The sequence below is a fragment of the Melanotaenia boesemani genome, chromosome 10 (assembly GCF_017639745.1).
Source record: "Melanotaenia boesemani isolate fMelBoe1 chromosome 10, fMelBoe1.pri, whole genome shotgun sequence".
In the NCBI taxonomy this organism is placed as follows: Eukaryota; Metazoa; Chordata; class Actinopteri; order Atheriniformes; family Melanotaeniidae; genus Melanotaenia; species Melanotaenia boesemani.
In genome coordinates, this window is record NC_055691.1 from 4,090,211 (window position 1) to 4,378,479 (window position 288,269).

The window sequence follows — 288,269 nt, forward strand, 5'->3', positions numbered from 1 at the left end:
GGGCTTTAAAAAATACTGCTAACTTAACTGACAACTAACTGACATTGTCTTTAAAGGTCCCATATTATACACTTTATTCCCAATCTAAGACCATTCATTAATATCTAAATGAAATATTTCCGCCATGGTATGGACAAATCGACCCTCAGTTTGAGTGCAGCGGCTTCTCTTCACCTCTCTCTTTTTAGCAGCTTCAGAAATGTGCCGTTTATGGTGGGCGGAACCCTGGTGGAGCAGCTCAGCTGTTGGCTCCGCCCATCGCATCGCCCGTCATGAGGTGATTGACAGGTTAATATATTTTCAAGCTATCAGACTAATAAGGCCGAAACGATAAAATAACTGCCAGCTCTTACCTCTCCAGCTGTGTCACGGACAGTTGGTATTGAACCTGGCTTCAGCTTCAAACGGTTGGCGAAGCCTGCTTTCCATGCCCCCATGTTGTGGAAACAGTCCTCTTTGAAATGCTGGCCACAGACATGCAAAACCTTTGGAAGTTTTCCGGGTACATTTCCTCCAAAAATAAAATTAATCCACTCAGTCCTCGTGGGTTCAGTGGATGGAAGTAAAAAAACGTTTTCGTGTTCATTTATGCAGCCACAAACAGAACAGTGCTTCTGTCGCTTAGCCATGTCCGCTAACGAGGGTTGCCGAAGAGGGAAAAACACTGGGCGCTAGGTGATTTTTAGAGGGCGGGCTTTGAGAGCCGGTAGACGGGTCCATCGCTCTGTGGGGAGTGGTTATTGTCCCTTATGACGTCATAACGTACACGCTTTCAAACAAGCTCATTTCAGCGCTTACTTCCCTAGAGGTGGAGCAGGGGGGAGAGAGAGCGCCTGAAAGAGTTTCACACTTACGGGTCTCCTACACATGCGGGGGGACCAGTATGACTGTTCCAAAACCATTAAAAAGTGAATTTTGCATAATATGGGACCTTTAAAGAACCAGGCCTTAAACAACAGCGATTAGCTCCGGAGGCTGCCACGGACTCGGTCCCGGTGGAAATTTGGCCTCGACTCTATCATGGGAGGAATAGTGCATTTATCAAAAATAATCATTTTGGCTATTAAGTAGTGACCTACCTGTACAATCACACCTGGTAGCTCTACTGTTATCCTCAGCAGTCCATTTTGGAGTCTCAGCTTCCTGGACATCAGGGTCTCCAGGGTTGGTAAAACACTACCATAATAACATTTGTCTTCACCTGGCAATATATCCAATGCCACTGTCAGTGGTTTCAAAACACTGCAGTATTCTTTTAGGAACAGATGTTCACATTCTGTTGTCTGGGCTCTGATGTCCAGTCTAGTGCAAAGCATATTCAAATTGTTGGCCGGGATGTCACAGATACGGGACAAGGCATCATGGTAGGAATTCCACCTTGTTGATGAAGGCACAATGAGTTTTTTTCCCCGTTTCATCCACCATTACAAAGGCCACAGTAAAAGGGCTCTCCTTAGTCCTTAGAGCCGTGCACTTCCCTGTTGCAGTCCTGTGCACAAGTTTTGAGTTACTACTGGATGACAGCTATTTTTCAACATCATTGCACAAGATCAAAATCAGTGTATGCGAAGCACACCTAGAATGCAGGGAAAGAGAAAAATGTCCTTCTGTGGTCCAAAGCAACTCTTCTACATCTGTGAAAACAACACCCTACGTCCAGGCATCCAGCCCCTGAAAGTTGTACAATGTGACCATGGGTGCCCGTCTCCTGTTAACAGAATCCTGCTAAGTATCTTTCTGAAAGTGAGAGATTCCACAGTGTTAATGAGCAAAATTTCTTTGACAATGAACGAAGCAACAAGTATGTCCAATTCCTGTTAGTTACCTGGTGAAACTGAAGTTTTAGCTGCTTATTTGGACTTGGATTCAACATGTCATCAGTTCCCCGGGGATCTTCGGCTACAAGTTTCATGTTAGCATGTTTCTCTTTCAAATGCTTTGTGAGGTTAGCAGTTGAGTTCACGGTAGTGGACAGCAGTTTTTCCCCAGGACACAGTGTACACCTTACACTCACATTCCTGTCTTTCAACGAGTTGAAAGTAATGGGAATACCTCCATCCCTCAAAAGTTAACATTAACTGCTCCTCATCGCTGTGAGTCGTGACGACTGCGCAAGCACGCTTACAGCTGGAAAGACATTGTCGCTGTCAGATCAATAGACCTAAAGAACCTTGAAAAAGGATGTGTTACATACAACACTGGTAGGGAAGTCCTCCAGCAGTCTGGGCCTACAGCAGCAGAACTAAACAGATAGTTCAGGGTCACCTCAGCTAACCCTTTAACCACCAGCTTTAACAAAGAAAAAAAAAGTTCGAAGTCTAATCACAAAGATAGAAAGGCCAAACTGTTGTTTCCATAAAAGGTGGTCTGATAACTGAAGGTTCTGCCTCCTGTTCTATTTTCAGGGATTTGAATAAGAACTAAAGCTTCAGTCTGAACTGCTCTCAGAGAAATAAACTATAAGGTGTTCAAATTACAGGGGAACTTGGTATGAGGAAAAGGCATTTAAATTCCCTCCTGGATTTTACAGGAAGCCAAAGAAGAGGATGAACAATAAGAGAAATAAGCTCTGCATATTTTTAGCAAGTGTTTTTTTTTTTTTTTTTTTTTTTTCACTGCAGCATTTTAGGAGGCTTTAAAGAAAAAAATTCCAGTAGGGAATTTGGACAATACAGAATACAGAATATCAAAGTTTAGGCTTTATAGTTTGGTGTTCTGTATATCAAAGCTGAATTTCTATGGTGTTGTCCCATGAAAAGATATAATGAAACATTAGCAAAAATGTGAAGTGTGTACTCACTTCTGTCAGATACTATATATATATATATATATGTATATATATATATATATATATATATATATATATATATATAATGTGTGTGTGTGTGTGTGTGTGTGTGTGTGTGTGTGTGTGTGTGTGTGTTCCAACTGTTTTGGAACAGTCTACGCAACCTAAGTCAATACAATTTTCTTTTATAACAGAAATGATGAACCAATATGTAGACAAAATGTCATTTAAACAGACTGACAAATTAAATGAGAAATCATTCATTGTAATAAATATCATTTAACTAAAAACAACAACGTTCGGTAAGAATAACAAAAAAAAAGTGCTGGTGTTTTGGCCAAAATGAGCACAGCCAGAATCCGGCAATGTGCCGGTTACCTGCAGATACCTGCAGGTACCGATGGGTGGTCTGTAGGGAGGTGGCTTCAAGTGTTAAAAAAATAAAATAATTAAAATAAAATTAAAATAATCAAAATTTCACGCGTGTGGGTGGATAATGGCTGAAAATAACATTAAATGTCGGAGTTAAATATTTGTGTTGTGTTTTGAATATTTGAATAACAGTATTTCAAAGTATAAGGTCCAGTGGTTTCCTTTTATAGAGACTCAGGAACAGAAAACAGAATTTAAACCAGGGACTTTGGATGTTTTGTTTTTGCAAAGCAATCTCAGTTCAAAATGATGTCACCGTGAAGGGCAACATTTCAATAATAAGACAGATAAGAGAATAAGATGTGAGTTATATTTGGCATGCTAAATTCAACCTATAATAAACCACCTCTGGTTTATTATAAGCTCAAGATATAATTTGGATTGAATTTTTCTTTCTATAGCTGCACACTAAGCTCTACCTTACCTGGAAGAAAAGACTAGGGTATGAGAACTATTTTAAGTACAAACACAACTGATGTCCATCATGTGAGTTTATTTGTATGTAACTTGTTGACATTAAGGAAAAAAAACTATAACCAAGATTTTCCTTTGAGGTGTTGGTACAAATTATGTTTATTTTTTTAACAACATACAATAAAATCTGACTTCACACAAGTTTATGTGTCTCACTGTTGTCTCATCATTTGTCTTCATCAGTCTCACATCCTGAGATCAGTCTGAAGAATAAATAATCAGTCAAGTCTAATGATGTTTTAGTCATCTTTATGGCACAATAAGTGACTAATAATCAAAGGGCCGTCGGTTGTTCTGGGTCCAGCATGAGCTGGAAAAGACAGAAGTCTGTGGTCCAGTCAGGGCAAGTGTCCAGACCAGAGCTGGGGCCAGATTCAGGGCCAGAGGGGACCAGAGGTCAGGGTCACACCGTATTAGATTTACTGAAAGGGTTAGGAAGTGTCCTGATGGCTGCTTTTTGCCCAAGAGAGGGATCAAGTTTGGGATCAAGAAGCAACCGGAGAAGCTGAATTCGGGGCTTCCCTCTGTGTTTCCTCCAGGTTGGAGCATTGAGGGGAAACATTTCTTTAGATCCCGCCTAGAGTTATTAGGATAACAACTGATTCAAGGAAACTTAAACCACTTTTCCCTTTTTTTATTATTTTTTAAGTAAGAAAAGCACAACACTGAGGAAACAAGGGATGTGCAGCGAAAGGTTTTGTGCACGCTTTATCATAAAAATGGTCAAACTTAAAGATTTGGCAAACTTCTTAACTGTGCAAGAGAAAGATGTTGATTTTGTCATCACTGAGTAATTAGAGGATAAAAAATACTTGCTTGAGGCAACAATACATTTTCTGGGTATCAAGTTTTTTTCTGTGTGGAAATTTACCTGATTTAAACAGCTTGAAGGATATGTGAATGACCACTGAGGGAACAAATACACGACATATGTCAGTTTTCAAGTGTTTGTTATTTTATGGTGCCAATGAATAAAGAACTCAGTAGTCAGCTTGTGTGAGCGATAAAAGTGCACAAAATCAAATAAAAAATTTCCTCCCTGATGCCCCGAGACACTCTGAGGACTGGAGTCCAGTTCGTGGAGAGATGAGGAGGGCTGCAAGATTTTTTTCTCTTTTTTGGGTGAACTGGGATGAAGGCGACAGAGTCCTCGAACAGGTCCTTCAGGGCTGCGGGGGGGACTGTGCTCCGCTGGGGTCGTGCAGCTTCCTCACATGTTTCTTCAGGTCAAAGTTCCTGCAGAAGCCCTTCCCACAGGTGGGGCAGGTGAAGGGCTTCTTGTCGTTGTGTGTGTGCATATGGAAGGTGAGGTTGTACACCTGGTGGAAAGCCTTGCTGCAGATGGAACATTTGAACTGCTTCTCCCCGCTGTGCGTCAGCTTGTGGTTCTTGTAGTTTCCTGCAAAGAACAAGGATTAGAAATAAAAACATTCACAGGTTAATGGCACAAAAAAATTCCCACATAGCTCCTGGGAGCCAGGATGTTACAAGTTCAGTCCTGTCATCTGCACAAATACTCAGATTACTTTGCAGTTGTGGGAATTATAAGTGATGGACAAGAAGCTGAGTGCAGAGAACTGGTCAGTCAAACAAAACAAAAGAGATGATTGCAGATTTTAAGAGGAACGATAATAAATCTATTTTCTTCTTGGGAGAAAGGGTGGGGGATGCTGCAGGAGTTCAGCTGGACAACAGACTCAAAGGGAAATAAAATTGAGGCTGTCTACAAGAAAGGAGTCAACGCTACTCTGAAAAAGTTTACACCCTTCAATATGTCTGCAGCCAGATGTTTCACAGCTTCTCTAAGTCGTAGCGTTCAGCCAGCTTTACAGCCATCTGTTGGAGCAGCAGCATCAGAACCAGTGACACAAAAATATTAAAACTGTTAAAAAAAGGTTGGGAACTAGTCTGGAGTCCCTGGAGATGATGGTGTAAAGCATTTTACAACAAGAACAGCAGAGAAGGCTGATCCTGCCTGACTAATGGTGGGAAAGAATATAAAGTTAAATTCATGCTGCAAGGTAAATTTTTACTTAAAGATTAATAAAGCATGATTCTATTCTATTCTACTCTACTCTATGACAATCAACCTTCAGCAGTGAGTGGAAATGTGCTCCAAACTTTCATATGAATAGAAAGCATTTAAACGATCTAAACATATTTTATATAGAATAGAATAGATAGAATAGAATAGACGTTTATTGTCATTGTAACATGTAACATATACAACGATATATAATATATATTATATATTTGATTATAATATTATTGACAATCACACACACACACACACACACATATTTATATATATATATATATATATATATATATATATATATATATATATAAATAAATATATATATACATATATATATATTTTAGAGTAACTGAAAATGTTCTACCATACGGTAAAGCGGTGAAAGGGTTAACTTCCTCACCTTTCTGGTGGAAGCCTTTCCCACAAAACTCGCACACAAACGGTTTGTATCCCGCGTGGATGCGCGTGTGCGTGTTGAGGGTGGAACTGCGGTTGAAGGCTTTCCCGCACTGGTTACACTTGTGAGGTTTTTCCTGAGAAAAATAATCAAACAATTAAAAATCACTGTGGAAAATCTTCTAAGAATCTATATGACTCAACCAAAAGAAACGCGGAGACTCGCGAGAAAATGCAACAGATGAAAAAAGTTTATATATTTTATTTATATTAGATTCAAAAAGAAAAAAGAACGAACTTCTTGATATGTTTAATATCAGGTTTAATTCTCCGCTCGACAGCGTTGGTTATTAAATGAACAGAAAAAGGAAAGTAAATCTGAATATCACCCACAAGGAAAATGTTTCTGCACTTTTTTTCTCTTTTTGTTGTTGTTTTCTTTCCTCTGTATTTTAACGCCTTCAATCAACAGAAACTGTACCAGAACCAGATTGTGTTAAATTACCAGCTGGGTTAGGATTTCGTAAAACCACATAAAAATCCCTCCTCTGAACACTATTTACTTTAGGACCGAGAGGCGGGAATACCCAGAGCAGTTCGGGCCAACCGCAGAGACGCGCGCATGGAGCCAGTTTCTAATCACCGGTTAACCAAACATGTTTGTCTGAAAAACTCAGAAAGGAGCGACGCACGAGGCGAAGTACAACCCTAAACCGAGATCCGAACAAGGAACCTTAAACGCTTCCGTGAAGAGTTTTTTCTTTTTTATTCACTGCGTGAAACCCGTTCAGACATGATGCTCCCCGAGAAATTCAGTCAACAACTGATTTAAATAAACGACCAAAGGAGAAAATGAACAAGACAATAACATGAACGGGAATTACTCTGATCCTCAGCATCTGTCTCCGCCTCTAAACTGGAAGCTTCGTGGAACCAGAACTCACATTTCCCAATAAATAAAAAATAAAAATAAAAAATAAAAAAACACAAAACATTTCTGCTGCTCACCTGAGTGTGGATGATTTTGTGTCTGCACAGCGTGCTGGCCTGTCGGAAGCCTTTCCCACAAACTTTGCACACAAAAGGCCGCGCGCCGGTGTGCACCGGCATGTGTCGGGTCAGATTGTAGTGCGCGTTGAACACCTTAAGAAGGAGAAAACAACACGGTATGAAAAAAAATAATAACAGACTTAAAAACGACCAATAATAATAATAATAATAATAATAATAATAATAATAGAAGCTGTTCATTTTCATGTGATTGTATGGAAAGGGAGACTGGTCTCAGAGTGAATCTCGTGGAGTAAATTAAACATTTACATCAATTCCTCAACAACTTGAAAATCTGTCATTTTATCAATGGTTTATTTCAGTTTCTCGCCCTTCCCACTTTCCCCCGACTGAACCAACATTTCTGCAGACAGAAACCAGCTTTGCGTGGTCGATAAACAAAAACATTAACAAGCCTACACTCTGCTTTTATAATAGCAAATACATGATCAAATAAAAAAAACAGTACTGAGGCCTATCTTAAGGGAAGAAATTAAATCCAAACATTTGTAGGTTAAACGGATGTTAATTAAAATAGAAAGAATATAATTTAATTTTTACTATAACGTTTATTTATTTATTTTTCATTTGTCATATTCATGTTTTTATCAATAAAACACCGAAATTAACTAATGTTTCACCTTTGTTAAAATGATTAGATTTATAGTTGAATAAATTCAGTATGTAAACAAACACTTTAATAAATAATAATAATCAATAACCTGATTATTTAAAACAGGCCTGTTACCCTCGAGCAAGTCAAACATTATTAATGAATTAATTTATCCCATTTAGGTTTTTTCTTCTTCTTTCTTTTCTTTCCCGATGATTTAATAGTCCGTTTTGGATTGTTTCTGATCAGATGCTTCCCGCTGTGGTTGAATTAAACCCCCCTGAAGGAGCTCACCTTGCCGCAGACCTCACAGGTGAACACTTTGGGCTTGCTGCCGGGACAGGAGCCGTTGAGCCGGGCAGCAGCCGCCACAGCCGCCGCGGAGCCTTTAAAGATCTTATCCGTAAGGATCTGGTCTCTCTCCTTCATGTAGTGCTGAATTTGACTCTGAGAAAGTTCTTTGAAGGCCTGCACACCAGACACTGCGTACCGCTCCCCGGCCTGCGGCAGCCCAGACTTGCTTTTCTCCGCCATGAGGGCTTTGTGCCGCGCGCTGAGCAGGTAAGAGGCCATCGGGTGCAGGTTGACCAGGCCGGCTGGCTGGTGACAAGCGCCGCTGTCCCCGCTGCAGTTCAGGTAGCACACGGTACTCATGGTGGGAAGGGAGGACTGGTTCACCACCCGGGGTCTGAAGAGTTTGTATTGGCCAGCAGTTTGGCCCACAGCGGAGTCATCCTGCTGGCTGGAATAGTTCAACCCAAAGCCGAAAAAGTCTGCTGGAGCCGGGAGGGAAGAGGTGTCTAAGTTGCCCGGATCCAGCCCAGTTATGCTGAGCCGGTGGCCCGGCTCATATCCAATCGGCACGAGCGGGATCATACAATGTAGCGAGGACGGACAGACGTCGTGTTTTCCCACGGGAGCGGACTGGAACCAAGTAGGGAGCGGTATCGACTTGGGCTCGGGTGTCCTGGCCATAATCCGGTCGATGGAGAACGCGAGAGGCTTGCTGCTGCTGCCGCCGGAGGTGAGCATGTCTGAATCCGCGGGCTGGCTCCCAGAAGCTGGGGGGGAGCCGAGGATCCCCGCTGGGCGGCAGAGAGAACCGTCCATCACCTCCGCATCAACACCAACGAGCACAAACTGCTGGATGAAGCTGAGGGTCGGTGCTGCTCCTCACCGGCGCGCAGGAGAGGACCTCATCTGCCGGGAAACCCTGATCCAAATCACCAGCTCTGTTTCCCCGCTTATTGACGGCAATCAGGGCGGCCGCAAGTCGCTCGATAAGTGCGTGTGGAGAGCCGAGACCTTGTTGATCGTTACCGTCCAGGAAGGTGGACAGAAAAAGAGACAATTTGCTCAATTCTCCTTCGTCAATTCTGAGCTTGTCGCCGCTGGATGGAGAGGAGGAGGAGAGGAGGAGGAGGAGGAGGAGGTTGTCCTTTCTTGGCAGGACTCCTGCTCAACTGGAAGAAACTTGGTAAATCGCAGGTCCCCTTGTGGCTTTGCGTGACATCGTTTTAAATCTCAATACGCCAGACACAGCAGTGGCGGCGGGGTCAGGGGCAGCCGGATTTTACAGGAGATCTGGACCCCCAAACTCAGCCCTTTTTACGCGCGGTTCAGAGATGACTCAAAGGTGTGCTGTGGACCATGTCTGGCCATAAAACGGAGGCCATAACATAAACGACAGACGGATAATCAAGAATTTTAGAGACTCTCTGGTTTATAAATCACAAACTGGAGCGTTTTACTTAACAGACTGAAAGAAGTGTTCAATAAAACTACATATTATAGGGTCTCTGAAATTTCTGGGGGGGGGGGGGGGGGGGGGGGGGGGGGGGGGGGGGGGGGGGGGGGGGGGGGTGGAGGGATGGGGGTATCTAACTACTCTTAGTCTTTTCTTTCTCCTTCCCAGAAGGATGAAACACAAATGACGAATTATTATTATTATTATTATTATTATTATTAATAATAATAATAATAATAATAATAATAGTAATAATAACAAAAACTCCAGAGGGGGAAAAACTGTGGAGGAAGTAGGAGAGCTCAATCTGACCTCAAAATGTAGGAGTATTTAAAAAAAAAATATGAGTAAATTATGAATATATATATATATATATATATATATATATATATATATATATATATATATATATATATATATATTCATAATTTACTCATATTTTTTTTTAAATATATATATATATATATATATATATATATATATATATATATATATATATATATATCTACACGTCATTATTTTCGTTATTGTTTTTGTTTTTTATTTGCGTGTCTCTTTTCTAAGTGTTCATTTTGTTAAGAGACTTTTAGATTTTTGGAGTCTCGACCACTAAATAATCTTTCTATCTTTTTTTTTCAACATCGGAAACATCCATTGTTTTCATTGTGTTGCCATCGGACGCATTCCTGCTGTGTATTTCATGTGAACCCTCCGCAACAACACACACATACACACACGTCTTTGACAGCCATCATTTCACGCCTTTCGGATGTATTACGTTTATTATTAATGCTCCACGTTTAAATCATTCTTTCTTTCTAATTAGCTACACTATATCTTACTGAACCATGCTCTGTATAAGGCACTTATATTTTTTCTTATTTTATTCCCACTAACATTGATACTATTACTACTACTATAATAATAATAATAATAATAATAATAATAAATGTCATCATACACAGCCTCCACGGCCCAGCTGCTGTGCTTCCTTTCACGCATCGCAGACATATTGCGCGTGCATATGGTACACTGACCTCTTGTTTTTCCCCATATTTATAAAGTTCCTTCACACTGTGAAGACTTCATGCTCCATATCAGCGTTGAACTGCAGATTTTTAATCATATTTCTGACCTGTAAGGACGGAGGTGTTGACAGACGACTGCTGATGTCACCAGCAGTGTTTTTGTCACTTTGTGATGATTTATGTGAAAATAGAAAGTGAACATTATCGGTCGGCTTTGTTGTTTCCTGATAGATTTACCAGTCTTAACAGTCTCCTTGAAAAAGGCTTTCTGAAACGGCTGTTTTTGGTGGAGCAGGATAAGCTGGCACACAGACAGGTCGGGTTTATAATTCACATCCCTGCAGTGGAAGAAAAATCTGGACACATAAACCTAAAACACAGCGGAGCACGAGACTAAACTGATGCAAATGCGTTTTATACACGAGCCTGATGAGCGAGGAGAAAACGACTGACAGGTGTGTCAAAGCAGCAGCAGGTTGGTGACAAAGACGAAGCAAAAGCAAAGAAAATAAAACATAAAGGAGAAATAAGATAGAAAAGAATAATTCATCGACTCATCACACATTTTTCCGAGAAATCTGTAATGAAGAATGTATCCTTTAATGAATAGTTTTATGCTCAAATGATTATAGAAGCTTAATATAATAATAATAATAATAATTTTTCTTGTTGATCTGATTTGTTGGCGTTTTTAAAGTTTCTGATTTTTTTACACAAAACAAATACGTGTGTTTAAATAGAAAAATCTGTTTTTATTTATTTATTTATTTGTTAAATTTGTTATGAATTTGGAGATTTAATCGTCAGTGTACTTGATATTATTAAAAGATTCAGAGAACCAGGAAAAATATTTTGGTTCAACGGACAAGGATGGAAACATCAGTATCTACATGTTCCCTCATCGGTAAATGCAGGTAAAAATTCCGCCATGCAAATGAATTAAACCTGGTCCGTAAAATGAAAATTTAAAATCATTTTCAGAAACTATGACATGATGTTCATGATCACAGCTTGAAATGCGGGACAGGGGGAGAGATTTCTGCTAGAGATGCGATGTCTTCTTTTTCTTTTTCTTCTTCCCCTCCTTCTTCTTCTTCTTTTCCTTTTCCTTCTTCTTTTTTTTTTTTTTCTATAAAAGAAAATAAATAAATAAATAAGCTGATGATACCAAAGATATCAATCAAGGATGAGGTTAGATTTCAAGCGAATGTTTTATTGAAGAGTTTATTTAACACAGAAGTAAATATTTGCTCTTTTCCTAAACTTTATAAGGACCCAAGTCTCCAACAACCAATAACTAAAAATCTAATCATTTTGTTTTAATGCTGTTTTGTGTAGAATTTTGGTTAAAATTTAATCAAATTGACGGTTTTAATTTAATTTATAAACTATTTGAAAATTTTTTACTTCTTGATATTTTTCCATGTCACAAAATCTTTTTTAAACCCCTAAATAATAAATTTTTCTTTTACTGAAACATACTCAGAGGTATGATATCTAAACTATAAAAGACATACCAAAAAAAGGAAAACAGGACATATATAAATGTTTTATGTTTGGAGAAAGATGTCCTGGTCTGCCTTGGTGAGATGAGCTGCCTCCCATCGTTTCCAGGAGATTTTTCCACTGGCTTTAACCCTCATTGCAAATCACAAATCACTCACCACATCTACAAGTCGGATGCAGATTACATCCACAGTTCTGTATGTGAATTAGGTTGGTCTTTAGCTTAGCTCAGGATAAACTACATGTTACATTTCCTCACAACAAAATGCAGATGTGGATGTTTTGCTATAAAATGAGAACAGAAAATACAAATGATTGAGTGGATTATTTCTTAGTTGAAACAATGCTTCTTGGTAATACATCTTATAACATCCGTAAAGTCTATTTATTTCCCTTATAAATAGATGATTGAAGTCTGAAGAAACAAGACATGTTGGTAATTTACACGCAGCCTGGTACCTCCTCCTCATGCTGGCTTGATCACGCCCTGCTGTGGAATGGCATCCCATTCTTCAACCAGTGTGGTTGTGCTGGTCACTCTGGTACCAACAGCAGCCCAAGCTGATCCCACATGTGTTCAGTGGGGTTGAGGTCAGGACTGGAGGCAGGTCATCTATCCTCTGGAGCTAGTCTCTGATAAACCTGCTCTGTGGCGGTTAGTGTTGTCATCTTGGAGGAAAGAGGTCTGTGGAGATATGGGATCATCACTGGTTGATCTCATCTCCACATGTCTCTACATTGAGATTTCTTCCAATGATGACAGTGTGGGAGATGATGCCCCATACCATCACACTGCCTCCACCAGAAGATGCAGCTGCAGAAATTAGCATCTTTCTCCACGTCTTCTCCACACTGTGACCCTGCAAACAGGTGATCCAACAGGTGCTCATCAGATACCTGATTATCAGCCAGAAGCTCAAACAAGAGTGTAGCAGAATCAGCTGTTTAGCTGGAAGCGTTTCGTTGATGCACCCACACACTCAACTCTGCTGCTCATCCTACAAATGCATTTTCCTTACAAATGTGGCTCCATATAAAATAAAAAAACAGGCTTTCCAATAGTATAAGATTCATCAGTCACAATTTTTTTCCCCTTTTTGTGCACTCAGCTAGCATAGCTGATGGGAAAACTACTCAGTTTGACATGTGGTGTGAATATGATGAAATAAAACCAAAGGTTGAATTTACCAGTCCTTTAAAAACACTTTTATTAGTGACACGTGAAAAAATGAAAAGGTGTAAAATAATACAAACATACTTCTTCATATAGTTTTCTATTCTTTCATTGTAAATCTGAGCTGTACTGACACAAACTGGACCGAACGGTTGGAACAAAAACTCAAAAGAAAGCCGACAGTTTACAGATACAGCAATTTTCTCAACAACAAACCAACACGAGTGAGTTCAAAGCAGAGATGAAAGACTTCATCCTGTCGCTGCTGGTCAGATTAAACATTATTCAGGTTCAGATGTTTTCCCTGGAGTGACCCAGTCAAAAAGTCCAGACCTTATTTTCATTTAATGGCACATCTCAAAGACCATGATCGATACTGGATGCATAACAGGCATCACATCACTATTCTTTACAACAGACAAACGATAGCATAGCTACAACCACATCAAGATGTTGTCAAGTGTCTCACAAATTTACACTTTTTAAAGACATTTTTCAGTCCCCTGCTGTCGCGTTTGTGCAAACCTGTGCAGACTGTGGAACTGCAGGAGGTGATATGTCACTTCATCACCTGAGGCCACCAGTCTTGGAGTGACTGGAGAAAGATTTTAAGCTACCAAAAATTCAGATTCAGAGGCTACAGCAGAGCAGCAACACTGCATTAGCTCAGAGGAGTAAGGATCTGTTAGAAGAGTGTGACGATGTGAACATCCGTCCTTTTCTTTTCCCAGGGCATCAAATACTGACATTTGTTCAGGACTACATGCTGTCTGTGAGAGATGCACAAAGTGTCAGCACCCTCACCCTGTCAGCCTTTTCAATAACTGAAGCAAAGAGCCGAACATCTTTCTGCAGCGTTTATTTCTGGACAGACAACCGCGTTATCATCTGGAGCTTCAAGTTGGCTTGGTGAGTCATAGAATACTGAACATTAAGACCAGTTCAGGACTATTTCCAGTTGTTTTTTACTTCCTAGTTTACGCTTATTTTTCTCCCCACTGAGCAGTTTTTAGTTTAAATTATGTTTAAAATACAAGAGTCCATAAACATCTTGTCTAAGTATAGGATAAATGTCAGTTTTGTAGGTTTCCTCTCAGCCTTTTTTTTTTTACATGTTGATGTTTTAAGCTTAAGATCTTTTCACACACTAGGAAGCATCAATCCTAACATGTAGCATGCCAACATGACGGGGAGAAACTCAGCTAAAAGACTCTACCAAGCCCTGGCATCCAAACCAATAACAGTTCAAACGTCAAGCAGTTATATAGGAATGTAAGAAAAACATGAGAACAGCTCTGTTCACTTCAGAGCTTCTGCTAATTTCTCCCTTTGAAACAAACCACACAAACAAGGTGTCACACGAAAGCAGAGACTCTGCTGGTTACAAAGATGATTGTCTCTTCATCCTGGACTAAAACTCTGGGAGCTGGCAGCCAGAATCAGAAATCACATGTTCTGCTGTTTTTGTGGTCAAAAGTTTTGACCTCTGCTATAACTCTGCCTTTGTTTGTAATGAACCATGAAGGTCCTGCTAGGTTCCATGAAGATGAAGGAGGTCTTCCTATCACAGACTCTCTTGGGTTTCACTTCTTTCTGGATCCGCATGGTGTTTCTAAGGTGAATGTGGAGCTATCCCTGGATCCTCCTGACTTTGACCATTGATAGAGGTGTCCATCAACATCGACCGATGGCTTCCTGAGATTTACCTGCATAAAACCTCTATTAAAACATCTGGAAAACTGCTCAGGTTCACTTTTTTACCTTCTGCTGTAGCACAGTTTCTCATCAGACATTACTTTAGATGGATTAGTCGGCTTTCCTCTGGTTTCCACTGAAAGTAATGTGGTTTTCTTTTAGGAGGAGATATGCATTTACTTATTTTACTGTGTTCCAGGTGAATTTACTCTGACACAGTAACACGTATTGATTGTGACACTTCTGCAGTAATCTCACATGTCTCAGCTTTCTCTTGAGACCAAGATGAAAACCCTTGCAACTGAAGATATACTTAATTTATTTTGGGTATTTCAGACAGGAGGCAGAAAAAAACTGGCCTCGCAAGAAGATCTTAATTACATTCTCAGAGACTGAAAAGTGGGTAATAAAAGTCATCATCCATGAAGCTCTAGCAGGATCCATCCCTCCGTACCATTACTGATTCTGGCAAACAGACAGTCTGGGGAACTGCTGAAGCTTGAGCTCCTAAATTGTTCTAAAAAATGACTAATTATTTATATGGTAAATAAACAGTTATGTATTTGTCGCCCTTTATGTCCAGGAGGTCTTGTTGTCTTATTAGTTCCATATGAGATGTTATAACACACTACACAAGCTGAAAAACAAAAGTTCTTAGATTTTCAGACTGTGGTTCAAAACAGTTTCCTTCCACGCGTCAGGACTGAGATCCAAGCTGGTAATTTCTATGATTTTATCCAGATTTACAGACTTTTATATTAAGGATTAAAGTTTTTGGGCTGAAAGGGGTCTAAAATGAGCAGAGGATATTCAGGACTAAATTAAAGCTACAGCTTGATGCAAAGTAGAAATCACATCCAGGGGTCATTGGGTCTGTTTGGTCATCCAACAAATGTGTTGGCAAAAAAGCTAAATTTACTCAGTCTGTTGATAAGTAACTCAGTGCTGCTTTGTAGGTTTATTATTCCAGACAGAATAATAGTAGTTTGTGGTATCAGGTAAAACCTACGACCTGTTTTGGATCTAAATCCTTAAGTTTCCATAAAGATAAAATCTTGATGATTCTGCAAAAAACTTGGTCTTACATTCCTCTACCACCCTCCTGAACATGAACATTTCCTCTATTCTTAAAAACAAAACTACTGACAACACTGTTAAAAGAGGAGTGACTGGCTGTTGTGTTTTCACTTGAGTAAATTCAGGAAATGGTGATACTGGTTTGGTAACTGGGCTGTTCAACATGGTGGTTGTCGTCATACCATCCCTACAACTTCCTCTGCTTTTATCATGAATATACAATGCCAGGGTCACCTTTATGGAAAATTTACTGTCTGTTTTTATGCTTAAAGCAATGCTGCTTTCTTGCATCTATGTTCAAACATTGTGGTTTGTAATGAAAAAAGCAGCACAGGCGGGTATCAGGTTAGAAGTGTGAAGAACCCATTAAATATAAAACAATGAATAACTTCAGACACATTTAGAAACACATTTCTAAGTCTTTTCTTTATAAATACATTTCTATAGTTGACTGTGCAGCTACTGCTGTAAAGAAATTCATTAATGCAGCAAGATCACTGAACTATAAGCTAAAGCTCTGAGAGGAAACGTAACAGGAAGCTGCTGAGCTTTAAGAAACTAAAGTCCAGTTTTAATCTCATAGTTCAAATTTACTACACACTTCTGAGTAAACTAAAACTTACTTTGATAAAGAAAACGGATCCAGTTAGCCGACCGCTCTCTGCTCATATCCTCCACTTCAACATGTGATCATTATGTTTTTACTGACTTTACTTTTGAGACTCCAGTTCGCTCTCCCTTGCTGTTTGGTTAGATGTACGTACCAAAAGTAATTTAGCAAAACAAGCTAAACGAAATTAGGAGTGAGATATCTGGTCATCAACAACGCATTGCAAAATAAGGCTAAAGAGCACTTTTCAGTGTTAAAGTGTAGCACACATTACCAATCAGTCCATTATGTCCTAACACAGTATTCAGTTTTGTTTATATTTCTGTACAACTCAGCAAAAAATATCAGTAAAAAACGAGTGAGCAAAAAGTTTTATTATTGTTGTTTTTTTTGTTAAATGTTGTCATTTCAATAAATAAGTTAACAGGTTCCGTCAGTCTCCTGTAAAACGGGCTAAACTGACTCCAGTCCATCGTGAGCTGTTTGTGACAACTGGTTTATAAATCTGGTTAAGTTTAAGCACAAAAGCAGCTGTGAAGAATAAAAATATAGATAAACATTGCAGAAAGATGCTCAAAGGCCCTTATGAGTGTTACAGCTTGAGGTAAAGGGGTCCTGACAAAATCTCCAGACAATATCTACTGACTTTTGCTTAATTTCTATTTAACTTCTGCAAGCTCACTTACTTCACCTGTTAGAAGTGATTGCAGCTCTAGAGCTCAAAATGGTCCACAACCACCACCCTGCTAACGTTAGCACAGATTAGCATAACTTGTTCTGTTGCTGATCAGTTCATCATGTCCTAACATGATATTCAGTTTTGTTCTAAGTCTGCACAAATCAGCTAAGAATATCAGTAGAAAACGAGTAAGCAAAAAGGTTTTTTCTTGTTTCTTACCAAATGTTGCCATTTCCAAACAATAATAATGAGCTAAAAGGATTTTTGCATCACTATTATTGTTTTAGGTCAGATTTAGTGAAAGTGGTTCAAGTGGAGCTAAATAAATGCATCCACTGTAAGATAAGAAGAAGCTGTCTATTTTTTGACAAAAAAAAATCTAACATTTTGTCAAGCAGCACAATATTTCTTTGAATTTCTAACATTTCTTCTATATAACTGCACTTTTATTTCCAGTCCTGATATTGCAGAGAGGATGCTGATCAAGCAGTAACATGATGTGCGAAAGGAGGATGTTTGCATGTGTGAGTTCAGTCGTCCTCGTCGCTGTCTCTCATGCTGATACCCTGGAGACCATCGCCTGCCTTGACAGCTGCTGTAGCTTCCTCCACCGTCAGCCGGTTGTAGACGGTTTCATAGCTCTTGTTGTTGAGCGTGCCATCCAGGACACCCTGCAGCCTGAAGTCACGGTAGGTCTTCTGTTGAAGTGGGAAATAGGTAAAAAAAACAAAACAAAAAGGGAAGAAATAACAGAGAGGATCTTAGGAATGTAGTGTGCAGGAGGAGGAGGCTGCTATGTGCCATTTAAAAGGACAAAAGCTGAAAAAATATTGAGGCTCAAGGACATTCACAGTCTTTTATGTGTCAAACTAGGAAGGCAGACCAAGGTGTCTGAGTAGTTTTTACCTTCAGGAGCTACAATCATTCCTTCTCTCATCGCTTTCTTGTTAAACTAAAACTCTAAAAAGACAAAAGCAGAGGGAAGCAGCAGCAGACAGTTGAGCAGTTTTCTCTTTCATGTCTGCCTCCTCACTGCTGCTTTCAAGGACAGTTCGGCATTACTTGATTTGTATTATCTTTTGTTTTCCATTTCTTCACCATCAGTTTTGATGGCTTTTACAGGAATCGATCATGGTTTAGAGGAGCAACTTAGTCTCGTTGCATCTTAAATATTCAGGGTTTGAGCATTATTGGTCTGATATGGTCTTTCTGTTTTGAGCTGACATGTCCTTTCTGTGGCTTTACAGGTTTTCTTCCTCCAATTAGACTGGATCTCTGTGCAAAAAATAAGTTTGATCACGACACATTTGAAAGAATAATAATTCAGTTTTGGCAGATATCATAAATTCTGTCATGATCTGATTTTGTTTTGAAATGGTTAGGATCCAGTGATCCATATCTGATGATGTGACATCCTGGTTTAACACAAGCACTTCTATTTATATTAAATTACACACACACACACACACAAAAAACTAAAATATCAAAATCTAATTATCTTTCAGAGCTCAATCAGAGATTTAGATAAAAAATTTTATTTTAAAGAAATCAGACAAAATCAGAATAAACAGAATACATTTCTACTTTAAACATTAAAAGAGAGTATAGTGTAAACTTTACACCTTTTTAGAGTGACCAAATATTTTTTACAACTTAGTTATCGTCTGACTTTATCATAGTTACACACTGCACCTTTAGATATCCACATTTTCCCCATCTAGTAAAAAAAAAAAAAAAAAAGAGATTTTGGTTGTTAGAACAAAGGAAATGGAAACAATTACACATTTTCTTTCTGAAGAATGTCGGACAGATGATAAATGATAACTGGATCCGTGATTGATCGATATCTTCACTTAGATTGATATTTTTGGATTGATGATCAGTGGATTGATGAAATCCTAACAGATGGTTTGGAGAATTGGGTGGGCATCGGGGGCATAGCTCCTCAGGGGTTCAGGTCTTATTTGGCTGATCAAACATTCTGCATCTGTCTCTGCCCCTTTCTTTATGGGGTCTGACAAGCTTCAGTAGGCCTCTTTTCTGCTCCTGCTTGGCTCCATGCTGAGGAAACGTGGCATTTTATTTCACAAATGTATATGCCTCATAAAGAGTGTCTCTTTCTGTCAAACCACTCTATTACATAAAGGCCGGGGTGGCTTTAAACTTTCTACAAAGAAAAAAAGAAAACAGATTTTTTTTTTACCTAAGGCAAAGTGAAGCCAATCATTCTTAGACAGTAATCCACACCTTTACCACCACTCTGCCTTTTTCATCATGTCTGCCTGTTCACTTTAGAATCCATTTTAAAATGATTTTCTTTGTAAACCCCCATGATCTCTGAACTTCTTCACCTACATACTCGTGCCTGTTCTCTAAGATCAGCTGATCGGCTGCTCTTCAGTTGTCAGAGAGCAGAGCAGAAGCTATATAAATAGTGCCTTCGCTGTTGCTGCTCCTAAAATGTGGAAAGACATCCCTCTGAACATCAGACAGGAAACTTCAAAGTATGTTTTTAAATCTCCTGCTAAAACCCACCTGTACTGTTTACCACTTTGTGAGATGTTGACTTTATCTGGTTTGTATGTATTTGAATTTGTTTTATTGATTTTTTATTATTATTTTCATTACTTTTATTTACTGTGTAGTGATTCTTCTGTATAGAACGTTGGTCAATTGTGGCTATTTTTAAAGTACTTTATAAAGAAAGTTGGATTAGACTGGATCATTGGTGATGAAATCAACGTATTGATGTAGATCAATGCGTTGTTACACTTCTGCTAAACACTGTGACTTACTACCTACTTGTCTAATTTGAACCTTGCCTCTTGTATTACATCCAGCTGTTCAAGTCTCTGAAGGATATAGATGCAATGGATGGAAGCCACAATTTCAGATTTTGAAAATTTAGCGTGGCCAGTCTCGGCCTCATTCATTGATGGTCATGGAAACTTTGAGTCAGGCAGCTAAAGGTGACCTGTCACACGGAAGGATAAAGATTAAACCAACATTCTTGTATCTCTGTACCTTTACAATCTTAATGAGCGTCTTCAGCTGGTACATGTGGAGGTGGAGGTCCAGTCTGTCAGTCAGCCAAATACACACTAACTTCATGATACTTGTGTACCATTGCTGAAAGAAACACAAAAAATTACAGGTTTGTATCTCAAAGAGTGAAATCATAATAGGAATTTTTATTCAATTGTTTATTATTAATTTTTTGGGTAAAGCTTTGTTTGTATGGTTAGAATCATGTTTTGTAAACTCTTACCATCAAATTACCATCATGGCCACGCACAAAAACTGCTATAAAACCATCATATATCAATATCTTTTCTGCTTTTTTTTTTTTCAAAAATCACTTAAAACAGTTTAGACCTGCTTAAAAACTACCAAACATTCAACCATTTCTTGGATTTAAACCCTTAAAATGCACGTTTGATTAACTTAACTATTACATTATTTGTTACAAAAAACACACAAAAATTAATTATTTTCCATATAATACATAGAAGAGGATTGGGTCTTTGGTGGTGATTAGACTGATTTGACTGCATTATTATAATTTCCATGTCATGTCAGATACTCCCTCTGGGGATCTTTGTGGCCAAAAATGCCCCACTGACTTACAGTAAAACTACAAATTGTAATCTCATAGCCATTACAGTTTAAAACCATTCATTATTTAATATCAGCATTTCATTTGGAAGAAAAAGAGCTATATTTGACATTTTTACTGTATTTCACCAGATTCAGCTATTTTCCCTTTTTAGGCTGATGCAGGAAATTACTGTATTTTTGCCAGTTACATTATGGAGCTAGCAACTACCATTGAGAGATTTATTTTTATGTTTGTGAAATAATTTGTGATAGTTAACATGTTTATTAGATGTTGACTAGGAAATTACATACACACACTCACACACATACAAAATGAAAATTTAGAAAAAAATCTTGGGTCACCCGGTAGGCCCACAGCCCCATGATATCACTACTTTTTTCACCACTTTATTTTTATGCAGAAAGGTAAACACTGAGCATGTTGAGTCCATCAGATTTTCAGATGCAGCAGTAAAGTCAGGGCTGAGATCAAACTGATGGATATGAAAGTTATTACTTCTTCAAAGGAATATCAATTTATGGAATTTGAGCTTATCGGTGACTAATTATGAGAGTATGCTCTAAGTTCAGTCAGTTATAAGTTTAATTAATGCAGCCTTTACAGTGTAAAATGATCAAATGTGAGGTCCTGTATGCTTCTTTTTCTGGGATTAATGATGTGACCACAGACTACTGGAGAACATTCCTTATCAAAGCATCCTTTAGCCTATTTATGAATTCAGTTAATTGCAAGCAAACACCCATGTTTAAGCTCAATGTTATGTTTTTCTTTACAAATATTTAAATGTCTCTGTAAAGAACATTTAGAATAAAGAGGTTATATCTGCTCTCTGAGCACAGACTGTTTATGGTCTCTCTGTATTTTGCTTTCTGAGTTTGGATGATAGCAGATTGCATGCTGACAGCTTGTGAAATGCCTCACTTCAGTCCCATTGATGACCCTACAACACAGGGTCAATGGATTTGCAGCATGAAAATGGCAAAACTCAAAGAGGGTAAAACATTTACTTATTCAAAGACATCCATTTACTGGAAAACTGCTGAATAGTGCATGTCAAGGAAAGAGTTCAGGGTTCTGCTTTGAACTTCAGAGACAGGAAAAAAAATCAGGTTCTGTCTTTTACCTGCAGCATTCAATAACTGCTGGTAAAATGCACACATTTTCAGCTAGCACACATACAAGAATGTTCAGGAAAATTGCTCTGACACCATAATGACCCATAATATTCAGATCTACTCTTTGAGCAAGCAAGCAGCCTTAACTTCACACAATGACAAGATCTGTAATTACCTTCCAATTTAAAGAGGGAAAACAGTCCAGAGGTTGTACTGTTGCACTTGTGAAAAGGCAAAACACATCGATGATCATTCAAGGTTGAGCAAATTTTTGATTTTGTCTATGCCTTTAGAACCTTCTGACTTCATTCATGTTAGCTCCCAATTATACTGAAGTAATGAAGCAGTTTTTCTCTCAGTCAGGCAGGAAGAAAATTAATCTCACAAATGAGGATTCAAATTCAACTATAAGCACTCAGAGAGTTCAGACCTTAGCCAAGCCATTGTATTTTTATTTATTTTTTGTCAATAATTGTGGGCGTTATTTTTTAGTTAAAAGCTTTAATGGCAAAATTATCTCTATCCCTCCATAGTAAAGAATCCTTTAAAAGTTCCTGAATCCAGACAGTAATCCGGATCACCCCTGAAATTCAATCAATTGTTCCCTATTCCATTTGTGACATTGACTGAAAATGTAATAAAAATCCATCCATAACTTTTTGAGTTATGTTGCTAACAGACAGACAGACAGACAAACTAACAGTGCTTGACCTCTGCTTTGGTGGAGGTAACAATAACGCTCTAATTTCACATCTGTTCAAAATGAACAGACATTTTCTCTTTAAACCTCTCCTTCTCTAGGTTAGTTTTTCCTGTCTCCTGTCTGAAGTGACATTCACAAAATAAATTAAGTATATCTCAACAATTTCCAGGGCTATTTATATAATGTGTCAACTTAGCTGAGAGAGAATCAGGGTATGAGTTACTGTTAGAGTAAATTTCACCGGGGAATACAACAGAAAATTTGAATGTGACACATTGTGTGGTTTGCTTGAAGTGGAGAAATTAGCAGAAGTTAGCAGAAGGTCTAAAGTGGACAGTCCTTTTCTCATGTTTTTGTTACATTCCCATAACTGCTTGGGGTTTGAATTGTGTTTCATTTTGAATGCCAATGCTTGGTAGAGTCTTTAAGCTGAGTTTCTCCTCGTCATGTTGGTAAGCAACATGTATGGATTGCTGCTCAGTAGTGTGTGAAAATATGTTCTGTACTGCACTTACGTCATGTTGCCCCTTGTACAGGGGGTTCTTATCAAGAAGTGGTTAAAAAGTCTCTTTTTAGGTATTCAAAAATCACGCATAGGTCAGAATTAGTGTCTTTTCATGAAAACCTTTCAAAGAAACTTATGTGTTGAACATAAGTTTGCAATCAAAAAAGTAGATTTTGTGTCAACATTAGAAAACAAACAGTTTTGTAGTTATCTACAACAGGAAACAACAGAAAGTCAAGTTAGCACTGGTTCCAACAAAGGTATGCAGAATACCACAACATGAAGCCACAACATGTCCAGCCTTGAAGCTGATGGACTACAATAACAGAAAACCACACTAGATACCATTCCTGTCAGCTAAGAACAGGAAACTGAGGCTGCAATTCACACAGACACATCAAAACTGGAGAATAGAAGATGGAAAAACCTTTCCTGGTCTCATGAGTCTCCAAAGGCTCAGAATATGGTGGAAACATCAAAAAAACATGGATCCATCCTGCCTTGGATCAACGCTTCAGGCTACTGGTGGTATAATTGTGTGGTGGGATATTTTCTTGGCCCACTTTTCTCCTCTTAGTACCAGAGTGGCCTGGTTTAAACACCACAGCCTCCCTGAATATTGTTGCTGACCATGTCCATCCCTTTATGACCACAGTGTAGCATCTTCTGATGCTACTTCCAGCAGGATAATGCTCCATGTTACAAAGCTAAAATAATCTCTAACTGGTTTCTTGAACATGACGATGAGTTCACTAGACTCCAACGGCCTCCACAGCCACCAGATTTCCATCCAATAGAGCAGCTTTGGGATGTGGTAGAATGGGAGATTCTCATTTCACCTTTCTTGGGTTTTGTTTGCTCTTTAGTACACTGCTCTTTAGTAAAGCAGACCAAACCACCTGAACAACATCAAGTCGTTACAGCTGTTTGCTAGGAGCAGTATTTCCAGGAACAACCACTGACCACCAACAAAGATGAAGAAAATCCAGCTCATTGATTGGCCAGGACCGAAAATGGCTCTTTCACTGCAAGGAAACAGTGGAGCAAAAAGTTTCTGCAGTCTGGTTTCTGTTTCTACTTTGGTGTTTAAGCCTATTACAAATTTCTCCAGAATATGTCCAGTATGAGCTGCAACTGTATGATGCTGTCATGTCACTATGGAGAAAAACCTCTGAGGAATGTTTCCAACACCTTGTCCAATCTCACAAAGACTGAGAACAGAACTGAAGGAAAAAGGGGGTCTAACCTGGTACTAGAAGGTGGACCTGATATAGTGGACAATGAGTGTATTTATATAATGATATATTTTTTAAACTTATTCATACATTCTTTTTTAAAGATCCTAACCAAACCAATCCCATTATGTCTAACCCTGTAGGTTTAACTTAGAATTGCAACCATTAGCGTGTGGGAGAGATGTAGAAAAGCCAACAGATGGAGAAAAAGTTTGAGAAAGGTGGGGTTTGAATTAGCAATCTGTTGCTTTAAAGTCACTTTTACTTTTTACTGAGTGCAGGTCAGATTAAAATTTGACACTCAAGTAGAACTAATCATGTGTTACATGGAGTACTGGATTACATAGATGAACAACAGAAAGCCTCACTGTGTCCTGTCCAAGTATATGGTGGTTAATCGTAGCTTGTTTAGCTTAGTGAGCATCCACCGCCCCGTCCAGGCGGCTGATAGCTAGCACCTGTACGCAGCACCTGAAAGCAATGAGAGGGTGAGTAGGCAATGGCAGCCAGGAAGTTAAAATACATATATTTTAAATGCAAAAAATATTATAAAAGGACATCTTTTAAAGGTTTTTATGTCTGAGTGTTGTCTGGTGGCAACATTGGACCATTGTGGAACAACTCATTAACATGAACGTCTAAAAGATCGCTTCAATTTGATGAACAAGAAACGGAAATCAAATTCCAGAGTTTCATCATAGCTTCACTTTAATGAACGCTTGTCAGTTTTCTGGATCCTGAATATTGTTGCTGGGTAAATATACCTAAACACACAATACCAACATTTCATGCAGCCATAATGCTGCTTTAAGGCAGCATATGCAATTTTCTATAATAGTATGTTGTCACCTCAGGGCAACAGTTGTGTTTCAACAAGTTTTTGTTATTTAATTAGCAAATAATTTGCATTAAATGATCAAAAACGGTTTTTGTGGAGCAAAACAGGAAAGCTGTTTCCTTTGAAAAAGAATGGCTTCAGTATGGCTTCCTGAGAGTCATGTGACAAATAAAAGCATTGTTGTTTGTAGTTTTGCAAATATAAAGAGTTGCACTTTAGAAAATGTGCCAGACTGAAAACTGATGAGTTAACTGACAACACAGTGCAATAGAGGGTTAAATAAAATACCCACTGAAGGCTGGGTACATAATGAATAAAGACTACTAGTCACAAAATCTAAAATGAAAAATTATATTAAAAAATGAATAGAAAAAAAGAAATATTAAAATCACAGCTAACATTTTTAACTAAAAGACATTAAAACATTAAAAAAAACAAAAAAAACTAAACAACTTCAGGTTTAGTTTAAAATGATCTAAAAAAATTTAATTATTTCAACATGTAGAAAAAAAAAGCTCCATATGACTTCATTTATCAAGATTTCCTTGAATTTAGCAATTTTCACAATCCTTTATAAAAACCTGTCAACAACACTCGTCTCTTTTAGCCTCTTCATGCTCATTGCTTCTCCATCATACTGCAGACTAAACATTTGCTGGGGGGTTTATCATTTATCAATACAATATCAGGATGCCACAGCTGCCTTTTGCTACTAACTGATTTGTTTATGTTTGCAGTTCTCGTGCAGTTTGAACACTGGTGTTATTTTTAAGTTCAAAGTGTGTCACTCCCTTTGGCTCAAACTCGGCTCACTTTTCCTCCACTCTGTCCCCTTTAATAAAAAGGACATAAAAACCTTTTTATCTCACATAAGTTTGAAACATTTCCAATTTACTCACATGCATCAACTGTTTTTTTTTCACCACGAAAGATTGCATCAATATCTGCTCACTACTCTGGGTCTGAGAGTAATTGTGCCTTTTCTAAAATTTATTTTCCCCTCATATACACTCACTGCCATCTTGATATTATCAACTTTCTCAGTTATTTTCTCTTCTTTTCCTCTATAGAAAACATATTTTTACACTGTAATTGTGCTGTATGCTATCAAGCTTGTAATAAATTGTAACATTTGGATAACAGAGCCTCAGAAATGCTGCCTGTATTGACTGTTTTCTTGATCTGCAGTTGTTGGAGCCTTTATTTCTCTGGCAGATGACTTTCCATTGAGCAGTTAATCAGCTGCCTGCTGGTTCCCTCCTGAGCTTTGTTAAGGTTTGAAAAAAAAAAAGAGAGAACGAAGATGACCCTTAATTGAGCTGATTAAAGGACGAGAGTGAAAACAGATGGAGGAAATATGTGGAGATGTGGATTATGGGGGGACCATCCAAAAACAATATGTGCATGATAATTCAGAGGTTGGTACCACAGTAATGAAAATATTTAAATATTTGACAAATACTCTTGCTGAACAGTGAAGTCCTACACTTAATAATGTACAATCTATTCTGTACAGATTCTAATAAAGATTGGACTCTGGAGCCATGGTGGAAGGTCATGTGGTCTGATGAGTTTTACACTGCTCGAAAGTGATGAGAGAAGCAGCTGAAGTAATGCAGACATCATGCTAGTGCCCACTGTACCAGCCTGTGGGGGAGGTGCTATGATTCGGGGGTAGTTGCAGTTGGTCAGGTCTGGGTTCAGCATCATTATGTGCACTCTCCCACCATCTATACAAGAGGGACTAGATCAAAGTCAAGATTTGATGCAAGCTGTTGGCTTTCCTTAACTAGGCTATTATTTATTATGAATTAGTTCAAACGGATTTGTCTGTAAAGTGCCCTGACATGACGTTGCTGTAAAGTGGTGCTAAAAAATAAAGCTGAATTGAATCTCAATGAAAAATGAATGCAACACTAGATGGAAAAAATCCGGTGACACTGAAGCTTATTGAAAGAATGCTACAGCGACTGCTGCTGTAATCACAGCTGAAGGTTGTCCAATGAAATATTACTGTGACCTTTTATTTGTTAGCGACTTATTTCTTTGCCAGGCAGTGAGTATATAGGACTGCTAGAGTTAGTGACAAGTTAATGCAAATTCTTTTTAACAGTGTTAAATGTACCACCTGCATAGTTTCAGGAAGTGGTGCAGAAATAATGTGCTTCTGCAGCAGAAATGGACATAGTATGGGTCTTTTAAATGGACAGTTTATCTTTAAAGCTCTGCAAGACAATTCTCTGAACAAGACTCAGGTCTTTTTTTTTATCTGCTGTTGATGTTGATGGATCTACAACAGTGCATTACAAAAGCATGATAAATATCCTGTTATGGAACATTTAGAAACAGATAAAAAAAAATCTAATTAATATGCGATCAATCGCAAGCTAATTTAGGACACTCATGCAATTAATCGCGATTAAATATTTTTAATAACTGACAGCTCTCGCTCTCTCTCTCTCTATATATATACATATATGTTATGCAATTGCACATAGCTAGGAAGAGGATTTTAGTAGAGGTGTACCACAGGGTGAATATGCCCTCTGTCCCCAATTTAAACCGTTGTATTACAGTTATTTTTGAGCATATATTTCATTCTCTATCCACACCAACAGGGTCTTTGGTTAGTACTTTAACAGAAATAGACAGACTCATGTGAGCATGCACATGAAGAAAAACAAACAAAAAAACCTGAGCATGTCAACAACTGTGTGTTTTCTCTATCTTTACTGCAGCATTGCAGCTCCTGCTGGTTATTTAAGTCCATTGATGCAGACGGCGTTCAAAGAAGAGGGCCTTTAAATGAATTTGACTAGCTTGCCGAGTAACACATAAACAAGACAATTGTGTAGTGAAAACATTCCTATCAGGAGGCCTGATGCAGGATTTGCTTCCTTTGTTACAAACAAAATGCACATATAAGTGTGTATGTGAAGGATACTGGAGGGCTCGATGAAGACACCAAGTCCTGGTAACCCTGCTGTCACCTCCTCCTTGGTGCATGACTGGGCGCTTATGAGCTCCATTAGACTCATTCTCCTCGCCCCCTCCCCAAACAAACACAAATCAGCACAGTGCAGCTCGAACTCACTCTGAACCCTCAGAGGAGCCAGTGGGTGGCAGAAATCCATCACTGCTTCGTGCTGCTAATGTATATGAACTTCTGAGCTGCCATGCCTAAGACACTGCATTCAGTCACAACGGTGAGCTGAGGCGTGTTTGACAACTTGTTGCTAAAATATTCTTATAAATCTAAATCTTGTAGGTGGGTGGGATGGGGGTCTGGAAAGACAGCCGACAGCATGGGATGGAGGATTGGTTAGAAGGGTTTTTGGTTCCAACAGAGTGAGCCAAATGCTCTCAATATTCCATAAGTGATAAATTGGGCAACAGAAGCAGACACTGTTTTCAGCATCAGAGCGACCTGCTGCTGCTCTGAAAGAGGAAAATCAAACACGATAAACACCGGACTGTCAGTTTGATCTCAAAGTATTAAGAAAGAATCACAGTACTAGCTTTATCTGACAAACAAGCTGGTACACATAAAGGAAAACTATATGATGAGAATGTGTGGAACTCAGAAAAACTTAAGACAGAGCCCCCCATTAACGTAAGACTGCATATTGCATTGTTTATAAAACCATTATTTATCATAGTTTGATAATGAAAAAAGAGATCACTTTCACTACAGTGTTGCTAACAGACCTCTATTTTGACTTGGAAATTATGAAGAAGCCACTTCCTGTCAAACTTCCCACCAATCAGTTTAAATTAATGGTAATGTCCAATCAGGAGCAGCGAAAGATCAATAAGTGAGCAGAAAGTTCTATGTCTGTCTGAAAGGAACAAAAAAATGGTCCTCTGTAACTGGAATAAAGCTTAGAAAATGCTTTTGATGCACACTGAGACAAACACGAGCTTAGTTGGAGTTGGTTTTTTGAGGATATCATCATCTTTATTTGTCAGACTCAAGGTCCATAAAAAGAAACATAGATAGTAGGTACGTAGTAGCATAAATAACTGTAAATTACAAAACACACCTGGAACAGAAAAGTTTCTGTTGTGTTTGATGCCAATATTTTTTTTACTGAATCCAAGACTCGAGAGAATGATGTGTAGATGAGAAAAGGGTTGGTCACTGTTGATCTGTGTGTTATTTCTACAAAGTATTCTTACTAATGAATTCTGTTTTCTTGTTTTGGTTGGCCTTTGTGGTGCTGTAGGTATTGATATTTTCATTTTACATCATTTTAAACTCAACTGAGGCTGTCCTGAAAAAATAATGTCTGGATGTTGACTGGGATTAAAGGGTTATGACTCTACAGGCAGCTTTACATACAAAAAGGTAATCCCTGAACTGGAGAAACTACTGATAAAATATTTTCTATTGTCCTTACAAAACCCCCAAATTAACAAAATAAAGAGGAGTTTGGCAAGTTTGAATAATCAGTTTTAACATACTGTTCAATAAGCAAAACAAGGAAAGTTACAAAAGTTTGTTTATTTCAGTGGTTTCGCATGAATCTGTCAATAGTGATGCTAAAATATTTAAGTTGTCAAGAATAATTTAACCATTCTTCGAATAATCTACCACTCAACTACAGTATAATATACAGTTTTTTCAGCCTTGTTCTGATAGGTTTGTCTTGTATGGACTGTAAACTCAGGCTCAGCTAATTACATGAAGCTTTGACAACCTTCATCTTCAATAAAACTAATGGAAGCATGTCTTTAGCCATCGCCTTTAAGGACACATTCACATGGCCGCTGTTTAGTCCACTTTCAATGAACCCTGGTCGACCTGAATGGACAGTACGGTTCATTTGGAGTAGTGTTAATGGGCATTTGAACTTTGGTAAGGACCAAAGAATGAAACTCTGGTCCGATAAAAAAAAACCCAAAAAACTGGGGGTCTCCTGGTTTGGATCTCTTCCAGTGTGAAAGCGAGCTGACCATCGAGTGAACCAAAGAAAGGAAGTGGCATAGTTCAGCATGGTAGATAGCTAGCTACCTCTGTGCTGCTCATACTGAACATATTCTGGAAAAAAATTGTATTAGGTTTGAACACCAAAGTAGAAACAGAAACCAGACTGCAGAAACTTTTTGCTCCACTGTTTCCTTGCAGTGAAAGAGCTATTTTCGGTCCTGGCCAATCAATGAGCTGGATTTTCTTCTTCTTTGATGGTCAGCGGTTGTTCCTGGAAATACTGCTCCTAGCAAACAGCTGTAACTACTTGATGTTTTTCAGGTGGTTTGGTCCGCTTTACTAAAGAGCAGTGTACTAAAGAGTAAACCCATGATGAAAGGTGCAAAGTTTTTCGGAATTCCCTGCCTAATCGAAGAGTGTCCCCCAGACTATCCTGGTGTGAGTGCGCCTTGAGAAGATGTCCATTATTTCCTTTTTACATCTAACATTATACTTCCTTCATCTGGTGAGAAAGGTAACCAATGACTGGGCAACCAGATGGACCTTCTGTTGGATGCTTCGCTAACATGACTGTGCATAGACATGGTAGACTTATGATATGCTAGCTTTATTTGAGAGTTCAAACTGGACCTCATCTTTGTTTATTTTCTTGAAGGAGCTCCACACAGGACTTTTTGCAGGTTCTCATCTTTGGCACTGCATGTTTCTTATAATTAGACATGATCGTCAAATCTCACACAGTGGCACATAGTTCTTACTAGGAATGGCAAAGTGTTGTGTTTTATTTCAGCAGACAGATTGGTATATTGATGCCACCTTATGGTAGCACATTACTACCAGGTGCTGGTTAAAATACGGAAATCCAATAATGAGAGTATAGTCACATTAACTACTCGATCTCTTACAATTAAGCAATCCCTATTTTCCTTCAGAACTGCCTTAATTCTTGGTGTCACCGATCCAACAAGGTGGTGGAAACCTTCCTCAGAGCTTTTGCTCCATATTGACATGACAGCATCACACAGTTGCTGCAGGTTTGTCTGTTGCACATTCATAAATAATAATAATAATAATAATAATAATACATTTTATTTAAAAGCGCCTTTCAAAACACCCAAGGACACTGTACAAAGGAACATTAATGACGAGAATCTCCTGTTCCACCACATCCCAAAGCTGCTCTGTTGGATTTAGATCTGGTGACTGTGGAGGTCGTTGGAGTGCAGTGAACTCATTGTCATGTTTAAGAAACCAAGTGAAGATGACCTGAACTTTGTGACATGGTGCATTATCCTGCTGGAAGTAGCATCAGAAGATGCTACACTGTGTTTCTAAAGGAATAGACATGGTCATCAACAATACTCAGGTAGGCTGTGGTGGTTAAACCAGGCCACAGTGGTTATAAGGGGCCCAAAGTGGGCCAAGAAATATCCCTTCTCACCATTACACCACATGTAGCCTAAACTGTTGATACAAGACAGGATGGATCAATGCTATCAGGTTGTTTCCTCCAAATTCTGAGCCTAGCATCTGAATACGGAGCAAAAATGGAGATTCAACAGACCAGGCAACGTTTCTCCATCTTCTATTGTCCAGTGTTGGTGAGTGTGTGTGAATTGTAGCCTCAGTTTCCTGTTCTTAGCTGACAGGAGGCACCCAGTGTGGTCTTCTGCTGCTGTAGTCCATCTGCTTCAAGGCTGGGTGTGTTGTGTGTTCAGTGATTGTATTCTTATACCTTGGTTGGAATCAGTGCTTATCTGACTTCCTGTTGCCTTTCTATCATCCAACCAGTCTGCCCATTCTCCTCTGACATCAAAAAGACAGACCACTGCTATTCACTGGATATTTTCTCTTTTTCAGACCATTCTCTGTAAAACCCTAGAGATGGTTGTGTGGGAAAATACCAGTAGATTAGCAGTTTCTGAAATACTCAGAACAACGTCCATGGTGTGGATGTCATGTGATTGGCTGATTATCTCAGTGAGAAACATTTGAATAAAAACTCACATCAAACACCCTTTCAATGTACAGCTCATCATTGACCCGATCTCTGAGGATGTCTTGGTTCTGCCGAACAAAAGTGATGTAGGTGTCTGCTAGATCCATCCCAGGTTTCTGCAGAACAGAGGACAAAAACAAGCCTGAAGAGTCTTCTTGGAGGAGTAGAGGGTAATCATACAGTTAGAAATACAGAGTTGCCGGTTGTGCAGTGCTGAAAATGTAAATGAGCTGGGTTGTAACAGTGTAATGGTGGATTTTCATGGTCCACAAGACAATAACAGTATATAGCAAAAATGAATCACATGCAAGCTGTGCATAATGACCTCTTGACACATTCAAAGCAGTAAAGTTGGACATTTAACCACATTATTTATTAAGATGAAATAGCACCAGATAATAATGGAAAGCATGCTGTGATATACGGAGAACTCATGATCTTTAACTAGTTCAACTCATTGTTTGCAACAGGCTCAATCCCATTTATCATTTCTACCCCTTCCCCTTGCTTTTCCCTAACCATTATTCCTTAAAACAAAGTCCCAAGAGAGTAGGGGGGAAGACATTCCCCTTGGAAATGAGATACTCCTGCTTTAACGCTATACGCCATCAGAAGTTGTCACTAGTTGTTACTTAAAACTAAGTGGAAAGCATCTATGACAACAAGAACAATCTGTGACAACAGCCCTGTGATGAACAGGGCCCTGAATAAATGGTCACAAGATGGAATTTAAAATAATTTTTACGTCCTTATTGATGCTGAATAAACATTTATGGGTGTCCTGCCTTCCTACCATCTTTGCCAATGTATACAGTGTATGTTGGGAAATTTTATCTTCACTTTTGTGTGATGTGCGGTCCTCGGCCATCTTTCTTTGGAGGGTTGTGTGGCCCTTACCCTTAGCACTTGCTCTTTATCCATAAGAGAATAGAGATAGCCCTTACCCAAATGTGAACGCGCGAAGGGCGTAAAGGGGGGACGTAACATAGTGGGGGCTCGTCCGGGAGCTTTTTTGTAATATTATAGTATATATTATTGTATACCACTTTATTAGATTTAGATACGTGTGTGTGGCGCGTGGTTTGAGTACCCCTCGTGGTGAGAGTGGTTGCTCTTACTGCTGCGTGTTTGTGTGGCTCTTTTCAGGCACGGTAGGTAATTTTGAACTCAGTTTTGTTGGCATTGTACAGGTAAGGTTAATTGTAGTTTTGTGATATGGCTATGCGGCGCACTCCGTTTGATCTGGATCGGTTCATAGTGGAACCGACTCTGGATTGTCTGGAGGCGTGTCGGAAGGATGATTTAGCCTTAGTAGCTGACCACTACGACATTCCAAGGCCGAAACAAATGCGGAAAAAGGAGTTAATGTCATTAGTGGTGGCAGGCTTGGTGGAACGGCAGGTGCTTCAGGTGCCTGCAGTTGCTGGGAAATCGGAGGATTCTCCTGATGAGGCTGTTCCCTCCACCGGTGGGGGTGGAGAGGAAGCTGAGCAGAGCACTCAGCTGGATCTGGTTGATATGGAGGAGGATAGCGAGGACGGTGATAGGCCTGCGACACCTGTCACGCTTCCCCGTTTTGAGCCTCTTCCACTCGACAGCAGCTCTGGTGCTTCCCCGTTGGGGGCACGGCACAGGCTTAAGCTGGCCAGACTTCGCATGGAAGCCCAGGAGAAGGCCCAGCAGCGACAATTCCAGTTTGAGATCAGAAAGCTGGAAATTGAAGCCGACAAAGCTGTGCGCTTGCGGCAGGTTGAGCTGGATGCCCAGGCCAAGGCCACCTCGCCGTGGATCTCTGCTGCCCCGTCAGGGTCTCAGAGTCCCGCGGCCCCCTATGACATAGCAAAGTTTGTTCCTTTTGTTCCGGTGTTTGGTGAGTCTGATGTGGACTGCTATTTTCCGGCGTTTGAGCGCATTGCGCTTGCGCTGCGGTGGCCGAAAGAATGCTGGCCATTATTGGTACAATGCCGGTTGACTGGTAAAGCTCAGGAGGTGGTAGCAGCGCTCCCTCTTGCAGCCAGCCAGAATTATGATATCGTGAAAGCCACGGTTCTGAAAGCGTATGCGTTAGTTCCGGAGGCATACCGACAGAAGTTTCGTGCCCACAAGAAGGAATCTTCTCAAACTTTTGTAGAATATGCGCGAGAGAAGAGCACGCTCTTCGATCGCTGGTGTGCGTCTTGTGATGTGACGACTTTTGAAAAGCTCAGAGAACTTATACTGGTTGAAGAGTTTAAGAACCGCTTACCAGAAGGGTTGGTGGTACACCTTAATGAGCACCGAGTGGATAACATAACTTCTGCGGCCACGTTAGCCGATGAATACGTGCTCACTCACAAAGTGGTGTTTTCGGCTCCAACCAAACCCACATTTAGAAAAACCACTGAAACTGAGAAAGTGAGAAAACCTGACGACAGAAAATGCTTTTACTGTCAGAAGCCGGGTCATTTAATAGCCAACTGTCGACTGTTGGCTAAGAAAGAACAAAACCCAGTGGTACAGAAAGAAGTTGGTTTTATAAAACAAGCTGAATCAGTGGTGAAAAGAGGGAGTAACCACATAGATCCTTGTTTTAAGCCATTTATAATGGCCGGAAAAATATCACTGAATGGCAGGAGTGAGGAGGAGAAAGAAGTGCAGGTGTTGCGTGACACTGGAGCATCACAAACCCTCATTTTGGCGGGTGCTTTGCCGTTTTCTGAAGCCTCATCCGAAGGCTATTGTGTTATGCTGAGAGGTGTGGAAATGGGTTATGTTCCCCGTGAAGTGCACCGAGTACATTTGAGTACTGATCTAATCACCGGAGTTTTCCCCATGGCAGTGTGTGATGAACTTCCCGTTGCTAATGTGACATTGCTTTTAGGGAACGACATTGCAGGTGGACAAGTGATGCCTTCCCTAGAGGTGATCAGCAATCCAGGGGAAAGTCATGCCGTAACGGGGGAAGCACCGACTGGTGTGGTAACACGCGCACAAGCGAGAAGATCACGTAAGAAACGTAACCATCGTGATGATGAAATTCATCTCGCTGACAGCTTTCTTGTTCCAACAGATACGGACGAAGCCGTGACAGAGCCAGTGGAGGAGAGCAGGGACCCCGACATAAAAGCTCGGAAAGCCCTGATCTCCCCTGCTGTCCCTCTGTTGCCGCTCTCTCGTGATCAGCTGAGGACCGCGCAGGAGGAGGATCCCACACTGCGCTCGTACTACTCCAAGGTGGTGAGTGCTGAGAGTGCTGAGGCGGACACTGTTTCCTTTTACGTGCATGAAGGAATATTAATGAGGCGGTGGTGTCCTGTTGTGCTTCCTGGTGCAGACTGGAATGTAGAAACACAGATTGTGATTCCGCAGGCGTATCGGCAACGTGTTTTGCAGTTAGCTCATGATGAACTATGGTCGGGGCATTTAGGCATCCGTAAGACCCATCAGAAGGTTTTGAAGCATTTCTTCTGGCCGGGCATGAAGGCAGACGTAGTGCGATTTATAAACAGCTGTCACCTCTGTCAGGTGGCAGGTAAACCTAACCAGCCAGTTCCTCGAGCTCCATTGCACCCGATTCCGGCTATAGGAGAGCCGTTTGAAAGACTGATAATCGACTGTGTAGGGCCATTGCCAAAAACTCGCTCTGGGAATGTTTTCCTGTTGACACTGATGTGTACAGCCACGCGATATCCAGAAGCCATCCCACTACGCCGAATAACTGCTAGATCAGTGACTAAAACTTTGGTAAAGTTCTTTTCATCATTTGGGCTCCCGCGTGTAATCCAGACCGACCAGGGGACTAATTTCACGTCTAAAGTGTTTACTCAGGTGCTGCGTGAGCTAAACATTCGTCACGTAACCTCTAGTGCATACCACCCGCAGAGCCAGGGAGCTCTGGAGAGGTGGCATCAAACATTAAAGGCGATGTTACGTAAGTATTGTTGTGCCGACCACAAACATTGGGATGAAGGAGTCCCTTACGCGTTGTTCGCCTCTCGTCAGGCCCCGCAGGAATCTTTAGGGTTCAGTCCTGCCGAGTTAGTTTTCGGGCACAGCCTTCGTGGACCCCTCAAACTCCTCAAGGAGGAGTTGTTGGATCTACGAACAACTCCGAACCGTAACGTTCTAGACTTTGTGACAACCTTCCGCAATCGTCTTATTCACGCTCGTGAGTTCGCAGCAGCTACGCTGAAAGAGTCACAAAGTACCATGAAACGCAAGTATGACAAAACAGCTGTCACTAGACATTTAAGAGAAGGGGAGAAGGTTTTGGCGTTGCTCCCTCTCTCCAGTACTGCCCTGTCTGCTCGCTTTTCAGGGCCGTATGTTATTCGCAAGCAGCTAAGTGACACTGATTACATAATAGCGACTCCCGATCGGAAACGGAAGACGAGAGTCTGCCATGTCAACATGCTTAAGCCGTACCGGTCCCGTGAAATAGAAGTGGTGAGCGACCGAAACTCTGGTGATATTTCGGATAGTGTTGCGTTAGTGGTAACTGGTTCAACTAAAACGGATGCTGGACTACCCTCGCGAGTAGAGGCCGTGTTGACACCTCGTCTGCCAAATTCCCAGATGCTGAAAGCCTTGCCGGCAGCGCTGCAGCATCTGTCTAAAGAACAAAAGGCCGATGTGTTAAGTCTAGTTTCTAACTACTCGGGTTTGTTCAATGACGTACCAACACAAACCACCATTGTCAAACACGACATTGATGTGCAAGGTGCTGTCCCCATCAAGCAACATCCGTACCGTGCCAATCCAACTAAACGCGCATTAATGAAAAATGAAACTGAGTATTTGTTAAGACACGGTTTGGCGAAGCGCAGTCATAGCGCTTGGAGTTCCCCCTGTTTAGTAGAGATGAAGCCCGATGGATCACCCCGGTTCATCACGGATTACCGTAAAGTGAACTCGGTAACCGTACCTGACGCGTACCCCCTTCCGCGGGTAGATGATTGTATTGATGCTGTAGGTTCAGCACAATTTGTGAGCAAGTTAGATTTACTGAAGGGTTATTGGCAGGTTCCCCTTACAGACAGGGCATCGGAGATATCTGCCTTCGTGACCCCGGATCAGTTTCTTCAGTACACTGTGATGGCGTTCGGTATGTGCAACGCCCCAGCCACCTTTCAGCGTTTAGTTGACACCCTATTTGGAGATGTTCCCCATTGTAGTGCTTATTTAGACGACGTGGTCGTTCATACGGATACCTGGGAGGAACATATGGCTACGCTGACTGACATATTTTCACGGTTACAAGATGCGTCTTTGACCCTGAATTTAGCTAAATGTGAATTTGGGAAAGCCACTGTCACATATTTGGGTCGCCAGGTGGGACAAGGGGAGGTCCGACCGATAGCCGCAAAAATAGCAGCTATGGCAGCTTACCCTGTCCCTGACTCTCGTAAAGCGTTGCGCAGGTTTTTGGGTGTCACCGGGTATTACCGCTCGTTTTGCAGAAATTACGCCACAGTGGTTGATCCGTTAACCACGCTGATGAGTCCCAAACGCAAATTCCAGTGGACTCCAGAATGTCAACATGCATTCGAAAGTGTAAAGGCGTTATTAGTACACGCTCCTGTGTTAAGGGCGCCGGATTTGGGCCGGCCCTTCAAGTTGGATGTAGATGCTAGTGCTGTGGGGGCGGGTGCCGTGCTTCTTCAGACCGGTCCTGATGGCATTGACCATCCCGTGAGTTACTACTCGAGGAAGTTCAACCGGCACCAGCTCCATTATTCTACAATAGAGAAGGAGACGTTGTCATTGGTGTTGGCGCTTCAGCACTTCGAGGTTTATGTGGGATCTTCTCCTGTGCCGGTCCGCGTATTCTCCGATCACAACCCGCTTACCTTCCTGAGTCGCATGTACAATCACAACCAGCGGCTGATGCGCTGGGCACTGATTGTACAAGAATACAACATTGAGATTCATCACAAAAAGGGAGTAGAGAATCTCTTTGCTGATGCCCTCTCCAGGGTTTAGAGAAATGTGAAAAATGTGTGCTTTAAACTTTGCATTGTGTGAAAAAAAAAAGAATGGTGTATGCAGGTGGTGAAGACTGACATGTCTAAGAAGCCATGTCTTAAGGGGGGGAGTGTGACGCCCGCCGGCTTATCAGCCAGCCAGGAGAGAGTTGCAGGACGTGCTGGAGACGCTGACAGTGGAGGATGCCCAGCACCCGCCTCCCCTGATCCCTGATTGGCCGCCTTACCACTCACTCCCCAAACAAGCTGTCCAATCCGGAGAAGAGGCCTCCTTTAAGACAGAGTCATCACCATCATTCGGGGCAGCTGTGGATTGTGGGACACATGCCTGCCAGTTTGAGAAAGATTGTGGATTGTGTGGTTTAAGAGACTTCTCTGTGCGAGTTAGCGATTTGGTTTAGTGATAAATACCTTTTTGTGTTCTGAGCTTTAGTGCCGTCCCTGCCTGAAAGAAGGAGGTTTTTGTGTTTAGTTTATTAGGAGTTTGGTTTTGTTTTGATAGAAGTCCGCCTGAGAGCGTGTGTTTATTTTGTTTGTTAATTAGTCCGCCTGTGTGCGTGTAGCCCGTTTTGGGGACATTTTTGGTTTGTTTGTTTGTTTTGTTACTAAGTAGAGTTAAGACTAATTGTTAAATACCCGACAGGGACACTTTGAGTTGTTTATTTTGTATTATTTGCCGGTTAAGGGTTGTTTGTGTTTTGGAACCCATTTTTGTTAATAAACATTATTGTATTTCATTTACCCTTGGTCCGGCCATTCCTGTGTTACAGTCCTTTTGACCCCTGGACGTAAAGGGGGACGTAACAGGGTAGAAATGGGATTTAGCCATTTTGTGTAATGTTCATTTTGTTATCAAAGGTCTTACCCATCAGAGTTTTCATTCCTCTGCACCACTCTAATTGCCAACAGGCAATCCAGGCAAATGCTTGTGTTAGAAAGGGACTCTGAGGGCCGACCAACTTTATTTTGACACAGAGCAGTGATAATGTTGAAAATGTATAATGACAATGGTTGGTTTCCAGGCGTTGGCCCTACGCACACCTTTCACTCTTACTGCTTGTAGCGGTGTGTCTTACACAAACAAACAGTTGAGAGCACGTTCATCAAAATGAAGAGAACGTATTTGTCTGGCTTAGACAAAAGAAGGAATAAAGAACAGGTGGAGCAAAAAAGAGATGGAGTCAGTGGTAAGTAGTGCAGATAATACAGGAGCTGATTTAGCTCAGAGGAGCTCAGTGTTCTCATGTTGAATACCCTGGTGTCACGGGAACCGGGATAAAAAACAAAAACAAAACAAACATAACAATATAACTTGGATAAAACTCATTCACTAGTTATCAAACTAAAGCTGTGTCCATTTAAGCTAAATTTTAAAGTCACAAATGCTTAGATATATAATTTGGGTGTTGCCAAATCGGTATAATTATCAGTCTCACTCAATAATAAATCAAATCAAACTTCATATAGCAATTTTCAGACAAAAGTAATTCAAAGTACTTAAAATAAAGCAACCAAGGGCAAAAATGTACATATAAAGAAACAAAACAAGTTATGACAAAAACAAAAACATAAAAGGGGGCATAAAAACTATGTAGGCTAAGTATAAAGCTAAGCATAAAAGACGGTGATGTGGTGGTTAGCACCACAGCCTCACAGCAAGAAGGTCGCTGGTTCGAATCTCGGCTGGGGGGAGGTTCGAACCTTGAGGGCGGTGGCCTTTCAGTGTGGAGTTTGTATGTTCTCCCCGTGTATGCGTGGATTCTCTCCAGGTACTCCGGCTTCCTCCCACCGTCCAAAGACATGCATGTTAGGTTAATTGATTACTCTAAATTCTCCCTCGGAGTGTGTGCGAGTGTGAATGGTTGTTTGTCCCCTATGTGTTGCCCTGCGATGGACTGGTGACCTGTCCTGAGTGTGCCCTGCCTCTCACCTGTCAATGCTGGGATAGGCTCCAGCTTACCCGCGACCCGTAATGGACCAAGCGGTACAGAGAATGAATGAATGAAAGTTAAAAGAAAATAAAAACAATACAAAAATAAAAGACTAGTTAAATGTAACAGTAAAAAGATTAGTTTTAATAAGAACTTAAAAAGAAGCCAAATTTTCAGCTAACCTGCAGCTCTGTGGAAGCCTATACCAAATGATGGGTGCATAAAAACTAAAAGCAGTTGCTCCATGTTTTAGTCCTATCTCTGGGAACAGAAAGCAAGTCTGAATGAATACCTAAGCTGCCTGGAAGGTTTATGGTGGACCAGAAGGTCTGAAATTTATCCCTAAGCTGTTTGGAGCTTTATAAACCAGCAGCAATATTTTAAAATCGACTCTTTGTTGGACAAAGTAACAGTGTAAAGACCACAAAACAGGAGAGATATAATCCACCTTTCTCGTGTTGGTTAGGGCTGGATTCTGGATCAGCTACAATTGACTTTTTTAGGTAAAACTGAATAAACTGTTACAGTAGTCTAGTCTGCATGAACCTGTTTTTCAAAATCATTCATTCCAAACACATCGGTCCTTTAATCCTGGAAATATTCTTAAGGTAAAAAAATGGCAGTTTTTTTTATAAGTGATTTAATGTGGCTGTTAAAATTTAGGTCAGAGTCCAAAATAAAACCAGATTTCTGGCTTGGTTTGAATTTTTTAACATTGCAGATTTGAGCAGGGCACTAGTTTTTAACCATTCTTCTTTTGGTCCAAAAATAATTACCTCTGTCTTTTATTATGAAGCATCTATTGATTCATTTCCTCAAGACACTTAATGAGATTTTGCTGAAGACTGTAGTTGTTCTATAGTTATATTTAGTTGCATATCATCTGCATAACTATGGTAATAAATCTTATTTTTCAAAATCTGAGTGAGACAAAGCATGTAAATGTTGGACAGAAGAGACTCCAGAATAGATCCCTGTGGTCCTCCATGTCTTTTTTTCTGTGCTCAGATGTATGATTGCCAATAATCACAAAGACATCTCTACTTAACCATGTTTACAGCTCGATAATTTTAAAGATGCAATAGTGCGCCTTTAATAACCTTAACAACAAAGCAATAAGCCACAATAATGATTTTAAACCTAAAGATTTAAAAAGGTCATAGTCATCACATTAAGGACCATTTCTGAACTGAACGATCAACTTTTCCGATAACTACATCTGTGTTTACAAAAATGAGACTTCAACTGACTCTCTACATCTAACAAGACAGTGCAAAGTCAAAATGACTTCAAGAAAAAACTTAGCAAGCAAGGATCCAGTGGAAATATTCTCCCACACAGACATCTTAGTCCAGATCATCATTGATTTCTTCTCCAGCAATGCATGACAGAGATGTTCAACACCACCTGCTGCATCCAGGGTGAAAACATGAGCAATATCTCCTCTCTTTTTATTTAGGAATTGCAGGAAAAGGTGCTGGAGCTGTTACACTGGAAGAAAGTTTAACTGCTGGGGAAGCAGTGGTCTGTGCGGCTGTGAGAGGCCAGGGTGAGAAAATGTGTTCATTCATACTCCCTGCTGTCAGGGGAGATTACAGCTGTAATGCCTGTTGTAATTGCCTTGACATCTTTCACACCTGTTTTCTCTAAGTTGGCATGCATTGGCCTCGGGGGAGCTGTTGTTCTGCTACAGTACTGCTGAGCATGGCATGCCTGTGTACAAACAAGGAAATGGAATATCAAGAAACCAAGAAACCTTTTGGCTTCACTCAAGGGTCAAGTTACAGACAGAGTCTATCCTGGGATTGTAAGGTGTTATCGAAGATACCATAAAAATCATCAAATCATCTCACAATGTATTAGGGAGCTGTGGGACAGAAGACACAGTTCCTACTGTCAGCTTTTCAGCTTTTTCTTGCTTTTCAGATTTTTGCGGATAAAAAAAAGAGTAACCCAAAACAGATGAAGAGGTTTGTATCAGAAAGATCTGTGGATATGAAATTCTGCTGATAACTGGGTTTAAAGTGAGGCAATATGACCACAGGGGGGTCTGTTATGTGCGTCTAGGAAAAAACAGAGTCTGGTGTCAGTGTTATACTCCACCAGTGAGACGATGGGTCAGGCCCAGTCATTGACAAGCCTGTCATAATCCCTATAATCCTCTGGAGTGAGTGGAGAGGTAAGACTCTGTCAGATCAGGGATCATGATCAGAAGTGATAATGACAATGAGTGTGTGCTACTGAGTGTATGTGTGTAACATGACTTGTCATATTGTTTCTGATGTGCTCCAACAGACACTTTTAGGTCATGCACACTTTCCTGTATAAGTAGCTCAGAAAGGTTTTATGCCATGATTACCTTTTTTCATATCACATATAAATAACTCATAGTTTTTTACTTGTAGTCATGCTAAATGCTGAAGAAAAGAGCAAGTGACAAATAAATATAAAACACGGATTGACAACCAGGTTTTCTGACACCACACGGGTTGTCAGCAGTTCCCAATCAATAGTCTTGAGATTCTTTCCAACAATCCAAACATGAACAAACCAGGAAGACTGCCAAGTGTTGGAGGATGTGCTGGAACAAGTCGGATCTGGATTGCCTCCAACTTGTAGCTCGCAGCAGCTAAATGACCTCCAGCTAACATTTCAAAAGCACAAGTCCAGCTTGTTGAATTAGTGCTAATTTGGTAAAGCACCAACACCAAATTAAGCAGGTATAAATTAACGAAATACAAGCCAATCCCCCCAAAAAGATAAAGAAAATGCATAAAATGTAAATAAAAAGAGAATATGAAAATGAATGAGCATATCATAAATTTAATGGCAGAAACACCTCCAAAAAACAAAAAAAAAAACAAAAAGTGCAACAAAATATTAAAAAAGTAAAAAAAAAAAAAAAAAACAGCTTTAGGAACATCTTGCATCTAATTAAGGTAATTGGCAACTGTTCAGTAATTCTGAATAAAAAGGCTACTTAAAAAAGGCACAGTTTCTCAGAAATGAAGAGAGATTTAGTAATTTGACAAAAAAAAAAAAAAAACCTGGATGTTCTGAAGTAATTAAAAGCAGCTTTGATGCTCTTATGAAAATAACTGCAGTGAGTCAGGAACATTCCCTGAAAGTTCACAGTGAAATATACACAAATACAGCTTAAAGCTCGTCATCACAAACCGCCTGTACAGGGGGCAGCATGAGATACATATAGTACAGAAGATATTCACACACACTAGGAAGAAGCTATCCTAACATGCAGGACACCAAAACAACAGGGAGAAACTCAGGCTATGTCCACATGGCACTGAACCCGGTTCAGGTGTGAAAATAGTGTGAAAATGGTGGCGAACACAAGGAAAAAGACTTCAACATCCCCACGACACCGCTGTAGTACATACTACAGGCTGTGGGGGGCGCTAAAGAGTAACACTCCAAACCTAGAGCAAAACAACGCATGCACAGATAAAGGCTCACTGTGTGTTGCAGGAAGTAGAATGTAACAAAAACACAAGAACAGCACTGTCCATTTTAGAGCATCGGCCAATTTCTAAGCTTCAAGCAAACCACTCAAACAAGGTGTATTATGAAAGCGGCATTAAAGCCCTGTTTCCAGGTGTCTGTCTTAGAATGGGATGGTTTGGTCCAGTTAGCCCTGATCTGTTACATTTCCACATCCCACTATACCCCACCTACCAGGTAAGAGTATCAGCCAGGTAGTAATAGATGTGTCAGCTACGTCATGGAGTAATGCTAGCTTGGAACGACGCCTTCCTTGAGTTATAACAAAGAAAAACGCAAACCCAGAAACAAAGGTGAATAGTTGACATCCAGTAGTTTGTGTTCTTTGTTCTTGCAATGTGGCTTTAAACAACAAAGAATCCACCATATATTAAAACATGGAGCTGTTCTTGCTTTGTTCTTATTGCAGAGTTGCACGGGAACTGATGACTTCTATGACCAATCAAGGGATTGCATTGTGTTTAGTTCCACCCTTTAGCGGTAAGATCGAGCTAATTGGGACCCCAATGGAGGTGTCCCAAATAAGTAGAATGGATCAAATATTCTGAAACCCTTCCCAGTTGTTGCCTATGGAAATGTGAAAAAAAAAACAAAAACAAAAAAACAAACAAAACAAAACAAACAAACAAACAAACAAAAAAACGCCCAGTCCCATATCGAGTCAGACCTTTTGGTGAAAATGGTCCTTTATTTGGCAGCTTGCATATCTGGAAAGGTTCAATTGATGCAGAAAGGTATACAGACATTTTAGAGCATTGTATGCTCCCACCCAAGAGAAACCTTGTATATTTAAAGAAAAAAACTGCTTACTAATATACCACATCTGTTACAGCAGCATGGTTTCCTAGAAGAAGACTCTGGCTGCTGGACTGACCCACTAGTAGCCCAGGCCTTTTACTAACCTAAACCACATGGTACGTCCAGTAATAGAAAATACAAGGACTCAGGATTATTGAGCGGATAATTAAGAATGGGAAATCCTTCCTCCCCCAAAAGTGAAGTGACTGGTCTCTTTAGTTTCTACATTTTTTCCAACTGAGCTATCAAGCTGTTAAAACAGTTTCTCATTTTCTGGATGAAACATCAAATTCAAGATGAGCTAAAAATGTCATGTAATTGAATAATGTTCTTTCGGCTTTTGAGGTGGGGTTGTACAAGTAGGTGGCCATAACAAAATGATTAATGTCCAACTGTTAAAATCTGCTAAATATAGGCATGCTCAATGAGAGAGAGAGAGAAAAAAATGAAAGAGGTGTGTACAGTATCTGTGTGTCAGTGGTAACATATTACTGCCCCTGTTGTCACTTGAGATGTCAATCCCTTCCCCCTCCCCAATCCCCTTAAGGCTCGTCTTAATCATTTAGCTCCCTACTCTCTTGTTCTGACAAGTTGACAAAGCAGCGTGACAGATCGGAGACGTCGGCACAGTTCCAGCCACCAAGATTAAAACTTAACACGAGAGGAAAGAAAGACAGACAGAGGAAAAAAAAAAAGGAAAAAAAAAGCAGTTCAGCGCTCTTGTCACGCTCTACCCTCTCGGCCTGTTTTGTCTGCTCCACAGTTTCTTCACTTGTAGCCAAACACCAGTAATCCCCTCTGCGACAGGATAATGGACGCCTAGTTGCTCGTGAGTGTTTGGCAAACAAAAAAATACGAGTGTACAATATTTCTGTTTGTGAAAGACGGGGAGGGGTTGAACAGTGAAGTGGTGGGAGTAAGAGAAGCCCTATTAATAATGAGCGGTTTGCAAAGGAGGCGAGCAGTGAAAAGACAGGTAAACACACCACAAAGTGCTCAGTTTCTCATCTCGTTCGTTTAATTTCTGGACTGAGAATCTATAATGTGTGATAAGATGTGGGAGCATCATAGAACTCCTTTATTTTTAACTAAAAGTAAAATGAAATGTTATAATACAGGATCATTGACCCTTAACTCACCAATTTGAAACCAAACACATTTTAAAACTAATAAAAACAATCTGTACTTGTGGAAGGAACCACATAACAACACACTGTCAAATTACTTTGCTTATTTGCATTGGACAAAAATGAAAACTGGATGTTCATTATTTAATCAGTAAAAGTAAAAATCCCATTTATGTGATCAAATCAGTCATTTTGTACAAATAATATACAACCCCAACAAAAAGCTGATAGTTGATAAAATGTAAATAAAAACAGAATATGATCTAGTCTAATTCAACCCATATTTCATTAGCAATAAAATAGAAACAACATATCAGATTTTGAAACAGACCTTTTTATAATTTCACATTAGGGCTGGGCGATATGATATGAACCAAATCTTATAATAAATCTTGATATTTCTTAGCTGAATCATGATATACGATATATATCTTGATATATATATATATCTATATGTATATAGATATATATATATATATATATGTGTGTGTGTGTGTATATATATATATTTGTCAAGTAACAGAATAGGCAGTTCTGATTTACAGCCTTCAGTGCTAAATATACTTTTATTAAAGATCAGCAGCACATGTGCATTAAAAGAGCTGCCTGAAATTAAAGTACCTTTATATTAAATTAAGTGCTCCTAAAACAAAATAAATTAAAAATACTTTCCATTGACCACAACAAAAATACAGCAGTGCAAAATGCAAAAGAAAAGATGCTTTTAATTCAAAACAGGCTATCTCGATATAAACGATATTCCCTCCTTCTACATTGCTTCTGATAGTCTTGATATATTTGAAAATCTTGATATATTGCCCAGCCCTATTTCATATTAACTTATTTTTCATATAATAACTTATTATTAAATCTGATGGCAGTAACAAGTCTGTAAAAAGTTGTAACAGGGGCAATAAAAGGCTGAAAAGTCATTGCTACAAGTAAAAAACAACTGGAGGAGCATTTGACAACTAACAGGTTAAATATGGTATTTCAGATGGGCAGAGTCTCCCAGATGTAAAGAAAGGCAGAGGTTCACCAATCTGAGACAAGCTGTATAACAACTTGTGGAACAATTTCAATGTCACGTGTAGAATCTTCACAATTTTACAGTGAGGAACATTTAAAAATGTGACAGTTTTTATTTAACAACTCTCTGGGTGCCGACATACAGCAACCAACTGATCCCTAATTAATCTAATAGAGATGGTTAAAATGCAAAGCCAAATTTCCCAGTTGCAATAAATAAAGTAAAAATTGTTACTATTATTATTTTTCTGGCACCGTTTGTCTTTACAGCCCACCTTTACATCTGAGAGACTCTGCCTCTCTGCCGTTTATACCTAGTCATGTTACTGACTTGTTGCTACTTAACCTAATTAGTTGTCAAATGCTCCTCTAGTTTTTACCAGTTATATTTCCAGCCTTTTCTTGCCCATCTTCCAACTTTTTACCTCTCTCATATATTCGGTAGCAGTGGTTTAACTGTCTGTTTGCAACATAACATAACAATTATGGACTGGGTTTGATATAGTTTTTCAGGAAATCTCATAAATGGATTAAATGATTTAATTTTAGGGGTGATCCAGATCACCGTCTGGATCCAGGAATTTTTTTAAAGGATTCTTTACTATAGTGAGATAGGGATAATTTTTTGATTAGAGCGTCAAATTAAAAAAATAATGCCCACGATCACTGGCACAAAAAAAAAAAAAAAAAAAAAAAAAAAAAATCAATGGTAAAATGACTCATTTTTAACATCTGATTTATCATTTATGTTCTAACGGGTATAAAATATGGCTTGGTGAGATTTGTAAATAATTGTATTCTGTAAAACAGCATCCCAACTTTTATACTATAAAACAATCGTGCAATTAATTTTGAGGGCATATTCTTACCTGAAGTTTTCAAATATCTGCCATGGAAGATGTGTGGCAAAATACCGAGTTTCAAAATGTGAAGAGTTGGCCCCAAGTTAGCTTCTTAGATGTTTGCACTTAGCAGGTCTAAGATGCTGAAGAGCCAGCAGATACTGACCACTCTAAATGTTTGTGCTTTTGCTCTGCCAGTATGGCTGTTTTTGACGTGAGAATGTGTGGTTGTCAGTCACTGGTATCTTGGCTGTAGAGGTGTGAACACTCCCCACTGAACATGTGTGAATCAGTGCAGAAAACACACACAATGAGCACATCCAATATGTATTGGCATACTGTCATGTTACAATATTTTGCAACAAGCACGGTCCCCTACTTGAAACTGCACTTAGTTTATACCTTTGGCAGATATCTTTGTGTGTGTGTGTTTTTTTTTAAATTATGAGAACAAAATGGAGTTGTCAGAGAGCCAGCAGAAACTATGCATGCCATACATTAGAAACATGTCTGTATTTATCTGAAGGAATCAAATATGCTTACATTTAAAAATAATGCTTAAATGCAAGGCAAGGCAAGGCTAATTTATTTGTATAGCACATTTCATGTACAAGACAATTCAAAGTGCTTTACATACAACATTTCAACAGGGTGCAGAAAGCAATACAAGTGCAATAAAAAACAAAGATTAAGAGAAATGCAATTAATGAAATAAAAACAGAACGAAGATGCTACAATAAAATAGATAAAATGCAAGAAATAAAGTTCCAGTGTGGGGAAAGACAATATTAAAACATGATTCCAGCTTAAAAGAACCAGATGTAGATTTTGACTTCTAAATAAAAACTAGCTCCATGCAGCAGAGAGCAGGTGGGTCTTTAACCTTGATTTAAATAAACTGAGTGTTTCAGCTGATCTGAGGCTTTCTGGGAGTTTGTTCCAGACATGTGGAGCATAGAAGCTGAATGCAGCTTCTCCATGTCTGGTTCTGACTCTGGGAACTGATAAGAAACTGGAACCAGATGACCTGAGGGTTCTGGTAGGTTCATAATGGGTCAAGAAGTCACTGATGTATTTTGGTCCTAAACCATTCAGAGCTTTATAGACCAGCAGCAGAACTTTAAAGTCTATTTTCTGAAGAACAGGCAGCCAATGTAAAGACCTCAGAGCTGGACTGATGTGGTCCACTCTCTTGGTCTTAGTGAGGACTCAAGCAGCAGTTCTGAATCAGCTGCAGGTGTCTAGTTGATTTTTTAGGTAGAATCTATAAAAACACTGTTACAATCATTAAGCCGACTAAAGATGAAAACATGGACTAGTTTTTCCAGGTCCTGCTTGATATATTCTTAAGCTGATAGTAGGCTGAATTTGTGATTCTCTTAACGTGTTTCTCAAAGTTAAGGTCTGAGTCCATCAATACACCCACATTTCTGGCCTGGTTGGTGGTTTTTAGGTGTATAGACTGAAGCTCTGGGGTGACCTTTAATTGTTTCTCTTTGGCTCCAAAAACCATCACCTCAGTTTTGTTTTTGTTTAACTGAAGAAAGTTCAGACACATTCAGTCATTAATCTCCTCAATTTATTTTCCAAGAGCCTGTACGAGGCCTCGATCTCCTGGTGACATTGTAATATATATCTGTGTGTCATCTGTGTAGCTATGGTAACTAATTTTGTTTTTCTTTTTGACCTGTGCCTGTGGGAGCATGTAGATGTTAAACATAAGAGGCCCCAGGATGGAACCGTGGGGAACTCCACATGTAATTCTTGTCTGCTCAGATGTAAAATTACCTATTGATATGAAGTACTTTCTATTCTCTAAATAAGATTTAAACCAGTGTAGTGCAGTACCAGAGAGGCCTGTAGTTGCTCATTTGTGTCTTGTCTAGATTGTCCCTTTTTAGCAGAGGTTTGATTCACAGTCTATAACAGATCTGGCTCCAGAGTCTTTGAGACCTTTTTAAAGATGTCCAAGCAGCAAGAGGGGGAGTTCAGCTGACATAAGGTGTCGCCCAGATCTTTGCTGTTAATGGGATTAAACTGTGTCATGGTGCTTAAACTGGTTTTCAATGGACACAGTTTGCCTGTTGAACCGAACTGCTTGTCTGATATTCTGGATTGTTCTCATAATGTAAAAAAACACAAAGACATCTACCAAAGGTATAAACTAAGTGCAGTTTGAAGTACATGTAGAGATAATGTGAAAGCATTCTGTGACCATATTTAAAGACCATATTCTTACTTTGATTAATACAATGAACCAGTAGAGGAGGGGACAGCTGTGTTGTTTACCCAACCTGACTGTTTTGTGAAAGAACCACAGCCTTGATAAGTACAACACTTAACTATGCTGCTCCACTAAAGTTACACTAAATTAGACTAAATTTATTTTATTACAAAAAGATGGTGCAGTAGTAGTAACTTGTAGGAAATCCCTTCACATAACTAAAACAGCTCACTGTTCATTATTGACAATGGAGACCTAGAATAATCCTTTAATTTCTTTTCAGTGCTGTAGTAAAGCTAAAAGTTATTGAGTCTTGTTCTCCTGAAACTCTTAAGAAAGATGACTTCATGTGTTTGTGTTTTTTGTTGTTTTGTTTCACTAATAAAAATAGTTTCTGTTAGAAAACTTCCTTGCCACTGCTATCACTGATGTGTAAACCTGATCTGTATATGTCTGTGAAGATGGGCTGTAAATACAAACTGTGCTACAAAAATGTTTCTCTGTGCACAAATTAGAGGCTTTGAAGATCTCACCAAGAATGATGAAGATTTTACTGGAATTGTGAATGAACAGAGAATACACAGAGACATTCAGAGAGATAATTAAAGTCCTTCACTAGACCTGCAAAATGTTAACCGAAGCAGTGCGACCAAGATATTTGGTAGCATGTTGCAATCTTTACCCTGCTGCTGGATGTCCACCGTTGCATCACATTACAGGATTACATAGCTGATGCATCTATCGCTGTCTGGCTTACCCGCCATCTCTTACATTTCCATGCCAACTGCCATGGAAATGTAAGAGATTAGAATTTACACAACCAAACCATCCTGTCCTCTGCATTAAGAGGGGGCTCAGGCATCTGGTTAGGATGCCTTCTGGAGACCTCCCTAGTGAGGTGTTTTGGTTAAGTCCCTCTGAAGGACCCCGAGGAGGACCCAGGACACGCTGGAGAGACTACGTCTCTTGGCTGGTCTGGAAACGCCTCAGGATCCCCGCAGCCAAGCTGGAAGAAGTGGCCAGGGAGAGGGAAGTCTGGGCTTCTTTGCTATGACTGCTGTCCCCGCGACCTGACCCCAGACTAGTGGAAGAGGATGGATGGATGGATGGATGGATGGATGGACAGAATTATTTGGGCTTTAAAAAGCTCAAGTCAACTACTCCCGCATCTAACAGCCTTTCCATTGGCATTTTACTCATTATAACATAATGTGTTTCTATAAAAGTGGTGATTATAGCTACTGTTCCCAAAAATCTCCTAAAAATGACAGTAAAAGCTTAAAATGATAAACACAAATATATATATATATATATATATAATTCTTGCTAATATTAACTTAGATTGAAGAAATGTTAAACTAAACAAACTCCTGAATATTTTTAGTTATGACCTTTAATATTACCTGCCTAAAATGATAATTATTCTCTTATCCTGAAGAGCTGGTACCTGCTTCTTACATTGTTGACTGAGATATTCATAAATCCCCACTGGTTCATTTGCTAGCTTCATTGATACTTAAACAATACTGAGAAAGAAAAGAAATGATCTGACCTAATGTTTTGTTAACTAAAAGTAATAAATGTCAACTGAATCAATCCATTATAAGTCAAATCAAAAAGTAATTCAGGATTTGGAATTTAATTTAATTACGTTAATCACTGTCCAAAAGTCCTAAACATTATTGACTCAAAAATCACTTCATGCCATACAGTCCTTACACTTAATGTAGAGCTAGATGGATGAAAGAAATCTAATATTAGGTGCTTATTTTCTGTCTCAAATTGAATAAATGAAAAGTGGAAGGCTGAGGATGAAAGCTTTATCTTTTCATGACAAGGAAGGTGGAGCATAATAGCAAGGCCTCTCAGTGGCTCAACCTCCTGTTCTTCATCCCAAAAGAGGCTTACCTGCGTCAGGTTTCCTCCACATAAAAGACCAACAGGCCAAGGTAGCTGTTACATTATAATTACTTGGGAGGAGGCAGCTGGGAAGGAAGTCTGGAGGGGAACCAGAGAGCATAATGGGAAAGTTGGGAGGTATCGCAGCAGGGCATGGAGGGATTAAAAAGGTCAAGTAAGGTTGTTTTGCTGCTCCTATCTAACATTTGGTGACTTGATGCAGGATGTTCTCACATCTGGCATTTTGTGGTTCTATACAATCTTTTTGAATAATATACGTATGCATAATATAATGGAGCTCACATGAAACTGAGTGCACCAGACTTCAGGTCAGTTTTATCCGTGGGACAGTTCTATTCAAGTTTGTGTAAAAGTGACGGCTGTGTCCTCCATGCTTACTATAGAAAGGCAGGTTTTTACCTTCTGCACAATCTCACTAGTAAAGTCACAACTGGTTTAAATAATGAAAATGATTAATTTAAATGTTTATATGACACGTAAACAACTATTACACAAAAGCTGTTTTGTCTTTATAAGGAAAATGTAACTAACGGTGAATGAGAAATATATATTGAAATGTAAGCTGAGGTTACACCAAACCAAACCTTAACATCAAAACTGTAAAAAATAAATAAATAAATAAAAATCTTAATGTTGACAAAAATATATAAAACTAATAAAGAAAAGGCTTAAAAAGCTAAACAGGCTTTGCCTATTAAAGAAGCACCAGCTAGCTTTCCAACTTTCGGCTTTAAAACTTTGTGCTTCTGACTTGTTTTGAGGACACGATGACACTTATTATGTACATTCCCGAAGGCTTAAAAATCACACTTCACTTTTTGTTCCATCCCAGTGCATGGTGTTAGAACGGCTTTTCGCAGTCCATCACTGTTTCACACACTGTAACTGGATATCAACACACTGGCTGTTTTGGACGCGCACCGTGGCTGATTCCGCAAGGAAAGACAAGAGGACATTATCGGAAGACGAGAGGGGACGAAAGAAAGAAAGAGGGACAGAGGATGACATAAGAAAAAAGTCAACATCAGACTGACTTTTAATGTCTGAAGAAATTTCAGACAAGAGAGGGTCAAGATGGATGCTGAATTAGCCATCGTTCGAGGGGACTTGCTGAGAAAATCTGCTAAAGTACAGCACTGGGGTTTTGAAGTAAAGAATTCCTTTGGTCAACACTTAAAATAATCACTAATGAAACAAATAATACCATTATACATTAAATAAATGCATTTTTTAAAAAAGAAGTAGGAGTAGTACCAGAAGCCTAGTAATAGTTGAACTGAAGGAAAACAGATGACTGTTTTACCACTGGACGAAGTCATGAACTTTCCTCCCACACACACTCTGTGGTTCTCTCCTGTTTAGTTTTTAGGTCTTTTTCTGCCTTGTATACTGCAGTCAAAATATTTCCAAGTACCTTCATAATTTGGGAATCACAGCTGCCTGTTGTCAAATGTGTGAAAACACAGCATTTTTTCTCGTTGATACATTTTGTGTTGAGATGCACAGAAGTTTATGAATGAAGAAGTTTGATCTGAACTACAAATCATGTTTGGAGTAAAGAAAGCACCAAGAAAAAGCCCATCAACCACTTCAACATCCACATTTATATGTTCCTCATTTCAACAGGAAGTCCCTGATCTTGTCTTTGAATGAAACTCTAAAAGTCTGATTATAAAAGATATTTTTTTAATAAATGTACCATGTGCTCGTGAAATCTGACAGAATTCATGTCAAAGGGATGAAAATGGTAAAATGTAAAAAACTGTTGCTCACAGAGGAATTATACTTTGGTTATTCATCCAGTTCTGAAGAAAAAAAACACTCCGTTTTAAACTTTCAGCACGTCATGGCGTTACAGCCTCGTCGCTTCGGAGCTTTGCCACGTTACTGCGGTTCAAACACCCAAATGTGGCGGCAGCCTGCAGACCAACTACTTCCTAAAACACATATCCAAGGGCAAGGATGAAATTCATCATGTATGCATGTTGCAGATGGAACAATGATAAATGTTACTACCTAAGCTTGGTTTAATGCAAAGAGCAGCTTTGCATTTCCAGAAAACTCATTTGTGAAAGACATGGTGAAGAATAAAACAGCAGACAGACGGACGGACTCACAGGGACTTCCACGTATTTGGCAGCTGCTTTCACCTTTCAGAAGGAAGGCAGGAGGACAAGTAAGAGGAAGAGGAAGAAGAGGGATGATAGTGAAGTTCAGCTGTGAGGATACAGTTTCAGCAGATGTCTCTGCGAACAGTAAAGCCAACAGTGTGAAGCCTTCTACTTTAAAAAAGAAAAAGATTTCTACTCACTGTGAAAGAGAGGATTGAGGAGAAGAAGGTTCCTTCATCGTATCTGGACAGCTTGGAGAGGACACCGTCTAAAACTGTAGTGAACTGTTGGCAGGAGACCCAACAAGAAACAGCCTCTTATTATCCTTTATATTCCCACAATCACTTATACATAAGTAATTATAAGTATGATAAAACTATGAGTATAAGAAAATGTGACAAAAGTCATAAAATTGTAACTTATTTCTTGCAAAGACATAAGAAAAGAAAAAAATCAATTTTCTATTTTGTCTTGTCAAATTTAAATTATTTTAATAGTATGTTATTTTTATTACATTCTTATACAATGATAATCATATATATGATGAGAAAAACAAGACAAAATGGATTTTAAAACACCGAAATGTCTAAAAAACTAAGGCAGTCAGCCCCTATAACAAACAAAAACTAAATTTAATTCAATTAAAGAAATTAAAAATAAGATAAATTCGATATAAAAACCAGTAAAAAACGTCTAAAAAGAGAGCCAAGTCCATCATTGCCATAAATAAATAAATAATAGGTAAAAATTAAATAAAAGTTGAAATAGATTAAATCAATGATGCATAAAATAAGATGAATGGATTAAAAAGAGCTAAAATAATGTAAAAAAAATGAACAAAGTCTATTACTACCATAAATAAATAAATGAGTAAATAAAATATAAGATTAACTATAATAAATTTAACAGCAGTAAAAGATCTATTAAATGATTTGTGTAGAGGGAAAAAAACAAAATTTACCTTTGAGACCAGGGAGGAAATCATTTCTTTGAAAGCCTCGTCAATCAGAACATCGATTTTGGAGTGGTACTGTTGCTGTGGGGGGGTTGTTGTTGGTGGAGATACATGTTTGTGGAACAGGCATTAAGAGAGAATAAAAAAAAAAAAAAGAAAGCACCATTTCATTATTTCCGGAAGCTGATGGGATACAAAGGTTAATAATAAAATGACTCCTCGCCGGCCTGATACACAGAGCATTGTCTGAGCTGTACAAGCCAGAAATTAAAATCCACAACACTCGGTATGAGCTTTTCTAACGCACTCACACAATTGTACAAATACACACAGACACCCTCCCAACATGGTAAGGCATGAAAAACCTTCCCATCCATGTAACACTGCTGAGTTAAGCAGCTAATAGGATGCATTATGTGGCTGAATAACATTCCCGTCTGCAGTGGAAAAGCGAAGGAATTTGAAGGATACTTTTTGTGTGTCTCCCTACAATTAGAGCAGCCTTGTATTCCTCTAAAGCACCGGTCCAGCTGCGAGGACCAAAGGCTCACACAAGATTCAATTAATCTGCCATTTCATGTCTTGTTTGCCCCCCCACCCCTGAAAAAATATTCATGGCACCTTTTCCCTTGAAGGAATAAGAAGAAGAAGAAAAAGGCTGGGGCTGAGTGCTGAATGGCAGCAGCAGCAGGGGAGTTCATCTCTTGGCAACAATGCCCTTTCACTGGCTGTCTAAAGAACACCCAAATTAAAAATTTCAATCAACAAAGCACACAGATCGCTGACAAACTGCAGGTCCTGGGAGGTCACTGCCAAATTTAGATTCTTTATTTTATTTTTTTTTTCTTGTCCACAAGTCTGCAAAATGGCAGCTCTCTTTCAGCTGGATCGTCTCGGCTAATCTTGAGGGCTTTTCTTTTTCTCCTCTTCTTACCTCAATTAACACCGCTGCCTCTTTTCCTACGACCACGGTCATGAAAAGCAAGGAGGGGAACTTGTTTGGTGTTTGGCATAGAAGCAAAACCTGAAGTGAACAATTATTTCTTTTGAAGACATTTATTTGCTTGTTGAGCTGCTGCTGCTTCAGTTTGGTGAAATCTTTCAGATCTGAATCTGGTGAAATCACAACATCTCTGACCTCAGCAAGAAATATGAAAGTAAACTAATTATAACATAATAATCAGGACTTTTTGAGGGGGATTTAACTGTTGAGTACATTTCCTTTTACAGATGTTCTGCTCGCCTCTTCAATTTCCTAAAAACAATGAGGGAATAAATTATTTATGGAGACCAATGCACACTGGTGGTTTGGATCCTGCTCAAAGGGTCTGCCAACATCACTACTTTCACTTTCTTCAACCTGATTAATAACACATGAAAGTGTGTAATAACCAATAATGTAATAATGGACAATATAATAATTTTGCCCATTTTAAATGTGAGGACATTATTGACATAATCTTTCTTTTGTTCAAAGTTACAGTTTACTTCTATGTTATATTATATATATATTTAAACAATTTCCTTGAGAAATGTTTAAAAAAATATATTTTTTAACAATGAAAAATCCAACAGACAGCGACCCAAATAAAATTATTCTCAATAAAGATTTTGTACAAGAAATAATTTCTGAATAATTTCTTCCCACCATATTGAAGGGAACACAGAGTGCTGCATAGCACATATCCACGCTAAATAAATATGACAACTATCCCATGATTCACTCTCTTCTTTTCTGATGAGAAAACTGCACAAAAACTGAAAAAAAAAAAATTATTTATAAAGCTCTAAAGGTCACGTAGTCCTCACCCTCTCCACCTTTCATGATGATCTTGCTCACTCTTGCTTTCCTGTATCTTTGGACACTTATTGCTTCATCTCATTTGCAACAACTTTGCTTCTTCATAACCAGTAAGTAGATGAATCTACAGGGAAATCATGCTAACCAGACAGGTATCTGTGACGCAGACATGGTTGAAAATGAATGTTTGTTTTTTGCCTTGATGCACACTGTGCATGCAGAGTGTTTCAGCTTCCTATGTCCTTAAATGTGTGCAGCTGAGGTAGTGAACGCAATGTCAGCATGAGTCACTGCAACCAAAGAAATAAACCAGGTTTATCTTATCTGACCATATAGAATTAAAAGGACATATATTAAAGGACCGAAGGAAGAATAGTTTCAGCTGGTTGCTGCAAGCTAATGGGGATCCAAGTAAAGAAGAAGATACTGAAAAAAAAATAAATAAAATGAATACAGTCCTGGTAATTGTTGCAGCAGTTTCAGTGCCTTCATCATAAACTCATCCATGAAGTTAGGAAGTCAAAGGGTGTCCTGAAATCAAGACATCTGACCCAGAAAAAGGTGTTTTAATTTATTCCCTACAGGTTCATCTTCCTTTCCTTCTGTTATTTTAAAGATAGAAAATGTACAATCCAGAAAAACACAGGGATCAGCAGGACAACTAAATTACAAAACAAGATTTGGAGTAGGATGATGTTTAGCTTTTGAAATAAAAGAACAATGTTTACTGTGTGGGGAAAGTGTGAGCAGAAGAAAAGGTAATGAGTAGATGGAGGGACTTACCCACTGTTTGTCATTCTGGGATTCAAACAAAGATGTGCAGATGGATGGACATGAGGGGCAGGGAAGAACACGAGGCAAAAAGAAGAAGACAGACAGAGTGAGCTGTCACGTCACATGCAAACAAATTTTTCCTCACTAAACTTTTAAATGCTAGGATTGGTAAAACCACAGGATGTAATACTGCATATGAATTAATTACAATTACCTTTATTGATAAATATTACTGCACATTTATTAAGCTACATTAATTTCTGTACCACATTTTATTACAGCTGGGTTTGGTGAGTTGCAGATGTTTACTGACTGTCCATAATGCATGAAGCAACATGCTTATTAGGATGGGACCTCTGCTTTACTGCAGGTGTGTTTAGAAATCTCAGCCAGAATCATGCAAGGTGTTTTCTGGAAGCCCTACTATTGCCTGATGAAATCCATTAGATTTTTTTCCCCCCAAATTAAATTTTTTCCTCAATCATGTGGTGGGTGTATAAAATTTAATAGGAAAATATCCTATTTATATTTTTTCTTTTTTGGGTTGTTGCTTGGCAGTAAAGCGGGACAGAGGAAGAAGGGTGAACTGCAGCAAGGGGTGCTAAGTCAGGAAGTAAACATGGTCCCGCTGCATGGAGGACATGTAGCATTTGTATTGGAGCCGATGGCTAAACCAGATGTAAACATCTTGTTTGCTTTTCTTTTTTCTAGCGGTCTCTCATAACGGTAATTTCGTCAGCAGTGATGGATATATTTTCCACATGGACCTCCTCTAGGACAGCCTCCAGGGGTGGCTCAAACACACGGAGTGAGTTGGCTGGAGGCTGCTCTCGTTACCTGCTCCTCCTCGTTTATCAGCCAGTATTTAGGCAGTAGTTACGATGCTACACCGGAAACAGACGCTGCTTTTTCACTTTTTCTAGAGCTGCAATACAATGAATATACAATGAATCCGTCAGCCTTGTGTCCACTGCTGAACAACTTCTTCCGTCTGTGTTTACTGCATCGTAGAAATCAGACGGCCCTTCACTACATCTATTAGTGTCAACTTCATAAATGCTAAGTTAAAACAAACGTGTTCTTTCTACATAGAGGAAAACACGCTTTAAAGTTGAAACCAAACCAGTTTTTTTTTTTTCTGGTGATAAACTGCAGACGAGTCATGAAGTTGAATCGTTGTTTAAGTGCTTGTGCAGACTTGATTAACCTGATTAGGCCATGTTTGGCTTATTTGGAGTCTGTAGTTCAGACACCAAAAGTTATTGGATAAAGTTAATGAAAGCATCAACTTACAACGTTAACTTCAAGATAAAAGGCAACTCCGTGTGTTACCATGGCAACAAATATGTTAACAGAGGCAACACAAGGAGAGAAATTTAACTTCCGCTTTAAAGTGCTGCCAATTACTAATATTATTATTATTATTATTATGGAAAATAATTAATTTTATATAAATTTATACAAATTATTTTATTATAGTTGTACATTTTTTTTCTAATCTTATATTTATTCAGTTTAATCACTAATATATATTTTATAAGATTTTAATTCATATTTCATATTGTCCTTGTAGTAAAGACATTTATGCAAACCATTGACTTTCCTTTAGTGGAAAAAAGCATATCAGTATTGAAATAATGAAACAGTAAATTAATGGTATCTTATTTTCAGGAGATTCTGGGGTCATTCCCGTCCCTGGTTGGCAACTATGTTCAATTTTCACTTGAAAATAATGAATCAAAGACCAGTAGTTCTTCATGTTAAAAGTCCGGCTGTCCAGCACCAGACACACATTTCATTTTGGTACTGAATAAAACAGTAATTGTGAGACTCTGCAACACTTTATAGCTTTAAAACCCAACACTGAAATATTATTCAGTTGGGAGTCTTAACACATCTTCTATTGATGGCTTTAAAAATCAAACATGTTAAAACCAGCTGAATAGAAAATTGTTATAAAAGATTTTCCCCTTTAAAAACTCCTGAGAAAGAGTCATTTTTCAGTTAAAGATTGAACGTTTATCTGTCAAGGTTATTCCGACATTTGACTTTTTAAACTGAATGAAATTCTACTGACAAACAGAATCATTTAATGCAACATCATGTCAGACGTAGGTTTGTTGTGTGTAGAAATAAAGAACTTCAGAGATACTTCAAGGAAATACCTTGTTCCTCTCAAGAGGACAGATGTAAAATGTACAGATGTGAATTTATGTATGTTTTCATTTAATGTAATTTTCAATTATATTATATTTTGCCATATAGTTACTACAGGAAATAAATAAATAAATAAATAAATAAATAAGTAAATAAGCCATATACCAGAAGTGTTATATGGCACAAAAATGTGAAAAATGGGAAAAGAATAGAAAAAATGAAAAAGGCTCCTTTTTTAAAAACATATGTTCAGATGAATATTTTTAACAGAAAACGACTCTCAGAACCTCATAAATCAAATGTTTTCTCCATTTCTAATGGCTGTCATAGGATAATACATGTTTGTATATATTCTGAACACAGGAAGTTTAACAACCTCATATTTCCTCATTTAAGTGTCCCTTCACACACAACCTTTCATTGGCAGGGAATCGCCTTACTGAACAACGAACAGAACAGAAACGGAGGCTGTATCAGGTTGGCAGACTTGTGCTTGAGATGTTCAGACACAAACATTTCACTGATCACTGGAGAGCAGCTCCACTCGAAACCTTGCTGTACTAGGGCCCTGTTACACTTTGGCTTTCTGAAAACAGACCAGCTCTAGACTCTCAGCAAACAAACGAACGAACTAACGAATGAATGAATAAATAAATAATCTCAACTTCCATATTCTGTCTGAACTGACTACAGAAAGGCTGAAGGGACAAAACACCGTAACAAATTTTGATAATAATGAAACATTATAGTAATGTAATTGTGGTAATTATAAATCATTGCTGGCAGTAAGTCAGATCCATTTCCAGTGAGGGTGGGACTCTGCCCACGCTGGCCTCTGTCACAGCTCTGTTAATAACTTTTATCGACATGTGGATGTATAAACTCAAACCTTGCAAATTTTGGACAATTTGTTTTTCTAATTTGGTTTTGTTTGTTGGAAAAGCCAGATTTTTATCTACAAACCCGGGAGCTTTGTTTTAATTCATTATAAAAATATCTGAGATGCACAATGTTATCAGCATGTATTGGTATCGGCTTCAAAATCGGATATCGGCTATTCCATCGTTAAAATTAATCGATAACAGACGCTGGTAGCACATAATCGGTTTTAAGTAGGATAGGATGCACATATCCTACTTGTTTTGCTTAAAAACAATTTTCATGATTCAATTTGACATAATGTTGTACGTTGTACATAATGCAATTTGAAATATTCTTACCTTGCACAAGGAGTGAATATTACATAATTTTCAGCTTTTTCTAACGTATGCATTTGTCAAAAGGCCAACATGATAAAGAGTATACAGAATAATACTACATTTTTAATTCCATTACATAATAAACTAGATAATTAACCAGATTTTTATTATTTTTCTGAATATGTGAGGAACTCCAGAGACCAAAGCGCCAGTGTTGAAGTGCTAGGCCATGAAGGATTACCTGACATATCCTTCCCAGCCTGGGAAAAGGAGGCTGTGATTTATAGCCTTTGAAATGGGAAGACGTTTGCTGCGCCTCTGTGACGTGATCTTTCAAAGCTGAGCATGCAGCCCCTGAAATGGGACACATCTACAATTTGTATGTTAACTCACTCTAGTCATGCTGACAGCATGTTCTTTTGTTCTTAGGCTGACAAAAACTTGTTTTAATTATGCATACATGAGTTTATCATATCATGGCTGCCACTTTGACCGAATGTAATGTCGCAGGGTGTAAAAGTGACAGAATGTTTCTAAGACAAGACACAGCATGCTTTATAGGCCTTACATACTATCTGTGAAACCAATGATGTTTTTTCTGCTTTGATCTAAACATTAACCAAACACTAACCCACCTATATTGTCGACATGTTTATTATTTTGTTTACACCCTACAAATTCAGCAACTATATCTGGACTGAGTTCTCAAAAGCGCCCCCTAGTGGAAACCTCCAGCACCAAGTTTAGTACACAAACTAGTACACTCACAGCAGAGCTGATTGTCTACACATTTGTTAAGTTAAAAAGCAAGAATATCTTCAGCTTTACTGTATAATCAGGCGTTTTAAAATGATTGATTTCTAAATAATGAAGGAATCCATAAAAGGTACAAAATCATGAACTAGTGCAGTAAAAATATTTAAGTTTCTGGGTGGTTTCACGCGTTCAGTTGAAATGATGTGGAATAAAAAAACAAAAAAAACAAACAAAAAAACAACAACAACAAAATCAGGACGTTTTTTTTAGTGCAGAAAAACACCAAGCAAGAGCAACGTCTTCAGTGATATCAAAGGCTTAAAGCAGACAGACAGGTGGCCTCCAGTAAGTGTGTTGATCTTTCATCACTGTTGTAAAATATGAAGTCCATTTACATCTACAATTATTAAAATGGAAAGACAGTAGTCTTTGTTGTGCCAAGTGTGGAGCACCCTGAAAGATAAAACTATTGAAGCAACACTTTTTTGAAGAAAAAGAAAAAAAAAACAGTTTTGCACTGCCTCCAGCACTACATGACAGCACCTGGTCCAACTGGACTCACAGCAGTCTGACTACCACTTAATGATGACGTCCATCTTGTTTCAATTCTTGCTTGTGTTGTTCTTACTCTCAAATCTAAGTTGCTTTGGATAAAAGCGTCTGCTAAATGACTGTAGAATAGAATAGAATCAACACTAAATTAAATATCTGTCTATGAACACTACTGATTACTGTAATTATAGGTGTGATAAATGTATTTTCCCTTTGTGTGGGTGTAAGGATATATATTTATATTTTATATATATTTACTTTGAAAGATCATTCTCCCAACAGTCCTTATAAAACACTGGCAGCTGAAGCTGAAAAGAAAGAGCAATCATCACTCTTTATTACTTTATTACATTACTCTTTATGGTGATTAAAATGATCAAGTTATCTAACAGATTTAAACCTGAAAAAGAAAACAAAAAACAAATATAACAGAATTTTTAACCCGAGTTAATAGCTTTACCCGACACTGCTCTGATGTCCTTTCTAATCTCCTGGCTGCCATTCGCTGAGATATTTGTTGTTTCATTTCTCACTGCTCCATCCAGCTCATTCTGAATTACACTATCGCCAACGATAGTTAGGAAAGTTTGTAGTTCCAGAGCCGACCAGACTTTACTGTTGTTTGCAGGCATCTTTTTCCTGAACCATGAACTTGTGTTTGTTTCGCGCTTCCTTTTGTCGTGAGCAGTGGCGTTTTTCTGTCCACCAATCAACGTGTTTTATCATTAGACGCCATTAGGTCTGCCTTAAGTGTACCGTAGCATTTTCCTATGGACCTACAACGGAAGGGGGTCCATAGATGGTGCGGTATGGTTAGGTTGTATTGGCCCCTTTTATAATGGAAACACACAAAATAGCTTACTGGACCACACTGGCCCGAACAAAACTGCTCAGTGGAAACGGGGCTTTATTGCTCTAATTGCTTGAATATAGATCTATTTTTACAGCCCCATTAATTTTAATTCACACATATTTTCATTGTTTCCCTTATTATCACTTAATTTAGTTCTTTCTTAATTTTTAAACTCCACTTCTTAGTAAGGCACCATCACTCAGCGTAGACACTTTCCCTCTTACAGCACAAAATAATGGTCCTGTCACCATTCCTCTCCACCATGTACACTTCTGATTTTAAATACTAATCCAGCCACTTGCAGAAATACTCTGACAACTCCGGGTGGTTGGATGTATCAGAGATGGACAGGAGGAGGAATTCAGGGACTGGAGCAGCAGGAACTGTCTCCTTCTAAATTTAAACTAGAAGAAGGGGATGGTTATTGACTTTAGGAGGACGAAACCTGAATAGAGAAGATGAATCACTGGATCTGCTGCAAATGAAATCCTTTTCTTTTTTGTGACTGATGTTTGAACAGTAAGTTTCAGCTTGACTCTGCTGAACGGTGAAAATTAATTTCAGTAAAGAATGTTTCAATGTCAGAAACTGAATTTTTATCAATTAATTCTAATATAATAAATATAATAAATAATATTTAAAAAAGAATTCAGGTGCTTAAGACCACATCAACATTTGTTACAACTTCTAACAAAGTTGCAGCAAAATCAGGAATTTCATGTCTCAACAATCACAAGCAAAAGTCATTAAATCCTGGAGGCACATACAAGCTACAGCGAAGGGACTTCTGTCTGTAATCAAGGTGACTGTAACATCCAGTATGTACACAGAGCATTATCTCATTATTCTTGGGTATCAATGTGAGGGAGACACATTTTAACTGTGGGAAATCTGCCATTAATGCAACACTACATTCTACATGTAGAATGGGATGTCCCAGTGAATGGTGTATTTACTATCATCGCAGCTTGTTTGGACGTTTGGCAGAAGTAGAAGCAACAGATTATTTGGTAGCAGGCATGAAAACAGCATCAAAAGGAAAGACAAGTTAAAAAAATGTATAGAGATACATACACTTTTGACATTATAGAAAAGAAGTATAAAAGCAGCGAAACCAAGAAATGGGACAAAAAATAAATTTTAGTAAAACTAACTCGGACCTAATTTTGCAATATAGTTACATGTGATTTCTGAGATCTGTGACCTTTTTCTTCTTTAGATAAACAACTGAAACAGAAACAAAAGTCTGACTGTGTGACATTAGCTTACCTCCTGACCGCCATCCAACACGCAGAGTTTGGAGCACTGCTTTCTGGCATCCATCAACACGTTGAACATGGTGCAGACAGACAGCGGCACTCGGAAGTCTGTAGACTTACTGGCTTTCTGTATCTTGGCATCAAATGCAGATTTTGTTCTAGAGATCAGAGCACAAAAACAGTTTATGACAATCGGCCAGCTGTGGTGGACCTTTCTAATGCAGCTGTAAAGAGGAGGAGTATTTGAATTGTTTAGATTTTCGGATATAGTACAGGTTATAATTTTATCCATCACAGAAAAAAACAGATTTATTTACTGGTGCAGCCCTGATTTGATATGTGTCCTCATGCACATTTTACACATAAATTCAGGAAAATTGAGATCAGGAAGAGGAAACAGAGTCTGACCTTTTGACGCAGGCCTCCATCATGTCGCTGGCCATCAGTTTGAGTCTTTGTTCCAAATGTTTAGCAAATTCTGGTTCAGGCCACTGGAGGTCCAGCACAAATATCTGCAGAGCATCCAGCTTCCAAAACAAATCCTCGGATGTGGTTGATCCATTACTGCAGGGAGCATAGAGAGAGTTACAGAATGAAATGAGCAAAGGCAAAAGTAACAAGCCTTCACTAAACTCCAACAAACTGAGAAGACCGTGAATCACAGCCCTTTGGTTTTGGTATGGATGCATCATGTAGTAATCAACTTATCTTTTGGAATAACAGCAGTATTTACAAAAGGGTTTTGGGATAATAATGGACATCTATAGTTCTCAGTGGTAACCACCACTGATGGTAGTCACACTCCCTCTAGTGGAATGCTTTTCCGATTTTCCAACAGATTTACAGGTTGTACAGAGCATAATCTGTAAATATTTGGATTATCAACTGAAAACCATCATATTTCCAGTTTTCCAAAGTGTATCGTCAAACAAAAACTAGGAGCTTGAGATATTACAGAGTAATAAAACCCTACATATATGCATTGTTTTCATTTTGTTAAAGGGCCAAAGAAAGACTCATAGATTAAAACATTTTTAATCTTCTGCCCATTTATTGACTTGGATTAAACGAATTGCACTTGAGTTTTTACATTAAAAAGAAAACAAGTGGACCAAAAAATAACAAAAATGGCTCAGAAGTTTAAGGTTAATGTACATTTAAAATATAAATATGCAGGACTGTAAAGGTCATTTCCATCTTTAGTCTCTTGGCAGGAAATTGTTAATAAACGAGCAAATCATATGATCAGTAGATAACCGGCTTCCATAATAGCCCCTCACAGCTTCTGCACAAAAAAGACTTTTAAAATTTAATCTTTGAACAAATAAATGATAAAAGTTATGACTGAAGCTCAGTTTCATGTGGAAGATGACTGTATTTAGGTTGTTCAGCAGGTTTTGGCAGTTTTGCTGCAGAGGTTTGTGGTTTCAGGTAGTAAACAACCCAGAGCTGACACAGACAGATGTATGTCCCCCCCCCACCACCACCACCGAGTACAAGATACACAGCAACACATGGCAACCCTCAGCACCACTGACATCCAAGTGTACAGCGCCCACAGATAGAATGACAGCCACTGGAGAATGGAGGATGGGAAGGTGGGGGCTAGGAAGGGGCTCAAAACAAGTGCCACTCACTCCCTCACTTTTCTCACTTTGCCTTTAAAAGACTGTTACCTTAACAAGTGGCACATTGGAATAATCGCTCTGCGTTGAGTATGTGGTGCAATTAAAGCTCAGTGGCTATCCCCCTCATGTCTAATTAGTGGTGCTCTTCTCTGAGCGCGCTCCACCTTGCTCCCCGGGGAACGGGACTATCCCACTCACCCGTCTGTGCTTGCTAATGAAGTGCCAGCTTTTTTTTTTTTTTTTTATGGACAGCGAATGGCGGGTGAAGTGAGGTAGAGGAACAGTGCTGTGGGAAAGGCTGTGGGAGTCAGACTGAGGAGCCTTTTTAAGAAACACGCCCTCAACCAGTCTCTCGAGAACCCCCCCAAATGGCCACCCATGCTGGTAGATCTGTGGCAGACTCACTAGCTCTCATAATTTATTTTTTTCTAGAAAAGCAATAGCAGCAAGCGTATGCTACCGACGGCTGAATCTGATGATTCTTCTCCACTAACCTTTAATGTACTGTTTTAGTTATACATCACATTTACAAAGGATTCATTCAAATTACTTTCCTTACTCTCTTTTTTCATTTTAAGATTGTAGATTGTGATCTTGTCTTTAACCAAGCAGTTGCTCAATGTTTAAATACACAACAGCAAATATTTGTTATGTTAAGTAGTCCACATAGAGTCTGAGCCACAGTCAGGCCAGAGCAATCTAACCAATCCAGAATCCTTCAGTCATTTTAGTTTGTTGGTCTCTGAGACTTTTATCATTTTTAAATGGTTTCAATCTGTTGTGATCCAGTAAAGTCAATGGATTTCCATTCTTACTGTGTTGTGGACACAGTTTGCTTAAATTTGACACCCATGTTTCCACTGATGGCCAACAGTCGACCATGTTAATGTTGCACTGCGGTCCAAAACAAACTGCTGGAGCTTAGGAGAAACAGAGATACTAGAGGATGGATCTCCAATAGTTCTGTTTTTAAAAGCAGAGAATTTCACAGCAAGAAGAGCAGAAATGTGTAAAATAATGGCTGGAGAAGGTCCCGCTGTTGTCCAAGTTTTTTCATTGTCAGTTTTGCCATCCGTTATGCAATTCTTTACACCTGCGATTTCCACGCTGTGACCAGTCAACAGTCTGCTGTGGAAAAGGTCTATTTGCTGATAAAAGGTTATACAGGTCATAAAGGATTAAAGACTATTTTCAAGTTGGCAAAAAGTAAAAAAAATAAAAAATAAAATAAATAAATAAATAACTAAGAAAATGAAAAGTGGTTTGCTGATTAAATGGTGAGTTTCAGCGACTTTATTTAGACAGTCTTGTTTTACTTTAGTTACACAGTTAATAAATAGTCCAGAGGAATCTTTTTCATACACTTTTTGGTAAAAATTTCTTTCAACTTACAAAATATCAGGTAGATTTATTCCTTGCAGGCTGCAACAGAAAATGAGGCACTTCGTTATTTGTTTCATTTTAGAAAGCCCACCACAAAGACTCACAATATGGAAAATGAGATCTCAAGAGTCACAAATGAGGCACAAATGAGGCACAATGATGAGAGCAATGCAATGCTGACGAATAAGACTTCATTTCATGGTTTACCAGATTACATGGATAATGTTTCTGTAGAAAACCTTTTAATGTGGATACAGGTGTATCACTGAAATGGTTTTTAAATCCAATTCTTGAACCAGTAGCTTACATTAAGATCAGAGAAGTTGCAGTTTTCTTGGATGGTTGTGATTTTATTAAAATCATTTCTAATCATTTTTTTTCCCTTCATAATTAAAAGATAAAATTAAATAAATAAATAACGTGACTTTATTTAAGAACATTTACAGGTTCTTTCCTCTTACCACTGCTTCCAGACCTGAAAGGTGATCAATGCAAAAGTTTCTATATGCTGACATTCCTCCAGCAGCCACCAGGGACCATTTCTTTCTGAATTCATTTTATTTTCCTGGTGAATTTATAGTCATCACTCAGGAGAAAATATTTCTCACGTTAATTTAGCAAAAGTCCAATAGATTAAATAAAAAAGTAAATAAATTAAATAAATAAATAAAATAGATTACAAAGCAAGATTATGCTTGAAGGCTTTGCTAAGCTCGAACAGCTTCTACTCCAAGTTTCTTTACTTTTTTCCACATCCAGAACGGTAAAATGCTGGAAACGAATTCTTAACTTTTTAAGGTTGTCATTTGAAAAAGCAAAGACCAAAGGATAAAATTTTGTATTTTTGAATAAACTACTGTCACATAAATCCAGAATGAAATTTCATCTAAATACAACAATACAGTATTAGTGGATTTCTAATGATCAGACTCTTCATATGGTAATTAGTTGTAGTGATGTCTACATGAGGACTAATGAACAGGCAGAAGAACAAGCATTCTTACAAATTTGTTTCACTTAAAGTGGCAATGCGGGAAAATGAATCAATTTTAGATTGAAAGAATTGAAAAGTCACAATGTGAAGAACTAGAGGTGTAATTTGATCTGGAGTATAGCATGACGTCACACAGTGTCTCTGTGTTGACCTCCAGCCCTGTGTTTACCAGCCAGTCAGGCCACACGTACGTTCATGTGAATCGCCGCCTCCTCTCTGCTCTCAGCCCTCCCTCCCTACAAAAGCTACAGCAAGCGAGCAATGGCAGCTCATGTTTGCGAAGCGAAATGGCGTAGAGAGCGGAACGTTCACCTGCAGACGACCAGGATATGACATCACATTTAAAAAAAAACTACAGTTGCTGGCGAACAAACTGTCAAAAAAAGAAAGGGACATAATTCGGATTAACATCGGCCTTGTGTTTCCAAAGAAGAGAGCACTGTGAGAGCTAAAGAGGCCACAATTTGACGTGGAGCTAGCTCTTCTCCGGACAGTAACAGCATAAACGTTATAAGTTACTTCAACATGTTCAACAAAATGGTGATATTGTTTTGCTCTGTTAGCACATTCATTCGCGGACGAGGTGAGTTGGGGGTGGGGGCACGAGGTAGAAGGAGGTGTGGCGAATGACACACCCTGTTTTGATCTACAGGAAGTGCAGAACAGCAAATCTTGCAGTGAAACAATTTCGATTTTCGCCACTGTAAGGACTTTTTGCGAATATTGTGGCATTCATGGAATCTTCGCATAGTAATCTACGGACACTCAGGAGTCTTACGAACATTTGAGTGCTGACGTGTTTGAATAAAATCAGTGTTTGTGTAGTTTTCTGCTGTTCAGATCATTAAAATACAATAATAAAATTACAATCATGTGTTTGTCAGATTATTCTAAATACTTTTGATGCTTTACTGATGGTCTTTATGCAGTTTAAATAACTTTGGCTTAGCAAAAACACATAATAATAGTCACTTTCCACTTATTTAGAGTTCCAGGTGGTATCTATACAATAAAACATGACAGCCTTGCAGGAGAGCCCATCTTTGGTTGGTGCTTTCTGACTTATATTAGAAACATGATAATAAACACTGATAGAGATGGAGCCTGGAGGCTTTGGATAAAAAGTGCTTCTTTTAAAGGTTCTAAATATGATTCTTAGTTTCATGTGTTTCTACACAAACAAAAGTTATGAATAATAAAGAACAATCATGTATTTTTAAAGAGTCAGGGAAACAACAGAGACTACTGTGCATATATATATATATATATATATACACACATATACACACACATATAACTGACACATAGATAGTTTTGAGACTTCCTGTGATGAATTTTAGTCCAGAGCCTCAAATGCGTCGACCTCACCACTATACATACGTGTTTTCACACAGAGGTCCCATCCAGGCAGGAGCAGAGAAGCTGGGCATCTGTGGCAACGTGAGGGGAAGGCTGGGGACTTTTGGAAGAGGGACGTTGGCTAGATTGTTAGTTAACGACCTGCAGGGTCAAAGTCAATGACCAGGTTGATCGATGGAAGAGAGGGAAATATAAGAGACAAAAAGAAAATGACAAGGAGAAAAGTGGGAAAGAGAAGAAAAACTGAAAACAACAATCGCCACAGCACACACAAACACCAGAAGAATAGTTGCACATAGCAGCCTTGTTCTGTCTGCTGTTAATTGATGAACACAAAATGGCTATAAAGACAAAACAGTCACCGCTCCCTCCTGTTCATTTCATCTCTTGCCATTTTTGTTGCATTTTTGAGTGCAGTGTGTCCTTGCTGTGTCTTTTACATTCCACTCTGTCTCCTTTTATCTTTCTTCTGATGTGTGCACCGCTATGTTTGGCCAATTTTCTCATCTTTTTGAGCTTTGGTCATATTGGATTGTCAACCATCTTCAAACTGAGACAAATCAATGTTGACAGTGCATGAGTATAATTTCAATAAGAGACTTTCTTTTATAGAAAAAAGTCAGTCCCTACACAGACCAAGAGGAAAGTTGTATCATGATGGTTAAAAAATGAGTCTTACTTAACAGACTGCCAGGTCTCCTGCTCGAAGCCACGGTGGACGGACTGGGCAATAGACGACTCCATTAGATCGATGTAGCGCACCACTAAGGGGACGAACAGATCCTGCAAGTGTTTGTGGAATGTCCCATTGCAAAGGTGAGCTGTGTGGGGTGGGGCCAACAAAAGAAACATGAAAACAGTTTACAATATGCAAGACATTCTCATGAAAGTAGATTTTCTAGTCTGACAATTCAAAACAGTAATTTCTAAGGCAAATGAATAATAATGTATCCATTGATCCAGCCATCTGATCCCAAAAGGAAACCCTAACATCTCTTCTCTCCAGTAGCATCATCGGGCTCTTCCTGGGGGTCCGGGGGCTTTCCCATTCAGAAAGGATTTGTTTTTCTGCAGCATGTTCTGGGTCTGGTCCAGTGTCCCTTTTGGACATACCCAAAAAAAAACCTCCAAACAGAAAAACCCTGGAAACATCCCATCAAATGCAGAAACATCCTCAAATGATTAATTTAAAACAGAGATGCAGCTGCTCTATGAATGTTTAGACTCCTCACTATATTGTTATCTCTAAGACTTTGATTGTGTGAGGACCTTCCAGTAGCAGTACTTCCCCAGCACCCCTCACACTATCCCATAGAGAATAAGGTTGCAAGCCTTTTACAAGCCCACAAACCTGGTCGAATACCACACTGCTACCTTTCAATCTGAGGTTCAGTGGTTAGTCTGAGTCTCCTTTTCAACACCCAGGAAACCAGTAATCAACCTCATCAACCTTGACAATTTGACAACTCGCAGTGTGATCACTGTTAGGTAATAATTTCTGACATGTTCATCCGGATAAAAGAACTAGAAAAACAAGTTAATGGAACCAGGTAATACAACTCATTTTAGCCGAGTGTATACATGCAGGACTAATTCAGCTCCAGTTGCATTATCAGTTAGTCCGGTTCTGCGAGCTTCAACTTCATAAAGTTTTGGTCTGACTAAAGACACTTTGATGCATTTTAGAAATCCAGTTATGGGGGGAACCGATACCGTAAGATGTAATGCATTTTTTCTTGTTTTTCATCTAAGATACTTTTAAGACATTAACAGATCTTTAACTTACCAGGTCTTAAAATTAGTTAAAAATGATGGAAGACAATTTTTTTGTGTGTGAAATGCCTTTGAGAGTTGTATGACTGATCAGAGCCATAAACATCTGAAAAGTTGATTGATTTGGTTTCCTAGAGGCAAGCACTTCATGCGAAGCAGTGTAAAGCATTAAAAGTTAATCTGATCACAGATGTTAGTGATCATCTTTTAAAGGTGTAGTTCCTGTATGGTACTTGAGACTTGATGGACTCACTATTTACTTTATTCTTCTCCTACCTTGCAGAAGTGAATCAGATTATAATATCACCGTTACAGCTTCATTGCTCCATTCTGCCTTCTGTTGCAAATATCTGCTGAAGCTTTATGTTAGAGGTTAAACCTTTAGTTGGAAATGACTGAATGAGCTGTCTTTGTTTCTTAACATTACTGAATAGTTTCTCAGTTTCTTTCTTAGCTGAGTCAAGAAACTTAGCATGTGGACTTCAACATGTCTAAGGTTGCTTTGATGCAGGGGTATAGAAATGATTTTCTAAACAAGACTGCACATCAAACTTTGTGTTAAGAGGTTTCCTGTTCAAACACGAAAAAAACAAATCTAGTTTTAGCTGAGGGAACAAGAAATTCTGACATTCTAAAACCAATACCCAAGGTTCAAAAGGTTTTAGCGCTAACTGTGACTGCACAGGTGTCCGTGACTGTGTACGTGCCTCCAATATCCCCGGCTCCAATCCTCCCTGTGGGTTTGAGAGAGACAAATGGGTCCTCACAGACAGTGGCAGTCCAAAGCGAAGAGTGTGAGTGTTGGGTGAGAAGCAAGCAGGCGAGTCTCCCAGGACTTCATTAGTTTTAATTCCTCTTGCTCTGCTCGTTCATGATTAACACTAGCATTTTTGCCCTCCTGAGAGCAAAATTCACCTCCCCCACAACCACTTGTATTCACTCACTGACAATCAAGTGAGCATTTAAATAATCTGCAGAATAACTGAGAGATAATGTAGTTGTTGAAGTAAACACATGAAGAGTCGGTGAATTACACAAAAGTCATCTGAGATCAGTGGAGTAGTCACCACTAGGGTTTTGTGTCAAAAAAACCTTCCAAACACTTAAAACAAATAAAGTGCTTTTTATCAGCAGCATTCTCTTCACACCACAGCAGTTAACATAGTTTTAATAAATCCCAACTTAAACATTAATGTAATCAAATCAAATATATCTGACAATGAAAGATGAAACCTTCAGGATTTATTAGCTAAAAGCTAAAAAGACAGCAGAATGAAGGTAGAAGCTGTGTGAAGCTGCCTGCCATCTAAACACAGAGGAAACAACATCTTACAATTATTTCAGCCATCGGGTGAGTTTCCCTGCTGGAACAAACAAAAAGCAGGATTAGGACCACAGCTCTTCTAGACTGTGAGGGATGAATTGATGTTTCAAGAGAAAAATAAAGACAAAGACCTCAAACTAAATATGAATTTAATCTAAAATTAAACATTTTGTTCTTAACATTCCTGTTACGTAAGAGAAAAGGTGACAATGACATGTTTAGCCTTTATAAAAGTTATTCAAAAAAGAACATTGTCACATAAAATCTACATTCAAATTAAAAACATTGCAACCAATAAAAAATGTATATTGTAGACTGTACAGTACTGTACTGTAGTACAGTATTTCTTTCTGTTAAAGTCATAAGTTTGTCGAAGACATGAAGAAAGTCTGGTTTTTAAACCACTTTTTGAAGCTTAAAACCTAAAAATAAAAAGAAGCGGCGTAAAGACAGACATTTTGATCTTCACACTTTTCATAGTAATTCTGTGAAATGAGTGCAGTAGGTCAGAAACCAGTTTTTCTAGTGCGCTCCATGAAGCTGGGGGAGACCTGGAGGAGGACGTAATACACACACATACTGCCGTGTACATGTCTATGTCGTAATAGACCTCAACATAGTAAATGCTCTTAATGACTGACACACATGACGACGCCCATCAAAATAAATAAATAAATAATAATAATAATAATAATAATATGGAGAGAAACAGAGAAATATGTAAAACAAAGAAAAAATGAACAATAAAAATAAAAGCACTTAACTGTCTGTTTTGTTCTATGACGAGTTTATTTTGTTCTAATGAAGGCCACTTATAAATTAACTTCCTTTTGTTATTTTCTTATTTTGATTCCATCTGATTGGAACTAAATTCAAACTAATCCCTTTTGTCGCACTTGTCGTTCATAATTACCAGAGGGAAAGCCTCATTTGTGCAAACAGTGCAAACTATGTTACTGCACGGTCCGTGATTCCTCACCGTATATTGCCTCATTATGCTCCAATTCAAGATGGCTAATGTTGTGACACTTGGAATAATTATGGTACGAACAGAAAATGAAAATTAGATACTTGCCATGAAAAAAAAAATATCTGTGACAAAATTAAACAAAATGAAAGTTCTTTTGTTCCCAAAATTGCCCTTGGGTTGTCTGTCTATTTGTCTGTCTGTGTGTGATTGTTGCTGAGACACTTGGACATCGGCCATGTTGAAAATGCTTCGTATCTTGGCAAATCTCTGCTGGCTCCACGGCAAAGCATCACAGCTGATCCACGGCTTGGTGAGAACACAGTAAGGCCAAATGTTTTCCAGCAGTCAGGAAATATTAACATGGAGGTGTAATTTATCTATCGGTGAAAAAATTTTTTTTTTTTTAGTTTAATCTCAGCTTTTTAAATTAACTTTATTATTTTTTTTACTGCTTTTTACTGTAGATATACATTTTCTTCTACAGTGTTTGGATTTTGAGGTTTATTTCTCTCTCTCTCTCTATATATATATATATCTCAATTTAATGAGGTTGTTTTAACACACACTCTTTTCCCGTCTATTGATCAGCCTATTGTCTGTTGTCGGGGATCAGCAGATCGCTTTTCTCTCTTTGAGTTTATCGCCCAGCTGAGAAGGAGGAAACTAGCGGTTCATGGTTCACACCGTCACATATTTACCCAAAACTATTGTTTTTGGCAGGACCTTCTCTAACACAGTTGCTGGCTGATGGTAGACAGGGTTTATACTTCAGCTATGCAGGGGCGGGTCTAGAAAGGTTATGATGGGGGGCCAGGCAGGAGCACCGACCAGGAAATAAGTGTTAAAAAGTGAAGAAAAATGTGTCAAACAAACAGCCAATGATCTATTTTATCAGCAGGTGTTTAGTTTGGGTGATGCTGCAGTAGGACTTTTATTACTGCTGCACAAACACTCACACTTCAATGATAAAAGGAAAAACCTGTTTTTCATATAGAAGTACATTACATGCTGCATTTACTGACCATTAGACATCGGACATTTATCCAAGAGAAGGTCAGTTAACAGTAAATATTTGTAGCATTGGCTCGTTTTGTTGAACAGGCAAATTTCAGACATATAAAAACTCGTGAAAGGTGATTAATCATTTAAAAATGATTTGAAATATGTGATTAATTTCAAAGCTGTGATTAATCTGAGTAAAAATTTTAATCATATGACAACTCTAAGGGCTGACAAACGATTAAAATTTTTAATCAGATTAATCACAGCTTTCAAACAAATTAATCATGATTAATCACCATTTGCGACTAGGCCTGAAATCTGCCTATTTTTACTGTATTGTATCAACAGAAAGAGCCAATGCTACAAACATTTACTGTTAACTGACCTTCTCCTGGGTAAACATTAGATGTCCAATGGTCAGTAAACGCAGCATGTAATGTACTTCTATATGGTGTTCTAAAACATCTCCACCATGTTCTAGATCATAATTCTGAATTAAAACTTGCATAGCTGAAATCCACACACACGCAACAAAAGAGAAAAGCTGGTCAGCTGATCACTGACAGCCCCCGTAATTCACGGAGCAACATGAGAGGAGAGGAAAGAAGCAGCTGTTGCACAAATGAGGAGCAACCAGAGATTCTCCAGAGCATAAACGTTGGTGCAAAATGCAGGATAAGTTTAAAAAAGAAAGCGGGAACAGTGCGGGTGTGGAACCATTTCACCGGGAAAAGAGTGTGTTAACACACCCACATTCTCCTTGGAGGCGATGTCCATGGGTCGCTCCATTAATGCTGTATACTCAGATCCATTCATAGAGCCAGCCGGCTGATCTTTTCCACCCAGCTTCTCCACGTCCCGCCGTCACAACAGAGAAATGACGGATGTATGGGGCGTGTCATACCGCCATGCGTTAATTACGTTAAAAAATTTAACGTAACTAATTACATAAATATTACATAAATTAATTCACGCAGTTAACACAATTTTTTTGATAGCCCTTACACACACACACACTTATATATATATATATTAAGAGAGAGAGAGAGAGAGAGAGAGAGAGAGAGAGAGAGAGAGAGAGAGAGAGGAAAAAAAAAAAAGAAAACATGGAAACTACACGTGACCACAGGTGTGAACCACATTTGTACAACATATGTTTTACATGTTTTTCACATATTGTTCACAAATCATGTTTGAATTCACAAATTTCCCTGAGGAATTTACAAAGGGATTAATAACGTATTTCTGAATTACAGGTGTTTTACAAATGTGGTTCACATAGCGATCACATATGTTTCACATATAGTTTTGTTGTGTTTCACATGGTTTTCATATGTCTTTCATGCGTGGATGACACGCATTAAATGAAATGTGATTACAATCATAACTGATCTACATGTTAAACAGATGTGAACCACATGTGATTCACATGCAAAAAACATTGGAAACATATCTAATCCAATCCAGCTTCATTTATAAAGACTTTTAAACTAACTGCCCTGGACCCAAGCGAAGTACAGAAATTTAAATAAAAGCTAGTAATAAAAGTCATAAAAGAAGACACACGACATTAATTATAGCAGAAAAAAAATCTCCTTGTTCATTTCAAAACTGCACATAACAGCAGTTACCCCTATCATTCATGTTATTGTTGTTGTTGTTACTATCTGAGTAGACTGGCCCATTTTTCTCCATGATGTTCTAATTGTCTGTGTGTGCTTGAAACCAGCATGAAGCCATTACGAGGCTTATCAGGACTGAACTGAAGAAAAATGTCATCCGCAGTTCTGCAGTTCATGCTTAACTAGACTGCGACCTTGTGCAAGTGAACCTGTTCTGTTAGTGCTTTTGAGCAACTGTTTAAGGCATTTATGTTTTGCAGTATATAATACGACACCATGCACAACAACATGCACATGTAAATGTAGGCAAAGTCAAGGAGAGTTTTTACTGATAAAGTTAGAGCAACGTTGCTTCACTAGTGGTCAACTGTTTGGTTCCTGTGTGTGTCAGGGCAGATGAACTGGTTCAGATTTGCTTTTAGAGCTTTTAAGATTAGTTCAAGTTACTCACCTGGAAAAAATATTGACTTAGGAGGAATATTTTGGTTATTTTCTAAAGTGGACATAAGCAGAAAAAAACAGAACAAATCCTGAACAATTAAATGAACTTATCTTTGAAAGAATATCCTGGATTTGGGTCTAATGTAATTTTTTCTTTGATTTTATTCCTAAACAAGGAACCTGCTGAAGGAGACCAAAAAGAACTGACACAACACAGATGCACCAATATACTCACATTAAAAGCTCAGAAAGGGATTGAGGCATTTCATTTAAGGGGTAATTTTTGTTCTCCTTACGTGCACTTTTGTTCACCTTACTTTTTATGTTTTAGTTAAAAACAAATATGTGTAACTTTCTCTTAGATGTAATGTATTATAATATATGGCATGCAATACAGTATATAGTCCACATGTTCTTCACATGTGGTTTTTCTGCGAGCAAAGTGTTGCTTTAATGGCATATCCCTATGTTATCTTTTCACAAAAACATGGCTCCTTTTAATCTCCTGGATAGTTTTTTATTTGCAGCTCCCATTTTGTATCAACACAAGAGTGTCAGTGATGACAGTGAATTTGTCCTTGACCTCCCCCTCTTCCTTCCATCTCTCTTTTGACTGTATAGCACTTTGTAGATTCACTTTTGTACTTGATGTACTTTAAAGAAAAAAAATTAACAGATACTTTTTCTTTTTGAGTCCAAAATCAAATGTTAAAAGACAACTAATCTTGATTGTACACAGTCCCTTGAATTTAATAAGAAAAATGAATAATAAGGATACCATAGTGGACAAGTTCATGTTTTTTCTCTGAATCTAAAAAAGAACGAAAAGAAAGAAAACTCAATAAATAGGCATGTAAAAATCAAATGCAATAGACAGTTGCCACCACTGTAAAAATAATAAGCTGTACAGACTCTTACAAATGGGACTATGGATGGAAATTAGCAACCTGCTAAATCCGATATAATTATGGCAATATTGTATGTTCATTAATAAGAACTGTCCCATTATATAAACAGTTAAATAAATAACAAGTAAATGACTCACTAGAAGTGAGTGGTGGATTTATTTTCATGATCTCTTATGATTTTTCTTTTCTTTTTGTTTTGCTGCACTAATCACAACTTGTCTTCACACTCCCAACAATGAATGAAATAGTAGTTTACCTTTGAATAAATAACTAAAAATAACAAAAAAAATAACTGGTCTCCCTGAGCCGCCACCTTATCATGGTGGAGGAGTTTGTGTGTCCTGACAATCCTAGCGGCTATGTTGTTGGGGGTTCATGCCCCTGGTAGGGTCACCCATGGCAAACAGGTGTCTAGGGGAGGGACCAGACGAAGTGCGGCTCAAATCACCCCTATGTTAGTAGAAAACAAGTACCAAAGTTTCCCTTGCCCAGGCCCACCTCTGGAGCCAGGCCTGGAGGTGGGGCACGGAGGCGAGCGCTTGGTGGCCGGCCTTTGCCCATGGGGCCCGGTTGGGCTCAGCCCGAAAGGGTGACGTGGGCCTCCCCTCCTGTTGGCTCATCACCTGCAGGAGGGGCCATAGGGGTCAGGTGCAGTGTGAGCTGGGCGGCTGCCAGAGGCGGGGACCCTGGCGGTCTGATCCTCGGCTGCAAAAGCTAGCTCTAGCGACGTGGAATGTCACCTCTCTGGCGGGGAAGGAGCCTGAGCTGGTGCGCAGTTCAGGCTAGATATAGTTGGACTCACCTCAACGCACGGCTTGGGCTCTGGAACCACTGTGCTTGAGAGGAGCTGGACCCTCTTCCATTCTGGAGTTGCTCCCGGTAAGAGGCACCGAGCAGGTGTGGGCATGCTCATTGCCCCCCGACTTGGCGCCTGTACGTTGGGGTTTACCCCGGTGGACGAAAGGGTAGCCTCCCTCAGACTTCGGGTAGGGGGACAGGTCCTGACTGTTGTTTGTGCTTATGCACCAAATAGCAGTTCAGAGTACCCACCCTTTTTGGAGTCCTCGGAGGGGATGTTGGAGAGCACTCCTTCCGGGGACTCCCTCGTTCTGCTGGGGGACTTCAATGCTCACGTGGGCAATGACAGCGATACCTGGAGGGGCGTGTTTAGGAGGAACGGCCCCCCTAATCTGAATCCGAGTGGTGTTTTGTTGTTGGACTTCTGTGCTCGTCATGGACTGTCCATAACGAACACCTTGTTCAGACATAAGAGTGCCCACATGCGCACTTGGCACCAGGACACTCTAGGCCGTAGTTCGATGATCAACTTTGTAGTTGTGTCGTTGGACTTGCGACTGCATGTTCTGAACACTCGGGTGAAGAGAGGGGCGGAGCTGTCAACTGATCACCACCTGGTGGTGAGTTGGCTCAGATGGTGGGGGAGGATGCCAGTCAGGCCTGCAGGCCCAAGCGTGTTGTGAGGGTCTGCTGGGAATGTCTTTAGAGTCCACTGTCAGAAAAAGTTACAGCTCCCATCTCCGGCAGAGCTTAAACCTTGTCCCGGGCGAGGCAGGGGACATTGAGTCCGAATGGGCTGTGTTCTGTGCCTCTATTGTTGAGGCGGCCAGCCGCAGCTGTGGCCGTAAGGTCGTCGGTGCCTGTCGTGGCAGTAAACCCCGAACTCGTTGGTTGACACTGGCAGTAAGGGATGCCGTCAAGCTAAAGAAGGAGTCCTATCTGGCCTTTTTGGCCCGTGGGACTGCAGAGGCAGCTGATGGGTATTAGAAAGCTCCTCGGCGGCAAGGCCCCGGGGGTGGATGAGGTCTGCCCAGAGTTCCTTAAGGCTCTGGATGCTGTAGGGTTGTCTTGGCTGACACGCCTCTGCAGCATCGCGTGGACATCAGGGACAGTTCCCCTGGACTGGCATACTGGGGTGGTGGTCCCCCTCTTCAAAAAGGGGGACCGGAGGGGGATCACACTCCACAGCCTCCCCAGTAAGGTCTATTCAGGGGTGCTGGAGAGGAGGGTCCGTCAGATAGTCTGACCTCGGATTGAGGAGGAAGAATGTGGTTTTTGTCCTGGTCATGAAACAGTGGACCAGCTCTACACCCTCTTCAAGGTCTTTGAGGGGGCATGGGAGTTTGCCCAACCAATGTACATGTGCTTTGTGGACTTGGAGAAGGCATTCGACCATGTCCCCCGGGGACTCTTGTGGGGGGTACTCCGGGAGTATGGCATGCTGGACCCGCTTGTACGAGCTGTCCGGTCCCTGCACGACCGGTGTCAGAGCTTGGTCCGCATTGCCGGCAGTAAATCAGAATCGTTTCCAGTGCGGGTTGGACTCCACCAAGGCTGCCCTTTGTCACCGATTCTGTTCATAACTTTTATGGACAGAATTTCTAGGCGCATGCCAGGTGTCGAGGGGATCCGGTTCGGTGGCCTCAGGATTGGGTCTCTGCTCTTTGCAGATGATGTGGTTCTGTTGGCTTCGTTGGGCCGTGATCTTCAGCTCTCACTGGAGCGATTCGCAGCCGAGTGTGAAGCGGCTGGGATGAGACTCAGCACCTCCAAGTCCGAGACCATGGTCCTCAGTCAGAAAAGGGTGGAGTGCTCTCTCCAGGTCTGCAATAGGGTCCTGCCCCAAATGGAGGAGTTCACGTATCTCGGAGTCTTGTTCACAAGTGAGGGAAGGATGGAGCGGGAGATCGACAAGCGGATCGGTGCGGCGTCTGCAGTGATGCGGACTCTGCATCGGTCTGTCGTGGTGAAGAAGGAGCTGAGCCAAAAGGCAAAGCTCTCGATTTACCGGTTGATCTACATTCCTACCCTCACCTATGGCCAGGAGCTGTGGGTAGCGACCAAAAGAACGAGATTGCGAATACAAGCGGCCGAAATGAGTTTTCTCTGCAGGGTGGCCGGGCTCTCCCTTAGAGATAGGGTGAGAAGCTCGGTGATCCGGGAGGGGCTTAGAGTAGAGCCGCTGCTCCTCCACATCGAGAGGAGCCAGATGAGGTGGCTCGGACAATTGGTTAGGATGCCTCCTGGACACCTCCCTGGTGAGGTGTTCTGGGCACGTCCCACCGGAAAGAGGCCCCGGGGAAGACCCAGGACACGCTGGACAGATTACATCTCTCGGTTGGCCTGGGAACGCCTCAGGATTCCTCCAGATGAGCTGGTGAATGTGGCCCGGGAGAGGGAAGTCTGGGTTTCCCTGCTTAGGCAGCTGCCCCCGCGACCCGACTCCGGATAAGCAGAAGAAAATGGATGGATGGATGGATGGATAAATAACTGGTTTTTATAGTGTGTGAGTTAGTGTAGATGTTGAGCCAAAAAGTCTGACTGAGCCGAAGCCTTCCTTTAAAAACAAACCCCTCCTGAAAATTGCCAGTATCTGGAGCACGGGGTTTCAGAAAAGAAGTTTTAATGAGTTATTAATGAAGCGATTCAGCTTTTCCAATATTAGCGGGAATTTTTATTAGCTGTGCTCAAAAAGAGCCTGTGTGTTATTAATCACGTACTACTAGCCAATCAGACTGTGTTTTCAGTACAATCTAGTCCGTGCTGTAGTTTGACATTAATGCCTGGTTTTAATGATGTAATTTGATCACATTAAATAATAACCCAAAATGAAAAACAATCATTTCAAAACAATGTAAAATTACACGTAATAGTTGTTGTATAAAGAGGGGAATTGACAAGCTGACTCTTAGGAGTGTTCCTGTACCAAAAGGATCTAACCCTTTACCTTTTTACTCTTAGTGCTCTTGAGCAAGCAGCAGATCTGACTGGGGTTGAACTTGGTAGATTCTAAGTATAAATATTTGATGTATGAGGGGTGGGTGGTGATTTTAATGTGTACAGACTGAGCTATACATATAGTGAACTAATGTAGTAGCATCAAACCTCTTCTTCCTGAATGATCAGAACTTCTGGTGCAGAATTTTTTATTTCTTCATGTACATTTACACTGGAAGCCTTTGTGCTATGACTGATATATTGTTTTTAGGAGAATTAATGCCCCATAAATCTGAAAAAAAGTTAACAAAGTTTAATGAAGTTGGTGGAGGAAGACCAAAGAGGGAGAGAAGAATGCGCACATATGTAATCACAATGTAAAAATGTCCTACAAACTTACAGTTAGAGTTGTTTAGTTGTTACTAATGTTGTTGGTGGAAGTTTTAACCTTTTTAACCCTTTGAACCCTGTGCCTATGTTTTTTGCTCTTCCCCACAGGGTCTATGTGAATACTTTTAGTCATAGTAAAGGAATATTAGTAAAGCTATTTAAATATCAATATATGTGTTACTGGTGAAGAATTAATGAAGATGTTACATAGCACAAATAAAAGAAGTTTCAGGCTTGCCTAAAAACAACAAACACTTTCAGGATGAATTTCCCTTCGGAATAATGCAGCTGCAGCTCTAAACCTCTGTCAGGTCACAGAACAATATGTGAACATTGTCTTTGCAAAGGCAAACTCTTATAAAGTGAAACAGAACAAAACTAGAGAGGTTTTAGCTCAGGCAATTCAGGCAGTTTTCTCCAAAATGACCATTTTGGCACCATCTGTTATCAAAGTTCCCCAGCTGAAAGGAAGACATCCACTCTGTGTAGTTTTGATGCATCTGGTTGTTTATGACCCTGATAATACTTAAAGATTTAGGCGGACTTTATATTCTATATTTGACAGTACAGTCTCCGAGCTGAGCATGCACACACATTCATAATATATTTATTTTGGACACAGAAATACACATTTCGTTATCTTCATGCACACATTGCTTTTAAAGTAGAAGATGGAACTTCTTAAGTGCACACGCAACATGAATCAGAATCAAAACTACACATAACAAACAGTGGGTTGTTTAGATGGATGTCAGAAACTACAGAAAGCTCTGATATGTTCAAATCCTTTTTGACTTAATGGTAAATTTTTTGTTTGGTGTCACTTCCAAAACCTTAAAATCGAGGTGTCAAAATAGCAGAAACTTTTGACTTAAACTTGACATTATTATATGAATATTTTTCCTTCAGCTTGCTTTAGCAAAAATACAAGACTTACGGTCAGTTCGAAGGAAGTTGTTTAGGAGCTGAAAGAGCGGGAAGCTGCTCCAGGAGTCAACAGGCTGGACCTGCAGAGTGGCATCCATGTCGGCTCTATACAGAGATAGAAAGGTTTCAGCGTGTTCAGCCATCAGCTCGGGCCACCATGAGAAAGCCTGACAGAGACGGAGAGACGCAACAAAATAACATCAGAGGAGGAATAACAGCAAGTGTTTACATCCAAACATTTGGTGCTGAGGATATGGCAGTTTCCATAGTAACAAAGGTAATGTTACAGTATTAAAACAAGCATAAAGCAAGCACTGGATAACTGTGACATGTGATAAACTCGAGTTTTTATTTTCTCCTTTTAACCAATATATAGAGGGTGTTAATGTCTTTCATAGTGACCACAATTTTAGAACCTCTAAGATTCTGTTACTAACTTGATGACAACCAAATGTCAATCATCACATACAAATGCTAACCTGCTACAAGGGCTGTACGTATACTCTTGGTCTCAAACGAAAAGTCAGGGAAATCCAAGGATAGACCCCAAATTCACCTTAGAAAAACCACGAGGATCCAGAAACAAGTGAAATCCAAGATAGTATATCAGAGGAAAACCTCCTTCATCTTCATGGAAACTACCCGGACCTTAGTGATTCATGTCAAACAAAGGCAGAGTCCTTTTTAGAGCTGAAATAAAATGTTGTCCTCAAAACAGCAAAAGGAAGACATGATTTCTGATTCTGGCTGCGAGCTCCGAGTTTGTGGCCCACAGTGATGAGACAAACATCTTAGTAACCAGCAGAGTTTCTGCTTTCATGTGACTCCGTGTTTGTGGGGTTTGCCTAAAGTGGAGAAATGAGCAGAAGCTCTGAAGTGGACAGTGCTGTTCTCATTTTTTTGTTCCCATATAACTGCTTGGGGTTTGAACTGTGTTTGGCTTGGATGTCAGTGCTTGGTATATAGTCTTTTAACTGAGTTTCTCTCCGTAATTTTGGTATGCTTCATGTTAGGATTGTTGCTTCCTAGTGTGTGCAAACATCTTCTGTACTGTATGGATTTTATACTGCCACCTTTGCAGGGGGTTAGTCAAGAAGTTTATATCACATTTTTATGTATGAAAAAAACAAGACATTCATCATCCGTGGATAAAGAAAAAAATAGTCCAGCCATCTACATCATTGTTATCAGTTAAACAAAATTCAAAAGGATAATCACTGACTATTAAATACTGTACCTGTATATACATTTTTGGTTGTTTCTCCCCACCCTTTGTCTTCTGTGTGTTTGTTTCAAGCAGTTAACTTTCCCATCCTCCCTATTTCTTTATTTTCTTTATGTAAATACAATTGTCACATCATCATTTTATGGCACTTCTTTGATCATCTCTATTAAAAAAAACCTTGCTTCACTTTGTACATTGTCAATGACTTTTCATTTCCTGTGTGACCACTACACTCAATCATTTTACTTTGTATTTCTGCATTTTATTATCTATTTACAAGCATTTATTACTGAAATGGATGTGCTGAAAAGAAACCATTTTAAGTGTTAAGGAATCGTTAGGTGGGTTAAAGCTATTATTGACAGTGGTGAGAAACTGAAAAGGCACATTTAAAATGTCTCATCATTCATCCTTCAAGGTAACAAAGGTTCAAAGCACAACTTTGTAATTTCTCTTTTTCCTGTCTTAGATCTCTGCTTCTTCTTCCTCTATCGAACAGAAACACTGACCTCAGTACATCAGCATAAGATTCAAGGCTGGTTGCACTTTTCTCTTGGAAGTCCTGTAGTCGTCAATAGCAGAGGTCACCCAGCAGGATGACCTCGTTGGACCTGAGAGCCACACAGCCTCAATGCTCTTTAGATAGAGTGAATCGACAGGTACTTCCACAACAGCACCTGTGGACTTTTTTTTTTGGTTTAAAATGCAGCAAGCTGTCACACAGCAAAATAAAGAAAAAAGCTTCACATCTGCCTCCATTAATTTACACACCAGCTGCTTTAAACAGCTCATCTCTGATAAGATGCTGGCAGAGTCTAAATGTATCTGCTGCAGAGTTTTAATGCACATCAGAGCAAAAAGGCAGGAAAAAACAAGAAAAACACCTTTAATGCTAAAGTAAAGGCTGATCTCATCCACATTCATTACATTTATAAAGAGGTGAATGTTCACATATATAAGTTTAAAAGAGAACTGCTGAGGCTCCAACAAGTCCTCCTTCCTGTTTTTCTATTTCAATAAGTTATTCTGTTGTTTCTGACATGGCTGAGAAAAAAAAGAAATAAAGAGTCAGAGGAAACATCAAGGGTGGATCAAGACGCAACGTTGAAAAGAAAAGAGGAGGATGAGAAAAGGATGATTAATAAACTCAGGGTCAGAATGACATGGAAACATATCTGAAATTGAAGAGAAAGCAAACAGAAAGATATATATATATAAAAAGGTTAAGGAAGTAAAGAAAAACATAAATATTTCTGCTGAGAAGATAAGGGAGCAATGGGCATATGGGGTAGAGAAATTGAGTAAAAAAAAAAAAATCCTCATGCTTTTTAGAAAGCCAAAGGTTTCTTTATTATAGGCGAAGAAGATTGTTGGCACTGAAAAAGGGCTAATGTTCTTATTGTAGCTTCCAAGGACACCCATTCTTCCATATCCTGCTTTCAATAAACAATGTGTCAAAAAAATGTGTGAAAACCTAATTACTGAATATTTTCCAGATTGCAGGGAGAGCATCTTAACGGTGAAGACAATTGTTGGAGCAAAATCAAGAAAGACTTTCAATGGCAAATAAAGGAAGAAAAAAAACTGAATGGAGGTAAACTTTGAAAATAAATGGAGCCAGGTTAATAATGAGAGGTTATTTCACACACACACATTCAACCAGAAGAGAAGCTGTGAGGAAATAATAGTGCTGGAGTTCATCTTTAAGGTACTGAACTGGCTTGTAGTCATGATTCTGAGCAGATCAGTCAAGTCCTTTGACACAAAAAAGGAGACTGTTATAAATGTAATTTATATATATATACACAGAAATACATATATATATATATATATATGGTAGTATACATATATACTACCAAACATTCAGTCTCTGAAAGCTGTTTATAGCTGTGCTTTTTGATTCTGGTGACAGCAACATTTTGGTCTAGACTAAGAGATCTGTGCATCTACTGACATTTATGTGATGCACAATGTGATCTCAAGCTATTTATCTCTAGCACTAAAAAAGCTCAAGATTTGACATAAGATTTACAAAATCAACACTAAACTTTCTAAAAACATTTATCTTACATGATGCTGCTCATAATTTTAAAGATTTTTACTGTTCATGTCACATGAAAACAAGGCTCAGGTTGTAATCTATCATCTTTCTGCTAAGTGCTACTTAGCTAATCTTTTCTGTGTCCCATGCACACAGAGATGAATCCATGTTCTCTTTTAATCTTAATGTTATTTATGGACTATTCAAAGTCACTGCAATTCAGTGTTGAAAAAAAAAACTTTTTTAGACGCAGTTTGCCTCAGACTGGTGAACCTCTGTCCATCTTTACATCTGAGAGACTCTGCCTCTCTGAAATGCTCCTTTTATATCCAGTAATGTTACTGACCTGTTGCCAATTAACCCAATTAGTTGCCAAATACCCCTCCAGTTGTTTGTGATTTTAACTGAGATACTTTTAGTTGCTCCTGTTCCAAAGTTTCAACGTTTTTTCTGCCCATCTTCACGTCTTAGAAACTCAAACTCCTTAAGTTGCATTTTTACTCACACAGTGTTTGTTTTAGCTCCACCTTCTTATCCAGCCATTTGTTTTGTCTTGAATTAGATTCAAGATGAGCTGATATTTTTTAATGATTTAGTAAAATTAGTAACTTTTAACTTTTGATGTTTTTTAATCATGGTCAATAAAATATTGGGTCTTGAAATTTGAATGTATTCTGATGTATTTTTATTTTACAAAGCATACAGGCTTACTTTTTTTGCTTTTTAGAATTGAGACCTAACTCAACCAGGCCAGCCTCCTAGCTGAAGGTTTCTTCCACATTCTTTTTTTTTAAATGTGTGTATATGTGTCAAATGCAACACTAATAAATCCAGTTGTACACGGGTTCATCAACAGGAAGGCATTTATCCTGAAATGGGCAAAAGGCAGCAATCAACAGGGGACTGTCGGACAAAAACCCTAACCAGACCAGCATCGAGCAAGTCACCAAACAAACATTTTTCTTTTCTTTTATATTCATATAACAAATAAAGGCGTAAAAAGCTAAACTAAAGACTCTTGTCTCCATCACAGTTTCCATTTATAAAAAGGAATGGTTTATTTCTGTTTTCTGCCTTACTTGTCTTTAATTATCTCCACCTCTTCATGTTTAAACTTCTTTAACAAAGTTGATTTACACCTGTTGCCTCAATATACCTCTACCCTCTCACAACAGAGCATTCACAACTGGTCATTTCTCCACTTTCTTCTCCTTCGTCATTGCTCACGGCAAAAACAGAAATAGCTCATTCTAGTAAAAGTAGAAACAATCCATTTAGAAAAACAATAAATAATAAGAGAAACATGAGTTTTAAATAATGTATTTGGTTCTCATGAATATTTACTGTTGTTACACACTAAACTGGAGGCACAAAACACCTGACGCACACTACAACACAAATTTACAACCAAATAAAATCATTGTAAAATCATAGATTTACGTCACTCTGTTTGCACAAATAGAAGGGTTTTTAAACATCCACTAATTCACACAACAACAAGAAAGCTGGTGGAGATGAAGCACAGACATGACAACAAACAACAAACTTACCTCTCTTCCCTTCACACAGCGGAGGGGAAAAAAGGGAAACAGAAAAGAGTAAGATAAAAAACACCAGTCTGACCTGAGCTGATGAACTAAATGACTTTGTTGTACAGGATTGAATTCTGTATCTTGTTAAAGACAAATTTCTGCAGTCATTTGGAGAGAGAATGTTGTTCTGTGTTATTGTTGATGTGATTCATCATACACCTCCCAACCACTAATACAACATAAACTCTCTCCCACCTTCAATTACAAATGAACAGTCTGGTTCCTGTGGAGTGATGCTGAATCACAGACAAAAATGGATAAAAAGGGTAGTAATTACAGGAAAGAAGTAGATAAACACTTTATCAGGTCCACCTTCTAGTACCAGGTTTGATCCCTTTTTCCTTCAGAACTGACGTAATTCTTGGTGTCACAGATCCAACAAGGTGTTGGAAACATTCCTCAGAGATTTTTCTCCATATTGACATGACAGCATCACACAGCTGCTGCAGGTTTGTCAGCTGCACATCCATGATGAGAATCTCTCGTTCCACCACATCCCAAAGCTTCTCTATTGGATGGAGATCTGGTGACTGTGGCTGCTGGAGTCCAGTGAACTCATCGTCATGTTCTAGAAAGCAGGTGGAGATGATCTGAGCTTTGTGACATGGTGCATTATCCTGCTGGAAGTAGCATCAGAAGATGCTCCATTGTGGTCATAAAGGGATGGACATGGTCAGCAACAATACTCAGGTAGGCTGTGCTGGTTAAACCAGGCCACAGTGGTTTTAAGGGGCCCATCACACCACATGTAGCCTAAACTGTTGATGCAAGGCAGGACGGATCCATGTTTTCATGATGTTTCCACCAGATTCTGAGCCTAGCATCTGAATGTGAAGCTCAAATGGAGACTCATCAGACCAGCAACGTTTCTCCATCTTCTATTGTCCAGTGTTGGTGAGTGTGTGTGAATTGTAGCCTCAGTTTCCTGTTCTCAGCTGACAGGAGGCACCCGGTGTGTCTTCTGCTGCTGTAGCCCATCTGTTTCTAAGGTTGGACGTGTTGTGTGTCCAGAGATGCTGTTCTGCATCTTGGTTGGAACCAGTGTTTATTTCACTTCATGATGTCTTTCTATCATCTCTAACCAGTCTGCCCATTCTCCTCTGAACTCCGAAGTCAACCAGACATTTTGGTCCAGACACCTGCTGCTCACTGGATATTTTCTCGTTTTTAGATCATTCTCTGTAAACCCGAGAGATGGCTGTGTGTGAAAATCCCAGTAGATCAACAGTTTCTGAAAGACTCAGAACAACAACCAATGCCACATTTAAAGTCACTTAAACTTTCTTTCTTCCTCATTCTGACGCTCAGTTTGAACTTCAGCAGGTTGGCATGTCTACGTGACTAAACGCATTAAGCTGCTGATGTGATTGGCTGATTACATATTTGTGTTAACGAGCAGTTAAACAGGTGGACCTATGTATGTGTTTTTAATAATGACATTTTTTTTTCCAAATAGCATTGTTGTTATTGTCTCACATTGCAACTGTAAGAGGCAGAAAACTGTTGTGATTAGGTTTATTGCCTTAAAGGAAAAAAAACAAAACAACAACAACAACAAAACATCCTGTGGTGGTTACATGGATGATTGGACACTTTAGACACGGAGGCTTATTATTTATTTATTTTTTTTAATTTTTAGTGACATCATCCACAACTGTAAAATAACTCCATTATTAAGGAACAATCTAAATTTGAATTGGTCACTTTGGGCATACATATGTTAAGGGAGATCACTACATAAAGAAGAAGAAACTATGGCATTTAGACACTTCAGCGTCATTCTGACAGTGACAAAAGCAAAAATCAGCAAGACACTGAGCATATTGCCTGCAAAGAAATTAACCGAGTAAACAATTATGATTTCTAATTTTAAGTTATGACAGCTTGTATCAGTGTTCTGACATAAAGCCTTTAATCCGAGCTTCATTTGTGAAGCTCTGAGTAGAAATCTGCTGGTCACCATGGCAGCAGCAGAGCAGTGTTTTAATAATAGTGCAGAAACAGATGCCTATACGGCATGCAATTACTCCAGGCCGGTAAAACTGCCACATCTCAACACCTATGATTGATCAGTTTTACACCTTGGCATTAAACTCGGGGTGCATATGGGCCGTGGGCGTTGTTTTCATCGTGTCTACGCTGCGATCGGTAATGCAGTGCTGCCACTTGTCATGTCATCTGACACTTAACATGAAGGCTGCCAACTGAGACAGTGGAGGAAAAATTAATGGAGCTGTGAAAAGTGATCAAGAATATAAACGAAATGATCAAGTGATTTGTAATGTCTTTGCTGCCGTTACCTGGAGTGAGAAAAAATGAAAAGAAAAAAAGATCGCTGAGTTCAACTTGAAAATGGGCTCGCAGATCAGTTTTACACAGAATACGCTGCACATGCACATCAGCCTCCTAATGATGGGTGAACAATGACCCCATTCCAAAATCCATCAAACTTACTAGAAATACATAAATACTAGTATTTAACTGTTGTTAACCTCCGCTGCAGTGGTCTTCATAGTTTTCTTGTTCAGGCTACACCCATAAGTGTGAACTTATGACACAGATGTTTAATTTGCTTCAGAGCTGCTCCTCTTTGGGCCTCGCCTCTAAAACACCATGAACAACAACATTCTTTGCAGCTTTGTGGGTTTAAAGGTACTTTTCAGAACTTTTTTTTTCAAAGGTGGATTTACAAAGCTTATATAAGCAAAGTCTGTCTCAGCTGCTTGGATAGCAAGAATGAATGTGATTCTACGTGGTTGAAAAAACAACAACAACAACAACAACAAAAAAAAACAAATAAAGGGAAATTAAAAAATTAAGATTACAGAAAATAGATGCAAATTTACATGTCTAATGTAAAATAACAGGGCGACTGAAAATACATAAATTGTATGTTTTTTAAGGCTGTCAAATGATTAAAAATTTTAATTAAAGTCAGAAATTAGATTAAAAAATACAAATGAGTTAATAATGATTAGTCACCATTTGCGACTATGCCTGAAATTTGCCTGTGTTTAGTGTTACTGTATCAACAGAATGAGCCAATGCTACAAATATTTAGTGTTAAATGACCTTCCCTTGGGTAAACATCAGATCCAAGGGTCATAAATGCAGCGTGTAATGTTCTTCTATATACTGTCACCCAAAATAAACAACTGGTGATAAAACAGATCATTGGCTGTTCGTTTCACAAGAATTATTTTCACTTTGTTTTTACATTAGATGATAGCTGTAGTTGTAATAATCAGTCTAACTTTTTATGAAAAATAGACATTAAAAAAAGTCTAAAGGTCAAATTTGTGCCACCTTTGTCCTGGCCAGTGCCCTTGCCTGGGCCCCGCCATCAAAACTTTTCTAGACCCGCCCAGCATAGCTGAAGAATAAATCCTTTCTACCACCTGTCAACTCCTTTGTTAGAGAAGGGTCCTGCCAAAAACAATATGTGCCAGTGAGAACCATGATTTACTAGTTTTCTCCTTCTTAGATGAACGATAAACAAAGCCAACACGAGAGACAGTGCTCGCACCAGAAAAATGATCATATGATCACTGACAGTCAGTCACAGAACAACAGGAGATGAAGGGGGAGAGGAGGAGGCCGCTCAGACACAGAGAGGACCAGAGAGCAGCCATGTTTGTGCAAAACTGCAGAAATATTTTTTAAAACGTGGGAAAAGTCCAAGTGTTGAACCCTCTCACCAGGAAAAATGTTGGTGTTAAAGTTCCCTCATCCCCACACGGGTGCGACGCCATGTGTTGCTCCGTTAATGTTCTTTTAAATCAAATCCATCCACAGAGCCAGCTGGCTCATCTCCTACCATCTCGCCTCTAGACACCTCTATGTCCCACCGTTGTACCCGAGAAATTACAAATATATTGGGCTTGTCATGCTTTGTATGCGTTAAATGTTTTCCAAATGTGAACGCAACTATTCACATATTAGTAACCGCAGTTAACGCATTTATTTTCACAGCCTTAGTGTTTTTAAAATGAAATATGAATTAATTAAACATATGTCTGTTTTAACACATTTTCAAATGTATCATTTCACATTTTTTTCCTCATTTTAAAAAAGAAATAGTAAAACAATAAAATTCAAGTTTAAAAGTGTCAATACTCTGTTATCAAACAAATATCATTTATTTATACTGACACATTGTATGAATAATAGTGTTAAAGGGGTAGTGCACACAAAATGTGTTTTCAGAACAGTTGATAAATAAGCTTTTCTTTCTTTATTTATTTAACCATTAATTAATCGGCAAGACATCAAGTAACAGAGTCAGTGAGTGAAACGACACTTCAAAACAAATATTCTCTGTTTATCATCCGTCTCTCAAATTAAAATTATGCCAGAAGCTTAGACCGTTTTTCCTTCGATATTCACTAGTTTGAGTAGCTTATTTTCCAGAATTTCTGCAATGGAGGAGGAGAGTGCAAAGCCAGGATGAACTTTAGACAGATAATCGACCCATTAACAGAAAACATGTTAAGTTTATGAACTCCTTTCATACATCATGTTCATTGCTGGACTGGTGCGTCTTCATTGTCCTCCACATGTACCGTAGAGAAACAGAAACTGAGCAAAGTTGTTGCACCTCAGCAGCAGAGTTCACAGAGTCAAACTGTGTCTGCATGAACAAATCAGAAGCCACCACACATAACCATGACCATATCATCTTTCCAGTTTTAGAAGGGCTCGTGTCTGCCGGTGGTTAAGTGACAACAGGAAGGTCAGCACTAATGAGAATGCCTCAAAATCCAGGTTCTCCTCAACACAATTCCCCTCTATGTCAATTTCACTGGACTGTTTCAAAATATCATGGATAGGAAACCTTCTCCTATTGGACATTTTCAAGAGAGCGAGAAAGAGAAAGAGAGAGAGAGAGAGAGAGAAAGAGTCCAGTATACACAGACCATGATGAGGAATGATTTGGATAGAGGGCTGCCGTGCAAACTTTTATGTTTCCCCATATGATTTTGAATGAACAACCAATGTCCTTGTGGGAATACCGCGCCCTCCACTGTGCAGGAAATTAGTAATGTGCGATACCACTCATTTTCTCTCTGATCCGATACCAAGTAAAATATAATTCATTATCAGCGATACCGATCCGATACTGATACTTTGTAGAGAAACTTAATGTGTTTGGAAAATCGCTTTCGAAGCAGCGACGCTGAGGGGAAAGGAAGTGGTAGTCACATTTTTATAAAATGCTTTGTAACTCAAACTGAAATTATTATTATTGTCTTTCTATACCACTAAATATTTTTCATTAGTATTTTTATTTTTAAAAACTATATAGTGATTGTTTTTCTAAATATTTAATGACACCAGCCTGTGCAGCATCCTCACCAACTAAATCTAGGCCTGCTAAATTGATGTGAGCTGATCTCAGGGACACATATCACTCCAAGCTAACTTCCTCCTCTTCCTCATAATAATTTAATTATACCATGTGATGCTACGGCTGCTACGGCCTGAGTGAGTTAGAGATGCACTGCTGCGCCCTGATGCTGTGCAGGCGGAAGAAAAAGTAGTTCCTGTCAACTAGGTATAATTTAGAGAAGATCCTGATATTATAGTTACTTTTTACTGTATTCCAGTTTGTGATAGATATCATTTTTACCCCAAATCAAATGAAAACTGATTCTAGAACTTAAAAAACTGGTATCAGTAGTATCGATATTTTGGTATCGATCCACATCACTAAGGGAAATATCATTTCTACTTCAGCAGGTGTGAGTAGTAGGTCACACACACACACACACGGACACACACACACATTTATGTTCATGATACGGTAAAGTTCTAATGAGAATATTGTTTCTCCTCCCTCATGTATCAACTCTGCACCTGCAGATGTGGGAATGTTAGGCCACACACACACAGCTAAAACAGCTTTTGGTCAAATTGATCCCAGAGGAACAGCAATGCGTGCAATGTGTTCAGCACACACATGAAAAATATCATGATCATTTCATGCTTAATCAATTGCACCCTTCAAATTAGGAATCATGAAACATGAAAAAAATCTTACTTTTTTTTTTTTTTAATGATAAACATTAAACGGGTCAAATTTACTCCAAGGATAACAGGAGGGTTAACACCAAAGCTGCCATTATATCTGACTCCCTATAACCAGCATCCAGCTGTCTGTCAGCACGTACTAGAACTGTCCTGCACTGCCTCAGAAGAAAGTTAGAAACACTTCTTAAACCTGTAATAATGCTGTGTTTTTATCGTGTAGGAAAGCTGATAATTTCACTCTGATAAAAGGTAAGAGGGTGGTCACTTTGAGTTTACCCCATGGGTTTGCAGTTCTGAACATTTCTGACGGTAAACGCATTCCCGGTATTTTATCATGACCTGTTTGCATCATCTCAGGATTCATCTCATAACAGCAACACATCCTGAATGCTGCAAATCCAGGTCTGAAATTCTTCATAGCTCCTTTAATAAAAGCCCTGCACCATTTTAAGTCCTGTTGGTCAAAATATAGGTTTTGTTTTCATTAAAATCAAAGATAACATGTGAAATTACTTAAATTAACTGATGTGAATCTGTCCTCTGATTTTACTCCGGTAAACATGACGTTCTGTAACTTTTATTAGTTGTAGAATTTCTGTGAAGCTGAATTTAACTTTTTTGTTGCTCTGGACTAAATAACATTCTGAAGATTTAAGAGAAAAAAAGACATGTGAGGATCGATTTGGAAGAGACATTAATTAATCAAAACAAATATCAGCGGTATTTTATATGATCTGGTTTATCTAAGAGCTACATAGAAATGTTTGGTTTTCTTTTGGTGTTTTTGACTATTTTCTCAACAGCAACATGTTTTTTTCTCCTTTTAACTTTCAAAAAACATGTAAAAACTCATGAAATCGATTAATTAAGAATAAAAAAGAAGAAAATACCTCAGAGTGATGTTCATCGTTTTGCTGCAGGACTTCGATGCAGAGCTCTCCCAACCTCATCATGTCCTCCAACCTTTTCTCTGGTGCTTCCTGGAGGTCCACTGAAGGGTTCAGAGTGAGGAGGGGGGCAGAAAAATGTCTTATAATCCTCTGCTGGTCACACAGAACATTTCCTTGTGATGCTAACAACCTGCTATTAGGACAACCTTTAAATCTTTTATCCTGTTCTCCTCTTTCCTTTTTTCACTTTTTTTTTTACACAAGGACTAAATCAAAAGTTCAATCATGATAAAAAAAGTTTTCTGATATCAAAGATGATTAACAAAACCACCTCCAGTCATATGAAATCATTAAAAACAAAATATCAACACATGATTTAATTCCTGAGCTCAGTTAGATATTTAACATTTTTTACTATATTTTCAATGGAATTTAAGTACAAAGAAGACCAGATAGCATTAGAGAGATTAAATGCTTGTCAGAATTGTATTTTTGCCCGTCCTTTCATACAGTACAGTTTTATCCACATGGGGCAAGTCGCATATCCAGAGTCAGTTAAAGTTTTTTAACAAATATTATAAAGATAAAACTAGTCCAGAATAATTTGCTTTAAATCTTTATATTCTGATTCATGCAACCCTTTAGCTAATCCCTCACACACCGGTAAACTGCTAATCTAGTAATCTGAAAATGGTGACCAAGTCTTATAGAAAACCTTTAAATTACATTTAGACACGTATGTCAAATATTCTGTCAAAAATAATCCTGCTACCCAGCTTCGCTGCAGGTTTACAGTCTGTCCATTGCAGCAGTTTGAAATGTTTATCAGGTAGACCAAGAATGAGAAAAATTAGGTCCTTGTTTAATTTATATCAAGAACAGGAGATAGTAGTTTGCATCTTTCTCATTAATATATTTGGCTCAATGACAAATAAAGCTTCTATAAAGATATTTTTAAAAAGTATTTTCAAAATAGATGGCATGCATATTTTTGCGTCTGTTATTTGTTAAATAACATTTCAAAGTGGTTCATTTTTTTACTGTATTTGTAAATTCTCTGCAAAAAAATGTTTGGTGGCACAACCAATTATTTACAAAAAATATATATTTTCTTATGATTTATTCTAAATCAAATCTTAGGCAAGCGTCGCTTAGAGTGTCTACAGTGAGCAACACATATTATTATTTTGTGGTTATGTTTTGTATGTAGAATAATTTAAGATTATTGCATTCTAATGGTCAAATATTTCCTTATTTCAGCATCCGATGTGACATTTGAAGACAGAAAAGTAATTTATAAATAGACAAATGAATGCATTCAATACAACAGCTACTCCCATCGTCGTGGTCAACCCTTTTTTCACCTTAACCTGTTATTTATTGGTTTAAATTGATATTTTACATGGTTGCACTACCTGACAATTATAAATTGTGCCACTTGACTAAATTAGTAAAGACAAGAAATATGCTGAGTACATAATACATCTAAACCCCTGCGATGGACTGGTGACCTATCCAGGTGTGCCTGCTTCTCACCTCATAATTGCTGGGAGATGCTCCATCTTCCCCACGACTCTGAACTGGATTAAGCGGAACAGTAAATGGATGGATAGACGTCCACATCCAATTCATCAAAAGTATGGCAAGATTTTAAATCATTAAATTGAATGTAACTGAGATGAAACACTAATCACATACTAAATAAAAATAATTGTGTTTGAACATTAAAAGATTAACAAATATTTCAAAACACTTTGAAATGTTTGTTCAGCAGAGGTTCAGGTAGATACTCCATTTCAGGTGGCAGTAAAGGAGTCCCACTCTGCAGGAGTGCCGTGAATGAAGAGGTTGTAGCTCTCAGACCACTTTGAGGACATCGGTTGTGTAGAAAAAAATTATATCAGCAGGATGGAGTCATAGGAACTTTTTATTTCGTCCCAGCTGCTGCATGTGACTTCAATCTCATCACCAAGTACCTGTAGCACTTGTCAGTGAAAGTTAGCCATAAATTTAGCTGCCCTTTACATTTACCCACATGGATAAAATTCTCCAGTCGCTGAACATGTAAAATCAAACATCAAACAGGAATTTTTGCCCTTTTTCTTTGCATTGAAAAATGAGGTTTTGTTAAAGGTCACGCTCTTTAACGAGGTTAAAGGGCGTGGCCAAGGCAGATGGCCAATTTCAATATCACGCTATGACAGCACAAATCCTTATAATTACTCAAAATTATCTGATCAACATCAAATTGAAAGCGATAAATCAGCAAGAGATATATATACCCAATTTCCAGGCTATACTTAGCTCCGCCCACTTCCAACAGTAGGAGACTTCTTGCTCTCTGGTTGGTCCTGCTTCTTTATGATTAATCCCACACACTTGAAAGTGCTTTACAACATGTCAGACCCTTCATGATACCACAGTAAGAATCTCAAGTTCCTTCGCCAAACATAAGGATGGCGAGTAATGGTCCGACGCCATGAAACAGGAAGTCGCAATAACTGACACACAGACAATGGCAAAATGGATTAAAAGGCGATTCTGCACATCCCTGCACGAGCATGTGTAGCTGCAGGTGAGGGCAAGGATGGTGTGGCAGGGTTGTTGCCAGGGCACAAGGTGGCATAGGCTGGAGGGGCGCCTTTACTTGACAAAGGCATCTAAATTTATTAAAGAAATAATAATAACATATTTTCTAAGTTTATAACATCCTTAACTTAAAACTTATGAGCATTTAATCAATGTAATGCATTCTCATCAGTTGCACCAGCTGACTTTTGCAAATAATTTTAGTGCATTAGCCAGCATTTGCTAGCATGGGCAAGCATATATTTTTAAACTAAACGAAAGAGTTTTATGATAAAATAACATGTTCCTAGTTTTACATTGGTTGTACCACCTGACACTGAAAGTGTAACAGTCTACCAATGAGTAAGAATAAAGCTATTTTATCAAAATTTGATATAGATTTATAAACCTCTTCATTCAACCATAAAGACATAAAAAACTATAAATTATTGCAATGTGCTGAAAATGTATTAAAACTTTTTTTCGTAGAATAAAGTGGTGCATCTAATAAATTGCTAAAATTATTTAAAAAAAAAAAAAATATATATATATATATATATACACTCGGACACAAAAATATGCACGTCATGTCACTGACCCATTTACATGTCTAAACAAAACTATTCTGACCTTAGCAGAAACTCTGTTCTTTGAACAAAAATGTGCTACTATCTTTATATTGAACTTTAAAACATTAACATCATGTAAGACAAAACTGAAAAGAAAAAAAAAATATTTGTAGACATTAAATCAGGACATCATGTGAACCTTAATCTGAGTATTTATAGGTTTTTAAAAGAGATTTTGGTTGCTAGAACAAAGACAACAAAACACTTTGTCATGTTCTTCCTGAAGAACTGGGTCAGCTTTTCTATTTGGGTGAATGTTTTTGGATTGTTGATGACTGAAGATTTGTGGCATGATGGATTGTTACATCCCTCTTTTTAACTTGTCTTCTCCAACATGTGGTTTGTTCATTCCACCTCTTTCCCCCTCACTCTCTGTTCATGTCTCTGCAACAATGTCTTGTTCTTAGCTGAACAATCCTCAAAGCACCGGCTGTTGTTGTTGTATTTGCTGTAACTGTGTTTACAAAACAAGCTGGAGTTCTGCAGCATTTACTGTCCTTCTCTGCTTCAGCAGGATGTGAAAGATTAAAATCTCACCCTTGATCTGAGCGTAATCCATCAGCTGACTGTAGTTGATTTGAGCTGCCTTTTCCAGACACCTTTGGACCAACTTCATCATGTCCTCTGAAGGAACAGGTGTGGTGATATCTTTCATCAAAACCTGAAAACAGAGCAGTTTTCCTGGTCAAAAAGTCTGTACACACTTAGATGTTTAAAGCAAGAAATGGTTGCTTTTTAGTATCAACTTTCCAATTCAGGAGCCGATTTCCATCTCTGCTGATATTTAGTCCCCCTCCAGAGGTCACCTGCTCTGGTAGGGCTGCTGGGAAATGCTGCTAAAGCTGATACAGAGAATATTTTGTCTCTAGGACATGGATGCTGCTGTCTATGAGATCAATAAAGGATTAATATCAACATGAATAAAAATCAGTCATCTGTGCTGGATTATAATAATCAAAGCGTGGGTGTTTTTTCAAGTCTGCCTTATTAACCACTGGGCTACAACCTTCCTTTTTAATGGACCAATAGCATTCATTCTGAAAATATCAGTCACCAACACAGCCATAATTTTTAAGATGCGCTTAAGTAAGAATGTGGGATATTTAGTTTGAGACTGGACATAGGAGGAGGGTTTACAAATAGAAATTTGTTTTTAGTTTTCTTTTCCATGATGTGAAGATTTTAAAGCTCAACATCCAAAATGTGGTTTGGTCTGTTTTTGCTTGAAGAACAGATGATTTTTCTTTAAGAGCTCTGATTGAGCTCAGAGAGAAAATTAGATTTTGAAATTTTAGTTGTTTTTTGTGATTTGCTGTGAATGGGAATGATTGTGTTCAATCAGCACGTTGCATGATCTCGCCTCAAGTGATGGATCTTAAACTGAATCAAAACAGTTTGCGGTAGAATTTGTGATATCTGCAATTGATCTAAATCTGTATCTATATAATATCTTGTGATCAAACTTTACACCCCTTGTATGCACACTTGGAGTAGATTAGAGTACTCCAGGTGCTTTCATACAAAATATGGCCATGTGACACCTTTCTGAAGAATTTACAGCAGTATATATGGATTATTAAAAATAATCTAACCACTGTGAAACAGTTGAAGAGCTTTGTTTTATCTTCCTGCCTTCCTCCTTTCTTCACGATGGCCAGCCCGGCCTTCAGTCACTCGAGTTCACACACCACATCTGTCCACGGCTTGGTTAGCCAGGCAAGAACTAACAAGTTTCATGTGTTTCCCATTTGAGCTACATGGTTTCAGAAATTAGCAACACATGTTTTCATGGTAATAACATGTGAAATTCATGTAAATTCCAAAGTGAAACCCATATAACAACATGTGGAACCTATACGGTTTTGTATGGTCATGTTTCTTGTTATATAAAGGTGTAAAATGTGACCTACAAAACACATAGGTTCCAAATGTGGTTGTATGGGTTTCACATGTTATTACCATGAAAATGTTCCAAAATCTTTTCACATGTGTAAAACCATGGGGTCACATGTGGAGCAAAGTTTTTCTGTAAGGGTATTCCTGTGGGGTTTTGAAGCAGTGGCTGGCTGTGAGGGAAGCAAAAGGCCACTCACATCTTATTATTATAAAGGAAGAGCTACTACAGCCAGTTTGCATGGGTCATATTCAGATTTTGTTGTCCATGTTTTATGTCCAAGACTTTTGTCTCCCACATGCATCATGTTTAAGTACAGTAAGCGCAACTAAAAACTAGGGATGCACTGATAACGATACCAGTATTGGGTATTGGTCGGATATTATGTCAGCATAATCATACTTGGTATTCATAAAAGTATTCCAATACTACAGAACCCAATACCAATGTAAAAGACAGGGCTGTCAAACTAAACAGGTTTATGCAACAAGATTAATCTATAAAATTAATGTTCCTTTAAAGGTATCACTTATATGCCACATTAAAAATCTGACCTCTGTGACAAAAGCTTATTTTTTGCAAGTAGGTGTCTTTTTACCAAATCCACCAAAAACCACTTTATCCTCCCCATTAATGAAGATTCTGACAGTTTTCAAGCTTTACATTGAGAGGATGGCCGCAGGATGACCCACCGGGCAAATAACTGCTCATTCGTTGCATCTGGCATTCTGGTCCACACTCCTTACCAGTGATTGATAATGGAATTTATTAGAACTCATATCAGTACTCGGTATCGGCAAGTACTCCAATCTACATACTTGGTTTAAAAAAATGTGTTATCGGAGCATCCATATTGTCAACGAATGACACATTCACTGAATGTGTACTCATGATTTGCAGACAAAGTTGATTCTGATTCCAAAGAGCACTTCTGCTGACTGACTAGAATAATATTAGAGATGCAAAAACTACTTTGGAGTGTCTCCTTACCCGTTCCTGCAGGGAGAGAGTCGCTTTCAAGGCCCCATCTGGTCTTCCAAAGGGAAAGCAATACCTGCAGATGCAAAACGTGGGCGAGCATCACATTTAAAAGCAATCTCAAGGACAACAACATAGAAAAAGAAAAGAAAAAACCCCACAATAATAGGAAGATGGGAGCAAAGCAGTACACATTGCTGAGCGTCAACAGATGGCTGCCTTCTTTCATCTAATTACTCTGATGTAGGAAGCTTTTCTCACCTCCAACTCCATCTGAACGCAGATGAGGCAGTTCATGGAGGTTTTCCTTTGCTAATTGACAAGTGAACAGTACTTAATAAACAAAGAAAAGCAGCCACACAATTTAGCCATTTATGAGACAAAACCCTACAAGATGTTACGTTCTATCACTTAAAAAGGAAAGAAGCGACAAAACTGAGTGTATAAAAAAACAAAACAAAGGAAAAAAAAAAATCACAGTATCAGACAGGACTTGGTTTGAAAATTCACTGCATTCATAAAGTCGTGAGTTCATGATGTTCATTTAAAAAAAAAAGAAAAATTCCAGGAAAGAGCAAAGATTATGGATGTACGTTCAAGTGTGGTAAAGAAACGCGGGAGTCGAACAAAAACTCCCAGTGATATAAGAACACAAACTAAGATGTCATACAAAAACATCTGAGCAGAAAATCTATATCTGTAGGAAAGAAGCATGACATTTATAAGATCTAATTACTGCCATTGCAGGGTAAAAATGTCACAAAACTTCAAATATTTCCAATGCATGAACGAAAACTTTGTACAATTTTTGCACTTTTTCCAGCAGTGTTTGTTGTTTTAGCTCTATGTCAGACTACTGAAACCTAAAAAAACTCCATCTGAAGTTGATCTGTTTGTTTAACCTATCACAGCATTACAGTGGAAAAGAAAATAATTTAAACATTATCTAACAGCTACACTTGGCTGTTAATTTACCTAAAAATTCATCACAAATTAGTTTTCCGTAAATGGCTGAAATGCAGTGATGCAACACTTAGAAGAAAAAACTGTTTAAATGTCCTGATAAAGACGGTTTCATTCAGAGGACGACGTGTTAATAAAACCAAGAAAAAATATTGGATCTATTTCAAGCCGTAATACGACTCAGAAATCACTACAATGTCGGTAGATTACGCTTGTTTAGGTTGTGTGGGTCTCGCTGGGGTGGCGGGGCATCGCTCGAGTACAGTGGTGGGGGAACCAAGCCAAAGAGAGAGAGAGAGAGAGAGAGAGAGAGAGAGAGAGAGAGAGAGGTAAAAGACTTGAATGCACTGCAGAAGCTGATTGTTCACAGTCTAGTGTTTCCCAATTCTCAGGCCTATACTATGAAGTAGTAGTGTGCAAAAACAAAACAAAACAAAAAAATCGATTGTCAGACACTAATCAATTCTTAAATTTAGTATTGGGTTAGATATGAACTAGCATGGGTACCTGGTGGACCAGGTAGCTGCAGAGTATTGAGAAAGAAAGTGTTTCTCATACTCAGACAACTACCACTATCTGGTAAAATACAATCAGGTTATGCTGTCTACTTCACTTGATCTATCTGATAACCCCAGAAATCAGATGTCTGGTGTGCATATAAACAGGCTCATTGTCTCTTATGTATTTATTAAAAAGATCACTTCATTAACATCTGGTTAGGAACCCCTGTGAGCTTGCTACTTCTTGCTTTAGCTCTGGAGAGATTAGACTCTTAGCAAGTGCAAGTTGAGACAAATAGCTGTGAAAACAAATTAGATTATGTAATCTCTCAGCTTCTTCTGAGAGAAGAAAGAATAATAACTATTAAATGCAGTAAAGAGGGACAGCTGTAGTTAGCATTTAACTTTAATTATTCTTTAGCTCATCTTTACTTGAAACCAAACTGTGGAAATCTTGCTCTTGTCTGGGGGACATTAACATAATCCCAGCATTGTCTAAGTCATTGTTTACTTGCATTAGCCTCTTGTTGAGGTGAGTTAGAAAGTACTCCTGCTGATCAACCCCCTGGCCAGGGCCCGACTGGCCCCTCCTCTCTGCCCTGGAGCCAGATGGAGGGCCCCTCTCAGGCGTGAAGGGTTTAAAGAGCCGAGCTTCAGTATAGTTAATGGCACAGGTCCATTCAAATTAGTGTTGCTCAAGGTCTCTGGGCTGTTGCTTTCACACAACGCTCACAAAGAGTTCAAACGGCGGCGGCGGCGCTGAATAGCAGTGCACAGATGCAGGGAGGTCTCCTCAGCAGCCTTCCATGCACATCATGCACCTGTTGTGTTCCACTGATGGGGTCTAAAAATGCCTCAACCACTTTGTGTTATTATGACTGAGTCAGTGGAACATACCAGTGGTTGAACGTGTTTGTGAAGTACTTGGACTGAATTATAATACTTATTCATCAACAAAGGGATTTTGCAAGTATTTTATAAGTAGGATATTTGTCAAGAAATCTGCTGCAACATTCTCCGTTTTGCAATCAGTCCCAAGGAATATTTGTATAAGTTTGCTTGTTCAGTTTGTTTGACCCACTAAAGAAAACTGTCACTTTCTGCAGACATGCAACATCTTGCTCCAAATGTTAAGGGTCTAAACTGCCTCATTAAGTATAATTTGCTCTGTTTCTTCTTGTAAACAGAGTCAGTATTGCATTTCCTGTCCAGTATCTTGTACTGATGAAGTCCTCCCTGGACCACTCCTCTCCTCCTAAAATACTCAATCATCACTTGTAAATATTCAAGATGAGGAAATGTTTTTCCTACACTATGACATAAAGCGCCCTTTTGTCCACAGCTGGAAATTCTTGAGAATTTCTGCAGATTCAGGACTCGGACTTCTACTGGACATCTGAGATATAATGACGTGTGAGAGGTCAGTTTGTCTGCTCTCAGATACACAACACTCCTGTTATCACCATGTTGCATCAGTCTGTGGAAGCCTGGACACGCCAACAGTCCATAAACTGTTAAGTAACAGAGAAGGAGTGAGATTAAAATGCCCAGAGATGTGTTTGTAGCCTGGCTACAGCTGCACTGATGCAGTGCAGGCTGACATATTCGATGTAATATGATGTTTAAACAGCAGCCAAAATAACATGAACTTTCATAGTGAATTCAATGGAGGAAAACTCACTGCCAACATAGACGGTGACTGAGGCTTTGGAAAGCTCTGTCAGCTGTTACTGTATCTAAATGACTCTCCTGTTGGCATGGTAACACATCAAAACAGATGTTAAAAAGTGCTGGAATTACCAGCAGAATCATTTGGGATGCACATCATCCAAAAGCTACTTGAACAGGCTAGCAGGAACTATAACTGAATTATTTCAAATTCAATACATTTTAAAGGCTACATGTTGGTTTATATAACTGATTATTTTTTTTCCATTTATATCTGTGACATGAAAATATAGAAGCAATTTCTTAATGTAACTTAATTCTTAACCTTAAAAGAATTAAATATCTCTTCATATACTATAATAAGAACTATAGAATACTTGAAAGAAGATGTTCAGAAACCTTGATAATGTAAAGAACAATGACTGCATCTACTACATTAAGATATTTATATTCCTGCTTTCCAGAAGTATTCAACCAGGTTTTTCTAGAGATGCTTTATTAGATAGAGCCTCACAGCTCAGTTTGGAAACCTTTTGGGCAACTAAAAAATAAATAGCTGCCTTGAACTCACATTGTATGGAAAACCATAGGGATTAACAAACAAGGTATCCATGCAGACCATCTATGAACAGGCCTCTGTACACAAGCCAATAAAACCCACTAATGACAAGACCCACATCCTGCATAAAGAGTAAGAGCTGCTGGCCTCAGGATGGAGATACACAGTTATAAAAATGTATTTATCGTGTTTAACTTTAAAAACAAACCGGTGAAGCCAGGGAAGGATAAATGATCCTGCTCTTATTAACTGTTGAATGAATGAATGAATGAGTGAGTGAATGAATGAATAGTTTGTAGTAGCTCCATAAGATCATTTCCATCCGCAGTCTGAGACACTTTAATGCATATATAACTTATATATAACTTTGTCATAACATGATGTAGATTGTGGGATGACATTATATTGTTTCCTAGTGTTTGTTACTGTAATGAACGTGACTGTGGTATGTATAGTGTCTATAATCAAAATGGTATTTGTTTTAATTCATCACAGTATGATGAAGGGGTGTGATTAAATAAGCGTTGGCTCTCTCCCACTTATTTTTACTATATTGTTATTCCTTGGCTTCATTTTCTTGTTTTTCTTTTACCCTTATGATCAAATAAATTATCTTAAATCAAAATTTAAATAATGTGATTGGCTGATAAATGTGATGCCCCCCTTTTTTACCCAAGACTGCATGGACTGACTGAAGTAAAAACATTAGAGACATCAGAGTTGTGTTCATACCTAAAATGTGTAATTTGGTTCTCCAGCAGAGTCATGAGGCGGCTCCTGACTGCCTCAAATTGCTCCTTTTCCTCTACAGTCACTGTACCCATCCCATCAGGTCTGAGGAAAGAGAAAAGACACATCATCAGCTGACTGGCTTCAGTCCAGCTCATCACTGTTTACTACAGAGCTCTCAGTTTGGCAAATGAAGAAAAAAACAACTCATTCAACTTGTCAAGTTAATGAGAGTAAAGACAAAATTATTTAGGAACTTAATCGAATATGATAATATGAACTGAAGGGTTTTCATGTTTTACTACCAGGATGCTTGAAAAACAACCATGAAGGGACCAAAAGAGCAGGTTTTTATTAATAAATAAATAGCTTAGTGTAAGGTATGTGTATGGTAAATAAATATATTACACAGATTCAAGTGACTGAAATGCCACAAAAGAACTCTGCAGACTGTCTCAGACTCTTCAGCACATAAAACGACTGAATCCAAACTTCTTCCAAAGCCAGAAAACGTCCATAACTAAAAACCCCTCTAAAACTGAACAAGGAAAAATAAAATGCCACACCAAACAGCAGAGAAGTGCTCCTTTTGCTCTGTTGTCTAGTTTCTTTCTCGCTTTAACAAGCCTGGGAGGCTTTGTTTTCTTTTTGTTTTTGTGTTTTTTTTTTACAAACAAGCAATGTCCATCATCACCTCAGAATCAACCAATCAGACACAGAGTTTCTCAGGCTCGTTCTTCTCCTCACAGCTCATCTGGGTGGCAGCAAGAGAATAAAAAAAAGTTAGTTGAACGCTCATTAATGTTTTCAAAGCTTTCATTCCCTCATCTCCTTCACCTGAATAGGCACTCCGGTAAAAAAAAAAAAAGAAAGAAAAAAAGGAAAAAAAAAATGCAATCAGCACCCAGATCAACCAGCCTTGACTTTCTGGGCTTTTTCTGTGTAGCTGAAAAGAGAAAAGCCGCCTCTCCAAACGACACTCGCAGTTGCTGGAGGGGAGAAGTGAGGAGGTTGTCTGTTAATGAGTTGTTCTTCTAAAAGCTGTTCTAATAGTTGTTCTTCACTAGGTTAGCCTCTGACCGCTGTGCCTCGAGCACCAACAACCACGCTCAACTCCTGAGGGTTTTCTTCTCTACTCCCTAAAGTTGAAAATAAAGCAGGAAGAGAAAGCAGGAGGACGTGTGAAACAGGACTATGTAAAAACTGTAAATATGCAAATAAAAATTTAATTTCAGAGACCATTTAATAGCACAAGATAGTATAAAAATAACGTGAACATGTAATGGTGAGAAAATTAAACTAAATTAAACTAAACTCAATTTTAATCTTCAGTAGTTGTTATAAACAGTATATAATAAAACAAATAAGAGGTCATTTATTGGATGAAATTTTAAACTTTTGGTTCAGTAGCTATTTGGTTGATCAATAATTCACAATACACAGAAGAAATTATAAAAGATTTAAATGTAAAAAAAAAAGAATAGAAATAAACTATAATGTCATTCAAACTAAAAGCTCTAAAAGTTACTCGTGTTTAGTTTTCTTTTTCCTTCTTGTTTCTCTATATTTTCATGAATTGACCTAAATTATTTAGGAAGAATAAAATGTCAAAAATGCATTTCATGTCAGCCCTGATGATCTCTACCTCCGAATCTCCTGGTGTGAGGAAACCTGTTCTGAGCTAGACAGGAAAAATGCTCTGGTCTCCATGTTGACCTCATATCAGTAATAATCCACCTTTCACTATAGTTTCAGTGTATAGACAACATGTAGACAACTGTAGAATGTTCTAGACATAAAAATACAGTTAACCTGTTAGAATGATGAAGGATGAAAATGAAGGATCTATAATTATTGCTGGTCAGGGCTGGACTGACCCACCAATGAAGCAGGACAATTCCAAGTAGGCTGGAACTTGCTTGTCAAAATAAATTAATAAAATCAAGGGACTTTTTTTGCGATGCATTTTTTGGAGTTTCCACATGCGAAAACTGGGGAGGGTACCCTAGTATCAGACCTGACCCGTCATACTGTTTTGGAACCCTTCCATTGTGGTACCAAATTAACCAATCCGACTGAAAAGGGTGGAGCTTGAGACACTGCAATCTGTTGACTGGTTAAAAATAGAAGTCACTTCCTGTGCGACCTGAAATAAAGCTGGGATGGCTCATTGTTTAGAGCAACATACTTTCTTTTTGTTGATTAAATCTCTGTTTAAAATAGCGTTGCAAAGTACTGTTCTGTAGATGTCCAGGAGGCCCGCACTTTCCTAGGGATAAGTGGGCAGGAAAAGATCCACCTCTCAAGTAAGGGTTTGTTTGGGTGTCCGCAGGCTAACTGTCCCATCCCACACCCACTGGTGGCAGCGAGGTTTCAACCCCTGTGTGTGTCTGTGTGTGTGTTTCCTTATGCAAGTGTGTGCATATATGAGTTGCGGTGGCCTTGATGAGTGTTAGACTCCCGGTCTGACTTTTGTCCCAATCTGGCCTTGATGTGTCATGTGACTACTCTCCAGTTATTGGTCATCCCTGTGTTTGTGCGTGTGCGCCATCTCATGGCTGCGTCGCGGCCCTCGCAGCTATTAGCAGCTGTTTTAGTCGATGGTTTGGTTCACACCGAATGCGCTGCAGTGCGTGTCAGAAGCTTCCCAGAAGCACCTTATCGCAGCTCTCCGCTAAACATACGCGTCAAGTCTATTTTTGACAGAGCATGTGTCCAGAATGCATCAAACTCAGCAGTTAAGACAGGGACAGACAGGAAATCAGACAGGGGAACAGGGTAAAAGCATCCGGTAATATTCAAATTAAAAGCCCCTTTGCAGATTTATGCTGCTGAACCATGTAAACATTACGTCATTGATCGGACAGCGTGTCTCAATGCCTTTTTGTTTTCCCCATCATGGACGACGAAACGCTTATCCTGGAAGCAGAGAATCACAAGATTCTCCAGTTCTTTAGTGATCTCACGGATCCAGCTAGGCGGACTGCACTCACAGGCGCTCTGTACCTGACATGCTCCCAGTGTGGATTGACCCACAGCGTGGTTCAGTGGATAGAGTGGTCGTCCTGTAACCCAATAATCGCCGGTTCAATCCTGGCCTGGAGAGTCCATGTCTAGGTGTCCTTGAGCAAGACACCGAACCCCTAATTGCTCCTGATGGGTTGTTGTGTCTGACATACATGTAAACCACTTTGGATAAATGCGTTATATAAGTACAGACCATTTAGGTAAATGGTAAAATCACGGTGCACACGCACCGGGTGAAAATTGGGGGTAACAGAAGTTAGTGGTCTTACTTTGTTTTGGCTAAAACCACGTCCACACCATGTTCCTGCTGCATTTAAGGTAATCAGTTAATCTTATTGAGGTGAACCTGAACTCATCACATGAAGCATCGGCAATTAATTTATACAGATTTGATCACATCAAGTTTCTTCATCAACCTCATGGACTGACATCAGACTCATATTTATGGAGTACTTCAAATGTCTACTAACTCACATCAGCCCAGTTTATTCAACTTTATAAAACTTTTTTTATTTTGTGGCAACAAGTTCGCTTTTTTTCTAGTAAAATCAACATGTTAGATTTTACAAAGTGCAAATTATTTTTTTTTAAACATCTGGTATTACATTATCTGATATTTATTATTTTAAAAGGGGAAGAATATATTATATATCTATTCATTTAAGTCTTTTTATTCATTATATTCTTTTAAATAAAAAAAAAACATTTACTATTTATCAACTAAAATGGAACAAAATGTGATTGCATAACATAAAAAACAAAAAGACATTTACTACACAAATTTATAAAAATACTATTAATTAATTAAAATAAAAACTAACTTCTATTACTTATTAATGTAAAAGCATCTTATCTGTCCCACAAAAACATATCAGACTAAATGACAACTTAATAAGTTTGCTTCCCAGCTTGTGCACGGTGGAGGTTGAGCTGGAAGACGACAGGAGGTCATCACGCATTGTGTGAGAACGTCAGCAAAGCTCTTCAGATTCACTCCACTCCATTCAGTCTATAATGGGAGCAGCCTTTCTATGCACAACAGCACTTGTTAGCACAACTTATAAACCCTGTTGTTCCTTAAATCTCTCAATTCATTACAACGCCCCCCTCCCGACAGCCCCTATTTAACAAGCACCTGATAATCCTGAAGGAACAGAAAGCAGAGTCGATGGGAGGCGGCGGAGGAGGGTGTGGGCGTGTGTGTGTGTGTGTGTGCCCTCGCTCATTTAAAAGCAAGAAAAATGGCTTTCATGCTGGAGTAGTTGAGGATCTTGCTTCACTCTGTGAGACCCCCCCCCTCCCAACTACCCCCTCTCTGCAGAAAAATTAAGACATGAGGACTGTGATTAGCACGAGGTGCTCTGTGGAGGCATAGATGGAGGGATGGCCTCGGGCACCAAGCCCTCACAGTTAACACCAGCTGTCCGGCAATCCGACTTGTTCGTTTTTCTTAAATGATCAATTTACAGCCCAGAAAAAAATAAAATCGTCAGTATTGTGAGTTTCAGTAAGAAAAAACAAGAGCTGAACTTTAAACATTCCCAGCCTGCAGGTCAGCGTCCCCGTGGCAACGAATAAAGTACTAACGGCATTTATCATGTAGTTTTGTCCATTTTAGACATAACAAAGCCAATAACATAATGACTTGGCAAAAATGTAGTCCTACCTATTTTTTAATATGAAACTGCACAAAAACTGCTAAAAAAAATTGTGTACTTCTGAGAAATGCTTTTTTTTGTTTTATGACATCTGCTTCATTTTTTTTTTTTTTTAACATTTTCAAATGATTTTTTTTTCATTCTATGCCAATAGCGTAATAGATTATTACTTAATGGGCAAAAATGGTATTACATTGTTGGTTAATTATTAAGTTATTGGCTTTATTACATTAAAAATGGCCAAACTGATTACGTTATTGTCCATTATTACATTATTGGTTGCTACAACATCCCAAAACCCCCAAATATTTGTATTTACAAGTTAAAATTGAAACTATACATATTACAGAAGTTGTATACAAGCTGATATTAGTCTGTTTTGCTTGAAAAGTGACTCAAATGACTCCATCTGAGGGGAAAAAAAGCCAATTTCTCATCAAATAACCATTTAATTTAACAGTGCTGAACTTTAAAAGCATCTATTATTCTCATTTCTTTTTTGGTGTGTAAAGGGTAGTCTTATTCACTTCCTATCAAAAAGCTTCTCTTAAAATGTATCTTATGAGTAAACGCTGTAAACTCTAGTTCTAACCTGAGATATTACATCCTTTTGTGTACATTTAAATGCCTATAATGATTACAACTGCACATTTATTTTTCTTAGGATGATGTTTGCCCTCAGGATGATTGCTGGGTTCTTCAAGTACTTTTTAATCAGAACTGACAAAGCATTGCCAGATATAAAACAAGCCTCAGAATCAGATCTGAGACAGATTTGAAAGGTCACTTTTTCCCAATCAGCGAGGCTGCATGTGAGTGGGCCGTTTCAGCAGAACTATCTCTGCACTTTTAGCATTTTTTCTATGAAAACTTTAGAAAAGATAAATGAACACAAAGGCAGAGAAAAATTTCTTTACAACGGTGTAACTGCAGTGACTAAAATCAATTGAATGGATTGGAAGATGAAATGCTTTTTTCTTTTACTGTCACAAAGAGCTCATCAAGAGCTTTCAAACGATATATAAAACTCAATTTTCCCCTCAAATGACACTCTGTGCCTCCACTTCCTCTGAAACAAATTACAGGATAAAATAAATTGCACAAAGAGGAGCGAGCTGGCAGGAAGCCAGATGCAAAGCAGACTGAGCTCAGAGAAACAACACAGTGTGAGCTTTGCTATGCTAGTTCTCAGAGCAGAGTGGGGAGCGACAGCTTGTGGGGGTTCAGACACATTGTTGCTGCTAAATGAAGCGATCAAATTGGAGGCGAGGCTGCTGTCAGTGCATCTCCAGGGCTGGATGAGGGAGGGAGGGAGGAAGGGGGATTCTGTAAACTTAAATTCATGTGTTTACACTTGATGTAGTTCAGGTGTAAATGATAAGCACCACATCTGTCTGTGGGATCCACCGAACCCTCTGGCTATTTGGTCAGAGTCGTCATGAGTTGGTGTGGCAGAGTACTGGGTGTGGATGCCACTTCACCTAACAGGTGTGGAAAGGAGATGAGGTTGAGTGGCAGGTGATGTCATATGTCACTTTCCTCTTCCCCATCACCTCTCTGGAGACAGCGAGTAGTAGGATAAAGGGATGGGGGGTTGTTAAACCTTCTGTCAAATCCTGTGTCAGTGTTGTGTGGATAGCTCAGAGAGGAGAAGATCGGACCTGACAGGTGAGAGGGAAGCGAGCGCCCTCCTCCTGGCTCTGGTAATGCTTCTTTAACCCTGATCCAGATTCAAACATGACCGTCTTGTCAAACCTTCAACTTATACCTCCTGCAACCTGCATGTTTAGTCATTCCAACAGATTCATGGTTATCATTAAATTTCATGTCACATAGCAACGGCTGTAATGTTTAACCCGTAAGACTCAAAACCTTATTATTATAAGTTATTTTTTTTTTTTTATAGATGTAAAAACACATGTAGAACTTCAGCCATTTTAATCCCAGTCAATCTCCAGAAATAAGGAAGCTTTATCAAAATTTAGGAATAAAATCGAGGTCTCTTAGCAACATAACTGTGATAGCTTTTTTTTTTTTATGAAATTGTGATAAATAATAGTGTCATCACAGATAACTCATTGTGGATTTACCATAAAGAGTCTCTGAATAAACTACATTTAGCAGCTGGACTGCAAACCTCCTGGAAGGGATATACATACCTGGAAAACTTTCTTAGATGACCTAAAGGGTAAATTACTGATCACAATTTACCCCACAGAGTCACACACTGTCGTTCCTGAGAAACTGTTATAAGTGATAGTGTTCGGGATGCCAGAGATCTAGCAGAGTTTTAAGGGTTAAAGATTTACTGCCTTAAAGATGTAAGTGCATCTTCACTTTTTGACACTGAAATTATCTGTGGTCCTACAGCTTCGATGTTCAGCAGAACGAGATGTTTCAGCTTCCAGCTCGGAGCCAGGAGGCCAGGCAGGGACGTTCACCAGGAAAACACGAGTTTGCTTTTGTTTTTTTTACGTTGCAGTTTTCATCTCTGAAACACTGACATTCATGCATGAATGTAATCCTGTACAGATTTACTTCTATGTTTATAAATAAATACAAACACAGACATAGTTATATACGGATTAACTTGTTTTACATTAACATTTTATGAATCAGAACAACAATATTAAAACATCTGCACAGAAAGACATAAAATGAACCTTTAAAATGCTTCTTTAATTCTACACATAAAAAGAAAGGAGGCTTATTGATTATTGACAAAGAATTCAAAGTGTTGAAGTAACTGAGCAGTTCTGCGTGAAACCATAAGTTTCATTTAAACTCAGAGTAAAGTGAAGAAGAGCACTTCAAGAGGCTAAGAGGGATTAATAACCAGGAATAAATTCTAAAAACATGTTAAATGTGAAAATTAACACAAATAAAGAAGCACTGATAAATCCTATCCAACAACATCTGGACAGGCTGACCTTTGGGAGTCTGTCACATAGTGAATAATGTACATTGGCTCCAACTTTAATCTGAGTGCTTTCAGTAGAAAAACAGTGTTTTACACACTGAATGCATCACCTTGATATATTTATCTGGTGTTTGTTGATCATTTCATGTCTTCCTTCAGGCAGCCCTCCAGGGAAAACTCAAGTTCTGCAATTAATTATTATTATTTTTTCCCACTTGTGAGTCTGCCAGACATCCAAAAACCTCTTTTTTCCCATCCACACCCACTCAGGCAGACCGAGGAGTCCTGAATGGACAATTATATAAATTAGAGCTCCAACTGACAAAAAGCCAGTAATCCCTCCCGCCCACCCTGGACCAATTACTATCTGATGATTAACTAAAGAAGCTAATTATTACTCTCTCTAATTGACTAAATGAATCGACAAAGACAAAATGCACAGATATGAGTAATTACCAGCCAGGGAGTTAAACAGGGGCTGCAAGTAAATGAAGTAGTGATTTCAACTGCTGGAATGACAACGATGCTAAAAGAAAAATACTTTTCCTCATATCTGAGTAAGGCAGCTTATTGCTGCTCAAACCAAGTCTCCACATGTAAGTCAGTAGAGTCACATACGCAGTTATAACATCTCCATGTAGCTCGGAGTGCTTTCCAGTCCGGCTTCAATGAATGAATGAAAGAAAAAATATTAATCTACAAAGGGAAATGATAATGTTGTACTGTTTGTTTTTTGTTTGTTTTTTTAATATACAGCACCAGTTTAAAGTTTAGACACACGTTCCCATTAGATTTAATGGGAAAGCCCCGAGTAAAAATGGGACCTGGAAAACTATTGAAAGTTATGTGGCTGCAAGCGGTTGCCTTAAAAGGAAACTTCCCCAGTGGATCTAATGGGAAAGTGTTCCCAAACTTATAACCAGTAGTGTATGCACACAGTGATAACTACAGCATCATGCAAAAAACAGTGTAGCACTCTGAAGTCATTAAAGGCAGACATTAGGAAAGCAGGTTACAGAGGGCTGAAGAAAGCAGTGGATGACTGGGTGAAAGTCACAGGAAATGGTGCGAGAACTATTGTTTGGTGGATCCAAGTAAAAATTACGATTACTACCTGAAGTAAATGAGCGAACATCCAGTCATTGGCAATACTGGGTTGGATGTCAGGTACTGGACCAGAGGAGATGTTAATGATTATCTCTTGTTTTTGTACAGGTGTATACTAAATTTGCAGACACTTTTAAAACCAGACTGGTCAGTAAATAACATTGTTTCCTTTAATAAGAATTAATCCTCTGAGGGTCGTGGTGGTGGGCCATGACCATAATTACTCTAGTGATCGCTGTCATTTCTGGTACTGCTGATGTACCTGTTTCCATGGATGTGGGAGGCACAGAAAGCATAGCTGTAATGAAGCAGAGTGGGGTCAACCAGGGCATTCTTCTCTGAATAGTCCATCAGGTCCTTCAGGTAGCTCAGGTGGCGGTGACAGCCTCGAACACCATAACGAGCGCAGTACTCGTCCAAGACGAACACCTGACCTGGACTAAACCACCCCTGAAGAGAAGAAAAAAAAAAAAAAACATGACCAGCAGATGTTAAACACAGGATGAAACAGCTCCAGCTTCCCACAGTATTCTTGGGTTTAATGTAGTTTGTAGTACACTAAAGATAATTATATATATATATCCCATTAAAATGCTAACATAGCCTGATGATACTTTGGCTCAATAAACTCATTTCACTGGGTATAAAATTCTATAAAAAGCAACACTAGAAATGTTACCACAGTTTAACAGTCAAAGTTTAAAGGCTAACCTTACAACTACTAAATTAAAAAAATGAAAAGAGAGAAAATAGAAGAAAGGTGTTGAATATCCTGAGATGTTCATTAGTCCGTTTAACTCGAACATAATCACAAAATTAAGCATGAAACATCCAATGCTAATTAAGATCACGCTGGAAGGAACATTAACAAATTAGCACCTCACCAAGCTGCTGCCCCCCCCCCCCCCCTCACACACACACACAGAAAAACACACACACAGACACACACAGCTCCTCCTGCTTGACAACCGTTGCTCTCTGCCTGGCGACACGTGACGGGAGAGAGAAGATATGCAGCAGAGAAACTGTTTCATGTTCAATCAGATGGGTTGTGGAGTGGATTGTGTGCCACTCCAGAGTCAAAAGTCACTTTTTTATTCATAAAAATGTGTTTTACACCTTGAAAAGATTTTCAGAGAGCAGATGCCAGATAACCTACAATTTTTACAATTTCAAACATCTGAAACTCTACATATACATTTCAAAAATATATTTAGTGTAGTCCAGTTATCTGTAATTTAATTCTTTTATGAAATGAGTTCACAAAATTGATTAAATGCACGTTTTCCACTTTAACCTCTTCTTGAAGAGAGCCCCCTGCACAGGGGACAGCATGACATGTGTGTAGAAGAACTTTGCACACACCAGGAAGCAGCAATCCTAACCTGTAGCATACCCAAATTACAGGGAGACCATCAGCTAAAAGACTGCCAAGCATTGGCATCCAAAAGAACAAAAAGAAGTTATATGGGAATGTAGGAAAAACATGGGAGCAGCACTGTCCACTGTAGAGCTTCTGCTAATGTGTTCTTCCATGAGCTAGCAGCCAGAATCGTAGACCATGCCTTACTTTTGCTGTTTTATGGTGAAAGGTTTTATTCCAGCTCTAAAAAACTTTGTTAATGTGTTCTCCTATAACTCTGCCTTTGTTTGTAATGAACCATGAAGGTCCTGCTAGGTTCCACGAAGATGAAGAAGGTTTTCCTGCATCTTCATTTCATAGATAATCTTGGGCTTTCACTTCTTTCTGGATTCTCATGGTGTTTCTACGATGGATCCTCCTGACTGACCATTGATAGAGGTGGCCATCATCAACATCAGCTAGTGACTTCCTGAGATGTTTACCTGCGTAACACCTCTGTTAAAACTGCACAGGTTCACTGTTTGATCTTCTACTTTATCAGGCTGCTATCCTCTGGTTTTCACTGAAAGTAATGTAGTTTCCTTTTAAGAGGAGATATGCATTTACATTTTTTTACTGTGTTCCAGGTTAATCTACTCTGATACAGTAACACGTCTCAATTCTGACTGAGATTATACATTCAGCCCTTGCAGAAAATTCATAAAATTAATTTCTTGTAAGTGTAATTTTGGACATGAGGCAGAAAAATATACTTTATAATGAAGAGGTTAAGTACTTAAGTTAAATCTGCAAAGACATCAGCCAGTAAAAAGCCTGTATCAGTTTATCTTTATCAGTTACTGATCTGATTTATCATTTTATTTTTTTTTTCTTTATTTATTTGTGAAGACATTTTGGATTTTTAGATTGTTTCTGCTTTAAACTAAAAAAGAAGCATTTAACTGAAATAAGAATAACTGCACTATTGTTATTTCTCTGTCATAAAATTATAATTAGGATTGTCATTATTATTATTATTATTATTATTATTATTACCACCATTATTATTATTATTATTATTATTATCATCACGATGATTGTTGTTGTTGTGGTTGTTATAGAATTACTGTATCTTGTATTTCTAGATTATGTCTCATTGTTACATCATTACTATTCATTATGAAGCTGAATAAAAATGTTTTTGTAAACCCCCTCCAGTCAGAGTGGACATTCAAGCCAAATTTAATCAAATTTCCACAACACTGTAACAGGAATATAACATTTAGTAAAACAGGAAGGAAAGACACGTTTAATCTTTTCTGTTTAAACTACCATACAAATAAGTGAAGAAGGATGTAGCTGATAGTTAATGTTTAAAAGCACAGTGAGAAAAGTGTTCAAGTTGTTCAACAATTAACGGTGGGCTGTTCTGCTAATCGGAACGAGTTCTTTAATGTAATGAAGTTAATTTAAAGACTTGAAGTCTGATGATATTTCCAGTATTTATAGTCTGACTGACACATTGCTTCCTGACTGGGTTAACTGGACCTGGCAGATTCCTCGTCTGCGGGCCTTTTTGTGCCCTCCCCCTTCCGATCACAGTCTTGACTTTCATTGTTATCTTCTCCAGTTTCTTTCTTCATTTTTCTCTACATCTGTGGGCTTGAGCTATTAATATCCCACTGCAGAGAAAAAGAGAGAGGGGCTTGTCGACGGGCGTGAAGCGACAAGATGTTCCTCCGTGACAAACAGATGGCGCACTCCAGTCTTGGCACAGACCGCTCAATTAGCTGCTAACGAGCAGACTGACTTGCTCGATCTCCATCAGCCGCCGTCCACGGCCCCGATGAAGGAAAAGTCAAATCAGTATGGCAGCTCTTAAGCTGCAACCTGTCGCGTCTCATCACCTGACTACACACAGCAAGATAAGAATAAAACACAAAGGAATCCTTTCCTTTCTTTTCTGTTTTTCTGGTCCATGAAGCCACTTTTGGCCCAATTTTTTTCTCACAAAAAACTGGCAAAGTTTGTGAAGAAGATTTCTTTGATTTAATTTATTTTTTGTATACTGTATAACCAAAAAGTGACAGACGATGTGTGTTCCCAGTTTGTCTGAACAACGAGAACACCCTGCACTTGATTTCCTTAAAAACTGACCACAACTCCTGAGACTGACGGCAGAAGAACTGATCCTGTTTGGAGCTGCTCTGTCGCTAATGCATTTTAAATTTATAAGTGTGCTTAGTGCCACCAGTCATGTTGTGAAGGTAGCATGAAGCAGTCGTTCTGTTGCCACGGTTACTGTAACTTCTAGATAATGTACACCTGACACGGTGAGAGAAGACTCTGTATTATCGTAAACTGATTTGTGTTTTTTTGTTTTTAATCAGTAATTATAAATAAAAAAAAAAGATGATGATAGAAAATACCTGAAAACAAATACATAAATTAATCATAATAACAATAATTCATCATAAATATCTAAATAAATACGAAAAAATGATTTGAAATAAATACATATATATATATTGAATAGATAAATAATTATTTTGAATTAATACTTAAATATTGATAAATAATTTAAAATAGATGTCTACATAACTTTTTTAAAAACACATAAATAATTATGCTAATAATTTAAAACAAAAAACTAAAAATTTTAAATAAACACAAAAATAAATAAAGATGCCAACAATTCAAAATAAAATATATCTAAATAAATAATAATAGCAAACAATAGAGAAATTAATGCTAATAATAATAATACAGTAAATAAAATAAAGATGAAGAGAAAATTAAACAACAAAATGAATGAATATTTATTTAGAATAATAGTATTATCATTAAAAAGTTTTTTGTTTCCCTAGTTGATTTAAATTCCTTTTCGTGAATTTAATGAGTGTTGGTTTGGATTTCTTCTCCAACATTAGGAGTTGGAGAAGAAAATTTCTCCTGGCTGGATCTGTGATCTGATTATGTGGCAAAGCTGGCTGATCATCAACACCAGCAGCAGAATACCGTCAGATGATTAACGCTCCAAGTCGCGTACAAACGATGTCATTATTAGAAATGTGTGTGTCAAACATATTGGTAAATTTATTTGAATCTTTGAGCAATCAGCCCTCATCTCTCCTTGTGAATGGTCCTGCAGATTTCTCTAATTAGCACAAATGTCACTAAATCACCGGGAGTCTCCAGATTTAAACAAGTGGGAGTTGGAGCCGTGTGCATGCATCATCCTGCGTAATTACATCAGTCTTTTATGTTAGACAACCCACAGGAAGTTATCCTGGCATAAGGATGCTGAGGGGCCTGAAAGGAGGAGGAGGAACACCTGTGTTCTCATCTGTTAGAACTACAGGTGAGGACAGAGGACAAAGATGTCTCCAGGTTTTAAACATGAAAGCTGACAGGAACATTAAGTGGGTCTTGAGAATTGAAGGTAAATATTGGTCTTCAGACATTGTCCACTTCAGCAGTCATTCTCAATGACCCCATTTCCCTCTTCTTCACCGATTAGAGGTTTAAGATGGGCGGGGGTTGGGGGTCCTGGGATGGTGCAAGCTGCTGATGGTCAAAGTCATCAACTTCTAGTAATGATCTTAACTTCTCGATTTAAGGGAAACATTTAATATAATATTTAGAAGAAGAAACTTGATAGTTTATTCAAGCTGAGCTGAAACACCAGAGCTTCAAAAATCAGACACAATTATTTAGATCACTAAAATAAACAGTCCACTTAATCCTAATATTTAATTCTACGTAAACCCCACACAGTTTTAATGGCCTACCAACAGCAGTGTGCTCCAACCACAGACTAAACTTCTTCCTGACCAGTGATGTCGTTGGTTGGTTCAACTGTTTTGTGAATGGAATTCGACCCAGGCCATGACATGAATCCGAGCCACTTCTCAGCAGATGTCCCCCACGCCTCGGCACTGGCCTTTTCTCAGAGTATTTGGTGAAAAGGGGCTCAGGTTGGAACACAAAAGCCTTCAGGTTCCACAAAAGGCTGAGAAGAGAAGAGCTGGATGGGATGTGTGAATAGACGGGTCTAATTGCACTGCTGGAAGGAGTCCTGTGAGGCAGGTAGAGAAATGAAAGAGGCCCAGATGTCAGTCTGGGGAGCTTCTCATCGTTCTGATGTTTTTGGAGGACGAGACCAAAAACGCAAAGTATCCTTCATTTAACAAAGGAATTTAAGACCAGCTTATTTTCAATTTCAATGTTATGCTGAAGTAAAAAAAGGAACAGATCTACAGATGAAATATGATTGTGATGTATAATCTGTCCAGTTTGTGGGATCCATCAGCTGTTGACTCTGAGCTCTGCATTTCAATCCTTGGCAACAAATCCTAAATCAGTTCAGTAGGTAAGGATTCAATATAACAAAATCTTCCAGGATACTCTTTCAATCTGATTCGTGAGCCAGGGATCGATATGGGTTTAACACAATCAGTCCCCTTCAAAACAAATCACAAAAAAAGCCAACAAAAAACATCAAATTCAAACTTTCCCACTGAGCTCAGTCAGGTCTGACTTCACAAAAGTTACACATCACACGTTTGGATAACATTATTAATAATAGATGAAAACTGTATCCACTGTGATCACAGAATCACACTGTAAAAAAAGAACAGTTAAACCTACTTAAATGATTTTATTCAATTTGTAAAAAGTGATTGAATTAAGTTTATCCAGGTTCAGTCAAGTTCGTTCAACACGACACTCAAATCTTTTGGTTTTTAGAATCTCAATTACTCTGGCGTAATTTCATGGAAATACAATTAAAAGATTCAAGTTTTTCCAAATAAAATAAATATCCGCATTATATGTGATAATATAGAGCATAATATAAATAATATGTAATTAATTTTAACTGTTTACTTTCACAATTAGTACCTAAAATGAGAGTATATGGTGGATTAATTAAACAGTGTTAGCTGGTGGTGGTGGGCGTCTCTCCCTGGGCTGTACTTCACATTCATGGTGCCAACTTTAACATTTAAACAGAACAAAACAACAGCGTCTAAAGGTAAAGATAACACATTGAAAAGCATGCTATTCAATTTTATAAGGTGGCAATCACAAAAGATCCAGCTGAATATCTACTTTCCATTATGTGTTCTTACATCCCCGACACTTCCCCTTCACTCATAACCTGACAGTGAGAAATAGTTTTACATAAAAAAAGAGTTTGCAGGGTGTCATGTGATTTTGTAAAAGAAAACCTTCTTGTATATATTGGAGAATGAAGTTGACTGCAGAATCGGTTCCTCTCATGTGTGCGAGCAAAGTGTACCACAAATATGAGACTTATCTTCCATCTGTATGTTAATATTTGTTGGTAACTCGACATTACTAGTTATAACTACTAGATACTGACACATACTTCTGCTCCTACACAACAGATGAAAGGCAGAAGGAATGTGGGACACTTCCTGATTCATCAGGTTAATCTGTGCTGCCTGTTTACATGTTTTTGTCCTTTAATTTCAAGATGAGAGACACATTAGAGTAAATGTGCATCACATCTGCAAAGTTGGGGGGGGGGGTCATCATGTTTTGCTAAGTTGAACATAACACAAAAGCCCTATTTTCATCCCCCCACCCACACACTTATTTAGGTTTCCTCCCCCTCCTCCATCTAACTCCTCCTTTCAGACGGCGCAGCAGTCGTCCGTAAGGGTTATTTTCCTATTTGGAACGTATTGATTAGAACGTTTACCCCCTCAATCAGTGTGAGAGAGCCCCGAGGGCTCAACACACACACACACACACTCAGAGTGAGATCGTTTCTGTCTCTTTCATGTCTGACGGTTTAAGTTTCTTTATCAAGCTAGGCAATTCATTTTGTGATTTGGTTTATATGAACACAGTTATTCTAAACTAGACTAATGCAGATCATATGATGGATTTGTTTTAATTGGATTATAGTATGACAACAATGAAATTGTCTTTCAAATATATATAAAAAAGTGCCAAATTTAACACGTTGCCTTATTTTCTACAAGGATCAGATTGAAACCCAAAGACACAGAGTTTAACCACATATATGATAAAGACATTGTCAAATATTAACATTTAATAATATCTTTAAATTTGGTTTTAACTGTTTTGAAGTTGAAATGATCCTTTGCACCCTGTAGGGTGTCTGCATCCGCTACAACAATACAACCTGTCACCATTCCTGAAGATCATCGATTAATTACGAGGTAGTTTAAAACTACTGTGACTAAAACTGATGCAGCCCTGACATGCTGAATTTTGTTGTTGCTATCATTTCCAATACTCTCTAACTCAGACCTTTTATTGGGGAGTAGATGAGTTTAGCGGTAACTTTGCAAACCCCCACCAGATGATGGGATCACAGACCTATTTTAGCTTAACATTTTTTACGTTTTCCCTCATTCTAACATACCAGAGTTGTTCGTTTTGGCCTCACAACTTCAGAAGGTGTTTTATTTGACTCAAAAAAAGAGGAAAAGAAAATAGCCAAGGGCAGAGTGGATGAAGGATTAATCCCTCATCAGGATGGTTGGACAATCTTCTGTCAGTTTTCTGATAGACTGATCAATAAATTAATTCAGCTCTACATGTCATGAAATAAGCCACATTCTGAATTCATCTAACCAAAGAAAAAGTGACACACATGAAGAAAAAAAATGAATTAAAAAATCCAAAAAAAAGATAGACAGATGGACGGATTACTCTGTTAGGAGGACGTGTTCATACGGACATACCAGGCAGGAGAAAGAGTCATTCATGCGGTGCTGTAGAGTAAGTTTCTGTAAAATAGTGAACAGGGCGGTGTGGTCGAAGTGGCTTGGAGCTGCAGAGATGAACTCCTCCACTCCCTGACGCTGAGTTGGATCCAGACCTGAACAGGAAACAGACAGGGAGGACAAAGGTCAAGAGTTGTTTGCAAGTTAAGAATGTAAGAAAAACGTAACTATACGCTTATTATGGATGATTAATTTACAAAAGTATTCATGATTGGTTAGGGAGACATGCTGATGTACAAGTTAGCTTCTCCTTAATTTATATAAAGCTTGAAGATCTGTCAAAATAGAGGCCACCACATAAGAACAGCAGCTCGGGTGCTTTGTCAAGACTGGCTTTCAGGTCAAGTGCAGGAATACAAGATTAGGACAGTTTGAAACCTTTAAAAATTGCATGAAGGGTTTTTTTTTTCTTCAAGAACAACTGTCCCAGCTATAAACTGCTGCATGTTTTAAATACGTGTCAAATTAATGTTGAATTTAAGCTCATAGAAGGCATCAACAACAGCCTGACTGCAGAGCATCTTCTTATGAACCCATCAACTTAACCACGACTGCAAAGTGAAATTCAGATTCACAACCATTCACACCTCTCTGTGAGCTCACACACACAAACACCCGACATGCAGTGTCAGTTCTCAGTGCTGTGGTTAATGGTTCCCACCTCATTTGGCTAAAGATCCTCTGTGAAGCTGTCAGGACTCTGAGCCGACACTAAACATTCATTAACATAGACGACATGTGAGGAAAACACTAAAGGTTAAGAGGGGAAAAACAGCCTGACAGATAACTCACCACTGATTACATGAAGCAAGCTCTATGTTCACAGCACCTAGACAGAGCATTTACCCTTCTCACATCAGAAATAACATTTTTTATTTTTTACAGAAAGTACCCTTGGAAACAAGCCAATTAAATCTTTGCTCAACACCAGCAGCAGCATTTTCCCATCAGACCTCGGTTTAGTAGCGGTGTTGGCCTCTGATTCATTGTATTATCACTCTAACAACCAATCCTCCAAATTTCCCTTCAGCTGAAATAACCATGTATGACCCATAAATATGATCTGTAAAATAATACCCCTACATTTATGTGAAAACAAATAAATGACAACTGATTTTTGATTTTCTAGTTACATTCGTATTCACAGGGCAACTTTCAGGTCAACAGATTTGATGACCTTACGGTAGAAACATGCAGGAAGAGTTAACTGTTTAAAAAATGTGTCTACATATGCTAATTTGTTTTAGTATTAAATAATTGTTATGTTATCTCCTGATTAACATTTCTCAGCAGCGAGGGGCTTTCATAGAACGTTTGGGGAGAAACGAGGGCTAGTACCAAAATTCACCTTAGAAACACCAATACGGAGCCAGAATGAAGTAAACACAAACGTCAAAGTGAAGAAGTATATTTTAGAGCATCAAATGTAAAGCATATTTTATCACTTTGTGAAGTTATTATTGTTTTAATTGTGTTTTGTTTGGATGGCATTGCCCAGTAGAGGCTTTAAGAGGAGTTTCTCCACATCATTTTGGTATGCTACATATTAGGATTACTGCATTTTGGCATGTGCACAGATCATCTGTACTGCAAACAACTCAGGAGAAAAAGCACTTAACAGGAAAAAATTGCCATCAGTATTAGAGCAGATACTTACAGATTTATACCAAGTTACTGCTTCTTTCATTCACAGACACTTATCTTGTAGAGGACAGATTTAACCAGATCCTACATGAAACACAAGTAACACAATTGCTTAGATTTGACAGCCTCAGATGCACTACAACTGAAATTAAGTACAGGACTCACAAATTTTTGACTATTTGGTTAATTTTCATCTTCATCTAATTTTTTAACAAGAGAGATAAGCATGCCTCCTAAAAAGCATCAGATAAAGACTAACCTCTGAAGAGCTGCAACAGACGATCTTTCCCTATTTAGATTTCTACTGAATACCTGTGAGCATGCACTTAAAATCAAGAGTTTAAACTAATTACCAGTGATTGTGTCTAATATGTCCAAAACATGTTTTAACCCCCTTATCAAGCGGGCAAAAACGCCTGTAATATGACCTCCAAATTAGAATTACTGCTGTTATTGAACCCTCTGGATTGTAAGTACAGGCTTGGGCTCTTTGTAAAGGTAACACTCTCTAGTTTCACCCACAGCAGTCAAAATCACTGTAAGTATTACTGATAAAAAGTTATACACTTTAAAACACACAGAAAAAGAAAATTTTTTTTGTCCTCGCCTTACCTTTACGGACAGAATGAGACCAATCTTGATGGAAAATATTGATGTTTGACCTATAGAGAGCCCTCAAAGGTAAGGAAAGTCAACCTTTAAACTTTCTTCTTTTCTGTAAAAAAGGCTTTAGTGTTAGCGCTGTGGTTGTTGCGTGTCAAAATGGTTTATATCATCGGAAAGACAAGACTTTGAGCTTTCATTTGATGTGTATATTGTGGCTTGCACACATGGCTGCAATGTTGTTGACTAGTAGTCATGTACCGGGACCGGTACGTCTGCATCGTAAGGGGTTAATACACACCCCAAGACTCTTTTTTCAAGTGCAGTGGGTAAGGAAATTATTCAGACCCCTTTAAGTTTTTCACTCTTTGTTTTATTGCAGCCGTTTGCTAAAATCAAAAAAGTTTATTTTAATTTTCATTAATGTACACTCAGCACCCCATCTGGACATAAAAAACAGAAATATATAAAATTTTGTTTTTATCAATTTAATTTAATTATTAATTTATTAAAAAAGAAAAACTGAAATATCACATGGTCATAAGTATTCAGACCCTTTGCTGTGACACTCATATTTAACTCACATGCTGTCCATTTCTTCAGATCCTCCTTGAGATGATTTTACTCCTTCATTGGAGTCCAACTGTGTTTAATTAAACTGACTGGACGTTATTAGGAAAGGCACACACCTGTCTATGTAAGACCTTACAGCTGACAGTGCATGTCAGAGCAAATGAGAATCATAAGGTTAAAGGAACTGCCCAAGGAACTCAGAAACAGAACTGTGGCAAGGCACAGATCTGGCCAAGGCTACAAAAGAATTTCTGCAGCACTCAAGGTTCCTAAGAGCACAGTGGCCTCCATAATCCTTAAATGAAAGAAGTTTGGGACGACCAGAACTCTTCCTAGACCTGGCCGTCCAGCCAAACTGAGCAATCGTGGGAGAAGAGCCTTGGTGAGAGAGGTAAAGAAGAAACCAAAGATCACTGTGGCTGACCTCCTGAGATGCAGTAGGGAGATGGGAGAAAGTTCCACAAAGTCAACTGTCACTGCAGCCCTCCACCAGTCGGGGCTTCATGGCAGAGCGGCCCGACGGAAGAGTTTGCCTAAAACACATGAAGGATTCCCAGACTATCACAAATAAGATACTCTGGTCTAATGACACCAAGATGGAACTTTTTTGCATTAATTCTAAGCGGTATGTGTGGAGAAAACCAGGCACTGCTCATGACCGGCTCAATACAATCCCAACAGTGAAACATGGTGGTAGCAGCATCATGCTATGGGCGTGTTTTTCAGCTGCAGAGACAGGATGACTGGTAGCAATTGACGGAAAGATTAATACGGCCAAGTATAGAGATATCCTGGAAGAAAACCTCTTCCAGAGTACTCAGGACCTCAGACTGGGCTGAAGGTTCACCTTCCAACAAGACAATGACCCCATGCACACAGCTAAAATAACAAAGGAGTGGCTTCGGAACAACTCTGTGACCATTCTTGATCTGAAAATGGCTGTTCACCAATGTTCACCATCCAACCTGATAGAATTGGAGAGGATCTGCAAGGAAGAATGGCAGAGGAACCCCAAATCCAGGTGTAAAAAACTTGTTGCAGCATTCCCAAGAAGACTCATGGCTGTACCAGTTCAAAAGGGCTTCTACTCAATACTGAGCAAAGGGTCTGAATACTTATGACCATGTGATATTTCAATTTTTCTTTTTTAATAAATTAGCAAAAATTTCTACATTTCTCTTTCTTTTCTGTCAAGATGGGGTGCTGAGTGCACATTAATGAGAAATAAAATGAATTAATTAGCAATTGATTATTACACATATCTGTTTACAGCTGACTTATGCTATTTAAAGTCTAAGAAAACAGACTTATTTGCCAGTAAGGCAAAGAATAATAACATTTGGTAACAAAGTAAGAAAATTCAGTTAATCTCTTCCATGAATGTTTCATTCACATAATACAATCATACTTTGTTAATTCCAAAAAGGGAAATTATTCTTGATAGCATAAAGAATCAGTAATGGTGATCAGTGGGTTTTAAATGCATTGTGTATAACACATAATAAATAACTATTGCTGTCAAAAGAACCACCGTTGTGTAGCAACAGATCTAAGAGAGCCTCTTACCAAACACACTTTGGTGATCAATTTGTTTTATAGATGGCGTGCAGCATCGTTCATCATATTCAGAAACATGAGCATCATTATTCTTTGACTAATCTGTTCTAGGAGCTCCAGAGTTGGCCCCAGCACATAGCCAGACTCTATCCTTTGAGTCATTGGCTTTGATGCGGCTACAACAACAGATCACACTCTCCACAACAGACTTAAAGAAGATAGGTAACATCTTGGCATAGACATCTAAGGAGTTTAGCTTCATCACGAAGTGGAGTCTTTTCTGTCCCTTCTTGTTGCATTTCCAGTTAGGTCTGTTGTCCAGGTAAATACCCAGGTGTCTGTACATCTCCATCATTTTCATTTATTCCCAAGGATGGAAATAATACTTTACATGACCCAGTTCTTCATAAAATTCACAATCATCTCTTTTAATTAGATCTGATAAGACTACACACCCTCCACTAGCCCACAGCTTTCCTCACACCTCCACTCCGTCTCCCTGCAGCTCAGTCATGGACCTTAACACGGCCTCATCTTTCCAACACATCAGAACATCAGGAGACCTCCTCTGCCTCCACCGCTAGCCTGTCTGTCTCCTGCAGTCAAGTACTGGAAGTCTGAGGTGTTCAGCGTGAGGAGAAATTATGAGAGTACAGTCTGTTGTGGTGCTTCTGTGCTGCTCCCCACCATCTCAGACACACAACCTTTCAGTCTCACAACCTGTGGTCTGTTAGTTAGGCAGTCATAAATTCAGGTGTTTGTGGAGGTATCCACCTGGGATTTCTGGACTTCTTCACATAACAGAGCAGGCTGATCTGTATAAAAATCACTGGAGACTCAGAAAGACAAACAGGAGAAGCAAGCTGTCTCTACCCAGTTTTCTGCATTATTATTGGCCGACCTCGTACTCATGTTCTGGGTCTCTGATGTATCAGATGAGTCTCCGTTCTGTATTCACAGTGGCATAATATTCAAGTAATCCCGTTTCCCTTCGCTCTTTAATTTGTTCCCCACTACCACTAAGTAAACATCATTGAACGAACAACCCATTAATTTCTGGCTGCTTAAAGGTATGGTCACAGTGTAGGAGTCACTTTAAGCTCTTGTCTCGTCCCCTATTCTAGCAAACACCAATTCTGCCCCAATCTCTCACAGACTCATCCTTTCAATTGTGGCATAGGAGAGGGATTAAATGTGTGATGGACCTTTAAACGAAGGACTTTATCATCACCTCATTTCTTTTGAACAGCTAAAAAAAGACTACAGGTGTGAAGTTACATTAAATCACACATGGATAGATGAGTGTTTGACCATGAACCAGTTGAGAGAGGCGTGGTTTCTGTGTTATATCATAATATTCAGAGGGTCGCCGTCATATCGCTTAACCGCAAGACCAAAACTGACTATTTTGGACAGCTATATTTGATACTTTTCCATGCATGTATGAAAACGTTATCAGTCCTAACCCATTGACTGCATTTTCTGGGGTTTTCCCTCAGGAGACAGCAAAACCAGGACATCAGGCTGGGGCTATAGCATTCTCTACTCTACTAGCCTCACATCTGATTCTCCTTTGTAGTATGAAAACCTTCTTCCAACTAAGTGTTCTGGAGCTTGTGTCCCTGTTTTTTTTTTTTTTTTTTTTTTTGTACACTACCTTGGTATCACAACTTTTCTTTTTTGGCTGTACTATCCCAAAGAACTTCCCCCCTCCCTGTCTCAAGGCTTTGTTCCTAATGTTCAGCAGCTTTTTCAGTTCAGTGAGGATTCAGGGCTTATTGGGACATCACATCACTGCTCATGTGAGGAGGAAAGTGTCCAAACAGAAGCTTTTACAGTCATGTCATCACCAAAGTTCTTTTCAATTCTTTAAAACATTCCTTCACAGTTTCTTGAGCCTCCCCAGGCCATCTCCTCAATGATTTTGTAGTCAAAGATTTTCTCTAAAAAACTTTATGCGTAGGTGGAGATAAGAAGGACCTGAATATGGTCTAATTTTTCTAGTTTAGGATGGGCTAAGGAGCTGTATGTATGTGCAATGTCAGCGACCTGACCTTAGATATAAGTGGTAGAAAATAAATGAATGAATGAATGAATGAATGAATGAATGAATGAATGAATGAATGGATGAATGAATGAATGAATGAATAAATGAATGTGTTGAGTGTGTAAACTGGCAATGATTAAAGCAAAGTAAATCGCAGGCAGCATCGGCGGAGAGAAACGTACACCTAAAATAACAGAGGGGAATTCCCTCAGTAGATAATCTGGATGAAAACTCAGAGCTTACAGTTCAGTGTCCCTGGCACAGATAATCTAAGCTGTTTGGCAATGGCAGAGAAGATTTGGCAAGCTTTTGAAGGGCACAGCCCACAAACTCAGCTATGCTGCTCATTCCACAAATGCATTTTCCTTACAAATGTGGCTCCATTTAAAAGGGAAATAAATGGGCTTTATTTTTTGCCAAAAAGCATTGGTATCAAGAAAGACATATTCTACCAAACACCAATTTCCTTAATTTTTGTGCTAAGTTTACAAATAGGGCTGCAACGATTGGTTGACGTTGTTGACTATAGTCAACAATAACAATTGTCAACAATGAATTTACCTGTTGACTATTGTCGGCAAAAAACAAACAAAAAAAAACTGCATGTGCAAAGAAAAAAAAAAAAAAACTACAGAGTGAGACATTGTCTTCTTTTCCTATCTCTGCTGAGAGCTGCACATGCACAATAAAGTCTGCCAGGGGAAAATACGGGGGCCAACCAGGGAACAAAATGGCGGCAGAAGACGTCAAAAGTATGAGATAACTTCACATTAAGCTTACAAAATAAAATATATACACGCAAGATTTGTAAACCGGACCTTGTGCACCGCGGAAGTACGTCTGCAAAGCTCGAACATTTAAAGAGGAGGCATGTCGGACTTAGATGCAAGATTTAAAAGCTGAAAGTAAAATACGAACCATTTAATAATTATGAGATACATAATCTGATTGGTCTACTAGTCGTTTTAATAGTCGATGACAAATCGACTATCAGAATAGTCATTAGTTGCAGCCCTACTTACACGCTGCTACCTTGATATAACAATAAATCAAATAACTAACCTCCTTTATAATCTCAAAGTTTAAACAAAGTCCAATATGATATTTGATAATGTATTCAGACAAACATAAGTCCTGTCAGTTCATACACATGAATAAACATCAGTAGTATTTCCCTTTTAGTCCTATTGGAATGTTACTAACCAAGTATTTTTACAATATAGAGCTGAATACTAAGACCACTTTTTCCAGCCCTGGAGCTGCAGACAATAACAAGACTTTGGGGTCAGCAACAGTAGAATCAACAGAAAAGGGGGAAATAAAAAAAAAGGAAAAGGAACGCAGAAGAGACACAAGGCATCCGAGCCTGAGCAAACCTGGGTTCATTTCCAGTCCTTTCAGGCCCTCTTGTTAATGGCCCTGCTAAATAAAAAGCCTAACACTCTCCACTCTGTCTTCATTGTGGGAGTACATTTTGGAATGGGAAGTTTGTGAGGATGACACATGGCTCCACAAAAGACCGCGGCTCGCTGAAGAATGCCGGCGCTGTCTCCACGCCTGTGACGCCTGCGGCCTCACGCCTGAGACGAGCATTAGTGATTGCTTTTTATTAACGCTGCCATTTTGTTTTTTGTTTGGACACAGAGAAGCCCACAAGGACTCTCAGATTCAGTGTAACCCCACCCCACCTCCTCCCATCACCTCCTCCCCTCCAAGTTTTCCTTTGTGCTTTTTTGTCCAAAAGAGAAAAAAAAGACAGCAAAAGTGAAATCTTCACAATCAACTTCCAATCAAAGCTCCTTTCCTTTTATTCTCGTCTTTTCTTCTAACTCTCCTACATCTCTGTCTCTGACTGCCCTTCGGCTCGTGTGGCCTGTTTTCAACCCGTCTAATTCCGATGTAGGTCATTTTACATTCGTTACCTCCAAAGCGTGGGGTTGTCCTTAATGTAAGTTTCAGAAAAGACAGGGAGTGAAGGAGGCGCCTCTAAAGAAAACTAGACAAAGAGATATAGATTAAAGCTGATAATAAGAGGAGGAGAAAGGAGGGGAAGTATTGATTGGGGGACAGACGGCAGAGAATTGATGTTGATTCCTGTCAAGTCCAACTTTCAGCTATTATCTGTTGGGTGTGTGCGTGTGCTTGGGGGGGTGGGTGGGGTAGGCGGATGTGTGCGAATAAGCGTGTGTGGCTGAAAACATGGATGAATGTCAGTGCTCCTGACACAGATGGTCCACATGGTCCAGGCTGTCTGCAGCTTCCTCATCCTGTATTTGTGGTGCACTTTCTCACAAGTGCCGAGCTCTGAAGGAAAAGCTTTCTGCTTCTCACTGGTTCAATATGACAGATTAGTTCATCTTCAAATAAAAGTTGTGGCCAAAGCAAACAGAAATACATGATCATAAATTAATAATAAATATAACACACCCAGTATAGTCTGGGTGGATATTACCACTTTTAATTCATTTTTGTTTGTGTCATTTAATTTTCCTTTAACGTCAAACAAACAATCAATTGTGCACAATAAAAAAGTAACTGAAAATAATTCAGCCTTTCATCGCATTATATTTGATTAAGGACAAATTACTTCATACAGATTAATTTAAAAAAAAATTTAAACAATGTGTTTTAGACTCATTTTGAAATACGCCAATCTTTTATCTGTTCTTTCTTGGGCCTGAAAATGCCCAGAAAATCCAGAAAATGACTGAGACATTTCTACATACTCCAAACATTTCATCATTTTAGTGCAAGAGATAACATTACAGCATCTCTGTTATGTAAATTATCTGAGAGTGAAACTTAAAAATGATTAAGGGTTATGATGGCGCCGCGGATGGCTGCCTCGGTGTGTTGGTGCACATTGTTTTTTCTTATTCTTGTTGGCACCCACGCACCAAAACAAATTCCTTGTACGTGTAAACCCACTTGGCAAGAAACCTGATTCTGATAAGCTGTAACCTTACCATCATCTTTTCATGGATCAATGTCCCATTTCAAACAAATATTAAAATAAATTCCTGTCATCGAAATATTTGATCAGTTTATGCTAAAGTCTTGGAAATTTCCAGAATAAGAAAAGCTGAATTTCCTTTATTTTCCTTTCAGGTCTTTTTCCGATGTCAATAAATGCAAGTGCAGGGCATAGGCCGTGATTTGGTCTATAGGGGGAGCCAAATTTCATTTAATCGGATGTGTGAAAAGTTTGGTGTTCCACAGAATAAATATTTCAGGTTTCTTCAGAGTTTTCTTAACAACCGAGGGGGCTCTGTCCATCAGCCTTCTGCACTGGGACATATAGCTTCTGTTGGAAAAAAGGCAGTCTGGTCTGTACCTCTAGACCACTTTCCAATTGTGATACGGGGAAAGCCTGAATTCATACCCAGAGAGAGGAGCACGTATGAGCATGAGTGGTTGTTTGTCTCTCTGTGTTGGCCCTACAATAAACTGGTGACTTTTCCACTTTCCAGGGTGTACCCTACATCTCACCTGCTAATTGCTGGGATAGACTCCAGTCTCCCCACAACACTTCTTATATAAGAAATATAGAAAATTAATGTACTAAAATGTATTTGTTATTTGTCTAACTTGCCATCATATTTACACCATATGCGTGATTGAGGATTATGTGTGTGTGATGAGGTGGGATGGAGGGGTGGTTTTCTACGCTTGATTTCTCCATATCCATCTTGTCTGGGCTCTATTGGCATCATCACTGCAACAGTCACATCTATGTGACATCCTACTCTGAAAGGTAGTGGTAGCCACTGATGGCAGGTTATTGATGCAGACAAGAAGGAGGTGAAGGAGGACAGAGTGTTTTAGATTCACTTGCACAGAGCTAAGAGACATGACATGATCTGCCTGTCGGAGCGGAGAGCTGCTGGTAATGTCAGGGCAAGTAGAGATGAAGATGCACACAGACAAGTCCATCAGCGTCCATCTAGCTGTGCAAGGCATCTCTGACTGACTCAACTGGAGGAAAAGTTTGAAAGGAGCATACAAACATGCATTCCCAGCTGCAGACACCGGGAGGTTAAGCAGAACCAACAGTTTTGATGTTGTTCCTCAGTATCATTCTCGCTGTCAAGCTGACCACCTTCTTTTTCAACAACACAAATGACAGGTGTAAACATCTCTAAAAACACCTTCAGGAGCCAGTTGTGGCCTGCCTGTTCATATGACAATGGAAGTTGTACCTGGGAGATAAAAGTGGACTTTAGTTCAGACTGAAACATCCCTGAAGCCTACAATGATTTCTACGTGTTTGGAGAGTTTTGTTGTGGCTCCCTTAAAAAATTATCTCTTTCTAAAGAATTTTAACCTCAAAGGTGAAACCATCATGAAGCCCAGCAGCTCAAAGCTTTTAACAAAGGAGTAAAGCCAACCTGAAGGCCTGGTTTTCTGCATAGAATCAGAAGGAATCATTTTATTTCATTTTCCTTTCTTTGTTTCTAAAAGTCAGCTTCCTTTTGTCTTGGGAGATGCCATATATACGTATGTATAAATATATATATGATGGTTTAAGATGGCGGCGCGTGTAGACGCAGCGACCTCAAGCTCTCCCGACAATGCGATGTTTTGTTCGTCTAGTAAGTGTTTACCTGTAAGAGTCTCCCGTCAGTGTACGTCGGAATACATGTACAATCGACAGGCTTTGTTAAACATCCAAAGAAACAAGATCTGCAAAGTTTTAAACTCGGACGTAACAAAGACGCTAAAGGAACTAGGATTGCTACGCCGGCCTGCTACCTCACCGGTCTCGCCTGCTACCCCTCCCCCGGAAAAGAGGTGTCGGAAGCGGTGCGCAAGGACAAGAAAGAGGGGCAAACGGGGAGGCATCCGAGCTAGGCTAGAGGCTAATCCAACACGCCCAGCCATACCATCTATCCTCTTGGCGAACGTACGTTCACTGGATAACAAAATGGATCACATACGACTTCTGAGATCAGCGAATCGAAAAGTGAGTGACTGTTGTGTGCTTGTTTTCACTGAAACATGGCTAAAGGATAACACTCCAGACTCTGCCATACAACTGGAGCAGCTAACCTGCTACAGAGCGGACAGGGCTATCACAGACAGAGGGAAGACCCGGGGTGGCGGGGTCTGTGTTTACATCCGCGATGCGTGGTGCCGGGATGCTACTGTGGTAGGCAAACATTGCTCACCACTGGCAGAATTTATGATTGTGAAGTGCAGGCCTTTCCATCTACCCAGGGAAACAAACGCAATTCTTATATTTGCGATTTACATCCCACCGACAAACAACAACAGTGATAGAAACGCAGCGCTTAACGAACTGTATCAGGCTATCAGTGAACAACAGACGGCACATCCAGACGGTTTCACCATCCTCGCTGGAGATTTCAACCATGCTGACCTCAAAGCCGTTCTTCCAAAGTTTCACCAGCATGTGCACTTCCCAACAAGGGGAGACAACATCTTGGACTTAGTGTACACATCACATAAAGGAGCTTACAAAGCCATCCCCCTCCCTCACATCGGGCTCTCCGATCACCTCACTGTTATGCTAATGCCAGCATACAGACCGAGAGTGAAACTCATCAAGCCCAGCATCAAACAAAAGAGAGTGTGGCCACAGGGGGCCACATCTGCACTACAGGACTGCTTTGAAACAACAGACTGGGACATGTTCAAGCAAGCAGCCACCTACAATGACACTACAGACATTGAGGAGTACACAGACACGGTGACCTCCTACATCACCAAATGCATTGATGATGTGACACACATTAAAACCATCACCACTCGGGCTAACCAGAAGCCATGGCTGACAGGGGATGTCCACAGGCTGCTGAGGGCCAGAGACAACGCCTTCAGAGCAGGGGATGAATCCGGCCTGAGAACAGCAAGAGCCAACCTGTCCCGGGGCATCAGGAAAGCAAAGAAGGACTACACACACAAGATAACCTCACACTTCAGAGACAGCAAGGATGCACAGAGTCTCTGGCAGGGCATTCAGGCCATCACAGACTACAGGCCCGCGCCACGGAGCTGTGAGAGCGACACCACTCTGCTCAACAACCTGAATAGCTTCTTTGCACGCTTTGAAGCAGAGAACAACACCACCCCACAGAAAACCCCACCATCTCCTCACGACCAGACCCTGTGTCTGTCTGCCGCCAGCGTGAAGAGGACACTCTCCACCATCAACACACGGAAAGCAGCAGGACCAGATAACATCCCCGGTAATGTGCTGAAAGAATGCGCAGAGGAGCTGAAGGATGTATTCACAGACATCTTCAACACCTCCCTTAAACAAGCAATTGTCCCGTCATGCTTTAAAGCCACTACAATCATACCTGTGCCAAAGAAATCATCACCATCCTGCTTCAGTGACTACCGTCCTGTGGCACTGACACCCATCATCATGAAGTGCTTTGAACGGCTAGTCATGTCTCATGTCAAATCCACCCTCCCCCCCACCCTGGATCCCTTCCAGTTTGCATACAGAGTCAGACGATCCACAGAGGATGCAATTTGCTCTGCCCTCCACCCAGCTCTCACTCACCTGGACAAGAAGGACTCATATGTGAGAATGCTGTTCATAGACTTTAGTTCAGCATTCAACACCATCATACCACAACAACTCATCTGCAAACTGGACAAACTAGGCCTCAGCACCTCCCTCTGCAACTGGCTGCTTGACTTCCTAAGTCAGAGGCCACAAGTGGTGCGTGTAGGCAACAACACCTCTGGCAGCATCACCCTGAGCACGGGGGCTCCTCAAGGCTGTGTGCTCAGTCCCCTGCTCTTCACTCTGCTCACACACGACTGCACACCAACCTACAGCTCCAACCATCTTGTGAAGTTTGCGGATGACACAACTCTGGTGGGGCTCATCACCAAAGGAGATGAATCCCACTACAGGAAAGAGGTCGACCTCCTAACCAGCTGGTGCAAGGACAACAACCTTCTGCTGAATGTCAGCAAGACAAAGGAGATAGTTGTCAACTTTCAGAGAGGCCACACACAACACCTGCCACTAACCATCAACGGCACTGCAGTGGAGAGGGTGAGCAGCACCAAATTCCTGGGGGTGCACATCAGTGAGGACCTCTCATGGACCACTAACACCACATCACTGGCAAAGAAGGCACAACAACGCCTCTACTTCCTGCGTAAGCTCAAGCGCGCCAGCGCTCCACCACCCATTCTGACCACATTTTACAGAGGGACCATTGAAAGCATCCTTACCAGCTGCATCACCGTGTGGGGTGGGAGCTGCACTGACTACAACAGGAAAGCCCTGCAGCGCATTGTGAATACAGCTGGCAAGATCATTGGAGCAACACTCCCCTCCCTACAAGACATCTACAGCACACGCCTCACCCGAAAAGCCATCACCATTGTGAGCGATGCAAGCCACCCCGCACACAACCTGTTCAGCCTCCTGCCCTCTGGACGGAGGTACAGGAGCCTCCACTCCCGCACCACCAGACTCACCAACAGCTTCATCCATCAGGCTGTGAGACTGCTAAACTCTCGCCCCACCCCCCTGCCCCTACCCCCTCCCCCCCAACCCCAGCCCCAACTAAACTCTCGCCCCCACCCCCCAGCCCCAGCCAGCAGAACCAAAGACTGTTAACATCACTGCTACTAAGTATGCTGCTAAGTGCGATTACTGCCTTGCACTACAAACCCTGCGAACACTTGTATTACTTGACTGCCTTGCACTATAAACCCTGTAAATACTTGTAACTTTAAATTGCACTACAAACCCTGAGAATACTTGAAACTTTAACTGGAGCTGCTTCCTCACAGTATATCTCTTCATATTGTAAAACTACTGGAAGACTCAAATGCACATATGCTGATCTTGTTTGTGATACCTCTTAGCCTTGTTTTGATACCTTTTATTTATTTAAGGACCAGACTTGTCTGTGCACTTTATTGTTTGTCTTGTCCTACTTGTCTTGATACCTGTATACGCATGGGACAGTGAGAAACGTAATTTCGATTCCTTTGTATGTTATGGGCATGTGAAGAAATTGACAAATAAACCTGACTTTAAGACTTTAAGACTTTAAAGTCTCAGAGATGCCATATATATATATGTATATATAAATAACGCGTAACTATTATATTTTATTTATTTTAAAAACGCATGTGTGGCATGACAAGACCATACATCCACCATTTCTCTGTTATGATGGCGGGACGTGGAGAGACAAGATGGTAAAGATGAGCACCACCTGCACTTCTCCTACATTCTTTTTTAAACTTATCCTGCATTTCTCTGCTCTTGTGGCTCTCTGGTAGTCTCCATGTTTATAGAGCACAGCTGCTTCTTCCCTCCCCTCTCAAGTTGTTCCGTGAATCATGACGGCTGTTGTGGATCAGCTGATCAGCTTCTCTCTCTTGTTGCGTTTCTTTATCGTTCAGCTGAGGAGGAAACTAGCAGTTCATGGTTCACATCGTCACATATTTACCCAGAAGTATTGTTGTTGGCAGTAACTTCTCTAACACAGTAGCTAGCTGGTGGTAGGCAGGGTTTATGTTTTCAGCTATGCAGGGGCGGGTCTAGAAAAGTTCTGATGGGGGGCCAGGCAGGAGCACTGACCAGGAAAAGGGGGGCACAAATGAGACCTTTTTTTTTTTAGGTTTAGATGCTTTAAAATGCACATGCAGATATATATATATATATATATATACATACATACATATCACATATCATATTCACATAAAGACACAAGTCTTTGCACTTCATCAATAAACCACATAAAAGAAAATAGTTGGACACCAGCTGTTAGACCAAAGTACCAGTTAATCCATGCACACAGCATTACCTGAGCATTTCTGACATAAATTTCCTGTGTAAACAGCTTCATGATATGCTACCGTGACGGTTGATGAAATCTCTTGCCTGCTTATTTCTAAAAAGAAAAAGTTTAAATCGCCCCTGCACCATAAATAATGGAAACATGCTTTCCCTATTAAAGAAAATCATATTTGTGTTTGAAAAAGCAGCCATTTCCATAAAATGTGAAACCAGTCTATTATGTGCATGAATTGTTGACTGTGTGCATACATGTAGTCATTACTATTATTTAACCTTCACATTGCATTTTCATGAAAACACGCCTGCAGGGCGAGTGGAGGCGAAAACACAAGTTCACAGCAACGATAGTTATTACCGTGAATGACTTTCTGTCAAGCACATTACATTCACACACAAAGAGCAGCACTTAGCACCCAGTTAAGAGCTATTTCAGGGACACCTATTTCCTCCCGCAAACAGTGTGTCAGCACCTCTTGCCACTGATGCTTCAATCTGTTCTATGAAATGCTAACAAGCAATGGTGAGAATGGAACGCTGCTGCACCAAATTACACAAATACAGCCATAATCACTTCTCAGCATGAAGCTCTTCATTTCACTTTGCCTAGCCTGGCAGGAGGTGAGAATTCTGACAATGTCTTCTACATGAAGAAAAAAAATTTAATCATTTAAAAATTGAGAGGAAGAGTGCAATTACCAAAAAAAAGGCATGCCTATCTGGAATTTGTGTAATAAAGTAAGATAATTAAAACAAAGAAAAGATGTAAATGCAGAAAAATAAAACCAAAAAGAAGAAACATAAATTAGCAAGGAGGAAAAAAATTTGTTATGCCTGCAATTTCTATGACCAGAAATGAAGAGGAGTTTAGATTCAAGGGAAAGTGTAAGAAAAGAGAGATGGATGTCACAAACAATAAAAGGTTAGTTATATAGTCATTTTGTTTCGGTTCACTTTCCTTTTACATTTATCTTCCTCTCCTTTCACTGTTTTTCACTCAGTACCGCCAGCTCACTTAACTTGCTTCGATCTGATTCCTACTTTGTGTGCACACGGCGATTTTTATGTGACAACCGGCAACCAAGCAGCATCTTGGAAACAAATCATAACCAGCCCCTCAGCTACCTGCCTGGTTTTCTGCAATAACAGTCAGTGAGCAGATTCAGTTTTCAGTAATTGATCTTTTTGTCACCTTATCCAGACAAACAACTGTGAACACACCAAGGAGAGGGCGACCATCTGCAGGCTCTGGGAGCCCAGTGTCATTAGTGATATTACAAAGTCCTTTGACATTTGTGGCGGTAACATCATAGAAACCTGTGACTGTTTTGAAGAGGTCATGTGTACTATATCGGTGGAGATGTGCAGGGACAATGCTCTCACATTTCCCAGTGAAGACAAAGAAAAGATGCTGCAGACACTGCAATACAAGCTACGGCAATACTCTGTGTACAGAGTGTTCAGGCTGCCACTGGCACTACTGTTGCTTCCCCTCACCATAGGTTCCACATGATCTCACCGCAAATTTCTCCAAGTTCTAAACAAGAGTTTAAAAGCAGAACAAGAAGAGCACAAAATTAAATTTGACCTGATGGACATATAGATATTAATGGATGAGGCAAATAAAAATATTGCTGATGCAAAAAAAATCTAAACATGGGGACCAGCACAGGAGATGCCTCTGACCAATATTTAGCAACTGGCGCAGCTCACTTACTGTGAGGAGCAGAATATGAAATACTGCTCCTCACATGCTAGAACTAATTGTAGACTGTCCTCCACGCCGGGAGTTTTTACCTGCTCGGTCTGTGGGGTTGTTGCTGCGTTAATTGCCCTTGTCTGGTTGGCTGGGGCCCTGCACTGCAGCCTTATGGCTGTGGTGTGGGCCCCGGTCTGCCCTGATCGGGATGGCCGTCGTGGCAGCGGCCCATGGACTGTACTGGCCCATGGACTGGCTCCTGGTGTGGATGGATCCCCATAATAATACTGTTTCCTCAAAGCAGCATCAAGCGAGGTACTTATTTATTACTTTTAATAATAAAAGGGGGGGCGCGCGTGAAAGAACATAATGAGTGTTTTTAATTTTTAGGTAATTTTAGGTAATACATCCCTACTGTGGCACCTTTTATTAGGCACAAGGTGCGCGCTAATGCGGGCACATTGCAGCGCACACTCGGCAGCTAGTCAGTGCTGTGTCTGGGGTGACGATGGTCATTAATCCCCTTAAGAGAGTGATCGAAGATGGTGGTGATGGCTCTCAATGCCAGCAGGCCCAGAGCTCAGCAGCAACAACATAGCATAGTAACATAGAATTCAGCACAGCCATTTCTTTCAATAAAAAATATTTACACGATCAGAAAAGATGTGGTCTCTCCATCGCCTTTGAGATGTCTAGCCCCTTCCTTGCAACAATAACTGCAGCCATTTTTGCATAAAGTTGTACCAGTTAATGTCTGCCTTTTAGACATCCTTAATATTAACCTAAAACTAGCCAGTGCAATTAGTTTCATATTAGGTAAATAACATTACGTGTGCTAAGTTGATCTATTTGCATCTGCTCCTCACAATATTTTGCACTTTCTGGCAGAGACGCCCGTATTGCATAGTCAAGGGCAAACGCGCTAAATCCATTTCGCACATTATTTTGTCCATTTAACAGACACAATCCTCGGTGAACCCGAACATCTCCTTCATTGATCCTATTCCTGATCACACATCCATCATACTGTTCCGCTTGATCTTGTTTTCCAGCTTTTAATCTCAAGACTTCCGTTCTTTCTCTTATCTTTTTCTTAACCATTAATCTGTACTCCTTTATAACCCCTGTCTCCCTCCCTAAAGGCTTTGATCTTTATCTTCAGTAATTTTTCAGGTCACTAATGATTCAGTACTTATTGGGAACAATTGGGAAGCATCTCACTCTCCATATGGAGATGATAGTGTCCACACAAAAGTTAATATAGCCACTGAGAAGTAGACATAGTTCATATAGACAGACTCAATCATTTTGGTTTTGTATGACATCTCTATGAAGCTCACAAAATGCATTCCAGTCTGTGGCCTTAGAGCTCTCTTTTTAGTTTCTTGAGCTTCATGAGACCACCTCCTCAAAGCCCTTCTGGTCACAGGTTGCTCCGCTACATCAGATTAAGTCCCCTTTCCACCAAAGGGTCCAGCTCAGTATGGGATGGGAAGGGTGCCAGAATATCCAAACTGATCTGACCTAATTTTTTAGGACTCTTTCATTGGGGTCCCAACCTTACTAATCCACCCTAAAGCTCGACACACTGTAATCCAGGGGTGTCCAGCTTGGGTCCTCAAGGGCCACAATCCTACAGGTTTTCGATGTGTCCCTTCTCCAAAACCACCTGACTCAAATTGATGAGTCATTGTGCAAAACTTAATAGACTGTTGGATCTATTTCATTTGAGTCAGGTGTGTTGAAGAAGGAAACATTGAATAATCTGCAGGACAGCGGCCCTCGAGGACCGACTCTGGACACCCCTGCTGTAATCCAGTAATTGGTGAAAAGAATCATCACTTTCTGTGCAATGCTGCAATAAGAACACAATAGAAAGAGCGACATGTTTAAATATACCAAGTTTTTTTTTTTTTTGTGGTTTAAAGCCACATGCCATAAAGAAAGAACATAAACTACTGGATGTCCACTACTCCATGGTTTGTGTGTCACGTTCACGTCGTTGAATTTTAAGGAAGGTGCGCTGCTAAGATGTTGCGCTATAATGTAGCTGATGCATCCACTGCTATTCAGCTTACACTCCGCCTATCAGGTAAAGCTACGATTATCTGTGGAAACACAACAGAATTAAGGGTGGACCAAACTGAGCTGCCCCAAAGCGTCCTAACCTGAGTCAAACTCATTGGGGAAAATGGGGAACAGGAGAAGATGACATGTCCTACGCCGAGGTCTAATTTTCCAGTGGAAGATGAATATAGGACCTGCATGATTCACTTAATCTTCACATTAAACAAATCCAACACTTTATCTTCTATGTTGAAGAAGTTTACAAACTGTTGGAAAGTTGGAAGTGCTGCTGTGTGTGTGTGAATGTGCTGGTCTGAATGCACTGGTCAGGTCAAAGTTAGGTTTAGGAACTCAACACTGGCACCGAGCCCTGCCGGTGTGAAATACTGATGGGAAAACCTCATATACTGCAACCAGTCTGAAGGAGTTACAGACCTGTAGCCTGGGTTCAGTTAGAGAAAAATCAAGGATTGTTCAAACGTCTCTAGAGAGGGTTGAACAACTGCCAGAATTATAAGAGAACATCACTTCTGCATTTATCACTGGAAAGCAAAAGATAACAGAAAAAAGCAAGATTCTCAAGAACCACTCAGAGTTACTTATCAACACAAAGTCATGTCCTAATCTTACTAAATCATACCCTACATCTTTTTTCTAATCTGCTGTTTCAAGTCTGAATCGTCACTGAAACCTACTGATGGGTGACGCTGGCTTTTGTTCTCCTTTGCAATTTATGGTTTTGTTCTGCGGAGGGGGGATGGGTTTGTAGGACTGTCCGGTGGCTCGGTAAATAGCCTGGACCCACAGCACTCGGTCCTGCTCGTCATCACAGGCAAACATCACCAGGTCACCTTCTTTCACAGCATTAAAGAAAACCCGACCACCCTGCAGACCTACGGATGAGGAGGAAGAATAAACAAAGAATGAATAGATAAATAAGATAATCAGCAGAATTAGCCCACATTTTTAGTGTTCTTTAAGTTTTTACACCCCTATTTAAAATTACTTTGGCGTTTGGTGTCTTTTTTTAACAGTAGATTAAAAAAAAGGGTCAGACATGGGGACATACTGGGTCATAGAGCAGATAAAACAAAACAAAACAACAACAACAAAAATAAGTTATTTAAGAGCTCTTAATTTCAGGTGACTATCTCATGATGCTGATGAGAATACAGAGTGAATGAAGGTGTCATGAAGGAAAATCTGGTGACTGAATATATTCTTAGAAAAACAAACGGTCAGTTGAGCTTAGTGACAAAAAAAAAAACAAAAACAAAAAAACATTTAGATGTCAATGCAAGACAGCACTGAAGGATAACTGATGCAGACCAGTGAGGACTCTTTCAGAGGTGGGATTATCATTTTCCAAAGCCATTGGGAGAATACTTCAGAAGAGCGAATAAAGAGGGTTCACCACAAGGTGCAAACCATTAGTGTCTCAAGAATAAAAAGGCCAGATTACAATTAGCCAAAAAAACAGAAACACAAAACCATGATCTTTAAACAGATTAAAGTAAAGGCTCATTCATGCTTCATTTACATACGCAAATCAACAGGTCCTCCGAATTTGGATGACACTCAAACAAAAGCTCAGTGTCTGCTTGTCAAGCCCAAATATGACATTTGTGGACATAAATGTTCATGTGTACCTGGCTGAGGGTCGCAGTAGTCCACTGTGTAGCCCTCCAGCTGCATCAGCTCCTGAGGCTCAGCTTTCTTCTCTCTGTAGCTGCACATTGCAAATGTGTATTGACTAACCTGCAGAACAAGGACACACTGATGAATAAATAAAAATTATAAAGACATCAGAATCAGATGCATTCTGCAGCGGTGTCCTAGACCAGAAAATTACAAAGAAACTCCATTTATGGCAACTGTTAAATCACTAGTTGCATTGCATCATCCAGCCTGGTTAACTCCACCCTTCAGGCCTGCACAGCCCTTTTTCCTAAACCATTGCTACCTGAACAAAGGTAACCAATGTAAGTTGAGAAATTGAGTCTTTAATCTCAGTTTCCTGTCAACTCTGAATAATTCACAGTGATGAAAAATGTTTGTGTTACATGTCAAGATGTTGTTGTAAATAGTTTTTTTTTCCTTTAAAGGTGTGTTCATGTGTTTATAATCAATCAGTGACTCAAAAAACCCAATGAGCACAACCCCATATAATAAAGAAATGCTTTAATAAATTTGCCAAAAACAGAGATCAGATTTTATTTTAATGTTAAACATCTTTTCATACTTTGGCATTCCCTAACAATGGCTAATTCAGCATCTGTCTTCATCCTGTCTCTTCTCTGAGATCTTTCCAGACAGTAAAAGTCAGTCTGACGTTGACTGCACTGTCCCTTTTTCTTTTCTTTCAGTTTCTGTACTGAACCACCATAGTGTGTGTTCAAAACAGCATGATATCCAGTCACTGACCTGTGACATGCTGCATAAAGCAAAACCCAGCTGTAAAGTGAGGCAGTGTCCCATAAGAAAAGGTAGTTAAGTGTGGTTAAGTGTGTACAGGAATGTACATATTAAATGTGACTGTGCCATCAAAATAAGTCAGAAACACAGTGTTTTAAGGTTCAAAAGTTATGTATTGTTGCTTTAATTACTCCAAGTAAGTCATTTTTTCTCCATCACTTCCCTTCTATGTTAGTTTTCACTGTTTTTGGCCAATCAAAAGATCCAATGAGGCTGTAAAATAGCATAGTTATTTTTTTATTTATTTTTTTATTTTTGGGTAAGAAAAAAAAATGTGACATACACTCACATTCTCCACAGCCAGATTTAACAATCTGGTCCTGGTATTATTTATAGTTTTGACAAGTTCTTCTTTGTCATTGTTAAATATGCTTTTTTATTTCAGAGTGCAAATAGACCTGGCTGCATTTCAGCTCTGTAAATAGGGATGTCACGATTACGTTCTTTCACAATTAATCATGATATTAAATGCCATGGTCACATAAGCATATGTGTGTGTGTGTATATATATCAATATAGTCACCCTCCATTATGTCTGAATGATACAAGCAAATCAGCACAACTCACGTACAGCCTGAAAACAAAGTTAAACAACAGCCATGTGTTACTGCTTGTGTTGCTTTGTTTTTTTTCCCGTGTTAAGAGTGGGAAAGTACAGCAGAAGAAAGAGTTCTACCCTCCAATCAAACAGACTGGAGGACAGCTCACCAGCATGTAAAGCATGACACAAGGAAATACATTCAGTATGTTTCACCACCCTGCAATGTACTGGCGATCTGTCCTGGATGAACCCTGGCCCTCGCTGAGATAGGCTCCAGCTTCCCTGCAAACCTGAATTGGACTAAGCGTAAAGAAAATGGATGGATGGATGTTTCACCACCTGCAGGATAACCAGCAGCTTTTTACACAAAACAGGGTAAGCGTACAGTAACTGGGTTAAATTATGTTAATGTTTGCCTAACTTAACACTGAGGGGGGGCTGTTAAAATGTCTAAACCATTGCTCTATTATCAAACACTGGACTGTTTACAAACCTGAATCCTAATCAATGAACACAGATGATACTTTTTCTACCTGTGAGGGAATTTCAATTACACAGAGATTTAATTTCACCAACAAAACAACTAAATAATAAATCTGAAAGACTTCCCTTGAACCACAGAGATCCCGGATGATCAATAAGTGCTAAGAAATTAAATAAAACTCACATAAAAAGTTCTAAAAGAGAAATTTAGATACACAAATTCAATTCAATTAGGAGATAAAAATGTCTGAGTAAAGAAGAAAAAGGAAGTGATTTTTTTCTATATTCTCAGTTGAAATACAAATACCATATTCTATGATCGATGGGCCTCATTTACAAACCACTCGAAATTTGTTCTTAAATCCTACTTATGAACGTATTATGAAAATTGTGACATTCACCAAAATCTTTGTATCTTGGATTTGTTCTTAGAAGAAGAACAAATCCTATGAAGACTCTAGTGAACATCTCAGTGCTGATAATTAGCATTTGTGTTGTTTTCTGCTGCTCTGTTCAACTTTAGAACAAATTGTTCTAATGTTGGAAGATGTTGGTGAATGAGTTCTTTCATTTCTATGCTTATATTTCAGGAATTTAAAACTAATCAACCATTTCTAGCCTGCAAATACCCAACCAGCCACCAATTTTTAGAAATCATCCCATCTGCATCTCTTCGGCGGCGTACCTGAACAAGAACAAAGTATCGGCTTTTCCAGCGTTTCCAGACTCTTTGTCCCAGAGCGTACAGGTACCTGAAACACAGAGGTAATACCAGGGATTTAGAAAAAAGGGAGATGCTTGTAATTACTTACCATTTTAGTACATTTCAATCAGTTTCATGATAATGTGGAGGCTTTATAGGAATGATAGGAATTCATTACATTCTCCCTTTTTTCCTGAGACCCGAGCTTTTGTTTGGCTTAAACTTTAGATTTCCTCTAGATATCTAGGGTTAAGTGTAACAAATAAATATAATTTTATTAATACATAAATTTAGCACCAAGCAACAATTATGGATTATCATTGTGATTAACCAAATGGTCTTTTTACAAATAATTGCATTATTATGCACAAAATTCAATAAACCCATTGAAAACACATTACTATATGAATTCAGATTAAGTAACTTTTAATTTACGAACACTTTGAACAAGCAGCTTTTTAAAAGCAGTATTCTCTTTACACAGTAGCAGTCAAAATTCAATTGAACTTTGTTTGGTGACAATTCACAACCGTCATCTCAAGGCACTTTAAAGACAATAAATCTTCTGAAATAACTGTTTATACAAGCTAATTCATAAAAATAGTAGCTTAAGGAAAATATTTCTGGTAAGTATCAACTAAAAAAAATCTATGTAATCAAATAAAATCTATCAAAGAAGGATGAAAACATCTAAATTACTTGGTTAAAGGTAAAAAGTCAGCAGGATGCATTTCAAAGTTGCTTCCTTCTAAACACAAAACATCTGACAGTGAATCTCAGCCATGAGGTGTGTTTCCTGCTCGGACATCAAAAAGCAGGATAATAATCTCACCTTTTCTAGACTGTGAGGAATGAAGTGATGTTTCAAGAGAAAAATAACGACTCAAACTTGTGCAGATATTTAGTGAATCTACAATTCAGCATTTTCTCTTCAAATTCCGATTATGACATATAAGCAACAGGAGAAAACGTTCAGTCTAATCAGTAACAACACATTGATGAGTTTAGCCTTTATAAAACTTATTTAAATGGGAATATTTTCACATAAAATCTGCATTCAAAGTGAAAACCATGATAATGGTTTTAGTGGACATTACAGTATTTGTTACTGTTGAAGACAGAAGTTTGATGAGACCTTTATATAAAGAAATGCTGTAAAAAAAGAATATTTGGTCCTATACACTTTCCGTAGTAATTCCAAGAATTGAGTGCAACAGGTTAGGAACCAGTTTTCAGCGGTAGCTTCATTCCCTGCATGGACCGAGCAGAGATTTGGCAGGGTTGCAGGGGGAATGCACCTATGATCTTTATTAGAAATAACACCTTATAGGTGTTCTGCATGATTGTCTACCCGTCTCTGACATCAGCTAATGTCTTTCACTCACAATGCCTTCATTTTCAATGAATCAGGATTTACTTACATGCAATGGCTGCTTTCAAATGCCATTTCCTTTTGTGTGGGACTCAAACCTGGGCTTTGCCTTTCATAACCATCCATTTTTTTTATTTCTGAGATATTCCTTGAGGATTTTTGTTCTGTTCAGAGGTTTTCCTTCAGTTTAACCCTAACTTTTCATCTAAATTCATGCTTGTAAAGTTCATGGTTGAATCAGTGGCTGTGAGTTCGTCCTATACCTGAGTCTGCGAGGCAAGCTAAACGTATTCCATATTACAACGTAGCTTTCCTGTCAGTTTTCAGAGTGCATTGTAGACACTGTGCTGAAATTCACAGATCAAGTTAAAAAACTACAATAAATTGTGTTAATAAAACCAGATTGTGAACTACTTCCACACATAAACGACTGAACACACTCAGTTTGTGTAACAAACTGTTGAATTTTTGGATTCACTTAGCGGTGCGAGTTTTGATCACTTCTGCTGGCCTCGTTGTCAGTGAAAGGACGGTTGCCATAGTAACCAGCCAACAAAGCATCCAAATACGCTGATCTGACCAAAACTAATGAACTAAATTAAAATATGTATTCCACCAGGAAAAGTGACACATCACACTTGGACCCCAGGAGAGATTTATGGATTATAGAAAGTCTATCATTAGTATCTCCACTGCAGTGCATTGTGGGTAACTGAAGCAGATGTAGTGTAGAGTGCTTCTCTAGTGCAATTAGTTAGATTTTCATTTAAACAAACTGTTTTGTTGGGTTAAAAATCATGTTAATGTTGGATTTTTGGTGCATCACATGTCCAAGGGCTTTAAAAAAAAAAAAAAAGACCCAAAAACCAAACAAACAAAAAAAAAAAAAAAAAATAAATAAAAAAAATGCTTCCCTAAAAATTAAGCTTTTTTTTTTTTTTTTTTTACAGGTAAATAATTACTGCATTTTATTTCTTTTTTCTCCTTAAATAAATCACTTGTGAATTACTGAAAAATGCTCTGAATAAAATGAGACGCTTTTGTAGGCCTACTGCTGCTCACAGAAAAATAAGGACTTAAAGGGTTGGATCATATTTTAGGACAATGGGACGTGTAACCTTTTAATACATTTCTGACAAATTAAACTGAAGTTATTGGTTCATCAAAGAAATTTTGTTTTTCTGGAAAAAAGAACTTGATCACAATGTAATGAGTCTCAATCCATCAAAAGGCTGTGACACAGTCAGCAGCATGTTTAAAAGAAAAAAAAAAATAAGAAGAAATAAGAATGACTAGCATGGCTTCTCAATCAATGGCTGCTCCCGGGCTTCCTGAAGCGTGGGATACAGGCAAGTGCAAGTGTGGAAAATCAATTGACGGTGAGACCTCTTTCTTCAGCCCTGCTGCCCACCCTTAAAGAAAAGGCCTTCAGTCAAGGCTGCTGTGCATCTGCACTGCACAGGGAAACTGGGCCATTCTGCAGGACTCTGGGTCAACATGTGGCAGCGCCCAGCAGCCCTTTGTGAAAATGATTTGGCTGCCAGTCCTCCTCCTCAAACATCCACTATGCTGCATCACACCACAGCAATAGACCGCTGACACCAGAGTTTCCTGCAGGCATTTAACAGTCTGCATGGCACTAAGTCATCCGTCTTCAGCTGTTTTGTCAGGTGCCTCCTTTCTTTCCTTCTTTTCAAATGCTTCTTTTAATTAAAATTTCATTCCTCTTTGTTTCCAAATTTACTGCAGACAATGTAAGCGGTAATAAAAAGGAGCGAGACTGAGGCTGAGTGTTTAACCACAATCAAAACACAAGTAACTTTTTATTTATATTAAAAGTCAACTAAGTCTTTAAAATAAAAAATAAATAAAATTAAATCTAAAAAACTTTTTTTTTCCAACAATAACAATATGGAAAGAGCTACTTATAAACTTGTAAGAATGTTCCTATAAATGGCAGCAAATACAAAATAAAGAACTTCAAACCAGTTTCTTACCACACTGGCTGGTTATTAGGTTTGTTTTCTTAAATACATTTTCTGTAATTAATTTGATTAATTAAATAGCTTGCTTAGAAAATGGGGTCAATGTGAGTGCGAGTCATCTCTGGAGAGAAAAGTAAGCATGTCAATAACCAAATAACTTCATATGCATGTCTTTTCATCTTTAATGTCAGCTAAATAATCCTTGATGTCACAGAGTATCATCCTACAACGCAGGAAAATAATAAATAATTCATACTAAAATAAATACAACTAAATTAAATAAATATTTAAAATACTACATAAAAAATAAATCAGATAAAACAAAACTAAATTAAATAAAGTACAACAGAATGTGAAATGAAGCCACTGTTGAAAGAAAAAATAATTGCAATGTTTTCCTTATTTAAAAAATGTAATCTTTATTTTCCCACTAAAATAAGCTAAAATAAATAAAAACATAAAAATATTTGGTGATGAAAAAGGTGAAGACTTCACTGGTGCTCACTTTGAATCATTGTCTCCTTCCTATTTCACCAAATATTACAGAAATTTGCAAACGAATGAATCCAATCCAAACTGTTGTTTGTACCATTTTTCTTCACCATTGTACCAGTCAGTAAAGAAGCTGTCAGCTTCCTCATAGAGTCATGGCTTTAACCTGTTCAAGACCTTTTTATTCCTTTTATTGTTTGTTGTTTACCTTTTTTTAGCAGTCTGACATGAGCTCCTAAAAAATGGTTGATTGCAACATGTGGCCTTTTCTCTAAGAAATACTTCTCTACCTGAGTGGAATAAACAACACATTCATCAACCAAAATTACAGCTTCATATACACATAAATGCATGTAAGCTAGAGACAGCGTACATCCACAGAGAGACTAACTCTGACTCCTAGTGGAGAAACCTGAAAACTGAAGCAGAAATCTTAACTCCAGTTTGTTTCATGTTTTCACCGACACATAATGACAGCAGAAGGATGGACATCACCTGTGTGTTCATAGACATTCATTCACAGGCAGATGGATTAATAGGCCAGGGCTTCCTGGACAAAGAAATTAAGAGAGATCTACAAGAGACAGGTGTCACAAGAACAGCCATATTTTCTCATAACTTGGAATTTGCTGCCACCTTCTGCCGACTATTAAAAAGTACACAGCATCAGGACGTCTTGGAAAGCTTTCAACTTTTTATCATCAAATCAAATCAAATTTTATTTATCGAGCACTTTTCATACACAAAGTAACACAAAGTGCTGTACATAATAAAAACAATTCATGCATATTAAAAACAAAATTTAAAAGCCTTCACACATCAAAGAATGAGTGAATGGATGAAAGAATAAAAAGGCACAATCGTACACAGTCACACTCATACAAACCAAGCGCATGCGCTCTCCCTCCCACCCGCCCATACCCCAATCTGTGTATGAACTCCCATCACTAAGAACTGTCTCTGAAAAAAATAATAATAAAATGCAAGCATCTGGTTTGACGCTGCTTTGAGGAAACAATCTCTCGGGGATCCAGTCACACCGGAAGCCAGTGCACCCATGACCACAGAGGGCGCCACCACAGGAACCACCCAAGGCAGGGTAGTCACCATGGCAACAACCTCGCAGACAGAGCAGGTAAAGCTACCGGTGTGAAGGATCCACAGGAGGAAACACTGGAGTTAAACAATAAAAACAAGATTAAATACACTTATAAACAGTAAGAACTGATAATAGTTACACGAATAAAATACAAATAAAGAAGTTCAGGAAAAATAAAATAAAATTAAATTGTTTATAATAAACTGTACTTGGGTAAAAATGAAGCAAAAAAACAACAACAGAACGCCATATAAATAGGGGGTAAAAATAACAGAAGATTATATGGTTAAATAAGCAAAAATCAAAACAAAATAACATTCAGCTAAAAGCTGAAAGTCTTGAACCTGTTTTTAAAAACATCAACAGTCTCTGCAGCCCTGATGTTCTCTGGCAGGCTGCCCCACCGTCCAGGCCCGTAGTGGTGGAACAAGGTCTCACCAGAAGTCTTGGTTCTGACTTTGGGAACAACCAAGAGGCCAGTACCAGAGGACCTCAGGGTCTGCAAGGTTTCATAATCTAAAAGCAGGTCTGATAAATAAGAAGGTCCGAGACCATGAACACATTTATAAACAGCTAAAAGAACCTTAAAATCTGAGCGTCCTGTCTCAGAGTGATGCATGAAAACTAGTCCATGGATTAGTTACCTCTAGATTGAACTACTGTAATTCCTGATCACTGTTCTGTCCCAGAAATGTTCTGAACAGTCTTCATCTGACATCATATTTCATTTAATCGGTTTCCTGTTAAATCTAGGATAGCGTTTAAAATAAAGCTCTTAGTGACAAAGTTCTATTGGATCTTAAAGATCTGTGTTCCAGGTTTTCCCAACAGAGCACTTCACTCTCAGACTGCAGGTTTACTTGTGGTTCCTAGAGCTCCACTTATCAGACCCCGTGCTGTGGAACCAGCTTCCAGTTTGGCTACAGAAAGCAGACACCTCCTCTGTCTTCAGGATTAGTCTTTCAACTTATATTTCTGATAAATCTGGCTTGGTGAGCCTTACCCACCTCTTTAGTACTGCTGCTATAGACTGAAGCTGCTGGGGAACGTCCCATGATGCACTGGGCTGCTTTCTGCTCTCTTTACTCTCCATGTATAAAAATCTGACGTTGTTGTCATTCATTTGTGTTTCTCTTCTTTCTCTCCAGGTATCCCTGGCTTAGGTTATGCTGCTTAGCCCCTCATTCCTGTCCCCTCCACCCCCAACCAGTCCAAACAGATGGCCATCCTTCCTGGTTGTGGTTATAGTGGAGGTTTTCCTTCCTGGTTCTGATGGAGGTTTTCCTCTCCACTGTCTCCTTGTGCAGCTCAGGACGCAGGAATGAATTAAAGAGAAGATTTCATCCAATCCATTGGTTTCCTTAATTATTTTTATGAACTGAATTTTACAGATATACGTATTATAAACTGGACTAACATGGATCATATAATGGATTTGTTTTAAGTGAATTATAAATGGACTACAATTGGACTGACTCGAATCTATAAACGTGACCTGACATGACTGTTGTGGATTGGCGCTTAAATGTGGGGCTGGGTGACAGGGTCTATAACTGATATCCTGATATTGTTTGCCTTACCACGATACATGATATATATCTCTTTTTATTTTGAACCAGTGACCAGCGATCATAAACGCAATAAAAACCAATGTTTCCCTCACCATTATACTAGGGGTTGCCCCAACCTAACATCAACCCCCACCACCCCTAGAAGATCAACTTTATGTCCCATAATTACTCAGTTAATATCATGTACATTTTTTCATACAATTATTTTATATTCAAGGGAAGTTGCTTCAGGGAAGCCATGCCATGTGTGGTGAGCTTCACTCCGACCAGCAGACAGAGGCTACAAAGAAAATCCCATGAGCATGCTTAAAATGCTGCTGTGATAGTTTATACTTGATGTTTGTGATGAAGCCATTTTATATATCCTATGTAAAACGTCTCTGGATACATTGACTATACTTGATATATCACCCGCCCTACTTAAATGTTTTGTTGTATTATGACAAAACAGCATGAGAAAGTGTAGCAATGCAAAACATCCAAACTAAAAAAAAAAAAAATAATAAATTTGAACAAATAACAAGAGTAGATGTAACTCGAAAAACAAATATTTTTTAGCCTAATTTACAATAAAAATAGTGAATGTTGTTTTACCAGCTGGATGATTACAAAATTAAAGAAAAATTTTTTTTTTAATTAAGTGAATTTACTTGGAAAAAATACTTAATCTCTATGACAACAGTTTTTGTATATTTAAAGTTTAATATACAAAAAAAGTTTGGGAAAAACTCCTGCAGTCTGAACAGTCTCTAAAGCAACTACTAATGTGCTTCCAGATGTTAAAGACTGAATGAACCTGGCAACAACTTTGTAGTAGTGTGTTACAAACGGCAAAAAAAGATATTTGTTGGTAATATTTGGACCCAGATCATGTCTTGTGGAAAACTAATAAGGCAAAGATCAAGTCATGGTTGAAATATATAATCATGCAATATTTCAGAAATTCTTTTTATAATAGAAATAAAAATCAATTTTGACCTTATTACATGTTATAATCATCACATCATAAGATCACAACTTCATAGTTAATGGCAGCTTGCTTCCTTTTAAATAAACAGCAGGTGGAGCTGTCAGCCAGATTGTTACAGACTTCTACAACTAGCTTCCATTTGATTTTTGTTCACAGTTAAATACCAAGGCCAGTTTGCAGCAGGTCTTCCTCATCAACTGTCTCCTGCTGAAGTTTTGTCCAGCTAACATTTGAACAACTTTGTATGAAAATAAAGCAGTGAGCAGAGCCGGATCCAACAGAGCAGCTATGTCTGATATGCAGTATATACTGTTTATTCATTTCTAATAAACAGTATATATATATATATATATATATATACCATACACTTAATATTCATATTCAAGGGATTTGATCTTGTTCTGCAAAACTGGTATTTCATCATGAGTGAAAGGAGAAGTCAGACTAAGAGCGATTTCAAGGATCTTGATGGCACGACAGCAGAGGCATCACACTGAGAAAAGAGAGATGCAGAGATGGAGCAGGGACCATGAAGTATACCGCGACCTTGCATCCATCATCTGTTTAGCTCAGTGGAAATGTGATTAAGATTCAGTATGTGAGTTTGGAGAGCCAAATAGCTTCATTCACTAATATCTTCTTACAAATCTTCTTAAACATATTCTTAAGTTTTTTTTTTTACAAAAACCTTCCTTCAGAGTCATGAACATGTTCCTAGACCACAGAAATGTTTGTATCTTTCCATTTAGACTAGTCAGTACCAACCTCCTGAAGGTTGAAAGGACGGACCAGCCGGCCCTACTTCACATAGGTAAACACCCAAAAATGCCCATAAAAGGTCAAGACTTACAGGCCATTTGCAAACAGACAGAAGAGAAACAAATAGGAAAAACTCCTGAACGTGGACAGCAGCCTGCAGTCTGGTCCCAAGAGCACGTCAAAGATGCACATGTTGTGGCTGAAGGGGAACGTGGTACACTGTAGAGTTCTTCTAAAGTTTGTAAAGCAAATTTCCACCAGCTGTGGCATCATTTTAAGATGTGGTTCACCTACGGAGGGAGTGGTGCATCTGATGAATCCTCCAGGCGAGTCTGATAGGTGATTATTAACCAGGAAGTAACCTTGATTTCTTAATAGAAGTAATTATTGTAAAAAAAAGACACGGTCGTAGTAAATTTGAATTATTAAAGACCACATTTAGCAGGTGGATCTGGGAGACACAGGTGACTTGGACATTTATGGAGTGATATTCTTGTGGCTGAAGGAACAGATCTGGTGTGTGTGCGCTCTTGTAAAAACAACTTTTTTTTTTTTTTTTTTCAAATAATATTTGTGTGTGCACCCTTGTGTTTGGTTCTTATTCAGCTGGTAACTGAATAGGTAATTATGGGGAACCTGACAGAGTCAGCATGTAATGTACAGCCGTGTGATTGTCCCAGCAGCAATAAAAGGAGCGATTTTTCTCTTTGTGTGCGGGAGTATTGGAGGAACTGGTTTAGCCTGGTCTTAGCTAAATTAACATGGGGCCAAACAACTGCTGTGTGTTGCTGGTTGTGTGCATTTCTTACTGAAAGATAAAATCCTCTGCCTCCATTTGTTCATTCATTACAACATGTCGGATTTATGTTAATGTGGATTTAAATTTGTAGGGAAAATATGGGAAAAAAATATTTGATACTTTTTTTAATTGTCTAATCAACCCAAAAAATTGGGACCCAACAGAAATATTTCCACAGATCCCCTGTTAAAGACCTCTGGTGTGGGGGGGTATATTCTTCACCTACTTTGGGCCCTGTAGTACCAGTGTGGCCTGGTTTAACCACCACAGCCTCCCTGAATATTGTGGCTGACCATGTCCATCCCTTTATGACCACAGTGGAGCATCTTCTGATGCTACTTCCAGCAGGATAATGCACCATGTCACAAAGCTCAGATCATCTCCACCTGCTTTCTTGAACATGACAATGAGTTCACTGGACTCCAACGGCCTCCACAGCCACCAGATCTCAATCTAATAGAGCAGCTTTGGGGAATGCAAGATTCTCATCATGGATGTACAGTCAACAAATAATATGGAGAAAAATCTCTGAGGAATGTTTCCAACGAATGAATCAATGACATTAAGGCAGTTCTGAAGGAAATAGGGGTCTAATCAGGAAGTCTGCTTTTTTCCAGACTTTCTGTGCCACTGTATACCCATACAGCCGAAGTTCCATTAATGCTTTTCTCAATAACATAGTTTTATTCATGAGACAGAATTAATATTTTCTATGAATGGCTGACAAATTAACTAAATGTCTTTACAGAACCTTAAAGGCAATTTGGGAAAGAAACCTTTACAGTATTGAAGATTTTATGCCTGATTTTAAACATAAATTTATATTTAGTCCATGGGAGAAATTAGGACACAGAGTTAGAATTTTCTGACTTCCCAGTATTTAGGAAGTTGGCCTCTTCATGAGCGCTCCCTGTATAGGGCGCAGCTTGAGTGAAGAACTTCTTTGCACACACTAAGAAGCAGCAATCTTATCATGTAACTTCAAAATGACGGGGAGCAACTCAGCTAACAGACTTTATGAAGCACTGACATCCAAACCAAACATTTAAAACCCAAAGCAATTATATGAAAATGTAAGAAAAACTTGAGAACAGCACTGTCAGCTTTAGAGCTTCTGCTAATTTCTCCACTTTAAGCAAACCACACAAACAAGGTGTCGTATGAAAGCAGAGACTCTGCTGATTACAAAGATCACTGGTGGACTAAAACTCTGTGAGGAAGCAGCCGGAAGCATAAATCATGTCTTACTTTGCTGCGAATGTGTTCTCCTATGACTCTGCCTTTGTTTGAAATGAATCATGAAGGTTCTGGTAGTGTTCATGAGGATGAAGGAGGTTTAACAGTGAAGTATTCACTCTTCTTATCACACACTAGATTGGGCTTGAGATAACCATTTACATTTTTACTGTCGCGGGTAAATTTACTCAGAGTGACATATATCGTGATTCTGACACTTCTGTAGTAATCTCAGCTTTCTTTTCAGATCAATATTATACATACAACCTGTGAAGATAAACTTCTTTATTTTTGGCATGTTATTTCAGACAGGAAGTATAAAAAATGGACCTCGTGAAGAACAAGTTCAGACTCGCTGTGTATCATACAACTATAAAAGTCCCAGAGAAAGAACATGTAAAAACGAAGACTCAACTATATGCTCACCCGCTGTGCTTCATGTTGGGAGGTTTGTCCATGCGGACAGCCAGTTTGATCCTCAGATCCGTGTCCTGGCTGTGTTTGGGGACAGCCATACGGTGGAACTCTGCCTGCTTTGGTCCATTGGTGGTGGGGTTCAGAACCACCTAAAGGGGGAGAAAATTTTGTGAAGTCCGCAAGCTCTTAATGTAAACATGTTCCTTTGAGCTTTGTTTTACAGATGTATGATGCCTGAAATTTTAGCATGTTATCAATAAAAATACAATCCAATGCAGATAGTGTGTTTTGAGATAACTTATCCCACCCACAGTTTAACAAGTAGTAAGATCATCAGTATAACTGGCCTCTTTCATCATATTTTCTCTGGACAGTGGCTGTCCAACCAGATTATCTTTAGCTCAGTCTCATCACCCTGTAACCAGATCATGGGTTACCTCTGCTAGAAGCACTGCTGAAAGGTACATGTGTACAGTTTAAACCCAACAACTCAAGTTTCTGCTGCATACTGTATTTTACTAAACATTAGTAAAACAGAAAGCTCAGGTACGGGGGGAGACTAGTCACTTCATAACTGGAAAGTCCAGGACCTAACTGTTCCCAGGCACTCTAATGAAGAAAAAAAAATAGATAAAATAAAATCTTGCAGATGTTAGCGTTAGCATATGCCATCAATAACAGCTGGGTGCAGACCAGAATGCATAATGGTCAATTTCAACTCAGTTCCAAACAAAGTCAGGACCCTGTGTAAAATGTGAATAAAAACAGAATACAATGATTTCCAAATCTCATCAAGCCATATTTTATTCCTAGTAGAACATAAACATCCTATCAGATGTTGAAAATGAGACATTTAAAAAATATTAGCTGGTTTTTATAAAGTAGCTCCAGGATGATGTTTGCTATTGTGTTGCATCCCCTCTTTTAACAACTGTTTTTAATCATGCCTGTAAAAACCAACATGATTCTCTACTGGAAATCCCTGCGTGGGCCCAGGAACACTTCCAGGGATCACTGTCTATGAACACAGTTCACCCTGAAATCCACAAATGCAGGTTAAAGCTCTATCATGCAAAGAACAAGCCAGGGCCAGTAAGTTTTTCTGGACATCTTTAACCTGTCCCTGCAGCTTTCCACGGTTCCTGTCTGGCTGAAGTCAGCCTTTAACAACATTCTCCTGAACGTGCTGGCCCTGAAGCCCCACAACCTGGGTCTGTCAGCATCTCTCTGTACCTGGATCAGGGACTTCCTCACCAACAGGCCCCAGTTGGTGAGGACAGGGAAGTCAACATCTTCACCACTAATCCTAAACACTGGAATACTGCAGGGTTGTGTGCTCAGCCCTGCTCTCTTCATCTTCTTCACACAGGACTGCTCTGCCATCCACCCCACCGACAGTGTTGTGAAGTTAGCAGACGACACCACTGTGGTGGGTCTAATATCCAACAATGATGAGACCCACTACAGAGAAGAGTTCCAGAGTCTCACAAAATGCTGTTCCAACAACAATCTGGTTCTTAACATCAACAAGACAAGGTCATAGTAGATTCCAGGAGGTCCAGGAAGACTGAGCACGCTCCTCGCTGCAAACACAGAGAGGAAGTGGAGCGTGTGGACAGCACTAAGTTCCTGCACAGGTGTGAACACTTCACACCTGGTGAAAAAGGCCCAACAACAGCTCTTCTTTCTCAGGAAGTTGAAGCGAACGAGACTCTTATCTCATCTCCAACTTTTACAGAGCCACCATTGAGAGCATCCTGTGTCTCAATGTGACGGTGTGGTATGGCAGCTGCACAGGACAAGAGGAACTTAGTCCGAGCGGTGAGGACAACACAGGGGATTGTGGGCCACCGTCTACCAGATCTAGACTCTGTATACACCGCCAAAGTCCAGAAGAGGGCCAGACACATTGCAGCCGACCCCACCCACCTGGGCAATGCACTGTTTGTACCGCTTCCATCACAGCCACACACATTGAAGATTTATACCTTCTCAGAAACACACACACACACACAGACACACACACACACACACACACACACGCACACGCAATGATCAGAGTTCATTTAAAATGGTCTGAGGTAAAGTGGAAACTGTTCTGTGGTCAGATGGATGAAAATGTGAAATTCTTTCTGGAAACCATGGATACTGTGTCCTGCTGACTAAAGAGGAGAGGGAGCATCCAGCTTGTTATGAGTGGACAGGTGAAAAGCTGCATCTCTGATGGTTTGGGGCTGCATTAGTGCCTCTATGGCGTGGGCAGCTTCAACATCTGTGCAGCTCCATCAATGCTGAAAAGTACATGGAGGTCTGCTCCCATTCAGACATCTCTTTCAGGGAGGGCCTTGCAGATTTCAGCAAATCAATGCTGAACCACATCCTGCACTGATCACAACACCATGGCTTCACAGGAGAAGAGTCCGAGCTGTCCAGGTCCAGGACTGTTAACCAGCTGGAATCCTGCATCAGACTAGAATGGAACAACATTCCTCTCCTAAAACTCCAGCAACTGGTCTCTGGCAACTTTTTTTTAGAATTGAAGTTGTAATAATAGGCTACAAAATAGTTAATTGTCCGATTTACTTTAGCTTTAGTTACATATCAAATATATTAATTAGCTTCTGCATTCACATATTTGCATACTTGCATGTTTTATCTGCCTCTATACCAGTCTGTGGAAGTAATAAAAATTGTTGTGATTTTGCTATCAATTTTATTAACAGTTGTAATTTTGTTTGTGATTGATCCATTGAAGTGAAAACAAATTAAAAAAGAAATTAATATTCATCCATTCACAATGACCTTTTCTAACTAGACCATGCTGTTTAAACTGATAGGGTAGGGTGTGCATATCCATATGCATATATAAATATGAATGCATTTCAAGTCATTATTGGATTCAGTGACCACCAACTTGACTCAGGTCATAATTAAAGCAGTTGACAGGTTGTGTATTAGTGTGTGACAGTGTAACTGCACTTACTCTGCCCAGTTCCTTGTCCTCCAGAGCCAACACAGCGGTGCTCTCAGTAAACAGTTTCACTTTGACCAACGGCAGGGGATGAGTCGTGATGAAGTCCCCCTGAGTCCCCCACCTGAAAGACACCAGGATCTTATATTGCTGCTTTGTATTTGTTTAAAGTTGCGTACCGACACTGTAGACCTGATTTAAATTAAATGTGAAAGTTAAAGTTGTGACCAGCAGGAGTCACACACCCACTCGTATTTGGATGGAAACTGAAACTGGCTCCATCGAAATGAAAAGGACCACCTGAAAAATGCTTTAGGGATTTGCATTTATAACATTTGTTTCTGAATATTTGGGGTATTATTCCGTTTTTATGTAAACTGAAGTCAGTGAAGGCATTGTGTTATCAGCTCTGGAGTCACTGACTGTTGGATTTGAACTAAACTGAATAACCATGATGAGGCTTCTCTCATTTCATACATACTGATTACACTGAATGATCCAAATTTATTTTAAATGATTTACTTAAGCAAATATCCTTAATGTATTTGTTATTCTTAGATTACTGATTATCTTTCACAGTTTATTTACTTTCTAACAAAAATCAATCTAACTCAAGAGATTACCCAGATAATGCCTGTAATACCGTCACTTCAAGTCTCTGACATAAAGGTAGCCGTTAGTGCGAGCCAAATCACTCTGACAGAGCATGACCACACCTTCTGCTCAGGATGCTGAAGGTGCAGCATCATATATGCTGACAGTCATGCCCCTGTGATTACATCCGTTGTTTAAAAAATAGTGCTTTTAAGTGTTCAATTGTGTGTGTGTGCAAACACATGCAGCACAGAGATGAGTGACCCCCTTCACTTGATGAGAACAAAAAGCAAATCTGAGCTTCATCTTCAGTTTACCTAGTTTCCACGGCAACATTGTTTAGGAAATATGTTTAGTTTGCACACACACATGCCACATATTCATGAGAACAGAAATCAGTACTAGACTCAGTCTGAGCATGTATAAAACGCCACGAACTCTAAATCTTCTACACAGTACAACAGTCTGACATTAAACAATGATTAGAATTATGATTAGAAAATTTTGCCAATATTTCGTGTTTCTTCAGACTTCAATCATCCAATCCAATAAATTATACCAAACAAGTCAGTAGCAGAATCAACTGTTTGGTATTGGCAATATTGGCAAGGTTTTAATGGGCACAATTCACATACTCAACCCTGCTGCTCATCCCACAAATGCATTTTCCTTACAAATGTGATTCTGTTTAAAGAAGAAATGATGTGTCTATATAAGATTTATCACAAAAAGGACTTGTTATAAAAAAGGATAATTCCACCAAACACTCACGTCTTTACGTTTTAAGTTTATACATTTGGGTTGGGAAATGGAAAAATTTCTGTTTCTTCCATCTGAGGCACATGGCGAGTGAGGACGTTTGAGATTAATCACCATTGTGAAGTAATGTACCAAAAATAGGTTTGAGGAGAAATTGTTAACCTGATCATATTATAAAAATAAACTGATCTCCCCACCCTGCTGTTCTTACACTCTACATCATCATCGTTTTCATTAACTGGTGTTTCCTGTTGTTCTTTTCCACAGATGGTTTTCTTGGGATGACGCTTCTGTGCTTGTTTGAGTCTCTGTCCTGTCCTCTCACCTCTAACTAGTCAAGGTAGATGGTTGCTGAGGTTGGTTCTGCTGGAGATCGTGTCCCATTATAAGAAAGTTTGTTCCCTCCAGTGTCACCTACGACCACCCACTGCATGTTCAATACGGGTTGCTGAATCCGAGAAGAAAAATTCAGCTGGTTTCCTGAATTAAAAAGTATTTTACTGAATTGAATGGAACAGGATTCTAATTGGATTTCAAACCAATTGAACTGGACTGAATTTGATTTGCCTTGCTATCAAAAGTTAAATTGAGAATAAAGATTTTAGGGATTCAAGTATACATTTTGCTAAGCTCTTTTGCTTTTAGCCCTGTATCTAGTTTTGTATGTCTCTGCTAGAAAACTGCAAACCTATTATGAAATGAGTATATCTTTGCAGCCACAAGGTCATTTCAATACTTTTGGAGTCACTGTAAAGAAAACACTTGTAAGATTTGTTGAGATGTGTAAATATCAATATATGCGTTTCAAGTGAAGAATAAATAAAGATGGTACATAGCACAACTCACCTCAGGTTTTTAAAGGTTTTAAAGGTGAAAATTTCTTTCATTGACTTGAACTGGGGGGGGGGGGATTGTTTAATCAATCACACTTTTGCAAGCATTATGTTGGATTCCTTTTCCACCTCAGTTTAATGTACAATATGGAGTCTCTTTCTGACCATAAGAGGGAATAAATCCTGATGGCAAGACATCTGGTAGTTTTGCCTTTATAGGTTTCACTCAATAGTCCAATCAGTTTTTCTTTTTCTACAGTTTTTGATATTTTTTATCAGTGTTTATGTTTTGATTGGAGTTATCTGCAAAAGTCAAACGGCTTCTGGAAGATTTGACATAATATGAAGTGATACCCATATAATTTCAATATTTAAATTTACTGTCTCGGATGACTCATATGCCACTTAACATACAGGAACAAGATTTTATTGTAATGTACATGTAAGCATCAGTCTGACTCCTTAAATTGATCCGTTGTATTTCTTAGTAATTAGGAGTATTATTATAACTTACAACTTCAGTACAGTTGAGGACAGAAAATAAATTGTTTGGCATCACATATCAGCAGCTGAACAACAGTGTAATTACAGCTAATCGTGTCTAATTATATCTCAATATGCTATTTTCAGTGTGTTAATGTTTGATGTTGAAAACAAGAGATGTGGGAATGTGACACAGGCTAATTACAGAGTCAGTTACGAGGGCTGCAGTGAAGACCAGTTTCAGCAGTGGACCCCTGTTGACCAGCAAGGTCACCAGGCTACTTTGAGCTCTTCTAATTGGCTCTGTTTGGTGATTCTAGCAGGCGGAGAGCTGCTTGGAAAAAAAAGAAAAGAAAAAAATGTTCTATTAACACTGGGAGCATGTGAAAGGGCAGCCTCATTACTGCACAGACCCCTGCTGTGCAACCGGCATCCAACACCCAACAACTGTGACCAAGAATGTTCAGTCCTGAGTAGAAATCAGTCGCCAATGAAACTCCAGTTCTTCTCCACCTTTTTGCAAGGTGGAGAAGAACTGATAATCTGGAAAAATGGAGCCAAATATATTTCTTTTTAGCACTGTTATTGTCACAGTATAAAATTATGCCATGTGATTATCTTCATACAGTTCTGAAATTATACTTGTGATGCTCTATTATGTTGTATTGCAGAAGTGTGTCCTCTTATGCCATTTTCCTCTGATTAAATGCTAAATTAATTTTTCAAACCTCTTTTTAACTCAACGATAGTGTTGAAATGTTAAAATCATCATACATTAATATAAGATCCAAGATTTCTGTATGTGTGTCTGTGAAATAATTTCTGATTATCACAATGTTGATTTAGAAACTATTTCCCAAACTAAGGCTAGAAAATTAATCGATAAAATCAATAAATTCAATTTCCTGTTTCTGACAATTTATTTTTATTAAAATAAGTATTTTTTAAAATAATTTTTTAAATGATTTAAAGTTAGCAGCGGACTCGGCCCTCCCACCTCCGAACAGAGTTCGTCTGAAAGCAGCAACAGATATACCGTGAAGCACACGGTATATCACTGAATCACTCATGCCTGGAGTTTAGCTGTGCATATAACTGCAACTAGAAATGTTGCTCTCTTTGAGATACAAAAAACAACTTCAGCCCACAAACTCTCGTTAAGAGACGACCTACGTCAGGAGAATTATTTCCGCAGTGGATCCGGTATGATAAGGATCCAGATAGAATGGGATCATGGATGCATTTGTGTAGCATATCTCTATGCTAGATATGAGTCTGTTTATACCATGGAAAAGTCATGATGTTATTTACTTTCTTTGCTGCCTATCATTCATATAAATAAATAAAAAAAAAATGAACACATTTTGCATGCAAAAGCTTTAGTTTGATATTGTTTTTAATAAGTTTAGTATTCTTTTGAGAAAGAAAAAGGAAAATATCTAATGAAATGGGAAATCGGATTGGTTTTTAGGCCATATCGCTGAGCCCGTTCACACACAAACACAAGTTCCTGCATCCGTCTACAGCGGGGAAACCGTCGAATCTGGTGGAATCCAGCAAAAAGTCAAATACCACTATTTCTCTTCAAAATGAAATGCTCATGTTACAGGATGGATGTCTTTAAACTGTAATGGAAGTGAGATTAAAGACTGTAGATAGGTGGGGGTTTGGGGTAATCCAGGTCCTCGGGGAGCTTGGCTGGGGCAGTGGGGCAGGTGCTTATTCTGAGCCATCCCAGGCCAAACGTGAATATAATCCGCTCAGCATTTTCTGGGTCCGCCCCAGGTCTCCTCCCAGATGGACATGCATGAAAAACCAAAAGGAGGCACCCAAATCAATTATCCAAACCACTTTGGCTGACTTCTTTTGATGTGGAGGAGCAGCAGCTCCTGTTGTGAAGGTCATGGCTTGAACAAGCCATCATCTACAATCCAGAGGTTCTCAAGCCTCACACCCTCCCCTTCCCAACTACACCTTGAGATCTTCTCTACGTGAACAAGACAATCAGTGACCATGGCCACTCTAACAAAGTCCAACAAACCCTGTAAATGAGCTTAACTGTGCAAACGATGCATTTGATGTAAATGATTTTATTTCAGTTTCCATTATTCACCTCTTCTCTCAGGAAAGGAGCAGGATGATCAATGATGACCCAGCCAGATAAAAACAGATGGCTTTGAAAGTTTTTTTGTTTTGTCTTCATCTCAGCTGTACCACTTTTTTTTCCCCTTTCTGTTCAGATTTTTCACTCTTAGTCACCATATAACCCTCCACATTTTATTAGTGACCAGCTGAAGTTTGATTTTATTAAGTTTTTACTTAATTTTAATTTAATCTGCCATCTAACCCCACAGCTTATTTCTTCAGAGTTCCAAGTCTAAATTAGTCTCTGACTGTCTCTTCAATGTGTGAAATGAAAAAAACACGAGAGCTCTGGTTGGGACAGACAACAGAGCTCAGCACAGCTTTTTTCCAAAACCCAGAAGTTTAACCCGTATCATATTTGATCCTTACATACCCTTTCTGAGGTCTATTGCATCACTTTATGTTACAAACTTGCTATAAACTCTGGTATAGAGTGTGCTGCTTGTCTTTGCCCCCTGGTGGATACTTTCTGAACTACAATAATTTTGACATCACACATTAAAAACAGAACATACAGACAAAATATTTTCTTTTTTTTTATTATTTTATTTTATTTTATTGTTTACATTTTCTTGAGGGGCAAAAAAAATCTTAAGAAAAAAGAAATAAATATTTTCTGCCCTTTATGTTTTGGGTCTGGCTCATTTTTATATGTGACGAGGACAGATTGCCATCACTATCACAGCAGTCTTATCTCCTCTCTTTGCCTGCCTTGGATAGGAAGATTTGTTAGTCAGGGTGGATGATTATTGTTTTTTGTGTGCACCAAGGGTCAAACTACCCTTGTTCCATAAAACATGAAGACTGGTTATGTTCTGTCACAAAGGGACATTTGCATTTCAAAGCTGACAGTCTGCTGTGGTTCACTAGTAACACGAGGTCAGTGTGTTTAATTCAGCTTCAAAAGTTGCAGAATATTTTAAATGGTAATAAAGCAGGTTATTAACATAAAATTTAGAATATTAGCTCTGAACCTGTGTCTCTTCTTCAACAACAGTGTTCAAAATCGTTGAAGTCTTCCATTAACAGAGAGAATTTTGCGTATTTACACTGTAAAATAGTCAAATCTCTGTTTGAAATTGAGATGAGCCGAGTTTAGATGGACTAGATGACCACTGAATAAGACATGATAACGTCATCCTGACATCAACTCATATTAAAAAAACTGAAAACATTAACTTCAAGTTATTTAGGCAGCTCAGAGTAAAGTAATGTAAAGTAAATTCATTTACAGTCACTGGTCACGTCATCACGTCCACCTTCTAGTACCAGGTTTGAACCCCCCTTTTTCCCTCAGAACTGACTTAATTCTTGGTGTCATAGATTAAACAAGGTGTTGGAAACATTCCTCAGAGGTTTCGTTCCATGTTGAGGGGTTAGGTGACTGTGGAGGCCAGTGAACTCATTTTCATGTTCAAGAAACCAGCTGGATATGATTTGAGCTTTGTGACACAGAGCATTATTCTGCTAGAAGTAGCCATTAGAAGATGCTACACTGTGGTCATAAATGGATGGACATCAATGGTCAGCAAGTATACTCAGGTAGGCTGTGGTGGTTAAACCAGACCAAGTTGGTGCCAAGAAAATACTGACCAAACTCTGAGCTACCATCTAAATGTGGAGCTGAAATGGAGACTCATCAGAATATTTTTCCATCTTCTATTGTCCAGTGTTGGTGAGTGTGTGTGAATTGTAGCCTCAGTTTCCTGTTCTTAGCTGGCAGGAGACACCCAGTGTGGTCTGTTGCTGTGGCCCATCTGCTTCAATGTTGAACGTGTAGTGTGTTCAGAGATGCTGTTCTGCAGACCTCAGTTGGCAGTCGGCCAGGGGAAAGGAGGGGAAGACGGGACAGGGGCACCTGTGGTTGCTCCAGCGGTTGCTATCTCGCTAGGTCTCATCACATTGCTGGAATCACCCAAACTGCCAGGAGTGGTTTATTCTTGCTGTACGACAACTGACATATGATCCTGTCTTCACGTTATCATTAGATCATTTTCTTATGTCCACTGTCCAAAGGTATCAGTCTGCTACTACTTCACTGAAGCTAGATAATGACTTCGCACAAAGTATTGCGATAACTTAAAGAACACGTCATGTTTTTAAAGTTATCGCAGGATTTGGTGATTACACGCACACATAGATTAAATATACAAGCACACACATACAACTTGGAATTGTCTCAAGTGCTACAAAAAAAACAAAAAAAAAACATATATGGGCACTGATTCTATTTATGATAATTTAGTACCACTATAAAATTAATTGTTAAATAATTATAAATGAAAATGATATTGAAGAGTATATAAATTGAAATGACAAGGCTGAATGGGCGGGTCTTATTTGTGAATGGGCGGGCCTTATTTGTGAATGGGCGGGCCTTATTTGCCCACTGGAGCCCGTCCGTAGCGCCGGGTCTGTTAGTTGGAATCATTGGTAATTTGACTTCCTGTTGCCTCCTCTGACATCAACAACACATTTAATCCGCTTTCTTCCTCATTCTGATGCTCAGTTTGAATCTCTGCAAGTCGTCTCTTCCCCATGTCTACATGACTAAATGCACCGAGTTGCTGCCATGATTAGATAATGGTGTTAACAATCCGGTGAATAGCTGAACCTGATGAAGCGGACGGTGAGTGGATGTAAGCTGCATCCACTATACAGCAGTTGTGGCTGTGTTATACAGACAGTGAATAAATTATTTGAGTTCTTTCAGTCAATAAAATAATGAATTAAACAAGCAAGAAGACACCAGTAAGATGAAAGTTATGATTCTTAAAATGAGGTGTGTAAATGCACATCAATGATAGAAGCTGTTGTGTTGACTTGATTTTCTCAGTATTTCCCCAGAGATCACTGATTGTTTATGCAGAATTTTAATAGGCTGTCTTGTCATAAGTAAAAGGTTTAATAGATCATAAAAGCTCTTTTTAACATAACAAGGGGAATAACGCAGGTACATCAAGTTTCTGAACCCAAATAAAACTGACACACCACCACTGTCATTAATATTACCTTTTCTTTTATCTCCTTTTTCATGTCATTAGAGCTGGTGAGGAAGCTGTACATTTCAGACTGCTTAAAAACTTTTATTTTGTTCGGCAAACATTTTACCTTGTTTCAATCTAAGAAGAAGCTTACTGTGTTGTCTAAAAACATCCTGAAAATATGGTACGCTTCCAAAGCCTGCAATGTCTGCTACTGTCACTTTATGAGTTGGACATGGACCACAGAATGAATGACATCTGGGATAAGTAGGTAACAATAAAACTATTTTAGTATAAAGCAACACCAGCAAGATCCCAAATGAAAAATGTGACAGTCAGGGTTGTCAGATGTGTTCAAAGCTACTTGCAAATAACCTCAACATAAACATCAAAGGTGTAACAACAGGAGAAGCAACATTAACGTAACTGCGCATTAAAATTTGTCGAACTCTGCACCTCACCTAACATAAAAGTAGGGCTTTAGCAAAAAGTTATTTAGGTAATCAAGTTGATTAATTGATTAAAAAACACCTTTGCCTGATTGAAGAGTAATAATTGCTATTCAAAATGTTAAAAAGAAGTCCCTTTTTTTCTTTTTTCAATGAACCAGTCACTGGACTCCTTCTCAGAATATGTGATACATTTAATAAATGAACTGCATGTTAAAATAAACCAGTCAATTCATTTAAGTATCACATTAAAGCAATCTGAAAACTTTGTGCTTCTGATTCACTTTGATGCCCCACTGACATTTATTATGTACATTCCTAGAGCTGTTATTACCCTGCAGCGTCCTGAGACTGAAAAACGCTTTTCCCTCCAGCCCGGAGCATCGCGTGACAGCTGCATTTTGCTTTACAGCACCACGCTACACCATCGACTGGATATCAACACACTGGCTATTTTCAATATGAACCACAGCTGATTCATCAAAGAAAGACAAGAGGACATTATAGGAGGAAGAGAAGAAAAGAAAGAGAGAACATGACAGAGAAAGAGATTAGACATAAGAATCAACATCAGACTGACTTTTACTGTCTGGAGAGATCCCAGAGATGAGACGGGATGAAGATGCATTTTCTCTGTCCTTTTTAACAATATTAATTAAAAATTAATGATCGCCAGTAGTTTCAGTAAAACCAAAAGTAACACCACATCCTTTCTATCATGTGTATGGTCTGGCATCAGTGTAGTCAGCAGCTGGATTTAAACTAACATATTTTAAAGGCCCCGCCTCTAATCGGTTAGTAATGCGTGAAAACTGCGTTCCTCTCATACCATCGTTAGACAAACTCAACTGATTCAAACATAACGAAAGTCCACATTAGCACACAATTCAACAAGTTATTGAATTATTGTTTTTTTTTTCCCCCATCACAAAAACTCCACACGCTGGAGATCTGGCACAATACTTTAATCCCTGAGGATTTATGAGGCCTTTTTCTGTTTTTTGATCTTTTATTTATTTATTTATTTTAAAGATTTGAATAGAAAACCTCTCACATCAGTCATGTACTTACCAACTTTTAACACAGATCATTTTTAGATGACATACTGTAAGACAATAACCACTAATGAGACATACAAAACCCAAAGAAACCCTCAAACCTGATCTGAGTTTAAAAGAAAAGTTTCTTCTGGTTTTTAAAAATTACATTTAATTGTAATTAAATGATTTTGTGATAAACTAGCCTGGAAGCCACCTGTGGTTCACTAAACATCTTGAAATAGTGACATAATGCGAAGACTAATTTCTTTTCTCTTTGAGCCCTGCAGTAGCTCAAACTGAAAAGAGCATGAAGACAAACTCACTGTGGTCGGGAGGCCTCTGCCTGGTCAGTCTGCAACTTTTCTCCTCCCTCCACCTCCATGGTACAATAAACAATTCGGTTCGGAGCTACTGACTTCAGCCCTTGGACTTCCACGATCATGATCTGAAAACAGAAGAACAGAGTTTATTCTTTTAATGACTTACAGCAGCTTTTTTGCTTTCCAGTTGCCAAAGATGGAAACAGACCTCCAGATTAAAGGACAGCACAACATCAGATTTGGACAGGATGTCTCCCTCGTCCCCTAAATCCAGGAAGGAGCTATTCATGGAGGAGCGTTTGAGCTTCTGTTTGAAGTCTGGCCCTCCTTTAGACACTGGCAGACTTTCCAAGTTCCCCATTAGAAGGTTGACCGATGAACGGAGCTCCTCAATGTACAGAGCCTCCATGTCAGCGGAGACAAACTTAGGGTATCTCCTTTCCTGCAGAACACACGATCACTGTTTTTAAATGGGTTAAATTTACATTAGCATGTTCTTAGCTAGCACATCAAACTGACCAGTAAATGTTTCTCTTTATAACATTAATGAATATCTCTAAATAGCACCTCATAACAAGTTGGGGAGTCCTTTGAAAAACAGAATTTAAGAGCTTGATTCTGCATTTGGGGAATATGTAGCCTATTTAATGAGGAGGTGAACTAATGAGACTTATTTTGCTTTCTAATTGTGGCTTCACGCTACTGCTATGCGAGGGTGTCAATAGACTCGATTTAGTTTGGTGCCTTTCTACATTACTGCCGTATTTCATCTCTATAATTAGCAGCGTGTTTGACGGATGACTCACACTAGATGGCTGAACTGGAATTCATGTCCAGTAGGGATGCAGAGGAAGTATGGGTGGGTGCTAATGGTCAGAAATCCAGCTGGAGCGGGAATAAGAAAACCGTCTCTATACTGCAACTTACAGAGCCAAGTCTGGAACACAATGTGGCTATATCCCCATGAGCCCGCACATTTATATAAATACATGACTGTTCTTGGGCTGTATTTGTAATACTTTCAGCTAAATTTGAACATAAACTGAATCAGAAGTCAAAATGACTAAAAAATGAAAAGGTAAATGTTGTATCTCACCCTGGCAATCTTTTCAGCCAGCTGTAGCCTCCCATCAAGCTCTCTACGAATCTGAGCAGCTTGTTCATCCACATTGTCCAGCTGAAGGAGGATAAAATCAGACTTGCATCAGTCAACCATTCAGAAATGTGCAGAATCAATAAAATAAGGAACAGAAAAAAAATAAAGGAAAAAAAATCAGCGAAGGTCTCCCTCAAAGAAGTGGACTTCTCTGTGAAGCAGGTCAGGTGATGGCAAATGACAGCAATCAGACAACAGCAGGAAGGATGTGAGCGCTTTAGTTCAGTTTAGTCTCTTACTACATGAAAAGAGAAGAAACTTTTCAGTCATTTAAACAGAAACTTCCAAACATTTTCTATCCCTTTTAATCCCTTAAACATGCTTTTTTTCTGCAACTGAGTGTTAAAGTGCTTCTTGGTCTTCTACTAAATGTTGTCCTGGGAAGGAAAAAAAGAAGCCAAAACCTTGTTCATATATTCATCATGAACACTCAGAGCTTTACTCATAATTGAACAGTAGGCAGCAAAAAGCTTGAATTAAAGTACTTTCTCTTCTAGTTAAACTGATGTGAACAGAATTTAGTAGTGAAATTGCATTTAAATAATTAAAATCTAAGGTCCAACACTAATTTCACCACTTAGGATTCACCATATCCCTCTGTTTTTCGTTTCAATGTCAAAAGAAAAAGAACTCCTTTGAATGGTGATTGGGCATCAGTTTTTATCTAAAATATCCATAACAAGTAGGAAATACACATTAGCTTTCCATAGAAGACCAAAGCATCTTGTTACAGTTGGGAATATCTTTAGATGTACATCCTGGGGTACATTTAATGAGTGGATGTCTCAAATTTTTTGCTTTACACATGGATGATCATTACATACGTGCATATGTGTGCTTCAAGAAGATGATATTTAAGTGTGGAGAACATCTTCACTAATCTGTCTAAAAGAAAAAGAGTGTCTCACCTTAGTTCGCACTAAGCACTACCTTCTGTAGTGACACTATCGTGGGTAAGTGCTGATCTAAATTGAGCACTAACGTTTTGCACTTACCAGTAGGGACGTACCGGCTTTTGACAGTGATTGTTCTGCTGCCTTAATTTACAGAATGAATTTCCAACTCTTGATTTTACTTTGTTTACTCTTTACTTAACCCCACCTGTAAACTTTGTCGCATCCAACGTAGGACCCTCCTCGGGCTGCACATGACTTAGAATGTATGCTTATTTATTTTAAGGTATATGACCCTCCTACATGCTGCCTAATAGCAGCGCTGCTCCGTTAATATACTTTTTTTTTAGGACAATCCGTCCAAGTTCTTCCAAAATCCAAAATCAGGTTAACATACGTGTTTGCATGTCATCATACTTTTATGCTATTAAATGCCTTTAAAAAGGCCTATTTTGTGAAACAAAGAACCGTGGCCTCCACTGTATTAATCTTTCTCAGTAGATAACAATAGAAACCATCAGCACACGTTCATGTGTCTTTGCGTGTCTCCCCCATACCCAAAGTGCAATTTAAAACACTAATAAAACATTTTTTAAATAAGCAAAGATATCTTTACTGAATTAAAGTACTTTACATTATACATCTGTTTTCATTGGTGTTTACACTGATACCGTTCACGTCTGGCAACAGGAAACCGATTATACTAGAAATCATCATTTAAAATATGAAATGCAGTAATGAAGACGCTTAAACAGGTATGCAGAAAACATTTTATTTAAAATTTTTATTAAAACATTTCTCTCTTGCTGCCTCATCTCCACAGCAGCGTCCTAGCCCACAGGCGGTAAATGCCTCAGTGCCACTGCTGGCTCGGTGGTTTGATGCCACAGTGACCTACGGTGAACACACAATGGCAGTTTATATAAAAGCAAACATTAATATATATATATATATATATATATATATATATATATATATATATATATATATATATATATATGTACTTTATGGGTACTTTGCAGACGCTTATCTAAAGTGATGTACAATCAGCTACGGCTTAGTCAGCGGTACCATGGAAACCAGCTGTGTTTCCTAATCAGTTTTCAGATCAAGGACCACTTCATTTACGCCAGAGACCCCGCAGTGCCTAATCTGGAGGTTCAACAATCATGAATAAACATACAGAACCTACAGTATAGCATTAATCATTTTTAACACTTATAGCCCATCTACATCCGCGAAATTGGCTATAAAACTGCTAACATTTACGTTACCTTACAACCGTAGAAAGGCCTCCGCCTGCATCGGTACCGCTGAGTCGCTGGCCGTCATTATTCAGCTCTGGAAAAACTGGTTGAAAGTCCCTCTCCTTCCGCTACGTCAGCAAGATGGCATCCGTTTAGTGTGTGTAGTGTCCATCGTTTCGCACTAGATTTTTGGCCGAGTTTAGGGCCGCATCCGGGTACTTTCAGTGCACTGAGTTTTTACTAAAAATTCTGTGTCAGCGCACTAAGCACTTAAATGTAGTGTCCGAAGTATAGGGACAGGGAAGTATTGGGACACACCCTAAGAAATCACATGTACTGAAGTATTCATGGTCATTAAGTGAGCTCAGGTGCATCCTGTTTAAACTGATCATCCTTGAGATGTTCCTACAGCAGTCCACCTGTGGTAAATCCACTTGATTGGATATGATTTGGAAAGGCACACACCTGTCTATATATAAGGTCCCACACTTGACAATGCATGACAGAGCACAAAACAAGCATGAAGTCAAAGGATTTGTCTGTAGACCTCCAAGACAGGATTGTCTCGAGTAGGGCTGAAACGATTAGTCGACGTTGTCGACAATAGTCGACAATAAAAATAGTCAACAACGAATTAAGTCGTCGACTATTGTCGGCAAAACAAAAACAAACAAAAAAACAAAAAAACTACAGAGTGAGACATCGTCTTCTAATTCTATCTCTGCTAAGAGTTACACAATGCACATGCGCAAAGAGGGGAAAAAAATACAGAGTGAGACATCGTCTTTTTTTTTAATCTCTTCTGAGAGTTGCACATGCGCAGTAAACCTTATGCAAAATTTCAAAGCTGAAAGGGAAATAAGATCCATTTAATAATTATGATACATAATCCGATTGGTCGACTAGTCGTTTAAATAGTCGTTGACTAATCGACTATCAGAATAGTCATTAGTTGCAGCCCTAGTCTCGAGGCACAAATCTGGGGAAGGGTGCAGAAAAATATCTGCTGCCTTGAAGGTCCCAAAGAGCACAGTGGCCTCCATCATCCGTAAATGGAAAAAGTTCGGAACCACTCTTTTAGGACTGTTCCTAGAGCTGTCCGGCTGCCTAAACTGAGTGATCAGGGGAGAAGGGCCCTAGTCAGGGAGGTGACCAAGAACCCAATAGTCACTCTGTCAGAGCTACAGCATTCCTCTGTGGAGAGTTTGCCAAAATTCACCTGAAAGACTCGCAGACCATCAAAAAAACAAAATCCTCTGGTCTGATGAGACAAAGACTGAACTCTTTGGCTTGAATGCCAAGCATCATGTTTGGCGGAAACCAGGCACTGTTCATCATCAGGCCAATACCATCCTTATAGTGAAGCATGGTGGTGGCAGCATCATGCTATGGGGATGTTTTTCAGTGGCAGGAACTGGGAGACTTGTCAGGAATGAGGGAAAGATTAATGCAGTAATGTACAGAGACATCGTAGATGAAAACCTGCTCCAGATTGCTCTTGATCTGAGACTGGGGTTCATCTTTCAGCAGCACCCTAAGCACACAGCCAAGATATCAGTGGCTTCAACTCTGTGAATGTTCGTGAGTGGCCCAGCCAGAGCCCAGACTTGAATCCGATTGAACATCTCTGGAGAGATCTGAAAATGGCTGTGCACCGACGCTTCCCATCCAGCCTGATGGAGCTTAAGAGGTGCTGCAAAGAGGAAAAGGCAAACTGCCAAAGATAGGAGTACCAAGCTTGTGGCATCATATTCAAAAAGGCTCGAGGCTATAATTGCTGCCAAAGGTGCACCAACAAAGTATTGAGCAAAGGCTGTGAATACTTAAGGACATGTGATTTCTTAGTGTTTTATTTTTAATAAATTTCACTCAATTTCATCTCTCCCACTTTTTTCACATTGTCATTATGAGGTGCTGTGTGTAGAATTTTGAGGACAAAATTAATTTATTCTATTTTGGAATACAATAAAATAAAAGTGAAGCGCTGTGAATACTTTCTGGATACACTGTACATATGCATATATTGAAAAGAAAAACTGGCAAAACATGAAAAAAGAGGGGGGAGAGGTTTAAGACCTTATCTACAAGAACTCATCAGACTTCAGGTTTTCTGGTAGTTAGTTTCAGATATCATCAGCAGAAAAACTAAATGTTTAGTTTAAACTCTCAGGATGGAAAGCAAATTTAACTTAGATGATCTTAGTCCTGGCGGATCAAATGGCGTTGGGAGATCAGATCTAAATTTTGAACTAGAACCATTCAGAGCCTTATACACCACCAGCAGCAACATATTTAAATTAATTCTTTGTCTCACAGGAAGCCAGTGCTGAAATGTGAGAATTAGAGTCATATGTTCACTTCTTCGGGTCTTTGTGAGGACCCAAGCAGCAGCATTCTGGATTAATTGCAGGTGTCTTAGGGATGTCTTCAAAAAAAAAAACAAAAAAAAAAAAAATCCTACATACAGCCGTCAAGGCTACTGAACCCAGATGATAAAGTTTTTCTAAATCATACTAAGTCATCAGTCACCTTATTTTAAAATAGATGCTACTTCTACCTATGCATGAGGAGCCATATAAGCCATCACTCATTCTCAAACTAACACATATATCCATTTGCTCTCACACAATAATATATCTTGCTTTATTTTTAATAGATAAAGTTAATACTGTAATATCTGCATGTTAGAAAAGTGATGTCAAGGTCCGACTCAGCATGGACATATGAAATGGGACAGGAGTATTGCAGTGACCCATTAGTTGTGTTGAGAAATATGTTGTGATTCTTCAAAGTTGTCAGACGGTTGTAATCTTCTCTTGAGCAGCAGGACAGGCTTGTCTGTCTGTAATGTAAGTCAGTATGGTGGAAAATAAGATGAAAGAATCCTTCAGACCAACAGTCTCAACAGGCCAGGCACAAAGGTAGACAGAATCTCCACCTTTAAATTTCCGTCCGTGATGGGGCAGGAGTAACTGCAGGGGGCTTTTTTTCTCTTATTTTCACACACCACCGTACGTCTGCTTGTCATCTTGTATCCCATATTGTCTTGTTAACCATATTTTTTACCTCGATCCTTATTTGTTAATTGTATATTGTAAATAGTATGTTTAATCTATATTTTTATATTTATATATGGATATATACATATCTTAAAATTTAATTTTACTTTATTTTTTATCTCTGTCATTTTATAATGCTGTTGCAACACTGAAATGTCCCAGTCTGGGATTAATAAACTACGTCTGATTCTGAAGAGCTCTAGGTTCCACTGTACAGAACGTCGGCCACAGCTTCCCTGCTGTTCTCTCCTGCTCTGCCTCCACTTTTCTGTCCCACACTAGTGTTTTTATTAGACTTATTTAATAAACTGCTGATCAAGGTGGTGAGAAAGGATGAAAATGTATGCAACACATGTGGGATTTAAAGACACTGCCACTGCCACGTGCACAACCTAGCCCTGCCAAGGATGAAGTTTCACGTTAAATATGAAATAACTGGGTCAATTGTTCATTGCACATAAAGACACAGACCCCCTGCAGTAATTCCCGCCCTGTCGCGGACGAAGCTTCTCGTGGAGTATAAACTGACCGGACCAAAACAAACTTTATTCTTCTTCTTGCTGCCTCAAGGAGTTCTCACCTCTCGTGGAGTATGTGACAATTACTCCACTCTATTACCTCTTTGCCGCCACTCCTGAGCAAGGTGGAGCAGAACCAGAGAGGAAGTTGAGACTTGTTCGTTTTTCAAAATTAAGCTATTAGCAGAGCAGTTTCTCATTTCCTGAGAACAATTTCACATTTTTATTATGGTCTGTAAATGTGCGCAAATATAGACTTTATGTTCATATGGATCCATTCAAACACTATAATTTACTTTTGTAACATCTGGACAAAAGCATAATTCTGAAGGCATGGCAGCTTTTATGTTGCCTTGACGTTGCGCCACGATCGTTTACATGTAGTGGAAACCCTGTCCACCATCACTGTGTGGCATGCTGGCTGTACAGTGGCTGAGGAGAAGAGACCGCAGTGTAGGATAAGGTCATCTGAAAAAAATATTGGCTGTTAATTACCTTGCCTGGATGAGCCTAAATTCTCACTGACTCATTAGAGCAAAGAGAAAGAACAAGAGAGCAATTCCACCATGATTTTCTATCATACATCGTAATGGCTGCCTGTTTTGCCTTTTTTTCCTCACCGCTTTGCTTAATGTCTATGTTGTATTATGTTTATTGATAATGTAATTTCATAAATGATACTTCACTTTTTTTTTTTTTGTACAAAATTTGTTAAAAAATTTATCATTTCACATTATGCTTTGTATATGATTAGACATCAACGCTGCTAAATGTGCTTTGGCCTTAGTCCCTTTTTATCCATCTTTCCAAACTTCCAAACGAGTCTTTTATCAGACAGCAGCTGGAAGTTATAAAAGCAAAACAGGAAATTGGTTAAGGGGCTCCACTCTTATACAACCAACACTGACTGGCTTCACTGCAGCTTTACCTTCACTGTGAGGAGCTATGTGAGAGGAAAACACTGACTGGAAGAATCACAAAGCTGACCATTAAACTTGAGACTGAAAGTGGAGATGAAAGCAGAATTGAGACTGAGCTAAGGCTTGCTTAACAGGCAGAAACCAGATCTGTGAGGAGAAAAAAGAAGAGCATAAGTGTAAAAAATGACTGAGAAATAGAAGTGTTCTTATGTAAAGTGGCCTAAAGCCAGAGACATGAGGAGCCTTTTGAGCCGATAACACACAGAAGAGATAAGATGTTTAATTTCAGCCCAGAAATATCAGAGAATGTGTCAACTTAGATCCAAACTTCCTTTAATTACACCGAGGAAAGACAGATTAAAAACTGGAACTTAAACATAAAAAATAATCCATTTAAAAATCAATTATCTGAAAAAGTAATAAATCAGTTTTTAGTGGATCATTTCTTTGTTGTAACAGAGCTTCTTGGCTATAAATGTTAAACCTATGGAAAGCCTGTTTATTTCCCTTTAAATGGTGACATCTCAGTTTCTTACATTTTCCATAAATTTCACCCACAAGTTGAATATTTTTAACTTTTTGTGAGTGGTGAACTCCATGTCTCACACATGGCTTAACAGATTTAACTGAAGTCTGTTCATGCAGACCTACCTTCTCAGTAACGTGTATTACTGTTATTAAATAAAAAAGAAATTTCCTTTACCCAAGCACTGAAGGGCATAGTTTGTTCTACCATTAAATGCAACTCTTTGGTCCAAAGATCCGTTTACTTAGCTGGAAAGATTGCTGGAGGAGATGCTGACCTTGTTTAATGTTCATGCTGCTTTTAAACTGACATTTATTGACTACAGCCTCCTTTATATTTCTAAATGTTTCTGAGGTTACTAACAGGATTCTCTGAAACTCTACAAATGGATTTTTAAGGTCAAAATAAGAACAAAACTTCCTCCCTTCAGTCTTTGTTTTGCCAAGTCCAGTTCATGGATACACAGGACGGTCATATAAATGGCTGAAGCTAATATTCAAATTATTAGATTGATTATAAGAAAAATGGTTGATTGAAATTCCAGTAATTGAAGCTTCGTTTAACAAGAAAAAATAAAATAAAAATGTATGTTAAACGCATCACTTCCGGTCTGTATATCATACTTCTGGTATTACCTGCTGGTAAATGAGAATCACGCTTGTTTCTTCTCTGATGCAATCAGCAAGGAGAAAAGAGACAGAGGAGAGAGACAGGAAAAGAACAAGACAGCCAGGGAAAACGTCAAAAAGTGCCAAGTGTGGGATCATTTCGAAATCAATCCAAATTAAAGGACTGTACGGTGCATCCACAGTAAGACCGAGCAAGCTTTCCAAGTAAATCAACTTCATGTCGCAGCATCTCTAGTAGAAAGCAGCAGGCCCTTCATTGGTGGACTCGAGTTAAGGTACGTGACAGAGAGTTAAAATGAAGATAAAGAGAAGAGGAAGTTATGTTAATTAAAGATAGCATGGCTGCTACTGGTAACAGCAATCTTTTTTGTTTTTTTTCTTTTTTTTTTTCTTGCCGTCGTGGTCTGATGCGGGTTAAAGCTAACGCTAATTTTACAATGTCATGTTGTGTTAGAAAATGTTATCTTTTTACATGTGGACAGAAATTAACCCTTAAAACCAGATGCTGTTGTTGACAGATTATAACACATGTTCGATGAAAGTCTTCGTTTAGGATATGCACCATTTCTCCGGATTCTAAAAGCTGAGAAGTGCAGCTTTGCGCTGCTATACGGCACATTGCTGTAGCGGCACTGATGCCACCGCAGCTGCATCTGGTGTTAAAAGTTTTTCTGCATCTTACAGAATGAATGAAAATGTGAGAGCAGTATAAACTGGATCAAACATTGAGAAGTTGTTGTGCTGCATAACGTACAGCAGGATCCTGCCGAAGGTTCCAGTCTAAAACAGAATTCAGGTATTTTTGGAACATGGCTATTTGAAGTTAAACATAGGAGGTGGAGACTCCCTTTAAAAAGAATAACATTTATATATATTTTAGGTACACGGAACAAAAATGTTCTCTAGTCAGCTTATTGAAATACCAAACAACGTTTTAAATTTCCAAATGTATTTACTTATTTATTTTTTACTATTTATTTATTTACTTACTTATTTGTAAGCAGATTTGTTGGGGGGCAGAAAGCAGGCTCAGTGTGCTATAGCTGGTCTGCTGGTGGTGGAATGGACTGTGTGGGGAGGGAAAACATCTTTCCTGTGTTGGTGGGGAAGAGACAGCAGCTGCTTCGTCCTCCTTCTCTGGATCATTCGTGTATTTGAATCAAGATTCAAAATTCCAGTTTTTAATAAAGCTCTTTGTGCACTTTTTTTCTCTCCTCAGCAACCACACTTTTCCTCGTGCTTGAGGAAGCAGCTATTGAACATTTGGGATGTGTTTTCTAAGAAACGCCTCTTTCATATTAAAGACTTTTTATTTGTGGCTTTTGTTTCTGAAATGAAAAAGACTCAAACACTAGATAAGCTAATTTGGTAACAGGATTGAACTGTTTCTTGGATTTAGTCAACATGAGGTCCACAGAATCTATTTTCAGCGCGATCATTTATATGTCGTGTGTGAGACTATATATAACGTTGTAATAAGTTTCCTTTCGATTAATTAGCTTTGGTGTTTGGAATATTGGCAACGATGATGTCCAGAATTTGTTTAGATTTTTGACATGCAAGCTCCTGTTCAGTAATTTATAAGTAGCTGTTTCAGAATATTGTCTCAGCAGTTAATTATCACACTGGAACAGGCGTGGAGACGTTGGACAATGACATGCTGACTTAATCCTATGTATGGAACAAAGGAGTGGGTTGACATGTCTCAGCCATGCCTCGTCAATTAATTGCACATTCAACTTGTTTCTGGAGTCGACATCACAGCAAGTACTGGTAGCTTCTGACAAAGCAGACTCCCAAGGGGTGTGTGCTGACACAAATCGGCATAATACCACTTACTTCTCAACAAGAAGTTCAAAACTCAGAGAAAACACAAACACCATTCACAAACAATCTTATTTGAGGACATTTGTGTACAAAACTGCCTCATATCATGCTCTTTGTTATTGGCTGGTGGCTACAGATCTACTGACAAAGACTAGAGAGTTTACACTACTAAAAAACACCCACACATACGGACCAGATTACATGCTGGTTCTGTTGTCATGACTTCTATTATGTTGCCTTTGTTAGCAGTTTTTCTAAATTCTGCCTCAAAGATAATTTCTATGACAACTACAATTCACATGAAGCTGCTAATCAAAATCTCAACATGTCAGAAAGGATGAATTCCTGTCTCACAATTTTAGAAACCAACTGCTTAAATGAATGTTTTACTGAACAGTTTCCATCAGTGCAAAGGCCAAACCATGGTAATTTAATACTAATGCTTTATGTGTGATTCCAGATTTCTTTTTGTTATTTGTGATGTACTTTAAAATGACAGTGATTGGAGTACAGAAACTGTTATGGTTGCATTTGTTCCATCTGCACAGATTTGAAGGGGAGTATTTAAATGAAACATGCAGTGTAGTTTCTGAAGATTTGTAGTGCACTATGACCATTAGCAGGTTTAATTTTGTACCTTATAAATGCCACATCAGCCCAGATTCTCCAACTCCACATCAGATGAGGGGGAGTGGTAGCCTAGAGTTTACAGAGGTTTGAGTCCTTGGAGTAGCAAAAGAGGCAAATGACTTTGGGCCCCAGAGCGAGGCCCTTAGCCCTTCTGATTGCTGATGCTGTTTTTATTTTGACTTCCTGTTTATACCTATAATGTGTTGAAGAGTAATTGTGTTGTGCGCTGTATCTTTGGAGTGGTGTCTAAATGATAATAAAAAGAACCTTGAATCCAGATCCTTTTCTTCAAGTTTCCAAAGGAGTGTGTTAACAAACATACATAACCACATTGTACAGTAGCACAAGTGTTAGCATTAACATCACGTGGTTTAACACAAAACCTGTATAATCCAGTCACCATCAGGACTCGACTTAAATTTGTGTTGGGAGCTTTGATGAATTAGTAATGTTATTTTCTCTTGTATGCTAAACTAAAATCCTCTTTGTTCAAACCGGAACCTTTAAATTCCAGCACACATGCAGCTACACAGAAAAAGAACCATGAGACCCCAGGAAACAGCACGTGTTCACTCATTACACAAGGCAACGATGCGATGTCTCGTTTATCGTTTTATCTTGTGACCTCACTGTTCCCATGGCAAAGGCAGCTATTCTGGAAACACAGTAAACAAAACTATGTATTAATTTGAGTCAATAATCAGTGTTCACCTTCGATAAATTGAATATTGTTGTATTTTAAAGGAGAAGTTGTTTGTGATCATTGTGTATGTATGATTTTACGTTACAACTGCATGGTCCGGTGGTCCGATTCGTAACCGCCATTGTCTGCTCTGTTTGCGTCAAATCTGTTCCAGATTTACATGCAGAGTCCAACAGACAGTTGACACTGATACCAACGTTTAGTTATTAGCTTCCAGGATTTCTTCAGCTAATGTAATTAATATTAGTCATTAATAATTTCTTTAAATATTAATAACTGTCTACGGAGAAGTCACATTGCCATAGAGCTCAAGTTCAGCTTAGACTCACACTTTAAATAATTAAGATTTAACATGGACTCATGAGTTAGTCGTAAAAAGTCTTGTTTTAAAATATTTCCTTCATGAGCTCTGATCTGTCTGCTGTCTGCTCCGTCACACAAACACAAATGTCTCTGCACACGCAATCAATAAAAAACAATGGCATCCTAAATTCATATTCAAGTTTGAAATACAAATTCAAATTCAGATGTTTTTTTTTCATGAAACTGAGTTGGGCTTAGTGTTGTTAATTGAACAGACAAAAACAATTAACAAAACACTGCAGAAAATATTGAATAGTTAATACATAATCAGAACTATCTATCCGTTTTTTGTTTGTTTCTGAAGCTATGTTTTATGTACTGTATGTAGTTTAAGTTCAGCTGCTCACCTGGTCTGCTGAGCATTTCCTCTGGGCTACTGGCTCCAGATGTGCGGAAAAAACAGGGAACAATAAGATTTATCTAACCTACACTAATGTAAACTAAGCTAAAAACCACTAATGTTGGGCGAAAAACAATAAATTATGCTAAGCCTGCTGAAGAACTGTGGTAAAAATGAGCCATTTTCTATGTTGAAACTACTAACTGTGGTCAAAATGAAAACCAATGGTAAACGCTAAAACGCACCATAAACTGCAGAATAAAATATTCCCACCATCCCTCTCCATCTATTTCTCAGCCTCTCTGATAATCACCGCGAACACTCAGACTAAAAAAAAAAGCTAAAAAATATATCATTTTAGCTTCTATAGTTTTTATTTTAGGGCAGTTTAAACAGAATTATGCAAACTTCCGGCAGCCGCCCACTGTTGCAACGTTATTAAAGGGTTAAGAAAAGATTTTGACTTCTTTTACTGGCTGATGATATATATATATATATATATATATATATATATATATTATCTATATATCATATTATTTTATTTTGTATGTTTTCACCTTACAGTCACATGTTATGCTACTGTAACAAAAGAATTTCAGTTTAGCATCAATAAAGTTTCCACCTGTTGGATCTGAAATTCATGAACATGCATTTGACATTTCTATTTGCTCTTACGACGGGACCAACAGCCTGTTTGCAGCACAATCAAAACAGGCAAACGTGTTGACAGGATTGGTCATTATATCACACTACATGCATCAATGCAAACCATCACTCAATCATATGTAATGTGTTTCCATATGAAAGCACAGGAAGAAATGCGACTTAAGACAAAGGTCATCATTCATCACAGATATCATTTAACAAACTATGACTGAGTGTGTGTACCAGCAGACTTCCAGCAACTTACCTGACAGGCGTTGTACAGCAGCTGGTGTTCAAACTTGCGAATCCCGAGGATCTGCTGGAACATCTCATACAACTGCTCTTTACTGAGGATGAGCTCTGACACGGCACTCAGATGGGGTCGCTGTGACTGGCGCCGCATGTCCTCCTCTCCCCTGTAGATGGCATCATACTTGGCAATCCATGAGCTCAGAACAGTCTCCTTGCTCAGACCATCGATCTCAGGAAGGCTGCGGACGCGGCGCTCTATGTTTTTCTTGAAAACTTCGCGGAAATCGTTGGCTGAGCAGCCTCCGCTCTGAACCATTCGGGAGACGCGCTCACTTTTTAGAAAGCCCTGGCATGGAGAGAGAGACAACAATGAACACTTACCACAATTTTATACCACGTTTTTATATAGTTTTTAATAGTTTTCTCCAGCTGTGAAAAATACATTTAAACCTGGCTGATTCTAAAGCCCCACTTCCTCCAGAGGGTGGGGCTCAGTAATAATGGGGCTGGTATACTTTTTTTTTTTTTTTGCGTTTCCTTAAGCTCATAATATCCGATCTGACCCATCCTTTTTCTCGACCCTTCCGTTGGACTCTTTTGGGAGTCCTGTTTTGACCTGTCAAACATTCTTTGAGAGGAAGCTGAAAAGTTATTCTGGTCCAGAGCAGATTAGTTTACCAGTCCTAGTTACCATGTAACCCAGCTTAGACTAATTTTGGCCACAATGATGGAACTAAATTCTCACTTCGATAAGCCAGACCTGTTAGATGGAATACCCTTCTGGATCAATGGATGTTAGCTTCAGGCTCAGGTTCCTTCCATCCCTCCATCCCTCCATCCATCCCTCCATCCATCCATCCATCGCTACCCTGGTGAAACCGAACATGCAGGACGTGACAAACAGCAGCAATGGCAGCAGTGCCGCGCATCACGCTCTTGGATTGTTTTTCTCCAAGAAATTTGATTGGTTATGATATTGGAGGGAATTTTGACATTTTCAAACGTTGACGGACAAGGCATGAAGGATGAAGAGTCAGAAGATTTTGCTCGGATTGACAGAAATCTATTGTACAAAACAGAAAAACAGGAACCCTGGGATCATCACATTTTACAAACAAGGAAACAGCATGGTGAATATCATTATTTGATGGTGGACCTCAAGGCTGATCCAGATAAATCAAGATTCTACGTTTGGACAAATTCAAATGGTAAATGGTCTGTACTTATATAGCGCTTTTACCCAAAGCGCTTTGCATATATATCACATTCACCCATTAACACACACATTCACACGACAGGAGCTGCTATGCAAGGCGCTTACCACGACCAGAGACACCTGAACATGAGCTCTCCGGGCCGGGATCGAACCGGCAACCTTCGGGCTACAGGACGACCACTCAACTCACTGAGCCATGCCGCCCCATTTCAACCTGGCGCCACGCGGCTGCCTTTTATTTACATCTCTAGAATCTTTGTGTGAAGTATTGTAAAGTATGGGAAAGTCAGACACAGCTAAAATGATCTGCTCCTCCATGTTGAAAGTGCTTGCAGACGGCGCTGCATAGCCTGCTCTCAGCTCATTGGTCAGTAAATGAAACCTGTAAATGAAACCTGTGTGCATGTCTAGGTGATGGAGTGCAACATTTCACATGCACGAATGTCACTTGGCTGGAGGAGGGCAGCGATTTTCGCCTCATCACGCAAGTTCCATAGGAAATAAATGAAGAAGGAGCGACGTGGCCTCCCATGTGTCGAGCCCATAACTCTTGGAATCTTTTTATTTTGGTTTTCTCCTTCAATCCATGTAAAAAGGTGTTTGTGTGCATGTGTGTGTGTCGTTTACGAGACAGATTCAAAGTGAGCCTGTCTTGGTCATCATAACAATTCGGGTGGGAACAATTAAAACTGTGCAGCTCCTCGTCTGTCTGTAGGGATCTGTGAACTGGTTGTCAACCTCTCTTCAGTGGCTGTTTTGATCTGTGGATTATTTTTCTAGGGAAACGTTCATTCAGACCGTCTGGTATTTGTCAAGCTTAATAAATGTTGAGGATAAAATATGGAATCAAGCAGGTGGAATCAACAAGCAGAGATTTCCTCCTCCTAACATGAACAGTCATGCGGTTCATCAGGTAGATATGAGAGATGCACTGATCTGCTAATTTGGGGTAAACTGGATTTTGTCTGATATCAATATTTTCGGATATCAAATCAGTTTTCGTAAATGTTATTGTGATTAAGGTCATTATTGCCTTTGTTGTTTTTGTGTAAGCCTTCATTAGGCTGTAGTAAACCACACATCACTCCTTAATGAGAGCAACTCAAACAAAATCAATGCAATTTAAAGGTTTTCCAAAATAATTTATAAGAAAAAACCTTATAAAGTAAATCTAAGACTATACCTGTAGTTGCTGTATAATCTTAATAATAACAAAGGTATTTATAATTTAGTAATAACAGCTTTCTGTAATATTTGGGGTCCAATAGAATATATAGAAAGGGAAGCAGGATGTATGTTAATGACCTGGGAACAGATAGTCTGACAGCATTGCAGACACACTGTGGTCTGCGGTATCTCCTCAGAGGGCTCATTTCTGATCATAGAAGCTACTGTTCATCTGTCTGGAAACTCGTAATGTAGTGAAAACAACAAATCAGAGCTACATGAATCAAAAATATCTGTATTATAACTATTTAACTACTTATTATAAGGTATTAATTACTTTTTTACAATGAGGCTTATTCAACTATTTACAAGTCGCTGCCAGGGTGGATCAGGTCTCTGCTCCTGGTGCACCTCACATCTGCTGCATATGATGGGGGATACAGCTTCTCGCCCCTACCACTACCAGTCTGCTGCATCTTTGAATTATGCTCCATCTGCTGTGGTGCCAGACAGCGCACCGCTTAAAGATTATGTCACCATTTACTTCTGCAAAGTCTAGGATGTTGTTAAATACAAAAGCAAACCATTTCCATGTACCATCCTTTACAGAATACTTAGTTACCATCTGATTCACACCATATCCAAACTAAAAATTAAAAGGCGCAAAATCTTGTGCAGTCAAAATAACCACATTGGTCATTCTAGACCTGTACGTTGTGCAAATTTCATACTTTGCCTAAAAACACTCAGCATTGTGTAGAATGACAAGGCAACATATACAATGTAGGCTTTTCATATTTTGACAGTAACATAGAAACATTCCCGTACTTACTGCTGTCAACAGAACAACTGATGGTGTGGCTGCTCTGTGTGGGCATGTGTGTGGTCTTTGTCTGTAAAGGTCATTACCACCTTGGCTGCTATGAGCCCCCTGTCAACCCCCCGTCCTCAAAATACCGGATCAATGATTTCTACATTCATTCTCTACACAATACCGACATACTGACAATATAATGACAACATCCTTTTTGACCCTGTATGTCTTGACTGAAGATGAGCGATTAGTGAAAACCTACATTTTTCTATTACATGCACCAGTAGTGTTTTGGTGCAGACACCCTTTTCACAGCGTCTTTAGCACAACAATACTACTAGGGCTGCAACGATCAGACGACGTTGTCAACAATAGTCGACAATAAAAGTAGACGACACCGAATTTAGCAGTCGACTATTTTCGGCCAAAAAAAAAAAAAAAAAAAAAAAAAAAAAAAAAAACTACAGAGTGAGACATCGTCTTCTAATCCTATGTCTGCTGAGTTGCACAATGCACATGCACAAAGAGGGGGGAAAAAATACAGAGTGAGACATCGTTTTCTTTTTATCTCTGCTGAGAGTTGCACATACGCAATAAAGTCCGTCAGGGGAAAAATATGGTGGCGGACTAGGGAGGAAAACGGCCGCGGAGAACGTTAAAAGTCTGGGATAACTTCACGTTAAACTTACAAAATAAATTAAATACATGTGAGATTTGTAAAGCAGACCTTGTGTACCACGGAAGTACGTCTGCAATGCTCAAACATTTAAAGAGGAGGCACGTCGGACTTACCTAACAACCTTATTCAAAATTTCAAAGCTGAAATTGAATTAAGATCCATTTATAATAATCATGAGATACCTAATCCGATTGGTCGACTAGTCGTTTTAATAGTCGGTCACTAACCGACCATCAGAATAGTCATTAGTTGCAGCCCTAAATACTACATTTGAATTGTTACCATTTTGTCCTCCCCAAATCTCTCCGGTAGTTATGTAAATGATGTAAAAGTGAATAATGGACAATAAAAGACATTTTCTTTGTTTGAATATTTATGATCTGTGTTATGCTGCTTGTTGAGCCTCATTTTACCCCAACCAGTCCAAGAAGATGGCCGCCCTTCCTGGCAGCTCAGGATGGGGGATTGAATTAAAGAGAAGAAGTGATCCAAACCGTTGGTTTCTGTATCTATTATTTTCATGAACTGGTTAATATGAACACAGTTATTATAAAGTTGACTGACTTTTCAGCACTATATACGATGCGATATACACATGTATGCATGCATGACATTTATATCTGAAAATTAGATATAAAAACTCCTATTCAGGATTTATTTCTTATTTCTTCTTTATTTCTGGGATAATGTATCTGCCCCTATGAGTGGATTTAATCCAGGGTGGAGCATTTATGTGGCAGCTCAGCATTAGTCACTGCTAACGCCACCTCCCAGTCAAAGCCTGCTCACATTTCAAAGAAGTTGAATCCTGCCGTGAGTTTTGATTATAAGATCCTCTTTTATTTCCTCTTTTTCCTGTTTATGGAATGTGTAAAACAGCTTTTGCATTAAAATCAACGTGAAAAATCTTTGTGTTTCATTAAACTGGCCGATGTGGTAAAATATCTAAAAAGAGAAGCTATACAGCATAAGCTGAATATTGTTATTCATTTTTGTACTGCATTTTTTATTTGTTTACATTTAGGGATGCTGTTGCTAATAGAACAATGTAAAACCTGTAAATCACACCCCTTTGTAATGACTGATAAGGTCTGTTACACATTTCTTCTGTATTTTCCCACAGGATGGCCACATGTTTTTCAATTAGGAATTAATTATTCAGAATTAAATTATTTGGAATTAAAACTTTTTGGCTACAACATGTAAGACCACATAATAAGAACCATTTTCACTTTGATTTTGATTTTAGTTTTGAAGCAGCAGCTTGACACTAACATACTACTTAACTTTCGTCAGCTGAGGAGGAGAAGGGAGATCTAGTACTGCACTGTCATTGCGACAGGACAAGGGAATGAACCAGCATGTGTAGGACAACTGAAACTAATTTAGAGTGGAATGAACATATAAATGATCAAGGAATTATTCAGCTTGGATTTAAAATTAGAATAAACCAGCCACTTATTTTGGATTTAAGTTTAATTTGGAATAGCTATTTTCATTTGGATTTTGGTGTTTACAAGGTCATTTTAAATCATTTTAAAGAGGATTTAAATTCTGAATGAAAGAGGATTTAAAACTCATGTAAACATGACCGATGTAGACATGTTTATTCTCTGATTTGGCTTGTCCTAGTTAATGATTTTTAATAACAGCATGCTATGATTTCATTTAAATATGTTCAGGACCAATTAGTTTAACCATTAGGAGCAACAGGGAATATTTTTCACCAACATCTCCAAGTAATAATAAACCCAACTGACTGAGGCTTAAGACAGGTTTTAATTCACAAAGAAGTAAATGTTAAGCAGTTTAGAAATCTAAAATCTAACCAAAGATAAAGCTGGTATTTGAGAATTTGCCTTTCAAATCAAATCAATGGATTTAGTGAGCAGGTTAATCACCCTATCCAGCCTGGAAGGACGTGAACTGAACCACATGGCCATGCTACATGCGCTTCTCTAGTATGTCTGTCAACGCAAATGTCAGCCATTATTACTAATAAATTTATCAGCAGGAGACTTCCTCCCTCCCTGCTGCTAAGTTTAATTGGGGTTTTAAAACATCACTAAATTATTTACAGAGGTGTAGAGCACCAAGTTGTGAGTCAGAACTTTAAAGACACTTGTATTTGCAGCACCTCTGTCACTGCAGCTGCTTAAGAGAAGGTTGAAGACCATCGGACAGAAAAATACTGACTGCAACAGTAGTGAGTTTAAAACTAAGCTTGGTAACCCTCTATAAGCATAAAAAACAAACCTAAATCCAGAAAGCTGGGATTCAGTGTAAAATGTAGATAAAAACATAATGCAATACTAATCTCATCCATCCATATTTTATTTTCTTTAAACTTGTCCTGTCCAGCATCTAGCAGCAAAATGATAATCTGGTTGCTGTAGCGTGCTGAACAAATTTGCTCTGCCAAGGGGAGGTCTATGGGTAAGGCTCCTCTTGATAATGTGATTAATTTATTTATTTATTTACTTTGAATCCCGGAATCTATGTAATCTTGCTGGACCTGACCGGAGGGGACAGAAAAAGATGGAAAATAGCAAAAAGAGCAAAAGGGAAAGAAGAAAGGAGACAAAAACATCACAGATGGTGTGGATTGGAGGGCAACGACCTCCACCACCAGACAACAAACAACAAACTGTTACACCTGTACATGAACACACCAGAAAATTTCCTACAACTTTTGCAAAAGCAGAAACACACACACAGAAAAAAACTAGTCATTAAGAGTTTTTAAATAATAACCAATTTAAAAAGACATAACAGCGACCAGATAAATAATTATCGCTTAGTATTAAAATCGACTGGACAACTGTGTCAGCATGCAGAGCATGAGAAACAAGGAGTGATCAGTGATGAAGAGTGATGAGTGAGATCATGCAAATGCGACCACGCCTCCATGGAGGCCAGAGGCAGACCAGGGCCAGAGGCCCGGGCCCCCAGCAGCAGACCCGGAGCACCAACCCAAGCCACCCCACCACGAAGATGACTCCAGCCCCACCCGAAGGGCGGCAGAGAAGAGCCCCAGCAAGAGCCCCCCACGGTCCCGGGGCACAGGTCCCAGTGGGCCAAGATCAGCAGCCGCCGGCCCCACTAGGGACCGGCTACCCAGGGCAGCCCAAGCGAAGGGCCCAGGGTCCCAGAGGCAGCCGCCCCACCCCCCCAAAGGCAGAGGGCCCGCAACATGCCTAGGAGGACCAGGCACCCCCAGACAGCCACCCGGCGTAGGCCAGCACACACCCCGATGTTCCAGCCGCACACCCCGGGAACCAGGGTGCTGTCAGCCCCCTCCCCCCACTCCCCACCTATTCCAATCTGCACCCTATATAACCCCACACTCACACCCTCCCCCACACCGCACCCACAAGCACTCACCACCACACAGTCACACCACACACAACCCACCCACCATGCCCCGTGAGGGACACCCCAGGCAGACCAGAGGACAGCGAGCCCCAAGCACCCCCCCTTGACCCAACACCCACAGAGCCAGCAGCCCACCAGCGCAGCCACCCCGGGACCTGGCTCCATATTTTATTTTCAATAGAACATAAACAACATATCAGATGTTAAAAATTAGACATTTTACAATTTCATGGTAAATATTAGTGCAATTTGAATCTGTTGGCAGCAACACATCTGTAAAAAGTTGGAACAAGGACAACAAAAGGCTGGAAAAAGAACTGGTACAAATCAAAAACAACGGGAGGAACATTTGACAAATAACTGGGTTAATGGCAACAAGTCAGTAACATGAGTGGGTATAAAAGGAGCATTTCAGAGAGGCAGAGTCTCTCAAATGGTAAGATGGACAATGGTTCGCCAATCTGAGACAAACTGGGACTAAAAATTGTGGAACAATTTCAGAAAAATGTTGAAGAAAAATTGTGAAGACTTTGAAGAACCCGCAATCTACAACAGGGATCACCACCTCCGGACTTCGAGGGCCGGTGCCCTGCAGGTATTGAATGTTTCCCTACTACAACACCTGTTTCAAATAAAATGAATCTCCAACAGCTTGTTGTCAAATTCTGCTCGTTTGAATCATTTGAATCAGGTCGCTTGCTGGATGGACACATCCAATACCTGCAGGATACCGGCCCTTGAGGACTGCGGTTGGTGATCCCTGATCAATAGTCTCTATATCTACAGAGATCTATAGAGAATCAGGAGGAATTTTTGTGCATGGGTCAAGGCTGGATGCTGGTGATCTTGGGGCTCTCATGCTGCACTGCATGAAAAACAGACATGATTCTTTACTAGACATCAATGCATGGGTTCAAAACCACTTCCAGTGGTCTGCGAAGACTTTTTACCTGATATCCACAAATACAGATGCAGGCTAAGACTCTATCATGTAAAGAAGAAGTCACGTGTGAACAAGATTGAGAAACACCGTCATCTTTTCTGGACCAAAGCTCATTTAAAATGGTCTGAGATAAAGAGGGAAACTGTTCTGTGGTCAGATGAATGAAAATGTGAAATTCTCTCTGGAAACCATGGATGTAGTTTTCTACAGACTAAAGAGGAGAGGGAGCATCCAGCTTGTTATCAGTGGACAGTTCCACAGCCTGCATCTCTGATGGTTTGGGGCTGCATTAGTGCCTATGGCGTGGGCAGCTTCAACATCTGTGAAGCTCCATCAATGCTGAAAAGTACATGGAGGTTCAAGAGCAACATCTGCTGTTTATTTAAAGGATATTCTGACTGCTCCACAGGCTTGTACTTGATCAGGCAGGTGAAGGATGAAATCAGAGCAGTGGGGGTGAAGAGGCTCTGAACAGATTATATTATGAAACTCCTGTTATTCCTCAGTACTGTTGCTTCCCAGAAATTCTGAGAAAAGTCTCCATCTGATCTGAAATGCCACAGGAGAATAATCAGCAGAGATAACATTTTCTCAAGTTTTATCTGGCCTTCATTGGCTCCCTGTTAAATCTCAAATAGAAGTTAAAGTCTTCTCCCCACATTTAGAGCTCTTAGACCAAGCTCCACTGGCTCTTAAAGATCTCAGAGTTACAGATTTTTCCAACAGAGGACTTCCTTCGCAGACTAATGTTTAAATGTGCTTCTAGACAATATAGAGTTGTTACTGTAAGATTTGGCTTGAAATAATTTTCTACTGCTTGTGTTTTTACGCAATGTTTCCTAATTCAAGCAGTCATGTTTAATCAAATTTACTATGTTATGCTGTTCTTTGTCTTTTTTAATAAAAGAGTCATACAATAACATCAATAATCAACGTTCTCTTTTCCAACTAGCAGAGGAGGCAGAGAAAGCCAGCTATTGTCTGTGGCTACGGAGGAAGAACAGTTTATGGGGTCCACCACCCCAGTAAGGGCAGCTTCAGGGTATGGCAGGAAGATGTTCCCTTTCCTTTCAGCCACTGCCCCTTTGATCCACAATTATATTCTACATGTTTTATTCATCCTATACTTTATCTTTTCATATCACATCATACTTATGATTTTTCTGAGTTGTCTACGTACAAAGTGACTATTTGAGAGTCGCTGACCATCAGCTGGGACCAGTATAGGTCTTGTGGGAGACACTGACTTGTTTTGCAGATGGGACATCCACAAGATAAGACACGTTTTTATGGGAAAGGTCAGAGAGAAGGAGACGGTCTTATCTGGTCACTCTCTCCATCGTGAACAACACAATTAGAAAACTACCTACTCTAACTCTGGTTTTTCAGAACCTCTTGAGACGTTCCACGAGTCTGATGTGGTGCGCTCCTTGTGCAAATTGATTTCCTTTTTCTGTATAAACTTCACTCATCCAGACTCTGGGTAATTCGTTTTTCTACAACTGGCATCAACAAACAGGATTTTGTAAGTGACCAAGAAGCACCCAGCAGCAGCGTGTCGTGGCTGGCTAACCCTAACCCTTCCTCTGCTGCCACCCTCTCGGTACGTCTTCGGGGTGGGGTGGCTGGGGTTTGTACTCCGGGATTGCTGCTGATCACCCGGGTCTCTGAGCCACCCTAGTCTGCCTCTGTAGAGGCATGGTCATATTTGCATGATCACAATCATCTCTGATCACTCCTCATTCCTCATATGCTGCATGCTGACAGTCACGGAGTTATCCAGTGGGTTTATAAACTAAGAACTACTTTTGTTTAGATGTGATTGTGCGTGTTTCTGGTGCTTTAGTTGCTTTCATGATACATGATTGTTTCTGTTTAAATTATTTGTTTATTTTAGGAGCTCTTGATGATTGTCAGCTATGTTTTCCTGTAAAAGCTGTAGGAAATTCTCTGTTGTGTTTCTGTACAGGTGTAGCAGTTAGTGGTCTGGTGTTTGAGATTGGGTTGAAGAGTCGTTGCTATCCGTTTTATCTTTGTCTCCTCTTTCTTTTTTCTACTTTCCTTTTTACTTCCGTTTACTACTCTCCATTTTTTCAGTCCTCTCCAGTAAAGACTAGGTCTTGATATATTGCCCAATCACAGAAGCATTGTTGAGATTTAACTAATCAGTTGTTGGTAAGTTTAACACGTCACTGTTACAGAAGTGGTGTGGCCATGATGAAAACAAAAAATAAACAAATAAATAATGAGTAAATTCTGGTCAATATGAAAGAATGATGATTTATCCAACACAAACTGGCTTCATGCACTTCAATCATTTACACATTCCCCCACAGTTGAGTGTAAATCCATTTCCATTTCGCATTAGCACGTCTCTTTGTGAAACTTACACCAGAGCAAGCTGACAAAGACAGATACAGGCCTCCCACTCATGCACTGACGAGCACTGGGTAGTACAAGAATGCCCAAAGGGCGAGTGATTGAGCTCCTGATGTGTTCCCAGCCTCTCTATACATGACAGGTGTTTTAGTTAGGGAGGAAAACATTTAACATTCACTTACGGTTTGTATGAAACTCTCATGCAAGTTTAGATGTTTACCACAATCAACATTTAAAGGATAGAATAATTCATTTTACCAGTAATTAATGTAATTTTGATGTCTTTTACAGAATTTAAACAGGCAGAACCAAAGCACCAAAAAACTTTGTTGTAGTCAAGTTAAGCTCTCTACAGCTTATTTAAAATTTTCCATTTATTTAGAAGATGCTTTGATCCAACACACCTTGCTAGTGCTAATTAACCAGCAACCAATCCTGTGCTAAATATCCAACACCTGTACCTCCACATGCTCTGCTGCTCTGGTTGGGTTTCATAACTGGTTCTATTTTAAATATATGCAGAGAAATATCCGGCTGATGTCAACAAAAACAGTACATTCAAGTTCTGCTGTTAGTACTGACTTAGGCTGTCACAAAACTTCAACCTTGATGTAAGACCAAGAAAAATATTCAATATAATTTTAAATGAAGTGTGGCGTAGTGGAAGCTGCAACATGACAAGGGGGGGCGCATGGCATTGGGAAAATGTAGCAGACAAACTACTGTTTTGACAACTTTGGCTAGTGGAAAAATTTTGGTCCACACTCCTGATCGCTTGGTGGCAGTAATGTTCAATTTGGTTTTGTCAACTGTCAAAACATAAAGAAGAAGAAGAAGAAGAAGCACTGCAGAAAGAGATCAGGGATTTGAACGCACTGAAGGGAGAAAAGAGAGAGAAAGATATGGAGAAACAGGTAACTGTGATGAAAGAGGGCAGGTATCTGGTCTTGGTTTAACAGTAAATGTGTTTCTTATTGCATCTTCCTCACGTCTGTAATGTTATGACTATAGTAAGTTACATAGTTAGAAGTTATAGTAAGTTTTATGTGTACATATGTACATGTATATACAGTGCATCCGGAAAGTATTCACAGCTCTTTACTTTTTCCACATTTTATTATGTTACAGCTTCATTCCAAATTATATTAAATTAAGCTCTTACCTCAAAATTCTACACACAATACCTCATTGTGACAAGGTGAAAAAAGGTTTTTTTGAGATTTTTTTTTAATTTATTAAAAATGGAAAATGAAGAAATCACATTTACATAAGTATTCACAACTTTTGCCATGGAACTCAAAATTGAGCTCAGGTGCATCCTGTTCCTGATAAGCCTTGAGATGTTTCTACAGCTTAATTGGAGTCCACCTGTGGTAAATTCAGTTGATTGGACATAATTTGGAAAGGCACACACCTGTCTATATAAGGTCCCACAGTTGACCATGCATGTCAGAGCACAAACACCAAGCATGAAGTCGAAGGAATTGTCTGTAGACCTCCGAGACAGGATTGTCTTGAGGCACAAATCTGGGGAAGGATACAGAAAAATTTCTGCTGCTTTGAAGGTCCCAATGAGCACAGTGGCCTCCATCATTCGTAAATGGAAGACGTTTGGAACCACCAGGACTCTTCCTAGAACTGGCCGGCCGTCTACACTGAGCAATCGGGGGAGAAGGGCTTTAGTCAGGGAGGTGACCAAGAACCCGATGGTCACTCTGGCAGAGCTCCAGCGTTCCTCTGTGGAGAGAGGAGAACCTTCCAGAAGGACCACCATCTCTGCAGCAATCCACCAATCAGGACTGTATGGTGGAGTGGCAAGACGAAAGCCACTCCTTAGTAAAAGGCACATGGCAGCCCGTCTTGAGTTTGCCAAAAGGCACCTGAATGACTCTCAGACCATGAGAAACAAAATTCTCTGGTCTGATGAGACAAAGCTTGAACTCTTTGGTGTGAATGCCAGGCGTCATGTTTGGAGGAAACCAGGCACTATTCATCACCAGGCCAATACCATCCCTACAGTGAAGCATGGTGGTGGCAGCATCATGCTATGGGGATGTTTTTCAGCAGCAGGAACTGGCAGACTAGTCAGGATAGAAGGAAAGATGACTGCAGAAATATACAGAGACATCCTGGATGAAAACCTGTTCCAGAGCGCTCGAGATCTCAGACTGGGGCGACGGTTTATTTTTCAGCAGGACAATGACCCAAAGCATACAGCCAAGATCTCAAAGGAGTGGCTTCAGAACCACTCTGTGAATGTCCTGGAGTGGCCCAGCCAGAGTCCAGACTTGAATCCGATTGAACATCTCTGGAGAGATCTGAAAATGGCTGTGCATAGACGTCTCCCATCCAACCTGAAGGAGCTTGAGAAGTACTGTCTAAAGATAGGTGTGCTAAGCTTGTAGCATCATATCCAAAAAGACTTGAGGCTGTAATTGCTGCCAAAGGTGGATCAACAAAGTATTAAGCAAAGGCTGTGAATACTTATGTAAATGTGATTTCTTCATTTTCCATTTTTAATAAATTCAAAAAATCTCAAAAAAACCTTTTTTCACCTTGTCATAATGAGGTATTGTGTGTAGAATTTTGAGGTAAGAGCTTAATTTAATATAATTTGGAATGAAGCTGTAACATAATAAAATGTGGAAAAAGTGAAGCGCTGTGAATACTTTCCGGATGCACTGTATATATATATGTCAAAAGTTTTAGAACACCCCAATTTTTCCAGTTATTTATTGTAATTCAAGTCATTCAAATCCAATGAATAAAAAAAGGTAAGGTTACCCAAAACTGAAAAATAATGTACATTGCAGAATGATACAAAAGGGCTTTTTCAGGGAACACAAAATGGGTTAACAATTTAAAGTTACTACAGAAATGGCAAAAACATGGCAATCAACAACGGAGGAGAGACAGACCACCATAACACTTAAAAATGTAGGCATTTCCTACAGAGAATTTGCAAAGAAAGCCAAGGTTTCCTTCACCATCAAAAGGCAGTCCGAAACTAGGTCAAACTCTGGCAGGAACGAGGTCTGGGAGACCCAAAGCCATAACTGAATCAGAGGACAAGTTTTTGAGGGTTAACAGCTTGCGTGACGGGCGGCTCACAGGAAAACAGCTTAATACACGACAGCACCTGGGTCCAACTGGACTCAAAGCAGTCTATCACTTAATTATGACGTCCCATCTTGTTTGAATTCATGCTTGTGTTGTTCTTACTCTCAAATGTAAGTTGCTTTGGATAAAAGCGTCTGCTAAATGACTGTAGAATAGAATAGAATAGAATAGAATAGAATAGAATAGAATAGAGATCATAGTAAGCAAGTCTCAGTGTGTCTCAAACTGTGCACTTACGTGAGTGCACTGGAAGGTAGAGCATAGTGTGCACTAAGCACTACCCTCTGTAGTGCACACTATCGTGGGCAAGTGCTGACCCAAAGGGAGCACTAATGAAACAACCACTGACCAAGAAGAAAAAAAACAGGAGGAAGAAGAAAATCCTCTTCATCAACTGGCCAGGAAAAAGAAACAAAAACTCTCCTCCCACAACTGGCTCATTTATCTCAACTAAAAAATGGGGCAACACCAAGTTAATTCAGTCTGAGGTCTCTGTTTTTACTTTAATGTCTAAATCCATTATGGTTTCCAGTATGAACAGGAGAAGCGGCAGGAAGCTATTAAACATACTGCTCTATGTCACTTTCTCTTTTTGATTAGTGAATGGTCTGTTTGCATTCACACTGCAAGCAAACCACTCCACGGTTGACTTGCAAGTGAACAGAGGCTCCAGGTTTTTAAGGGACCAGTTAGTTTCTTTGGTCCACACCAGAGTGGGAATGAGTGTTCACTCTGCACCAAGCGGTTTGTTTAAAGTGTGAGAGCACTCTAAGATCAGCCCCCTTCATATCCTCAAGTAAAACTGAGGCCTCTGACCCAGGTAGAGAAAATGGTTGAATAGATTGACGGCTGTACAGATTGATTATTTTAGTTTCTGTTATGAGGCTGCCCAACAAGACAACATGTTAATCAGTAGTGATTTTAGAAATGCAATACCATTGGTTGAAGTCGTGAGCTCTGATTTTCATTGTGTTACATGTATAATTACACTAAAACTGTTAGTTTACATGTATATCTCACAGCTAGATAGCTGTTCTGCAGGTCATAAAGGTGAAGAACAGGTGAGTGCTCACCCTTGCAGGGCAGTCCTGGTGAAACTCTTACAAAAAATGTTACCACAGACATGTTATTAAATTTAATTCTAGAGTAGAGTTGACAAGGTTGTCAATCTCTGCCTGCCTTAAAATTTAAAGAGGTCCAGTTAGAAAAAAACTTATCATTTATATATATGATATAAAGGATGACCCAGCTAGCGCTAGTGAAGGTTTTGTGAATAAACATTAATGAGCAACCCATAGACGTCGCCTTCGTAGACAATGAGGATGCTTTAACACACACACTCTTTTCCCAGTGAGAGGGTTCAACACCCGCATTTCCTATTTTTTCCAAACTTATCCTGCATTTTGCACAAACGTGTCTGCTCTAGCAGCTCTCTGGTCGTGTCCATGTTTGTGCAGTGCAGCTGCTTCCTCCCTATCCGCTCATGTTATTGTGTGAATCAGGATCCACTGATCGGCTTTTCTCTCTTGTTGCATTTGTTTATGAGAAGAAGGAAACTAGGGTTTCATGGTTCACAGTGTCACATATTTACTCAAAGTATTGATTTTGGCAGGACCTTCTCTAACACCGTAGCTGACAGGTGGTAGACAGGGTTTAAACTTCAGCTATGCAGGAGCGGGTCTAGAAACCTTTGATGGGGGGCCAGGCAGGAGCATGAAAAAAAAAAAAAAAAACTGGCCGGGAAAAGGGGGGCACAAATAAGACCTTTTTTTTAGGTCTAGATTTTATGAAACATTGAACTGATTATCACAACTGAAGTGATCATCTAACGTAAAAAAGTGAAGAAAACCTTGAAAACAAACAGCCAATGATCTTTTTTATCAGCAGGTGTTTACTTTGGGTGACGCTGCTGTAGGACTTTTATCACCTCTGCACAAACACACTTCAATGATAAAAGGAAAAACCTGTTTTTATCCAGATCAGGTTTATTAGAGTTTCTTCATCAATGTTGGCTGTTTAACTTCAGTCGTCACATCTGGTGGTTTTATAACAGAAATTATTTGCTATGGTTGGAGAGATGATATATGAATTCTGAATTGTGATCTAGAACATGGTAGAGATGATGCAGAACAACATATAGACGTACATTACATGCTGCATTTACTGACCCTTGGACATCTGATGTTTATCCAAGAGAAGGTCAGTTAACAGTTAATGTTTCTAGCATTAGCTTGTTTTGTTGATACAGTACAGTAAAAATGGACAAATTTCAGGCCTAGTCATCAATGGTGAAACTGATGTGCATCAGCCTCACGGATAAGGTTTTTTGAGGGGTTGCAGGATGAGCCTCCCAATACACTCTTTTTCATAGTCTTTATTATATATATATTGTACATTTTCCCATTTTTTAGAGAACCAGGGCAGCTTCATAATAGGAGCAGGGAAAGCTCAAATAAGCAACTACACTCAGGAAAACAAGCCTAAAACTCGCAACCTGAGAATGACTATGTTTGCAAGCAACCATTTCTCTGGCACAGTCATTATCTCTGCCTTTGTTTTAACTATCTGGCTTTCTTTCTCCTTGTTACCTGCCTCTTAAACTCTCAACTGTCTGCACGTATTGCCGCAAAGTTTACCGCGGGGAGCCTCACAGACTAAAAAAAAATAAATAAATAAATAAAAAATAACTTATAAATTTAAAAGATATCTGGGAAGGCCAAAAAAAATATAGCTGACAGTTGTGTGACTTTTTCTGCCTCAGCTTTCACTTTATTTGCCATCTTGGAGTCTCAGCACTGAAAGATCAGCTTGTTAAAATGTCCAAATAAAGTTTCTTTTTTGTTTGTTTGTTGTTCTCAGAGCTGAAGGGGTTCATCTCACATAATGAAAACAGACCAGAGAAACTATGTCACTATAGAAGAGGGGAATAAAAATCATTAAATGAATGTGTTTCTGTGCAGAGAAAATCAGTGTGACAGCTGATTTATCCTGCTGACTCTCCAGGTGTCCCACTTCCTGTCAGATGTCTCACTTCCCGTCAGATGTCCCACTTCCTGTCACTTTCAACCTCCTCTGCTGGTGATTCAGGTCAATCTACACACCACTCACCCTTGTCTGGAATGCAGTGCTCATACTCATGAACCTTTTATGAGGCAAATGTCTCACAACAGGGCTTTACATAACAATGTACAGCCGTGTATTAGATAATTATCAATATACAGTAACATTGATTACAATTCTGTGGAATATTTATATCACCAATCTAAGCCTAGAGAAAAATATGCGCTGCATTCCATGTATTTTCTGCACAAAGTACTTCCTGTTCTTTAAATAAGATTTAAACCAGTGTAGTGCAGTACCAGAGAGGTCAACCCAGTTCTCCAGTTGTTTAAGTAAAATATTGTAGTTGACTGTATCATATGCAGCACTGAGGTCCAGTAAGACTAAGACTGACATTTCTCCGTAGTCTGTATTCAAACATACATCATTAATGACTTTGGTCAGAGCAGTCTCAGTGCTGTGGTGCTGTCTAAAACCTGGACTGGAAGACATCATAGCAGTTGTTTTGTGTTAAAAAGTCATTTAACTGATGAAAAACTGCTTTTTCGTAGTACCAGCAGCAGTTTTAACCCAGTACAGCAAGCATTTTTTTAACATGACTGCCAGTTTTTAAGCAAATGTGAAGCATTAATGATTTTATTTTTTCTTTATACACATTTAAAGCTCTAGAATGATATAAGTTGGGTTGTAAATTTAAAGCTACAATGTGTTTGTTAAATAAAACAAGTTACAACTTATGCTAATCAACTGCAGTGTAGAATACATCACATGGCTTTAAACAGTGCATGAAAAATAAACTCCAGTTATTGTTTTTATGTGTGTGCAGGATGATGACACAAAGACTTTGATTACAGTTGGATTCAAATATGATAAGTGCTTTTTTCATAAGGAAACTGATGCACACTGAGGAAAACATGTCTTTCTTTGATCATCTGGTCCATTCCTGTCTCTGCAACCATATAAGCTCTGTGTTTAAGAGATCCCATTAGATTCTGTCATCTTCCACTTGATGGAAATTAAGGAGACAAGCTGCAAACAGTTGATACAATCTCCATCTCAAAGCAGATACAAGGAGCTTTGACAGAAAAAGCCACAACTAAACTGGGGCAAGATAGAGGAAGGGCAGAGACTGGCAGATAACAGAGAGACAGAATGTAACCGTTGAATAAAAAGTGAGGAAATTTGCTGCAGTCTCTTTTCGTGTCTGTCCTCTTCAGACAGAGATGGGAGCACAAGGAGAAAACATAGTTTGTCATTTTGTCTTAACTCCATTGAAATACAAAATCCATAAATTCAAACAACTCAGCAAAACCCTGTTAAGATGATCAAATGTGTCACCTTGTCATCATTTTTTTTTTTCTTTGGTTAATTGCGGTGCACTTTTTTCACCAACAGGAAAGGGGTAAAATGTCTCAGTCTCAACATGTGATATGTTCTACTGGGAATAAAACATGGATTGACAAGATTTGGAAATCATTGTATTCCATTATATTTACATTTTACACAGCATCCCAACTTCTTTTGCAGTGGGGTTTTACATGGGAGAACACTGAAGCTGTCATGAGTGAAATACTATAATAAATTTCACTCGACTTAGTGTCACCAGTTCTGACAAACAACAGGAATGAAGGAGAGGTGAGTCCAGATCCTCTCAGATCTGTAGACCCAAAACTGATGCTTGTGTTTCTGAAAGTGAAAAGTCTTTTAAAATATAGCTATAAACAGAGGCGCTGCTTGCCAATAGGTAAACCAGGCAAATGCTTGGGGCCGCGAGCCAGAAGGGAGCCTTCAAGGACCAACCAACCTTGAGTCAATACAGAGCAATGACCATGTGGAGACTTTGCAATGACAGTGGCCGACTACTGCAGCACTCCCTAAAGGGGCCCACCTCCACCTCTCGGCCATATCTGCCACGGGAGTTCACACATGTTTATTGTGATAGCAGTGTACATGCCCCCATCTGCTAATGCAGACATAGCCTCTGTGCTCTCGATCTCGACCAGCAGGCTGCAGACAGCACCCATAGGCCCTCTGCCTCATCTCCGGGGACTTCAGTTATGCCTGTCCATCATCTGTTCGGCCAACATACACCCACCCAGAGTTTCCCACCGTCGCCATCTTGGCAGTGTCACGCGTGTTCTCATTCCCAGAAAAACCAAAAATGGGCCAATAGATTGAGCTGAAAGGGGGACTGTGAAGATGGGGTGGATGAATGACACCCATCGAACTCCGAGCTACCTGTAGCTAAGAGCTAAACGACCAAGAGCTAACGGTGACTAACTAGCTAACGGAGTAGGTGGGCTAAAGCTAGGGAGTGCTGTTAGCCGTCTAAAAACCGCGGCTGTGCTGCACTCTCCCTTCTTGCCGCGGATATTGGATATCTGTCAATCAAAAGGACACGCCCCCAATTTCTAGATTAAATAACATCCAAATGAATGCGTTAGAAAAAAAATTCACCCTGCTCACAGTTGTCATGAAGGTAAACTTGATCTATTAATCCTAAAATGGATTTTTGTACCAGGCTTTAAACATGTTTATTTCTGCTGTGAAGTTGGTCTTTTTAATATGGGAGTCTATGGGGATTGACTCTGTTGTGGAGCCAGCCCCTAGTGGATGAGGGGTGAACTGCAATTTTTTGCACTTCCGCATAGGCTTCACATTTTATCGGCGAAGGTTGCCACTTGGACCCATGGGGACATTAATGCCATCACAAACTGCATCAAAGACTACACAAACTTCTGTTTTAAGAACACTGTTAGCATTGAGAGAGTGTACTCCAGGGCTCCAGACTAACATTTTTAACGGGGAGCACAGTGGCTTCTAACTTAAATTTTTAGGAGAGCAAGCATAAAATTTAGGGACGCACACTAAAATTGCCTTGCATAGCAAATATTCACATTTCCTCTTATTTTATTACTACTTGAACAATAAATTCAGAAATTACAATGTTAACAATTAACATTTTTTTGTTCAGCAGTTGACATTACATGAAAAAAAACATCTTACTGGCCGCACTAATACAAAACAAGTAGACATAGAACTTGTCAAATCAAATTTTCACTTTGTAGTCAAAGCAGAACGGCAACTGTGTCACCATCATCCCCCATAGAGCATGGTATGACTGGTCCATGTAGTTCCTGGCAATAAACAGCTTCATGGACTGATACTCCTCTCCAGCCACTGTTCCCACTCCTCAGTAAGAAACGTAGCTATTGGTTGTCCTAAAAGTCGCTAGAAGTCACTAATTAGCATAATCAGTCTGGTACAAATAGTTGTAATGAATGCTGCCATAAAGAGGGATGTCCTGGGAAAGGCAAAAATTGATAAAAAGACAACCTAAAATGTTTAGAACAGCAAATAAATAAATAAATAAAATAGAAATTCTATCAATATTTTCTTTATTTTTTTGTTCAGTTTTTTTAAGTGTATTTTGTTTTTTAATTAGGAGTCTTTTACATTTCACAACACTTAACTTTTTAAACATTTTTGTCCACACTCATTAACAGACATTACTATCTGACAGTAAGCCAGCGTAGGATCCAGCAGCAGCTTTGTACGTTTCATTTTCAGCCTGGGAGCTCCCCTGTGGACGGGGGAGGGGTCTGCACAGCACCCGCTCCTCATTGAGAAAAGTAAATTCATTCATTCACATCAGTCTCCGAAAGTCTCCAATAATACCAGAAAAAGTCGCTAGATTTGTAGTTTGTCGCTTTTTTTTTTAAAGTCGCTAGAAGGGTCTGAAAACTCACTAAACATAGCAACAAAGTCACTAAGTTGGTAACACTGAGGAATAATAAATTCCCCTAAGACCCGCCTCTTTCCACACATAAGCCAATCACAGTCGTCGTTCGTCCCGCTCACACACACATTGGCTGTCGTCTTTTTCGTTGGTGTTCGTCTCCTTTTCTCGTATTGAAGCTTGAGTCGGCACACCAGCAGCTAATTTGCGCATTGCTGTGAACTACTGGGCTGAAGAGGGGAGCAGAAGTTTGTTAGCGACAAAATAAATTCAGTTATAACTAAAACAAGAAAAAGACCGGTACATGTATTGGTTGCTATTGCATGAGTAGATGAAAAATTCCCTCACAATTTCTTCCATTTTAGTCACAAAATGCGACCATTAGGTAGCAGTCTGGAGCCCTGGACTCTTAAGTACCTGGGTGTTCACCTAAACAATAAATTGGACTGGACTCACAACTCAGACCTATAGGTCTGACATGAAGGGTCAGACCAGGCTTTATCTTCTGAGGAAATTGCAGTCTTTTGGAGTAAAGGAGGCACTCCTGAGGACTTTCTGTGACACGGTGTGGTCTGCTGGAGCAGCAGCATCAGAAAGAGAGAGAGGAAGAAGCTGGACAAACTCATCAGCAAGCCCATATCTGTCCTGGGCTGTTCTCTGGACTCAGTGCGGGAGGTAGGTGACAAAAGGGTCCTGGCAAAATTGACCTCTATGCTGGACCAAGAGTCAAACCCCCTGCAGGACGCCCTGTCTGCTCTGGAGAGCAGCTTCAGGGACAGATTGATCCATCCTTCCTGTGCGAAGCAGAGATTCCACAGGAACTTCCTCCCTGCTGCTGTCAGACTTTACAATGAACACAAGTAATCTGTCTTTATATAGTTATATACTTGTTTATGTACATATTTATATACTGTACGTACCCTGTCAGACCATATACTGCACATATTATTTATTATGTGTGCGTTCCTTTTTATATTACCTGTGTGCTTCTGCTTACTGCACCTGTGATGTAGCAACAAAGCAATTTCCCCACTGAAGGACTAATAAAGGTTTTCTTATTCTTATTTATTCTTATTCTAAGGCAGTGGTGAGTAGTGCAGATAATTTAGAAGGTCTGTATTGGAACTAGATTAAATCAAATTGACCCTGTTTAATTCAATGAAAATAGTAAACGATGAAGTAGAAGTCAGTAGAAGAGTGAAAGCCTTCAAAGAACATGCAATTGAAGAATTTATTGCTGTAACAGCAGCACCTTAAAAGCTATTATTAACATCTTCATCGTCATTGTTATAAGTATACAATACCATAATATAAGGGTGATGAACACTGGTTGGAGGAGCCCTTGTGAAATTCTGCTTGGGGCCCCCAGACACCCAAGAGTCGCCTCTAGTTATATTGAGTTATCTTACCTCATAGTAGCTTCTCACTGCATTACAGAAAGCTTCATCAGCCACAATCTGTGTTTCGCCATTGAGAAAGGCCTGGAAGCGCTCCTTCACCGCCTGTAGCTGCTGCTTGTTCACCTGAAAGAGAAAATAAGAGAGAAATTATTACTGAGATGTTGCAGAGGACAGCATAAATCATTTATAATGAGACAGAGGGATAACAGAGGATAATGGAAAGGAAACAGATCAAAAGCACAACATAAGGGTTGTTTGCACAGTGTGAGACCGTGTGAAAAGCCCATTTAAGCCAAGAGTCTCATTTTCACACAAGCGTCTTCTATTAGGAAACATAATTTAACAAACACAACAAGAGAAGCATCAATCCAAGTTTATGATAAGTAAAATAATACGTAATTTCACTTATGTTTTATATATGATGTGAACTTGTGAACATTTTCTTCATTCCTCCAAATGGCCATCTGTAGCCTCAAATATGAACATATATTAACATATGTGCAGTGAAAGGTAAAGATTAAATGAACAGGTTTTCTATAAATAAGTCAGCTTTGTCAGCCACAATGAATGCATAGTAATAAAAAAGCTGCAGCACAGTTCTGTAACTTTGCTAAATAAATCTTTTCTTACATTTGAGTCATTCTCAGTGTAATGGGTCAGTCCAGAGACAGAAAGAAAGAATTATTGCCATAAATGTCTTGGGTAGTGGCATTTTTGTGTAATTTGTGCTGTGTGAAAATTTCATGGTTTCATGAGAAACAGCCTCACCAGTAGCTGCATATGTATGAAGCATGAGAAAGATGCTGTCATCAGGGGAAATTAATCTATTATTCTTCCATCTGTTGCCACACTGCCAGCAACAAATACATTCAGGAAGTCAAAGAGCCAATTTGCAGCAGCAAAATGAACAGCAACTTATCTCCAGCTGACAGCTTTTTGTGTGGGCTTTTGCTTTTTCCATGTCTGAATGGCACAGCTATGTGCTGCCTTTCACCAAAGGAGAGGATGGGGTGGCGCGATGAAAAAACCAGCAGGTCGGGACCACTCACACTCAGAAACATTCAACCTCAGTCTAACAGGTTGAAAATGTGAAACAGGTCATTAGACATAATGAAGACCCCGCTGAAAGAGAGAAACATGGCACAGCTAAAGACTGTCAAAGGTCATATAAACAGCAAACTACACAGTTTCTGCTTTGATCAGTTAGTAGATGGTGCAGATGTTGCTTTACGGATGAAGCAGTAATGAGATATCAACAGGACATTAAAATCATTTTACACTTATGTTATTGTGTAAAACCGGGCCAGGCTTTTCATGGCATGTAAGCCATTGAACATATGAGGATAACCGTTCTCATAATTTTCAGTTTATATTTTTACCAAGACAATGAAACTGCAATGAAATACTGGATATCAAGAACTCAGAGGTCGAGCGAGCGAAGGCTGAGCAGCTTTGAGCGAGTTTCTGTATCAACAACATTAAAAATTAACCAGTTTTTGTCTTCATCAGCTCACAGCTGGGGCAAGTCTAGAAAATGTTTGACAGATTTTAGGAAATAATAAACTAATTATTAGACTTAAGTGGTCATGTAATGTAGAAAGTAAACAGCCAATAACATTTTTTCATCAACTCAAGATGATCATGCATTGTATGTCTTAGTCACTGCTGAACAGACTTGAATTTTCATTGCTAATGAGAAAAACTGACAAAACCACAGGTTTTTATCAGTGTTTCTTCAACATTATTGGTTGTTTAACTTAGTTTAACGTGGTCGTCACATCTGGTGGTTTAACAACTTGTTCATCCTCTTCGTAAAATATAAACAACTCGAACAGATATTATCATCAAATCAGGTAGTCGGGGAGATGATTAATAAATTTCATTAAGTTTTTACAGAGGGGCACTGCAGCCCAAAGAGTTACAGAAAATATTCAGGTGGAGGCATCGTTTCCCCCTCAGCAACGTGGCTGGGCTTGTCTGTTGTTCGAAAACCTTCCTTCTGAGAAGCACCCACCTGAAGTCAGCAGGTCAGCTTCTGTCAAACACTCAGGCTGCATGGAGCTTTTAGCAGGCAAAGATGAATAGCTATAAGCTTTTCATTCACTGTGACACCAAGCCGTCTGTCTGAAGGTCATAAAGCCTTTCTTCTGTTATGAGATATAGAGACAGTTCTGCAAACGTCTGTACCATTAGCCTTGTTGTTTAGTTGAAGTCAGCAGAGGGTAGAAAACACACTTTTACGTGTGGATCCAAATGTTAAGAGTTAACCTCTAATACGTTATTTGTTATTGTTGTTTAAACACAACCATATGAACTTTCACAGCTTGAAAGCAATGAATAATCAACAATGAATAATCAAACAAAATCTCAATATCAACACTGAAGTGTCAAAAAATCTTCAAAAACTAAATACATTTGATCTTTACATCAATCTCATCAGTGTGATTAGTTACATATTGTAGATTTTTTTTAATCAGTTTTTCTACAAATGGATTTTATACCTATACATATTTTATATATGTATACACACACATATATGCGCACACACATCTCTCTCTCTCTCTCTCTCTCTCTCTCGCTCTCTCATATATATCTGTTCCTTTTAAAGCAATATAAAAATGTTCCTCTGCTACAATGAAATCAGGATTTATTTGATCTTTTTTTGAGGCACACCATCATTTGAAATCATTCTGTAACTTCTAGATATCTCTGAAAGTCTTTTTTGCTTTTTTACAAGTAGCTTCACACAAAGGACACATATAAGAACTAAGAGAAGGGTCTGAATACTGATGCAAATATGATTGTTTCTACATTTTCAACCAGTTTTTCTTTTAGAGCCGTTAAGTGTGTAGACAGACAGGAAGGGAAAATCCGCCTATTGTAAGATATGTCTGGAAACAAAACTAGAAAAATGCTAAAATGGTTGAAACTTTCCCAAGAGACATAATGTTTTATAATGTTTTTATTTATTTTATAATGGTAAAACATAAAAGTCACTGGTATTCTTTACATGTTGCCTCAGTCTCCGTCTCAGATGAAGGTAAAACTAATCTGCTGCAAGGAAATATCTGTGCGTTTGTGCATTTCACAGTCAGCAGTCCCTCCCAGAAGACAAACACATTTATACACACTATCAGCTGACCGCCTACAGTCAGACTTTCCTTACTAAGCATGGATGATTTAAATAGAGATTAGGGTCAATAAAAGGCTTGTAAAACTGTCTATATGATAATAATATTTTGTCCATTGCTAAGGTACCCACATTATATCTTTACCCAATGTTTTTTGTTCTGCACAAAAAATCTTATGTTTTTTGTTTTCTGTTACTGATATTAAGTTTTATGAAAAAATAAAAACTGTAGACTTTCTTGCAGGTTCTTGGACCATGCTAACATTCAGATAAACATCCAACCCATGTGTTGGAGACAGAGGAACATCCAGACCGACTCTAAAATGGGTTGGAGGGATGGACGGATAGATGTTTTACCAGCACTAAACATGGTGGGGGTTCTAACTTTATTATTTTATATGCCAATAAATCTGCCTGTGATGGTGGACCTAAACATTCCTTCTTCATGAGAACCCCACCGTTCATTTAGCGTGTGACTGACATGAAAACTTTCTAGCTGAGATCCAACAATCTGACCTTCTGAAGCAGAGAAAGGAAGCTTTGCTGCAATCACTGCTTGTTTAGCTGCTTCCTGATATTGTTGCTGTCTAACTTGTGGATCTTGGCTTCCATAAATGAAAGAACACTCCGTGATGACAGGCTGGATGCAGAGAGACATGTTTTAGTACTTAAAATGTGTAAATGACGGCTCACACCTGATGTGTTACTTAAGTTGTTATTGCCTCTAATCAGATCTGTATCTGATAGAAGATGTGGGTTTAGATACTGTTACACTTTAATTTTATTTAATGTACTGCTGTGAAAATCTGGTGAAATTTTTAGTTTTTAGCATTTTTAATCATTGGATTGTCATGTGACCTATTCGGACCGATTCGGTGGATTTCAGGTGGACGTCTCTGGATGTTTTGTTTGATTTGTTTGTCTGATGAAGACTGTTCATGCTCAAAACACCACAGGATGGTAATAATTTAGTAAATATTTCTCTTATTCTTGAAGCTTTTGAAGTACTTTATGTTTTTATGGGCAGATTTTATTTTAACAGAGTGGCTTGCTCACAATGATCAACATACAACAGGTCTGGAGCATTATAACTAATTACATTTATTTGCAAAATTACATAATTAGCAGCAGCAACTGCTTCATAGTAATAGTAAAGATTTTCACTAAATAATAGATTGAATAACTTCTTATTTCAATATCTCCAGTAGATTAAGAAGTCAGTCCACATTAAAAGAATAAAAATTCAACAAGATAAAAGACAAAGCTGCAGATTAAGGTATTATGGTCTGCAGTGGCTTCCTTTTTTTTTAAGTGCTTGCAGGTAATGTTTGTTCGGGGGTCAGGGGTTGAATCAGGTTTTAAATGTTTAGGAGCTTTTTCCCTTTTCAGATTAAATAAAAGTGCCAATGGGCTGGCTCACTGAGATACATATAGTTAAGTGGCAAAAACATGCACAGCAGCTCAAACTAGGAAGAAAACAGCACTTCTGAATGAATGTAGGGATCCCTCACTAGCATTTTCCTCTTCTAATAACAGCTAGCAGTTAAGTCAATGAGGCAGAACAAGTTCTCCACCACGTCACAGCAGGCAGCAAGCTCAGAGGGTAGAGGATGCATAGAGGAAGCAAAAAAATAAATAAGTTGAAGAGGAGGGAGTGGGAAGGGGGACACTGAACTGCAGAGGATGAGATTGAAAGCCCTGGAAAAAAGAGATGACGACCATGGCTTCACCAGTGGATGGTTAAAAATAGAAGCGGAGCCCTGCCACAACTTGTCGGCTGAGGCCATTTGAATCAATTGATCATTGCTGTGTAAGAGAAGATGAAGTCTTTTATTAGGTTAGAGCTTTGAGGGAAGAGCTGTTATACTAACTTGATCGGATTTGAACCACCTCAGAAGCATATGTGCCAGTTTTAAAAACGTCAAACCTACAAAAACCCAAAAAACAGTTCACATACCTTCAGAGAAGATGGTTTCATTAAATTCCTCACAAACATATTTATATATGTTTATGGTCAAACAACCATGTATGTTTCAGAAAACTAACAGTGAGCAATGCACATCAGTCCACACACAGTTGTCTTAAGTAGACATCTGTCCTCTAATTTCTAACCAGTGACATTACTTCACTGTGTGAATATAAAAATAAAAAAATAACAATGATAATAATAATAATAAATAAATAATAATAACAAATAAATAAATAACATGTCAAATGCCTGTACATTATGAACTTACACCTCATTTGTGACAGTGACCATCTGACCACCTTAATTAATTTTTCAGGCCTAATAGTCCATTAGGTTTGGTACAACTGGAGACCGTGTTCAACTTGGGTTAGAACAGTCTTCCAGCCTGAGTTTGCTTTCACACCGCACTTAGTGGACTGAAATGTTTGAATATTGTATTCTCCTCCCTACCTGGGACAGCACTGCATCAAAACTGACTGAAGGTTATTAGGGTACCCTTCTCAGTTTTTGTGTGTGGAAACGCAAAAGAAATGCATCCCAACCCGCCTCGATCTGCACCCGTAGGTGGAAATGTTTGTCTTGCAAATCCAGATCTCCTGTGAAGGCCAGTAAAGATGACTAATCTTAGCAATTAAAAAAATTTTAGAATCATAAATTTGTTTAATCCCATTACACAAGACGAAGGTTGTGATCATGGTTTGGAAATTTTTCAGGAAATGTTTCAGACTCTTCGGCTTGGACTGATCTCATTGATGGACCGTTTCTTTTGAAACGGTTAAACAGTCCTGAACATCATAATTCCTAGAGGAGGTAATATCACCAGACACACAGCATAAAAACTCAACATCCTAACCAAAAGATATTTCTAGAAAATAAATATTGCACCGCTGCTTTGATCTTGACAACAAACACTGCAAAGAAAAAAAAAGGCAGGCTTGGGCATATATACTTGAGTCAGACATTTCGTGTAGGTGCTGCATGTAATGTGTGTGCATGCAGGAGAGAGCATAGTCCCATCTTTATCAGCTTAGAACAGAGACGCTGTGAGGGAGACCCCTTGGAGACACTTTCCATCCATAACAACAGTGAAGGCTTCAGTCTTCTAATTCCCCTTTATCTTCTCTCTGCTGTCATAACGCCTTAACGGTCAGCCGTGACGTTCACGGTTTGCATGTTTCATTGGTTTGCAAATCTTATTTAAAAATGAAATGTGAAAAAAATAAATAAATAAAAATAAAAAGTGATGCAGATTCAGATGACCAGCTGAGGCATTTCATCTGACTATCCACAGCTAATCCTTCAGCAGCTTTTTATGCACCTCTAGAAAAACATACTGCTGAAGAATCTTAGACAAAAAAACAAACTAATGTTTGACTGACGCTGTGATTGTAGGGCACAAAAATAAAATAAAAACCACCATGTCTTCACAATTATGATTTTTTGTTCAGAAGTTACAAATGTAAATTATATTTTATAAATGGATCCATATGAACATAAAGTTTATATTTGCACACATTTACGGACCATAATAAGAGTATGAAATCAAGCTGGTCCCATACTCCACGAGAACCTTCGTCCGGGACGGGGCAGGGGCGGGAATGGGGGGTGTCTGATGTGCAATGAAAAATTTACCTGGCTATTTTATATTTAACTTGATACTCTGTGTTAGACCGTGGTTGTGCACGTCCTGTGTTTTTAAATGTCACATGTGATGTATATATTTTCCTGCTTTTTCAGAACTTGAATCAGCTGTTCATTAAAACTATCCCTTCAACCTCACATCAGTTAGTTATTTTAGATATTCTTAGATACAACGGAATCATGCTAATACTGAACTTCTGGCGGCCGCCCACGGTCGCACCGTTTTTAAAGGTACCAGACATCGCGTGGGTGGGACGTGAGAAAAAGCCAAGATTGTCAACGTTGTCGACAACGTCGAATAATCGTTGCAGCCCTGTACCATAGCAGATGATAACCTAACAAAAACTGTCTAGTAAAATAGTTATAAAATAAAAGAAAATTAAAAGGTTAATCAGATTAGAACAATTGCATTAGCCAATTCATTTTATACTGAATTTATCTGATAATTTAAAAGAAAATTAACTCAGGAATGCATCAACAACCCAGTAAGCCAGGGATCTCCAACTCCGGTCCACGTGAGCTACTATCCTGCAGGTTTTGGATTCTGCCCTGATGCAACACACCTGAGTCAAATCACTGGGTCATTAACAGGCTTGTGCAGATGTGTGTTGTAGTAGGAGACATTTAAAACCTGCAGGACAAGGACCGGAGTTGGAGATCCCTGCAGTAAGCTCAGTTACAATTCTATAATTGATCTCAATAGTAAAATAGAATAAAATTAAATTACAACTGCCCACATATATGTGCTTAACTAACATGTCACCAGGTGGGCTTGGTATGTGGGTTTTAGAAGTCCGTTCATTTCTTCATCACACTACGAGTGCGCCTCTGAATCAGCTGTTGTGTGAGAGTGAGTGGCGACAGAGTTGATGCTAAAAGGCATAACACCATACATTAAATTGAGCAGTTTATGTCACATATGTTATGTTCAAGCCACGGAAATATTTTTAGCCAGTTAGCCTAAAACTTGTCTTTGGGTTCCTTAGTAGCCTTACCGGCCCTGTGCTGCCTGAGGATCCTGAGGATTTGGGTCATTACCGACATCAGTGACACCACAACCGCTAGAACTGATCTCTTCTTCTAGTGTTTATAGGAGCACGTTCACTTCAAGTGATGTAAGGTTAAATTCATGGTTTAACCAGCAGTCCATGAATGGATCGTCTTGTGGGTAGGAGTCTGGCAGCAAGGTTTAGTTTGCCAGCGAGAGCGATGCTGCGACAGCAGAGGTCAATTATTTTAAACAAATAGATTAAAAAGAACTGATCGTGCTGGCAGGCGTAGCTGTACCTATAAGAGCAAATTCAGCATTTTTTCAATGACAAACTTCCAATAGACGTTCAAAAAGCTGCCAAGAGAGTGTTGGTGGAAAGAAAGCAGAAATGTGGGAGGCATCTTTTTTTCTAAAGTAAATAACAGCAACAGAAAACCACCATCTCCCATAGTCAACACCAAAATAATGAAGACAAACAAGCCAAATCTCATGTATGGGATATTTTACACAGAACAAATCTACATCTTAGTAAGATGTCCTGATAGAGCTGGACTTTAGAGATCTTTCCTCTTTCAGAAATCTAAATTTGCACCTCATTGCAAGTGTACGGAGGCAGTGCAGCAGAAATGAGATGTCTTCTGAGCCCTCACAGGGCAACGTCTCGACAAACAATCAGTGTGGATACACCTCGGGACTTCATTATTCACCAGAAGCAATGTGCAAAAGTGCAGGCTGATCCAGTCCCCACACAGTGCAACACACTCAACTTGTCAATATCCATTTATTCATTAGGGAGTCCATAAATATGGCCAGCCTGCAAGACAACAGATGATGCCAGCTGTTTTTTCCTTTAAGGAATCAGTATGGAGTGAACCCAGAATGACCCCTTTCAAAGTACACAGCATTTAAACAATCTCAGATAAGTTTTCTGTTATAAAGTCAACTTTTAAAAAAGCCAACAATAGTTTAGTTTAGACAGTCACAGAGGTGTACATTTAATTTTATGTTTCAGTCCTGAAACATTGATGCATTGAGAAGTTTGCACAAACTATAAAGAAGAAAACAAACATCTGAAATAGAGAAGCTAGCTGGATATAGTCAGAAAATAGGTAGCAAACTGAACACAGTATTAAATATTTAGCTGCTACCTAAAGGCTAAACATTATAAACCCAAAGAAACAAACACACTAAAATAAACATGGGAAAACATATGTCATGACTTTTTCTTTGTCTTTCCTCTCACAGAAATCCTAAAGCTCTGTTATGCATCATGAGTCTGGTGTTTAGTACGTTCCCACTGTTCTGTTATTTATTTTATCCAGTCGAGTGGTTGGAGTAGGTGTAGAGAAAATGAGAGAAACCAATGCTAAGCACAAGAGAGCTTGTTTTTTTTTTTTCCAGTCAGGATGATTTGAGTGTATTCCCACACAAAAAAAACAAGTTTCTGCAGAACATTATGGATTTAGTGTAGAAACTCTAGCAACAACAACACTACGTCCACACCCAGGTTACAATAGTTTTGGATTTTTTATTAGTTTTAGTTTTTATTTCGTTTTGACTTTTTATTTTCAAATTCAGTTAGTTTTAATTAGTTTTTAGAGCAAATTTTCTAGTTTTTATTAGTTTTCGTTTTTTAAAAATGCTTAGTTTTAGTTTAGTTTATATTAGTTTTAATGTTATTTTAGTTTTTTGTTTGTTTTTTCAAAATTAGAGTATTTGCCAGGTGCAAAATTCAAAATAATCAGAATAACCACTTTATAATAAAAACCTAAGATACACTTTTTAAAAACTGTATCAGGAGGAAACATGAACAGCCAACGACAAATCAAAGACAACAGCCCATGAGACAACAGCCTTAAGTATAAAAAAAATAAAAAATGTGTGCAATGCTGCTTCTGAGATCGTGTGCTAGGTAAAAATCAACATAACCAACACACTAAAGACACACATCAACATAACATGAATCCATTTCACAGACCTTGGCAGCCAGGAGTCTAAAGGAGATAAATCTGACTGATCATGAACAACCTGAAAAACCCAACAAACTCTAGACCAGAGCTTTAATTCATTCAGACGAAACAATTCACAATTAACTACATAAAGAATTGAACTAGAGGTGCAGCAGCTTTAGTACAAATCACTGCATCTGTTTAACAGTACAGGACCTCACATGTTATACTGGACATGATAAAGCAGTGAATATTTTACACACTGAAAGTGAACGTGTCTGGTAGAACACAGAACCAACAGCTGGTTAAGATACTGATCTATCAGCTGGATGCTGATGTGCTTTTCTTTTCTTTTCAGAATTAAAAGTTTAGTCTCCCAGAAAGACCAGGAGAAAATCATCCATGCATTCATCTCCAGTAGGCTGGATTACTGTAATGATCTTTTAACAGGACTTCCTAAAAAGAGCATTAAACATCTGCAGCTCATCCAAAATGCTGCTGCTAGAGTTTTAACCAGGACTAAGAGATCTGAACACATCACACCTGTTTTGAAATCTTTACACTGGCTTCCAGTCAGTCACAGAATAGATTTTAAAACCCTTCTGATTGTTTACAAATCTCAGAACAGTTTAGGCCCAGAATACATCTGTTATAAGTTCAGAGAATATAAACCTAGCAGAGCTCTTAGATCCAAAGACTCTGGTCAACTAGTCCAGACCAGAGTCCAGACTAAACATGGAGAAGCAGCATTTAGCTGTTATGCTGCAAACAAATGGAACAAACTGTCAGTGGAAATTAAACTTTCCCCAAATGTAGACATTTTTAAATCCAGGTTAAAAACATTTCTTTTCTCATGCGCCTATGCATGAAATCTGCACGGTAACTTTTTAACTTATCTTGCTTTTAATAATTTTAATGTAATTTATTATTTTATTGTGATTCTTGCTATGTGCTGCTGCCTTTTACTATTTCTTAATATCTGTAATGCCTTTGTTTTATGTAAAACACTTTGAATTGTCCTGTACATGAAATGTGCTGTACAAATAAACTGCATGTATGTATGCTAAACATACATAACCTGCTGTCCAACACTGTAAACAAAAACTAATATAAGCCTCTCAAATTCAGCTTTTCAAGATTTTGTGTGACTGTGTGTGTAGGTCTGTTTGAGTATGTGTGTGCGTGTGCGAGACTTTGTGTGTGTGTAACTGACAGTGTGTCTGTGACTCACGTTCCCTCCCCATGCTGCTCGGCCTGGCTGAAGCTTATCTTTCCGTGGAGGGGGACAGAAAGGCTACCTGGTCCAGGGACTCCTGGTTAACCTTCATGTGCAGCTTTTCAAATGGACTTTCAGCTTCGTGGTTTTTCCTTCCACATATTGAACCACCTTCTTCTACAAGGCATTTTATCTTTGACATGGTCATAATGAAAGAAATCCCAAACAGGTCTCTCCTCGCTTTCTCCTAACTTTCTCCGTAGCATCACGCTAACCGGCACGCGGACACGCTGTTGACACGCTGTTGACACGCTGTTGATAAGCTGTTGACAGTAAATAGATTTCATATCAACCCCGAGGTCTTATGTATGAAATAAATTTACAAAAAACGAAAACGGACATTTTTGCTTTAATTTTAGTTCGTTTTGTAAACACACAATACAGTTTGTTAGTTTTCGTTTTTTTAAAAACTCGTTTTTATTTTTATTTCAGTTAACGAGAATGTTTTTTAATTTTAGTTTTTGTTTTTTTGCTAGTTTTCATTAACTATAATAACCTTGGTCCACACAGTCACGTGTGGATTTGTAGTTCAAACGGGCATTTTCATGTTCTCCCCGTGTATGCGTGGCTTCCCTCTGGGTATTCCGGGTTTTCTCCCACATCTTAGGTTAACTGGTGTCTCTAAATTCTCAGTGTAGCTGGTTGTTTCCCAGAGAGCAGACACGTTCAGGCCTAATCTGGGTTATTTTTGGCACTTATGGCTTAATTACGGCAATAGAAAGTATTGTGTGGACCAGATGTATGTTTGTGTGCGTGCGTGCGTGTTTATGCATGTATCTTCTCTTTCTTCTTCCTATCTACTCTACCCAATGCAAATTTGCATATATTCACCTAATGTCCTATTTCCTACCCAAACATGTACCTTTTTGTACAATGTCCTGTATTTTTACATTTGCTAAGACTAAATATAAAAAAAGTAGTTTGGTGGGTTTATTTTAAATTTGATTTACGACACAAAATGGTTTTAAATATCAGAGCATCTCTTATGTAGTAGTAACCAATAAAACAGGCACCCCATAGTGACTAGCATTTACTCAACTCAGATGGGAGAAAGCAAAGGGAGGTCATGCTAAATGCCAACGTTTTATGGCTGCTTTACAAGCTGGTGAGCCATCCTTAACTATGACACTTTGGTCGTATTTTTATATGACAAAAAAAAAAAAAAAAATCTTACATGGATGCCTTCATCCATTTGTTTGGAGAGGAAATATTCTCTCCAAGAAGCAGTGATATGGACATAGTTTGGATTCAGTAAAAATGATGATCTTGTCGTTGTTTGAACACCAACTCTAAAGGGACTACACAGAGAGCATGAAAATGTGGGCTGATACAACTCCATGAACTAGCTCTTGTTTCGCAAGTTTCAAATAGAAAGCATCTCATCAACGGGGGGAAAAAAAAGTTAAAGAAAAGATTAAAACTACAGTTTCATATTTCATCACAAAGACACAGTGCTCCTTGCTATCATTAAGATATTTTAGAAATAGCATGAAATTCTATACCGTAATCAGACAGAAATCGATTATTATCTAAACTAATATTGCAATAATGTTTTGGGTTTTTTTGCCATATTGAACACCTCCTATTAATTAATCTTTTCAATATTGATTTAATTATTTCAGTACTATAAGCAATTTGGAACTTGCTGACCAGTCAAAAGGCAGACACGGCCACATTTAGAGTATGACGTGGATAAAACAAGCCACAGCATTCACTTCGTCCAGAGTGTAGTTTGACTGACCAAAGCATCACTCAAAAATATAGATATTGTTCATAAAACCGATTATTTATTTGACCCAATAATTAACCCATGACATTGGCAGCATGTTTCCTCAGTTACAGGACAAAGCCAACCTGCAAACACCAGTCAATAAATGAGCTAGAGGGAAATCTGTGTTTTAAAAATTCAAATAAGAATTTGACTGCTGTGTGTGGACTAGAGGTCATGTAGGACAACAAAAGGTGCTTCGACCATAAAATGTACTACCATGAAGACTGAATGTCCATTTACTGAACATGTATAAAGATGGAACCGATGGAAATCAACAAGGAGGTTCAGATGAATGAATGAATGAAATGAATGAATGAATGAATGAAATGAATGAAAAATACTTTATTAATCCCAAAGGGAAATTCAATTCAATCAGATAGGAACCTTCTTAATACTTATATTGTTCTGTAAATTGATAAATACAAGAAATACGTTTAATCAAAAATAGAAACCAAGTATATGACATATTGAGTTCAGGGAAGAGCCCTAAATCTCATCTGAAAACAAATCATCAGGTCTGCTTTAGTTCCTACAGACAGAAAGGAAAAAAACTCCCTCCTGCCCTCCCTGTTTCCTTCCTGACATTTCCTGGTTTGGGGCTGCTGAGATTTACATCATGTTTTGTTTTTTCATACCTCAGAGACCACATGAAAATTCTTCAGTGTTTTTCATTTCATGCTGTTACATTAAAGAGATTCATAAGACTCGTTCATTTAGGACAAAGCTTTTTTGCAAAGTGAGACAGAAAGACAAGCATGCATGAACCTCATTCAGTAGGGGTGTAGTACCTTGTCCAAGGATAGCTCAACATACAGACTAAGGGGCCGTCCACGACGCCGGATCGCAGCAAAACGCAAAAGTGTTTCAGGACTCTTTACTCTTTAGCGCCCCCCCACAGCCTGTAGTATGTACTACAGTGGTGTCATCGGGATGTTGGATCAAACCAGCAATCCTCCACATCTACCTCCTGAGCTACAGCTGCTGCAATTTTCATAGCAGAAAAGCTCTGGCAGTGTCCTCCAGACCAGTGGTTCCTAACCTAGTTTTCCTGAGAAAGCCTTTCACGCAACAGCCATAATGCTATGGACCACCCACTTTCCCACCACGTCTTGAAGCCATGCATGGTTTTATGCTTTCATTAGCTAGTTTCTCACCATTTTTGTCTGACACTTTTTCTTTGATTAAAACCAAAGTCAAGGTAAATGTCAACATATATCCTCACTTTTCCCCCCCAAAAAATAAGGACAAATCATCTACACTGTGGCATTTCTCAGACACTTCTCATTTATAAAATGATGCAAACTTAGGGCTCCCAAAACACTGGTTCCATGTGAATGAAACACCCAAATGATAAATACTAAAGCAAAAAACAACTTAACTCGTCTTTGTGTGGGCATGGCTAAGCCCTACTCAAGAAAAACAAAGGGAAAGCCATGCTGTTGTGATGGATGCAGTATGTGGTTTAACATTGTCTTGCTGAAATCTGCAAAGTCTTCCATGAAAGACGTCTGGATGGGAGCAGATGTTGCACTGAAACCTGCATGTACTTTTCTGCATTATTGGAGCCTTCACAGATCTGACCACACAACAGTTTTCCACTTAGCCTCAGACCATTTAAATGAACTCTGGTCCAGAGAGGACAGCAGTGTTTCTGGATCCTGTTTTCATATAACTTCTTCTTTGCATGATAGAGCTTTAACCTGCAGTTGTGGATTTCAGGGTGAACGGTGAACCGACTTCTTGAAGTGTTCCTGTTTGAATTTTTTCAAATTATAAACCGCAGATGGGGGCTCTTCAAAGTCTTTGCAATTTTACATTGAAGACCATTTTTCTGAAACTGTTCCACAATTTTTAGTCTCAGATTGGCAAACCTCTGTCCATCTTTACATCTGAAAGGCTCTACCTCTCTGCAACGCTCCTTATATACCCAGTCATTTAACTGACCTGTTGCCAATTAACCTAAATTAGCTGTCCAATGCTCCTCTAGTTGTTTCAGATTTGTACCAATTCCTTTTCCAGCCTTTTGTTGCCCCCGTTCCAACTTTTTACAGATGTGCTGCTGCCATCAGACACAAACTGAGCTAATATCTTCCATGAAACAGTAAAATGTCCCAGTTTCAACATCAGATTTTTTTATGTTCTATTGGAAATAAAATAGGGGTTGATAAGATTTGCTAATCATTTTATTCTGTTTTTATCTACATAGCATCACGGCATCCCATGTTTTTTGGAAGTAAGGCTGTTGTTATGAACATGCTTCTAAAAGATTCAAAATAAATAAATATTTCAGGCTTTAATACTGTTTTATTCCAGTTATTCGTTATACAATCATACAAAATAAAAACAAACTTCTACACTGCAGAGACAGTGCAGGGTTTGCAGTTTTAGTTTTACAATGTTAAACTGATGGAATTATTGTGTACTGTACTCTGAGCCAACTGAGGGTCTTCTTTGGCCCCAGGGTCCTGCTGACTAGCTGTCTGATACTTTTCATGGAGCTCCCTGATTTTCGACAACCCTGCTGAGACTTTCCTTCACTCCTCAGAGCGGAAGAGGAGGAGGAGATGTTACATAACCCTCTGAGAAGAGCTTCGTCTCAGGAAATTTGACAGGGAAGGAGACATGGCAGAGGAGGATGGAAGTGGCCTGAAGCAAAAGTGTGGCCAAAAATTGCAACAACAGCCAGCTAAAAAAAATGAAAAAGCTCCACATCAGCAGAGGCGGGCGCTTATAGTCGAAAGGCAGGGGAGATGCTGTTTATTCTGTTTGTGTAATCAACAGATGTAAAGGGATTAGATGTGTGGGTTTCCATCATGAGGGGGTTTCTCAAGGCATGGTTTCCCTGCTTGGTTTGTCAAGAGTGCTTCAAAACAAGCAAAGACAAACATCAGGGGAAGAGCAGAAGCTGTAATATTTGAGGAGCAAGAAAACACACAAGTCTGGAGTTTCGTCATAATGTGAATATCTTATTATTAATATCCAAACCACTTGAAATTGCAGTTTAAATAAAGCACTCTGCAGAGTTGCACAGTGCTGTATTTGTTGTTGTTTTGTGTTCATGGCAGTAAGCTCCCACTATTATAACGTTATATTTTATATGGTTAGTTTTCATACATTATATTGTCCACTCAGTGTATTAGCTTCTAGTTCATTTATATTTTATTTTATTAAATCTGGATTGCATTTGGTGGTCACAAAGTTTGAGCCCGAGGGAACAGAGAAAGTAACATTATTAGTTATTTGTGAACGCCTTTTATACTCAAGGTTACTTCCCAATTAAATAGATAATCTATTATCAACCCTAACCCATTTTAAGCAGCAGTTTTTATCATAACTATCTCTTCTTTGAGTTACTGGCTTCTGTGACGGCCCATGGCGTGTTTTCAGTCTTATCTGCAGTGTCCAAACAATGTCAATATTTTGCTTCTACAGATGCTCAGATGGGAGAATTAGTCTCACAAGCAACCAAAGTTTGTGTTACCCACCACTACACACTTCATACGTTGTATATAAAGAGAAGTCATTAGCAAGTGGACAGTGTAAACATCACCTTACTAAATCACAAAAGACTAATTTACCATAATTCCCACATCTGTATTTACACAGTAGTATACAGGAAAATATACAGTAAAGAAGTGAGAACATACTCTGCAATGCACGCCTGAAGGTAATGAGCACAGACATCTTGTTGTAATTATCGCTAGTTTGTCATGCTGCTCGTTTTTATAGTCCGATTGAGACTGAACATGTACAGCTGGATTTAAGGTGATATTACGCTTAAAAACGTTGCTAGTTTGTCAAAAGTTTTTCTTTGTATGTGAACTGCTGTAACCGGATGTGCACATTCACAAGTCACCAACACTTCTTCAGGATTTCTTCCAGTCAGACGAAACTTTAACCAAATCTTGTTTTCAGAAGGATTCTTCACCCAAGAGAAACTGGGCTCAAAACAAAATGATAAGTTAATACAATGGGGGAAATAAGTATTGGACACGTCAACTTTTTTCTCATTATATTTATTTCCAAAGATGCCATTCATGTGACATTTCTTCCAGACACTGGTATTAACTCAAATAATCCACGCATGAAAAGAAATCACAAGATTCAAATCCATAAATAGTGATTATGTGGAATTAAGTGCAATAACACAGGAAAAAAGTATTGAACACACTATCTGAGACTCGTTTAATACTTTGTGGAGAAGCCTTTGTTTGCAATGACTGCTTCCAGACGCTTCTTGTATGTATGAACTAATCGCCCACACTGCTCAGGTGTGATTTTTGCCCATTCCTCCGCACAGATTGTCTTCAAATCTTGAATATTCTTTGGTGCCCTCTGGTGAACCCCTATCTTTAGTTCTTTCCACAAATGTTCAATCGGATTTAGGTCAGGTGATTGACTGGGCCATTCTAACACATTGATTTTCTTTTTTTTAAACCATTCGAGAGTCAACTTTGCCGTGTGCTTCGGATCATTGTCCTGTTGAAAGGTCCAGCCACGTCTCATCTTCATCATCCTGGTGGATGGCAGCAGGTTCATCTCAAGAATGTGCCGATAGATGTTTCCATTCATTGCTCCTTCAATTATATGAGGTCTGCCAGTACCCCGAGATGAGAAACAACCCCACGCCATGATGTTTCCACCACCAAACTTCACTGTTGGTATAGTGTTATTTGGGTGATGTGCAGTGCCATTTCTCCTCCAAACATGGTGTGTAGTATGACAGCCAAAAAGTTCAATTTTGGTCTCATCTGACCAGACAACATTCTCCCAGTATTCCACAGGCTTATCCAGATGCTGTTTAGCAAACTGTAAACGAGCTTCAACATGCCTTTTTTTGAGGAACGGAGTCTTGCGGGCTGAACGTCCATAGAGGCCATGGCGGTGGAGTGCATTGCCTATCGTTTTCTCTGTAACACTTGTACCTGCTGCCTCCATGTCTTTCTGGAGCGCTTTCCGGGTGGTCCTTGGCTCTTTGAGAACTCTTCTGACCATCTTTCTGACTCCCTGGTCAGAAATCTTGCGAGGAGCTCCTGTGCGCAGCCTGTTGATGATAAGGTGATGCTTCTTCCACTTGCGGATAATGGCCCCAACGGTGCTTACTGGAATACTCAGATTCTTTGAGATAAGTCTATAACCAGTTCCATTCTGATGCTGAGCAACAATCAGGCTGCGAAGGTCTTGAGAGAGCTCCTTGCTTTTACCCATCATGAGATGTGTCTTGTTTGACTACTTAGTAAAAAAAACAACCTGTTTATAGGGCCATCAATTAGCACTAACCCAGCTGATGTTGGTTTGCACTTATAGGAAGTACAAAGACTAATTACTTTCAGGTTTGAGATGGTATGGTGCCTTTCCTTGCCAAACTATACAGCTTTCCCATGGTGTGTTCAATACTTTTTTCCTGTGTTATTGCACTTAATTCCACATAATCACTATTTATGGATTTGAATCTTGTGATTTCTTTTCATGCGTGGATTATTTGAGTTAATACCAGTGTCTGGAAGAAATGTCACATGAATGGCATCTTTGGAAATAAATATAATGAGAAAAAAGTTGACGTGTCCAATACTTATTTCCCCCATTGTATCTGAAATAACTCTGGCAGAAATACAGTCTGCAATAAAAAAAACTGAAGACAAATAAATCACCTGGTAGTGACGGGTTAACCTCTGAATGGTAAAAAAAAAAAACGCAGATTTCACCTAGTTGGAAAGAGGCCATTATTAGCTTAATACCGAAGGAAGGAAAAGATAGATTAGAATGTGGATCATAAAGACCACTGATACTCACTTCGGTCCTACGAGGGCCGCAATCCAGCAGGTTTTCCATGTATCCCTGCACCAACACACCTGAGTCAAATTAGGTGGCTCTAACAGCCAATCAGGTTCTACACAATGACTCATTAATTTGACTCAGGTGTGTTGGTGCAGGGATACATGGAAAACATGCTGGATTGCGGCCCTCGTAGGACCGAAGTGAGTATCAGTGATATAGACCAATCTCCATGCTAAATGTAGACTACCGTATATATACACATCGATAATGTCAAAAAGAAAGGAGAATATTTTACCTGAATAATACATAGTGATCAAACAGGCTTTATCTACAAACGTCAAACAGGACAATATCAGACGAACATTACATATAATGGACCACATACAGCAACACAATGAAAAAGCATTTGACTCGGTAAGTTGGCAATACTTATACAAAGTACTGGAAAAATTCCAAATAAGTAATTTAGTAATTGAAAATATTAAAGCCATTTATGATAAACCAACAGTAAGATTGAAAATTAATGGCCATGTGACCAAATCATTAACATTAGAAAGGGGACTTCAGCAGGGATGTGCCTGGTGCCCTCTACTTTTTGCCATATTTCTAGAACCAATATCTCAGTATATCAGACAGGCTGATAGAATTAGTGGTGTCCCAATAAAACAAATGTAACATAAAATAGCAAGTTATGCAGACGATGTACTTTTATATCTAACTAACCCAGAGATCTCGCTGCCAGAAGTTATGACCTTTCTTAACAATATTGACACATTATCAGGATACAAATTAAATATAGACAAGACTGAGAAACTCTATTTTCACCCTACTGAAAATCTGAAAAAAGCGTATCCCTTTAAATGGAGCACAGAATCCCTTAAATACTTAGGGGTTAACCTAACAAAACATTTATTGAAATTAATTGAAAAAAACTATCTTCCTCTTTATGGTAACATTAAAAATGATCTTAAAAGATGAAATCTTCTCCCTTACCTTAGTTTAAGTGCAAGAATTGAAACTATCAAAATGAATGTATTACCAAGATTTTTTTTTTTTTTTTTTTACATTACCAATAAATATTTCAAAACAATATTTCACTGAATGGGATAAAATGATTTCAAGATTCATATGGCATGGACACAAACCCTGTATTCGTTACAAAACTCTCCAATTATCAAAAGAAAGAGGAGGATGGGGCCTGCCAAATCTTCAATACTATTTCATATCATCACAAATAAGCGTATTACTTTATTGGTGTGATCCAAATTACAAAGCACAATGGAAAGATATAGAAAGCTCAAAGGTTATAGATATCCCAACGCAAGATATTTTGGCCGACAATAAACGTCTACAATCAATCAAGAGCGTAGAAAACCCTTAAATAAAATCAACACTCACTACATGGAAGAATTTGATAAAAGAATATAAATTGGAAAAAGCTATTAAAACTCTTGGAAGGAGTGATTATGATTCAAATTTCACCCCAAATAGAACTGATATGAAATTTAAATCATGGGTTACAAAAGGTATTGAAACCTACTTTCAGATCGAACAGCATATTGAAATAAAGTTTTCAGAACCTGAAAGAGCAGTTTAATTTAGAGAAACAAGACTTTTATAGATATCTACAATTAAGGAGTGAATATAATAGTGAAATTAAACAAACCAATAGAGAAGAACATAACCCATTAATGAAACTCTTTATAAATGCATACAAATCCGAGCTCTCTAGGGGAACAGTAGCACACTTTTACAAACGCATTTGTAATTTATCAACTAATTATATTAAAGAAAAATGGACGAGAGAAGCAGCCTTAGTAGTAAAAAAATGAAGAATGGGACTATATATGTATATCCCCATGAAGGAGCACAAAATCTTTTACATGAAAGGAATTTTGTTGGAAAAATGTATTTCGCGATTTTATACCTCTATCGCAAAGCGCACATTATTCAGGGGGCTCAGCCCAATGCTGGAGAAATTGTGGCTGCCAAAAGGCTCACCGTTAACATATTTTTTGGGGATGTCCTAAGGTAAGCAATTACTGGACAAAGGTACATGAAGTGATGCAAATGATTTTTAAAATCAAAATTCCTTTTGCTTTCAAAATAATGTACTTAGGGTACAAACCCCCAAACTTGAAAGGGATATATGGATATCTGTGGAATGTGCTTTTGGCAGCAGGGATGGAAACATAACTAAAAACTGGATGGAGCAAAGTGAACCTTTGATTGAAGAATGGAATGAAGTGACAAAGGCCATACACAGAATGGAAAAAATAACCTTTTCTGTTAATTTAAAGAAAAATTCTTTTGTAACAAATGGGAAGAAATGGGAAGAATATGCCAGACAGCACACGGCAGACTTCCCATGAAATAGGAAAAGGGGGAGAATCTGCTTTTCCCTTTTATCCTCCCCTACAATAACTAAACTCGTACCTGTTGCACCTCTCGCCAACCTTTTTTTTTTATTATGCATGAGATTTTGATTTTTTTTTTTATTTATAAATTAATTTTATACTAAAGGTGAATGATAAAAAAAGGAAAGAGCGAATAGAATCATCGTTTACGCTTTCTTGTTTTTCTAGTTTTTTCTTTTATGTTATTTTGTTCTTTTTTTCTCTTTTTCCCTAAAATATTTTTGTTATTTGGATTTGAAGTGGAATTGTCATACATGGAATCCATATTTTAACCAATAAAAAAAAAGTGAAAAAAAAAAGGAATGAGTGCGAATGTCTGTTTGTCCCCTTTGTGTTGGCCCTGCGATGGACTGGTGACATGTCCAGGGTGTACCTGCCTCTCACCTGTTAATGCTGGAATAGGCTCCAGCTTACCCACGGCCCGTAATGGACCAAGCGGTACAGAGAATGAATGAATGAATTATTGAAATTTGAGTTTACAATATCAATGTCTGTGTCTATTATTTGATTCAGTCGTGCACTAAGGAAAAAACAAAAAAAAGAAAAGAAAGTATGGGCTGCACGGTGGTGTGGTGGTTCGCATCGCAGCCTGACAGAAAGAAGGTACGAACCTCGGCTGGGGGAAGGTTCCAACAGTGGCCTTTCTGTGTGGAGTTTGTATGTTCTCCTGTTTATGCATGGATTTTCTCTGGGTTCCTCCCACCATCCAAAAACATGAATGTTAGGTTAAATATAAATTCTCCCTAGTAGTGAGTATGAGGGTGAATAGTTGTCTCTCTGGGTGTTGGCCCTGCGATGGACTGGCGACCTGTCCAGGGTGTACCCTGCCTCTCATCTGTTAAATGCTGGGTTAGGCTCCGTCTTACCCTTCACTGGACAAAGCGCTATATGATCAGAGGACAATTCTTAAAATGTATTAAAATGTGGTGCTGTCAGCAACGCTGGGAAAATTTGGCTGAACTTCAAATTTTTGCTGGTTCACCCAAAAGGAAAAAAGTTAGGCGCACCAATGAAACCCGTGCAGAAAGTTAGTCTGGATCCCTGAGACAGCTCTTCCTCTTTCTAAAATAACTAAACCAGGGCTTGAATTAAGGTTACTATAAAAAAAAACACTGTATGCAGCTTGTTTAATCAGAAACAGCGACGGAGAGTTCTTTAACCACAAAAAGAAGAACATCAGGTGGTTGTGTGGACGCTCACAGCACAGAACAAACAATGCAGCTGTCCACGGTGCTGAAGGAAACAGAACGGATCTTCCCGTCGAAGATTTTTAAGGCTCCCCTTAAAGTATCAGCTGAATCTCTTTAGGGGAGCTCCTCTGCCTTTTAGGGGAGCCAAGCTCCCCTTAGCTCCCCGAACTAAACCCATTTGGAGTTAGGATGGGTACAAAGCTGATCTAGAGTTACCTGAGATTAACTATTAAATGAGAGGAAATTACCATAGCAGGTCCACTTCTGATTGGGAATGATACAATGACTTCTGGGGAAATGAGGAGCTTAGTGACTTTTAACTGGTTTGAACATCAACTGCCCCATTTCCTTCTTCTCACGCGATCCACAACATATTCAATCTGCCTCTAAACGAAACCACAATTGTTCTTTTGTTTTAAAATCTTGATTTCCTCCTCACACTACCTCAACCAAAACGGTTGGGCATGACCCTTTGGTGGGACTGCAGAGTTCATCTAATTTAACATCAAACTATGTAAACAAGGAAAGGCAAGATGTTGCAGGGCTGGTTTCTCTGCTTTAGTTTCCCACATAGTTGCCAGGTGTGCTGCCATTCAAAGAGCAGACCAATGCCATCTTCTGATAATACCAGACTTCAAAATGAAAATAAGCAGATTCTTAAAATCCAAACCTGCACAAACTATTTTTTTTTTTTTTCTTAACAATTATTTTACAGTGATAATGATGATAATTCCCGGCACAACCTGCTTAATCTGACCAAGAAATGCATCATTTACTAAGAGCTGAAAAGAATCAGGCCGAAAGTGAATCTGGACATGTTCACAGCACATTAACCAGAATAAAACAGTGTAATCTATCTTAATGAAAACATGATCCTGTGAGTATTTTTACAACATTTTCATAATAGCTTGACTCTTTACAATGTAAGCGTCTAATGTGTGCCTCCAAACAGCACTTAAAGGTAAAATGTCTAAACTGTATGCTGGAGCATGTATGTTTTAAGCATATTAAGTTCTACTCATTTTTAACAATTCAACTTCAGAAACATGTAGTTCTCTTTTAAAAACCTTTAAACCAACTACAAATATAATATAGTTCCATTCAAATTCCTAATTATTCTTTAAACAAAACTATGTGTTGCTATAAATCTTCAGTTGATCGTAGTGCTTATTTAAGTCATACTGATTCAAATATTTATTTGGTGCCTGAGGAATTCAATCACTGTTGGGTTATGATGACTCATCCAGCAAAAAAAAAAAAAAAAAAAAAAAAAAAAAAAAAAAAACAAGATTAATGGGAAGAGAGAGCCAGTTACAGTGTGGATGTTTACAGCGCTCTAAGTGCTGAAAATCTGTGTGTGTCTAGTTATTTTTTAGTGAGAAACTATTTGTTTATTCAGAAAATTATATCAAATGTTTATCAACTGCTGTTTGAAAAGCTTCAGATCAGATCTTTTTTGGCATAAGCATTTTAAAACAAAAGCAAATGTTATTTTTTTTATTATTGATCTTAGTAATGACAGAATACTCCCCTTTTATCTCTATCCTTTGATCAAAACATCATGCAGACCCCGCCTTATTTTACAAAACTAATGTCATCTTTAATGGGTTTCTGGGAGATGAAGCCCTGAAGTCTGAGCATCATGGAATGAAACCACTGACGGTTGACTTTGTGTGTGGGCTCACGCAAAGTACCAGCTTGCATCATTAAATCCACCTCCGGATCAGCGGCAGCAGTCAGGAAACTGACAGGATACAAGGACGATCACAACTTCTGTTCCTCGGAGCTCTGAGATCAACTGTTCCAGGTTTTACAAAGACTATAAAGTCAGTGGCTTGGTTTGATGCACTTTTGTTCTTCAATTAGTTTTTTTTTTTATTTTATTTTCCTTTTTTTTTTAAGAAAGAAAGGTTAATTTTGTGTGGGGAGTTAGCAGCCTAAATATTTACACTGTGTACTAAATAAGGGACAGCAGGGGTGGTTGGTCTTTACTTTTTTCCCCAAATTCCCAAACTAATTTCTACCTAAGAGTTTGTTTAAGTTAGCAGGAAAAGGAAGAGATGGCTAATTATTCAACGTGTTTTTTGTTTTGTTTTTTCAGGGCTCCAGACTAAGTTTTTTTTACGAGTAACACAGTGGCCCCTAACTTAAAATTTAATGAGAGTAAGCAGAAAATTTAGGGCCGCACACCTTGCATAGCAAACATTCACATTTCCTCTCATTTTCACTGTATTAGTGATAAATACTTGAACAAAAAATTCAGAAATTACAATGTTTACAATTCACATTTTGTCGCAGTTGACATATTAAAAAAAAAAAACACATCTTACTAGTGGCATAAATACAAAACAAGTAATAATTGAACTTGTCAAATCAAATCAGATTTGATTTGATTTTCACTTCGAAGCAGAACGGCACCTTTGTCACCATCATCCCCCATACGGCATGGTATGACTGGTCCATGTAGTTCCTGGCAATAAACAGCTTCAGGGACTCATACTCGTCTCCAGACGCTGTTCCCATGAGTTGGCATGAGCCAACTCCTTAGTTTTTTAATTAGGAGTCTGGAACATGTCACAACACTTAACTTTTTAAATATCTTTGTCCACACTCTTCATTAATAGACATTACTCTGACGGTAAGCCAGCGCAGGATCCTCCAGCAGCAGCTTTGTACGTTTCATTTTCAGCCTGGTGATGAAACAGAGGTGAACGTCGTCTTCTCTGAATGCAGCTCCCCTGTGTACGGGGAGGGGTCTGCGCAGCACACACTCTTGATTGGAAAGAATACTACCTTCATTCACGTCAGTCTCTAAAAGTCTCCAATTATATCAGAAAAAGTCACTAGAAGGGTCTGAAAACTCACTAAACATAGCGACAAAGTCGCTAAGTTGGTAACACTGAGGAATGATAAATTCCCCCAAGACCCGCCTCTTTCCACACATAAACCAATCACAGCGCTCGTTCATCCCGCTCACATGCACATTGGCTGTCGTCTTCCTCGTTGGTGTTTGTCTCCTTTTCTCATATTGAAGTTAGTTTATGTCAGCAAACCAGCAGCTAATTTGCGCATTACTGTGAAATACTGGGCTGAAGAGGGGAGCAGAAGTTTGTTAGCGACAAAATTAATTAAATTATAACTACTACAAGAAAAAGACCGGCACATGTATTGGTCGCTATTGCGCTAGTAGATAAAAAATTCACTCGCACTGTCTCATATTTTAGTAGTATAGCATATTTTAGGGTTCCAGACTGTTTTGTTGTTTTTTTTTTCAATCCACAAGAGGGTTGTAGTTTGAGGCTTTTACATAAGGCTGATCCAGCTGATCTGAAAACATTCAGCAGGATTGTATTTCCCCTCGAACGACAAATTATCCAACATGAAAATCACTTCATGCCTGGTATAAATGGACCATCTTTTCATATACACTACAGCTGTGTTAACGGGTTAATAGGTTTAGTGAACACAAAAGTGCATTTTCAAATTGATGAGAAATGGACAGCGTTAACAGAACACAGCAACACTTCTACTCAAACATTAAGTGTGTTGTAACCTCACATCTTCTCCACTCTCCAATAGCACATTATAGTCCGAACAGATGTGAAACTTCTGTTTACCCAGAACAAAAATTAATCTCATCTTACAATAGTAATGCGCTGTCTGTAATGTTTTAATCTCAGTAATGGAAAAGGTGATTAGTCTATCAAACTCTGAGCTGCCTGTAGTTAAGAGCTAACTGAGCCAACTCGGATCCAAAGTGAACTAACTGGCTAATGAAGGTACGTGGACTAAAGCTAAGGTGCACTGTTAGCCAGCTAAAAACTGTGGTTGTGCAACACTCTCCCTTATTGCTGCGGATATTGGATACCTGTCAATCAAAAGGACACGCCCCTAATTATGCTGAATTTCAAGATTAAATAACATCCAAAGGGATGAGTTAGAAAAAAATTCACCCCCCTCACAGTTGTCATGAAGGTAAACTTGACCTATTAATCCTAAAATGGATTCTTGTACCAGGCTTTAAACATGTTTATTTCTACTGTGAAGTTGGTCTTTTTAACATGGGAGTCTATGGGGATTTTTTCCTGCTCTGGTGTTACGCTGATAGCGTCACGGTCGCCATGGGAACACTCACAGCCAATCAAGCTGAATCTTCATCATTGTATGAATTTCTAGTCGTATTACGGCTTTAAATTGATCCAATATTCTTTGTAGGTTTTATTAACATCAACACGTTATCTGAGATCTGAACTTTGAAAATATTTTTCAAAGTTTTTTTTTTCCATCACAGTATGTCTGGCTGTGAATCTGGGGAAACACTGTACTGTTATGGTATTTCAGAAATGCATGTAGATGAGTCAGGTTAGATTATTACAATTATCTGATTACTCCTAGACAACTGATTGTCAAGTAAATGTGTTTTATAAAAATAATTACCTGAGAATGTCGTTAATACTCAAGAAAAATAGGTGATGATTCACAATTAGCTGTAGATTAATCAATATCGAATCCAGCATAATCGAAACAGGCTGCTGTGAATTAAATCAGGAAATTAGTGACGATACCAAGTCCTAATTTACATAGTTTACAAAGTATGCATTAAATATTTATAATAGTCTATTTTCTCTCTATATGTTGCAAGCAGGCTAAATTAGCTTTCGATTACATGCATTTCATAAGCAGGATACTTCAAAACCTGGCACCAATATCCCAACCGTGCCTGCCAAGCAGGTATTTTTGGGCACCACAGCTGCATGAATCTTGCAGGTTGTTGATAACACTGAGTTGTAGTTCAAACTGTAGTTTGTTCCATATTTTCAGTTTAGATGGAAGCTGTTAGGTGGCTGATCATTGCATTGATGCATCCATAATCGAAAAGGCAAAATTACATAAAGTACAAAATGGCACAGTCAACAGGTTAGTTAAGATAAATAACTAAAAAAAAAAAAAACTCATATGTCATATATAAAGATAATATAGAAAGAACAAGTCATCATAAACTAAACTTATGTCATCAAACTGGTTAAATCTGGGTAAAATGATTTTCACTATTTTTCACTATTTATGAGACTGGGCAGGGCAGGAGGGTCGCATACAATAAGAGTTCAGTGTTAGCAAAGCACAGCAAATGTAATCATAATTTCTCACTGGCATTAATAATGTATATTTTCACAGTTTCATTTCATTCACGGTTTATTATTTCAGCCAATAAACTGATTATCTTTTTTAATTCATTTGGTACTGAGAGCAGTGCAGACGCATACCATGAAATATATAGCTGTCAGAATTATGTTAATGGGTGGATTATTCTTGACACAAGCACCAGGCTGTGCACGTGCCAGTTGTAATAGAGTTCATCTATCATCATATACAGACTGCAGACCATCAGTTAAACTACCGGGTCACAATTAAAATGGTATGGAGACAATAAAGTGTTGTATGTCTATTAATGTCTATAACTATTGTAATCATGCCCTGATGTTTGGCTTAATGTGTTACACACCAATACTTGCTGTCAATACAGTTAGTTTTTTTTAACCTGAAGGCTGTGAAAGTGTGTGTCTGAGTATTTTTAAGTTGTTCTTCTAGACAATGCTGTTATGTTAAAAAGGCACATAAGAGTATTACAGGAGCTTAAATCTTGCATATTGTGATGTCATCATGTTTAAGTTAAAATATAATCAGTTGGTTTATATATGTGTTAGACCACCTACTGAATGTCACCACAAGCCACTGTAATTCTAAATTCAGACACCAGACCGCTGGACAGCAGACGGAACGGGAAATGCAACACTAAAGCATCTACAACAAAGCAAAGACTTTACTTTTTGAGGAAGTTTTTATAGGTTTGTGGTGGAGAGGGCAGCCTGGTTTGCAGCAACAGTGACTCAAAAAAACTGAACAAACTGATAAATGCGAGCTCAGAAAGGAGTTTCTTCAACTGCGCTACAACAAAATGGTGCAGGAGGTCATTCCTGTCCACAGCAGTAACTGGACATAATGACGTACAATTTAAGCTAAATAATTAATCTCTTGGGTATTGCTAAATTCTAATAATACTGTATTCAGTTTGCATCATGCCTTTAGCTGGATCTAATCTAGAATTTGTGGAGAGCCAGCTTGTGATTCTGGTTACAATCAGGTCAGTTACTTCAGATTGCCTGATGGAATCATAATATGTTGAACTCCTCTTACACTGCAGGCTTCAAGTCTGCGTAAAGTGTAACTACACCCCCTACTTTTTGTGTAACTCCACCCACTGCCAAACTTGAAAAATGCCTGAAACTGTAAGGGTTGGGGTGGGAGGTGTGGGGGTATCAGGAAGCGGAGAGTGGGCTGGTTGAGATATACAGGCAGAAATGATTGACAGACAGCAGCTAAGCGGCCACTAGCAAGATGGAAAGCGAGATTCACAAAGCACCTACGCCACAGAGCGGTCTTTGAGGTGGAAGACTTTTCCCCTCCTGAATCTCCGCAGCTACACATGAACAGGGTGGTCCTGAACTGCATCAGTCTGAACCGTTAGCGCTGTTTCGCTCATAGATATCTATACAAAGGCTAGATGTGTCATCCCTGCTGTTAGCCAATGGGACCGAACAGCTGCAGCTGGCGGCCATCTTACCACAGTGAACTCGCGCACTCATAACATTCCTTTAATGGAGCATGAACTTTATAAATAACCATAACTTGCTCAATTTTATAGCAATTTTCAAAAGGTTTGGTTTGTTATAAATTCCAGAGATGTAACCATCACAACGCATACTTATAACTAATGATTCTCAAGCAGCTCTTTCACCACAGACTTTCATATGATAATAAACTGATGGGTGCAGTGAATACACATGCACAAGGCATGTTAAATCAATATTTAGGCTACTCAGCATACAGAATGATTTTTTTTATTTATATATATATATATATATATATATATATATATATATATATATATATATATATATATATATATATATATATATATATATAATTTGAATTATTATATGTTTAGTTTAAACATGTAATGTTTATTATATTAGTAATATTTATATTATAACACATTATAATACTTTATTTGCATTCTCTTCAACATCTGTAAAATCTTGGACATAAAAGTGATATTAATTTGGGAAACAAAATAGGTAGAATATTTACACATATACATCCAGGATTGCAGCTTGTTGAAATCCCCACCCTGTACAGAGAACTACACTATTGTGGCGATATTCACATGGAGATATACACACAAACAACCTAAAAAAAAAAAAACATGGCTTGGCTAAAAACCTTGGAACAAGACTATTTTGTTGAGCTTCTGGTGCATGTTTTTTCTCTGGAAGCTAAGTGGAGTCATCTTGGCAATATGTTGCAGCCTTAGCTTAAAAAAAAACACACACACACAGCTAATGTCAGCAGCATATGGTGGTAGCTGTCTACGCAATAATGGGTGCAGCCAATGTGCTCCTCGAGCAGAAGCACATCCTCCTCCGACCCAATCCCCTTCCGTACAATGTACAGGACCTCCAGCAGTCTGATGGGCTGCGATTGTCTGGAATTTGCTGAAGCCTGGCGAATGAGCCGCTCAGCTGCTCTGATGAGCCTTACTGCGCCTTCTAATGAAGAACACAACTATGCTGCACGTTTAGGTTATTTTTCACAGACAAAAGCTGCAATTTCAACATGTTAAAGTATCCAGAATTATAGCCACGTTAATGAATTTTGTAAGAAACCAAAACGTTTGAAAATCTGTCAAGTTTTCAGCAAAATAAGAGTATTTATGTTTGTGCAGCTCACTTTCTCCTAGATTTAATAGATGCCGCGAGAGAGCAACCCTGTGGTAAGATGGCCACCGCGTGAGCTCCGCCATAAAGCATCTAGCCTTTGTATAGATATCTATAGTTATGCTGGCCTGTCTGCAGCTCCAGCAGACTCTGGAAAGCTGTGGAGACTCGCGGCAGGTTGTGGCAGCTGCTGGAAGTGCTGCTGGAAGTTGCTGCTGCTACGACTTGAGCTGCTGTCTGTCCCCAGATGAAGATCAGCAGGTAAAGAATAATGTCAGGTGTTACTTTTACACCCCCCAAAAGCACAAATCCATCCCACTGCATTCATCAGAAACTCTGTGAAAGAATAGAAGTCTGAAACAAGCAAATCTGCACCATATAAGTTCACATCCCTTCATACGCACTGTTGGGCGTGGTTTTCTATGCCTGCAAGGCGAGGACCCATTTATCAGCATCTAGAGGGAGGGGACTGTGGGGTTCTTAAAAATTTCTCGTTACGTAGATACGGCTCTATGTGCCGAAAAACATAACCTGGTTTTATCCTGTTATGAGCCAAAATCCCATTTTTAAAATAAATAAAACAATATACAAATTTTATCAACAGTATATGTGGTTTTCATTACAATTAAGTAATACTGTGTTACAGCTCAAAAAAACACATTTTTGGGTGCACCACCTCTTTAAAGTAGTGTATAACTGCATGCACTGATCAGCTGAATATGATCACAGTATTCCTGGTCCCCACAGTGTGGAGATTGCTGACAGATGTTTACACCACAGCAGCCGCCCCTGAGGACACAATCTGACTTATTCTACTTTAGATAAACCAACTCCTGCAGATGAACTGTTAGCTGTTGTATTACATTGATTTCTCTATCATGCTGCTAGTCTGGAGAACCAACAGATATGCCTACAGCTGCCTCCCACAAGGGAGTGCAATGACATAATAAAATAAAATTAAAATAGGAAATAAATAAGAAAAACTCTTCAGACTTCTAATGAGTTGACTCTGTTTATGAATCAGCAGGGAGAGGTAAAGCATTACCTCCAGAAGAGAATGAATTCTTGTGTAGGAGCTCAATTTTCAACCTCATAAAAACCACATAGAATTAAATATATATTTTTTAACTTAAGTTTGTGCCCAAATTAACTCCCACGTCTACCATCTAAATCTTCAATCCCCCAAACATACGACAAAGAATATCTCATCAGATTATTGTGGCATAATAAGGCTGCAGACTGCAGGTTAACAAGCATCTAGGCAGAGCAGCAAAGCCAGAGCATGCAGGTGTTGCTTTCCAGATAGTTTTACCTGCTACATCCAGATATACTATTCAGTCTGCTTCTCTGTGGAAATATATTCCTCTAGCATTAACATTCGCCACCTCCTGAAGGACTATTCATAAAAAATAAAGAAATAAAAGAAAACACTTGAATGACTTTTTGAAAGCAGAACAACCAAGTATGGTGCTTCATTAAATCCTGCAATTACCAGCAGTCGATATTTTAAAAAGGAATTTCTTTAACACTAGAAGTCCCAGGAATTTTGATGTCTCCCTAAAGTCCCAGAGAAGGGTCGAAAGACCTTTAGTCCAAACTGACGACTCTGCTTGCAAAAATTAGCATCTCTTCATTTGTAAATGCAGCCATTACCTGAGGAATGCACCCATTGCATCCAGCCCCTCCTTGTTACCTTGAAACATCTGGTAAATTCTGTGGCAGTGGGGGATGGTGGGCTGAGGGGGATAAATAGTAGCTAGCTTCACCTCGAACAAATAGAAGGAAGCAAAATGCAGAGGCGGCTTACAACTCAGCAGGCATTGGACCTGATCCTCAGCGATACAAACCCTTGTGACTCAGATGGAGAAGAGATACAAATTCAGCTGGATTCGGACTCTGACTCTGAGCAGTCTTCAGGTAAGATTTGAAACTATTATTGAACTTTTTGGTATGACAAATTTCTTTCTTTCTGCTTTGTCCTGTACTGTGAGTTGCAACACTGGAATTTCTCCATTTTGGTACAAATAAAGGATTTTTTTAATCTTATTTCCAAAACATCCTATTTTCGTCCTCTGAAATTGTGAAATTGTTTACCTTGCAGATGATGAGACTGCTCCACTGCCAGAAAAGAGGGCTCGGTTGGGAAGTGAGAGGACAGAGATGGCTAAAGATGGCACAGTGTGGCATGAAGAACAGCTGGGGACATGTCTCAATTTCACCCCAATAGAACCATACGGCACAGATGGAGAGCCAACTGCTAAGGCCAGAAGAAGTATCCGGACTCGTCTTCAAAGCTTCTTCTGTTTTATAACACTTGAAATGCTTCGTAGCATTCAAGAATGGACCATTCAGCATGCACGGCAAAAGGAGCAGGCAGATTGGTTCATGAACCTCCCAGAACTAATGGCATTTATTGCAATTATTATCTTGCGGGGGGTGAAGAAAGTTCCATCACTACGTGACAATTGGTCAGCAGAGCTGGGAAACCCACGAATCATTGCTACTATGGCCCGAAAGCGCTTCCAAAACATCATGCAACACCTACGCTTTGATAACATGTTCACACGCAGTGAGCGAGTGGAGACAAATAAGTTTGCTGCAATTTCTAATCTGTGGGAATCTTTTGTCAATAACTGCATCAGATCTTATAACCCTGGTCGACACATCACTATTGATGAACAGACTCGCTGCAGTTTTCTGCAGTACATTGCAACAAAACCGGACAAATTTGGCATTAAGTTTTGGCTGGCTTGTGACTTGAAATCAAAGTACATTTGCAATATCCTGCCATATCTTGGCAAGGACCCCAGTCGTCCCAGTGGAGAGAGACTCTCTGAGAGTGTAGTGATGAGGCTGATGGAGCCGTTCATGGATAAGGGCAGAACTGTAACAACAGACAATTTTTTTACATCGCTGTCCCTTGCGCAACGACTGCTTAGCCGGAAAACCACCATCCTTGGCACAGTCAACAAGATTCGCCGGGAAATTCCTCAGTCAACTAGACTGAAGGACCACACTAAATTCACCACTCGAGTGTTTTCCACCACTGGTGCAACACTCACAGTATATGCGCCGAAACGGAAAAAGACTGTCTATCTTCTCAGCAGCATGCACAATGTGGTTGAGACTTAGAATACCACCAAAAGGAAGCCAAACACTGTCACACAATACAACACCACAAAGTGTGGTGTGGATGTGATGGACCAGATGGTGCGGGAGTACAGCGTGCGTGCAGGAACACGGAGATGGCCAGTCGCCGTGTTCTACAACATGATCGACATGGCGGCACGGAACGCTCATGTTCTTCATAAGGAATGCACCGGAGTGCAGGAGAGAAGAGTGGACTTCCTGGTTGAGCTCGCGAAAGAGTTGGCCAACTCTCATGTGAGTCAGAAGAAGGCACATAAGGAGCAACTGCTTCAGCAGCAACCTCCCACACCTAGCCCTGGGAAAAGGGCAAAATGTCAGGTCAACCATCGATGCAAGAACAATTGCGCAACTGTAAGATGTGTTGACTGCTACAAATACACATGTGGCAAATGCAGGATGGAGATACCATGGAAGTGCCAAGCATGTTTGGACTTAGCACAGACGGACTGCTGAAAGAGCAGAAAAGCCATTCACACAAGGGCATGCCACTGTAGCCTTGTGTAAATATTTGTGAAATTGTTTCATTACTTGCATTATTTTAACTGTTTTGTTGTTTTTTTTATGACAAAAATAAAAAGCATTGGAAAAAATTCACAGTTGTTCTTTTATATCTTTGTCATGTTGACATTTATGCCCTCTTGACTTAGACACTAATGCTTCTGGACATTTTACTCACAGACCCTGCCTGTACCACCACAATCAAAAAATGTTCATTTTAAATATTCAAAATTGTTCATTGCTTGGGCTTTTTGGACATAAGGTACATGAACATTGGGTTAGAAAGTTTGAAAAATTGGTAAAAAATTCTGAAAAATTTGTATTTTTTCATTTGTATGAAAAGAGGAGAGCTGGACCTTTTAAAGTGATTTTTTAAAAAAATATGAATTCATCATTTTGTCATATCATTCTAAATTGTTTGCTTTTTTATTGAAGGCCCACAATGATTATCTTTTTTTTTTCTTCTAAAAGCACACAAATGTGTCGAGGAGGTATATATCATATATCATATCAAATATATTTTTAATTATTTGAAATATACTAGAATGCAGGAAAACCTTTCTGAATCTGTTTGAGGTCTACTCCAATCTCATACTCAGGGGACCAAGCAGTGTCTCAAGCCAAGCTTTGGGCAAAAGTTGACAGTCCAGTTTCAAGAGTCTACAGTGTCTCCCCTAAGTATGCGCCCTCCTGGGGTGTGCCAGTAATTGACTCGTCTACAAACAAAAGAAGCTGTTCGCAGCTTAAGACAGGATTTTAGCTAAAATCCTACTGGTCAATCGACCCATCTCTGGGTTGTAAAGGTAGAAAGGTCAATTGACCCCTCTCTGGGACTTCTAGTGTTAAAAAGTAAACGTCTTAAACGTTTTATTCCAGCTCCATAAACCTCTGCTAATGTGTTCTCCTGTGACTCTGTCTTTGTTCGAAATGAATCATTAAGGTCCTGCTAGTTTCTATGAAGATGGAGGAGGTTTTAAAGTGAAGTAATCACTCTTCAAACTATATAGTATCTTGTATCATATCCTTTACTGATTCCTATGACTACAGAAAAAGACAGAAAAACAGGTTGCACCAAGAAGAGAGAAACTGTTTCTCTAGGAAATGAATGTTTGGTGGATTATTTCTTTGTTGTAACAATAATTCTTGGTAATAAATCTTGTACTGCTGGAAAGCCAGTTTACTTCCCTTTTAATGGAGCAACATTTGTAAAAAGAAAACAAAAAACACACACACACATTCGTGGGATAAGCAGCAGAGTTGAGTGTGTAGATTGCACCCATGAAAAACTGTCCAAATCTTCTCAAGATATTTTGGCTTTTTTTCTTATTTATCAAATAATAGGACCCTTTTATTTCTACAATTTGCACAGAATCAGAGTTTGATAATAAAATGGAATCAACTGTAAAACGCAGAATATCGTGAATTTGCTGACATGAGGGTGTGATTCTTTTCCCTACTAATACAACGTCAAAACAAGAGTCACATTTTAACCATCGCAGCTTCCCGTCTGTCGGTGACGGCTAAGAGACCAACAGAAACACCAAAGTTGTACAAGAAATGAAGAAATGCTTCCTTAAGAAAACCTGAAGAAAGCTGCCTCCATTTTTGGTGAAACATTACAAATAAGGAGGAGCGTTGTCTGAAAATGAGAGCAGCCTCTATCAAACTAACTTAGCCTTCATGGTTGAGCTGTAGCTGGAGGCTGTCCTAAAGAACTGTGGGAAGAAATGGTCCATGTCGACAAAACTACTCACAGGAGAGACGGCTGCATATTTATAATAGAAATGATAATTATTTTAAAACTTTTAAAAAGATGGAAATAAAACTGTTTATAACACTAAAGTCAACTGGTTGTGCAGTGAGCTCATATAAATAGGTTTGGATCCCAGCCTGGAGTCCTTACACAGATCCCTCCTTAAAAAATTAGGCTACACATTAAAACACAGAATTCAAGGGGAAAAAATGAATTTGTAGGGTCCTAAAACAGGGTCTTCAGTATCATGTGAGAGAACCATACACAGCCACAAAATCCTGGTACTTCCTTCTTAAGCTGATCACCTGCTCCGTCACACACTGCTGCGGGACGGCATCCCATTCATCAACCAGGCTCTGTCACAAGTGTACCAATGCGGTTGTGTTGGTCAGTATGGCATGAACAGCAAATTCTGCAGGTAGAATAAACCCCGCTCTGTGGAGACCAGTATCTTGGAGGATAGGGTTAAGTCCCAGACTGTGGAGATATCAGATCACCATGGTTACAGAATCTCATCTCCTTTTCGCTCTGCAATGAGATTTCTTCCAAAGATAACAAGTTTTGTTTATCCAGTGAGGGGCAAGTCGTCCCACACCATCACACTGCCTCCACCAAAAGTTGTTACCAGTGTTATCGGTGCAGCAGTCAGGTTAGCTTTCTCCACATCTTCTCCACACTTTGACCTTGTGAACAAGTGATGCTAATCAGACACCTGATTATCAACACCTGCTTGGCAACCCACATACTCAACTCTGCTGCTCATCTCACAAATGCATTTTCCTCACCCGCATAATAATTCAGGCCGGTAAGACAACCAGAACAGCCCAACTCCCTCTGACTTAACTGTACAGGCACTAGGTGGTGGGGAAAGCCACCTTCATCACTGAGGACCCCTCACACCCACCTCATCAGGCAGTAACATGAAGGAGAGGTCTGGAAAAACATCTACAGGAATGTATTTTTTTAGATGTTTTTTGATCAGATGGTTTACATCCATCTTTCTACAAATGTACAGTAGCTCCATTTACAGGTGAAATAAACAGGCTTTCCAACAGATTAACAGTAATTATCAAGAAGCATTCTTACAACTAAGACACCCAACAAACACCAGTTTCCCTTGCTTTATGTCTTTGCTTAAATAAAGATCACTATAAGCTTAAAATGAACCAGTTTTACAAGACAGTGTAGTTGAATTATACTTATGTAAATGATTTCCTGAAAGTTGTATGTATGGATACAAAGGCAGATTGTTCCTTCACATTTCCTTTTCCAGTCCAGTGCTCTGGTTCATTTGTTTTCTTCTAAATGCAAGATTCTCAGATCAACTTCAATCACATACACGGCACAAATGTCTAAAACAACATTTCACGGTTACTTGCTTCTGTTGTAACAACTCAACACGCACAGTTGGAGCACAGCAGTGAGCTAGCGCTTAAGGAAGTGTTTAGTTAGCTATGTGGAAACAAAACAGCAGGCTGGCACACAATGCCACTGTGTGTTTTTCTAAAGATTATGAATAATCCCTACCGATTTGGTCAATATGCTGTTTTGATTCAGAAACAATTAAATATTTTCTGATTTATTTGAAAGATTTCAGCAGGAAAGCAAGTCCGCTTTAAATCGACGCGTTTTCAATGCAAATCCGTCCGCAACCGGCAACAGGTGCAGACCATGTTCAGTGTGCGACAGTCCTACCTTCTGCTGCCGTCGGGCCATGTCGGTAGGCTGCTTGGCGTTGAACGGGTAGGCTATGCACCGCAGGACAAACACATAAATCTGTAGTTTAATTTTCTTCTCCTCTTCTTCCTTCTTGATCCGCTCCCGTTCCTTCCTCTCTTCATCTTCAGTTGTAGCGCTGCTGTCTTTCGTAGTTTTACCGGCGGCTCCTCCAGATGCGCCGGGCTGCCGCTGCTGCTGCTTGCCGCCTGTCCGGTGCTGGTGTCTCCGCTTCTCCGGTGAGGAGACCGTCGCTTTCCCTGAAGGCTGTCGGACAACTTCTGGGTCGGACTCCCCACCGGTGTCTTCGCTAGAAGACGGGTCTAACATGGTGCGAGGCGTTAAAACTCTGCTTCAAACTGACAGAAAAAAAAAACACTAAACTTGATTCAGTTGACGTGGCGCTCGCGACTGCACTTTCCAACAGTTTTTCCTTAGTGGGACCTGGGGAGCGTTACAGTCACGACTTGACAGGAATGTTGGGGTTTTTGACGCTGTGTAGGCGGAGTTTTAATGGGGGATAATAGATTGTCCCCGCGCGACTCGTTCCTTCACACCGGGGATGAATGTAATGGTATGGCACTGGTAGAGCGCGCGCCCGTTACCGACGAAAACGACGCAGAGCTCGTGCTTCGTCTTGTGAAAAGCGCTCCAGATACAGGTGAGCAACCTGTGGCTTGAGCCAGAGATAAGTGCATAAGAGGAGGGTTCACTCGGTTTGTTTTTCAGAAACCGAAAAGAATACCCTAATTAACAGCCGTTAAGCCTGATCTGAATGGGCACATACTGCATAATACACACCGTAATGAAATATGTTATTATTTTATTAAATAAAATATACACTGCATTTTCAATTCTTTTACATGAATTCTCTGAGGGAACATACTTGGAAACATGTAGCTAAGCAGACATACTGCTATAGTGGCTGGAATATTTATTTATTTATTTATTTATTTATTTATTCAGTTCAACAATAAACAGTTTGGCTTTAAATAATAGGTGTATTAGCAAAGACTGCCTCCCATGTATTGGATGTTTTGCTTTTGTGCATGTTATACAACTAACCAACAGGTACAGACGTGGAATGCAACCCTTATTAATACCCTCAGGCAAGGTTGTCCAGTTCCAGTCTTCAAGGATTTCTGTCCTACAAGATTTAGTTTAGTTTTAGTTTTTCTGCCCTGACTTAAGTGAAATTGATCTCCTCAACAGTTTGTCAAGTTCTGCACAAGCCTGCTAATGATTCATTCATTTCAATCAGGTGTGTTGAAGCAGAGGAACCTATAAAACCTGCTGGAAGATGACCCTTGAAGACTGGAATTGTACATCCCTACCCTAAGTACTATTTTAATAAAAAATTCTACCATGGAAAAAAACATCTGTTGTGTGCACTCCCTTGCTACATGAAGTGGCTGATACTGAAAATGAATATACAGTATGTCTTTATGTTTAGTAATGATTAGTTTTACATTGCTCACCGTACACAGATTAGAAAACTGAAAGATAATAATGGACTACAGACGATAAGAAAATTGGATTCAATGCCCTAACTTTGCTGGGATACAGCGGAAACATTTTCAAAGCAAGCAATTATTTAAAAATAGCTTGTATAATCATTTAAAACAGTCACTTATGCAAAATGTCAACTATTTGAAACTACTGTGATACTTAATGATGAACCATAAAACCATAAAAATGAACCGTCATTCAGCCTGAAACAAACAGGCAAGAAAAGCAAAGAAAACACTGGATTTTCCTCATATTAACTTTGATTCTTTTATTTTATTCAAATTTTATTCTGGGAAGTTGGTTAAAATCCTATCTTGGATTAGCTTTTGTTTTATTATATTTATCCATATTGTAACCATTTGAGAGGTTAGGCTTTTTTTTCTTGGACAACAGTGTAAAGACTTAAGAGTCAATTTTTCAATTACTGTCCACTTTGTCAAGTCCACCTTATAGTCCTGGGTTTGACTCATTCTTTCTTTCAGAACTGCCTTAATTCTTTGGGTCATGGATTAAACAAGATGTTGGAAACCTTCCTCAGAGATTTCACACAGTTGCTGCAGACATGTTGAGAATCTCCCGTTTCACCACATCCCAAAGCTGCTCTATTGGATTGAGATCTGGTGACTGTGGACGGAGTTGGAGTCCAGTGAACTTGTCATGTTCTTTCTGGCCCTACCCCAGCCTCAGTTTCTTGTTCTTAGCTGACAGGAGTGGTACCCGGTGTGGTCTTCTGCTTTTGTAGCCCATCTGCTTCAAGGCTGGATGTGTTCAGAGTTGCTGTTCTGCAGACTTTGGTTGGAACCAGTGCTTATCTGACTACCTATTGCCTTTTTCATCATTTCCAACCAGTCTGTTGATTCTCCTCTGACCTCTGACATCAACAAGACATCTTGGTCCAGAAAACTGCTGCTCACTGGATATTTTCTCTTCTTCAGGTCATTCTCTGTAAACCCTGGAGATGGTTGTGTGTGAAATTATCAGCAGTTTCTGATATACTCAGACTAACAGCCATGACAAGTTAAAAGTCACTTAAATCCTCTTTCTTCCTCATTCTGATGTTCAGTTTGAACTTCAGCAAGTCGTCTTCACCATGTCTACAACGAGTTGCTGCCATGTGATTGGCTGATTAAATATTTGTGTTTACATGAAGTGGAACAGGAGGACCTGACAAGTGGACAGTGAGTGTATGTCATATTGGTCTTTATTTTGTCTGTCACTGCTATGATGTTTTTAGAGACTAAAGTTACGATATTTCAACTAAAATATAATTTGAAACCTGACTATAAACAAAGGAAATACATAGATCTTAGATCTTATTATCTTAATAATGATAAAACAACAGGGTTTTATTTTATGGTTATAGATGGCATGTTGACAAGTGTGGCAGCTGATTAGCTGAAAATGTCAGGGGGCATACAGGGATGGTCTGGTGTCTGAAGCAGTTACATCTGCCAGCAGGCTTTACTTGGCCAGCCTGCTAACATTGTCTGCTAGAAGAAGATATTTACTGCTCTAATGAGACAAGGGCTCGTACTTGGTGGTCAGCTGTGGATCCTCAGCAGATACGACAGAGGTCTTACCTACCAAGGGCCAATTTCTTGAGATAAATGGATAACTTCTACTATAATTCTACTGGCTTTAAATGTGAGATCTGGTATATTTTTTGTGATATCAATTAACCATCATATCAGCTGATATGTTGATAGAATATATGTTGCCATTTCCAAGTGAAGGCATAACTCAATTACAAACATGCATGTTCACAGAAAATGAGCATCTTATGGAAAAGCTTTTTAATTATATAGACTTTAGGTTAACTATAACCACAAAGATCAACTCATCTTCACTTTAAAATCAACCATTTGAACAGGTTTGGGATGTGATGGAAACCTTGAAGCAGAAAAGTTAGCACAAGAGCTTTCATTTCTTTTTATTTATCAGCTAGATTTAACCCTTTACTTGTAAGAATTAACAACTGAAGAACAATCTGAAAATAAAATGTGCTGCAGTCATGCTGGATTTTCTTCCTCTTTCAGTTCTATCAACCTGCTGAGCTTTGAAGAAGGCAGGTCCATTTCATGTCTACAACTTCAACTATCCGTTCCACCTCTACACTTTCGCATGGCACAATGTGGAACTAAAGGCGCATCAGTTCTGGCTGGAAAAGATATATGTGAGAGAGACTTCTGTGGATTTACAGCCCTGTTGATTGTGTTGAAATTCACATTGAATTCTAACTTGCTCAGCCTGTCTGCAGCTCTCCGCTTATTGGGTTTGATTACATGCTGACAATATTCCAACATTAACCCTGTTAAGACCTTCCTCTGAATATGACATCATTTTCTGACTCCCTGAACATGAATAAGCATTAATGGAGTAAACAATAATGCATAAAATAATGTGAAGTATTTCATTTTTTGTCTGTTTTTGTAGATATACATCACATAATTATGTCCTACCAGATTTCTCACGGCATCTTGTGACACACACTGCTGCTTTATGATGCATGTCACAGCCTCCAGCAGAGTTAGTGCAGAACATCTCTATATTTTTGGAGTAATGCCCTGCAATTTAAGGAATATATGGATGTATCCTATCTTCAACTCATTTAAACACCATAATCAGAATATTGTCTTATTTGGGATGAGGTCAGTAGTTTGAACATTGTTGGGATATACACACAGCTGATGACCTTTAAAGGAAGACCTGAACCCCTAAATGTTTTAGTGAATGTAATTCTAACAGGAAGCAATGTTAATATACATTTTTAAAAGCTTAATTAATACATTTTGATTCATTTGTACAAATAAGCATTTTATGTCTCAAGGGAGCATATTTTGGACTAAGTTAAAAATGACTTGATGAAAGTAAAATGTGACTGAAATTGCTGTTTTAAAATACAGTTTTTCTACTTTAAATTAATAGAGGTCTTGAATTTAATCATTTCTACACTGCATTGTGATGCGGACGCGGCCCTGGCAAAGAAAAGCTGGATAAAAATGCAGCCAAAGGGGAGGATCCCGCCCATGATGATGCCAGGGATATGTTTAGTGAAGAAGGACTGCTCAGGTATTTGACAGGGAATTTGGTTTGTTCGCACTGGTTATTCGATTGCAGGTTTCTTAAATCCAAAGTAAGCGCCAATGAAGGTGAGGGGCACAAAGATTCCAAACCACAGAGCTAAAATGGCCACTACAGCATTAAAACAATCGATTATAAGAAATGTATGTATACATTCTGCCATCACATGTGGCATGTGTGGTGCAATCTAGCTGCTGCAGCAGCTTGGCAGATCAAGGGCTGAATCACTTTGCTTAGTAAAACTGTACAACTAAGCAAACTAAGAGAAATGTACCTGCTTTCTAAAAGGTTTCCAAGTAGAGTTAACATACAACTTGGAAACCTTTTAGAACGCAGGTACATTTCTCCTGCTATTACCAAACAGTACAGATTGTTTTAATCTTCTAATAAACAGGGATCCAGCTTGTACCTTCAGATCAGATCAGTATACAACTTCATTACATTGTCTTTTCATCTTTTATGTGCTGCAGAGAATTTGAAATAAATGAAAATTTACTGAAGAGAAAGAGTAAATCTCAGCTGCTGTTACCATGTTTGTCACCGTATCATTGATGCTGATGTGTGCATAAGCAAACACAACAGCATTTGGTGAGATGGACACAGAGAGCAGGGAGGATAAGGATGTACACAGGGTGTTGGGGATCAGGACATACAGAGGGTTGACATGGATGGCTTCAGCCTGAAGCAGATCAGATACACAAAATCTTTTTTTTAACTTGTTCTGTCCAGCATTGTAGCAAACAGAATGATGGTCTGGCTGCTGTGTTGTACCGAAATTTGCCAAGAGGAGATTTATGGGTAAAAGGCTCCTCTTGATAATCCTCATTTTTTCTTTCTTTTTTTATTTAAATATACTGTTTAATCTCATTTATTAAGACTAGGGCAGTTCAGAGACCAAGGCAATCAGCAGCAATCCCGGAGCACAAACCCAAGCCACCCCACCACGAAAGCAACCCCGAACCCACCCCAAGGGCGGCAGAGGAAGGCCCCAGCCAGAGACCCCCACCATCATGGGGCACAGGCCCTGACGAGCCAAGATCTGCAGCTGCCGACCCCGCCAGGCACTGGCCATCCAGGGCGGCCAAAGCAAAGGGACCTGAGCCCCACAAATCAATAATATAGCAAATATATATATAAATAAAAAAAAATCATTCTCTCCAGTGCATTCAGTTTAATAACTTGACAGGCTGTCAAGAGTGAATCTGTGTGTGGGAATGGCTGACAGTCCATTAAAGTCTTACAGCCTGGGGAAAGAAGCTATTCAGCTTCCTGCTAGTCTTGCAGCTGATGCTGCTGAATCTCCTCCCTGGTGGCAAGGGGTTCAGAGTCTTCAGAGGGAGTGGGGTCATCATCAACGTGAACCTCCACTGCTGACTTTCTCACAGCAGTCCCATCGATGAATAGTGGCTCGTAATAATAGACGGATGGATTTTACACACAGTGGGCATTTTATCTGGGCATATACCATCAGTGGGAAAACCATCCTAATGAAGATCTACTGAGAACTGACAGAAAAAATGTAAGAATGAATGAATGAATGAATAAATGAATGAATGAATGAATGAATGAATGAATAAATGAATGAATGAATGAATGAATGAATGAATGAATGAATGAACAAGTAAATAGAAACATACAGAATGAAGAAATGATAAAACTGAATCCTCAATTGACTGAATGAGTATAAACCAATGTGTGATCGACCAGTGATAGGCGCTCCTCAATCACTTTTCTTGCATCCCCCCTTTCTGTGACTATTTTCCTCTAAACTGCAACAGCCTTGAAGCTGTGTGTATGTGTGTGTGTGTGTGTATGTGTGTGTTTGTTCATTGAATATTGTAAAAACACATGTTCCAGATGTATTTGTTCAACAAAGCCAATACAGTATATGGCTAAGCAGTGTGTGAAATGTGGACAAGGGACTGTGGTGGGCTTGAGAGTTTGGTGGGTAACCTTATCCTTAAAAACAGATCTATACTTCAGCAAATGGATGCCAGCAGCAAGGACAGCTACACCAGAGTTGACTGGTTAGTTATTGGTTTTTCAGTAATGTTTAAAGCATTTTTTCCTCTGCGACAATAGGCTTTATGAGTTTGAAATAACAATTAGTTTTTTTTAAGAAGTTCAAACGTTGTATATTATTATTTAAAAATTTGTAAACAAAGGTTTGTTTTTGACATTAAAAAAGGGCAAAAAATAGTTATTTAAGACTTTCCAGACACCCAAGAATCCCTAGATTACAAACACTGATTCTAGCTAAAGTTTACACTTATCCTACTGGACACAGTAGTTAATTATGTATATTCTAACTGGCCACTAAAGTCTGTCCTGTCTTGGCCACACCTCTGAAAATTTCCTGCATACACCACTACTGGTACACATGCACTAAGTCAGGGATTTGATAGAACTGTGGTCTGGTGTTCGATTAACCAATCACACCAAAGAAGTGCTACTGATCAGCATTTTCATATGTAGGCTGAAACATAGTCATTAACTGAACAGAAACAGCTGTGTAAGTGGCTTGAATCTGGGTCAGGAAGAAGGAAAAAACACATGCAGAAAAATGACAGCAGGTGCTCTGAACCGATGAGTAAAAGCTGATAAAAAAAAATGGATTTAGCAGAATGCAGTTTGTTTTCTGAAAACCTGAAGACCAACAGTAAGGAGTGTCTGCAGGTAGTGATGGCCGAATTGCTTTATGAAGCAAAACGCAGGAGTCCAATACTTGGACCTGCACATACCTGCAGTTCCTGCTCATACTTGGCAAATAAAACCTGATTCTGAATTATAATGATATTAAAACACAAAAAATAACACTCAATTTCGTCATAGGCCACCGGGGTTTAATACAAATCGAGACACGCTAGGTTTTGTATTAAAACTTCCTCTGGACTGCTTCATCTGAAATGTCCGCTCACATTCAACACGCTCAAACGCCTCAGCTTCACATCATTATCTGTCTGAAGTCTGATGGAAGCTAGTTAGCATTTGTTGGGGGCTAAACTGGAACTGGCATTTGATCAGGATTAATTGTGTCGTTCACATACCTGCCCTAAATGTTTAGATAGTTTTCTGTATCGATACACCTGGCTTAAATTGGTGGGTCAACAACAGGCTTCTGCAGAACTTGATGATAAGCTGATTAGGTGATCCATTCATTTAAATCACGTTTGATGGAACAAAAAAAGGCAGTTCACACAGAGGTCCTTGTTGCCTCTTGAGGGGCACATATGATCCACATGTCAGTTGTTGGCTATGACATGGATTATGGCTAGTGTTATCTGGGCCATAAATGGTCCAGATATGAGGAAATGGCCTGGATTACAGCAGGATCCTTGTGAGCCAGATGTGGCAGTCATGTGGCTGAAATTTGTTTATGGTTGGTTTAGCAGCCATAAGTTACAGAGTATGAAATGTTTAACTGCATTCAGTTCGAAGCGAACACTTTAAGTTTGTTTTTAAAAATTCAAAGGTTTTTTCTACTTAACTTTCATGTTTAAACTTCTCTATACAAATTGTGCCATTGTGTTTCTATTCTGAGAGGTAATTTTCCCAGCTGTTCATAAAAGACTGAAAAAATCACCTGCACCAAACATGCTCTCAGTGTGAAGCTGATTATTTTAATAACAACTTACTTCTCTCTGTCATTATAAAACCTTCTGACTGGATTTATGGATGTTTTGTGTGTGTTGTACACCATTCTCCGCTGCTTTTTGTCCCGCTTTATTTAGGACATTTTAAATTTAGTTTGTGAAGATTGTTTGCTATTCATGTTCTTGCACTAAATCTAGGATTTTTTTTAGTTAACCTAAGTACAAACTATCCATTAAAAAAGAGAAAAATACTACTTTCAATCTATCAGATGAATGGTAGAGGAATAAATAGATGTTTTGCATCATAATGGTTTGAATCTGCATCTCACTGGTTATTGCTCCCTAATCTTTTTCACTTTTATTTAACATTTTTAACCTTCGGTTCTTTGGTTTGAGTATAAAATGAATTTGTTTGGTTAGACTGGGTTAGAATACACACCCTTTAACAATGTTAATAGCTCATTAGAAGGTACTCTTCTGTCTTCTGTAGCAGGCATCTCCTGTATTTCTCCCTTTGTTTTTTCTTTTTTGGTTACCAGGGCAGTAAGTGACAATGTTATCAGCAGGAAACACCAGAACACAATCTTCTGCTCTTATGATTTATGTTTTAAACATTTCAGGACTTTTGTAGTCAACATATTGTTGTCAACATAAAACATAGACCAGGGAGGTTTTCAAGAAAGGAGTTTTATTAAATAATGTGATAAAACCTGTGTTGCTAAATCCTCTGAAGTCTTAACCTGCGTTGCTGGCTCCAAAACACAGACTATCACGTCCATGGCAAACCTTTGAAAGGCATCACCTACTGAGCCCTGAAATCATGATAAAACATGACCAGAAACAGAATACAGCTGCATCCGCCACCACCCACTGTGACACTTGGCGGAGGAATTCCAGCCAAGTCAACGCATAAGTGGATTTTCAAATAAACTTTCAATCAATCAATCAATCAATGTTAAACGCTCATCCTCTTGAGGGTGAAATTGGTTTCTCTTTGCGGTGACTGCTGACTAATAAGGGATCCATTTAAATAAATCCTGGAACTTAGCCTGGTCTGGAGCAGGTTAGCTCCACAGAATAGATCTCCATGGTAACCTATGTCATATCCCACTTTTCCCTACCCAGCTTTTGTGCATCCGTATCATTAATAAGTTGATTCAGGATGACTAAGATATCCCGGCTTAATCTATTATCTTGGTTTTGTGAAACTGGCTGATATATTTTAACTTCTCATCTTCAAGCATTGAAGGTAGTTAATCAGTTATTAGCTCTGTTTGTGACCTATTGACCTGTTGTTTCTATCACTGATTACCAGTATTAAGGAGAAACTTAAGAAAAAGTATTCAATCAGGCCAAGATACAACATAAAATAAAACCTCTGATGGGACATCTCATAATTAACTGGGTTAATTAGCAACAGGTCATAACCTTGAAAAAAACATTACGGATCAGCTTTGGACATTCAGGCATCACTGTATTAAAAATGAGCACAAGCAGTGTTTTAGAAATTCCTGCATGGACTCAGAAACGCCTCTGAGTGAACACTGTCGCATGTCTACAGCCACATATGAAACGTAACACTTAAATGAACTTCACCTTACAATCTTTTAACATAACCAGTGTGTCACTGTGCTTATATGGTTGATAATGATGTGATGGCAGTTTTTTACTTGCTGGTTAAATGAGTTTGATGCATGAGTTTTTAGTTAACTCCATATCTAATGTGTGTTGATGTGTTTCTGTTTACATGCTAAAGACATGCCTTATTTTACTGCATGACATATTTGGTGGGTTCTGCTGGATCAAACATACCTTCACAGCTGGGTTAATGCATGATAAAGTTTGGGAACCTCTCTTAACGTTGGACAATCTATTATCTGTTCACATCAGGTAAAGTTGTTGTTGACCACTTCTCACCTACGATGTTTCATCACCGGTTTTTGCTTGTGTTTGTTTGTCTTTTTGTCCATTTTTGTCATTGTTCTGTTAAGATTCCTGTTTTTGCATTTGTCAGAGCTCATCTATTGCTTGTATTACGTCACTGCAACATGCAATAATATCAAACACGTTTGAAACAGCACAGATTTCCACATTAGACCTAACGATGGAGATGACGGGAGTGGGCTGTGACTCCAGTAAAACTCTTACGATTTACTAAAGATTTTCAGTTTTTAGTCTGCGACTGTGAAAATCATTTGACGTAAGCCCAGCTTTAGGCACCATGAACAGGGACTGGCCCTCAGACCTCAGAGAACGCACTGGAGTCTACATTTGGAGGCAGTCAGTAATGTATTGGGGGGCCAGTCTATTTAAAGGCTCTAAATACAAAGAATAAGATCTCAAAGTAATTTCTAAAATGTACAGGCAACCGGGGCAAAGAAGCTAAAATAGGGGTGATATGTTCGCATTTTCTGGCCCCAGTTAACAGTCATGCTGCGAAGTTCTGGACTAACAGCAAACAGAAAAGTGCATTATTGCAGATGCCTAAGTAGAAATCCTACATGTAGAAACATTTAGAAAACACAGTATTCCTGTTTGCTAATTTAAATATCTTTTTTGGCAACATAGTGTAACTTAGTGTTAAAAACGAATAAGAGCTGAAATGTAATCAGGTTCACCATCACCAGTAGGCTGCTTTCTATCCTGGATGCCATCAGGCCAGAAGTGGCTTCCACCTGGGACATGCAGTCATTCCATCACAGAGAAAAACCAGACAAACTCACTTTGAAGGTCACCACATGTATGTTTTCTTTCAGTGGGAGGAAACCAGAGTACCCAGAGAGCCTGCAAGAAAAACATGCCTAAAAAAAAAAAAAACATGTGAACTCAAACTACAAGGATGACACTGAATACACACTCTGTGAAGCTCCTCTTCTCTGCAGCAGGAGTTACTGTTGACTGGACCACAGGTGACAGGAGGGTGTATTATAGTAGTTCATGGAAGGAAGCAAGGGAAACTTATTTGCTTTTGCACATCTGGTCAATTTCATATTCACTAAAACACAAAAAAACATTCCCATAGAAATTGTATGGGATCAGGTGTTTTATACATGTGGGTATTTCTTTTCATATATCATTCAGTGAGTACACCCACTTTAAAGCTGTGCAGTTTATCTTTTGATTCAAAAGATCCCAGGCCGAAACATCCCACCACTTCATCATCAACTATGTTGAAACCCCCTGAGAAGCTTGCATTTCACCTGGGTCCTGTTTGCTACCTGTTTTGTATATTCTTCCCAAGAACCGACCACACTACCACAGTGACCTAGAAAGCAGCCAACCAAGGGGCCTGTTATACAAAGCAGGTTCAATATATCCAAGGTTTCTTTAGTTGATCTGGTTTAACTGACCCAAGCAATGAAATTAATTAAAAAATACTTTATTAATTTGAGAGGGAGGTTTTACTAAACAGTGGTGGTTATCATCTCAGTCGGCCAACCCAACTCTTCTGACTGAATTTGTGTGTATTCACAAAAAGCAAATGACTGAATTTATAAGGTAATTAATAAATTACCTTATAATTAAAGCAAGGAAAAGATCTTATAATTTATGTGTGAATATTATTAAATGAATGGACTGCAAGTGTATTTTTTGACAGATGTGAGAAAGTTTAATTATTAGTAGGAGGTGATCCCACACTGTATGTGTGTACAGAAACAAATCTGTCAATAATCTTACCGAAAATTCTGCTTTGCCCATTTCTGAGGTAAAAATGGAAGAGGTTAAGGAAAAGACCCTGGTAAAAGGTCATAATTAAGATTCTGATGGAGCAGTCAAAGTTCTGGTCTTTAACCTTTGAAAACCTGAGATTCCCCAGTTAAACACTGAGAACAGATTGTACCCAACTGTGGCAAAATGGAAATTTTAGATACCTTCCCAAAACGTCTGTACTAAAACCTCTGTAATTTTGTCCTGCTTCACTTAATCAGAGTTGACCTTTGCAGAGATAATGTTCACATTGTGGTTGTAGAGATGTATTCATTTAATCCTCGGTATGTATTTTCTTAAAAAAAAAAAAAAAAAAAAGGCACAGTGCTCAAAAGGTTAAGAATAAAGTTGTACCAACAAAAATGAATCAGAAAATGGAGAAACTTGCAGCTATACTTTATATTTCACCCAGTGTTTCAAAAGGTTACAGACTACATGAGCTTTGAAAGAAACAATAACAAACAAAAAACCCACCAAAACACACATGCACAGGGGTTTTTAATAGATCTCGGCCGTCTGGGTCATAGCTGTCGGTCACCATGGGCTTTGAGACAAATTAGTTGCCCTGTGGAGCAGACAGATGAGAATTCAGACACTTAGCCATGACAGGAATCTGGCTGAAGTGCTGACGAGCCATCGCATGCTTGTGTTTCACTCCACGGATAAACGTCTTCTCATATGTCTGCACACACACAGGAGGGAAAAGATGTTAGAGGGACAGCTGTATCATGCAGACAGCATCAAACAGGGAATTTTACACTTTGACAAGAGTGATCCTTCCCATCACTCCAGTTACTAACACCTTCTTCAGGCATACTTTCAGACAGTACTTAAATATTAAGACAAACCTGGTGGACGTCCTCCAACTCTAAGTGAGCTTTAGTCTCTTCTTTGGAAAGCAGGATGCAGTTCCAGGGGCTCCAGTCCCTCTGACGCTCCCAGCGAACAAACACCAGGTTGAAGAGGTCACTGCTGCCATTGAGAGCTGAGCAAGATTCCCATAATACTTCTATCAAATATTGTATGTCCTCCACCTGAAAGGATGTAGTTGTTATGGGAAACCAGTAAATAGATTAGTGGTTCTCGAATTATTTACGTCAAGTACCACCTCAGAAAATATCTTGATCTCCAAGTACCACCTTTATGAGAGACACTAAATTAGAAGAAACCTCAATTTTCAGTCAGGCACACTTCAGACGTAAATTAACTTCAAATGAAAACATCTATTGGTGAGTGGTGGCAGCGACTACTCAGCAAAGATAACACGAAGGTACTATTTTGGTAGTTTTTATACCTTTGATGTAGCCTTTACATACCATTTATTTATTTATTTTTTATTTTTTTGTACCACATTGATGTTTGGTATCTTTTTCATTTTCTCCAACATCACCTCTATGATCTGATCATTTTTAAAAATTTTTAACCCATCTTATATATATTGGGCACAAAAATACATTAATCATCAAATCCAAATAGTAAAAAAAAGTATCATTTGTTAAAATAAAACCCACAAACAGCATTTTTCCATTTGGTAAAATGACAAAAACCAGTCGATCCCAGTTTTAATTTGGATAAGCACTGCAAAAAAAAAAAAAAGTAGGTCCCCTGGAGGTCAACTTTACTGGAAAATTCAGATCTGAAACTCACTCCCAGTTTTTGTTTCATGGAAAACCAGATGAATATGATGGTTTGAATTTGATAATAATATTATCCATAATTTACTGATTACTCTGAGTATAACTTTTGGTTGGTATTGGAAAATTCTTCGGCGTACCACTAGAGCGAGCGTGAGTGCCATCAGTGGTGTGCATTCCACAGTTATGCAGCATTGTGATAACTATGGATCAAGATAAAAGACCTGAATTTAACAAACTGACAAATATACAGTGTGAAGGTAGTGTTTACCTGCAGCAGGAAGGGAAACGTTGCTTTGTTGTTTAGTGACTGCTCTTCATCTCTCAGTCTCCTCAGGATGTTTTTGTACAAAGTAAAGTCATCTCGAGGTCTAGCTATGTTGTTGAGTCTGGTGCAGTGCTTACACATTCTGCTCAGACAGCCGCTGGCAGACGCAGTGAAGCTGGCGGAGCGGAGGTAACGATGACAGCCGCGGCAGAGGAACATGTCATTCTTCAGCTGGTTGGGGTTCTGAGGAACCTGGAATAATTTCAGTGACATGGAGGCCTTGCTCACATCATATACTTAAAGTCTTTCAGAGAGAAAGTTGATATGTAGAAAGGAAAGCAGGAAGATCTGGACATGAAGACACAAGCATGCACATACACTGATGGAACTTTATAAGTCTCTAGAAAGCTGCATCCCTGATTTATCACATGCCAATCAAAGATGAACAACTAACCTTCTGCTTTCTCTTTATATATCTGATTGATGGTCTGATTGCAAATACTCTGACTTTGTTTTGTTTTTTCTTGTACATGAGGACTAAGGCTGTAAAGGATTGGCTGTCCAGAATGAAAGTTGCACACATGGAAGTTGTCTTTTGCTCCCTGAACCACTCTTTCCCAATGAGAGCCCCATGAATCCTGGAAATGTAATGATGGAATAGGGCTGTGTCACCAGAGAAAATAAAATAACCTGGTTATTTGTTATATTTTGCATATATATTTTATATTTTTACATTGTTAATGTGGAAATACTTCTAATTTCACTATTAAACATTGCTAGTCAACTGCATATATTTGCTCTACCTTTGTAATTAATTAATTTATTATCTAGTTTACTGTATTTCTAGTGTCTACCATTGTGTGTTTATAATTTAACATTTTCATTGTTAGTGTGTTGTGTGTTTTTAATTTAATGTAATTTTATGGTCTATATACAGATCAGTGGTAGAAAATGGATGGATGAATGGTCAATTTGTCTTTAAGACAAAAGTTACCGAAAGAAATGTTGTTATGCGAATGTACAATGACAATAAATACTTCTTGATTCTTCTGCGGTTGTTGTTTTTAACCATCTGTTTTAACCAAACATTTAAGTGTTTAAATGTTTTTCTGACCACATTTCTTCCTGAAAGATGATGGTTCCCCACTATCCTTTAATGACGCATTGGACAGTTCTTAATCCATTTCCTTTTTACCCCGCAGACAGCAGACATGTTTGGACTATTTTTGGAACCTATGGCTCAGTTATTACACTAGCAAGTGTCTTTAAGGCCACATGTGATTCAGATTTCGATTGCCAGTCTGGATGTGGATTACACCAAGTGGTGTGTGGGCCAGAAGGGGAATAAATATGATTAGTCAGCCTGGACATAGATTACAGTAATTTTCTTGTGGGACACATGAAGTGGTCGAGTGGCTGAGGTTTGGAAGTCACACTCACATGCCATCAACACCGTAAGGTAAGGCTACATATGGGCAAAAGAGAATAGCAGATGTCGGCCATATCTGAGCCAAACATTTTTTTAAATCTTGGATTGCTTGATGGATGCCAATAATCTGACCCTTCTGAAACAGATTAACATATTTTCCATGACCACAGGATATGTCTTCCAACATGGTTGTTTAAGAAATGAGAAGCTACTCACTGCATCAGTTAGGATTAAACAATTTGTCACCAGCTGAAACATCACCACCCAATCATTAATTATCCAATGGGAGGCTCTTACCTCTCTGTTAAATCCTGGTGGTGACTTATTTTTTTGGACTGGGCAAGCTATTTATATTTAAAAGTATCCAGAACACACAACATCCGACCTAACTAGCTTCCCTCTGGAAGACTCAGAGTTATGCGAGTCCACACCAGTAGACTCAAACACAGCTTTTTTTTCCTATGGCTGTAAAGAGACTGCTGCAGGGACCATGACCCCCCACCCCACACAGCACATCCACTACTACCTCCCAGCCATAAGTGACCTGCAACAATTTAAAAAATAAATATATATATTAATATTATTTTTTCTCAGTAATTTTAATATAGACTATTCTCTTATGTGTAACATTTAAACTGCACTTAACATTTATTGCTTATAGTTTTTATTTATTCATTTTTAACATTGTGAATTTGTAGCTGCTATAGAGACAGAGATGAGGCCGAACAGAATTTCGTTGTATTTTTGTACAATGACAATAAAGCTTCTTCTTCTACTTCTAGCTTACCTTCAGCAGCTTTGCCACATTAGGGTTGAATGCTGGTGTTTTGATGTACTGAAGGAACAGAGTACAGATCCTCTGCCTCAGCCCCTCCAGACTGCGTGCCTTTAGTCCTCGAGTCATCAGGTCCACCTCCCTGTCAATCAAATCCACGATATCCCGAGTCAGCTGACACTCACACTCCTGTCCAATAAGAACACATGATCAGGTCACCAACAATAAAAATGTTCTCTGTACAACCATCATGCTCATACGTAAAACATGAGTTGTATGTGTGTTAGCATGTGGTACCATGACAGTGTGTTTAAGTGTCATAAGGAAATGGATTCTCTGCTCCTTGTTGACGGTGAACAGGCTGATGTTGTTGTAAAGATCTCGAAGCTCTCTGGCTCTGATGATGAACTGAGTGTCCATCTCAATCAGACGACCATCGGCCCCTCGCCACTGATAAGGTGCAGCAGACTGGAACAGACACATCAGACTGTTGATGGTACTTGATTTTTTATTTAACCTTTATTTACCTGGGAAATAAAAACACTTGTTTTCTTTCCAAAGAGTGTCCTGGCCAAGACAGGCAGCAGCTCCTGTCACTGGTAATAAATACAACAAACAATGTAACCAAAACAATAAAGACATAAAAACATCCTAACTTAAAATATCAAAAAGTTAAAACATCAGAACCTCTGAAAAACTAATCACCACACTCACCACCGTGTATAGGGTTATCAGGTTCATGATGAAGCTCAGTGCTCCATGACAGTGGAGCACATAGGCTGGAATGCATGTAATGAATGTAAACTTTACAAAGAAGCATAAATATAAATAATATTCCCAAAGCTGCAACAACCAGTCTCTTTTTCTAGCTTCAAAAGAAAGACAAGACTTGATTCTAAAGAAAAAACTTAGTTTTAACTGCAGGTAATGTACCATGTGCTACATGTGAGGCTTGATAGAAAGTTAAATTCCTAAATATTTCTATCAATTTCATCATCATGAAAGGTGACAACAGCTAGAAGATTGAAATACTTCAATGTTGCAGTTGAGAACATCATGAGGATGAAAAGAAGTGGTCCCAGTACTGAACCTTTTGGGGACAGTGTCCCAGTCTGTATCAGGGGCTGGCAAGTTAATATCACCATAAAAAAAAAAAAACTCATTGTGATTCTGACACATATTAGAGCCATAAACTGGATTTCTTTTTTTTTTTAGGTTAGTCTAGGGCTGTCAAATGATGAAATGTTTTAATCATGATTAATCACAGATTACAAATTAATCATGATTAATCACATTCATGACTAGGCCTGAAATTTGCCCGTTTTTACTGTATTCTATCAACAGAAAGAGCCAATGCTTCAAATATTTACTGTTAACTGACCTTCCCTTGGGTAAACCTCAGACGTTTAATAGTCAGTAGATGCAGCATTAATGTACTTATAGATGTTCTAAATCATTTCTACCATGTTCTAGATCATCATTCAGAATCCATATATCATCATCTCATTAACCGTCTCCATGGTGATAATTTCTGTAATAAAACCAGCAGATGTGACGAGTGAAGTTAAACAGCCCACAATGATGAAGAAACTTTGATAAAACTGATGATCTGGATGAAAACAGGTTTTTCTTTTTATCACTGAAGTGTTTGTGCAGCAGTGATAAAAGTCCTACAGCAGCATCACCCAAAGTAAACACCTGCTGATAAAATACATCATTGGCTGTTTGCTTTACAAGATTTTCTTCACTTTTTTACATTAAATGATCACTTTAGTTGTAATAATCAGTTCAATATTTCATAAAATCTAGACCTAAAGGTCTCATTCGTGCCTCCCTTTTCCTGGTCAGTGCCCCTGTCTGGCCCCCCATCAGAACTTTTCTAGACGGAAGCCTGTCACCATCCAACTGCTGGAGGGATTTCCTTCTCAAAATATTAAAGTACTGGTAGAGCATTATAAGCTCATTTATTTTTCATGAGACACAAACTATTTTACTAAAGGTGGCATTTGATGGTAATAGAAAAGCAGGCAGCAAGATAAAAATGTTTGAACTTTCTGCTTTTCAGCTAAAGAGACTGCAGTATCTGAAAATAAATTCAGGCAGAGATACTGAGAAAATTGGGGTGGATAACTTTGTAAAAAGATAGAATTTTACCCCACAAACCTTCTCATTCACACAACACATTTTCAGATGTATGGGACCTAAAACTAAATGCCAGTGTTTCTGAGTTTTTCTGAGTTTTTCAGCTCGTAGTTAGATTTTAGATTTCTAAAATATGCTGTCTAGCACAGAAATAAGAAATGTTATCATAATATATAACTGTAGAATATAATTAATTAAACTAAGCTAGCTGCAAGTGAAAGACAAGTGACTTGTTACCTTGTTTAGAAAGTTCTGGATAACTTTGTCATAGTTGTTGGTCTCCATGGTGACGCGATGGCGCCCTATGGCGGCGATGAGCTTCACCTCCTCCTCTAGCAGTGAGCAGAGAGCGTTCTTCCTCTCAGCTCCTCGTAGGGATGAGTTTATCTGTTGCTCCTCCTCACTCCTCCACTCTGTGACAAACACATACTCAAAGCTACTCTTTAACACCATCTGAAGATGTACAGCAGTGAGCAACTTGTAGCCCCCTCCCTTTTCCTCGGCCTCAAACTTACTCTCCAGCGCGTTGTACAGCAGGTTGAAGTCCTCTTTCTTCTGTGGGTTCATCCACCTTTGGCGACGGTCCCTCAGCTGCTCCTCTTTCTCCTCTTGCCTCCTCTTCTCCTGTAGCTCAAGCCAGGCCAGTCGCCGAGTTCGCTCTCTCCTCAGCTGGTCCACCGCCTGCTGGGCCAGCCAGCGTCGTGCAAAGGACTGCAGGCAGATCACCTAAGTAGATAATGATACATAATGACACATGAGTACTGTATAAGTTGTACTGATATTTAGTATTTAAGCTGAACTTCAACCTATATATTTTTTAAATAAAGCATCTGTGTTCTGTGCCTCCACAGATGGAGCTGTAGCTGTAAGGTTGTTGGTGCCTGTTGTAGCTGAGCTGAAGAATGAGTCCTATTGGGCCTTTTTGGACTGTGGGAGTCTGGAGGCAGCTGATGTGTATCTGCAGGCTAAGTGGAACACTGCTTCAGCGGCCACTGATGCAAAAACTCTGGCATGGGAGGAGTTGGGAGGGGCCATGGAGAAAGACTTCCAGACAGCTTTGAGGAGATTCTGGTCCACTATCTGATGGCTCAGGAGGGGGATGCAGTGCTCCATCAACACTGTGTTCAGTGGGGATGGGGGGCTGCTGACCTCACTCAGGATGTTGTGGGTCGGTGGAGGGAATAATTCAAAGACCTCCTCAATCCCTCCGACATGTCTTCTGATGAGGAGGCAGTCCAGATAAATGCTGCTCGGGGGACCCTGGCATGAGCTTTTCTATATCTAGGGCTGAGGTTGCTGAGGTGGTTAAAAAGCTCATTGAACGTAGGACCCCAGGGGTGGATGAGGTCCGCTGTGAGTTCCTTAAACCTCTGGATGCTGTAGGGCTGTCTTGGTTGACACACCTCTGTAGCATCGCGAGGACATTGGGGACAGTTCTCTTGGACTTGTAGACTGTGGTGGTGGTCACCCTCTTCAAAAAGGGGGACCGGAGGGTGTGCTCCAACTGCAGTGGGATCACACACCTCAACCTGTTTGGTAAGTTCTATTCAGGGGTCCTGGAGAAGAGGGTCCATCAGATAGTCAAATCTTAGATTGATGACGAGCAGTGTGGTTTTCGTCCTAGTGGTGGAACAGTGGACCAGCTCTACACCCCCTTTAAGGTCTTGGAAGGGTCATGGGAGTTCGCCCAACCAGTCTACATGTGCTTTGTGGACTTAGAGAAGGCATTCAACCGGGGACTCCTGTGGAGGGTGCTCTGGGATTATGGAGTGCCATATCTTCTTGTATAAGCTGTCCGGTCGGGCATCTGGTTAAGCTGCACCCCCTGAGGCGTTCCGAGCACGGCCCACCGGGAGGAGACCTGGGGGAAGACCAGGACACACAGGGGTGACTACATCTCTCAGCTGGCCTGGGAACGCCTCGAAATCCCCCCGGAGAAGCTGGCAGAGGCAAGTCTGGTCTCTCCTGCTTAGGCAGCTACCAGTGGGACCCGACCCCAAATAAGCAGTAGAAAATAGATGGATGGATGGATGGATGGATGGATGGATGGATGGATAGATGGATGGATGGATGGAAGGATGGAAGGATGGATGGATGGATGGATGGATGGATGGATGGATGGATGGATGGAAGGATGGATGGATGGATGGATGGATGGATGGAGCATCCCGTATTGTTTTGTAGGTTCTAAATGACAAAAAAAAAAAAAAAAAAGGAAAGAAAGTTTGCATAAATGTGTTTTCATAAATACTCAGTGTCACTCACAGCTTTCACTCTCCTGTTATGGTACTCATCAGCAGTAATGTATTTCCCAGGGCTAACCAGCTTGTCATTCACACAGGAGACGTAGCAGCCGATGCCAGTCATCTGGGTGGAGACGTTGACTGGACACTGCTGAACCTGGGATTTCAGCTCTACTGTCTTTAGGAGAGACAGAAACTTTTACTATAAAGAGAAAAATTGGAAGAAAATATGTTCTTTTCAGTCTACACACTGAAGATAAAAAAAAAAAAAAAAAACAACTTGTGTTTGGAATTGATTTTTTTTTCTCATTTAGAGAATTTATACTTTAAACTTTGCCATCTATCTTAAAATTAACTCATTTTTTCTTTTAACAACTAACGTTTCATTCTTCATCAACACATTAAAAACGTCAGAAAAAAGCACCTTTTCTCATAATTAGTCGTAAAAAGTTCTATTTAGAAAGATTTGTCCCATTGGTTTCAGTCTGATCATTTTAATTAATCTAATCTGACGTATCTTCAGACGTGCTGAGATCATGTCCAGACTATAACTGGGGACACACTGGGGCACATGTTACAGACTTTTCCTGAGGTAGTTCTGTGTCGTCTTGGTGTTTTTGACTGTTATACTATTATTACTACTACTACTACTACTACTACTACTAATAACGATAATAATAATAATAAAAGAATAGACTCTGAAGTATATAAAAAGGTTTTCTCTTAGGATTGCTTAATATTTTTCTCTCTATCATCACAAGTCTGCCAAATTCTCTGATGCATATTGTGTGATTAAGTTATACTTCCAAAAACAATCCTATTTGTTGGGCTAAATGTGTTTGCTAGATTTGAAATGTCAGAAAGAACTTTTGCACATGCCTGGAGTTCATTTACCATGAAAATAAAGAATGCTATAGTTCTGATGTCAATAAAAAAAAAAAAATAAAATAAAATGTACATATTATTGTCTTTGGTCCATCTGCCTTCATATTTCAGACTAAGTGCATTAAAGTGTTTAGGGGATCTTAGTTTGGAGGATGGTTGCATCATTGGTTAACCTCTTTCCATGTTCTCCCATTGCTACAAAAGAATTTTAGATGGTTGCTTTTTGGGGTCTCCCGTCTGGACCAAAACCCTTCAACTAAGGTTGTATAAATACTTTGCTCACACTGATAACTGACTGATCATAAAAGAGGTCAAATGAGTAAAAATAAGTCTGTGGTAAGAATGAGACTTACCTAAAGCTTTGAAACAATAATCCTCACACCAAGACCATGTACATATGCTAATTGGACTAGTTTAGTTATTTCAATTTACATCAGAAACAGGTGCAGCCACCATTCAAGAGACAGGCCAATTTAAAGAGAAAAAAAAGATGCAAGAAGATGTAAAATAACCACATAATGATGTACTTCTACAAGTCTTGACATTGCTTGTTGCCTGCCCCTTGTGGTAATTGTCGTTTTTAGTAAATATTTCCTTTGACTTGTTTCCGTTTCCTGACTATCTGTATTTGATCTTTTCTGCCACTAATAAAGGTTATTTTTGGACTTTTACCCTTTACTGTTGTACCTTTTACTGTTCTGTGTGAGATCTGAATTTGAGTCAGTGCTTGGTAACCAACTACAACAAAAAACAAGGTTGTAGCTATTCATACCAACCCCCGCCTGAAAACCTGGAACGTTGAGTTTCATTCTTCATGTAGGCTTGTGATCTTTGAGTCTCGTCAAACCATACGACAAATATAATGAAAAAAATTCTCCTGCATTCTCAGATCAGCAGTAAAAACAGTTAATTTGTTCACTTTTGAGCATCAAAGTTATTCTTTTAAACTTGTGGAAATTTTATAACTTTCCTACTTTTATAGCTGCACTAAAATGTTGATTAAATATTTTTGGAACATGATTTTTCAGATATAGTTACTGACTTAAGATTGTCTTAAGAGCAATGCTTTCTAAATCCAACTTAAGTTAATTAAGATTCATTTTGTTTTTTCATAAATTTGTTAAATAACTTATTAATACCCCAGGAATTTCTAGACAAAGTGAAGGATTTTAGAACAGATGAAGCAGGATTTCTGTGTGTAGAGAAATACATGGTAAAAGTAAAAACTCTCATTGGAACTTAAAGGAATACACAACCTATCTGCTCCAGAGATTCAACTGTCTTTAATAAATTTGTTTTTAAATTTGAGGAAGGGCTTAGAAAACATTAGACAGGACACATCCACCTTATCAGGTCCACCTGTTCAACTGCTGCAAACACAAATACCTAATCAGCCAATCACATCAGCAGCTCGATACGTTTAGTCATGACGACTTGCTGAAGTACAAACTTAGCATCAGCATTAGGAAGAAATGAAATTTAAGTGACTTTGAACATGGTTGTTGGTCTGAGTATTCACGAAACTGTTTATCTACTTGGAATTTCACACATATCTCAAGGGTTTCCAGAGAATGGTCTGAAGAAGAGAAAATATCCAGTCAGCAGCAGTTGTCTGGACCAAAATGTCTTGTTGATGTCAGAGGTCAGAGGAGAATGGACAGACTGGTTGGAGATGATAGAAAGACAACAAAAAGTCAAATAAGCACTGGTTCTAACCACGATATGCAGAACAGCATCTCTGAATACGCAACAGGTCCAACCTTGAAGCAGGCATGGACATCACAGTCTAAGAATTGTTGCTGACCATATCCATCCCTTTACGACCACAGTGTACCATCTTCTGATAATAACTTCTAGCAGGATAATGCACCATGTCACAAAGCTCAAATCATCTACAACTGCTTTCTTGAAGATGAGTTCACTGGACTCCAATGGCCTCCACAGTCACCAGCCCAGATCAGCTGTGCAGAATAGTTCAACACCTCTTCAACTTGAGCCTAAAGCTGTGGAAGGTACAGCAGCTGTTGTCCCTAGGAGCCGGCTGAGGTGGTGGGAGAAAGGAGGATGGTGACTAAGCTGTCATACATGCAAAGCTCCTGCAGCAACACAGTCATCTACCTCAAGTTTGTGAAGCAATTTTCTCACTAGGAACAAATAAATGTTTCCTCTGTAAAAATGAGCCCATATGTTTTTCTTTTTATCAGCTATGTGTCCCACCTCTAATTTTGACCATCTGAAAGACATTCGTGTCTTTCTGAAAGCATCCTGCCTTATGTCTGCAGTCCAAGCTGATCATGGAAGTGGAGCACCATGAAGAATCTTTTACTGACACACCTCCCTTTACTTTCCTTAATACTGGTATATAAATGTCTGATTATCACAGCCTGTATGATAAATATTGTTACGAACCATTGTCTCTCATGATTTACCATCTACTAATCTACTGTACAAATCTGACAATGAATTATGTGCATTTAAAAGAAAATTACTGAATGTTTCGACTTTGGACAACTTTGTTTGATTTAATTGCAAACCAACATGCAACTGAGAGGTTCAGATTATTGTTGTGTAGGAAAATATTAACAAAAGAATATTTATACTAAAGCTGTTCTCAGGGAGAAGTGAAATTTTCTGGGGAGCAAGGTGAAGTGACTAGTTTGTTTTCTTTACCTCTTTAAAAGAAAAACATTGATTTATAGTTCAAATGTGTGGAAACAAAATGTCAAGGTATTCCTCACAAAGCTTTTCAGAGACGACAATTGAGGGACTCACTTTGACCACTGTAATTTTCTACACTCAGGTATCAATTCATCTTCTGCAAATGATTCAAAACACTGCTGCTAGACCCGTCATAGAAACATAAAGGTATAATTACATCAACCCTGTGTTTATGTCCCCGCAATGGCTCCCTGTTAGATTTCATATTGATTTTAAAATCTGACTGCTCTCCTTCAAATGGCCCCGCTCTAAAACACAACTGAGACTTATGGGTATGGTATTTGCCTGAGACCTGCAGATCATACCCTGGTAATCTCAGGTAACAGATAGTAACAAAGTAAGATAAGGCCTCCTTCACTGGAACTACCTTCCAGGCCCTCGGTAAAACTCTCTTCTTTGAGAATTTCTTTGGCAATGTCCATCATTTATAGAACAAATTTTAGTATTGAGTTCTCGACAACATGTATTCAATCTAACTATTTTCTTGTAAATACTTTGTGATTGATAAAACAGGGATATACAAATAATACTTTATCAGTATTATCATTAAGTGTTTGCTGGTTATAAATGTATTAAAACACATGTGGCTGTGCATATTGATATGCTGCAGTAAAACTTTTGAGCAGGGTTAACAGAACAGTTCAGACACCATTTTATATTGTTGTGAAAAAAAGTGTCACACCAAGAGTGGAGAGACCTGCTGCAAACTGAGTGTAGTTCTGGCCACTCTTCCATAAAGCCCAGCTTATAGTGGACAGATCCAGTTTTCAGCCCCTTTCAACATTTGGTCTCTTTATTGTCTTTCTAAGTGACAACAAATGGCCTGCTTGCCAATATTGCACATGTTCGTAGTGGTGCCATATTCCTACTCTTTACTAATGATTTTTAAACCTCCAGATATTGGTTATAAGCCCACCGTATTTGTGCCTTCCCACAGTTTGGTCCTTACTTGATTAAAAAGCTCCTTCTTCATGGTGCCTATCGATTAGTGGTGTTTCAGACTCGTGGGTCCTTTCAGAGCAGGTGTGTATATATTGAGATCATGTGACATTCAGACTGCACACAGATGCATCTCATTTATTCACTTGTGAAGATAACTGTTAGCACCATAACTTATTTAGGAGCTTCATATGACTTGAATACATATCCACACTCTACATTTTGCATCCATTTTTCTCCATTTTGCTTTAAAAAAACTAAAATAACAATAATAACAGTAGAGATAATACTGTTAAATTAGATTTTATTACACAACATAAGATAATTAAAGATGATACTTTAAATATGTTTTTAATAACATGCTAAATTAATTTGACTTTTTCTTTAAGCACTTGTTTAAATTGTTGATTTTCTGAAAGTTGTAAATGAAATTCTTTTAGATTTGGGGAAATTTTGCTTCTTTTTTCTTGATGATCTTCATAAAGTTTAGTTTATTTGTCCTCAGGCATCAACAGAAAAATCCAAACACTCTAACAAAAAGTGAGCAAATAAAGGAGGTAAATTCTACCTCTGTACTGGGAAGAGAAGAATTAAATTTATTATTTATTATTTATTATTTTTCATTAGAAAATTATTCTCTTGGTGTGTTTTTAGGTGATTTTGAATAACATTATGTAAATATATCTTTGCATCAGTAAAACAACGAAGGGCCCAGAATCAAAGTAATTAAATCCTGTTCTTATAAGAGATGTGTTTCTGTGGCCATTGATTTTCTGTCTCTGGGATCAGGATGCTCATCTACTCTTGTCCTTTGTCTTTGTAATGAGATCGTTTAATTAGCAGATGTGTTCATGTTCTTTTTCATGCCTGAATGAGAATGTCATGTTGCAGTAATGAGTGACCTTTAAATGAACACATCCCACACATGTCTGAATTTCAGCTACAGCTCTGGTGTTATCAAACGTTCTGTTTGCTTGTTAGTAGGGGTGAAACGGTACATGTATCCGTATTTGGATTCTTTGGTACGGAGAGTTTGGTTTGGAAAAGAGGCGTACTGAGTTCCCACACGGAAGAGAAAATGCCTAGCACTAAGCTAGCAGAAGCTTGAAGACCTTCTTCCATCATCAAAACCTCCTGTTTGGGAGCACTTTGGCTTCACAGTGAAGTATGTAAGTGGACAAAGATGAGTGGATGAGATGAAAGATGTCTGCCTGTGCTCTGAGATCCATTCCCCATGTAGCCCCGCCCCCTCCACATGTTAATAGAAGTGCGCTCTTACTGAAAACCTTGTTCTGTGATTGAACCACAAAATCACTACAGAGAGCATGAAGGCTCTTTTTCCCCTACAGCGTTTAAATACTTTCTGTGTTAAAGAGCTGTAAAAATGGACTTTTTTATATTTATATTTTCTGGCAACTTTTGTCTTGGACAATAACAAATACTGTAAAGCAAATAAAACATGGAAAATGGTTGAAGGGTTTTTACTTTGAATGCAGACTATTTGAAAATGTGTGCACATTCAAACTCATAGTGGGTTAAATATCTTTATTTATGCCATATTTTATTTATTTAAGAATCTTTGATTGAATAATTTACTACTACTATTACAAGTTTTCGATTTTGTTTTGGGTTTCGTTTTAAATGTCATTAAAATGTTCCTGTTTACACCAAAATGTTCATGTTTTGCATATGTTTCCTTACTGTACCAAAAAAGAAGCAAACCGTGACCTTAAAACCTACCGAACTGGGATTTTGGTATACTGTTACACCCTTATTTGTTAGTCATTTATTCTTTTAAAATCTTTTTACACCTCGAAGAGTGGTGTTGTAGAAGGTAATCTTTCCGAGTTGTGCTTGTTGGGGTGCTGTACCTGAGAATCTCGACTGAAGACAGCCACACCTCTATCAGGTCTCTTCTTTGGGAGGGTCTGGACAGCTGCATGATGGTACTCTGCACCCGTCAGTCGGTGCCTGTAGCCACCCAGGAAGGTCTTTTGCTGGCTGGGGCGTTCAATCTCCACCACCACCTCCTTGAACACCCCTTCATCTGAGAGTCAGAGGGACAGTCACTGAGTAAGTGTGCAAACTAACCATTTAATGACTATTTACTAGTTAACTGCTTCTCTGTGACATAACACACCTTTAAAAGTTTATTTCTTATTATCTTTTTAATTATTATTATTTTTTATTTCAGCTTTCAGTTTCTGAAAATATTACATAACTACTAAAATACACTTTTTTTATCCATTACAGGCATCTAAGTAATTCAAAAATAAAATTGAACAATGTGACTGTATTGATAAGAGGGAAAATGCAGGACTAGAGTTGTTCTTGGCACACTTCATTTTGCCTGTTTAAAGAAATCTTTTGCTCTACGATGGTGTGCTACAATTTATAATGCTACAAAAACAGTGTGAGAGTTCAAACATAAATGTTGTGGTGAAGGGCAAAGTTAGATTTACTCATGTTGGTGAGATGGAAATGATGGCCTCTATTTTTACTAAACTTTGTTCAGGAAGAAAACATACTTTATGTAAACTTTATTCAACATGTTGTTTTAGGGGTTAATGTTATAGATGTGATTTTTCTCAAGTAAAAAACAACAACAAATAAAACAAAAAACAAAAGAAGACTTTTAGTCACTAATTTGCCAATTTATTTTCTGCATTGCTACTGTGTCACAGTTATAGTTAATATGACCATGACTTATTAAGGTGGTACAGAAGGAAGGAAGGAAGGAAGGAAGGAAGGAAGGAAGGATGGATGGATGGATGGATGGATGGATGGATGGATGGATGAATGAATGAATGAATGGATGGATGAATGAATGGATGGATGAATGGATGGATGGATATTGGTATTGCATTTGCATCGATATGTTTCAAAGTTACTTGCCCCTTCCACATTGTGTCAAAGTATTTAATTCAAAGTGTTATTGATTAACAGAAAAACTGACAGACCACACACACACACACACACACTCACACACACTTGCCTACACACAAACATAGTGTTCAGAGTACATTGCAAAGGGTAAAGTACCTGTTTGGACCCTGACAGTGATAACATCCGGCATACTGTTGTGTTGTGGGGGACGAAGAGGACGGAGGGGGTGGGAGTCTGGGTTGGTGGAGCTCATCTCCATGCGGGTGGAGCTGTGAGGCCGGATGCCAAGCTGCATCAGGCTCTGGTGCTCTTCCACCACTTTGTCTGAAAAAAAGATAAACTACTGTCAGGTGGATCTTGGTTATGCATAGAAACTGAACAGAAATTCATGATTAAACTGTTTTCCATTAAGTTTATGTTTTCATGAAGACCACATGAAGCAGAAAACTGGAGAATTATCTAAGTATTTTCAGATCTTCTAATCTATGTACTGTAAAGTACTCATTCAACACCAGGAATGGCTACTGGGCTGAAAGAGTGTAAATGAGGAGACTGTGGTCTTTTGGAGTGACAGGGGCACCCCGGGGACCTTGGATGGCTCTGTGGTGGCATCAGCCATCCTGTACGGTGTGGTCTGCTGGAGCAGCAGCATCACAGACAGGGAGAAAGAAGCTGGGCTGTTCTCTAGACTCAGTGCAGGAGGAAGGTGACAAAAGGGTCCTTGCAAAACAAAAAATTGTGTGTGTGTGTGTGTGTGTGTTCTTGTTTGGTCTTATTATAGTGTATCATGGTGAAATGTATATATTTATTATACTTTCATTTCTTATGCTTAACTGTGTGAGTTTAATCCAGTGACACATCAGTGGCAGACAGATGAGCAGTGATGACGTGTGAAGACTTCAGTTTTAGCGAGATAATTGTAAAAGGATTGATAGAGGTGACAAAGAGTGTAAGGCTGAAATAAATACTTGCCTTTTTCTCTTATAAATTTCTAAAACCTGGAAGTTTGTAAAGGAAACTCACCATCCAGAGAGAGCTGCAGCACCTCCACAGGGACTCTTAACTCTGAAGCAAGGTGGCGCTTCAGCTCCTGAATGCTGAGCCCGATGGCAAAAGCCACAGTCATTACATGACCCTCTGGTACCAGCACCACTTTCACTGCAACAGCACACAGAGAGTCTGTCCATGTTTGTCCCCTGATTCTACATGCTTTGGGTTTAATGTTATTGACAAAGTAGTCCAAAATTCATCAAGTGAATCAAAAAGAATTTTTTTAAAAGTTTCTAAAAACTAAAAGTCAGTATTTTGTTGATTAAATCACGTTGCTTAGTTGCACCATCAACACCCCTTCCTTCTTATGACAATGTTGTGGCTTATTAAACAACAGATTTGACAATAACATTTACTTTGATGAGGAAACATTAATATGAGGTCTGTTTCCTTCATGCCACATTGATGGGTTGGGCTCCCTAGCGGGGGGGCCAACCCCTGCTAGGTTAAATAAAACATGGTTTTTGCATTGCTAGCATAACATGGATGAATGTGTTAAAGTACCAATTGGCAAATGATAGAGAATTAACAACAGATACTTCAAATACCAAAAGATAATAAAAAGACAAGAAAATATGGTGAGGTACTTGTTGCCCTACAGGCTTGACCAGGTAATGGTCAGGTAACGGTAATGGTCAATGGTGGGAAATGAAGACAGACCACAGTGTGTTGTATGTTTCAAAATATCAGCATCTGACAGTATGAAGCCAAACAAGTTACAACACCACTCAGGGATTTCTCATCACGGAGAACACGGAGAAAATCCTGTTGATAACTTTAGAAATAAATTATTCAACTATCAAAACAGCTGTTTTTTTTTTTTTTTTTTATTAAAGCAGCATGTTTCATCGAAAGCTCAACTTACCTGAAGTAGTTTGCCGTTTCCTAGATATCAATACCTCACACTATAGCAGAGGAATTGATCGTTCCCTCTGCCACTGTCATGGTTTAAACTATAGTTAACGAACTATGACACATTGACACATTTCTTTGTATGTTTCTCTGTAAGCGTTGCGGTGCATGTGATAGTGGGATTGGAGGAGATTGACATTATTTTTTTTATGAAAAGGGGGCAATCAAGAAAAAGTTTGTGAACCACTTAATTAAGCTAAAGCTAAATCTAATGTAGTGTGTAATTCAATGGAAAGCGACAAAAAAACTGAGCTATATAGATATGAAGTGTTTTTATTTCTTCAAGCTTTATTGTTTTTATTTTGCTGTTCGTGTTTGTGAATGCGTCACAGAACACCAAATAGAACAGTATTCACAACTTCTGTTTTCAGTGTGATTTTTAAGACACGTTTGCAGCTACATTTATGATTATTCACCCCCTTTCCTGCTATGGACAGAGACTTTTTCATTTCCTGGATTATATTACTTTTTAAAATACCAAAAGAACAAATGTCCTATGTCTTGTAAAGAAGTTAGAACTTTCATTATAATGATTTGTAATCCATCCATCTTTTTCATTTTCATATGCTGTTAAATTGGTTGTTAAATTTTCACAACATGAGTGACTTATCCATAAAGCTCTAGTTCCTATCAGCTACTTCAGGGCTGGGTGGTGTACTTAATATGATTTCTTTGAAACTGCTGTCTTAGTGGCAAATAATAGAGCTGTGGCAACTACAGATTCTCCTGTCTGGTTACCTGGAAACAGCACAACTACTTTTAATCCATAAATCTTTTGACAATCCCCAGAAGCATGCTTGTACCAGGCCTCTGTATTTCATCATGCAAATTCAAATATAAAGTGAGATGTTATATTTATGAGGAGTAGACGTGATCACAGACAAACAGATTAAATATAACAGAATGATCAAAAAAAGGCACAGGAGAATGATTTTCAGATGGTAAATCAACTGAGTCTTCTCTGCTCTAATAAGAAGATCTAGTTTTTCTATATCTTATGCATGGAGCTGTTTTCTTACATTCATGGCCAAACAATTTATTAATAAAGTTTTGCAATTAAAATTTAACTGGCAAGAGATATATAAAATGTATCAGACTCCATTAACTTTAAATCAATCCGTCCACCAAACTGAGTAAAACATTTCTGGTTAATAAAGTTTGTTGCTGATCAGCAACAGCACTAACAACCCTGACAGGTGTGAATAATATTGATAATCTTGTTACACTGCAGTGTTCTGCTGGGAAATCTGGGGTCTTGGCGTTGATGTGGATGTTCTTGCACATACCACCCTCCTACACTCTGTAGCAGACCAAGAATACAGAAACAGCTTGAGGCAAACAGCCAAAGGTTTCAACAAGAGCAAGGCCTCCAAGCTTACTAGAATCCAAAACCCAATCCGCAAAGGCCCAAACCAGCAACCTACCAGACCTAAGTGTTCACTGCTAGACATGGCAGTCTGCCCTCAGAGGCAGATGACTCGATATGGCTCATCAGTGTATTTAAGACTCACCTGTAGCTGTTGAATTTCCAGCATTTTCTGTTTTAAGTTGCTCAGCCTTCTCAGCTGAGTCATTCTGATTTTCTTCCACCGGATCCACCACAGCTGTACAGGCCAAAAAATAAAATTATTCCCATCACACACAAAAAACACACTTTCACATTAATGTGTCTTATATTAACACGCTTAACTAAACTGCATTGTTCATATAAAATGTGAATGTAGGAGATTACAAGCTAAAATATCTACTATCTTTCATGTGTTATAAATTCACCTTATTCACATTTATTAATTTGAATGTTTCGTTTAATTATTAGGTTCAGACTTTTAAAGTTTGTTTGTACTGATTAAGTCTCACCAGCTTCTACATTTTCTTTTTCCTGTGGCTCTTGAAGCCTTGCCATGTCATCCAGTGAATCAGCTTGAGTTCCAGCCTCTTCACCGTCCTCCACCTCAACTACACAGAGAGAATAAAAACATGAAATATGCACAATAGTTGTGTCACAGTCCAGTTTTGGGATTTTGTATTGAAGCTGAAAACATGGTTTTCCAACTCTAATATCTTGCACACTAACTTACTGAAACTCTGAGTGACATCAGCTTCATGTGGCTGAAAAATGTCTACTCTGAAAGTGACGGAGAGCATTTAGCCATTAAACCTTAATCTTACATCTTGAAGCTTTCCACTGACCTGAAGGCAACCAGCCTGCTGGCACCTCCTCTCCATCACCTCCCAGCGGCTCCCCTACAGCATTTCCTACTGTTTGTAGGTTTTCCTCACCGTTTTCGTCCTCCTCTTCTTCCACAATCTGCTCTATTACTTCTCTTTGCACCGACATTGCAACTTTAACTTGATCGGTAAAGTTAATTTCCTAAACTATAAGCCGGCGAGTCCACAAAGCCTTAGAAAATCATCAAACCGTAAAGGTGAAAACCCGTCGGTTCTTTTATATTAACTTATAATTTTCTTTTAAATCTGTATCTGTTTAATTTTCCTTTTTCTAATGTATCTCTTTATTGTTTTTTATCTAACAAAGAGCAGCGAACCTCTTCCTTACATTAGCTTACAAAGCGACAAACGGCAAAGTTTATGCGTAGTCATGGTAACGAGTCTTCACGTTAGCGTGACACCAGAGACAAAAACAAAAAGATGAATAATATGTAAGAGTATATAAAATAAAATAAACTATATGATGCAAAAATGTACAATATTCAATGCACATTTAACAAAAAATCCAGATAAAAACAGAAAAAAATGCTTTCACAATATACATTGTAAAAATGGTGCCCAGGTAAACATTGAACATGAAATTTAGACATAATACATTAGTGTATGATGACAAAAAAACAAAAAACAAAAAAACAAAACAAAAACAAAACAAACAAACAAAAAACAAACAAAAAAAACCAAAACACCACCACCAACAACAACAAAAACAGGCTGAGTTAAACAGAAAATGAAACAGTGGAAATGACCTCCAGTGCCACACAACAGCAGTTAATCAATTTTTTGTTCCCTGGAAAAAATAAAAATAAAAAAAAAATTAATTAATTAATTAATTAATTAAATATTTAAGTTGCATATTTCTGAATTGTACATTTTTATTTACCACATACATTTGTATCATTGTTGGAATATATATATATATGTATATATATATATATATATACATATATATATATATATATAAACAATTATTGTTTATGCTTATTTGTATGAGTTTATATTGAAAATAAATTTAAATAAAATGAAAAAAATACAGACATAACAAATAATTTAAGATAATGTTCTTGTTTTGCAGGGTTAAAGCATCTCACAAGTCTGTTGTTTCCTGACTGTGTTGTGTAGAGGATGTGAAGATTTGTCCATCGTGTTCAGCAGCTTATTCAGTTTTTTCTCTGTGCAATGGGCTTCAGAAACTCTAGAGCTGTCCACAATACAGAGCTGTGAACTTTTAGGATATGCAACGTCATAATTCAAACATTGAATGAGCTTAGCTTTTTAGTTTAATTCTAAATCTGCTTCTAAAAGAACATTTAGTAGTGAGAGAGCCCCTTTGAATAAATCTGGATGATTTCTTGTCATGATTTAGAACTTTAACTGGTTGAAGTGTCTCATAGGATAAATCAAAAGTATAATATACTAAACACAAGTAGTGGTGTCAATAAAGAATGCAGCAGAAATTGAAACACTGGAATTTAATGTACAAAATTGAATGTACAAATTATAGAGTATAACCTCCCACTCCCACTAATACTATGTAAATGCTGTTTTTTCTAGGGTTGGCAGTTGTCTTACTTTAGTTGTTTTACAAGCTCTCTCTCTTTACAGTAACAGTAATGGAGCTTAAAAATGAGCTTTAGCTATTTTAGTCTGCAAGCTCAGAAGGAGACATAGTGGCACCTAAAAAACTCCACTAATCTGCAGCTGGACATCTGCTTGCTCCGCAGAGGCCCCGCTGGCTGAGACAGAGTACAATGACTGGGGCCCCAGTGTAAACCTGTCACATATAGGTAATGTCTATCATGGATATCTGCCATCCTAGAAGTTTCTAAGATCACATTCTGACACTTGCGCTCTTTATGAAATCTGAACTGCTTTTATTTAATTAGGACCAAGGGATCTGGTCATAGTTTAACTAACAGTAATCCTTTTTTGATTGGTAATATATTGACTTAGTGGGGCAGACTTTGTGATGACAGGTTATTTTCTTTATCCTCTTTAATTTCATGTAATAAAACTGATTGGATATTAATGTGAAATATGCAGCCTTGTTTAGATGTTATATGCCCTACTTTCTTCACCAGTGAATCTCTCCACAGCTGTTTGACCAAACTGTAATTATTACATACAAGTTTCCTATTTCATTGCAGGTCCACGACACTGCTTTTACTTCTTTAATAATGGCTAACTAGGTCAACGATTACCAAGCCACACACCACAAAGATTTTCCATGTCACACACCAGTTAAACGTTAGCATCAGACTTGAGCAGGTACGTTCATCCTGCTCTTTTCTCTCTTTTTGTAAAAGAAAAAATCAGAAGATCTAAAGACTTGTTGCATAAATCACTGCTGAAACTCACAACTGTTACAGAGTAAAACTAATATGGTGCTGAACACTTTAGCTGTGTTCTGGGTGTATTTGGTCAGCTTTCAAAATTCTTTTAATAAAATGTGTTATCAAAAATAATAATTCCATGAATACGACAGTATTCACTTATTTAATCTGATGCACATGATTAATTGAAGAATTTATGTTAAATTTTCTGTGTGTTATTAAACTTGTGTTTGCCAGTTAAAAAGGGCCTCTTGTTGGAAATGAATGGTTTAGACCAGTGGTGCCCAGCCTGGGATCAGAGACCACCCAGGGGGGTCCCCCAAAGTGCACAGGGGGTCCCTGAGGCTATGAACATTTAGAGCCATTTTGATTAATGTCTACACATTGTCCCAGTTTTAAGAAAGAAAAGTAAGGCCATATATTAATTTCTTTAACTTAATTTAACTTCAGCTTTATGAAAGGAAAGGACTCAGCCAGAATACATCATTTATGGTGAGAATCTCACTTTTGAAAGCTTAAAACCAAGCATGGTTTCAGCACAGTGTGGAGCAGGGGGTGCATGGCTTTTTTTAGTGTATGCATGAAGGGGGTCTCAGAGAAAAATAGGTTGGGAACAACTGTTTTAGACAACAGTTAGTCTATAAATGCTGTTTTTCTCTTATTCTCTCTGTCCTGCTCCTGAAAGATGCAGTTGTCTGTGAACACACACCGCATACGAATTAGACCGGTTGGCAACAGCGAAAAGGAAAAAGTTATGATACAATGATGTAATTCTTTTATTGCTGGCAGTTATTCTGTGGAAACTTGATGGCCAAGCGATGTACATTAGGCTCTGGATTATATCTGATGAGGAGGGTGGAATGATGCCACAACAACACCCATGTGTTACGTACCCTTATGTCTAGGGGTGTAAGGGAACGAAGATACGAGTTGAGTTACAGGGTATATAAGAAGTATAACAATTTATTCACAGATAGTCGAAATAAAATAGTTACAAATAGGTTCCAAACTTCTAATATCCCCAAACAAAAATTCTCAATAAGTCTCAACAAAAAGCTCACGTAAACACAAATCACAATCAACCAACAGAACAGAAAAGATAACTAAAAGTTTCCCAAAACAACGGGGCCAATGCCCACAGTGGCAGCATATGTCTGAATCAAACAAAACTCAAAAAGATCACCTCAGGCAGGGATATGAGGTCTTGTCAAACTGGCAACCAAACTTTTATACTTAACACTAAATCCCAAATCTCCAATCCACACAGGATATCAAAACAGTACACACAAGCGAAAGCTCCCAAACAGGCAATCTGTGTCCCACTGTCCACAGCTGCCCTGAATGACGGGTGATCGTCCCTTTTGAGGCTGGCACAGCTTTCTGGTTGGACAGCTGATCCCAGAACTGGAGTAGTCACTGGCCAATCAGCATGACGGAGAGGAAGGAGTCCTGGGGAAAGTCCCTGTAGACAATCAATCTCCCAATAATTCAATCAGTCTACAGGCGGGGAGACCTGAGGGCCGTAACACATGTTAAGACATGGTCTTAGCATCTGTCTCTTTTAAGCAAGATATTCTCAGATTCTCAAGGCAGTCTCTGCACTGTGCATGCTCCTGGCACCAGAGGGTTGCAGGAGAGGAAAGCCAATAGGAACATCAGAGAAGCGCAGAGAGAGTTTCCAGGTAGTTGTGGATTAGCAGGGGGTTGATTTGAACATGTCAAAATTCCCTTCAATATCATAACCAATCAAAGCAATTGGAAAGCGTCATCACTGCTGTTTGTTGCGTCCGTTGTGTTCGATTTCACCAGGGTGACAGTCAAAAACCGAGCTGCAGTATTATGAACAATTTGTAATCAATGCTGAAATTACTTTGTCAGACCAGCACACAGTGCATTACATTAGTTCAGTTGAGAAGTGATGCACAATGTTTTGCAGAGCTTTAACCCGTTAGTCTGGATTGAGAGGCAGCTGCACTCTGACTCTGCCGAGGTTATTATTACATTTCATTCAACAAATGAGAAAGCAGAGATTGACTGTGAGCTGTGATCAAGATGAGTCCAGAAAATTTGTTGCATCTCAATTAAATTCCTGCCTTCGACTAAAAAGGGCCACTTGAAACCCCATGATAACTATGACCAACTAGGAGTGGACATGGGTGTATAAAGAAGTCAGGAAAAAGGAACACTGATTTTGTGTGGTGTGTGCAGATCCTAAAACAATTTTGCCACCAACTTATCTACTACAAAGTTTTCCTGGATAATTCATTTTCCACAGTGTAACTCCATATGTGTCTTTGTTGATTCTCTCTGGTGTCAGACACAAGTTTTCACGGGTAAATTCAGGTTATTTTTCACCAGGAACGAAAAAAGGGTTATTTTGAGCGGCAGTTCAAACATTTTTGTCTCAAAACAAATTTCCACATTGAGTATTGAAACTTAATTGATAATAAATAGCACAAATGTTTCAAGTTATAGTTTATTCTATTATAGTCAAAATATATGGCAAACAACCTGTTTTGTTCAGTAAAATTTACAACATCACAGCTTGAGCTCATAACATATGCATTATTAATAATAAAACACATTACAGAAAAACAACCATTTACAGCTGAGAAGGTAAAAGAAATTAACATAACAAGAGCATTAAAATGTTCTGTTTTTATTATTAGATTCTTGAATATTTCTGGTGTTAACATGACCAACAAGAATTTATTTGAACTGCATTTAAGAAAAAGGAAAGATAATTAAATCTGGTTGGTGAAACAGTGAAAACAATGAAGAAAATGTTTTGTGAGATGAGAAGATTTAAAGCCTGGGTTGCATTTTCCTGCCGCACTTGTTAGACTCCACCAACGGTTTATGGCACAGCCTGCTTCTCATGTTTCTCAGGCGAGCAGCAGAGCAGAAAATAGACCTGACTGATTTTGCTTTCCGAACAATACACACTCAACCTCATTGCTGCATGAGTCCATGGCTTAAGCTCCAGAGGCTTGTGTGGATCCTGAATGTGGGATTCCCACCAAACACGCAAAAGACCTGGCTTAGCTCACACAATAGCACATGAAACCTGGCTATTTTTATATAAACCAGGTGTCCAGTGCATGCCCTGTGTTTAACTTCAGCAGCAAGGGATGCTAGGCATCTGAAAACAGGTCATGCGTTATTATAAAAGCACTCTGTGCTGTTAGCAGAGTTTGACACATCTTCGTATGCTGCTAACATACCTGATAGGTGAGAATTCTTCACTTCATTTGTGGACATACAGTAGATCTTCAATGTAAAGGAAAGTTTGTGGCTTTGTGCAGCGTTGCATTGGGTTTCTGGTCTTTGGGTTTGGTGGAGGTCAGTTAGTAGGAATTTGTTACTTTTGATGCATTTTTTTCTTTCTGTGAATGGATGGATTTTTTAAATCATCATTGATTATCAAAAGTTTGTGTTGGAATTAAGGTTTTTCTTATAAAGCAAACTGCAGCGTTTTGCCTTTTCAATGAATTCTCCCTGCGATGGACTGGCGACCTGTCCAGGGAGTACCTGCGTCTTGCTGGCTAATTGCACGTATGGGCTCCAATAATAAAGGAAATTTCCTTAAATGAACAGCTCAGTTATTCATCTATATATGTAGAAAAGTTTGCTCTGACCATGTTTTGAGCATCGTTAAATGCAACAAGTCATGAGTTACTAATTCACTTTAAATTCTCTTTTTCTGTTGCCCCAAACAGTATTAACTGTTTTCAGAAAGATTCATAGGAAATGAGAGAGAAATTGTGAGGAAGTTACAAATCAGGGATTCAGTATATGATTTAGTTGATGCTTTAAGATGTGTTTTTAAACTTTCCAGACTTTTTGAGGCACTAATTCAAAAGGTTTCTTTGAACCAATGTCCATTCATTCTTTGTAGCTTTTGTTATTCTTACAGAACATTTATGTGGATATGTTTGTTTTATTGAAACTGACTGGGGTTGTGAAATGATCCGAAAACATAGTTTTTTTTTTCCAGTTTAGGTTAATTCATCAGCACCTTGTGAAAACCATAAAACTGTAGTGTAGAATAATTACACTATTGATAGTCCTGCCTATCTTTTAGGCCTCTGCTTGAAAACTGCACACCCGTAATAAAATGAAAACCACAAGTTCTATTTGAATACTTGTGGAGTCGTAGTAAAAGGAACACTTTGATAAGATGTGTAAATGGCAGTATATGCATTGCCGGTGAGATGAACATGAATGTCCCTTTAAGATGATGCAGCTGTAGCTCTAAACCTCTATCAGATCATAGTACGTGTGAACTTTTTTTTTTTACAGACATCTCAGGTAAGATCTTCTAAATGGGCATTTTGGCACAGTTTAGCACAATCTGTTCTCAAAGTCCCCCAATTGGATGACCTCAGGTTTCAAAAGCTTAACTCTAGACTAGACTATTGAGTAAAGAAAATGAATGGTCAGAGACTTAAATAATGCATCTTTATGCATGTCTGAATTGTAATGATATGTTAAAAAATGCCAGTACTTGTATATTTTCTGCAGAGATGAACACCTACGAAGAATATGATGAAGAAGAACTCAACAACTACATCATTCAGTGCAGTATACAAGACTCCTGTCATGATGCTTTTCTGAAGTCTGCAGCCAGGTATGAAAGTCTCATCCAGACTTCTTCTTCCATCATAAAATATGTTTATGAACAGCCAGCTGACTGACCTGTGCCTCCTTTGCCCTTGACTGTTAGTTTAACAGCATCGACAGATGAAAATCTCAGAGTCCTGGCAGCTATTGAGCAAGGTGAGTTGGATCTCATGCTAGAAATACCTTCACCATTACCACAGAGAGCAGGTTCTGTGTTTAATGGGCTGACTTTCATACGAAGCCAAAAACAGAGAGTCATACGACCTGCAGCTGCAGATAAGGATCGCTGAGCATCATGAGGTTGGCAGCCAGACAGAGGCAGGGAGATAAATAAACATAGAGCGGGGAGAGATGTATTGGTTGTGAGTGGAAAGGTGAGACAAGAAGAAGTGGAAGAGCAAAGTACAGAAGACTGTCTATGCACCAGTAAATACTGGATATCTGACTCCTTTTCTTTTCTTTTCTTTTCTTTCTTTTCTTTTCTTTTCTTTTCTTTTTTTCTTTTCTTTTCTTTTCTTTTCTTTTCTTTTCTTTTCTTTTCTTTTCTTTTCTTTTCTTTTCTTTTCTAAACTCCCCGGGCTGTCCCTCTGCCATGGTGACCAGGGGAAGTTTCTGTGCTCAGACAGATGCTGAAGCATGTCTTTGCTTTCAGTGAGTCAGATGGTCGAGGCTGGCTTCCACTCCATCGGGCTGCATCGCAGCCGGTGCTGGAGGTTCTAGAGACCATCCTGAGATGTAAGTAAACGCTAAACACAGCATTGTTTCCCTACAGTTCCATAAAAGTCTATGCATTTGTAACTTCATTTGCAATACAACCAGTAAATAGTAGGTTTATTACATCTTGTTAAAGGAAAACAGCTACCTCCTGCTGACAGTAAATAAGATGTAAAATCAAATTGCATGACTCACAACACCTGGAACAAACTAGCTATTATTCAGTCAAAGATCTCATGGAAACGCCTATAAATAGCATGTCACTTTCAGCATTTTTCATATAATTTATTCACTTTTTCTGCTATTGACTTTTCTTTTTACATTGTTAATGCACCAAACATTTAGGGTTAAGATAAAAATCACAAGGATCTGTGTCATCATCTCAGTGTGCATAGCATGTATTACTACATTAAACCGCATGCTAAAAACACACAACGTGAGCTGGCATGCAATACAACGCCTTTTCATGGGCAGGCTGATCAATTACTATGGGCTTAAGCTGCAATAATTGGACAACAACAAAAGAGACGGAGTGAGAGAGAGAGAAAAACCTCATTATATATATTACAAATCAAAGGAAAATAAATAGCCTGCAGGAGAAATTACATGAAAAGTAGCATCAGTAATGAATGCTTCAAACTCCAGAGTGTTTTCAGCAGATGCCAGCTGTCCTCTGTCAAAAATAAATAGTGATGTCAGTCCCTTTTTTTTCAACCTGGAGGTCATCCAGTAGCAAAGCATCCATGGCTTACAGGCTCACCTGTCAGGTTATCACAGCTGACAGTTAGATATATGAACTCCAGCGTTGTACACTCTGACCTCAGTGTGTTGTGTTTGTGTTAGTGGAGGCTCAGCGGCTCAGTCTGGAGGAGAGGACTGTTGTTGGAGGAGAGACGCCGTTGACTCTGGCAGTTAAAGCTGGACTTGTGCAGAATGTAAAGAGCCTGCTGCAGTATGGAGCATCACCTCACAGCACAAATAGCAAGAATGAGACACCACTGCTGCTGGGTAATACCGAACATCTGTGGTTCAACCATGTCTTGTAGTAACCCATTCTCACTCAGGATCCTGTAACACACAACACACCTGTTACAGGTCATCAATGTCAGAAATGCCATGAAAGAGAAGCTGAAAACCCCACTGCTGTAGGAATCATCTTGTTTCAGAAAGGAGAAGTGTGTATATCTTAAACCAAACCATGATGTCTTGTGTATAAAGCTGCTCAAATGATGATAACAAACCTCTTTCCACTCTTTAAATGTTGGAAATAGAAGACTAAATGTATATTTACACTTTAGAATCACACTAAAGGTAACCCTACCTGTGACAACAGCACTATAATGTTTCCAGTATAATAATAGTTCTGGAAGATGAAGCACATTTATGAAAATTAGGATAAAACTTTGGCCATAAATGTTATTTTGTCAGAAAACATATTTATGATCTATTTGTTTGCTGCTAAACACATAATGAAACAGAAAATGTAATCGGATTACAGTTTCTAAGCTTATTAACCTAAGTCATTAAAATTTAATGAATAATCTCCAAGGCTGGCTGTCTTGTGAAGAAGTAAATATCTCCATTAACTGCAATAAAATGTGTTATTCTGTAATAAATATGTAATGTTTGTGCTGTGAATAATGTATGTAAGAGTATTATAACCAGAGCAGATTTCGAGATGAAAAACACAATTCAGATTAATTTAGCTAAGAGTTGAAATATAGAAGAGGGAAAGCTTTAAACCACCTTTAAAAGGGATGAAATCATTATAGCTGATTATTTAAGTCTTGATAGTAAAATCAGTTGATGTAATTTTAAGGCATTTTGTGGCTGTCTTTAGGGTTTCTGACCAGTCAAGCCAGTAACTGTTCTGGTAGGTTGCTGCTTCCTTAGCGAGCTAGCAGCCAGTCAAAGATGTATTTGGGATTTAATGGCACTTTTATGGGGATTTCATGGAATCTTTTTGGAGTAAATAAGCCTATCTAACATTAATTAAACCTAACATGTCATCCAACGTCCAAACTCTTTTCCTTTTAACTTTGTTTCTTCTGTAGTTAAAACCTTCTGGCTTGCATGACTACGTAATTCCACGCTGATCAAAGCACATTTTCTGATCACTGTGCAGCAGTGAGAGCTGGCTCTCATGAGATGACACACACACTGGTGGCTAACGGCGCTTGGGTAGAGCAAGCCTGCCGGAAGAGATGGACAGCCATGCATGAGGCGGCCAAGGCTGGCAACGTGGACATCCTGATGCTGCTGCTAAGAAACGGCGGCCGTGTAAACCACAAGGACGTGACGGGAGTGACGCCGCTTGCTGTGGCTGCTGAGCACGGACATTTCCACATCATGGAGATTCTACTTGGCTGTGGTAAGTTGAAAGATAAAAGTGTAGTTGCAAATTTTGTGACTTTGGAGACAACAAATGAACTATGTAGGGGGATATTACAATAGCAACAAGAAATAATACAGCAACTAAAGGAATACATTAAAAATTATTTGAATGAAAAAGCTTTTTGTCTCAAAGAATTGGGAGTGTGAGGTTAGTAGTTAGTTATTTCTTCCTCTCTGTTGACCCTGTCCAGGTGGAAAGGTGAACTCTCAGGCCTGTAATGGGGAAAGTGTCCTGCTGGATGCAGCCGGATCAGGAAGCACCGCCTGTATTCAGCTGTTGCTGGACAATGGAGCCAACCCCAACCTGCCCAGCATAACTGGACATCTGCCCATTCACAAGGCAGCATATGCCGGGCACCATGAGTAAGCTGTCAAATGTGTGATTTAAACAGCACAGCTGCTGAGGGATGCTGTGCCAGTGGGGACGAATTGACGGGGTCACAGCATTATTTATTGAACTTTTTGCTGATATTTCTTGAATGCTTACTGACAGCTCACAGGCCAAAAGACTCATACATTCAATAGCTACTTTATCAGGTCCACCTTGCTAGTATAGGGTTGGACCAGTAAGAAATGCCTTAATTCCCAGTTTCATAGATCCAGCACGGTGTTGGAAACTTTCCTCAGAGGTATTTCTCCATGTTGACATAACAGCATCACACAGTTGCTGCAGATTTATCGGCTGTGCATCCATGATGAGAATCTCCTGTTCCACCACATCCCAAAGCTGCTCTACTGGACTGAGATCTGGTGGCTGTGGAGGCCGTTGGAGTCCAGTGAACTCATTGTCATGTTCTACAAAGCAGTTGCAGATGATTTGAGATTTGTGACATGGTGCATTATCCTGCTGGAAGTAGCCATGAGAAGATGCTACACTGTGGTCATACAGAATGTTTAAACTATGCCACGTTGGTTTAGGGGCCAAGAAAATATCCCCCACACCATTACACCACCAGCATGCCTTGAAACAAGGCAGGATGGATCCATGATTTCAAGATGTTTCCACCAAACTCTGACCCTAGCATCTGAAAGTGGAGCTGAAATAGAAACTCATCAGACCAGCAACTTTTGCTGAGTCTGTGTGAACTGTAGCCTCAGTTTCCTGTTCTTAGCTGACAGGAGGCACCGGTGTGGTCTTCTGCTGCCGTAGCCCATCTGCTTCAAGGCTGGACGTGTTGTGTGTTCAGAGATGCTGTTCTGCAGACCTTGGTTGGAACCAATGCTTATTTAACTTACTGTTGCCCTTCTATCATCTCCAACCAGTCTCCCCATTCTCCTCTGACCGCTGACAACAACAAAAAGTTTTGTTCCAGACAGCTGCCGCTCACTGGATATTTTCTCTTTTTAAAACATTCTCTGTAAACCTTAAAGATGGTTGTGTGTAAAAATCCAAGTAGATCAGCAGTTTGTGAAATACTCAGACCAACAACCATGCCACGTTCAGAGCCACTCCCCGTTTTTCCTCATTATGATGCTTATTTTTAACTTCAGCAAGTCGTATTGACCATGTCTACAAAACTAAATGCATTGAGTTGCTGGCATGTGATTGGCTGATATTTGGATTATCAAGCAACCGACCAGATGGGCCTGATAAAGTGGACAGTGAGTGTATGTTAGCATGAAAGGAGCTCTTTTCCTCCAAGTCTCATCCTTTTCTCTTTACGTTTCCTCTCAGTGCTCTGAAAATGCTGATCCCACTGACCAACAAGAAAGCCATTAAAGAGGCAGGTCAGAGTCCAGTCCACTCTGCGGCAGAGGGAGGCCATAGCCACTGTCTGCAACTCCTACTAGCCTGTGGCTTTGATGTAAACTACCGCATGAACACCAGAAACTCTGAAAACTACCGGGACATGAGAAAAAGTGCCCTGTACTTTGCTGTCTCAAACGGCGATATGGAGTGCACCAAAATGTTGCTTACAGCGGGAGCAAAGACAGACTTGGACCCCCTGTGTTGCCTCCTGGTGGCGGTCCGGTCTGGTCATTACGACATTGTGAAGCTGCTACTGGCAGCCAAAGCAAATGTGAACTGTTACTTCACGGTGGTGAGCGACACAGTGTTTCCTACAGCACTGCAGTACTGCCTCAAGGATGAGGTCATGATGCGGCTTCTGCTCAACAGCGGCTATGATGTGGACAAATGCTTTCACTGTCACCATGACAACGCAATTGACGCTATGAATGAAGTAGAGGAAAAAATTCCGGTGAGCATGAGATTTGCTTGCCTGATTTATTTTCTGTATGTGTCATTTGGTCTCATGGCTGTCTTTCATTGTAATGCCATTTAGCATTAGCATTTTTTTTAAGTTAATCCATTTTCACATAAATTCAACAATTCCTCAACCTCCTTTGTCTACACTCTTGCAGTTCTGTGAGTTCATGACTCTCTGCTGCCTCAAGCATCTGTCTGGAAGTGTGGTCCGGATTCTGCTGGATTACGTCAGCCATGTCCACATGTGCTCCAAACTCAGGTTCATCTTGGAAAAACAGAGAGAGTGGCCCCAAATATGTGAAATACTCTGTGAGTTTATTCAACTGATCAAGAATAGTACAATGATTTTATTGCAGAGGTTTTCTGTCTGCTGTTGCTGATCAGTCAGGACTGTTTGAGTGATTTTGAACACCTTTCTCTCTTTGTTAATAAGTTTTTTCTTTAGTTAACAAAACCAAAGTCTGAATGCAAAAGAGGTGAACTTTTCCTCAAACAGGTTCCTTATTCCCATCTTCGATGACTGAAGCGCTTCACTGTGTCCAACTGATCAAATCAAGCTCTTGCCAGGTTCATTAATCTGTCTGTTTTCCCTCTATTTTTGTGTTTTTTGAGTCCTTGGGGGCATAAATGTCTCTTTAGCTGCTTAATACTTTGGTTTTCATTTTAGAACAGTAAATTTAAGCTCTGAGTACATGCTCTCTTCGAGTCTATATGAGTAATGAAGCAAAATAAACAATGCAGGTTCAGTACTGCATTTCACTATGGCAACAAGCAGATGAAGGGCAAAACCTGTGTTTAATCTAAATTTAATGCCGCCCAACATGGTTGTGTTCATCAGAATGAAGAAACGAAAAAGAAAAGAAACAGCATGTTAATACCATTCAGGTACATTTTCTTCACTTTTCTAATAAGCTGCAGCTGAAGCCTGTCTGGATGTGCTTCATATCTGGGCCTATGATTGCTGAGTCCAGGCACTGATACCAATTATGGTGTGTTGTTATTATAAATGTGCCTTTGTTACAAATAACAGTACATTTTAATAATCTGTTTTATACTCTAAAGCGTTCCCCAGCAGGATTTAATCATTAGATTTTAATGAGTATATATTTCAACATGCTGAAGAACTGGAGTAAATTTCAGATGAGAGGTGAAATGTCTTCAAGAACCAAAGAAAAAAGTAAATGAACTTTTTCTCTTTTTTTTTTGTTAAGCTCTTAGGATTTTAACATCACATGCTGTCAAATGAATGAGGAATATTTATCGCCTATGTAAAAAAATCACCTTCAGACAACATTTAGTTCATTTTTTATAATCTTCTTCTACAGAGATGAAGATGAATCTATTTACAATTACCTAGTGATCCCAATTAGTAGGTGTTACCAATCTGCTTTCATTTTATTTTATAATATATCTGAATAATAATAATAATAATAATAATAATAATAATAATGATAGGGTAGAATTAACTTATATGGGTAGTATGTTGAGAATTCTGCAAAATAAAGAGATCAGAAGCACCAAATGTAGTTGTATTTTATAACTTTTATTCCATGTGAAGCCAGTCCAGCTACAGAGAACCATAAGGCAAGTATATTTGTATATCACATTTCATGCACAAGTCTATTCAAAGTGCTTTACATAAACATTAAAAGCATTACGGGGTGCAGAAGGATCATTACAGAGTGCATAAAAGAATAAAATGAGAGGGAAAATCATATTATGACATACTTAAAAGTGTCTGCAAAAATCATATGAAAATCATCTTAAACCCACTAAATATTAAAATAACTCAGTTAAAACCCTTGATCCATCATGTGCGATCAGATGTCTTCTCACTACCATGAAGGAACTCTTCTCTTTATTTACTCTGCTGAAAACACAACCAAAGTGCTGTGTTTACAGATAGAAATGATCTCTGCCAAATCAGGAAAACACAATTATTTAAGTATGCTTGGACTAGTTCTAAACCTTTTTCCTGGAAACTGTTTTTTCTCTCATAATTAATTTCTGTCATTCACTTTCCCCTATGAGCCACTTCTTTAATCTTTTAATTTCAGAATGAATTGTTAAGTTAAAAGGTCAAATAATGTCCTTAACTTTTCTTTCTAGGCAATCCTTGTCCCTTAAAGCACCTCTGTAGGCTGGAGATCCGGAAGCGTTTGACCCTGAAGAGACTGAACAACCGTGAAATCATGAACTCACCCATTTTCCCCCCAAGACTAAAGCACTTCATTCTGTACGAGGAGCTGGACCTTTACAGCCAGGGTCCTGAATCTATCGTCTAAAATTCAGCAGATTTCCAGCAACAGCTCTGCTTGAATTGGACGAATGGAGCTTTTCTCAAAATTGTGCTTTTAATAAATGTTGTTTTTATTTGCTTATAAATGCCTTTATCCAGTAGTAATAAAGATTTTCCTGTATTTGATAAATGATCAGTTCTGTGTTGTTAAAAAACAACAACAACAACAAAAACAGATAAATCATAGCCGGTTGTTTTTTTCCCCCACAATATTTACTAATTTACCAAGTTTACCAAGTACATATTTTCCTGAATCACTCCCAAACACTGCCCTGTTGTGTCAAATCTCTAAAAGAAGGCCAAATGTAGAGCAATCTGCTCTTAACAATAGTTCCCAACTAAAATATTTTCTTCGTTTAAAGTTAGGTATGATTAAATCACAGTGACCATTTGTTTTGATTATTTAATGAACTACGTATAACACTACTTATTTAATACATTTGAAATATTCATGTCTTCAGTAGGAACCAGTGCATTTGGAGCAGAGAGACGTACTGAAGTCAGAGAGTATGTAAAGAGACAAACACGCTGTTGGTTCGGATCTTAAAAGTGCAGTCCCTGATGCAGCCACCAGATGGCATCAGAGAAAGCAAAAGTTTTGTTTAAAGTTGACTGTATGGAAGTTATCCAAGAAAATAAAGAAGGAAATGTTAGGGTGGAACAATGTCACAGCAAATTAAAAATGTTGTGTTACCGTGTTCCTCTTGTGGTAAAGATAAAATGGTTGCTTCTGTGATAACTGGCCTCCAGTATTTCGTAACAAAAGTATTTGGAGTTTAGTATTTTGTTGTCTTGTCTGTCTGGGAAATAACATTTTCCCTTGTGGACTGTTATATTTGATTCTTTTTATATTAGAAAAGAAATAAGAGTTTCACTTATAGGCTAAAAATATGGCCATATACTAATGTACCAGCCTTTTTTAAAAATGTATTTATTTATTTACAATTTTTCTGATATTACAAACTCTTCCTCCATTTAACATCCATGTCAATAGGTCCAGGAGGGACACCCAGACATTCACTGTCCCCCAGTGACACTGTCCA

At 38.9% G+C, this 288,269-nt stretch overlaps 4 protein-coding genes across 5 annotated transcripts; 1 reads left to right on the forward strand and 3 right to left on the reverse strand.

The window, feature by feature from the left end:
• Positions 1 to 3,696: 3,696 nt before the first annotated feature.
• Positions 3,697 to 9,184, reverse strand: fezf1 (FEZ family zinc finger 1). The gene is made up of 4 exons (XM_041996785.1): positions 8,086 to 9,184; positions 7,137 to 7,271; positions 6,133 to 6,265; positions 3,697 to 5,093 (listed from the first exon to the last, which is right to left on the reverse strand). Exons 1-4 carry the CDS (start codon positions 8,899 to 8,901, stop codon positions 4,858 to 4,860), a joined length of 1,320 nt encoding a protein of 439 aa, XP_041852719.1. The 5' UTR covers positions 8,902 to 9,184; the 3' UTR covers positions 3,697 to 4,857.
• Positions 9,185 to 16,982: 7,798 nt separating this feature from the next.
• Positions 16,983 to 241,285, reverse strand: cadps2 (Ca++-dependent secretion activator 2). Of its 2 annotated transcripts, XM_041996779.1 has the most exons (31): positions 240,636 to 241,285; positions 203,662 to 203,775; positions 181,774 to 182,106; positions 169,149 to 169,229; positions 168,261 to 168,494; positions 168,056 to 168,177; positions 158,458 to 158,569; positions 155,484 to 155,623; positions 144,757 to 144,823; positions 142,222 to 142,330; positions 141,268 to 141,465; positions 121,541 to 121,677; positions 113,718 to 113,905; positions 104,747 to 104,848; positions 100,337 to 100,400; positions 97,990 to 98,113; positions 94,256 to 94,356; positions 87,294 to 87,302; positions 82,488 to 82,644; positions 70,065 to 70,206; positions 69,407 to 69,526; positions 67,042 to 67,071; positions 64,430 to 64,585; positions 64,032 to 64,179; positions 57,255 to 57,269; positions 54,677 to 54,751; positions 53,916 to 53,999; positions 53,722 to 53,754; positions 32,260 to 32,367; positions 20,332 to 20,436; positions 16,983 to 18,005 (listed from the first exon to the last, which is right to left on the reverse strand). In XM_041996779.1, the coding sequence occupies exons 1-31, from the start codon at positions 240,984 to 240,986 to the stop codon at positions 17,838 to 17,840; spliced, it is 3,927 nt and encodes a 1,308-aa protein (XP_041852713.1). In that variant the 5' UTR covers positions 240,987 to 241,285; the 3' UTR covers positions 16,983 to 17,837. The 2 variants fall into 2 exon arrangements, with proteins under 2 accessions (XP_041852713.1, XP_041852714.1); XM_041996780.1 differs by lacking the exons at positions 53,722 to 53,754; positions 67,042 to 67,071; positions 87,294 to 87,302.
• Positions 241,286 to 252,935: 11,650 nt separating this feature from the next.
• On the reverse strand, positions 252,936 to 272,998 carry iqub (IQ motif and ubiquitin domain containing). Its single transcript, XM_041996255.1, has 14 exons — positions 272,634 to 272,998; positions 272,286 to 272,384; positions 271,940 to 272,032; positions 269,490 to 269,624; positions 268,623 to 268,790; positions 267,452 to 267,627; positions 261,061 to 261,216; positions 259,311 to 259,521; positions 259,033 to 259,208; positions 256,951 to 257,121; positions 256,666 to 256,842; positions 254,453 to 254,701; positions 253,396 to 253,581; positions 252,936 to 253,229 (listed from the first exon to the last, which is right to left on the reverse strand). The coding sequence occupies exons 1-14, from the start codon at positions 272,764 to 272,766 to the stop codon at positions 253,104 to 253,106; spliced, it is 2,256 nt and encodes a 751-aa protein (XP_041852189.1). The 5' UTR covers positions 272,767 to 272,998; the 3' UTR covers positions 252,936 to 253,103.
• A 1,847-nt stretch (positions 272,999 to 274,845) lies between these two features.
• Positions 274,846 to 287,254, forward strand: LOC121647768 (ankyrin repeat and SOCS box protein 15-like). Its single transcript, XM_041997445.1, has 10 exons — positions 274,846 to 274,901; positions 279,512 to 279,617; positions 279,714 to 279,766; positions 280,214 to 280,345; positions 281,168 to 281,332; positions 282,450 to 282,695; positions 282,910 to 283,081; positions 284,394 to 284,919; positions 285,083 to 285,236; positions 287,037 to 287,254. Exons 2-10 carry the CDS (start codon positions 279,514 to 279,516, stop codon positions 287,210 to 287,212), a joined length of 1,728 nt encoding a protein of 575 aa, XP_041853379.1. The 5' UTR covers positions 274,846 to 274,901; positions 279,512 to 279,513; the 3' UTR covers positions 287,213 to 287,254.
• The last annotated feature ends 1,015 nt before the right edge of the window (positions 287,255 to 288,269 follow it).

Bases quoted from the DNA above. Each gene is read 5' to 3' on its own strand.
- LOC121647768 (XM_041997445.1), top strand. From the start codon at position 279,514: ATGAACACCTACGAAGAATATGATGAAGAAGAACTCAACAACTACATC. The intron at 283,082-284,393 runs GTAAGCTGTCAA...GTTTCCTCTCAG, and splicing joins GCATATGCCGGGCACCATGA to TGCTCTGAAAATGCTGATCC. The intron at 284,920-285,082 runs GTGAGCATGAGA...ACACTCTTGCAG, and splicing joins AAGTAGAGGAAAAAATTCCG to TTCTGTGAGTTCATGACTCT.
- iqub (XM_041996255.1), bottom strand. From the start codon at position 272,766: ATGTCGGTGCAAAGAGAAGTAATAGAGCAGATTGTGGAAGAAGAGGAG. The intron at 259,209-259,310 runs GTAAGTTTGAGG...TGTTTGTCACAG, and splicing joins GCTGTACAACGCGCTGGAGA to AGTGGAGGAGTGAGGAGGAG. The intron at 254,702-256,665 runs GTAAGCTAGAAG...AAATTATTCCAG, and splicing joins ATGTGGCAAAGCTGCTGAAG to GTTCCTCAGAACCCCAACCA.
- fezf1 (XM_041996785.1), bottom strand. From the start codon at position 8,901: ATGGACGGTTCTCTCTGCCGCCCAGCGGGGATCCTCGGCTCCCCCCCA. The intron at 6,266-7,136 runs GTGAGCAGCAGA...TATTTTTCTCAG, and splicing joins ACAAAATCATCCACACTCAG to GAAAAACCTCACAAGTGTAA. The intron at 5,094-6,132 runs GTGAGGAAGTTA...TGTTCTTTGCAG, and splicing joins GAAAGGCTTCCACCAGAAAG to GAAACTACAAGAACCACAAG.
- cadps2 (XM_041996779.1), bottom strand. From the start codon at position 240,986: ATGTTAGACCCGTCTTCTAGCGAAGACACCGGTGGGGAGTCCGACCCA. The intron at 168,178-168,260 runs GTCTGTTTCCAT...TTCTGTTTTCAG, and splicing joins TGCTGTCCTTTAATCTGGAG to ATCATGATCGTGGAAGTCCA. The intron at 32,368-53,721 runs GTGAGTCCGTCC...TCTGTTCTGCAG, and splicing joins CCAAATACGTGGAAGTCCCT to AAACCTGGGATGGATCTAGC.